The 288,358-nt window shown below is 40.1% G+C and overlaps 1 protein-coding gene across 1 annotated transcript; it reads right to left on the reverse strand.

Annotated features, from left to right (window-relative positions):
- Positions 1 to 6,555: 6,555 nt before the first annotated feature.
- TPRG1 (tumor protein p63 regulated 1) lies at positions 6,556 to 143,396 on the reverse strand. Its single transcript, XM_043998919.1, has 5 exons — positions 143,175 to 143,396; positions 131,603 to 131,694; positions 85,458 to 85,634; positions 16,744 to 16,897; positions 6,556 to 6,750 (listed from the first exon to the last, which is right to left on the reverse strand). The coding sequence occupies exons 1-5, from the start codon at positions 143,394 to 143,396 to the stop codon at positions 6,556 to 6,558; spliced, it is 840 nt and encodes a 279-aa protein (XP_043854854.1).
- Positions 143,397 to 288,358: the final 144,962 nt, after the last annotated feature.

A 288,358-nucleotide genomic window follows, 5' to 3' on the forward strand; every position in this document is an offset into this window, starting at 1 on the left:
TATATTCATTAAAATGTACATGTTTGTGTTCCATTTATTCTGCTACATCGATGCTTTTTGAAATTTCATTTGGAGGCAGTTTATCCTTACTTTAAAGTGGGCAGGCTTGAAGAGGTATGGCAAGGAATGGAATTTTGAGCCTTGAATGGGAACTCAGGGAGGCCTGGTGGATCTTTTATAGTTCATTGGCAGTAAATTCCACTTTCTTGAGGCAAAGGGATGGGGGAGAGTGTTCATGCTGCATTATTACAATAAATTGTCAATTTGCCTGTATGTGAACTGCTGCCAAAAAAAGCCAACAATATTTCATTCCCCTGCGATTGACAGGACAGCTAAAGGTTTCAACATTTCCTTTTGCCATCTCAATAGAAGTTCATTGCCTTGGGGACTGTAACAATATTTGATACAGTGAGGAAAAGGTCGGGATTGGGAAAAGAGGAACAGAAAAAGGGGGGGGGGCACAGGGTGGGGTAGATTTGTTCCAGAATGGGGTTTGGCTTGCTCTCCAAATGTGATGTTTTGTATATGGGACAGCTGAGGGATAAATCTGAAGGAAAACAAAATAAATAAACAAATCTTTTCAGAATAAACTTTTAAATTCCCTTAGAGGGGCCAAAAGCAAGTTAGCCAAAGGCTTTTTTTTTTTTTTTTCTGAAAACCAACCAAGTTTTCCTAACCTCAAGTAGAGAGACAGGCAAGAAAATGATGTTGTAACTATTTGTGGTCTGTGTCCCATTTTAATGGCCTTTGCAAAAACAAACAAAAACCAATCTAAAAAACAATTGTGATCTTCAAAGTTTGGCTGAATCTCCAAAGGACATGTTTCCACTTTGCTGGAAACCAAGTCTATCTTGTAGATTAGCAGGCACCAGGAATCTGCTGGGGGCCATGAGTATGTCTTTCAGAATTTGACATGCTGTGTCCCAACCACTTCCAGGGAGCCACAGATCAGAAGCACTGGGACACAGGGTACTAGGAACTGTCACTTGGTCAGCATCCAAACAGAAAGGCCATTTCTCTAGATCTTTCTTTAAAAGCACAGATCTAAAATTTGTCTATACCTACTGAACCAGGCCCTCAACATGGAGTATGATGTAGATGGGTCATGGCCTTCATCAGTTTCAGTTGACGGTTCAGCTAGCAGACAGTACACTCAAATGAGCTTGGAAAATCAGACAAGGGTCCTCATGGCTTCCCTAGGGGTAGTAGGGGGCTGCCATCAGATGATTATCAGACAGAAGGATTACTTAAGAGCATTTCCCCTAAACATCTTCTACACAATGTCACAATCAGCAGTCTAGGGAATCTATACCTGATGTATACAATTCTGACAGAACAGAAACAAAGAATTGTAGAGTTTTAAAAGTGGAAACCATCTCAGCATATATCTAGTCTAACTAATACTACCCACCCCTCAAAAAAAAAAATTCCACTCCCGTATGCCCTAAAAGTGGCCATCCAGCCTGTACTTGAAGACCACCATGATGAATGACGCAGCTCACACTTGATGCAATCCAGTCCATTTTTGTACAGGAAGATTTTCTTGAATCTAAAATGTGGATATGTCTATTTGCAGATCCCAGTCATTGCTTGAGATTCCTTCCTTTGGGATCAGAAAGAACAATTATGATTATTTAACATCCTTGGCCTTCCAATAGTTGAAGGCAACTCTACATAAGGCAATCTGGCCTCAGACACTTGAAACTTACTTGCTGTGTGACCCTGGGCAAGTCACTTAATCCCAAATTGCCCCACAAACCAAACAAACAACAAAAAACAGTCTGTCATCCAATCTCATCTGGGACAAACCCTAAAGTCACAAAAGGAGCTTTGGGTGGGGGTAGCTTCTATTGTCTACATAGCCCAAAATGGGATTAAAGCACACCTAGATAATGGACTTTGCCCCGACCAACTTGAGTTTTGCATTCCATTCTTGGATGTCATCCTTAGAGTTCATTATAATATAGCCCACATTCAAGTCATGGTAATCAATGATATTTAAATAATGCTAACCAATTAGATTAATTTATGCATAATTCCCTGCCTCTCCCCAAAAAGGATGAAAACCCTTGGAAAATGCCATGCAGTATCTTTTGGGGCTTTTCTCCTGCTTGCAATAACTGGCATGCTGAAGATCTTTCTCTCTGTGCCTTCTCTACCACACAACCTGGGACCATGAGAAATTAGGGTGATGTGGTCAGTTCTTTCTAGTATAATATTGATAAATTAAAATAAACTTATACAAAATGTGTCTATAGTAAATATTTTCAATGTCACAAGCTTAACTGGCTGGATTTCCTCAAGTCTCTCTTTAATCCAATCTACCGTGCAGCCAGTTAGTTACCAATGGGATTTTCCTCAAGCACAGCCCTTTTATTGCAGCCTTTATTATTCCTGTTAAAAATTGAATAAACCTCCTTTCATTTGGAACTTTGTTTTCTCATGCAACTTCAAGAGAACTGGCTTCCCCCATACTATATCCTATACTATATCCTTGAACACCCTTCCTAGCACTAATTATTTATACCTTCTCTCATATGCCCCTTCACATTGGTCCTGAAAGGTGAGTCAGAAGGCTTCTTGCTCCCTATTGATGCTACTCTTTGCTTCCTTCAGATAGCAAATCTGCCCCTTTGACATTCTTTCAATTAAAATCATTCATATTATACAGGTAATGAATTCTGTTCCCTACAGTCCTCCCTTCTTTTCAGCCATCTCTCTGTATTCTCAAGGATTTTAATCCCTCACTTGCTGTCCCTTAACCTTGACCTTACTTTTTAGAGGATTTCAGCATTCATGCTCAGACTTTATCAAACATTCCAACTTCCCAGTTCCTCATTCTCTCAAACCCTATAACCACTCCACCTAAGCCACAGAGAGAGATGACCCTGGCCTGGATCTCACTATGCCCACAGGTACACAGCTCATTTGATCCCAATCTCTGGTAATCCTCTGAGTGAGCATAATCACCTCTGATCCCCAAATTCATAACATCATTGTTCTAGAGCTAAAAAGAACCTTTATATGTACACATTATCTTCCCTTAAAGAATGTAAGTTCTTTGAAGGCAAGAACTCATTTTTTTTTCTTGTACCCAAGTACCTAGCACAGTACCTGGGACTTAATGGGTGATTAATATGTGCTTTTTGGTTTTTTACAATTTTATGGATTTTTTAAATTCTTCGGATGAGAAATGTAATATAAGGATAAATAAGAAAAGGGATATATGTGGTTTGAAAATTAATAATGAAATATTACTGAAGTGTGAAAATGGCCATCTAAGAAGTAATTATTTTTGTAAATGTAGATTTTCAATTTCTAAGAATTTCAGAGCAACAGGGATTCCCTGAAAAAAACATTTTTTTTTATGATTACATGATAGAAAAAACAGCAAAACTGACTTATTCACATACATGCAGAACTTGATTTTCAATACTCAATAATTGGTCTCAAGGAAGGGATTATCATTCTACATTACACTAAAACTGGTAAATATATTTTTTCTTCTGAGTAAGAAGAGGCTTAAAAATCACTCTAACAAAGCAGTATCACCATTATTTATTTTTCTGTGCTTCTCTGTCACAGATATAGAGAAGTTGGCAGCTTTGTTCAATTTGAAACAAAGAATCCTCCTTGAAGATGATATTTAAGGATACTCTCTTAAATTCCATCCAGGTCATGAATACTATAGGCATGCTCTGGCTATTTTCCAATTCTTTATAAAAATGATTTAACCATTAAACATAGGATATAGTAGGGAATCATGTGGTGTGCTTGGGGAGAGGAATAGATGATAGGGATTTCAGTGGCAGGCCAGTCTTATCAAAGCTACTCATTAGGTTTTTAGGCTTTACATGGTCTCTTAATTTACCACCTACCCCCCTTTTTCTTCCACTATGGACCTAGTGTCTTCATGTTTCCCATGGTCATCCATGACTTCCATTAGAGTGCCCCATTTAGCCCTGACTTTCCAGGATTTGACTTCTTTACTTTTTTCTTCCCTAATTCAAATGGACACATCCTATGTTTCACTGATTCATTCCCCTCCTTTTTATTATACTGATTGGTTCAATGAATCTATATCATTGGAAACCCATAGTTTTATCTATTTATTTCCTATCTGAGACAAGACTTGTGTGTAAGAAAAACAGCTTTCTATAAATAATGCCCAAGAACCAGCAACCTTTTAGAAACTTGGCACCAAGTGACCTACTTTTGTTTCATGGTGGGCAAGCATTAATAGGGGTAATTTAAAATGTATGTGTCCCTATTAATTAATATTCATTATAATTCTAAATTATGCATTGGGTTTTGCTTGTATGTTATAGGCTTACAATGCCTACCTTAGCCTTTAGGAAGGATCCATTGACCAAGACATAGGAAGGAAACACTTGGTGGCTCTGTCTTTGTAGCACTCCTCAGTTGTTGTTCCATCTACTACCACTGCCACTATCACCAACACCAACACCAATATCATTTTCAACTGCATCATCAGTCATCCATCATTATTGCATCACCAAAACCACCAATCATGATGGCAATCACACATTTCCCATATGCCAGAAAATGATATTTACACAGTGCTTTACAAAGGGCACTATCTATTGCTTTGCTGAGGTCTTCACAGCAACATGATGAAATGGAATAGGTATCATTGACCTATTGTTTTTATAGATGGGAAAACTGAGGGACAGAAAGTATGATAGACTTGTGATAGACTTGCCCCATGTTATATGACTATTAAAAGACAGACAAAAACCCAGGGTCTCCTGATTTAATTTCTTAATGTTCTGAACTATGCAATACTATTTGAGATACCTAGTTTAAACAAGACATTAAGCTGCTGGGAATAAAGAGGAGGTGCAGTCCATGGCCTCTACTCTTAAGGTCTTGTTTATACTCAGTATATATATATATATATATATACACCTCCTGCCTTCTCAAGCAGAGTGTGTGTGTGTGTGTGTGTGTGTGTGTGTGTGTGTGTGTGTAAGGGCAATGAGGGTTAAGTGACTTGCCCAGGGTCACACAGCTAGTACATTTCAAGTGTCTGAGGCCAGATTTGAACTCAGGTCCTCCTAAATCCAAGGCCTGTGCTTTATCCACTTCATAAACAAGCTGGCCCCTTCCATTGAACTTTGAATGAAAATCAGGGCTCAGATGGGTGGGAAAAGGTAGAGGGAATAATTCCAGGTGGGAAGAACACATTAAAGCCCAGGTTTGGGGATGTGTCTAGGCTTCAGTCTGAATTTGTGGCCCCATGTGCAAGAAGAGCTCATTAGATGGGGAGTGTTTGTAAAGGGGAGCATGGTGGGAGAGAACGGAGATATGAGTAGGTATTCTATTGTGTCTTTAAATGCTAGACTTTCTGAATATTTCTGAGCAAGACATTTCCAAGTCTACCTGAGATACTTCCTAGCTGAGTGATCCTGGCAAACCATGGGTCTTCTCTCAGGTTTTTCATTTGTACCATGGGGCTAATAATAGCACTGATCTCATAGGGCTGTTATGAGGAACAAAGGAGATAATATTTACAAAATAGCCCATCAGTCCTAAGGCACTAGACAATTCCTGGCCATCACCACCAGCAGAAGCAGCACCAGCATCATTTTTGCAGGGAAGATTTAGGAAGATTAATCAGGAGAGCATAAAATGATTGGATTAGATGGAGCACTGAGTCTGTCAGACTGAGCAATCAGTAAGATGGTCACTACAACCATTTAGGTGGGAAGTGATGGGAATATAGATTAGAATCATAGAATTGTAGATTAGGGTGACCTTAGAATCTATTTATTGAATTTCAAACTGTCATTTTATATAGGAGCATATTGAGGTATATATATATATATATATATATATATATATATATATATATATATATATATATATATATATATATATATATATATATATATATATGAAGGAACTTGCCCACAGTCACATGTGAAGTTTGAATTAGAATCAATTCTAGAACTCAAATGTATTGATTGCAACCCCAGCGAACTTGCCACTAAATAACAGTGCTGTGAAAATGCCAGGTGTTCTAGGCACAACATATTGAGTTTGAAGTAGCCATTGGACATCCAGGTGGAGATGTTTGGTAGACAATGGGACCTCGGGTATAGTAGAGAGGTAAGGACCGGAGGCCATTGATTTAGGACTATATAGCAGTCCTAGTTGAAGCCTTGAGGGAGGAATGAGATCTTGAAAAGGAGCATATGTCTCCAAACACTTCAGATTGGGAGGAGAACATGTTTGTACATAGAACTCACTTCATATTCAGACACTCATTTGCTAATATATTCATACTTTAATTATAGCTTATCTCAACCTTTGTATAAAGGTCTAAAACACTATCTCAACTTATACAACTTCCAGGCTTCTTTACATGGAAACATTAGGTGGCACAGAAAATGTGTCTGTATGCCAGGGATGGAGGATGAGGGAGGGGAGACTGTAGGAAAGGTGGCTTAGAGAAATGTAGAGAAAAATAGCACAGGGACCCTACATGACTTTATATCTTTTGATAGACCTAATTATCCAAGGGATAGAATTTTAAAATCCTACACTGCCACGGGCCAGGGAGTAGCCCAGTTTGTTGCGATTTCCAATGAATGACATCAGACCAGTGTAGGTCTCGATGAGAATAGGTTGTGTTGACAGGATCACTCCTTTTCCTCTTCCAGGTCCTGAGGAGGTCTTGTGAGCATTCTGAACAGCAGGCACAAGCTTAGCTGTAAATGAAGACATCTGGGGAAACAAAATGGAAGAGCCTGGAGTTGGGGAAGGACCAATCAGAAATGTCCTTAGTATATAACAAAAAAGGCTTTTCCCAGGACAGCAGAATTTAGAGGATGCTTAGGACACTGAATGAGTACAGAGAGCGTAGTAAGTAGCTAAGTTTTATTTGGTAATTATCTAATTAAGGAATCCAAATTTGCCTTATTGGACAATCTGAACTGTCAAAGAATGAATGGTGTCCCTATTGACTTTGTCAGCTAAGTGGCACAGTGAGTAGAGGGCTGGGCTTGGAGTCAGGAAGATCTGAGTTCAAATCCAGCCTCAGACACTTACTAGCTGTGTGATACTAGGCAAATCACTTAACTCCTATTTGTTTCAGTTCCTCATTTATAAAATGGTGACACACCAGGGAAGGAAATGGCAAACCACTCCAGTATCTTTGCCAAGAGAACCCCATGGAAAAGTTCACAGGTCATGAAGATTTGGATTTGACTGAACAACAACTAGAACATTTACCTTCCATCAGCAATGTAGAAACAATCAAGGTTAGAATTTAGTTAGCAAGAACAATGAATTAACATAGGAAGGCACACAAAAGTGTACCTAGCTGCTGAAGCCTGGTGAAACCATCCCTTGCCCCCTCCTCCCACATGACACCTATCCCATCTGTGACTTAAGGTTCATCTGTATGGCCCAATGATCTCTGGCTCTTGGCCACAACACATCATAGTGGCGTCTGGGTTCTTTGGGAGCTCTTATTCTATTCGATTCAATTTATCCTAAAAAGTTTATTTGAGGACATCTGCTGTATCTGTTATTTCAAAGCTCATTTGTGAAGTTCATCTCATTTGTTAAATTTGCTAGTTCTGCCACATATGTAACCCACCCCATCTCTGCCCATCCCAGCATTCTTTTTAAAAAATGTAATAAAGCAAACATTTCCATAAAATAATATAATAATAAAGATAATTGCCCTTGAAACTATAAATCTATTCTGTACAACTCACTATTCCTTTTAAATATGTTATGCAATTATAATGTATATTATTATTTTTATTTTTCATCCCCCCTTCCTAGAGATAACAACCATTAGAAACAAACACACACACACACACATATATATATATATATATATTTATGTTAAAATGTTCTATTTATTTCTATTTATCAGTTCTTTCTCTGAATTCATATAGCATCTTCCTTCATATGTCCTTTGTAGTTAATCCAGTTATTTATAATAGTCTAAATGACTTAGTTTCTCAAAATTGTTCTTAAAACAATATTGCTGTTATTGTATATGACATTCTCTTGGTTATTCTTTTCTTCTTCATTATTTCTTTCAAGTCTATCCATGTTTTTCTAAGATCAAACTAATCATTTCTTATAGCATAATAGTGTTTAATCACAATCATATACCACAACTTGTTCAGCCATTTAAATTGCCAGGTAAGTAGTGCTTTTCTTCCTGCAGGAACTAATGAATCTCATATTCAGCAAAGTAACTATGAAGAAATGTCTCTGGGTAAAGTCGTTAAGGGGAAGTAGAAAGTGGACTTTGTTCTGAAGAAAGAGATTTGAATTCTGCTTCTAACCCTGCTACTTGTTTTACATAGGATATTGAGCAAACTGCCCTTTGTGTCCCAATTTCCTCATCTGTAAGTGATGATGATGATGTCTGATCATGAACATACACTATTCTTGTAACGTTCAAAGAAGATAATGAATCTGAAGTTACCAAAGCATCTTATAAAGCTTTAAAACACATTGGGTGGCGATTAGGCTTATATTGTAGCTCTCTGTTTCTTTCTGGGTGATTTTATATTATGTATTTATTGGTGTCCATTATTTATACTCCTAGAAGTTGGTCAAAACTGAAGATATTTGAATAAAAACTCAATTTGAATACTCAGAGCTAAAGGATGTTTTCATTCAGTTAGCATTATTTTTCTAATTTATAAAACATTCAATTAGCATCAAATGCTAATTAAAGCATTTAAAGAACACCAAGCATGTGACAGGTACTGTGCTAAGTCTTGGCAATCCAAAGAAAAGCAAAATACCAAATCAATCCCTACCTTCATAGAACTCATAATATAATGGGAAAGACAACATGCAAACAAGATTTATATAGGATCAATTAGAGACAATGAACAAGAGGAAGCACTAACATTACGGAGAGAGGATTGGGAAAGTCTTACATGATTTAGGGAGACTAAATATGGAGATGAGGAGGGAATGAGTTTCAGGCATAGGAATATCTGCATGTGTAAATGCCTAGGAAATACAGGATCTTCCTGAAGGAAAAACTAGGAGGTCAATGTCATTTCATCAAAGAATACATGAAGAAGAGCAAACTATATGAAGACTGGAAAGGTTGGAAAGGAAAGATTATGAAGGTTTTTGAATATCAAATAGAGGATTTCATATTTACTCTGTATCTTTTTATCATCTGGGTATGATCCCTGGAACATAGTAGGTATTTAATAAGTGCTTGCCATGGACCGCTTGATAGGAAACAGATCCCAAGAAATACTTCAAGCACTGGTAGGCCCTCCAGATCCTCTACCACAAACTCTTCAAGGGTTGGTATTCCATATACACATGCATTGGCAAAGCCTTACTGTTACCCAAGGGACATTCTTCTATTTCATTTGATGCCAGTGGCAAATGTTCAGCCCAACCATACTCAGAGGCCAGAATCAGAGAATCTCCAAATTGGGAGGGATCTCAATAGCCATTGGAATCAATAGCTGGACAATAATCATCTCTGACACATCTACAGAAGGTAAGGACTTTTCCTTTCATTGGTCAAGACCTTAGATTAGTAAACTTTGAAATTTCATTTCCTCCATAGTCAAGAAACTCCAAGTGGAGCAATAAGAAGATAATGGGATTTGCAGCCAGCAATCTTGACTTCAATCTGAGCTAATTCAAACAGGAATTCCCATCTCTGGGCCTTAGCTTCTTTCTAAATAACATAAGACAGGGGGCAGCTAGGTGGCACAATGGATAAAGCACTGGCCTTGGATTCAGGAGGACCTGAGTTCAAATCCAGCCTCAGACACTTGACACTAGCTGTGTGACCCTGGGCAAGTCACTTAACCCTCATTGCCCCACAAAAAACAAACAAAAAACTAAAACTAAATAACACAAAACAGATGAATAAGATGACCTCTAGTGTCCTTTCCAGCTAGAAAATTATGATTCTATGACATGGGTCCATCTGATGTATGTAGAATTTCAGCAATAGACTCCATCCACACCAGAATTTTTAAGGAATACATAAGATGAATGGTGGTATAGTAGTATTGCAATAACATGCTTAAAAAGAATGAGAAGTGAAAAGGAAGGGGAAAAAAGAGAAGAGAGAGTGATAGAGATGAACAATGGGAATAAACTCTTTGTTATAATGAACACCCTGAATGTTTCCTCAGCAACAGTCTCCCTAACCTGAATTAAATCATGGGTTACAGTTCATTTTGAGTTCATTCAAGTTCAACAAGTACCCTCCATAAAGCCCCATTGTTCTGTCCAGCCACCCCTAGAGAAGCTGGTCTTGGCTTTAAGGGCTGAACCAGAAGTGTGAGCATCTGATGACTCAGTCCCGTGACCCCTGCCATGGTCCAAACTTTCATCCATATTTAGTTCCAGCCATTGTGTTTTGTCCCCAACTGATTTATTACTATTCCTTGATAGCATCTGGGTATTACTATGATTCACAATGTTCAGAGTTTGGAAAATCACTGAACTGTGTATGTCTCATTTCCCTTTTCTTTTCATGACCCTCATCCTAAAGGAGGGACACCCTCAATTGATCAACAAGTATTTGATCACCTACTTTGTGCTAAACAATTTATGAGGCCCTGAGGATAATAATGTAGAAATGAAGAATTCCTTGCCTTCAAGAAGATTATTATTTTTTTTGGGGGGTGGGATGAGGGCAAAGTGACTTGCCTAGGATCACACAGCTAGTGTCAAGTATCTGAGGCCAAAACTCAACCTGGGTTCTTCTCAATCCAGGGCCAGTGCTTTATACACTGAAGATTACCTTCTAATGGGGAAGATGAGAATACATGTATCAATAAAGAATAAATGTCAACATAATCAATAAGATGAACACAAATTAGGCAAATACAAAGTAGTGGTGGAGGGAGGATACTGAGAGTTGGGGGGAGGTCATGACAGGCTTTGTGGACAAGAGAATCCCTGAGTTGGGTCTTGAAGGAAGAAAGAGATTCAATAAATTGTAGGCGAGGATGGCATGTAGTAAGAGCTGGATATGTTGCTATTTGTCAGGGCTTAGACATGGTTATTTTCAGAAACTGGGTGAGAAGTGGCGGGGGGGGGGAATGGGGTGCATGTGGTGATATCTGCTTGCCATCAGGAGCAGTTTTCTCAAAGGAGATGAGGTCAAGATGCCTCTCTAGCACTGCTCCCCTTCCAGGCCCCACTCTAGGACAGACCTCCAGTGTGAGAGGCTGGCAGAAAGCTATCCTGTCTAAGAGCCAACAGAAAGTGGGGATGCTCATGTGGGCTGGGGGAATCCTCTGAGCTAAATACTTGTGGCACACAGTCTACATAAGAACTTCCTGACTTCCTGCCATAGCCTAACTTGCCAGTTTAAGAAACGTCTCTATTTGAAATGCCAGACCATGTGTGTATCAAAGTAGAGATCTAGAGTTGGAAGGGGCCTTAGGAGTCAGCTAATGTAACTCTCATTTGACATAAGAGGAAACTGAGGCCAGGGAATCTAAGTGACTTGGCCAAGCTTAGATAGGTAAAAGAGGCAGAGCTGGGTTATTTCGAGCCATTTCTTCTGACTTCAAAGACAATGATCTTTGTTTACATTACATTTCCCTGTCCCTCAGTGATACCTGCTACCTATGGTAGCCTATGAAGAGTACCTCTTCCATGAAGCCTCAAACAGACTTGGCACGCACCTGGTTTGACCTGAATAGCCTGAGAGAGTTGGTAAAGTGAAGGATCAGGAAGTCAGGATGACCTGAGTTCCAACACTGCCTATGATGGTTACCAGCTAGGAGAGCATGGGTGTATCATTTCAGCTCTCTGAACCTCAGTTTCCTCATATGTAAAGTGAGATGGTTAGACTGGATGGCATCTGAGGTCACTGCCAGTTCTAAATATATGAGCCTAAGAATGGCAGGATGAGGAGGATATGACCATATGTTTTGTAAAAACTATGGAAACAATAGCAAAAAATCCCATGAAAGTTGCTTTCATGAGTCCTACATATTCTATGTACCTAAAATGCTTATTGAATGCATGAATGCATGCATGAATAAATGAATGAATGAGTGAATAAATAAATGGACTCATGGAATCAGAGAAGATTCAAGGATGAAATGGTCTACCATGTGGTAGAGTGGGTGGGAGCAGGCAGTAGATGAAGAATTTTTGCCCCAAAATGCAGAGGTTCAAAAGAGTGAATGCTCTTCCACTCAGAAGATGAGAATGCACAGGACTCCACATGTTGTAGTCCCATCCAAAAGGAGGACCTATACTCCTCTGAACAGAATGTGCTCAGATATATACTCAGTCTTAACCCAGAAATAGAGACTGGCTTGATTTGGGTGCCTAATCAAACTCAAGGAGAAATATAATTGACTGATTGATTGATTAGGGGTAAAACTGAAAGGAGCTTAACCTAGAAACTTGGGGCAGGAACTAAAACCATCCAAATTTCCAATAGAATACTTACTATGTGACACAATATTTATTGTATGTTATTTCTGCTAGCTATTATGGGAAATTATTCTACATGGTAAAAGGCAACAACATAACATCAATGTTAACTGCAGAAGAAAGAGATGAAGAGGCTTAGTAGCTAAAGAACTCACTTTCAAGACATGAAAATTTGGGTTCAAGTATGACCTCTGACACCTAGTAGTTATGTGAGCATAGGCAAATAAGTTTATCTCTCAATACCCTGAGCTACTTTTGAAGACCATAAATTGCAGAGAAGATGCTGACCTTCACTGGTGGGGGGAATTTCTTCCTCAGAGAGTTCCCTTTATTAATGCTATCACAGTCACAGACCTTTCAGAGAATGCAGAAGGTTACAAGTTCCTTGGAGGCAAATAATAACCAAAAAATAATAAAACCCTAATGTCTCTCACTGTCTCATGCCTCTTGCCTATTCTAGTGATACATATATATATATATATATATATATATATATATATATATATATATACACACACACACACACATATATATACATATATATACACATATATGTATATATACATATATATATACATATATATATATGTATGTATGTATGTATGTATGTATCCTAGTGCTTTATCTACTATTTCACCTACCTGCCTTTCTATATCTATATAAATATATCTACATATAGATTTAGATATATATACACACATGTATGTGTATATACATGTACATGCATGCATGCATACACATACATATATGTATATATGAAGGGGAAGCTAGGTGTCACAGTGTAAAGAAAACCAGATCTGGAGTCAGGGAGACCTAAGTTCAAATCCAGCTTCAAATGCTTACTAGCTATGTGACTCTAGACAACTTACTTAACATGTTTCTCTCAGTTCCGTCATCTGCGAAAGGAGCCAGAGGAGGACATGGCAAACCACTGTAGTAACTTTGCTAAGAAAACTCCAAATGGGGTCATAAAGTGTCAGAAACAACTGAAATAACTGAACAGCAATATGACAAAATCTCTCTTTTCTATATGGATGTTTAAATGTAATATATATATATAGTGTTTCATATTTTTATATTATATATCTATATATGATATATGTGATGCATATTCATATATACACACATATAGATATGTGTATATATGTGCATGTATATATGCATAGCTATCTATGGATTATCTATCTATATATATGTATATAGTTTTTCAGTCATTTTTCAGTCATCTTTGACTCTTCATGATCCCATATAGATTTATATTTTGTTTTGTTTTGGCAGAGATACTGAGTAATTTGCCATTTCTTTCTCCAGGTCATTTTATAAATAAGGAAACTGAGTCAAACAGGGTTAAATGAATAGCCCAGGGTCACACAGCTAGTAAGTGTCTCAGGCCATATTTGAACTCATGAAGATGAGTCTTCCTGATGCCAAGCCCAGGGATTTATCTACTATGTCACCTAGCTGCCCTTCTATATCTATATCAATATATCTGTCCATATCTATACATATCTATGCATATCTATATCTATATCTATATCTATATCTATATCTATATCTATATCTATATATAAAGAGATGAAACACTTGTCATTTTTGAGGATCAAAATATGAGTCCAAATTCATTCACCTAAAAACCTATAACAATCTAGGACTATCTTTCCCTAGAATTCTGGTCTTATGCTTCATTAAAATTTTCCACCATCTCTGAATGGAATGGTCAAAAAAGAAAGTAGATACAATTTCCCCTGCATTAACTTTGGCATTTCCTCTGAAGTCAGATGTGTTTAGTTTTCATCAATTTCTCTTTGCCCATTATGAAAAAGGAATTGAATGGCAATGAAAAGGAGGGAAGCTGCACATATGGATTTTAAGGGAGGAACAAAGGCTCTCATTTCGAGAATATCAGACAGCTGAACTGTCTGGGTGACAGCAAAGTTATGTAACTTGACATTAATGCCACTAGCAGCACATTTCTTTGAAAACTCTGCCCCCTTTCCCCTCTTTCAACAAAAGAGGATCAAGTTATAACCACGCCGGCTGCATGCAAGCTGCTGGGTGGTTGGGGCTTTTGTTTCTGTACGTCTCTGCCTATAACCTCCATTGTTGCTGAGTCCTTCACCAGGGGCTCACTTCAAATGCCAACAAAGCTTCGAACTCATTGTCTCCCCTTTCATTGGCAAAGCCACCCCTTGCTTCCTGTTGACATAAGGTGACGAGAACAGGTTTTATGCCGGGGGGTCCAAATTCCCCTGTTGGGTGAGTCCTTCCAATCCTCCTCTGGCCACAGGCTGCCGCCACGTGCAAGTTTCACAATAGGAAACATTACCAAGACCTCCATCTTCAATGAGTCAGGCCTTCACAGGCTGGGCTTGAATAGCTCCCATGCCCTATGTGGTTACTTCCTGTGATTTTCAATTACAGAAAGGAGGACTAGCAGGCACATGGGCCAAAGAAGAGACTCTGTGGTAGGAAGGCAAGAAATTTTGTTGGGATCCAAATTTAAATAGAGAGCTGATGTCGTATTGTGAAAAGAGTATGTGGACTTGGAATCAGAACCATCCCTCCACTCCCTCATCTGAAAAATGGGGGTGGTTGGTGACACTTGTACTATGTCCCTTAAAGGGTTGCAGTGAAGATTCATGGGAAAAATTGTAGTGAGGAGTTATATCAGGGTGGGGAACACCTAGAATAGAAAGTGCTTCCACAAAAGCAGATCATCAGCTTTCCAGTATTACCAGCTACAGAAACAGGAGGGATGTTTCTTGTAGAGCTGCCTGGCGTTGGAGAGCTTAAATTAATGAGCAATGGACACTTAGCTAGTATTCAGCAGAGACTGGGATTTCTGCACCCAGATCTTCTAGACTCTAAGGGCAGAGGGATTTGCCCTGAAAAAGCCTCTAGCAATGCACCAAATGAGCTAAAAAAGAAACGAAGGAGCAGATATATTTACATCTCATTGATAATTTATAGCATCCATAAAGAAAGACCAATGGCCCAAAGGAAAGAATACTGAGCTAGTAAACAAGAAACTTGGATACTGGCTCTTGACCTGCCATTTATTTGATATTTGGCTTTGGATGAGTGACTGGAAAGATAGGCACACTAATACATTGTTAGGGGAGCTGTAAAACGGTATGACCATTTTTGGAAAATAATTTAGAATTATGCAAATAAAATGACAAAAATGTACATATCCTTTGAATCAGTGATTCCAATATAGAGTTATACCCCAAGGAAGCTACTGATTAGGGGAAAAAAAGTCTTCACATACTCCAAAATACTCATGACCGTACTTTTTATGCTAGCTAAGAATTGGGAACAAAATAGATGCCCAATGGTTGAGGAATGGCTGAACAAATTATGGGATGTGATTATAATGGACTATTACTATGTTCTAAGAAATGATGTGTGTGATGTATATAGAGAAACCTGGTAGAAAGTATTTACTAAACTGATACAGAGTAAAGTTAGTAGATCCAAGAAAATAATATACATAATGACTACAGCAGTATAAAATGAAAGAACAACCACATACCAACAAATCAAAAGTAAATGTAACAGAAATGTATAGATCAAATAGTACTGGAATGAAGATATATTATCATCTCAAGATATTGTCAACATATCCCTTTCATGGGAGTATGAGGTCCACAGGTATTAATTGCACCTTATACATTTTTTTCTAATTTTTTTTCAATGTACTTATCTTTGTTCTAACTTTTTTCTCCTCTAAGAAATACCATTTGTCATATAGGATGTGTCTCTGGGAGGCAGAAGGAAGGGATATTTGGCATATATATTTTCCTGTAAGAAACAGAAATCATATATCTATATCTATATCTATATCTATATCTATATCTATATCTATATCTATATCTATATCTATATCTATATCTATATCTATATCTATATCTATATCTATATCTATATCTATATCTATATCTATATCTATATCTATGTCTATGTCTATGTCTATGTCTATGTCTATATACATATGTAATATACATATATGTATACATATATAAATGTACATATATTTGCATATGCATGTATGTATATGCACATTTGTATATGTATGTATATACACATACATCAGGTTAAGTACTCATGGTCCAGTTCAGCTCCTCATTCTACCAATGAGGAAACTGAGACCTACCTCGAGGAAAGAGTATCTCTATGGTCAAACGGCCCAAATAAAGTTAAATTAGGTGGGTGTAATCCTTCAACATCTCTGTTTCTAACATCTATATCTTTGGAGGTTTGTGGCTTCTGAGGGACGCTTTCCAAAACCATACTTACACTGCAAATCTCACTGAACTTTTCACTGCTGTTCTTCACGGGGTGCTCTGTAAAAGTTGCATAAGGAACTTCTGTCGACCAAGGGTTCCATCGAGACAAGAGGGACTGCTCCTCACTCTTCCCCCAAGAGATCCGGATGCCTTCACCCTGCCTCCTGAAAAACAAGTGGTTCAGCATCAGATTTATAAGAATACAATAAAAGAAAGACAATTCAAAGTGGTTTCTTTAACTTAGATGCCCTTGGCTAGGGATAAATTCCTCCAGTTATAAATACAAATACTAACAATTATATGAATAACTCATATTTACAAAATAATTTAAGGTGTGTAAAGCACTTTAGAGATACAGTCTCATTTGGTCTTCACAACAAACCTGTGAGGTGAATGCTTTTCCTACCCCCATTTTACAGATAAGGAAACTGGACTGAAAGAGATTAAATTACTCATCCAAGGTTACATAGATAGGAAATATCAAAAGCAGGATTCAAACTCAGACTCCTGACTTCGAGGTCAGTAATCTATCCATGACTGCCAACCCTTCCCCCTTCCACCAAAAACAAGCCAACAAACCAAAAAAAAAAAAAAAAAACCAACCAAACAAAAACCCCTCCTGTCTAGTAACACTTTTGTTGAAAGCACAATTGACATCAAGAGCAAACTCCTGTGGATTCAACTGTCTAAAATCTCAGAAATAGAATATTCCTAAAGTAAACTTAAGGAAAGTCCCTGAGCTTGGGATTGTGATACATACCTGTAATCTCAGGTGAAGGGGAAATAGTATGAAAGAAAGCTAAGCCTAAGATTGCCACCAGGAATCAATATTTACAAAGTGCTTCCTCTATGTCAACCCTTTTGAAAAAGGTAGTCCAAGTATTACTATGATCCTTTTATACATGAGGCAACTGATGATGCCCAGGGAAATTCAGTGCTTTGCCCAGAGTCACACAGCTATTCTGACTTTGGGCCAATCACATCTTAGGTACTCAGTCTCCTTAGTTTCCTCATTCTATAAAATGAGGGATCAATGATCTCCAAATTCCCTTTCAGGTCTACATCTATTGATACAATGATTCAAGTTGTGATTGGATGACCAATCACTTCTCAAGAATATTGGAAAGTAGAATCCAGTCCATATTGGCTTTGAAGATCCCTTCCAACTCTGAGATACTGATGCCACAGAAAACTCTATGATCCAATAGTTTACAAAGTTTATGATCCAGCCAGTCTTAGGACTACTTCCATATTGATATTTAGGGTCTGTTCCATGAAAAGGGCATTCACTTCCATTACATTCAACAAGTATTTGGAGTATAATCGATCAAGAGCCTGCCCTGATACAAGGGAGACTTGGATACAAGTCTTACCTGTAACACATTTTGATTATGTGATGCCAGATAAATCACTGACACTTTTGGTGGGAGATGATGGGGGCTAAAAAGAGAAATTTGTGGTCGGCAACATTTTCCATATTTTCTAAAAGGAAATATATTCTTGTATTCACTGCAGCTACTATATGCAAAGTACTTTGTCTTTTTTTCTGCCCCAGATGCAGTTCAAAATCCATTTCTATTCTTAATGGATGCCATTGGCCTGGTCTTTTCAATTTTGGCATTCCCCATTTCCCACAGATGAGACCCAGACATAAAAGCCATCTGCGCCAACGTTTTTAAGTGACATCAGCTCTCTATGCTGTGGTTGTCCCATTTCATCTACATATCAAAGACATTGCAAAGGAATAAGACGACAGGGTGACTGGACAAATTGGAAAACAGAGAAGAAAGAATCAAGGAATGAAAACTGTAGAATCCAAATGCTCAGGAGTATGAAATGGCCATTATCCTAAATAAGAATACGAATAAGGAAGAGTAAGGTATATGGTACTAGAGCATTGGTTTTGCACAAATTTGTAGTTTCAGATGATGGTAACCCTCTCAGGTTGAAAATCCCAACAGCTTTTTTGGAAAATGGAGACACGTGGCTTGGGAGAAAAATCAGAGCTAGAAATGATGATTTAGGAATTGTTTGCATTGAGTGATAGTTGAAATCCTAGCAAGAAATGTGATCTTAGAAGAGAAAAAGCCAAATGCAGATGTGATGCCTACACTTTGGAAATTTCCAAGCCCCACATGGAAACAAAGCAAAAAAAGAGAATCAGAAAAGAATCAGAACAGTGTAGGTAGATAGTGGGTAGGGGGTAGGAAGAGTTCTGGATACTCAGGGGAGGAACACGTTGTACATTAGATCCTGCAGAGAGGTGCAGCAGGATGGGGATTTATGGAGGGAAGGCTACTTGGTTTGGCAATGAGGTTGGCATTGGTGACCTTCCAGAATCACTGTTGATTCATCTTGCTTCATGAAAGCTGTTTTGGTAGCGTGCTCTAATTCCTCCTTTGAATAAATCTGGTCTGGTAAAATTCCATTCCTTTCAATTCAACAAGTACACATTAAATATCTAACACATGGCAAGCACCATGCTCATTTGGCACTGGGGATACCAAGCCACAGATGAAACAACACTTGTAGCCAAGAAACTTGCATTTTACTGGGAAGTGTGGGGTGGGGCAGAAACACTGAATGAATAGAATAGAAGAAAATAGAAGAAAAATTATAGACAGGGGATTGAACAGTAAAAAATCAGGAAATCAGGGAAGGCATCAGGAGGAAGAGTTGTACCTGAGCCCTGAAGGAAGACAAAAGCTTTGGAAAATTGGATATAAGGAGTGAATATGGTCCAGGTATGGAGGGCAGCTTGTACGAATGCAGAGATGTGGGTGATAGAACATCAATACATTCTATCCTGTTGGCAAAGCAAAAATATTACTTTCCCTTTCTTCCCCCCAACTTATGTTGTTGTTGTTGTTTATTTGCACAGCATAGGACAGTCCATCTTCCTCCAGTACATATCTCAAAGGTCCAGGTGCACTGGGTGTGGTGTACTCAGCACTGCCAGAGAGATTCCATTGATAAATGGGAGGTGGAGTAGTGGCCAGGTTGGGGGCACTGAGTAATATGACTAGAATGTCCGTGGGTTTTACTCTTGGCATTCATCTGCCAGAAGCTGTGGTCTGCGGTTTTAGCCCTCTCTAGATGCAGAGATGCCTGAAGGTTAATCCAAGCTCATGGGCTTTGCACCCAATTGGGGCTAAAACAAAAAGCCTGAAACTCTAGACATCCCGACCAAGTACCATGGAGGTCTCATTTCTTTTGGAAACCAAATCCTGGGATTTCTGGAGGGAAAAGCCTAAGCTTAGTAATGATGCCATCCCAAAGCTGTCACTTCCTGAGTTTGTCAATTTTGGTAAGGGAGGCTATTCTAGTTTCTGAAAATGTAAGCCAATTCCTGCATGTGTGCATGAGCTAACACAAACTCTCTCTCTCTCTCTCTCTCTCTCTCTCTCTCTCTCTCTCTCTCTCTCTCTCTCTCTCTCTCTCTCTCTCTCTCACACACACACACACACACACACAGAACACATTTCAATGTGTACAGCACACAATTTGGCTACTTTGTACAATAAAGAATGAAGGAGAGCATTTGGCACAGGCTCCCACCCTGTTCTCAGAGTTTGACAATTATTTTTGAAAGCTGAAACCCAATCATTTTTGTACTTAATCCTTGGGGGGGGGGAAGCAAAAAAAAATTTCTAAAAAAAATCTTGCATACTTCTCAAGTCCCCTTTCTCCTTTCTCCCTCCTCAGGTGTTGAAGACATTTCAAAATCTCCTGCATTATATTTTCCCCCTTTCCTTCTTTCTTTCCTTCCTTCTCTCTTTTTGTTTTTTTCTTTCCCTCTCTATTTGCTTCTTTCCTTCACTTTCCTTCTCTCTCTCTCTCTCTCTTTCTCTCTCTCTCTCTTTCTTTCTTTTTTTTCTTTCTTCCTTCCCTTTAACAGAATGCAAAATCAATGAATTATTCTATGGATGTGTGGTTAATGGAGCATTTTGGCTCAAATCCATTAAAACATCTTGCACAATGGAATTATTTACTGCTTCATATGTCAATTTATGTGCTGTGTGTAAATTTCCTTCTATCCAAAGGGGATGAAAATTTGCCAAGCTGGCTGCAGTAATAACACATTCCCTATTATCCCCCTTGATGGTTGCCCCCAAATGAAGTATAAGCATGAATCCTCAGGGAGATAGTAGAACTAATGGTCTGTCTGTCTTTCTTAGACTTTCTACCCAAATGATAGAATTCTCCAGTGGCTTCTGTTTTCTAACTGGAAAAATATGAAAATTTAAACCTGAGTCTTAAACTGTGCCATGGTGTGATGATGTGAAGAAAAGCCATTTTGTGGTCCCTGAACCTGGTTTCAAATCCTTTATCGAAGGCCTTCTATTCATATTAGTTTGAACAACTCACTTAACCTCCTTGCGTCTGAGTTTCCTCACCTGTAGAATTTATTTCAAGGATTATCCTAAATGCTTTCTGAGGTCCCTTTTTAATTCTGTACCTGTGGTTTCAATTACCTCTGTCTTTCAAAAGCTGTCATGGACATCATTGGGAAATCAATTCCTGTGTGACCAAGCACCAACACAATGACCATTAATGTTTTTCATGAACATGGTCTTGGGACTGGGCTGGGCTGGCATACTCTACTAACTCCTGTACTAAATACAAAAGACAAGGCTTGTTACAATGGCCATGTGGTAAAGGTTTGGTGGAAAGGGCTACATCTATTTGGAGACTGAGATTTGGAGCAAGTTGAGCTGAGCAAACTATTTTCAGTAAAGCAGGAAGAACAATGACCCACACCATTTCCAGAGCCTAGATTCTCATGCTAGACAGGATCTTGGAAGTTCTCTAGTACAAACCCCTCCTTTTCAAAGATGAAGAAAATGACAAAATGGACAACCAGAGTCAGGGTCAGCTTATTGGGCTAGAATATAGGGACAAACCCCTATATAGGTCTGGAAAAACAGGAGCATCATAGAGAAAGACAATCCAGGAAAACCACACCTAATCAAGATGAGGATATGTGATAATGAGACTATGGAAGCATTCAGGTTGGGGGTCAAGGGTTGGAATAGGATAGGGCCAGGGAGACCGATCTGAGGAAGTCCCCATTGATATTGATATTCTCTCTTCACTCTGACCCCAGTTCCTGGCAGCCCACCTTACCCACAGATCTTGAAATATGAACTTACACTTTGATCTAAATTAATTTGACACTTACTGATCCTATCGGATAAGGATAGTGGAACACTTGTTTCATCTGTTAAATGAAGAATATTTTTGGGACTAGGGGTATGAGATGGATTAGGTTGCCACTGTTAGTCCCTGTGAGTGCTGGGATCAGGGTAATAGAATGATAGATTTCTGAGAGCTAGAAGGAACATGAGAAAACAACATTTCTCAAGGAAGCACATTCTACTTTTGAACAGCTCTATGAGATCTGGGGGTGGTGGCAAAAGGAACAACCAATTCTGAGTTCAAATCCCCACTTGGCCACATGTGTGACCTTAGAGAAAGCACTAAAGTGATTTTCATAAAATGTTATCGGAGCTGCGTATGGTGTTGTCTTCCCTCTTTACACTTGTTTCATGGCCAGAAGGACCATGGCTCAGAAAACTTATGGCTTCTCAGATTTATTATACATTGGAAACAAAAAAATGATGAGTACAATCCCCAACTAAAAGACAATTCAGAGCAGGTCCACAAAGATGGATGAACAAGAGGAGACCTAAGCATAAAGATTAAAGGGATTAAGATTCTCAGTGGGCACTTGATTAGTCCTTGTGGTTCGATTAATTGGTTGATTGAAGGGGACTCTTTCTGGGCCTGACTTCTCATCTCTAAGTTGAGGAGTTGAAAAGGAATATTGGCAAAATTCCTTCTAACTCTAAGTCCTGTGGAGCTGAATGTCTCTTCCATCTTTGATGCCCAAGAACTCTTAGGAACCAATTCTATTTAAATATTTTCAAGGTACAGTCTGCTCCATTATTGATGCTCTATTGAATGCTGCCCCTTTTTTCTCATGGCACAGCATAATAAGCTTCCTTCCTCTGCATCCTACTTTCATTCCTGCCTTCACGGGTTCTCTTCCCCCAAACAATCTAAGTAGAAGAGAAAGTGATTTAAAGTCCCAGTTCTCCAGGAAGGGGAACAGGAGCCTCCATTACCTCAGCCAACTACACCTCCTTTCTACTCATCTCAAATCTCAAAGCTCCACAACAAAATTAAAAACATAGCTTAAGGCACCAAATCACAATTTATGAGGAAGCACAGACATTGACTTCTGCTCTACATGTTGGGTGTGTGCTTGTAAGTCAGAATGAGCAAACAGTGTGTGTGTGTGTGTGTGTGTGTGTGTGTGTGTGTGTGTGTGTGTGTGAGTGGGCTAAAGGGACAGAGGGAAAGAAAAGAGAAAAAAGAAAGAGAAAACAGCTTAGAGGAGGCACAGTATTTTTCCTCCATTCTTTGCAAGCTGTGCTTACTGAAAGACAGGCTTTTGGGGCTTCATGAAATGTTAGCCCCTTGCTCATTTAATTAACACAAAAGGGGGCACCGAGTTGGCATCTTGGAGGGTATTAAATGCTCCTTTGCTGACTATATGACCTCAGACGAAATATTTTCCATGACAAGAACCCAAAAGACGCTGGCACAGAGTCAGACAATAAGGTTTTCAGAACGTGTTTACATTCTATCCATGGCCCCGGGCTGTTCCAAACCCATCAGCAGGTGCTGCCTTTCTCTTCTCTTTGCTCACCTGGCTCAGGACCAGAAGGTTACAGGGCCTTGGGCTCAGCAAGCTTAACCATTTACTGACATGGGTGGCCCAGAATCTCCAAAGACTCTGATTTATTCCACACTGGATGCAAAGGAGAAAGGACAGTCCAATTCCTGAATTTGGAGAGGATTCACCAGACATCCATTAAGAGGACTGAAGATAGGCAAGGATAGTCTAAACATCAAGATTAAAGAAACTTGGCCTATTCACATTGACAAAAAAATGAAGTATATTTGAATGTATTTGGAATGTTCTTAGAGGATATTAAAGTCAAGGTGTTTCAGAGTTGGAATGGAATTCAGAGGCCAGTATGCTCAAACTCTGTCTAAACTAGAATAATCCCTAGAACATTTATGAAATATAATCATACAGCGTCTGCTTGAATATTTTCAGTGATGAGGAACATACTAACTTTTGAAGTGACCCATTTTACTTGTGGATCAGCCTTTGTTCGAGAGTAGTCCTTTATTCCAAGCCAAAAGCAAACTGTCGGAAGCTTCAATCTTCTCTCTTTCTCCTGCTTGTGCCCTGTGAGTTCAGCAGCAATGGACTGAAGTCCTCTTTTACTTCATAGTATCCCTTTATTGTTCCCCCTACCCAAGATATTCATCTGGATGGTATTGGGAGAGTTGGGAAACCTTCAGAAGTATCTTGGACCTGTGTCCCCTTGACAGGTAGGAGTTGCTACACATTATAATGGAAATGGAGCAACCTGTGACTTGAAGAAGAAATGTTGCATTAAAGAAGTTTCCTGAAGAACCCATGGAACAAAAACCTCCCCAGAGAAGGAGCCCAATCCTATAGTGAGATGGGGAGGTAATCAGCCTAGGAACAGACAGCTCAGCCATCTGCATGCTGGCTTCCTCATCACCTGCTTCTAGAACAATCTGAGAAATGAATATTCTTAAGAATTGCAAAAGAATCCAAGAAATATGGAGGATTCTAATAATACCACTACTAGGTTGGTATCCTAAAAGAAATTTTAAAAAAAGGTGAATTCAAAATTGATGTGATGCCCATCAATTGGTGAATGGCTGAATAAATTGTGGGATGAGATTAGCATGGAACACTATTGTGCTGTAAGAAATGATGAGCAGGATTTTATCAGAAGGACTTATGAAAAATACAATCCGTGTACAGAGAAAGAACTGATGGTATCTGAATACAGATTGAAATATATTTTTTTTGTTATTTCCTCTTTCTAAAGTTTTTTTTTGTCTGTTTTCTTTCGCAACCTGATGAATGTGGAAATGTTTTGCATGACTGCACACATATAACTTATATTGAATTGCTTGAGTTCTTGAGTGGGGTGTGGAGGGAAGGAGGAAGAGAATTTGGAACACAAAGTTTTAAAAATTTATGTGGAAATTTGTTTTTACATGTAACGAGGGGAGAATTTTAAGTAAATAAATAAAAGAATGAATAGATAAATGAATGAATGAATGAATGAATTAATGAATGAATGGATGAAAAGAAAAAAATGGAGGATTCATGGACTAACATGAGATGGAAATTGCACAGAGGTTAAGATTGCATGGAGTTCTCAAAATCTGAGCTACTGCCTACAAGGCAATTGTGGATCCATGGAAATATTTCCTGAGTAGTGAACTAATCATAGAAAGAAACATTCCCTGCCCCCTAAGGGTCTGAATGTCCTAAATAAATATGATAACCATTGACATAGGCTTTAATGAAAATATAGCACTTTCACATACTTGGCTAACTTAGACATTACAACAATTGGGTGAGAGGTAGTCAGGTGAACAGGAAGGAGTCTAATGGATAATGCAAATAGAAGGGAAAGCTAGGTCGTGAAGTGGAGAGAGCACTGGTGCTGAAGTCAGAAAGACCAGAGTTCAAATCTGACCTCATATACTTAGTGACCCTGGGCAAATCACATAACTCCTGCCTGCATAAAACTAGAGAAGGAAATGACAAACCACCCCAGTATCTTTGTTATGAAAATCTCACAGACAGTTGATCTATGGTTTCAAAAAGTGTTGGGCACCACTGAACAATGAAGAAAGAACCACCCTCAAAGTCCTGGAAGTCAAGTCAACAAGCATGTATTGAGTTCTTACTAAGTTCCAAGTATTAAAAGAAAGAAAAGGAAAGAAAGAAGGAAGGAAGGAAGGAAGGAAGGAAGGAAGGAAGGAAGGAAGGAAGGAAGGAAGGAAGGAAGGAAGGAAGGAAGGAAGGAAGGAAGGAAGGAAGGAAAAATAAAAATACTTCTTGCTTTCAGGGAGCTAACCATCTAGTAATGTAAATGACATGAAAATTGCCTACATATGAAATATGTACAGAATAAATCAGAGATATCTCTGGAGGGAAGGCACTAGCATTAATAGAAATTGGGAAAAGGTGGAATTTTAGGAAGAGAATAGCTGTCATGGGGGCAGTATGAAAATGCATAGATTCACCACATGAAGGGTCCTGGTGAGGAAAGTCAGAGAGGAAGAACTAAGTTCATGACTTGTCTCTTATCCCTTTGCTGTATAACCCTTGTCAGGTCACTTCACCTCTGAGTGCTCAAGGCCACTCTCTAAGACTCTACATTAATGGAAAGTGCCAAGTGCGTTGATAGTGGAAATTTCCTCAAAGGGAAGTTCTCTCTAATCTATACTAGATTGATCCCAGATCCATTCCCTATCCCTCTCAGCACGGATATATTATCCCTAATTTGAACATAATAAATCTCAGGTATGGAAGAAATAGACTGGGCAAGGCACAGAGACATTAGAAGTAGAATGATCTTTTGGGGAGCATCAAGTAGGTGAGTTCAGCTGAGATATAGATGGTGGAAAAGGAAATAATGTGTAATAAAGGCTAGACTCCCAAGAACTTTAATGCCAGTTGTGGCTTTTATATTTTATATTATTTGCAAAGAGAATCAATCATTGAAGTTCCTTGAGGAGGCAACAAGTTCCGATTTATGCTTTATGAAGATTATTTTGGAGATTGTGTGTGGGCTGTATTGGAAAGGGGAGGGGCCAAACTAGAAACTCAGAGTAGAAACAGGGAGGAAATAAAGGTCTGAATTAGGATAGGGGTAACAGAAAGGAGAAAGGGGGTGTAGTTATGAGCAACAGTGTGCTGCAAAACTCAACAGGACTGGCCAAACACTAGAAATGCATTAGGCACAAACATTTAACGACAAAGAAAACAATGCATCACCTAGCAGAAACGAAGTCCCTAATCAAGAAATTTTCAAGTCTGATTCCCTTATAACTTGGTTGCTATACTGAATGATTAGATCCCTTGATTAGATCTGCTTTTTTAACTGATATGAGAAACTTCCAGGGCAGAAAATCCAGTCACTGAGGAAGAAAAGCATCTCCCTTGCACCTTACAGACTTCAAGAATTGCCTATGGTCCCAAAGTGAAGGGTCTTCCCCAGGGTACCACAGACAGTGCATGTCAGTGGTGGGACTTGAACCCAGATATTCCTGACTTGGGGTCAAGCTCTCTACCCTCTATAACATGCTGACTCGAATAAGAATTCATCAGGCTTTAGGACAGCTTCATTTCACTAAGAGAAAGTGATTTTATTAAAGGCTCTCAGTGATATCTCACCTCCCAGACATCTACATTCCCAGAGTTTATTGAGCTAGAAATAGCCTGTCATGGAAATAAATTTGTTCAGTGCTGTGGGCATGCAGTTTAACTGTGAGGCAGAAATTCATCTGTATTGGAGCCTACCAAGCCCGTTGCTTTCAATGCTCTGCAGTACTGTTCTCCACTTTTATGTCACATTTCCCTGTGCCTGCATTTCCCACTGAGAACCCATCCAGCAGCCATGCATGCAGGCTTCTGAAGAAGAGTCATTTTCCTTCTCACACTTCTGTGTGCTCCAGATAAATGTCTGTAGGTGCACTGCCTCTATAGACACTCGGGGATGTGCTACACAATTGGCTTTGTCAGTCTGGCTGCTCAGGCAATGGGAAGTCATGGACAGAGCCCTGGATCCAGAGTCAAACATGGTGGTTGAAATCCTAGCTATTCCATTAAGTGCCATTATGAGCTCAGGCAAATTCCTTCACTTCTCAGCAGCCATCTCTTCATGTTTGAAATGAAGAACTTCAAATCTATGATCTTCTAACTCAGAATCAATGATCCATCAGGTTAACTTCACATCCCAAAATTATTTTTCTCTTTTCGTATCTGTCTAAATACCTTCCATAGTAAAATGAGAGATTTGGAATAGAAGACTTTAATGCTCACTTTCATCTCTGACTTTGTAAATCTATGATCAGATCTGGGTAGTCATTCTTCACATTCAGAAAATGTGATTATCCAGGTGTGGTAGTTTGTAAACAGTAATCCTTCATTGAATCAACCCATAGAAAGACTGATTTGTTAATGTCTTTGCTATTCCAAGTCCCCTTTTCACATTCCTGTCAGCTAGACCATAATCTCCATGAGGGCAAGACTTTATGATCCAGTCAGGCAGTGTGACAGAGTACAAAGAATTCTGGATTTGGAATTAGAGGAACTGGGTTCACTTTCTGCCTTAGCTCCATACTTACTGTGAGACCTTAGAAATTCAGTTCACTTTGATGGGCCTCAGTTTTCTCAACTACAAAATAAACATTCAACCTGCTGACTTCAAATGTCTCTTCCCTTCTAGTCTATTATTGATGTGGTCGACCTTTTACAGTAAAAAAAAATAAGATGGCATTGGTCACCCTCTAGATGTGAGGAATGGATTGAAAAGAGAGGGTACAACCAATAATTCTAAAAATGAAGTGAAGACTCATGTCACAGCTATTACTAATCCCCTTTGCCCTTCTATCAACTATCTATAAGCTCCATGAATATAGGGAGTTTTCTGTTACTCTTCCTCAGTGCATTGCACACTGAAGGTGGTCTCTCATGAATCTCTATTGAATTGAGCAAGGGCATTTTGAAGTCACCATTAAAGAGGTCTCTAGAGAAATACCCTGATATAAAACAGTCTAGTCCTATTACCACAGGTGGTCATTGTTCTTTCCTTGAGTAAATTTTGTTGCAGACACCAGGTACTATGTCCAGGTTGGGTCATTGGCATGCCATCTACTGTGAAAGAGGCTTGGAGAGGGCAGCCCAGCAAAAGCACCAAGGAAAATATGCTGTCATAAGGAAAGCATTTGGGGGGCCAGTCTTTCAAGCAAAATAAATCAATTGAGCAGTTCAGCAATTGGTTTAGCCTCCAGGGCTTTGCTTTGAGTGTTGTGATTATTGTTTTTGCTATAAGCATGAAAGAACCAAGTCTGGACATGTTTGGCATCTCTAAGGAGAGGGAAGAAAGATAAAGTTCTAAGAAATGTTGTTGTCTCCCCCTCGCTTCACAGACCTAAACTGTATCAGTAAAAAATATAATTCCCTGAATCATCTTCTTCCCCCATGCTCCTCAGAATTAGTTGGAAGGTGTCATTGCCCCGGGAGGCCACTCAATGTTTTGTTACAAATGTGCTTTTAGTCCTAAATAAATAAATAAACAAACAAATAAATAAATAAATAATGTGTGTGCACATGTGTACACATACATGTATAAATGAATATAAATTATATAAATATAAAATAAATGTGCCTTTAGTGCTAAATAAATAAGTTCTTTGAGGGCAGCTGCTGGTTTTTCTGTTTTTCTTTTTTTTTCTGTTGTTTCTCCAGTAGGTATCCAGTGTAACCCTCTCATTTCATAACTGAGGAAATTGGAAAAGGCAGGATTTGAACCCAGGATCTTGGGCTCCAAATCAAAAGCTCTTCCCACTGTATTCCACTGCCTTTCAGGAGGTATTTAGTCATGAGCAGACAGAAGCACATAGATCCAGATTCAAAAGCGACCTTGTGCAATATCTAGCCCAATGTTTCATTTTACAAAAATCCCACCTTCACCAAAGGGCAGCTAGAGGGCACCATAGTGTGCAGAGCACTCTCCTGGAGTTTTCCTGAGTTCAAATCTGGCCTCAGACACTTATTAGCTTTGTGACCCTGGGCAAGTTACTTAACCCTGTTTGCCTTAGTTTCCACACCTGTAAAAAGAGCTGGATAAGAAAATGACAAAGCCCTCCAGTTACTCTGCGAAGAAAACCCAAATTGAGTCACAGAGTTGGACACCGAACAACTGTTAACCTTCTACAGATGATCTTTCCTGATCCCCCGCCCCCCTGCACCCCACCCGGTGTCTTCTCTCTGTTGATTCACTTCAATTCATTTTGTCTAGATATTGTTTGAACATAGTTGTGTGAACGTTGTCTATCAGACTGGAGTATGTCCTTTATTATCACTTATTAGTTGCCTGCCTACCAGATGGAGAAACCAAGGCCTGGGAAGGATAATTGGCTTGCTAAGGGTCATCTACATAGTGAAGGCCCAAAATAGGATTGGCAGCCTGCTCTCTTGACCCAATAGTCAGCAATCTTTCAAATGCTATCTCAGATCAGATACAGGCAGATCAGCTGTCACCTTTGTTTGGGAAATATGAATGTGTCCTGACATGATTAATATAATAAAGAACAGTTCGAACATAGAAATTTGCATTTGCTTATTCTTCATTTAATTTACATGAAAACTGAACCCCACTGGTGGCATCAGGGGGTGACCTGTATGGAAACTTCGTGGGGAGTGAAGCCTGCAAGAAGACTCGATGTCTGTCTCCATCTGAGCTAAATTACTGAGTTCTCAGCTTTCTCAATTCAGGATATGGTGAGAGCTGCTGGGGTTATGCTATAATAACCAGGGGAACCAAGGTGGGGGCTAGGAGAGGAAGGTGCAGAAGGGTAGACAGAGATGCTCAATGGTGGGGGATAAAGGGGTTAGGAGATCCAGGGATGGTTATGGTCCATCGCCTCCATGAAATTATCATAGCTTTGTGTGTGTGTGTGTGTGTGTATGCGCGCGCGCGCGCGCGTGCGCATGCGCACATGCTCCAGGAGCATTGATGGTGGTGACCCAATAAAGATCCTAAGGTGGGGCTTCCTCCTCTCCGACCAAGTTAGAGAATTGTGCTTCTCATTTCAACCCCTCCCACCCCCAAAACCTTACATTTTTACTGCAGGATTTTCCATAGTGTGGTGAATTTTAGGAATCCAAATGGCCAGGTATAGAACTGCCTGTGTTTGTAAAATGCTTAGCACTCTGTCTGGCACATGGTACTTGTTTAATAAAAGCACATTGCCTTCTTTTCTTCTTTCCACCCTTCCATGGTGCCTTCTTTATTAGATATTACTCATTTGGATAGGACTGAGAGAAAACTAGTGATATTTTAATGTATAGGCAGAAATATTAGATCTATTACATATATAGTATGTATGCATATATTTATATGCATCCATGAGGATATAGCTTTTCTTCATCCATCCATACATGCACATATTCATGCACACCTAATTATTTTTTTGGTTTGTTTGTTTGTTTGTTTTGGTGAGGAAATTGGGGTTAAGTGACTTGCCCAGGGTCACACAGCTAGTAAGTGTCAAGTATCTGAGGCTGGATTTGAACTCAGGTACTCCTGACTCCAGGGCTGGTGCTCTATCCACTGCGCCACCTAGCTGCCCCAATGCACACCTATTTATGAAGGCTTTGGATTTGAGGGGACAGTGCCAAAGAGCACTATAACCATGTAAAGTCCTTCTCCTCAGTGAATGATTCAGAACCATCCTGCTTCTCCACTCCTGCCTTAGACTTTGAAAGGAGGCTATACCATCCCCACCCCACCTATGCAAGTTATCATTACTGGTCCCCTAAAGGATGGGCTTATAGGAGACTTTTCTATCCCTTGAATAATCCCAAATCACTCCTGACCTAACAATTTTTTTTTTCTAATGGCAACAGTCTTCCCCTAATTCCTGAAGGCTGAAATCCATGGAATGGAACAGTCATTTATTTATCTTTTTCCTCTTTCTCCTTCCTTCCTTCCTTCCTTTCTTTTCCTCTGTCTCCCCAATGCTTAGCGAAGTGCCTGGCCCGTAGTAAGTACTCCATAAATACTTGTTGCCTGATCAATATCATTTACAGCCAATTTACATTATTTATAGCTAACAGTTCATAAAAAGGTACTTTTTAAAAGACATTAATGAGTAGCTAAGTCCAGTAACTCTCACAGGCTGTTCACAATGGCTTTCCTTTTAATACCTGAGATGAGGGGACCAGCTCTTCCTGTCTGGTTATGCCAATTTCTCAAAGATGCCTGCTGCCCTCACAGAGGCTGGTCTTCAGAGCGTGAAGGAAGTAAAGCCCAGGTAGGTTGTAATAGTGGATTAATTCTCCTGCCAATTCACAAATACAGCCCAGGAAGGAAATGGTTGCTTGAGTACAAAGTCAAGTTTGTAAGCTTTAGAAATGTGACCCAGCACTCTGCAGTGTCTGGAAAAACTTTGGATTGAACCAGCTACACCCCTTCAGCACCCACACAGCTGGGAACTGGGTTAATGTTTCTTGACAACTATTTGAAATTGTACAAAGACACTTCCTTTCCACTTGTCTCAGGGATACCAAACATGGCTATACCCAAAAGAGATCATTAACAGCAAAAAGATCCATTTGTAGGACAAAATTAATGTATTCCGATATTCTACTATAGCTTCGATCTCATCCGTGAAGGGGTCCCCAACAAGGCAGACTGCAATCCATCCAGGGCAGTCCATTCCATGTGAAGTTGTCACGTGTCCTTCCATAAATTCACTACCAGGCGATTCATCCATAATTTTGGAGACCTTTCTCCCTATCACTTGATATTGTATGGGTATCAATGTAGTGCATGTCCTAGCTATGATAAACCCTCTTTCTCCCTACAAAGGAACTTCCAGGAGCTAAGCATTAACCCTTTTGCCACATCACATATTCTAAGTGTAAGCCCACTCTCCTCTGGACTCTATAGGTATTTTGGGGATAGGGAGGATGCCTACAAATAACTGTTATTACCACATCTTCTTATGAAATACATTTCTTAAAGCTAATGAAGACTGACCAATTGATAGCAAGCGATCATCACTTGTGAGAAGCACATGGATGGCTCTCAGGGCTGATGCTTAGAACCATGAGCAGAGACACAGTAGCTGCCCTCTGGGGACCCTGCTTGTCCATGTGAGTTGGAGTTGAGAGAGTAACTTCAGAACCTGCGATACACATCACTTTGTCGATATCCTTTACACGCTTTCTGCGGAATCACTTGTCTGTGCCTCAGCCTGCTCGTACCCACAGTCCTCTGTGTGATCTTCTATTCCTTGCTCTTCCTAACACTTGACATTTTATTTCCCATCTCCCTTCCATTGCACTGTCTATTCTCCATTCATGGGATAATCTTGCACCATCTCCTCTTTGAATCCCTGGTTTGCTTCAAACTTTGGCTCCTCAAGGTTTTCCCAATCCCTTTTCCCCATTAGAATGTAAGGTTCTTGAGAAAAAGGACCATTTAAATTTTTTCTCTGCATTGCCAGAGCCTGGTATAGTACCTGACATAGAGGAGGTGCTTAATAAATGCTTGCTAATTGATGGATTTATTAATAGTGTAGATTTTTATCATTTACACTCATATAATATTATCAGAAGAATATTCGCAATAAAAAGATAGTCCTTTGTATCCAAAAGAAAACAGGTCATAAAAAAAAAAAAACCTTTTTAATCTCCCGAAGGCAAAGTGACCCATTCTCCTGCTCTACTTCAATTTTGGGACTAGTTCTTTATGTATTTGTGGCATAATTGCCAATAGCTGACATTCACATAGCACATTAAGGATTCTAAAGCAGTTTACATTGATTGGGCCATCACTTGGGGGTTGTGGTTCATTCATGTCCAATTCTTCTTGACCTCATTTAGGGTTTTCTTAGAAGAGATACTGGAGTGGTTTGCCATTTCCTTCTCCAATTCATATTACAGATGAGGAAACTGAGGCAAACAGAGTTAATTGACTTGCTCAGAGTCACACAGCTGGTGTCTGAGGCCAGATTTGAACTCAGGAAGGTGAGCAAAAGCTGCTCAAAATAGGTTAGGTGAATATAATGAATGTCACCATTCTATAAGAAATCATACACATAAAAAAATTCAGCCAACCAAGGGAAGGCTTTCATAAAGTGATACAAAATAAAGAAAGGAACACCAAGACAATAACAACCAACAACCATCAAAAACAAGGAGTGTAACTTTGAAAATAGAAAACTGGTCAAAGGCAAAGGTGGTCAATGACAGCACCATTATGTTTAAGAGAAAGGACACCTCTCCTTTCTTCTAACTAGGCATAAACACATATGAGGGAATGTGATATGTATCATGTCTGTTTAGGTTTTCGCTGGGAAATGCTATTTGAATCAAAGGAAAATGTATCCATAAATTAACAGAAATAATAAAGATATGAGATGACAAGGAACGGGGTTGGGGTGGAGGGGGGACAATGCATGTTGTGCTCAGTGCCATCTATCAGCCCACAAACTCCCTTATCAATAATAATAATAACAATATTTTGTTTAATTTATTCTGCCTTTTCACAAGGGTCCTCGCTATTTTTGAATTTTAAACAAACAGAGGAGTGAACGAAAACAAACACAAACCCCTCCTCAATCCTTCTGGGACTTAGTTGAAGGTAACACTCCAACCTTTCTCCTAAGCACATCCCCAAACATTTCTTCCCCGGGGCCCGCAGGAAATAAGCCTGTATTTTTCACAATCGCACGTTTCTCTTCTCACAATCTCTTAAAGGTCAGTGGGCCAGGGCATGTTCTGCGATTTGTGCTGTGCCCACGCCAGGCCCAAGTTCTGCGAGCTCTGAAGAGCAACTTAAGCCTGCTTTCAATTGAAAAAGGATGAAGAGGGTTTTAGTTTAAGGACAAAAGAAACCAACTGGATGCTGGCAGAACCGCCCACTCTTGAGCCTTCTTTGCTCCCTTCCCAGTTATGCTTTCCCTATGTTTACTCTCTCAAAACCTCTCCAGAGGTTACCTAGCTTTTAATTACCCCGGCCCCCAAATCCAGATGAGCTCATTGCCGCAGTTCTATGAAAGAATGTTGTAGGTAACACCCCACCCTGGCGAGGCTCCAGCACCAGCTCTCGGAGTAGACAAGGGGGCAAGAGGAAAAGGAGGCTTAGATCAACACTGACCAGGCCCCTGCTCTGTTTACCTTGGGAGCTGTTCTGAGAATCCTGGCACAGTGTCGTCATCTCATTGAAAACAGGGGAGACAAAAGGGAAGTCATGGGTGGTACAGAATCTTCCCCTGCAATCTGGGTCCCAATCACTGACTTACAGGCTTTAAATTCCTGATGAATGACATGGAACAATTAGGAACCTGCTTGTAAAAACCCACCATTAAAGGGGGTGAGGGGGAAGGGCATGGCATGAGTTTCTCTGAACCAGGGCCAGGGCAAGGGGGACCACCTCCATCAGAAAGAGCAAGCTCTGGGGACTGCCAGAGTCCGGGGTTGTCCTGGAAATCAGTTTTGTTCCCTCCATTCTCTATGAGGAATGGCACTGGGTCACCCCCCCACCCCAACAAGACGGTCTTGCAGATAACTCTTCAAAGTTCCCTTTCCTGATAATACAACTTGGCTTTCCAACTCACTGCTGGCTAGCATTTTAATTACCAACTCATACAGGAGGCATCCAGTAAAGGAGAAAAGGAGGAGAAAAATCCTCTCCCTAGAGATTCTGCTCATTTTTTTTTGTTCAGGAATGGGCTAGCTTGTCACCTCAAAGCTTGCTTGCTCAGGTGGGTTTTAGAATATGCATGTTTTATACCCAGGAGAATTTCTGAACAACAGCCCTACATTTCAGCTAGAAACAACGTGGCTTTAAAAGGTGTTAGAGAAGGAACTGCCAGAGCACTGCTGACCTCATACACCCCTACAGCGACAAATAGACATTCACACACATGCAGAGTTTCTCTCTCTCTATCACACACACACACACACACACACACACACACACACACACACACACACTTTCTCTCATAAACATATGTATAGTCTCTGTCTCCCTTCTCTCTTTTTCATTCTCTCTCTCTTCCTACCTCTGTCTCTGTCTCTGTCTATCTCTTTCTTTCTTTCTTTCTTTCTTTCTTTCTTTCTTTCTTTCTTTCTTTCTTTCTTTCTTTCTTTCTTTCTTTCTTCCTTTCTGCTTCTCTGTTTCTTTCTCTATCTCTCCATATGTCTGATACACACAGGCTAGCTATCTCATACGCATGTATATAGTTTTTCTGTCTCTTTCACTTCTCTCTTTCTCTTCCTAATATTTTCTGTGTCTCTGTCTCTGTCTCCGTCTCTTTCACTGCCTCTGTCTTTCTCTGTCTCTGTCTCTCTGTCTCTCTCTCTCTCACACAGAGGTTTTAGTAATTCCTAGAAAAGCATCTGCATTCATCAAGTATAAAACTGAACACATTTTCCTATTATTTTGATTTTTCTACATTTTGTAGATGGAATAAAATAGGTAAGAAGGTAAGGAAGCAGCTTCCCAAAGGCCAATATGTGACACTTTCCTCCATCAATGCACTTAAGTCAAACACTATGATGGCCATGCCACAGAGGCATATGGAATAATGTTTTATTTTCAGCAGTGGAAACTGAAGCCCAGAAATCAATCAATAGCTCTCTCTCTCTCTCTCTCTCTCTCTCTCTCTCTCTCTCTCTCTCTCTCTCTCTCTCTCTCTCTCTCTCTCTCTCTCTCTCTCTTTCTCAGCAGTGATGGTTAAGTGACTTGCCCAGGGTCACACAGATAGTAAGTGTCAAGAGTCTGAGGTCAGATTTGAACCCAGATCCTCCTGAATTCAGGGACAGTGCTCTATCCACTTCACCACCTAGCTGCCCCTCCAGAAATCTTAAGAGTTGCCCACATTATCCTTTACCAGCTGGACTAAGGACTCTGTGACACCTCTTGTAACTTTCAGTTTGGGCTCCTCCTTTCATGTACCTCACAAGAAGCTTGGTTAGTTCTTAATATCCTGCTCCTTGGGGATCGGCACTAAAGCCTAGTACCCACTCCAAATCACCCTCAGAACATCCCAAGTAGGGCCACATTCTAAGGTACAGTGGGGATACCATTCTCCATTAATCCTCTACTTTCCTCATGCCCCCATCTATCCACTCAAGGTTCTACACCTAAACAAATCACCCACATATCATAGGGAGTCTATACCCTCAAAATTTCTGGAGGATTGTTCCTAAAAACCCCTACACACAAGCAAACATTCCCCAGAATTCATTGTAACATAGCCCCTCAGTGGACAAACCATGATGTCACAAGCAGATCACTCCCTCTGCCTCTTGTTCTCTTCCTTGACTTCTATGCTACAGCACGATCCATCACAAGCTCCCAGAGCTTTTTCTCTTGACCATGCCTGTTCTATCAAATGCCTGTGGTTTCTTTTCAGTGCAGAGGATAATTCTCAGACAGAGTTATGGGATCCTTCCCTTATTGCTAACCCTAAAAATATGGGCCATACTTAAGTATCAGAGCTAACATTCAGGAAACGCAGAATTTCTGATGTCAGATTTACTGCTTTAAGAAAATGTTGGGGGCAGCTAGGTGGTGTAGTGGATAGAGCACCAGCCCTGGAGTCAGGAGGACCTGAGTTCAAATCCCACCTCAGACCCTTAACACTTAACTAGCTGTGTGACCCTGGGCAAGTCACTTAACCCCAATTGCCTCACAAAACAAAACAAAAAAAAAAACAAAAAAAAAACAAGAAAATGTTACCTCTTGTCAACTCAGGTAAAAAAAAAAAGAGAGAGGTCTATTTATTAAGATTTTACAATGTGCTAAATGAGGAAAGTGCTGCTGATCTCAAGGAGTGAAAAGAGCTGACCCCTTTCCTGGCCCATCAGGCCCACCTTAGCATCTGGATGGGCAGCCCTGAAGGATGTCAGTTAGGCTGATTGGCTCCATGTCACAGCAACATTACCCATCTACGTCAGATTCACAGAAGAAAAAAAAAATAGCTGGTGAAAAAGAGTTGGCACAACCCCCACCCCAGAAAAAAAGTCTGTAACACATTCTGCCAAAATGACTTCAAGTCCAAGGGAAAGGAGGCTCATGGATCCTGGGGTAAGGACTGGTTCCTTTTATTTGGAAGTTTTCTTGTTGTAATCGCAGCATCCCAGAAACATTCTCCATAAGCTTCGCTCAGTTTCTTTGCTGTGAATCAAGTTACAGTCTGTCCTTGATTCCCAATACAGACACAGCCTTTAGGTGATCTGGGGATGTCTCAAGGACACCAGTGGGATGATGGGAAGCACTGCATCCTCCGTGCATCCATTCAAGCTCACAGCATCCTTCTTTGGCCAGAGGAATGTGTTGTTAGTGGGGTTAGGGGGAGCAGGAAGAGGGAAATCTAAGCCAAGGCCAAAGGTGAGGTCTATCCATTCCCCCATGATGCTTCCTCTGCAGGAGTTTGCGAGAACATTCTCTCCCCTTGTTCACCCTCATAGATCTCCAGCTAAGTCAATGTTTAATATCCCACCAGTCTATTCTCTTAGATTACTTCATCTTGCACAACAATAAGTACCTCCTCTTGTCCTCTTTCACTTCCTTGTTCATGTTCGCTTCCCACATTAGATTGTAAGCTCCTTGAGGTTAAGAACTGTTTTTTTTTTCCTTTTTAATGTTTGTAATCTTAGTCCTTAGCACAGTTCCTGGCATATAGCAAACCCTTAATAAATGTTTGTCAACTAACAGGACCCACTGGATAGGACACAAATCTGTCTACTTCCTGTCTAGTGTCATTCTATTACATTCAAATGGCCTTCAAAGACTTTTCAAATTTAATATGAAATCTCATCTTGAGATTGATCAACCTACTTTATATGGCTTGAGATAACTTGATTGATTTATTTCAACATCCCACTCTCATTTTTTTGGAAAATGAAGGCATATGACTTTTTGACTTAAAATGTCCTTCTGAAGTCTAGCTCTACAACCCTATGGTGGGAGGCTGTGATGATCCCTTGGACTGGAACTTCTCTTCTGACATACCTATAGATCCCCATTAATTGCTTTATGAAGTTCCCCATATTTTTCTAAGGTCTGGAACGTATTATTTTTTTTTTTGTACAGACATCTATAAGCTAAGTATGGGTGAGGGAATCAGTACCATCTCAGGAGGCAGAATTCAAATCTTGATCCTTATCACTTACAACTGAGTGACCTTGGGCAAGTCACTCCTCTATACCAACCTGTCATTTTTCATGTATAAGGTGATGGAACAGGACTAGACTGCATTACCTTAAAGGACCCTTCCAACCCCCAATGTATGGTTCTATGAACTTTTGAGTCACCTCAATGACCTATCACAAGAGGGTAAAATGAGAAGACCATGAACCCACCCCAATGAGAAGGCTGATGAGAGGACAAATTCAAATTTCCACAAACGCTTGGAAAGCCACAGTGTGGGAATGCTGTAAGCCTTCCGTGTACCTTCCTCTACTGAGCTCAGTGCATCAGTCCCACCCCACAGCCCTCGTGTGTCCCCCACTCATAGAAAAATAGTCAGGTGGAGCGTAGGGGCAGTCAAAACAGAGAAATTTGTTTTTCCCCTTCATCAAGCTGGCCTTGTAAAGGTTAATGTACTCCAATATGCTAATGAAGCATATTTATGGTTTCTAAAATTATAAGTTGGTTCTTGGTAATCCTCTTTACATGTGCTTTAGAGGGTCACTGATACATCAAAGATAGAATAGAGAAAGATTCATATTATCATCATGGATTCATGTGCACTTAGCTCAGGCTTCTCTAAAATCCAAATACGCATGTGAGTACACACACACACACACACACACACCATAAAATTTGTGATATTTCCATTTTATATAATGTTTATGCAGTTTACCTAGTCTAGAATTATTTCCAACTCCTCCACCATAGTTTAAATATTAATCTTTAGAAATTTACTCTTATTTATCACTAATAATATATAACATTTATATAATGTTTTGCTTTGTAGAGAAGTCATATTATCAATACATAGATATAATTATTTAACCATCAATTATCTCACATGGACCTCACAAAAAACAAAGAAATGAAGAAAACACAACAAAAACAAAAGCAACAACAACAACAACAAAAACCTAGCAAGAGAGTTACAGAAATTATCATTATCCCCATTTTCCAGATGCAGTAATGAGGTTCAGAGAGTTTAAGTGCTAACTTCCCTATAAATAGATTTCATTGAATTGATTGGAAATTGATCAAAACCATAGAACTTTCTTCGTCTTTTGGCTAGAATCACATGCATCAGATTATTACATGCAGGCATTATGATAAAGAGGCAAAATGAGTGTTCAAATATATTTTAATCTTTTTTTAATTAATAAAGTATTTTATTTTTTTCCCGTTACATGTAAAGATAGTTCTCAACTTTTGTATATACAAGCTTTCCAATTTCAGATTTTTCTCCCTCCCTCCCCTCCCTCCCCCTCCCCTAGACAGCAGGTAATCTGATATAGGTTTATATATATATATATATATATGTGTGTGTGTGTGTGTGTGTGTGTGTGTGTGTGTGTGTGTGTGTGTATAATATATTTTAATCTAATCCAATGCAATACAATTAACTAGATTCTTATTAAGGACCTACTCTGTGCAAGGCTCTGTGGTAGATAGTGCTAATAAAATTACAATACTTAAATAGAACCTTGTCCTCAAGAAGCTTACATTATACTGAGCTCCTACATTTGCTGACCCCAAATTAACCAGTTTCTTAATTGTTTTCCCTCTGTAGCTGAGTGTTGGATCACAAATATGAGAAAGAATATGATCCCAAATTTTACACTGAATATTACAATTCAAGTGAATTAAATAAAAATTCCATAAGCCTGAACAACATCGAATGCTAGCAATAGCCCCTGTAATAGCAGACAGGATGGCAAAGTGACATTTCATTCAGCTAAGGTCAGTTAAGAGAGAATTGTCCCCCTCTGAATTTCTTCCTGTCTCCCTGCAGCTTCTTCCAGGCAATGTATATTTGGAAGTTTGACATTGTTTGGGCATCATTTTTCTAGGAAAAGAACACCCCAAATGGTCATCTCCTTTGAGCAATGCTTCAAGGATTGACCTTTCCCTGGCAGGACTAAACTCTGGAGGGATTACCCAGAGACAAACAACAGGCCCTCCATCTCAATGATTACCCAGCATCCAGCAGAAAAGCAGCATTTGTGCAGACATCCACTGATGCCTAGCTGACATTTGGGGAAGCAAGCTTTCCCATTGTGACCAGGCACAGCTTGGTAAAGACTCATCATAGCCAAAGTGGAGTTGTGGACATTTGGAAGGAACTCTGAGAGAAAAGCTTTTTGCCCTTTGTGCTCCTCACGCCAAGATTGCTTCTTCCTTTTTCATCAAACCTACTGTCTTAACTACTTTGGCATTTTACCACCAAGAATCCCCCCCCACCTCCCACTTAAAACAATTACACAGCTCTATCTTGAATAAATGATTATGGGCATTCCATACCCCTTTTAGAGCCTTTGGTCTTCTTTTTAAAGATTCTTAAGTTTCAAAAGGTCAGGTCATGACAGGATCCTAGTTTTGAAAGACCAAATATAGTATTCTGGTGGTGCTAAAAGCCTGTGGACCATGAATATGACATGCTGCACAGGATTCATTCAGGGAACAGTGGAAACATGCGTGGTAGATGTGAGTAGGCTGCAATGTATTAGCAATAAGAAATGGGGAGAAATGACATGAAATGTATAAAAATATATGACTATAGGGGCAGCTATTTGGCGTAGTGGATAGAGAACCAGTCCTCGAGTCAGGAGGACCTGAGTTCAAATCCAGCCTTAGACACTTAACAACTTACTAGCTGTGTGACCCTGGGCAAGTCACTTAACCCCAATTGCCTCACCCAAAACAAACAAACAAAATATGACTATAAAAAGGAGGCTGATCCAATAGCAAGCATGTGAGACAACCTAAAGCAGCCTGTGTGCTATCTATATACTGCAACCACAAAAATAAACAAACAAAAACCATCAAGGGAGCTACCAAGATCAAGGGGTGATGTTCAATGAAGGATTTTTCAGCAGCACAGGATAAGGAAGGGTTGCTCTCTATAACATTAGAGGGAGTACTCACAACGGTATTTGCACCATTGGAGGAAGTATTCATAACAGTAAGACCATATATATATCCATTGCAGCATCACAGAGTATCTAGAAATCAAATGAAATCAGCTAAAACATAGGGAGAAATATATATACTTACATGGCCCTTTGTCTTAGATATATGGCTAAATATATTTATGCAATAAGATAACAATAAATGTGCACCAGTACAGAGAACTTTAAACTAGTAGCTAGTTAACACATTAATGAGATCAAATGGTATTTATTTAGCATTACTATAGACACAGCCACAAACAATTTACTAGAGGGGATATAGAAGATATGCAAAACACTACTCTACTCTTCAGGAGGTTACAGGCTATTAAGGAAAAAAAAAAAAACAATTGCTATCTAAGAAGCTACATACTAACTGTCAGCATCCTGGGAACTCAGAATAATCCCTCATTTGCCAAATTCGAAGGAACCTCAGTAGCCCTGTAATAAAATCCAGGCCCCCAGGACTCCCTTAGTCAACACAGTTGATAGAATTCCTTTATTCTAGTCTAAGTGGCCCTTGCTTAGAGATATCCTGGCCATCACTTGAGGCACCCTGAACTTCCTTGGGATTGCTTTATTAGGGATGACATTTGTCCTGACAATGAGTCTAAATCTGCATCTCTCATCAACCTCTCCTCCTTACTCTCAGTTTTGCCTTGGGGTGCCCAGCAAAATAAGCCTAATCATTCTTCATATAGAGGCAATTAAAGTATTTTAAAGCAACTATCATGGCCCCTTGGAGCTTGCTTCATTAGACACAAAATTGGGGTTAAACAAATCTCCTAGATGGACACTTGGAAAGCCCAGAGAAGTCACCTTATCCAAACCATTCTTTCCCCCTGCTGTTTTATTTATTTATTTATTTATTTTTTTTGGTGTGGCAATTGGGGTTAAGTGACTTGCCCAGAGTCACACAGCTAGTAAGTGTTAAGTGTCTGAGGCTGGATTTGAACTCAGGTACTCCTGACTCCAGGGCCAGTACTCTATCCACTAGCTGCCCCCCCCCCCCCGCCATTTTTTCAAACAATGATGGAACTAAAGCTTTGAATGATTAAGTGATTTACTCTGGATCACAAAGGTTCATAGGAATTTACTCTAGATCACAAAGGTTCATAGGATCAAAGATTCTGAGCTGAAAGGTACTTTGAAGACAATAGAGACCAACTCCTTCCTCTTACATATAAGGAAAATGAAAATCAGAGAGGTATGTGACCTCCTCAAGGACACACAGTTAGGATGCCACTAAGTTGAGATGGGAACATAGGTCATACTGACTCTTAAGTTGAAAACTGGCACAGCTAGCTGGCACTGGTCTTGAATGCTAGATAGTGCACTGGTCCTGAAGTTGGGAGTAACTGAGTTCAAATCCAGCCTCAGACATTTGGCACTTACTAACTCTGCAACCCTGGACAAGTTGCTTAACCCCAATGACCTAAAATATCCAGGGCCATCTCTAGTCATCCAGTTATATATCTTGACACTGGAACCAGATGACTCTGGAGGAGAGAGTGAGGTTGCTGACCTTGCACAGTCCTCTCTCACCTAAATAAAATTCAATACAAGTCATGACATCACCTGATATCATTGTTCCTTTCAGTAAAAAAGGGCACACTCAAGGTGAACACCTGGGATTCAAACTCAGGTCCTCTGAATCCAGTGGGTCTCTTAATTTATGACACTATAAGTAGCCTTCATTGTCTTTCCTACCATATGGAAGAAGGTATAGGCTATCACTGAGACAAACTGCAATATCCAAATGGAAGAAACATTTCATTCCCCAAAAGGGCATTTCCCCTTCCCAGCTAAGGACAAAGGAATGAGACCAGAACAAGAACTATGGGCTGCAGAAGACATTTGCTCCACGGTTTTTCACTAACTGTGCTGAGGCAACATTTTTCCCCCCTTAAGCTGTGTTACCCATCCCAGCTCTGGCATAATCATGCAATTATGCCCCCAAGGGGATGGAAGGGGGGAAATCAATTCTGTCTATTTCACCACATTCAAATATGAAAGTCAATGGATAATGTTTAATTATGTGAGACACTAACACATTTAATTCCACCAGGGAACAGATTCTTTAAAAGCTTCCTTTTAAAATATGCATGGTTTCTCACTAATAATAATGAGAAAGAACCACAAGATTCCCCAGACACAGCCTCACCCTCCCTAAGCCAGCCCTGGCATGCCAGCCTTCACAGGATAGAAACCCACACACCAAGAATCCAACTTGAGGTTGGGGAGGGGGAGGAGTGATTGGGGCAGGACTTTCACTATTCAGAGACAGAAAATATATATCGTCCAAGCTGTCATTATCCTCTCCTATCCCATTCCCTCTTTCCATCTAACCCTCTTAACCCATTCCTCCAGCAGGTCAAGAGAAAAATAACGATTTGCTGAGTGGATCATGATTGGGGGGTGAAAAGAAAGAAGCCAGTCATATGTGCCTGCTCTTAGGATTCAAAAGAGTAAGTTGGGGGGGGGGCAGCTAGGTGGCTGAGTGGATAGAGCACCAGCCCGGGATTCAGGAGGACCTGAGTTCAAATCTGGCCTCAGACACTTGACACTGACTAGCTGTGTGACCTTGGGCAAGTCACTTAACCCTCATTGCCCCACATAAATAAATTTTTTTACAAAAAGAATAAGTTGAGAAAGGGTTGCCTTCAAGTAGCCCAAAGCACTTGTATAGAAATTCCATTAAATATTCTTTCATTAAAGAAGATATTTTTTACATAAACACACATATGCACATGCAATTATATATGCACACACACTAACACTCACCCACACAGTGAGAAGATACAGGACCCATTTTGAAATGAGTTAATTTAGGCTCCAAATAGACTGAGTCATGCCCTCCCTTGCCTTTTTTTTTTTAATTTTTAAAAAAATTTTAGTTAGGCAATTGGGGTTAAGTGACTTACCCAGGGCCACACAGCTAGCAAGTGTCAAGTGCCTGAGGCTGGATTTGAACTCAGGTCCTCCTGAATCCAGGGCTAGTGCTTTATCCACTGCACCATCTAGCTGCCCCCCTACCTTGCCTTTTAATAACAAATCCAAAGGGGGCAGCTAGATGGTGCAGTGGATAAAGCACTAGCCCTGGATTCAGGAGGACCTGAGTTCAAATCCAGCCTCAGGCACTTGACACTTGCTAGCTGTGTGGCCCTGGGTAAGTCACTTAACCCCAATTGCCCCACCCAAAAAATAGCAAATATAAGAGCAAACATAATGAGTCAATACCAAAATATTGAATAGGAAAGGTCTGAGTGATCTGAAGTCACATCAAGCAAGCATCTAGACAGCAGGATGACCCATGGGACTCTGGAAGTCCCTCAAATAGTTCCTTCCTCCACCCATTTGCTAAAAGCTGGAAGTCCTTTGCTAGACCTTCTTTCATTTTGCTAGATTTTGGTTATTTATGACAAACAGATAAAGTAAAAAAAAAAAGAAAGCATGCTGGGAAATGACCCCATTTAATGGGAGCCCCAGGTCTCCAGGGCTTTGAATGCTATGTAGAGTAGTAGAGATTGTATCCACTGGATCAGGAAGTTGTTTTCTTAGGATTTTGAACAATGAGATTTGGGTATAAGATGTTACAAATAGGGAGTATGAGAGGTAACGTATTGTTTTTACTGCATTCTTGAAGAAGACCATGACATTGGGGTGATGTCATGACTTCCAGTGAATTGGATTTAAGTGAGAAAGGACTGCATAAAGTCACCAGCCTCAGTCTCTCTTCCATAGCCATCTGGGTTCAGTGGCATGATATATATCAGGGTGGCTGGAGATGTCCCTGGATGTTTGAGGCAATCGGGGTTAAGTGATTTGTCCAGGGTCACACAGCTAGTAAGCATCAAGTGTCTGAGGCTGGATTTGAACTGAGGCCCTCCTGACTACAGGGGCCAGTACTCTATTCACTGTGCCACCAAGATGCCAAATGAGAGGTAAAAGAGAGAAGATGTAAAGTCTTGATCTCAAGCTATGGGATCAAGTGAATAAATATGGAGACTGTCCTAGGGTGATGACAGTGAGAATGAAAAGGCGCTGAAGCTATTTGTCTTGATGTAAGGCATGTCAGAGTACTGTGTGCTCACCCTCAGAACTCCATGAGGTACCTGGCTGGAGTGGCGACTAGGGGAAAATCTTCCTCCCTTTCCCTGCCTTCATTGGGAATAATTTAAACAATTAGCTCATGAACAAGAAGGTTTGTTGCTTTTGGGGGTAGACCTGAGATCAACTTTCACCTCCTTAAGGGCCTCATTGTCTATACGTTTCTCTGAACAACCTGTATCAATTCTCATCTTGAACATTGGTCTTTCTTGACTTGTCATCAACTTTGTTAGTTTGAGAGGTGAGGAACCCTTGGCTCTGGATGCTGGAAGACCAGCAGGAGCTTATCTGCATGACAAAGTGTGGAAAGAGGATGACCACCAATGAGAGCATGCTGCAGATGAAAAGGATGCCAGAAGATCCAGACAGGATAAGATAGAATGGAAAGGGACATACATTGCACAGTTCAATAAAATATTTCATGTTGTTATATTTTAAATAGCAACCTCCTAGGAAAGGGAATTAAGATGGACTCTTCCTTTATTTAAGTATTGGTCAAGGTTTGATTACAATCATTTATATCTCTGCAAAAGAGTGGGTAAAAACATGAAACTTAAGCATCGAAAGAATATATGCTTGCCTGATATCACCATCTGAGTTTGCTCTTTTGTAACTTTCTCCCATTTGAGCTGGAAGCAAGTTTGGGGATTGTGTCAGTCTTTGCTAGAGCCAGGGAGCTTGTCCATTTTTCTTTTTCCTTATTCCCTTGTCCTTGATTTTATTAATTTCACTTTTGCTGTGTATTTTACTCCCATTAATAAAACCTGATTTGTTTGTGGAAAAGAGGCTGTTAATCTCCTTTGTTATTAGCCTGGGAGAAATAACTAAAAAGTCACTTTGGAAGGGAGAAAACTTTGGATCTAGATGTCCCTCATTATTTTCTGAACCCCAATATTATGGCAAGCCACCCAATTAACTCTCCCCATATTAAATTTGGCCCCTACACATTGATACTGTTTGTAACCAAGCAGAATGTGGTTAATGCCTCTTTATAATCAAAGTGCTTCAAATACCTCTATCTTGACTGCCTCATTTCCTCCCTATCCCCAAGACGAATACGCGAGTTCTTTTCTTCTCTGGGTGGTATACCTTGAGCTCCTCAAGCTGACCCTCGGGGCCCTTCATCATCCTGGTTATCCCACTCTGGGAACACTTGGGTTTATATATGCTGTTTTGATGTGGCTCCCGGAAATGAGCACCCTAGATGTTCTCTGATCAGGGCAGACAGAAGATCATACTGTAATTGTGGATTTCAGTTATTCAGATGTCTGATAATGTGCTCTCTGTCTCTGTCTCTCTTCCCTCCCCCTATTCTCTTCTTCCCCCCACCCCTCAGTGTCTCTCCCTCTCTTCCTCTCTCTTCCTCTCTCTCCCTCTCATGGCTTAAAATTCCTTAGAGGAATCCAGGCCAGATGGGAAGAGAAATTGTCAAGAATCACATTCTGAGGATACAAAGGAAAAAAAAATAAGTAAAAAAAAAATTAAAAGAACCATTGTTTACAGAACTTGATATGGATGCTGAGGGAACTCACTAGTTGATATGGATTTTGACATTTGGAGAAGATGGAAGCGAGGGAAGCTAAAGTAGGTTGGATACAAAAGCATCCTACAATATTGGAAGAATTCTTTCAGGACCTTTGATCCTCAGAATGAGTAGGGGCTGATGAGATTTGTCAAAGGAGGGGAAATCATTTTGTAATGCTTTATTGGGGTAAATAAGAAAAAAAAAACAACCTCAAAGAAAGCACTACTCTTGATTTCTAGGGTGATAATAATGACTCATGGAGAAAAGGTAGAGCCATTTATCTGGTGTTCTGTTGCTATTTTCTCTTCTAAGGAGGATTAGCTTTAAATAAGGATTAAAAACATGCCTAAAAGGCAGCTCATAAAAAATGATCCATGAAGAGATAGTAAGAGAGCTTAATGAGAGAAAGTAAATGAAGAGATAGATGAAATCTTTGAAGCTATAAAAAGAGTGTATCTAACTGTGCTGGATGATTGCAAGTAATCTCTGTCAGATAAACAACATGGAGGGATTCTAAAGGATTTCAAAGATGTGATTGTTTAGCCACTGTCCACTATATTTGAAGACCCATGAATATTCAAAAAAAGACTTCATGGGCAAAGACAATGTTTTCCACATTAAAAAAAAAAGAGTTAAAATAGAGGCTTCAAATTATAAGTCAATAAGCTTGAATTTAATTCTTGTGTAATGGAATTCACAGATAAGTTAAACCAAATTTAGGGGAATGCCAGGCCTGAAGTCAGGAAGACCTGAGTTCAAATCTGGCCTCAGGCAAAGTACTAGCTGTGTTCCCCATGGCAAGTCACTTAACCCTATTTACCTCTGTTTCTTCATGTATAAAATGAGCTGGGAAGGGAAACACAAAATAGCTCTAGTATCTTTGCCAAAAAAGATTTCAAATGAGGTCACTAAGAGTCGAATACAACTGAGTGACTGAACAACAAGAAACAAGATATATTCCCCCCATGGTCAGAGGTACTAATTTAAACCTTCACTAATGATTCTGAGATTTGTTGTTGTTGTTGTTTATTTGGTTTGGTATTGATCTTAATTTAGCAAGAGCTTGAGTAACTTTCCCCGTGCCTAACCTTGGGCATTTCCTAACTGTGTGACCCTAGGCAAGTCACTTGCTCCCAATTACCTTAAACATCTGGGGTCATCTGCAAGCAACTGAATGGATTTCTCACCACAAGACCCAGGTGACTCTTGAGGAGAGAGTGAGGTTGGTGACCTTGTGCAGCTCTCTCTCACTTAAATCCAATTCAGTGCAAGTCATAAGATCACCCTGATGTCATGGTCCTCTTCGGGAACAAAGGAGAAACAACAAGAAGCTGAAGGGAACTGTCCTCACTAGAGAGTACTTGAATTGGTTTGTAAGAGAAGAGAGAGGAGAGACAGGAAGAAGAGCTGAGCTAAGGCAGAGAGAAACAGAGGCCTTGTTGTAGGGATCAGATTCCTGAAGACATTGGGAAAATCTTTTTTTGTTCTAGAACTGGCAAGTAAATATGACAAGCTGGACACCAAAAACAAAACAAAACAAAAAAGCAAAACAAACAAAAAAACCAACCAAACAAAAAAAACCTTCTAGCTTATTCAACAAAGATTTAGGTTTGACATTGTGGCATATGATGCCTTTAAAGCCTGAAGACAAGTGTGGAAACATTTTACTTTCTTTTTTTCCCCATTTTCTATTGTAAATTTAAATCCAAAATTATTTATTTTAAGCTGTTGGTTAGCTATTTCTAATAGTACTCTAAAGTCAACTTTCTCTAGAAAAAAAAGCCTATGTATTTTAAGTCATGTAGTTCTTAAGTAGCATTCAGAGAGTATTAAAAAGGACTACACAGTCACTAGCTCGAATGAACTAGAATTTAAACATGTCAAGGACTAGACGTATTTTAATGATCAGACTTTGGTTCTTACCTGGGGGCTTGGAGCTTGAATGTTGTGTGTGTGTGTGTGTGTGTGTGTGTGTGTGTGTGTGTGTGTGTGTTTAATGATAAGATGTTATTGAGCTTACTCAAAGACAGTGAAAATGATCTAAAGTGACTTAAGGATCATTGTCCAGAGGCTAATGCTGTCTTCTATTTGATGTTGCCAGATCACTTCAAATGTTGGCACTTTAGGGAAGAATCACTAGGCTTTGATGGGAAGTAGAGTGAAGAGGGTGGTAAGCATAGCTTCCATTCTAAGAATGCCCAGTGGAAGGAGACATGCATTGTCTGGGAGAAGGACCCTTCATCTTTTCATTTTGTAGAACTTGGATCAATGGTCAATCACTGTGCTAGAGATGGAAATGAAACATACATTTTTTGGACATTGTGAATGTGTGGATTTGTTTGACTTAACTTTGTTTATTGGTTACAGGTTGGGTTTTATGCTTTGTGATGTTTGAGACTGAGACTTGAGGAAAAGATGGGGTAATGTCAGCAATGTTAAAAAAATAAGACCATCAATGAATCGTTTTTCTAAAGTGTTCAAAAAAGAGCAGAAGGAAGTTTAGAGAGAAGCACAGAAGCAGGAACATTGCAAATAAGGTAATGAATGTATTATAAAGTTAAAAAAAAAAAAACCAAGAAAAAAAATAAGAATAAAACACCTAGGGGGCAGCTAGGTGGCGCAGTGGATAGAGTGCTAGCCATGGATTTAGAAGGACCTGAGTTCAAATCCGGCCTCAGACACTTAACACTTACTAGCTGTGTGACCCTGGGAAAGTCACTTAACCCCGTTGCCCTGCCCCCCCAAAAAAACAAAACAAAACAGATAGTGGAGATTCACAATGTCATGTACAATCCCCATTTTGTGCTTCGTAATATATGGGAATATTTGTATTTCTTGGTGTTTGTCAATTTAAAAATAAGACAAAACATACTGATGTTTTAAAAAAATCTAACCACAGCCATGCTATTCAGAAAAATAAGAATCCATAAGCATGTAATTCAAAGTGGTTATGCTAACACCAAGTTCTAGACATCGTACCCTGTACAACAAAACATTTAGTTTTTTAGGGAATTACTTGGGTTATTTATATTTCAGGGGTTTACACACACTAATAATACAAATACATGGACAGATATAAACACCCCACAGACACATACACAGCACATGCAGAGATACATGTAGAGACACTCCATAGGTATATACACAGCCCACTTACCTCATGAAGCCCAACCCCCCCCCACACACACACACCATTCTTGCTTTCTATTTTTTTAGTTAGATACTACACAGAACCTCCTTTAATCACTACTCCAGGCCAACCACAGTATTCAATATAAATTCCAAACAAAGTAGCCTTGGGCAAAATTCTGAAGTGTGCAATGTTCAGTTTCAGCCCTTCTTCTTTTGCCTTTCCTATTTTATGTTAAGACCTCCAATTGGAAGGCTTAGTCAGCCCATCACCAATGAGCTACCCTCCCTAGCCCAGGCCTCTCACATCACTATGCTATCCAAACCATTGCCACAGAGACTCACCTTTCCTGTTTCTCATATCTTCCAAACCTAAATTCTCAATGAGATAATCTAGCAAATCAGCCAATGCAAAGTAAGGAAGGCTGGAGGGCATTTGCATTTTAATTATTCTTTTCTGGAGAAGTGATGGATCCCAGTGGAACACTTATGGGAATGGCCACCTCAAAGCCCAGCTACAGAATCACAGAATTTCAGAGAGGATGAGGATACCAGCAGCCATCAAGCTCCAATCTGAACAAGTATCCCATCTAGAATATTTCCAATTCACGGTCATCTAACTTTTGCTTCATGATTTTCAGAACCACTTCTTTCCTCCTTCTTTAGTTTCAGCATTTTCAGACTCCCTCCTCAATTACTAAATAAACTTGTCACCACAGCAGCCAGCTAGGACCCTTTTGAAGACACAACCCGAGGTCAAAGCAATTGCGCAGCCTCATCCATGGAATCAAACTGTAGAGAGTGGAGGCAGAAGCCAATGGAGCGTGAGTCCTTAAACTTTGTGTGTGTGTCTGTGTGTCACGGTCCTCTTTGGCCATTGGATAAAGCCTGGGACCCATATCTCATCACCATGTTTTAAATACATAAAGTAGAACACAACAAATGCAATCATGAGCTCACCTCACTTTACTCTTACCCATAATCTAGGTGCCATTATGGATAGGACTCTGGGCTTAGAGTGAAGAAGACCTGATTTTAAATCCTTCCTTAGACATTTATAATTAATAGAATCCTAGAAACTTATGAATTTCTTCACCTGTAAAATGGGGTTGATGATAATGCTGCCTACATCACAGAGTTGGCTTAAAGATCAAATGAATTAATATATGTAAAGTATTTTGCAAAAAATTAAAGCATTATATAAATATTAGTGATTATTATACATTATATTTACCAACCCATGAATTTCACTTGTTAACAAAGATATAATAAATGATTCTGCCAAAACCCCATTTGGAATCAATGTAATCTATGACTACCCAGTAGCCTTATTGCCCACACCAATGAACTTCTCACCAAAGGAGACTGAATCAGTTTAGTATAGTTTATTCTTACCATCTCCCAGATGATTTCTGGGGTTCAGTGTCTCCCTTAAGAAAGTTCCTTAAGTTCACTGCACTCTTCCTTTAATAATCTAGTAAGGTCTTTTGTTGGGGATCAGCATTAACCCTATTGGTTTGGAGTTTCTAGGGTTCACCCAGGATCTGATTTTACTTTTAGTGTACTTTAATGCAGGTGTGTTGAACTTCTATTGAAGAATTAACTTCAGCACTAAAGAATCAGAAGGCTGTCCTATCTCACATTTGCTTAAACTAAGCAAATCAACAATAACCACAACCAGAACAACCAGTACCTCCCCCAGCCAAAACTGGTTATTCAAGGCAATAAGAACTTAACCCATAGATGTGAAAACTATGCATCTGTCCTAGAAGTCTAGGGCAACCATCATTAATTGTTAACCCATCAGAGTTGATTTCCATCTGTTTGGAACACCCACTCCACAAGGATATTTAAAGGTTGAGCAGCCACCATGATTTGTCTTTGGTCCCAGAGAGTGCCACTGACCTCTTATTAATTATCTGCTAGCCATAATTAATAAAATGATTGTTAATTACCCAGATATTATGTCTTTCTTATTTTTAATATACCACATTGTTCAGTTATTTCAGTCTTGTCTGACTTTTTCATGACTCCGTTTGGACTTTTCTTAACAAAGATACTAAAGAGATTTGCTATTTTTTCCTCCAGGTAATTTTAGAGATGAGTAACTGAGGTTGCCCAGGATCACACAGCAAACAAGTGTCTGAAGCCAGACTTGAACTCAGGAGCATGAGGAGTCGCCGCCGTCGTCTTCGCCGCCGTCGTCGTAGTCTTTCTTCTTCTTCTTTCTTCTTCTTCTTCTTCTTCTTCTTCTTCTTCTTCTTCTTCTTCTTCTTCTTCTTCTTCTTCTTCTTCTTCTTCTTCTTCTTCTTTCTTCTTCTTCTTCTTCTTCATTTTTTGGTGAGGCAATTTGGGTTAAGTGACTTGCCCAGGGTCACACAGCTAGTAACTGTCAATTGTCTGAGGCCAGATTTGAACTCAGGTCCTCCTGATTCCAGGACTGGTGCTGGTGTTCTATCCACTGTGCTGCCTAGCTGCCCCATGAGTCATCTTGATTCAAGCCCAGTGCTCTATCCTCTGTACCACTTAGCTACCCTGAACCAGTAGATAGGGAAAGATTGCAAATAAGTAAGAGGCTGGCAATGATAGAGGGAATGACCTCTTTTTTTTGTTGTTTTTTTAAGTGAGGCAATTGGGGTTAAGTGACTTGCCCAAGGTCACACAGCTAGTAAGTGTCAAGTGTCTGAGGTAAAATTTGAACTCAGGTCCTCCTGAATCCAGGGCCCGTGCTTTATCCACTGCACCACCTAGCTGCCCCAGGAATGACCTCTTGAAGAAGATGGGACAGAATGGGATTGCTTGTATACGTAGAGGGGTTTACCTTGGCAAAGCAAGGGACATGGGCTTAAAGAGGACACATCAGATAGCACTTGGGTATGCTAAGAACATGGGTGAGGGAGAAGAGGGAGCTCTCTGCAAATGGCCATATTTTTTTCTTTTCCCCACCAAAATATGAAGCAAGGTTCTCAGCTGAGAAGGGGAGTATTGAAGGCTTTGGGAAGGATAAAAAAAAAAGTTTTGGAAAAGCTGTTGTGGTAAGGTGCCTGATAAATAATTTAAGGAGAATAAAGGATTGTTTTGTCACAGTGAGGGCCCTATTGAGATTATGTAACATAAATTTGTAGTGGACCACTTAGCATAGTTTTGTGATTTTCCCCAGCTTCCTTCTCAGACTATAAGTGGGCATAAAGGCAGAGTATGGTGGATGTGAGCCCAGGCTGGGGTTTGGCAGGACAAGAACTTTGGGAAGCATAAGGGGTAATTGACTCAAGAAAAGAGGGCTGTGTAGAGCTGCAATGGTTTCCCATGTATTCAGGATTCAACCTGTGCATAGGGAATGGCCTGGAAAAGAACTGCAGGGTGGAGGGATGGGACGTGGCAGAGAGGATGAAGTCCAGGACTTGGGGCTGAAAGACAAAGGAAGTGGTGGAATTACAATTGCTTAGGATCACATGAGAGGATTTCAGAGTTGAGGAACAGGAACATGGAGGATTTATAGTGATGGCAAGAGGCTAGAGCAAGGGTACAGCCATTTCTGACTCTCCTAAAGCTTAGTACACAACAGCTGCCAGAATCTAGATTGAGTGATAAATATGGATTGAATGAACTTCAAAGCAGTCGAGGGTGCTGAGTGGTGATGGTAGAGGGGGTGTGCGAAAGCAGCCATGAGGATCAAGGAGCAATTCTACTCTCCTACCGTGACCAGTGAGAGTCCAGCCAATGCTGGAAAAGGCAAGCCAGCCAAGCTGTCTTATCAGGAAAGATCCATGACTCAGTGAGTGCAAGAAGGAAGGAGTGAGAGAGGAAAGAAAAAATAAGACGAAATCTAGCTTGTTACCTTTAGAACAAGCATTCCATAGAGCACAGTGAAACGGTTGGTATTTTTAGAATGGGATGCTGTAGGAGCTGGGTTGAGGGGGAGGAGAATAAGACACTGTTCCGTGGGATTTGAACAATGACTTCAGGGAATTCAAAATCACTGGCATGGGGATATATGGCAGTCTAGAACCATAGTGGACATAGATCTGAGCAATGAGTTCAGGTAGGTTAGCACGGACCAGTCACTTGGCCTCAGCAGAATTGCCTGGTGCTATGGGGCTACAGGCCCCACCATTAAGAGCTCCCATGTTCACCTCCGTCCACTTCAATGCTCTTGTCCCACCAACGCCTTTGGTTAACGTACATTTACCCACACAGAATTTATCTTGGAAGGCCTGGCCAGGTGTGAGCACTCTATGTAGGTATCTAATTCAAGGACTGGCCAGTGCGAGGAATGGCACTGAGACAAGACTGACACAGAAGTATGTTCATATAGCTTGGCGATATGCTGAGCATGTAGTTTTTTAGCTTAATGATAGTCACAGGAGTCTCTTGTCCACTGGAAACAGGATTCCTTTTCTAAAGCTGATGAATGATGGTCCCTTTCCCCAACCCCCATCACCAAGTGGTGAGCCATGCCACTAATCTAGATTTATTTTTGTCTTTTTTGCAACCTGAGGAATTACTAGAGTCCTCATAGCAGATCACAGAAAGCCTTATTTTACTGCCAAAGACTTTCACAGAATCCTGTAGCCTTCTGAGTCCCCTCCCCACATACCCTCTCCCCACAGTGATCAGTCCCAATTAGGAAATGTAATCTATAAGTGCTAGAAACCTGAGAAACAAAGTAGGGAGTAGGGAGGAGACCCGGCTGTGGAAAAGGCAGATCACCTGGCCATCCCCAATCCACCTTTTGTATTGGCTTCAAGACAAGCAAAATAGCATTTCTCCATAGGAACAGTCAGATCTTGGCTAACTTAGCCATTTACTTGAACTGGTCAATGGAAAGTGCTGGGGGCTGTTTCAAATATGCCTAGGCATGTTTCAGAACTAAGTGAGCATACAAAAATGCATTCTTTTTTTTCATGAATGGACTCTAATTTCATCTAAGAATTAAGCAGATGAGAACCCCAGCACAGACAGGCAACATGGCTGAAACACAACGAGTGCCCAGCCCTATGCTGTGAAGTATGATTTCCTGCTTCAAACTGCTAGACAGGAGAGCCATAAATTCTCCAAAGATCCCTTTTTTTTCCAGTGAAAAAATTCATTGTTGAATCCAAGGGAAAAGCCACACTCATTGATTCATTGTTTTTACCATTTTGGAACTTGTGTTAATGGGCAGCTAAATGGTGCAGTGGATAGAATTCTAGACCTAGACTCAGGAAGATGAGTTCAAATTTGGCCTTGGAAACTTATTAGCACAGTGACCCTGCCAAGTCACTTAACCCTTTAACCTCAATTTCCTCATCTGGAGAAGGTGAGGAAACCAGCCATTTCAAGTGCTCTTTATATGGCCAATGGGTATGACTGTGGACCTGAGAAACTACATAGCTTAGGAATTTTTTAGAAAAGAATAGCGATATTCCACTTGGTTTTCTTAGATTTAGAGGCTGAAGGAGACTTAGTGGTCATATAATCCAATATCTTAATTGTTTACATTTGAGGAAACTAAGGCCACAGTGGCCTTCTCACCCTGGAAGAGCTCTTTGTCCCTGTGGCCCCTCAAACCTCCCTTTTCAGAAAGTGCCAGGGCAGCCACGTGCCCCTAAATCCCCTCCATGCTTTTCAGCTTCCTGTTACTCACTGTTTTCCTCATTAGCTCTTTGAGGATGTGGCTTTCTCTTGTTTTCCACCTACCTCAATAGACTGTTGTAAGGACCAAATGAGATCATCTTTATAAGAAGTCCTTAGCACAGTGCCTGATCCCTAGTAGATGCTGTATAAGTGTTTATTCTCTTCCTCCCTCTCCCCTTATATTTGCCTTGCTAGGGCTTAACAAAGTGTCTGGAACATAGCAAATACTTTTAAAAAAATGACTGTTGAGTTTAATTGAGCATAAGAGACATGGTAAGAACATATACCTCTGAGGAGGAGGGGAAGAAATTCATTTTTCTATCTAGCTTTTCCTTAATACTTGCTTGAGTGTTCTGTACTAATTAAATTGTTTGCTCTTTGATTTATTATTTCTACCTACTCTATTAGCAAACCTGGCAATGAATGTCAATTCACCCATAATTTCCTAATTGTTATTGCCCTCACATATCCCACACTAAACCTGGTGATCGAATTGTAAAATTTACAACTAGAAGATAATATAAAACATGATAGTATAGGATTTAGAAGTGGAAAGGCCTTAGAGATTAACTTGTCCAACAGGCTTATGTTACAGGAAATAAACTAGGTCCAGAGACTTTAAAAGGCTTGTCTCTGTTCCCTTGGATAATATACTATAGTTGGTATTTGAAGTGAACTCTCCTGTCTTGAAATCTTCTTTCTAATACATAATGCTCTGGTCACCATTTGGCCTGTTGTTACAGAAGTTAATTTAGCCATAGAATACTCCAGGGATTAAAAATGGATGGAACCTGTCAGACAAAATGTGATTTAGGAAGTCTGAGGATTGGTCATCCTTTGGCGAGTCAAGGATGTTGTGTAAAATAAATAATGGAGAAATTAATTCCATAATAAATTGTGATATCTAATAAGTTTATATTTACATAATTTAAAATTTAAGAGAAACAAGATTAGTTTCATTATCAAATTTTCTTCAAGGAATGATAGACCAGGGCACTGGGGAAGACTGTTGGGGAAATTCTATTTTAGTCTAACTTCTGATAAAAATAAAAATATATGAGTGCGGGTTGTTATAAATATAATTGTTGGCATTTTCATTATTGCCTTCATCACCAACATAATTTTCCATATTGGGAAGCTGAGGCTAAGAGTTGAGATAACTCACTCCAGGACTGACAAGCGGTCAGTCAGTAGTGACTGAGCAGTGGCTTGTTTAGGAAGCAGGGGAGTGAGTGACTTGGAAAGAGGAGATCTGGGTGGGAAATTCTGACTCTGCCCATTGTTACTTATGTGACCTTGGACAAGTAATTCTACATTTATAGACTTCATTTTCCTCAAACATTGAAAAAAATTGAGGCTTTCTGTCCTTTAAGATTACTCCCAGGTCTAAATCCATGAACCTATATCACAGCAAAAGGGAGACCTAATTACGTAGACCTCACTTTTAGTTTCTTCTGGTCTGTCTATATTACTAGTGGTGTGACCATGGGCAAATCACTCTTCTCTTCTCTAGGATGATTCCAATGTGATCTCCAATGTCCTGTTCAATCCTAAAAAAGGTCATAACCCTATCTAGGGCAGAGACATCCTGGTTTCCACTAGAGAGTTGTTTTGACCTCAAGAGCCAAACAATTCTCATTGAATCTACGACTACAGACATTCAGGCATATTAAAGTATCAATAGCCCTCATCCCCTAAAGACCATGCCATATGTCTAAATGACATATGGGGTCCAAGCTCTAAGACATGGCTGGTCTATGCCAGGGATAAGCAGAGAGGAGCTTTCAAACCCCTGGCAAAGGGCTTCTTTGCCTTTTATCAATTGGACTGATGACTTTAACACACAATGACCAGAAGCACCTTATTGGTACTGACAGATGGGCATCGCGTTATCTCATCTGAACCCAGACATAAGTACATTCTCAAATACATAAATACCAGTTTGTCTCAAGACAAGGAGATGTTCCAATTCAATGTGTCTCAATGTGAGGTGCTTGTAACACCATCCTAGAATACTCCAGGCATGAGAGATCTTAGAAATTATCCCGACTCAACCCTTTGCTACAAATAAGAAAACTGAGTCCCACAACTTTCCTAAGGCCATAGAACTCGACTGAGACTCAAACATAGATTTAGCAGCATTGAGAACAAATCATGCCCAGTTCTATGATACTACATTGGGGCCACTCAGGGGTTTTTCTTTTGCCCATAAAATATTGATGGAGAGTAGGGAATAAACTAGCTGGCACAGTGGTTAGAACACTGGAACTGAAGTCAGGAAGACTCATCTTCATTAGTTTATATTCGGCCTCTGACACTCATTAGTTTTCTGACCCTGGGCAAGTCACTTAACCCTGTTTGCCTCGGTTTCCTCATTTGTAAAATGACCTTGAGAGGGATACTCTTTTATTAGTATCTTTGCCAAGGAAACCCTCAGAAAAGGTCATTAAAAGTCAGAAATGACTAAAATGACTGGACAACAAAAAGAGGGAAAAAACAGGTAGTGATGTTACTGTAGGAAATGCACACAGCCACTATGGTAATGGGTAAGATGTCCAAATTCTGTGTCAGAGGCCCTGAATTCGAATGCTGGCTTTATAATGTACCAATTGGACCATGGGCAGAGCACTCCCTCTCTGGACCTTAGTTTTCTCATCTGCAAAATAAAGGAATGAACCCTGCTGACCGTCGAGGTTCCTGCCCAATTTGAGTCTGCGCCACTATGATTGGGTCAGCTGTGTCCATGCGATGGCTCTTTCTCCTTTCATCAGCTAAGGATAAAATTATTCTTTATGTGATTTTAGGCTTGGCTCCATTCACAGTCCTAAGTAAGAAAACAACCACATCAGACGAACTCAATGACAGATGACAGAAAGAGCAGGGCACCATAGGCAGAAAAGTCCTGCCCAAGCCAGCCTGCCATGGGGAATCTGCCCCCTGACCTACACTACCCAAATCAGCCTGACCACATGAAAGGAACCTGGTATTGGGGACCCTTCACAGTCTGGCTCCAGCACCCTTCTCCAAGCCTGCTTCCTTTAAGCACATGGCATTCCCCCTACAATTTCTGTGAGCTTGCAGAGGCATCTGCCCTGTCCAGATTGCACTCTTTCCTTGTCTTCAATTCTTAGAACCCCTGGTTTCTTTCCAGGTTCAGCTCAGGAAACCTCTGCTCCCTGCTACTTTCTATTCCACGACCGCCCCCCCCGCCAAGTCCTTGCCACTCAAAGTGATTTGTATATATCTTGGTTTTGCTTATGCATGGACATGCCATTTCCTCCAAAGTGAATGTAAGTTCCTTAAGGGCAGAGATGGGTTCATTTTTGTCTTCACAAACCTATTGTCTGACATAATGCCTGACATGTGGTAAGTGATAAATAAATGCTGATTGAATGGATGAATGAATGGATGGATGGCTAGATGAAAGAAAGAAAGAATGAATGAATGAATGAACTAATGGCTAGATGGATGGATGAATGGATGGATGGATGGATGGATGAAAGAAAGAAAGAAAGAATGAATGAATGAATGAATGAATGAATGAATGAATGAATGAATGAATGAATGAATGGCTAGATGGATGGATGAATGGATGGATGGATGGATGGATAGATGGATGGATGGGTGAATGAATGAATGAATGAATGACTCCCTTGACTCTGAGCGATGACTGGAGATGTTTCAGTTAAGGCCTCATAGGAAGGGTCATCTCACTTCTCACCCAGCTGACCAGAAAGGGTTGCTCTGATGGGGAAACCCAAGCCATTGCTTCTCTTTCTACCTTGAATGATGCAGACTAGCTGTTTACAGACTGAGATCAGCTTTCACAGTCTACCTTTTCTAGTTCATAGGCATTTCTCCCCTTGTCAGGGGAGTGAGGAGGGGGTGCCACCCACCAGCAGGGATCCTAACATCTCCCTATCAGGAGACATTCTCTGTGAGAGCTGCTGTGCTAAAAGAGTTATCATCCCCTTTGGCCAACCTCATGCTGCACCTTCTCCAAGCTGAGCCTGGCTGGTCCTCAGGCCATAGACATACTGTCTACTTCGGGGCGTGTCCTGGAAGTCGAGCCAGCCTGGTGGGACCTGTCAGTGCTTGTGCCTCCTGGAATGGTCTCCCAGGATGCAGGGAGCATCTCCAGACCCCAGGGACATCTACAAGGAGGACTTTGGAGGGGCCCAATGAGGAAGGAAATGTCCCCTTACTGACATCCCAGTGTCCTATCTCCCCCTCTCTAGGAGACAGGAGGAACCACTCCAGGACTATCTAAATGCTTGGCTTTGTACTAGCCTCATCATGCAGGGGATTGCAAGGCTAAATAAGTGCACTGGGGCAGTGGTTTGAGCACATCTGCTGCCACCCAGCAGCTGCCCAGAGGAACTGCATGGATGTCACAGAGGTATATAAACAAAGAAGAGGGACTGAAACCTAGAAAAAGCAGCTCTGAGATAGAGACAGAAAGGGAGAGAGAGGGAGGGAGGGAGAGAGAAAGACAGAGACAGAGACAGACATAGAGATAGAGACAAAGAAACAGAGAGAGAGAGAGAGAGAGAGAGAGAGAGAGAGAGAGAGAGAGAGAGAGAGAGAGAGAGAGAGAGCTCATCCACTGGGACCCCAGAGTACTACTGCATAGGTACATAGCACCCCCTCCAAAAGCACATTAGGTGCAGTTAAACCTGGCTTTTTCCACATGCTGTGAAGTCTACCAAAGTTCCTTAGACCAGAGCTTCTTAAACCATGGGTCGCAATCCCATATAGGAGCACATAACTGAATATGGGTAATCACAAACAATTTGGCAACAGTAAAAATTTCTCAGGAGAAAAGGGGTTGTGAGTGGACAAAGTGGAAGAAGCCCTTCTTTAGACTTCTTCTTCCAGGGTTTCAGCATTTTTAAAATGAGGAAGACAAATGATCACTACTTGCACAACAAGAATATTTTTTGTGGATTAGCCAAAAAAGAAAAAAGGAAGAAAGAAACAAAGAATCAAAGAAACAAAGAAAGAAACAAAGAAAGAAAAAGGAAGGAAGATAAGGAAAAAAGGAAAAGCCCTTGGCTAATTCTAAGAAAGTGTGGTGCAAGGGGAAAAGCATGGCGCACAGAGATGGGAATACAGAGACCTGGTCTGTGTGGACTCTACTATATAGCTGTGTGACCTTAGTCAAATAGCTTTGTCTCTCTGGGCTTCAGCATGAGAATGCAGCAAGAGACAATGTGATATAGAGGGATGTCTGCTGACTTAGGAGTCAGGGGACCTGGGTTGAAATCCCCCCTCCATCAGGGGCTCATTTTGTCACATTTTATCACTTTCTCGCTCGAAAGTTGTGGAAATGACAGAGCTATCTTTGCACACTCTTGGGGTTCTTGGAAGCTGGGCCAGCCTATGAAGTGTCTGACAGAGGACACTCCATTACCTGCATGGGAATGAGGCACAGCTCACTAGGGAGCACACTGTCTTAGAAGTCAGCTTCCCAGCAAGTTCAAGGCCACAGCTATATGGTTATACTTGTAGATATGGAGTTCTCTATCATCCTAGGAGATAAGCTCATAGGAATTTGTAAGAGACTTTCTTCAATAAATATGTATTGAGGAGAAGATTATGCAGCTGGTTCTGCAGGGTATGGAGTGGAGTCATGAAGCCTCAGCTCTAATTCTGAGCAGACACATATGAGCTATGTGACACCCACAAAATCTGTTGGCCTCAGTTTCCTCATTTGTGAAATGGGAATAATAATAGTACCCCCCCCCCCAAAGTGAGGAAATCTTCATAAAGAACTTTGCAAACCTCATTGACACGGCATTTGTATGGGAGCCGTTACTTGTTTGTGTCAAGCACCTACTCTTAGAAGAAGCAGCACAGAATCCAAGGCCACCCTAACCCCCCTCCCCAGCCTCCCTCCCTCCCCCTAGTCTGGCCCTCCAGTCCTTACCACACCAAGGCTTAGAAAATTCTGAGTGGGTGGGTTTGGCAGCGCATCTACTAAATGTGGAATTATTTGAGATCGCCCTGACCCTATGTGAGGATGACAGACAAATTCACGAAGCATTCCATATTTTAAAATATAAAAATAAAAGCAAAAAAACCTAAGGTTGTCCACATCATCAAAGTATTAGACACTTGGACCCAGAAGGACTTGCAAGATTACCTAGTCTGTTCCCCCACCCCACCCCCCAAATTTATAGCCAAAGGAACTGACGTCCAGGGAGGCCAAGTCAATTTTACAAGGTCACAGAGGGAGGAAGGAGGGGTCCAAAGCAGGATTTAAGGCCACTTCTTCTGACTCTAAAACCACACAATCTTTCTAGTCTAACTACACATGGTAAAAAGCAAGACAATCCAGCTTTAGATTTTATAAACCACTTTACTCCCATTATCTCATTTGATCTTCACGACAATACCGTGAGTCAAGTGCTCTTATTATCCCCATTTAACAGACAAGGAACCTCCCCTTCCCTGTCATTGCTAGTGCATTCCCCCAGAGATTGCCTTTCATCCATGCACTAAACATCTTCTACAAACAGAGTTACTTGCCTCTCGTGTTTCTCATAAGAATGAGGCAGCTGGAGGCCCAGTGGAGAGCACTGGACTTGGAGTCAGAAAGACTCATCTTCCTTAATTCAAATATGGCCTCAGACACTTGCCAGCTGGGTGACTGACCCTGGGCAAATCGCTTAATCTTAATTTCCTCAACTGTAAAATGTAGATAATTGCAGATGGTTGTAGTGAGGACTAAATGAGATCACACTGTAAGGCCCTCGGCAGAGTGCCTGGCATCCAGCAAGTGCTCTATATACACAGAGTCATTTCCTTCTCCTCCTTGAGAAAGAACAGGTACTTTTTAATGTGTTTTTTAAAAAAATTGTTTAGTTTGGCCTGCTTTGCCTTCGTTTGTATCTTTCTGAGTTTGACATCAAGCCTGGAACATAGTAAGAACTTTATAAATGCCTCAGAGCTTAAGTGGCCTGTGCCAGGTCACACAGCTCTTGTATGTCTATGACAGATTTTGAACCTAGGTCTTTCTAAGGCCAAGTTGCAAGTTCTGTCCGTCCAGTCCTCTACTGCTTCCTCATACCTTGGAAATGATCCTGTCCCTCATTGCTCTATTGGAGGGCACTGTCAGATGCTCTGTAGTGGGGACTGCTTTTGTTTCTGAGTGAGACTAAAAGAGCGCTGTTGTCCCTTTTCCTTTGGAAATGCTGGGGTTCTATAGAGGCCTTTCATGGAGGGTTATGTTCGGGGGTCTCCCCGAGAAGCCAAGACTTTGACTCCAAATTGGTTCCGGGATGCATGCCTATCACCTGGAGCTGTCACCATACAGTATACATCACAGGAGGGCTTAGGTGAAGTCCATCTGCTAAGCTGGCTTTGTGATGGTAGAGAGCAGAAGGACTTTCCATGAGGAATTGGGGGCTTTAAAGCCCAGAAGTCCGTGTTTTCTTAGTTGTAGAGGGGAGATGAGGACTGGCCATAGTTTTTCTAGCTGCTTTTATTTTTAGTGCCCAGAAATTATCCACTGTCATTGACCACCACCACCACCACCACCACCACCCACTTTCACTATCTTCGTCATCATCCCTAACAATGATTAGTTTTCAGGGTTCACAACAAAGGTCCTTTAGACATGTTATCTCTTGAGCCTCACAATAAAACTGCGAAGGACAAACTTTTTTATTATCCCATTTTATAAATGAGGGAATTGAGGAAGAGAAACTTGCCCCAGAACACATAGATAAGAGGTTGGTTCCCATGGTCTCTGTTCCACTGTTAAATCTACCACCCAATGACCCTGTGATGAAGCTTAAATCTTCCCCATACGCACTTCCCCTATTGGTCCTAGATTCATGTGGAGCTCTGCTCAGTGTCCAGGTTCTACAAGCTTAGGCTATAAGCAAGAATGGAGATCTCTCATAGAGAATAACTCTCTGGTCCAAAGTCAACTCCTCACTCTGGTAATTCTGACTGATAGGAAAGGGAGTCTCCACCCAAGCAGTCCAATGGATTCCTTACTGATTCACATTAAGACACCTTCTTTACAACCAAGTATTTCTCAGACTGAAATTAATGTGTGAAAAGAACCCAATCCCTAATACTCAAGTGTGGACTGATGCCAATTGGATGGAAGAGGGGGATGAGACAGTGTGACATAATGGTTGGTTAGAGCTCTCTGTCCTCAGAGTCCAGAGGACTCGAATAGTCTCACCATTAAGAAGTACCATTTGTTTGTCCTTGAGGGACATCATTTAAGCTCAATATTTTAGGCAAAAAAGTCTTAGATAATAAGTTGCTATGGGAGGAAAGAAGGAAGAAAGACTCATTTACCAAGCATTTATTAAGGCAGGCCCTGTGCTAAGCACTTTACAAATAGTATTCCATTTAATCTTCACAAAAACCCAGTGAAGTAGGGACTAGCAACCCCAATTTATAGTTGAGGGAACCAAGGAAATAGAGTATAAATGGCTTGCCCAGAGATATACAGTAAGTATCAGATACCCAGATCAGGCACTGACCTGCATTGGTAAAGAAAGTTCCCTCACCAGGAGTCCCAATGAAAGCATAGATTTGCTTCAAAGGAAAAAACAGCCCTTCAAATGAAAGTCAGTAGCACATGGAGAGAGCCAGACTTAGGGTCAGATGGATGTGGTCTGAAACCTCAGATGTGACAATTGCTTCCTCTGGGTCCATGGGCAAGGTAGTCCCTTCCCTTCCCCCTTCCTTCCTTCCTTCCTTCCTTCCTTCCTTCCTTCCTTCCTTCCTTCCTTCCTTCCTTCCTTCCTTCCTTCCTTCTTTACTTCCTTCCTTCCTTCCTTCCTTCCTTCCTTCCTTCCTTCCTTCCTTCCTTCCTTCCTTCCTTCCTTCCTCCCTCCCTCCTCTCCTTCCTTCCTTCCCTCCCTCCCTCCTTCTCTCCCTCCCTTCCTTCCTTCCTCCCAAAGAGGTTTCATAAATCAATTACTATGAGCCAAGCACTAATCTAGAGAGTTAGGACCCAAAGATGAAAAAGGAAATGGCATCTGCCCTTGGGGATGGGGGCATACAACATTTACACTTGTAAATAAATATTATCAAAGGAGTCGAGGGGGCAGCACTGGGGAAGCCCAGGAAAGACCTCCTGTTGGAGAAAGCTCCTGAGCAGAGCCAGGGAGAAAGCAAGGAATTCAGAAGCTCTCAGTCCCGAAGAGGGGAAGTTCAAGAGCTACTGCTAGTCTGCATTGGTGGGGAGCACTCCCATACTGGGATGGCTCCGCAGGGATGGCATCACAGGTGAGGACTGACCCCCAATTCAGGACATCCCAAATGAGTGAGGGAGGCCTATCCTTTGAGGGAGAGGAGAGCCCGGGCCATCGTGCCATCTGCCTGCATTCAGGAGCAGTAGCTTCCCAAGGATTATCCTTTCAGACACGACCTCCTGGTAACCAAATATTTATTAGCTGAAAAGGGGAGCTGTTGTGTCCAATCTGGCACCTGGGGTCAGTCCATGACCCAAATATAACAGGATTCTGGAATGTGGAATGTACCCCCAGAGAGAGATGCCAGCAAATAACCCAGCAACACTCTCCTTGTGTCCTCCCCCCTCCCCAAGGCCAGTCATCACACCCTGCTGGGCATGGGTAGAGGATGCCACCCCACCCAAGGCAAAATGAAGGGAGGGCATTCTTGGCATGCCCCCTCCCAGCAGGGTCAGCAGCCCTATTCACAGTACTGCTGGCTTGGTGCCATGCCCACTGTGGCATGTGAAGTAACATGATCCCTGCTTGGCAAGAAGAAAGGGCTGCTTCCACTCCCCCCCCCCACCTCTCAAGTTTAAAGCCACCTCCCTTCTGGGAAGTTTCAAGTGATTAATTAAAGTTCAGCTCAGGAGAGTCAAATCTGTCCCTGCAGCAGAGACTCATGGGATTGTACACTGACGGAGGCCAGGCAGTCCGAATTCCTCAGGTTGCAGATGAAAACACTGAGGCCGGAAGACATGGTTGGGTGTTGTGGAGGAGGGCAAAGGAATGAATTAACCAAGATCACACAGCACGTAGGAAACAGAGGTGGGAATTTGAACCCAGGTCCTCCAGCTAAATCTAGTCCTCTTAAGGAGCACACTTCCTCTCAAAAGGGCGTTTCACAAAAGGTGGGAGGATGGTGGATTCTCATGTCATCCCAAGTGTTGGAGTCTGAGAACCTCTCTCAGTCATGCTCTGGGTCTGTATAAGGAAGGTACTAGCTTGGGAACAGGGAACTGCTCTCTTTCCTGCCTCTGGGTGTGTCCTCTGATCATCCCTCACCCCCAGCCCTTTCCTTAACAGCCACTTTTGCTTGGTCCAGCTGTTCAGTCTCAGGGTTCTGGGTGTCACCCAGCTCCTTTGATGTTCCTAGCCCTTTCCTTTGGAAGCCTTGTGTGGGTGAGGCTGCCCCGTCAGCACTGACACCCAGCCTGTAGGTGTCCCAGACTGTCCTTCCCCAAAGCAGCCAGGAGGCATGGACTTCACTGTTCCCCATCTGCCGGGCTTGAAAGTGCCCATTCTTTGGAGGCACAGAAACCTCCTGGCAAGGGAGACAATGGAGCCCAGTGGCCAATTGTGTGCATAACAAACATACTGAAGGTTTCCTTATAAAAGAAAAAAGAAGGGAGTGAGCGCAGAGCCCTAGTGGGGTGGGTTCCTCACACACAGTGAAATCAGGAAAAATAGGAAACCCTTCCCATGGGGGCTTCCTGTTTGGAACCGCATCTCCACAGACCACATTCTCTTTCCAGTCCCCTTCTTCATGGACCTCTCTGGCATCCTGAGTGGGTCAGGAAAGACGCTTGCTGTAGGCACTGACATCTCTGCTTTGGTCCCTTGTTCACTTCTGTTAGTTTCAATGAGCTTGGCTTATACAGTGATTATGTACTGGGCATTTTTCTAGAGACTGAACATCCAAAGCCACAAATGAAGAAGTCCCTGGTGGCAGGGAGCTTATCACCACCAGTACCACAGCATCTCTTGGGGTTAGGTTAGGTTAGGTTAGGTTAGGGGGCAAAGGCCTAGGGTGTGGGAATGGCCAAACTGTCCTCAACGCTAACTCCTCAGAGATTCCTGACTTGTCACTCTCTACACTTTTTCTGTCAGAAGGAGCCTTGATGGAAACTCAGGGGTCCTGGGTTCAAATCTCTTCTGGCACTGGGTCTCATGTGGCCTCGGCATAGTCACATAAGCTCTTTGGGACTCATTGGAAAAAAATGAGAGGATTGAGTTAATGCATCTTCCAGGTGTAAATCTATTGTAATAACGGGACTGAGAATCTGGATCTAAGAGGGAAGACAAAATGAGATGTAAAGCCCTTTGCAAACCTAAAAGTGTTGATGGGGGTGATGGTGATTGTGGTGATGACAATGACAATAACTCAGAGGTCATGCCATTAAATGTATTCCTTTCACAAATTAGGAAACTGAGGTTCACTGGTGGGAAATGACTTGCTAAGGGTTATGCACCTGCAAGGGGCCACACTGGCATTCCAGCCCAGCTCTCCCAACAAGCCCAGGCAGGGTTCTTTCCTTCCTAGCAGGCAGTGTCTCCTATGGCAGTTGAAGAGTTAAAAAGTCTTTTCCTCCTCAAGCTTTGTGAGCCCCATTTTACAGATGACGACTCTATGGTTCAGAGATGTCACCCACTCAGGCTCCCCAAGAGCCACCATATGTCAGAGTCTGGTTCATAAGCTGTGTTTCCTTCTTTCCAGGTACAAGGCTCTTCTCATATGACCCCTGCCTCCCAGGCCTTCCTCTGCTCCCCACAGGCATAGGGCCCTATTTGGGGTGTTCTGGACTCAGGGAGTTCTGGGAATGAGTCCTTCCACCAAGGGAAGGTGCTCTCTTTTCCCTCAGGGAAGGGGCCCTAGAGGCACCGGGAGAACCAATAGGGTTTGCTCTGTTTGCTGGAATGATGTGGAGGTTAGCCCAAAGCCAGAAGAAAATGCCCTAGAATATGAAAGGCAGAAGTGGCCATGCTCAGGGAGACCTTCCTCATGCAGCCCTGAGCTGTGCTGCCTTCAGAACGCTGCTTCTCTCTTTTGGCTCACAGCATTCCCTCAAGACCTTTCTCTGAATCCTTCACTCCTCTTTGGCCGACACTTGTCATTAAATGTTCTGGGCTCCATCATACTCTTAATCCCGACATAAGGAGGTGGGGGAGTGTACCAGAAAGTCAGAGGGTTTGGAGGTGAAGGAGCTGGGTTCATATTCCTACTCAAGTCTTCCCTACCTGCTTTACCATCAGCCTGTAACTCACATTCCCTGGGCCTCACACAGACCCTTGGCTATAGAAATTAGGAGCTGGAATCAGCATTAAGGTTCCCTCCAGCTCCTAATATGGAAGCAAGGCCCTCTTCTCATCATCCTCCTTTATCTCTGTGAGAAAACAATGGGTTTGGGGGGTCTCAGAGCCCCCCACACACGTGAGGGCCAGCCCAGAGGCAGTAAAGTCGGACTTTGGACTCTGAAGAGAGAAAATAGAGATTAAAACCACATCTACCTGAAGCCTTTCCCCCCAGAGGGTGTGTCCTCTGGATTCTGACCTCATGGTCCACCCTCAAGTCCAGGAAATCGGTAGTTGTGAATGATGCTAGCCAATTAGCTTTGAGCAGTGTGTAAGGGCCACCTCTCCTCCAGACCGCAGGGAGCTTGCTCTGTCACACTCTAGCTTGACCTGGGACACTGAAGGAGGCAGCCACTCAGCCCACTCTCTCTCCCCTCTATCCTAGGTATGTAGGGCTTCTGAACTTTCAGAGCCATGTGCTCTCTCTCTTTACTAATATTTAATATACTTTAATAAATGCTTAATGCCAAAGACTGATGCTATAGCCTCCAAATTATAAGTAGCAATATATTGGAAACCCCAGCGAAGTTCCCTAAGATCTAGAAGACAGGCACCTAGAGACAGCTCACAGATCATGTAGATCTCACAGATAGGACAGTACCCCAGCCAGTAGTTCAGATGACCAACTCTGTCCCTGCCATTTCCTGTCCTCACTTAGCTATTTCCTGGGCAGCAACAGTCATCCCCACACCTGGTATCTTAGTCCCCAAATACTTAAAATGCCTGAAAAAAGCAAAGTAAGTAAGAGATCTAATTTTCGTTAAAGAAGGAGATCCTATTTCTCTGTACTACCATCCAAGAGACTTGGGGAAATTCAGATCGAGATTATGTGAAGAGCTGCAGAAAAGGACCCTAGCTCAAGGGATTTGAGTCTGGTCAGAAAGATACTCCTCCCATTCCCCAAACCCAATAGTGCAATACTTCATGATCTCCTGGAGTTGGATGTCCCTCCCCCTACACCCTGCAAAGTAGACACGCGATCATTCCTCCACATGCTCCTTTTGAATTCCTATGGCCCCAAGGGGCAATGACATGAACTTATTCAGAATTACTCTAAAATCTTTTCTTCAAAAACCTTCCCCAAACCCTCTCTTACTCCCACTTCACTAATAAGAGCTAAGTTTGCATTAAGAAGCTACTCTGGGGAGATACTTTTGGAAGAGATGAGGCAGCTGCTGCTACTAATTAATAATAATAATAACAATGATAATAATAATAATATTTATATGACACTGTTAAGTTTTGCAAAGTGACTTACTTACATTTACATGCATACACACACACACACACACACACACACTTCATTTAATCCTCACAAAAGTCTTATGAGGAAAGAGCTATTGTTATCCCCATTTTAGAGATGAGAAAACTGAGGCTTGGAGGGGTTAAGTGACTTGCCCAGGATCATACAGCTAAGAGTCAAAAGTAGAATTCTAACTCAGTTCAGACTCTTAGTCATTCATGCCTTAAAGTTAGTTGTTTCCTGTGAAATTACTGGGAGCGAGGATAATGGCATTCATTATAGGATCAGAAATTCAAGGTGAAAAGACACCCCATCTTTTTCCAATCTATTTGTTTTGCATATGGAGAAAGTGAGGCCTGGAAAGGTGGGGGCAGCTGATTCCTTAACCCTCTTGTGTCATTCCTCTTCTCCAAGATGAGACCATTATCACCGGCAAAGACTCACAGGGAAGAAGGTTCTTTAGGATCTATCTAGGAAGAGTGGTACAGACATTTCCCCTCCTCCCTTGGTATTTCCTGTATCCGCCCTTACTAAAGGCAAACACATCTCAAAACCTTCTGCAACCTCCCAGGTCCTGAACTACCTGGAGAGAAGGCTGAGGCGACTGCAGACAATCAGGGTCCAAATCTTTCTCCACCATCACCAGTGAAGTCTGGGATTTATCCTGGTTCTTTTTCCTAAGAGCTCCTGGTTCATTGTGCCATGTCTTGTTTTGGTTTTGGTTTTTTCCAAAGAATTGTCTCATTGGTCATTATTTCACCATACTTGGAGGCAAGTGAATGATAGTATTTGTTTCCCACAAGGGGACAAGGGTATTACCAAGGTGTGTGGAGGGCTCCATTTTCCAATCTAAGGTCCAAGAGGTACGACTTCTGGGCCAGAGGGAGCCAGTATGAATGCAAGCCACACTCCCATGTTCTAACCCTTTCCCTTGCACAGAGACACAGAGGCAAGTTCTGAGCTCATACAGACCATATCCAAACAGCACAATGAGGAAACAGGACTACAGTCAGTTAGTCAACAAGCATATGAGCCAAGTCCTGTGCTAAGCCCTGGGGATACAAATAAAACATTCTTCCCTCTCTCAAAATCAAAATAAATAAATAAACAAACAACAAAAAAAAAAAGTTCTCAAGGAACTCTCAGTTTATGAAGGCCTCTGTATAAACTAGCTAGAGAGGTGGTTAATTGGGGATAATGAGCAGGGCAAGGCAGTAACATTAAGGGGCATAGAAAAGGTTTCTTACAGAACATGGGGATTTAGCTGGGAGTTGAAGGAAGCCCAGGAAACTCAAGGCAGAGAGGAAAAGGGAGACGGTTCTAGGCAAGGGGACACCAGTGAAAAATTCCAGACCTGAGAGACAGAATGTCTTGTGAGAAGAACAAAGAAGCCAGTGTCACAGAAGCATGGAGTTCAGGGAAGGTCATAGGGCAGAAGAAGAGTGGAAAACCAAGAAAGAACCAGTCTATGGAGGATGTGAAAAGGTAAACAGGAAGGAATAGGGAGACACTAGACAATATTTCCTAGAAGTTCAAACTTGTGTTTATTGAGTGGAGAGGACTAGACCATGTTTGGACTTCTGCTTAAGGAAGGTCCATTTGAGAGTTGAGGTAAGGATGGACTGGATTGAGGAGACACTTGGGGCAGGGAGATGTTGCCCTTGGCCATTCCTAAGGTGATGATGCATCAGGGTGATGAGAGTGTCAGAACAAAAAGGGGGCAGATGGAAGAGGTGATATAAAGGGAGAATTGAAAGCCTTTGACAACTAATTGGGGGATGGTGAGAATAAGGAGTAGAGAATGACAACTAGGTTGTGAACCTGGGTGAAGGGGAGGTTGGTGGTACCTCTTCCAGCAGGAGAGAAGTTTAGAGGAAGGGGGAGTTTTGGGGAAATGATAACGAATTCAGTTTTGAACAAGTTGATCCAAGATTGAGACTGAAGGGCCGTCATCTAAATAATGATCATAATTGAATTTATTGATGAGATCACATAAAATATTGTAGAGGGAGAAGAGAAAAAAGTGTAGGACAGAGCCCATTGGGAAACCCATAGCTGGTGGGTGGAAAAAAATACTGAGAAGGAGCCATATGACATATTATGAGCAGAGAACAGTGTCATAAAAATCTAAAGAGAAAAGAGTATCCAGGAGGAAAAAAAATGATAGTATTAAAGGTTGCATAGAGGTTAAGAAGGATGTGCTGGATATTTAAGCTATTTGTCCAAGCTCATACATCTATTAACTAGGATCTGCTGCAAATGGAGTAAAGGTAGGATTGGAACACAGGTCTCCCAATGCCAAATCCTGCAATCCTTACGCTTTGTACTGTACCACTATGATGCATCTGATCTCAGAAGCAGCCCTAAAAGATAATCAGCATTTTGTCTGATTAGGCTTGCACTCAGAGGTCATCCTCCCAGCCCAGGAAAATGATCAACACTGTGCTCCCTCTCCCAGCTTTCTGCCTTTCCTCTGGCTACTGTCCCTACCCAGAATGCTCTGTACCATCATCTCGCTTTCCCGGGCTTTCTTCAAGGCTCAGCTCAAAGCTGATCTGCCACAGGAGGACTTTCCCTCTGGTGGTGGAAGAGGAGCTCTCTATATTTTATTTCCATCTTCCCGCCCCCATTGGAATGGGAGCTCCTTGAGAGTAGGGCCGTTTTGAGTTAGCTTATTGTTTGGACTTCTCTGATCTCCCTGGTCCTGAAAGCAGTGCCCTGGGACACAGTAAGGGCTTAAGAAATGCTTATTAAGCAGAAATAAGTTGGATATGATTGTACCATTATAACTTAGATCAGATTGCTTGCTCTCTTGGGGAGGGAGAAAAATGTGGAACTAGAAATCTTATAAAAATGTGGAAAACTATATCTATATGCAACTGGAAAATATTAAAATCCTTTTATGATTAAAAAAGAAGTGCTTATTAAGTGAATGACCCATGTAATCCCATCTAGTTGTGTTTTTTTTTTTAAATGTTGGTAATAGTTGGCATCTCCCTGGCTAATTGACCTTGCAGTGGCATTTGAATGATTTGAATTGGGGAGCTGGGTAAGATGCTGCTACAATCTCTTCCAGTTCAAAATCTTCACTCCAATGATTCTCTGAAGTGGACCACACCAGACTTGGGATGTGGAGTCAGGAAGACCTGAGCTTAAATTCTGCATTAGAGATTAGGTGTATGATCCTTGGCAAGTCACTTAATGGCTATCTACTTCCTCAATTTCCTTATCTGTAAAGTGAGATTAATAATACCCTTTACCTCCTAGGTTTCTTGTGAAAAGAGAATGAGATGAAATTTGTAAAGGACTTTGCAAACTTTAAGGCACTGTGTAAATGTTAGCTATAATGTTTTAAAGGGCAAAACACTTCCTCAGTGTCTAGGGATCTGCACCTTTGGTTTGGAAAATATCCTTTGGGGAAAAAAAAAGAACAAAAACTTCAATTGCAACTTTTTTGTTTGCAAGGCTGCCTGTTATTCCTGAGTGCATCCCAAGACCCAGAGTTTGCAAAACATCCCTAGAAGGGAGTTCAAACCCCCTTCAATTCAAACAGCAAAATGGGAGGTTGTGAGGATGGGTAATACAGAACCATCCTTAAAATTCTCCTTGGGTTGGGGAGTCCAGCCCATTGCCAAGCTCTGCTAAACTATTCAAGCAAAAGGACCATGGTCTTCCAGCAGAGGGCAGCTTCCTAGTCAGCCACCGGGTAAGGATCCAGTGGGAGCCTTTTCTAATCCCTTCCCTCAACTTCTCCTTTCCCCACCCCCGTTAGGCAACACTTGGGGATTGCCCACAACAGCTCCAGCTGTGTGCTCTGGGCTCTCCTCATTAGATTGTCTAGACAGGAGGTGGGGTTGTGGCAGGAGGGAAATCTTTTACAAGAGTTTCCACAGAACATCAGCCCTCCTGGGGATCATGGCCTGCTGACAGATGTCTGTGAGCACAGTGGAATGAGCCCTGATGAGAGCCTGCATTACCTGGAGCAATACGTCTTTGAAAACTCCTCCCTCTGAGCCAGGGTGCTGCCAATGGAGGGCACTGAGGGCACTGAGGAACCAGCTTTTATCATTGCTCTGATCCAGGAGATGCAAAAGGACGAGGACAGAGTCCTATCTCATCCTACAGCTACTTAGGGCCCCCAAACAAGCACTGAGCAACCCATGTGAGAAGGGAAGTTTCAATAGTTGGGTTGAAGATAATGATGAGTGAATCAATGAAAAAATAGTTATGAAATGCTTCCTATGGGTCAGGCATTGTACCTAGTACTAGTAATTAAAATATAGAATTGAAACAATCTCTGCCCTCAAAAAAGGCACATTCTAATGATGACCATGGTGATGCTGATGATAGCAATATATAAGGTACATATCATCTCCCTTAGAAGAAGAGCAAGTGGGGGCGAAGCCAAGATGGCAGAGGAAAGACTTTAAATGCACAGAGCTCCTGATACAATTACCCCCAAAACAGCAATAAAAGAACCCTTGGAGCTGAAAAACCCACAAAAATACAGGCTGAGATTATTCTTCAGCCAGAGACAGATTAAAGGGGGCCATGGTGGGCTGGGAATAAAGTCTAACCCCAAGATCACACTCACAGAGACCCCAGACACACCACACCAGAGGAACTTAACCCCTGAGCCTCCAAATCAGCTGCAAAACCAGTGTCTTCTGGAACTGAGCATGTGCTCGGGTGAGAGGGTTGAATGGCTGCCTGGGGATGAAAGTGCAGGTGTGTTGGTGGGAAGGACCTAGGGAGGAATTCAGCTGTCCCACCCCATCAGGGAACCAGGAAGAAATCTTGAGCTGAGGGAGGCCCAAGTGGGGGAGCGCAGACTCATCGAAGCTAAGAAGCTAAGAACCACACCATAGAAAGCTTTGCTTGAGGTTGTCTTCAGGTTATCTTCAGGCCAGAAAAGAGGCCAGGTGAGAGAAAATCTGCCCTCCCTTAAACCAAAACACCTGGGACCCTCTGAAGCTGGTAACAGTAGTGTAGCCTAGGTGCAGAGCCCCCCCAGTGGAGAGTTTAAAGTCAAGTAAAAGGTAGCAAGATGAGCAAGCAAAGAAAGTTCAGAACTATAAAAAGTTTCTTCAATGACAAGGAAGATCAATGTGCACCCTCAGAAGAGGATAACAACCACAGGGCCCCTACATCCAAAACTTCCAAGAAAATTATGAAATGGTCTCAGGCCATCGAACCACTCAAAGGGGACTTTGAAAAGAAAGTAGGAGAGATAGAAGGAATATTTAGAGAGAGGGAGGAAAGAATGGAAAGAGAAATGAGAGCAATGCAGGAGAGTCATTAGAAAAAAGTTAACAGATTGAAAAGTCAAATGGAAAAGGAGATAAAAAAAAGCTGTCTGATGAAAATAATTGCCTAAGAATTAAGATTGAACAAATGGAAGCTAGTGACTTTATGAGAAACTTAGACATGGTAAAGCAAATCCAATTGAATGAAAAAATAGAGGGCAATGTGAAATATCTCCTTGGAAAAAACAGCTGAAGCTGACCTGGTAAATAGATCCAGGAGAGATAATTTGAAAATCATTGGACTACCTGAAAACAAGGACCAAAATAAGAGCCTAGACATCATCTTCCAAGAAATTGTAAGGAAAAATTTCCCTGATATTCTAGAAGCAGAAGGTAAAATTAAAATTGAAAGAATCCACCATTTACCTCCTGAAAGAGATCCCAAAAGGAAAACCTCCAGGAATATTATAGCCAAATTCCAGAGCTCCCAGGTCAAGGAGAAAATATTGCAAGTAGGTAGAAAAAGGGAATTCAAATACTGTGGAGCTCCAATAAAGCTAAAACAAGATCTAGCAGCATCTACATTAAAGGATCAAAGGGTGTGGAATATGATATTCCAGAGGGCAAAGGAACTGGGACTACAGCCAAGAATCACATACCCAGCAAAACTGTGTATAATCTTTTTGGGAGAAAATGGGATTTCAATGAAAAAGAGAACTTTCAGGCATTCGTGATGAAAAGACCTGAAATGAATAGAAAATTTGACTTTCAAATACAAGACCCTAGAGAAGCATAAAAATGTAAACAGGAAAAGAAATCATGAGGCACATTAAAAGGTTAAACTGTTTACATTCTTACATGATAAGATAATACTTCCAACTCATAAGAACTTTCTCAGCAAGGAATACACAGAGGACACAGGTCTGAAATGAATATGGGGGGATGATATCTGTAAAGAATTCATTTTTTTTGTTTATCCTTGTTCTTTGTGGGGCAAACAGGGTGGGGTGTCTTATGTCTGGGGCAGGATTTGGGCTCAGGGCCTTCTGGATTCAGGGCTGGTGCTTTGTCGATTGGGCCACCTAGGGAACCCATGATGACACCTTTCAAAGAGGGTTGAGGGGTAGGAGGAATAGACTGGGGGAGGAGAAGGGGAGAAGTGGACTGGGGTGAGGTAGCTCACATAAAGGAAACAAGAAACAAGCTTATGGAGGAGAAGGGAAGAGGGGGAAGGAGTGACAGATTGAATGAACCTTACTATCATCAGAATTGGCTCAAAGAGGGAATAACATACATACTCAAGTGGGTATGGTAATATATTTTTATCCTGTGAAAAAGTGGGTAGGGAAGGAGATAAGGGGGGAGGTGTGAGAAGAGGGGAAGTAGGTAAGTGAAGTCTGGGGGAGGGAGCTGTAAAAAGCAAAACACTTTCAAGGAAGGTGAAGATGTTCTGCATAAAAGTGCATGTATGACATATATTGAATTGCTTGATTTCATAGGGAGAGTTGAGGGAGGGAGGAAGAAAAATTTAAGTAAACAAAATTAGCTCAAAGACCTTAACCTCATAATAATGGACTCAAGGAGGGAATACCATACACATCCAATTAGGAAGAGTAATCTATTTAACCCTACAGGAAAGTAGGAGGGGAAAAGGATCAGGAGGGAAGGGTGAATGAAGGGAGAGTAGAGGTGGGGAGGGGGCAGTCAGTAGCAAAACATTTTTGAGGAGGAATAAGGCAAGATAACATAGAAAATAGAGTAAATATCATGGGAAGGGAATAGGATGGAGGGAAATAATAATGATGATTGACTACAATGGCAAAACATATGGTACCTACTCTGCTGGGTTATTGTGAAGAAAATTCTATATCAATTTTAAGATACTATATAAAAGTTATGATGGATAAGATTCTATCAGAAAAACCTGGAAAGATCCACATGAACTGAGGCAGGGAGAAATATACTGCATACAAAACAACAGCAATCATGTAAGATGATCTGCTGGGAAGGACCTGGTTATTTTCAGCAAGGCAATGATCCAATATAACTTGGAAGGACTTAGGGAAATTGCAATATACCTACAGAGAAAGAACTGATGGTATCTGAAAACAGACTGAAACACTTTTTTTTTTTTTGACAATTCCTTAATCTGAAGTCTTGTTTTTATTTGTTTTGTCTCACAACCTAGCTAATGTAGAGATATTTTCCATAACTACTCATGTATAACTTATATTGAATTGCTTGAATTCTTGGGGTGAGGGGTGGGAAGGGAGGGAGAAAGAGAAGTTGAAACACACAGTTGTAAAAAATTGATGTCAAAACTTGCTTTTACAAGTAATTTGGAAAATAAAAAATTCTATTAAAAAAGAGCAAGCTTTCTGAGGACAAGGATAGTTTTGCTTCCTTCTTTTTGTATCTCCCTAACTTAGCACAGTGTCTGGCACATAGTAGGTGTTTATACATAGATATTTAGATAGATGGATAGATGAATGGATGAATAGATAGATAGATAATATAATTATACTATGTTGTTATGTTAGTTATGCCATGATATGATGATATGATATGCTATCTTATCTCATCTCATCTCAATATATATCTACATCTCATACATATCGTGTCATATATATGCACAGACATATACATATATGCACAATTATATGTACACATACATATAGACATATATGTCTGTCTGTATGTATATATACATGTGTGTGTGTGTGATTTTCCTATAGTTCACAAACTCACTGAACTTTAACCATGGAAACCTTGAAGATCCATAGGCCTCAGGTTAAGAACACCTGCTCTTCAGCTCTATGCTTGCTCACTGTGTTCACTTGAATCAGTTGATTGAACATTACTAAGATGATGTTCTCAGATGTGCTGGGCAAATATCAGAAAAAGGCAATCTAACTGATTCTGTCTAAGAAGTAATTAAATCATTAAATAAGTAATTAAATTTCTAAAATATTCAAGATTCTTTCCTAGACATTGGGTATTTCAAGATAAAATGAAAATCAGTGCCTACACTTAAGGAACTAACAAGCAATATTTGTTAAATGCCTCTTATGTATAAGACATCATCCCAGGTTATGGGGAAAGAGAAAAAAAGCCAAGCAAAACACAGGGAACCCGTGTGATACCTGCCATGTCAGTCCTTCAGATAACTGAAAACATCTGCTATGCTCCTCCCTCAGTCTTCTCTTCTCCAGCCAAAACAGTGCTGTCCCTTCAATGTATCCATGTCCAACATGGTGCTGAGTCCTGTCCTGATCTCAGCACCCCTCTGTGGGCATGCTCCACGTGGCCAGTGTCCATCTGCTGAGAATGAAGCTCGATATTCTAGGTATGACCAGAAGAGGACAGAAAACAGTGGAACCACAATCCTGTTTCTTTTGGATTTTTGTTTTAAGGATCTTCATTCCCATCAGTGAGGGTCCTGTATTCATTCTCTCTAATACAAGTGTTTGAAGCCTACCATTCCTTGTAAGATTGTCTTCAAGAGCTGTGTTGCCCTAGAAATCCATAGCCTTGTAGCCAGCCAGGTGATGCCCTCTCTAAACTTGGTCTGGCTGGTCCTCAGTGCATAGGGATGCACATAGCTCATCACCGAACATTCCTCTAAGCCAGCACTCATGCACCTGTAGTGTTTCAGAGTTTGGACAGAGTTTTTTTCACCACTACCCTATGTTTTGTTTTGTTTTTTGTTTTTGTTTTTTTGTTTTTTGCGGGGCAAAGAGGGTTAAGCCCAGGATCACGCAGCTAGTATGTTTCAAGTGTCTGAGGCTGGATTTGAACTCAGGTCCTCCTGAATCCAGGGCCAGCACGTTATCCACTGTGCCACCTAGCTGCCACACATCACTACTCTATGAAATAACAAGTATGAAATACTCTATGAAATAACAAATAGTAGCTCTTCTCTCCTCCCTTTCTTTGATCAGGACCAGTGACTCATTCCATCTGTAACGATTGGAATAACGCCACCTGCTGGATACTTACTGTAGAAGAGTTCTGCCCATGAAGGGAAGGTCTTTGAGGGCAAGACCAGGAGTCAGGAAGTGACGCGGACTAGTGGGAGGAGGAAGGAAGAGACTGGCGCTCAGTCTCGCTCTCTTTCCTCTGGACTCTGGCGGAGAAGGGAGCTAGAAATGTGCTCTCCCTTTAATAGATAGGAATCTAGGCCTTTTTCTCTCTCTTTACCAAATTCTTATTCTCCTTAATAAATGCTTAAAAGTCTAACTCTTGCTAAAGCTTATAATTTATTGGCGACCACTCATTAGATATTTTAGACAGTTTAGCTAGAATTTTAACCCTTAACAGATTCAAGGAAACATTCCATTTCTTGAGGAAGCAAAGGGGGGAAATGTGGTAAAATATGAAAGTTTTTAACAGTCGGTTAGGATAACTGAAAGACGCCAGTTTTTCAAGGACCACCCTTTTGGGGAGGAGATGAACAGTCCGCCTGCTGCGCATGTCAGACTGCCTGCCGGGTACAGTCCGCCTGCTGCGCATGTCAGACTGCCTGCCGGGTTTTTTGACTTCCGGGGTGGAGAGAACGGGAGTAGCCTTTTTTTGCCGGCTTGGCGGGACTCCGGGCGGCGCGGCACAGACGGTCTGACTCACTCCAAAGGTGGCCTAAATCGGTTTGGTGAGTTTTTATAAGGAATATAGACTAAGCCTAGATTTAAGACGATTTGTACTGTATTTCTGTTTTCCTATCCTTCTAATCAACAACACCTTATATACAATAAAGGCTCTATCTAGAAAACCAGAAGCTTCTTCCATTTACTAGTCTGGGAGATGAATTAAGGGAAGGGTTAAGTAGGGGAGATTTATGATCTAATATCCAATTTTAAATCTCACACATCAGTGTAAGGAACTCCTGAGAGGAGATAAAGATTATCATCTTAGTGAGCCCATGATCATACTGCTATTGGGGGGCTCAGAGGTGAGACTTGAACTAAGGCCTTTCTGATTCCAAGGTCATCTCTCTATCCATTTCACCAGGCTGACTCTTTAAAGTCACAGATAATGCCCTTCTGCCTCTCAATATCCTTTATGAAGAAAGATTCTATAGCTCATAAAGGTGAAGGGATATAGCCAAAGTCAACCTGATCATCGGTGTCAGATTCATTATTCAAATCCAGGAATCCTAACTCTATGTGCCAAAATTCTGCAACCCAATACAGCCTCTCATATGAGGCCACGTTGCCTTTGGAAAACCCACCAAAGACAATGTTACACTGTTAGTGCCTCCCTGAATTCAGGCTCACCCTACCCCATCAGGAGCTACCTGGGAAGATGCTGATGGAGGTTCTGGACACTATGCTTTTACCGAGGTCACACTCACTGTTTGGACTGCTGTAGGATACCAATGACACATCCTGACCCCTATCATTTCTGTAGCCTCTTAGTGTGAATTACCATCTAATATCTCCTTCCTGAGCTAATATACCTGGGATAATGATTTTTTGAATGTAAATTCATTTCATCCTAGTGTATTAAGTCAACTAGTCTAGAACATTGTGATATTTTGAGATCACAGATCTATCATCCAGTCTCCCAGCTGTCCCTCCTTCCATGTCATCAATCAATTGATGAGGCATTTAAGGAGCTCTCATCCTGTGCCAGGAACTAGGGATTCAAATACAAAGACTTAACTAATGTCTATTTTCAAAGACCTTTCCATACCATCTAAGCCTCCCTTTGAATCATCACTCAAATGCAGGAGCAACAAAGAGCCAAGCTCAGGGGCCTGTAATGTCCCAAGAGAGACCTATTTCCAGCTTTATAATAATCCATCAATATCTGTTTTGGAGGAGATCACATCTCTGCCAACTCTGAGCCTTCCTAACTGAACTATCAAATAGCCCACATCTCTCCACCTTCTCTACGAGGGAAGCATGGGCATGATTGCCACATATCTTCCTCAAATCCAAGTCTATGGCATTTCTGTCATATTATTTCCCTCTATACACTTGTCCAAGTTACTGGAGTTGAAGTAACTATGCAAATTTCATGGCTGCATACCTAAAGCTTTTTTCACTGGTAAGTATGAATAATGAAATATGGACCTCCCCTGGAATGAGCTGTGTGGCCCATCTATTATGTTAACTCATGATGGAAAGGCCACACCTTGGGAGCGTCCCGTCTGACTCATGTCCTAGTCCTAGTGTCTTTAGCCTTGAATGAATAAGCAGGCTACTCTGCTAGAAAAGAGTCAAATGTCAAGGGAGGATACAAAGTATCTCTCACTTTTTTCCTTCAGACACATTCCAAGGTCTGCATCTTCCGGCTATGGATGGAGTGCCTTCTTTCAAAACTCTCTAAAAGGATTGGGTGAGAGACACAAGTGAATTATAAGGAATGTGTTTTCATTAAAGCCTGGGAATGTGTCCAATTATGCTAAGCAGAAGAAAGAGGGTTTCCATCATATTTGCAGCCAGAGAAACTAGAATGCTAAAGATCTGTCCTCCTAACCTTGAGGTAGGGAGGGACCCAGCACGATAAAGACACCCATTCACTAGTTCCTTGTTCCTTCTCTTGCAGAAGCCTCTTATCTAAAGAGGATCTGCCAGAATCACAGCAAGTAAATGAGGCATAGTGTTTCCTTATTTCTCCCCCCCCCTCCACATGCACACCCCATTTCCTTTAAGCCAAAGGCAAGTGATGATTAAAACAAAACATCTCTGTTTCATAAGCACCAGGTACGTGGGATGTGCTGAAGCTTGTCTCTGGCAAAGTTCTGATCAGACACAGACACAGCAGGTCCTAGGAGGGGCAGCGGTTGCCTCCACAGGAAAGCACTGTGAGTGTACTCATGTACACACACACACACACACACACACACACACACACACACACACACACAGATGTATGTATGCATGCACATGCACACATACACACACATACCAACCAACACATACATACACACACAACCAAGAGCCTGAAGAAGGGTTCCACTTGATTCTTCCTTCTTCGCCCCCCCCCCCCCGGAACTTTGGAGGGAGAAGGTAGAAAGGAGGATAAGTCATTGTACTAGAAAGTTTCCATAAATCCCTCTTGCCTTCTCTTAAGTGAGGTTTCAATTTAAGTAAGCATCAGGCTCTACTTGACAAACATTGAAGTACAGCTTAGAAACTGTCTGTGGTTAAGGAGATCAGAATTTTTTAACTCTGGAAGTCGAAAAAACCTCAGAGGCCAATAAGTTCAACATCTTCATTTTATAGATGAACAGACAGGCTCAGAGCTTGTGTCTTGCCTAAGTTAGTAAGTGGAAGAAGACAGGATTTGAACTGAGATTCTCTCCCTCTAGAGAAAGCTTTCTTAGTTCCTGTACGCCACCATTGTTTGAAATCAACCCTTCTATTCCGTACTTTCCAGTATCATAACATATTCATCAAGAAAGTGAGCATACAGATGGGATAGGATAGAATCTCTATTATAATTTAAAGTTGAAACTCTTAAAGCAGGGCCAGAGTCTGTTGATTCAGAAAGAAGTTATTAAGGGGCAGCTAGGTGGCACAGTGGATAGAGCACTGGCCCTGGATTCAGGAGGACCTGAGTTCAAATCCAGCCTCAGACACTTGACACTTACTAGCTGTGTGACCCTGGGCAAGTCACTTAACCCCAATTGCCTCACCAAAAAAAAAAAAAAAAGAAGAAGTTATTATGTATCTTCCAGGTAGCTTAGAAGTCACTGCTTCATGGCACTGGTCATAGCAAAGAGAAAAATGAATCTGTTCCTACTTTCAAAGAACCTAAATTTATTTGTTAGCAGGAAGAAACAACATATGCTTACATAAGCCAGCACAATTAAAATTGATTTTGTTTTAGAGGCTTTCTAAGTTTGCTTTTAAACTGCACACCTGAGACATTTCAAATCAACCTTCATCGAATGAATTGTCAGTGTCCATATAGCGTGCTTTGCTTCGCTCCATCCCCTGGCCACCAATTTCATCCTTGACTTTGCCATTTCATTTATAGTTATCATGATGGGTGATATAAGCAAGACAAGGAAGAAGATATGAATGGATCCTTGCCCATCTATCACTAAATTTAGGAAGATAACTGACAGGATATACTGCAGTGAAGGTGGAATCACTTTTATGTACAAAGGACAATAATAATTCCAGGATAATAATTTAAAAAAAAATATGTTTACAGGGCAGATAATTGGTGCAGTGGACAGAGCCCTGGGCCCGAAGTCAGGAAGACTCATCTTCCTGAGCTCAAATCTGGCCTCAAACACTTACTATGTGATCGTGGGCAAGTCACTTAAGACTATTTGCCTCAGTTTCCTCATCTGGAGGAAATATAATAAACTGGAGAAGAAAATGACAAAGAATTTCAGTAACTTTGAAAAAGAACAAACCAAACAAATAAACAAATGGGGTCATGAAAAGTTGAACATGACTAGAACAACTGAACAACAACAATTTTTTTTTTTTTTTTTTTTAGTGAGGCAGCTGGGGTTAAGTGACTTGCCCAGGGTCACACAGCTAGTAAGTGTTAAGTGTCTGAGGCCAGATTTGAACTGAGGTACTCCTGACTCCAGGGCCGGTGCTCTATCCACTGTGCCATCTAGCTGCCCCAACAAATTATTTTTTAACAATGATGACCAGTGGTTTAGTTCCAGCTGTTATCCACACTGGTTGTATGACCCTGGAAAAGTAATTTTACATCTGAGTGTCCCATCACCTTTCTATGACTATAAGTTACAGAGAAGACATGAACCTAGAGGGAATTTCTTCATGTGAAAGCTACTTCTATAGCACTGAAAATGTCTTTTTGTAGTTCTTAACCCTACTTTTGAGTGGAACATTTAATCTAGATAAGATGGCATACTGTCCTAATAGGAATGTTTGCTTCGGCTAGGACAAGGCTTCTCTTGGTGGGTGCTGGAATGACCCTTGCCCTAGTAGAGTTTGTTCTGGAGTGTTCCAGGGTCAATCTTCCTTTTGGTCAATAAGCAAAGTATGGCACTTTCTTCCCCCTTTGCCTTCTATTGCCTCTTCTTTGGCAATCCTTAATTCACCAAATGTTTCAATGAAGAGATTGAATCAAGGCAAGGAAAGAAAACAACAACAAAACCAACCAAACAAAACCCCTTTAATTGACCTATTAATTTATTCAGGGGTGTAGGGGATATGAAGTGAAACATGGTTAAACTAAAATTATTAGATTATGTCTATGTTTCAACATTCTAGGTGGTACCCAGAAAACGATGGTGTTTTCTTCTAATAAAGAAAAAAAGCAGGACTCAGGACCCTGACCCAAAAGCAAACTCCATACAATACAGCCAGACGGCCATCTGCTTTCTCCAGTAATGCCTTCTGAATGAAAATGGCTCTGAGGGACAAGGGAGAAGTAGTATGATGGTAGAACAAGATATTGATTTTTACAAAGACCTAAGAAATCTCATTTTCCTTCTGAAACTTAATCCTCTTCTCCAATAAGACGATATGGAAATGGAAGAGCAGAAAAAGAAAAGACCAATACTGGGGACATGAGGTTATTAAAAGAAGCATGCAGGAGCCTAGACCAGGAGTTCTTAACCTTTACTGGGGGTCACGGACACTTTGGCCAGGATTGTAAAGGCTATGGGCTAACAATGCACAAAATGTGTGGTTTCTTGTGCATAAAGTAGAATTTTTATGATAAGCAAGGACATAAATAATACTAAAATGTGAATCTCTTTGTGTGTACAAAGACACAAACACACACACATGTTTAATTATGAAGTAAAAAAACTGAAAGTTCACAAACTCTTGGGTGAAAAACCCCAGAGAATTTCCAAGCTCAGAGTGACCTTAGAATGTTGCATGTCAGGAGAGGAAAGAACCTTAGGGCATCAAATATTAGAACTAGACGGTGATTTAGAGCATAGAACATGGGCATAGGACCTAAATATTAGATCATAGAGAGTAGAATTCTGTAATAGAAAATAACTTAGCCACAGAGATAAGACTATCAGAGCTTAGAAAGTTCTTTTGAACACACAAACATGCACACATGTCCACACATGCACAGACACACACAAATACTCTTATACCCACACATATACACTCATATCCAATATACACATAAAATGTCAGAAGTAAGTGATCTTGGAATATAGAGCACAGAATGGCATTGCTGGATGAATCTTCTGACCACAGAGTATGCAATACTGTTTAGAATATTGGGAACCTTAGAATATGGATTTTAGAAAGCCAGAGTCAAAAGAGAATACATACTATGGAATGTAGGATGTTGAAACCCTTAGAACCTAGAACTCAGCATCAGTGCTGGGAAGGACACTAGAGATAAACTAATCCAGTCCCTCAGTGCCTCAGTAATCACTCCTGAAAGGGCTTTTGCTTGTCATGAATCATCAACAGCCAACCTAACCCTCTACTACATACAGGTTGCACCAAAGACACTGGAGATAAAAGGGGTGAAAGATATGTTCCTCCCTTTTTTTGTACCCATAATGCATTGAGGGAGGAAGGATAGCTTCTCTAGAAGACAGACAGTATCAGCAATTAGCACATGACCATGACTAAGCAAACAGGGATGAGTTTGTGAGAAGAAAAGATCTAGTTTTAAGGTTTTCTGATTGCCAGTCTCCTGTCTTTTCACTAGCCCGACCTACCTCTATTTTGTTTCTCTCTAGGCTCCCATGCAAAGTTTGGTCATTTTCCTCATGTCCCCAACCCTCCCAGGCAGAGCAGAGCACTCACTTATCCAAGGACGTCCCAGGGAAGGCAAATTTGCCAAGACAGATGTGACAGATGCTGCTCAGGGGGATGCGTTGAAACTGGACACAGCTGAGCATGATGAAGTCATATTTGCAGATCAGCAGGGTGTTATCAGTGATCACCACCAGCCTTTCCTTCTCGTTGTTCCAATGATCCACTCTGCAGGGAGAAATGAGATGGAACAAGAATTAATAAAACTCAACTTGTCCAAAAGAAAAAGAGAGTTGGCAAGATAAAGGGGACCCAGAAGCCACAGACGCTGGGGATGCCCCAGACATCACACATATAATCATGGTATCTGATGCTTCTATGTCTCTTTCTGGTTTAGAAACCACTTAACATGCACTCTTCCTGTGGGGTCCTTGAAAGAACACCATAATGTAGCTACAATGCTTATAATCATTGCCATCTTGCAGCCTAGAAAACAGAGGCTCAGAGAGCTCGTGACTTGCCTAGGGTTATACTGTAAAACAGTGGTTAAGGGAAGATTTGAACTCAGATCATCCTGACCCATATGCAGTATTTACCTAAAAGAGGCAGAGTGAAGGTGAATTCCAATGAAACTCCCAAAGAAAGGACCACAGATGAGTATGAAGACTAAGCCTCCAAATGTTCTGTATGTCACATGTTTCCAAAGAAGGTTGTGTCCTAGTGTAATGCATTTAGCATGTGGTAGGTCTAGCCTCATTGTTAAGCAAAAGGTGACTCTGTGGGTCCTCTTGTCTAGCCACATCATCTTTAACATGCAGAGGCATTGGAGTGGAGTAGGAATCAGTAAACCTTCATTTACTGAAAATATTGTAAATGCTAGGCTGTCTGCTAGGCACTAAGATTACTAAGACAGAAGCAAAAGAAGCCCTGCCCTCAAAGAGCTTACAGTATAACAGGAAAGATGACATGCAGATATATTAGTTTACATGGAATACAAACAAAAAATATACAAGATAACTTGGGGGGAAGCCACCACCACCTGGGGGGACCTGGAAGGACCTCTTGCAGAAAGTAGCTCTAGAGCTGAGTCTAGATGGAATTCAAGGAAACTAAAAAGGGGAACTGAAGAGGGAGCTGCCCCCAGGAATAGTGACTAACCAGCACCAAGTCATAGAGGCAGGAAATGAAGGTTCCTGGGTAAGGACCAATGAGAAGGCCAGTGTGGTTCATTCAGAGAATTAATTTATGGTATCAGAAAAGTTAGGATGGAGCCAAATTGAAAACAGATTTAAATGCCAAATAACAATAGTTTATATTGGTTTCTAGAGATAATAAGGAAACACTGCAGTTAATCGAAGGGCAGAGAAATAACACAGCTAGATATGTGCTTTATGAAAGACTTTGAAGTCTTGGAAGATCAACTGGGTTAAAGAGAATTTTGAGGCAAGGAGACTAAATAGCAGAATATTCTAATAGTGTGGGAATGAGGTTATGAGGGTCTGTTCTTGGATAGTTGCTGTGTAAGTAGTGAGAAGGGGACAGAGGAAAGAAATAGTGAGATAGAAGCCACACAATTTGGCAACTGATTTGTTATTTAGGTAATAGAAGGCGAGAGAGACTGACCAATAAGACCAACCCTTCTGAGCATGTACATTCAACAGTTAGTAATAACAAAATGTCTGCAAGAACTCCAAAGCCTACTCAGAGGTTGTACAACCTTTGAAGGGCTGGGATCATTGTCCAGTTCCCCATTGTGTATCAAGTCAGTTAGACTGAGGAATTTAATGCAACATCGAGGTCAGGAATCTGTGAGGCTGCAAAGTAGGTTGTGACTTAAGCTTGAAAGAGGATTTGTGCGGAACTATAATAGTCTTTGTTCTGGACATTATGAAATCTAGATGGTGTGGGGACATCCAGTTTGAAGTTGCCCAAGGTAAATAGTGAGGTGAGACTCAATGCCAATAGACTGACTAGAAGGTAGCATTAAGATTTGTGTGTCATCTGCATGTAGGTGATCATTGAATCCATGAGGGATGATTTGATCAGGATGCCAGATAGTATAGAGTTGAAAGAAAAGAAGGCCCTAGACAGAATATTGGGATATTCCCACAGTTAAAGCCATGAAAATACAGTAGGTGAAAGATGAATGACTGAGGAAACAAAGGTTTGAGCTCCCAAGCATATTGATTTATTATGCAAGGAAAGCCAATTGGTAACAAAACAGCACCAGCCTTGAAGCTTAGAGCTAGACCCCAAATACAGGGGAGACAGATTTTCATGCACTAAAACAATCAAATAAGACTAAACAATTAAAAGAAAACAATTAACCTGGATATAAAATTGGGTAATCTGATTTCTAATTGGAGGAAAGATTAGGGGCTTTCCAAATTGTGAGGGGAAGAGTGAACTGCCATAGTTCCCTAAAATCAAGAATAAAGAGGCATCCGCTTTCCCCAAGTATCTGTATTTAATGATGATGATGATTGATGAGAAGAACAACAACAACGTGGAAACAATAATTAACTAAACAGTACGTCACCAGCTTTCAGAAAAGACACATGGTTTGCTTGGGATGTATAACTGTGAGAAAACTTCTTGCATCATTGCTCAGATATGATTGGATTTCTGGTCAGCATAGCCAAGGGCCTTAGTTAAGGCTAAGCGGCAGATAGAGCGGGTCCAGCTTCCCAGCCAGGCAGGGCTGCGTCCAAACAATTCAACACAGTCCTCTTACAATTTCCACAACTGAATACAGGTTTCTCACGAGACATAAATTGTACTAGATCTATAACATAATAGAAAGATAACTGAGCTAGCTCCAAAATTAAGTCACAAGATAAAGTCAGTGTGGTTCATTAAATTCCCACCATCACTTGCTGTTCCAATCTCCTCACCATCCTCAATAATTGTGTCAAAATTCAACAAAGGAGACTGAGAAAGAGTAGTCCCACATATTAAAGGAGTACCAAAGGAGAGAAGTGTCTCAAAAAAACTGTGAGAGGAGATAGTCTCACAGAACAAGTGGTAGTCAGCAGAGTCAAATCCTTAGATAGGTGAGAAGCACGGGGATTGAGAAAAAGCCACTAAATCTGGCTATTATGAAATCATCAGTAATTTTCTAGGAAACAATTTTAGTTCATTCATTAGGTCAAAAATGAGAGTGAAAATGGTTTAGAAGCCAGAGAGGAAAGAAAATGGAAGAAATGAGGGTAGACAGAATTTTCAAGGAGTTTTAGACAGAAAGAAGAGATACGGGAACATATCTAATAGGGATGGCAGTATCTAATGCCTTTTTTTAATAGATATGGGAGACACGGATGGATTTGTAGGAAAAAAAAGGTAATACTACATAGGGAGAAAATAAAGATATAATTGATGAAGTAGATGATAGCAGAAGCAACTTGCTTGACAACTTGAGCAGGGGAAATCTATCTATATATGGGTTGGCCTTGGGGAAGGGAAGGACTACCACTTCTTCAGAGATAGGAATCAAGGAGAAGGTAGTGACTCAAACTGGTATCAAGTAGTTGTAAGATGAAAAGAAGCAGAGAACTGGAAGCTTATGGAAAATGGCTTCCATTTTCTCAGTAAAGTATTAACCAAAGCCTTTACCTGGGAATAAGGGGAGCATGAGATCCTGGAGGGAGGACATAGAAATGTGAGCTACAGTTATTGCTTTATTGCAGTTCTTTGAAAATTATATCTTCTCCCCTCAAATCTGCTCTCAGTTTGAGAATTCACACTTAGCTCCTTTTCTAAATACTTTTTTGTCTTTTTTTCAATATTATATGACAGTCTGATTTTGGACTGTGTCATTCTTGGGTTATCCACACTCCACATAGAATTATGTGTACAAAATCCTATCCATTTGGACACAATACCATGGATTCCTTCACTGCCCAGAGCAAGCACATTACATCTCCCCACTAGGTGGCTAGCTCCCTGGCTGGCAGGGGCCCTGCCTCAGGCTTCTATCATGCCCAACACAAAAATAGGCTCAGGTTTCATCAGTCCTAACATAAGCTGATGTTTGTATGGAACTAAGGTTTATTCATGCTGACCACTATCTCCTGAAAGCTCAGCCTGAAGCCCACCAGCCCTGGTAATTGCAGCCAATTGGGAAAGGGCTTGGGGATGGATACAATGAGGTCCAAGGCTCACCCTCCCCAAGGTCAGAACATCTGCACACCTGGCCAGCTGTGCCATGATGATGATTTTTTGTTTGTTCTGCTTTCAGTCATGATGATGCACGGAGAATATTGGTGAGTGGGAGGTTAAGCTTCAGCCTGTGTCAGAAACTACCCATCCACATGAACAAGAGTATGGGCTATCCAGCACTCATTAATCTGTGTGACACGCACTGCACCAAACACTGGGGATGCACCTAGATTTTTACATCTTTCCCACTTTGGAAGGTATGCTCCTTGAGGGCAGGGAACATTTCGGTCTCTTTTGGTATCTTTGTGTCTGGAACACAGGAAGCACTTACTAAATGGATATTGACCCACATATATGCATGTAGTGCAGTGGATAGTGTCAGGCTTGGAGTCAGGTAGAGTCGTCTTCTTACTTAGTAGTCATGTTATCCTAGGCATGTCACTTAACAATGATTGCCTCAGTTTTGTCATCTGTAGAATGAATAGGAGGAGGAAATGGCCAATCACTCCAGTATCTTTGCCCAGAAAACCCCAAATGGCATCATGAAAAGTTGCACAGGACTGAAAATAACTGAATAATAACAAATATATCTAGAGATATATATGTGTCTTATATTTGTATACCTGTAACCATTGTGTACAGATGCATGCATACGAAACCTTCTCTGGAATAATATCCACATAATGTGGATGTTCTTGCATGGCTCTAAAACATGCAACACTAAGCCCTCAGAAAATGACAAATAACGAGAGAGAGGCCCACGGGGAGCATCTGAAGATGGTGGATGGGGGTGGTGATGAGTAAACAATAACACATGACAAATAAAGAAATAGAGCATTGGTGCATCCTTTGGGGGAAGGGGCTGTGCTCCCCCCACCTGAAATGATCTTTTGTATATTATATCCCCTCCCTCCCCCAGAATGGATATCCCTAGGAGATGGAGCCAATTTAATTTTTAGCTTTGGATTTCCAGTGCTTGGCACACAGAAGGGACTTAGATAATGTTTATCAAGTTGTCCTTCTCCAGGCCCCCTTAGTCAGCAGTCCTCGGCAACCTCTTGTAGAACACTCCTCACCATTCACACAATCACCACGTAGTTCAGACCTTTGTCTGTCCCCATTTAGACCATAAGCATATGCTCCTTATTCATTGATCTGCTTCTACTCTTTTCCCCTCCCCAATCCCTTGTCTGCTTATATTCTAAAGAGAGTTCCCCAAAGCACAGTTTACCCCCATGCTCAGTAAGCTCTAATAGTTCCCTGTTATATTTACACACACACACACACACACACACACACACACACACACACACACACCCCTCATTGTTTAAATGTTATTAGACTCTGTGTCTGTTTTGTGTGTCTGTTTGGGTTTTTTATTCCTTTTTTTATACTCCCAGCACTTAGTATACAGTAAACACTTAATAAATTCTCATTGATTAATTTGCTATGTCCATGTTATATTCTTTCCCTCAAGTCTGTTGGCTGGAGTCAATGACAAGAGCAATGGAAAACTAGGAGCTATTCAGTGTCCCTGTGGGGTTCCCTCTTTTTGTTAGCCTGGGTCAGTTGCTGTTGCAGTGGTCATTCTTAAGTAGACTTATTGGGACATTTTGGCATCCAAGGCTAGTGGTCCTAAATGAATCCTCACTTGGGGATGGAACTTCTGGGACTTCTACTCCCCCAAATCTGCCCCTCCAAGCATGGCTGCTACCTCCCCATTTTCTTTCATAATTCTTACTAAGTCAGTGTTAAGCTTGGTTGTTTTTAGACTGCTAAAGGAGTGGAAGTCTTGTCAGCTTCCAGAGGGAAAGCTCAGATTAGCCCTCCCTTGTTATTCATCTGTTCTTTAGGGTATTCCATGGGAGGAGACAGACAAGAACCCTTTAAGGGGAGAATCCATGCTTCCAAACTCTGATCCCAACATGTTAGCAGACAGAGAGGAAGAGGTGTGAGGGTGGAGAGGAAAAGGAGGGCTGGTCAATCATTTCTTGAGCCCTCTTGGGCCTGACAAGACAGAGCTTTCTGAACTTGACATGTCCCATCAAACAGCTTCCTGCGCCACCCAAAATAGATCATATCTACTTAGCAACAAGTTGGAAGCAGCAGCCTGGTAAGCCAGACTTCGTTTCCATCCAAAAGAAAGTCAATCACAAGTTAAAAGGTCTGCACAGAACATTTCCTTGATTCATAATGAGATTTATTTTCAAAAGGTAAAGAATTCAGGAAAGAAAGAATTCTTTTTAGGAACACGGGGGCTCTGTTTTGACACAGACTCTGCCTAATTTCCATGTGGGGAATGTGGGAATCAGATTAAACCACTAGCTTATAAATAGCTTTGAGCCTGTAGCTGAGTCTCTGGGTTGTTTGTTTATTGATGCATTTAGACTTCAGTCACCCCATTTTTCCCCTAACAGCTTAGGGTGTAACCATTTCTTATACAGTCTCACTACTTGACACTGAGTGAGCATGAATAAAAATGGTGGTGCAGTGGAAAGCACTAGATTTGTAGTCAAAAGAACTCAGTTCGATTCTTGGCTTTCCTACTTAATTTCTGGCTCTCTCACTTGCTTTTAGGCATCTAAGTATCTCGGGGGATAGAACAGGGATCTGGCAATTTAAAGCTATAGTTTAAAGCTGCCTCAGACACTTACTAGTCATGAGTTCCTGGATAAGTTACCTAAAATTTCCTTGCTTCTCCTCATCTGTGAGTTGAAAAGGTTAACCTCATTAGCCTCTCCAGCCCCTTTCAGTTCTAAACCTAGAATCCTGGGTCATAGAGAAGAAAGGGCACTCCTGGTATTCAGGCATTGGGTACATTTCTAAGGCAGGGGTGGGGGAGGTGGGGATGAATAGGGCACTCACCTCCTGTTCTCCTTTGGCTAACTGTTCACTTGCAATTGGCAAACAACAAAAGGGCCTTTTCATAGATCTCAGCTTGGTGGTGGACGAGCAGAATGTAAATTCCTACCATGGTGACGGTCACACAAATATAAACACTGTTTCTATGACATCAAGCCCAATTTTGAGGCAACCAGCAAGTCGTTTAGAAAGGGCCCTCAGAATCCTGGATTTTCAGAATCATAGTTTCACTGCAGAATCTTGTAATCAGAGAGTCCAAGTCCCGTGGAAGTAGTTCTAAAGACCTCCTAGAGAAGGAGTTTGGTTTAATGGACATTTAATATCTGAGGAATTTGGTTCTTATCAGAGCCTCATTGCTTGCTACCTCTGTGACCTTTGACAGATCACTTCCCCTTCTCCAGGTCTCAGCCTATTTCAGAATGCATCTGGAATGGTAGGGGTGTGTGCAAACCCAACACCAATGGGGGTATCCTTCCTCCTCCCATGCATTTGACCGGCCATTGTGTTCCCAAATCTTCTAAGCCTCTATCCTCCAGTCCCTCAATACTATCATCTGACCTTCCAGTGGAAACCCCAGGGTCTTACAATGTACCCCACTTCTTCTTCCTTAGCAGTCCTTGCTTTCCCTCTGTCTGGCAAATGAATTTCCTTTTATATGTTATCTCCCTACACTTATGGGTGTGGGTGTGGGTGTGGGCTCTTTGAGCACTGAAGCTTTCGCACATTTTCCCATAGGTATTCCCAGAGCTTAGCACAATGCTTGCCACATAATAAGGACTTCATATTTCTGCATAATCATCTGTAGACTGAGAAAATTGATCGAGATGGCCTTTAAGGTCCTCTCCAACTTTCAGTCTCTGTTCCCAGGATGGCGAATGGTGCAGTGGGTCGAGTGCTGGGATTGGAATCAGGAAGCTTCCCCTTCCTGAGTTCAAATCTGGCCTCAGACACTTACTAGCTGTGTGATTGTAGAAAAGTCACTTCACCCTGTTTGTCTCAGTTCCTCATCTCTAAAATGAGCTGGAGAAGGAAAAGGAAAACCGCTCCAGTGTCTTTGCCAAGAAAACTCCCAATGGGGACATAAAGGCTCAAAGAGCTAGACACAACTGAAATGACTGAACAGCAATCAGACTTCAGGCCAACCTGAGGGAGAAGCCCGTCCGCCCCACATTTGATGGCATTTCTATTTCATCTTCAAGGCCCCTGGTGAAGGATAACCCACCAGTGCCTGAGATAGATAATACAGAAGGCTTCCCTTTAGGAAGAAGGGCACCACACCCTTCATGATCATTTCCTGGTAAACTGGGAGGGGTCTTAGAAACCATTTCATCCCATTCAAATCTTTATTTAATAAAAGAGGAAACTGAAGCCTACAGAGTTACCACGAGAAGCACAAGGATATTTGCAAAGAGGATCCCATGGATTAGATGAAATAAGCCACTCATACCTCAAATTTGCAAAATGTCAAAGTCAAGAGGTTTTAATTATCCATGTGATATTGTGAGGGACTTTACTGGGTGGTAAGAATGGGCCAGCCCTGGAATAAGAAAGTCCTGGGGTCAAACCTTCATCTGGCGTGTGCTTGTCATGTGATCCTGGACAAGCTACTTGACCCTTACTCTTCAGCCTGCACCACACCTCCTCATCCCAGGAAACTCTTTGTAACTGACAAAGGAAAAGGAGATGCTTTCACCATGGTGACTGGCATAACATGAGTGGGGTAAAAACCTATACCCACTGTGCTTCCTTTAGGCAAACATCAACCTAGTGCCAGGGACATGATTATCAATTCTAAGCCACCAAGCAGATGCTCTAGAAAAGGATCCCCAAATCCTGGCATCACAGCAGTGTTCAGAGGGCCATGTTCCAGAGAAGCTGATCCTGATTTGCTTCTGTGGATGCAGTTTTTACACCAGGAATTGCCAACATCTACCAGATAAATCTCTGGCTGGGTCACCAACAACCAAAGCCACCATGCAACAGATTTTCCATTTCATTAATGATTCTTCTACAAGTTCTATTACATAATCAGCCCCACGTGCCTTTAAAATAGTAGCTGATTCACAGAAAGGTGCTTCACAGAGGACTTGTCAAGGACACCTCAGTTATGTAAGGAAAGGGCTGCCTGTACTTTGTCACCTGGCCAGAACTCGTCTCCTATCTGTCTCTGGCATGCCCAACCTGATTCTCCTCCTAAATGAGGTGATTTCAGATACCAATGAACCCCTTTTTCCTTCTTAGTGCCCTCTCTCCCCTTGGCCTCCATGTAATATACTTCCATGGTTGAGTCTCCCCTTCTTTTTCCTCTTTCCCTGAATGCTCTTCCCAGACCTAAGACACAAAAGTGCCATCTTGGACCCTCTTCTCAACTTTTTCTTTCCTCCGTTGGGAGCTCATTTGCTGACTTAAAATGTATTGGTTCCTCATGTCATCCACCATTCAGAGCTTCACTGCCCTTTCTGCCCCAAGTTCTCCCTAGAGTTTCACTCCCACATTTCTTTTTTCTCTTTTGATGAGGCAATTGGGGTTAAGTGACTTGCCCAGGGTCACACAGCTAGTAAGTGTTAAGTGTCTGAGGCCATATTTGAACTCAGGTCCTCCTGAATCCAGGGCCCGTGCTCTATCCACTTCACCACGTAGCTGCCCCTTCATTCCCACATTTCTAATCACCTCTTAGACCTCTTAGCCTAGATGTCCCTGTTGATTTTAAAAGATCAATACATCCGAATCTGGACTCATGCCCTGCCTTCTAATCTTATCCTTTCCTACCGTCTCTTCTCTGTCTACTGTGGTACGATTTCATTTCCAGTCACAGAAACTTGCAACCTGGTAGTCACTTGTGGTACTTCCTTACCCTCACCACCCCTACCACATACACATTGAATCAGTTGCCGAGTCACATCTTTGCTACTTCCTCTTTCATCTAATTCCTCCAGGCCACTCTATCAAAATAGCCACTAGCTGGGTACATACCTTTTTCTCTTTTTGCCTAAACTATAGCTGGTTATATATACATATATGTGTGCTCTTGTTGTTGTTGTTGTTGTTGTTCATTGGAACTGGTCCTCTTGCTTCCAGTTTCTCCCCCTCTCCAAACTATGCTTCCTGAAGCTGACAAGTCTTACGATCCCCTCTTTGGATCACATCCTTTCTCAGGGAAGCATCACTGGCCTTGTACTGCCTACTGAATAAAGGATCAGCTCCCTATCTTGACATTTAAATTCCTTCGTATTTAGGGACCAATATCCTTTCCCAGGAAGCTCAGTTGAGGTTAAGCAAATACAGACAAGTTTCAGATCACTCCAGAGATTCTTTTTCACATTTCTGACTTCATCTAATGAGGGAGAGGGAATTTCATATGGACTATCCTAGGAGGCAGTAGGTTATCTTTTCTGGGAAGACCTTTTCATGTCCAGGATGGACTAGCTGACTACTGATGTACCTTCCTAGACTGAGTTTATAGGATCAGCTAACTCTGAACTATACTCTGGGGGATTATGTCCTGTATGTATGCGCACTTTCACTGGTAAGAACTGGAGCCCCCTCCCTTCCTCCTGCAGGAGAGAATTCCCATCAATCCCTGGCTTCTACCACCTCTTTATCTCATTTGGCATCAACCCCACACCTACCAGGAGAAAAAAAAAAAAAAGAACAAAAACAAAGTGTAGGGAGCTGAGCTCAGGCCTGGAATCCTCATAAAAGTGGTGAAGCTCCATGCTTCAATGGGAATACAAACTTTCACCAGCAGAGGGCAACAGCTGACAGGCTATCCCTGCTGCAGCCTCCCCTATGGACAGTTCAGGTAGCCAGCCCAGGCCTGGTACTCTCCTCTTCAAGTACAACTGAGAAGATGTCAGAGGCTTTAGAGAGGACCCTATTCATCAAATGGACAAGGCTTATGCAGTTTCAATCAGCTGTGCTTGAATAGTAAAGAAAAATGAATACACTTATTAAATTAATTTGAAGCATTGAGCTTATATATCTGAAATGAATATTTTAAAAATCACAACTGGCCCTCCATTCACTCATACAAATGTTAGGATTTAGAGATCTCACCGTTTTCTAGCCCCAAGGGCAACTCACAAGTTAGAATGACACAAAGAATCATCTCACAAAATGGTAGGGATATAAGGGGCTTTCAAGGTCATCTCGTCAGTTAAGGAATGCCCACAAGCTTGCAGAAAAGGTAACTGTGGTCCAGAGGGAAGGGAACTGATTTTGCCAAAGCTATATAGTGAGTGACATCTCTGATACCAATTCCTGTGAAATTACTAGCCTATTGTTTTAAAAAGGATTTTTTTTTGCCTTACCCCAACAATAATCCTCTTTCCTCTAATATTTCAAACTGACAAAGAACTTTGTTCATTTACCTGTGATGTGGAGCCTGCAACGATAATAAATTGCATTTTAAAAAGGGAAAAGGGTGTTGAGGCAACAGGATCATGATGGAATGAGCCAAGGGTCATTGTTCTACATGCCATGTAAGTCATCAGAGCATTTCAAGACAGAATGTGGGGATGGGAGTGACAGTGGAGAAGAAACGAATCTTCTGCTGAGGAGGTGGGAATCCACAAGGAGGGAAAGCATATTTTGGACCCTCCATCTTGCCTTCCTGGAGAATAGCCCTATTTGCCTACTAAGGCATAACGTTAGTTAGACCTCTGACAATACATTACATTGAATAGCACCAGCCTTCAACAAAATAAATAGACAGAGCTTGATTAGGCAGAATGTGCTATTTTCACTTTGTAAACAGGAAGTTTAATGTCCATCTTAATATCTATCCCTCCCCTTCATATTCTATACAATGAAAACTGACCTTCTTTGACATTACCCACATCCATATATTTGCATTGGATATTATCCCTACTTTGGATACACTGCCAAGACACAGGTAATAACTAATATAGCTGGGATTCCAAGCTAGGTGCTCTGACCCCCAAAATAGGGTTCATTCTACCATTCACCAAAGGCAGATTTTTCCTTTATAAGAGTGAAGAGTCATAACTATTCAGGTCAGATATATATATCTGGTTCCTCAAATTAATATAATTAGTTAATTCAATTGGGTTTGCTACTCAAACAGAGCCAATTTAAAATGTATGAGCCTTTTCTCCCTTGAATATTGGAGTCTTCAAAAAAATCCTTGATACCTTCTCAGTTGAGATAATTCAATATTCTTTAAGATCTTCTCATGGGTTTCATTTTCTAGTCCTCTGGTTGAAACTACACATTATCCTCATCTTTTTTTAATGCAGAATCCTCAAATCAAATCGAGGAATGCTATTTCAAATGATTAGATTTAGATTAGAGATTTCTGGATCACATGAACAACAACAGGATGACAAATTAGACATTTGCTCCAATCCCTACAACTTCTCAAGCCTCTCCTGATTAGAAATTATGAGCCAAAGATAAAGCAACTTCAACTGTTTCCATGGTCTAGAACATCCAAAACTCAAAATAAGGGAAAGCAAAATCCCCCCAAACCAAGGAACTAAAGCTCCCTGGCCTTGAGGTCACTTAGCATCCCTTCCCTACTTCTGTAAGTCCAAAGATAGGCTTACATAAAAACCCATGCATGCACCTGTCTCTCCATCCCCCTTCTCAGTGCTGTGGAGATTCTGGTTCTAGGCTGTGGACTTTTGCTCAGGCCTCAGTAGTCAAACTTGGGAAGTGAAAGCCTCTAGTAGCTACAGCCCAAAAGCACCAGTGTCAGGGAAAGATGATTTGGAAATTTCAAAGGTAGAACAGAGAACCAAAGAATGGTATTGGTACAGGTCACCAGCAAAAGATCTTGTGCATGTGGGGAATTGTGCAACACTCTACCAAGCTTGAGGGGGAAAGAAAAGCTTCGGACTTGGTTTAGTTCTGACTTCCCCAAAGGCATTTGTGGTAGAAACCTAGTTTGGTGAACAGTGAAATGACCACTGTGATAGAATACTTATATAATTTGAAAACCGGCTCTAAAGAAACCACAACAAGAAGTAAATGATAAGAAAAATAAGGAATGGGGGGGGGACATCCTAAAAGTATCAAATTTCAGGAAGAAGAAAATTCAAAGATTTTGAACAAAAATGGATAAATCAACAACAAAAATAGTAACAAGGAGCAGCTAGGTGGCGCAGTGAGTAGAACACCGGGCCTGGAGTCAGGAGGACTTGAGTTCAAATGCAGCCTCAAACACTAAATACTAGTTGTGTGACCCTGGGCAAGTCACATAACCCCAATTGCCTCACACAAACACATACACACACACACACACACACACACACACGCAAAGTCATGCATTAAAAAAAAAGAAAAAGAAAAATAGTAACAACTAAAGGAAACATGGCCTCCAGATTGAGTAAATGAGTTCAGGCATCTATGAATAAATACTGAAGAACAAAAAAAGATGGACTCTGTATTATTTGAGAAGAATATGAAATTATAATATTCTCTCCCTTAGGTCTGTCTTTCTTTCTTTCTTTCTTTCTTTCTTTCTTTCTTTCTTTCTTTCTTTTCTTTTCTTTCTTTCATTATTTTTTCTTTAGTTCAGTTCAGTGAGGGTTAAGTGACTTACCCAGGATCACACAACTAGTAAGTGTCAGGGGTCTGAGGCCAGATTTAAACTCAGGTCTTCCTGAATGCATGTCTGGTGCTTTATCCACTGTGCCACCTAGCTGCCTCCTCTCTCTTAGGTTTTAAAAGAAATTAGAATAATGATAGCAGAATTTATATCTGATATTACAAAAATAATGAGCAGAATAGGAAAAAATGAATTTGCAATGGCAAAGCTCACCAAAAGAGAGAGAAACAGACAGAGAGACAGAGACAGACAGAGACATACAGAGAGAGAGAGAGAGAGAGAGAACTATAGCTTGGGAATGCAAATCCACAAAACTAAAGGACATCCTAGAAGAAGAGAAGCAAAAAGCAATAAGATTAAATGACAATCTGCTCATTATGTAAGCAAAATATACTGAACTCAAAGACAGAATACACAAGAGACAAGTAAAGGCTCAAAAGTCTCCAAGAAGGAAATGACAGGACAAAAAATCCTTAACACCATAAATTTAAAAAATAAATAATAGAAGAAAACTTCCCAAAACTTCTAAGCATTGAAGATGAAATTCCAATGGAAAGAACTCACAAATAAGCTGTAGAAAACAAAACAAACAAACAAAAATGTGCCCTATAATATGAGATAAATAATGGTTAAATTGAACAATTTGATTGGGAAACAACAAATTCCAGAAGCCATCAGGAAAAAAAAAAACAACCCTTCAAATACAAAGGAAAGGATATTCACAAAACACAAGATCATTACTCAACCATTAGAAAAACTAGGAAGGAATGGAATAATGTGTGGCAAAGAGCAATGGAGCTTAGGATATATTCCAGGGTTACCTATCCTGAAAGTCTGAGTTTAAATATAAAGTACAAAAGATGTATGTTCAATAGTAATGAGAGGTTTGAGACATTTTTAGGGGAAAAATGTACTTATAATGAGAGAAATTCAAATCAAAACAAGCCAGGATCTCCACATAATTCTGCAAAGATAACCAAAAAAATGCCAATACCCAACATTGAAGGTGTTTTGGGAGGATAGAACATTGACTGAGGAGGAGCTGTGAGACTCTCTCTGGAAAACAATTGGAATTGTGTAAATAAAGTAACTAAAACATCCACACCCTTTGACCCGGAGATTCTACTACTGAGCTTTTTCCCTAAGAAATCCAATGATAAGAAAAAGAAAAATCTCCATATTTAGAGGGACAAGGAACAGGAGACATCATTGAGTCCTACAGTCCTACTCCCTCCATTTCCAACTGGAGAACGTGAGGTTTTGAGAGATGAAGTGATTTGTATAAGATTTCAGAGACTGAATTTTAATATAACTCCTCTGACTTCAAATCTAGAACTCTCTCCACTGAAGTGTATTGCCTCTGAACCGTTATCCATAATGAACACCCATCTGACCTTGATTAAGTCTTTTTGCTTCTTTGAACCTCAGTTTCCTCACTGTAAAACATCTAGATCAGGGGTTCTTTCCCTTTTGGTGTGTGTTTTACATCCCTTTGGCAATCTGGGGAGCATGATGTACCTATTCTTAGAATAATATTTTCACACAAGTCACATATTTAAACAAGATATAGAATATTATTATTTTATAGTGGACAGAAAGCTGATGCTGACATGCAAATTAATGCCACAACGAGACTAACAGGACCCAGAAAGCACCATAATAAGCAAACATCTGAACTGATAAATAGAGAGACAGCTGCCAAACATAAGACCAGGTAAGATTGCAAACTCATCTGTAAAATCTTATGAAGAAAGATGATGGACAATTATGAGAGTATCATCTTATAAAGCAAATGAAATCAATGGAGATTAAAACCACTCTAAAGAAAGTTTTAGAAGATATACAACTATACAAATTCATCCAAGAGTGGGCACCCAAAAATGAAAATAAAAGAGAAACAGAAACAATTTTGCATGTGTGTATGCATATATGTAAATATGTATGTATCTGTGTATCTATGTGTATATGTATATATGTATACATAACACATATACATCTATATCTATATCTACATTTACATCTACATCTATATCTATCTATATCTGCACACTATATATATACACATATATACATGTGTACATGCATGCACATATATGCATGTGTGTATATATATATATACACAGAAACATATACGTATATAAATCTAATGGCATATGTGTATATATTTATATAATATGTGCTATATAAATGTATATATCTATATATAATTTAACAGTATGTATATATCCCTAATGTTAAATACAAATATATATATGTGTGTTTGTGTATATATATATATATATATGTATGTATATATAAAATAGACACACATACATTTGATGTATAGATAGAATGACAGACAGACAATAGAGCTTGAAAATGAGCCAATCTTTGAGTTGAAAAGGAAGATTAGAACAAGCTGAATTGATTTAGGAAATTGCAATATACTTTTTCTTTGAAAGGAGGCTTCTCATCACATTGAATGCCTATGTATCCAAAACAAATATCCTCTTGTGGTTGCTACTATATAGCAACAAGACCTAGAATAACAGTGACTCTGAAGAAATAAAAATGAGCCTCCCACAGAGGGCAGCAGTGAGGTACATGGCAGGGGTGAGCAGGCTCCAACAGAACAGCACTGAAGAATCTTGAAAAAGAACAGTACTAAAGGATTTCATCAAAGAAGTAAAAGATTGAAGAAAAGATGGGCTGGACCAATGTCTAAAGCAAAGAATATGCAACCTTCTCCATTGGTGCCCTCATAATGTTGGGGGAAAGACAAACCAATAAAGCTTTCAGTACATTGGGTAATCCCCTTGTGGCAAGATTGAGGGAAGGCATGGGCAAGAGGTACATACTATGGGATGCAGTCTGCAGTTCATTTGGGCACACAATCACAAATTGATGAGATCAAAGATAAGATTTGAGAGTGTGAGGTTTTTGTATTTTTTGGGGGGGGTGGCAATTGGGGTTAAGTGACTTGCCCAAGGTCACACAGCTAGTAAGTGTCAAGTGTCTGAGGCTGGATTTGAACTCAGGTCCTCCTGACTCCAACAGGTGGTGAGTGCCATTGGGGGGCGTACAGTTCTTTGTCTTAGAGTCCTATTGACACAGCACATGAATGGAGAATACCCCCAAGGACAAACTTTCAATTCTGTCAAGTCAGCAGGGAGGACTTGGCCCCAGAGAAGAAATGAGAAAAAACAACTCCATCCTTCTTTGGTTAGGATTGGGGGAGGCTATGGATATTCACATCCCTGTAGACTTCCAAACTCACTTGTGTTGGTTAGAATTACTGAATTGCTATTCCCCCTTTCTTTTTCATTAATTAAAAAATTCATTCTCTTATTTTATCAGTAATGAGGGGAATATTCTCTATATGTAGAAAGAAGAAGTATGTATTTGGAAATAAAAGTGGTAATAAAAGGTTTACTCATTGTCTGATGATAATATTGCTGTAATGATTATCTGCTTCACATTTCTTAGTCTGCAGCCTGATTTCAGCAATGCTTTAGAAGCTTTGTAGGATGCCAGATGTGACTGGATCCCAGCTCAATTGTATATGAGGACTGATAGCCATCCAATGGGGTCTTCCCTGTGCCTGCACTTTCAGTGACATTCACATATTCCCCCATGGAGCAGGTGGATGAGATGGATACGATTTGAATGATCAGTGACAACTAACAAATACTCTTGACTGATGTGGCTAAACCAGAAACCAAGCTGATGTCATTTCCAGCCCTCTTGAGGGGTCCCGTCCGGACTAATCTGATTAAAGGATCTAGAGAGTGAATGAGACCTGCCCTGTTAGCATACCTGGAGCTGACCGTGCAGTCTGGCAGGAGTCTGTTAATACCTCACCCATACTATTCTAGAATCTACACGGCACCTAAGCCCAAGTCTTCCACTCAAGCCCTATTCTGCACTTCAGGATGATATGTTTCCTCTCCCTCAACAGCACATCAAAAAAAAAAAAAATGATGGGAACTCCTCAAGAACAATCCCAAAGCTTTGTGTGTGTGTGTGTGTGTGTGAGGCAACTGGGGTTAAGTGACTTGCCCAGGTTCACATAGCTAGTTAAGTGTCAAGTGTCTGAGGTCAGACTTGAACTCAGGTCCTCCTGAGTCCAGGGCCGGTGCTCTATCCACTGCACCACCTAGCTGAACCTGTCCCAAAGCTTTTTTAAGGGAGAAAGAGGATTAGCGGCAGTGGAAGTAGGGAGGTCATCTAGGGATGGCAGATATGGGCCTACTTGACTACCCGGAAGTTAATCTGACTTGTCTCAAGACTTTCTGTCCCACAATAAAGTTCCATGACAGATATGAAGAACACTTCCTTTGCATAGACCAACCAACCTCTCCCCCACCACCCGCCCACCCTCAGTGAATTGTGAAAGGGCCAGAAGCCTCCACTTCTCCCCTGCACTGCTCTTCAACTAGTAGAAAGTTAAGTAGATGCTTGTTTCTTTTAAACCCAAACATAATCCAGGCCTCTGGACGCACCCTGCTGCTGCTCTATAAACAGCCAAATAACTGGTGTTTCTACAAGTCCATACGAGTCCAGCAGGCCAGGAAGTTAGAGCCTAAGGCTAAAGGGCATATCAGTGGGACCTCGACATCTAGTGAGCCACTTCTCATGCTGGGATTTCAGTGGGTTCCATTCAATGTCTGGTGCAGCCATCAGTGCTATCTGTGAGATAAATGGAAAGCGGGTGGAGGGAAGGAGGGGACAAAGCAGACGCATCAACCTTCCTTGCACTTTTATTTTGAAATTTTCAAAAGCCAGAGCCGGGTGTTTGCAATAAAAACCCAGTGCTGAAGATTCAGGAGTATGGATATTAATAGCTCTGCTCTTTCTGACCCATGAAAGCCTGAGTTAATCCTTCCAGTGTCTGTGGTGGTTGAGAGACGGGATGCTAAGCTTTGAAAAAAAAAAAAAAACTCCCACAGTACTGGGTGCTTTTCTAGTCTGACTTCAAGGGATGGTTGAGTTCAAGGGGAAATCTCATGCAGACAATCACAAATATGCATTTAACCAGGGGCAACAGAAGCCAGATTGGAGTGCATGGCTATGATACCCTATCATGTGTCCCTGCAGTTCTGAAGTTTTGAGACAGTTCCATCCAGCTTAGTGCTTGTCCACCCTATGCTTTCTCTAGAGCACTGGAGCATCATGAAACTCAAATAGTATTCCTAGCATGACTACTGATTTGAAAGATAACCTTTAGCATGCCTACATCTCCCTATCCAAAAGGAGATAATATGACTTCCCCGCTATTCACTAAAGTGAAAAATGAAAAGCAAATCTTATATAAAAGCCCTATGAGTTTTAAAAGAACAATACTAGTTGACATTTTTTAAGCAGTTTAAACTTTGCAAAGTCCTCTCAATTAATCTTCAAGATAACTCTTTGACCCAGGTAAGCATTATCTTTATTCCCACTTTACAAATGAAGAAACTGAGTCCCAGATAGTTGCTCAGAGAGCTAGAAGGGTCTCTATCTTCCCTAGAATGTTGTCTACTCTCCCATGATGCCTGTCTTCCAACAGTGGGATTCCCCTGATTTCTTCACCATATCTCTTAAGTGAAAGGGGATTATGCTGATGAGTTGAAAATGGGTGAGCAGAAGATGGAGAGGCGCTCTTACTTTCTTCCAAGCATGTTGTTCCATCCAAATAGAATGACCACAGTAGGCTTGAGGATTAGTCACTTAAACACAATCTGTCGCTTGTGTACCTCTGCCCTAGAGAAAGCCAGATGGATGCGTTGACTTCATTTTAGTTTTATATTTAACCTGTAGCATACCTTTATAACCATCAATATGAGCAAGTCCTTGATATCCCAAATCTCCCTCACATTTTGGACATGTTCTGTGACACAGTTTATATTTTCTGTATTATGTATATGCTGTGTCAGAGAGAGGATCAGCCTCAAACTCAGAAAGACCTGGGTTCAAATCCTGACTCAGACATATATTAGCAGTATGACCCTGAGCAGATAACTCTTTGAGAGGTTGTTAGTGACAAAGACAATGAAGACCTTGATTGGCACCTTCCTCATCTGAGAATTCCTTCTAATAACCTAACCCTAGGCCTGGCCTAATCCCTCCTCCATGATACTGGCTCCCTATGTTTCACATTATGCCTGTTACTCTAAGTCTCAAAGATAGAAGCTCAGGTCCCTTCCTTCTTTCATATCTTCTTCTTTTTTTTTTTTTTAGCAAGGCAATTGGGGTTAAGTGACTTGCCCAGGGTCACACAGCTAGTAAGTGTTAAGTGTCTGAGGCTGGATCTGAACCCAAGTACTCCTGACTCCAGGACCGGTGCTCCATCCACAGCGTCACCTTAGCTGCCCCTCTTTCATATCTTCTTGACGTTTAAATTGTTTAGGAAAACCCAAAGTTAAATATCAACCAATAATTAAAGTTCCTTGGCTTATGGTTAGATTCAGTGGTCATAGTAGACCACAAGTAGACCACACTATGCATTGAAATATACTATTGTTTGTTCACAACTTTTTAAAAGTATATCCCCCACATATTCACAGCTTCCCCAGACTTACCCAAAGACAATGATGTAGAGATGGCTGGCACTAGGGAAGGGTATAGAAGGGGACAGGATGCAGAGCTGGGTAAGCAAGTAGAATCATTCCCAGGTTTCTTACAGTAGTGCACACCAGAGTAAGAGTACTATAGAAGTGCACCCAGGACAGGAGCCATTAAAGCTAGGTTAAGGCTACACCGCAGGTTCAAGGCCTTGAGTACTTGACCCAAGAATGGAAAAGTTTCTCTTTGGTAAATGTCAGTCTGATTCGAGTTTGAGTGAGTATCCTTTGCACCTTATCCTTGGCCTAAGGATCCTACTAGTTATTCTATAAGCTCTGACCCCCAAAGGTCAGGGTCTTCAGCAATCATAGAAGTCCTGTCCCACATCAATGTGGCAAACTCCTAGAACCAGCCATTCTTGCCCTGTGTTCCTGGGGACAGAGGGGCCATGTGAAGGAATCTTTGATAGCCTAAAGACTTCTAGATATTTCCACCTTCTCTCTCAATGAAACCTTTATTAAGATTGAATCAAGGGGCAGCTAGATGGCGCAGTGGATAGAGCACTGGCCCTGAAGTCAGGAGTACCTGAGTTCAAATTCGGCCTCAGACACTTAACACTTACTAGCTGTATGACCCTGGGCAAGTCACTTAACCCCAATTGCCTCACCAAAAAAAAAAAAAAAAAAAAAAAGATTGAATCAGATAAAGTATCTTCTCTAGGCTACCCTAATTCTGAACTTATACTCAGTGGCTAGGTGGCCCGGATGGTGGCTATCATCTATTATCCTGATTTCTAAGGGTCACCTTCTCAATCTACACTCCTAAAACCAGCCTGACTCCATTTTAGCAGTTAGTAATGACAACGAACATAAACTGAAGCAGCCACAATAAGAATACTGAAAACTTAAAATAAGAAAACTTAAAATCAAACCTTAATTAAAAAATAAAGCCCTTGTACCTAGGTGCCCACTCCCATAAACACAGAGAGAGGTGACCTTACAGAACAGTGGTAGAGACTCAAACCTGTAGAGTCCACATGTGTCCCATACAACTCACACCTGTGCTAATGAGTACCCTCATGTCCTTCCTCATCCTGCCATGTCTTCTTTGCCCAATTCTTAACTAAACTTTCAAGGTCTGTTTCTCTCCAGATCTTTGGCTCAACACCACATCTGTATATTTCCTTCCTAATGATTATTTCTCAACAGTAACTTTCACTGGCAAATGAACACATATTACTGCATGGGAAAATTCCCTGCTTTGCAAGTATCTCAGTTTCAAAGTGCCATGGATTACATGGTATAGAGAAGAAAGGAAACATTCTTCCCCAAAAAACCATGCTGGGTTCTTGCTTCACTACTTCCTTCTTCCTAGAATGGAATACAGAGCTAATATAGACAACATGAACTCTAAGACCTCTTCCATTTCTGGTATACTCATTTTTTAAAGTGTGATTGGCAATATAGTCCATCTTTTCCAGGCTGATGGCCAGACTCTCCTTCCAATAAAATCAAGGAAATCTTCACATTTTTCATTGGGTATGGCTGTGTCGTCTGTCCCTTTAATTCCATTCAGGAGCCCTCTTTCACACTTTTTAAAGGGGCAGAGGGGATTGACATATCTTTATACTTAGTTTTATACCTCATTATTGACTTTCTGTGTTTGTGTACTAGGTTTCCTTGGCTGGAGATTGGTTAGAGACCAAGTTTCCACCCAAAGAAAAATAACTGTGAGTATGCACCTTTATTCACCTTTATTCAGACTTACACGCCTTTTTCAACCCAAGAAACCAAGAGAACTGATGAATATGGTGGGATTCCTAACTGCCTGGTAGGGCATCCAGCTCCCAATTCTGGCTCCCAAATCTCAATATGACCCCAAACTCAGACAGTTCTAGGAAGAATAGTCAAAGTGATCAAAATAATTCTAATATAAATGTTAAGAGTGAAGGTGGGGGGGGCAGCTAGATGGCGCAGTGGATAAGGCACAGGCCCTGGATTCAGGAGTACCTGAGTTCAAATCCGGCCTCCGACACTTAGCACTTACTAGCTGTGTGACCCTGGGCAAGTCACTTAACCCCAATTGCCCCACACAAAAACAAAAACAAAAACAAAAACAAAAAAAACAAAAAAAACAACAACAAAAAAACAAAGAGTGAAGGTGAAATGATGGGTAGAGGTGTCCTTAAGGCCTATATTTCTTTTTTTTTTTTTTTAATTTTTGCAGGGCAATGAGGGTTAAGTGACTTTCCCAGGGTCACATAGCTAGTTAAGTGCCAAGTGTCTAAGGCTGGATTTGAACTCAGGTTCTCCTGAATCCAAAGCCAGTGCTTTATCCACTGTGTCACCTAGCTGCCCCAAAGCCTATATTTCTTTAAGATATAAAATCAGATGAGTCCTGATACTATTCTTTAAAATATTCATATTATACGTCTTTTTCCAGAGGGAACATGATCCATTGATCCTTTATGTGTACTCTTACACTATTTCTATTCTTTCCATTTAGAGGCTTGATCCAGATCAATGTCACATAAATTTCATATTACCATAGGATTTATAACTGGAAGGGACATTGGAAATGATCTAATGCAATGCCTTACCTTTAAAAGGTGAGGACAATAAGGCCATGAGGAAGTGACTGCACTACAAATTGTCCTTACATTGAAATGCATTATATGACAATTCTTCAAAAAATGAAGATTATATTTGATATAGGGCTTCCTTGGACATCTACTAGATAGACTTTGCTGTGGCCAAGAAATTCATTATTATGACATCTACCCAATAGTGAGCCTTTCCAAATTGACTTGGGCTATCCTTTTAACAAGAGATGTGTGCATTAGCAACAGGAATGTATTAAAAGGTATTCCATGATCATGTGACCTGTCAGAAATTTATTCCTGTTTATGAGACCTTTGAGAACTAAGGGTCAATCACATTACATGATGACTTAAATATAGAGTAAATCCTGGGAATATTAGCAACATCAAAAACTTGAGTGAATAATGCTGCCCTATAGACTATGGGTGATCTATTGAAAAGAGATGGTTACAGGCTTTCAGGATATCATAGGAAAAGAAGAATGATGTCTTGACAAACAAAAGAGATGGCACATACCCCTCTGACCCTTGAGTCATATTTAAAGGAGGACTGATTGCAGTGACATTCCTCGATGCTTAGAAAGGACTGATAAAATGTACTGTTAATCTTTTTGCAAATGTGAAGTTTCACAGAAATGCTAAACAGTATATTTTATGAAATGTCATATTGAAGGCTTTGCTAACATTAATAATTCAGATCCATTCATATTCGTTTGATTTCTGAAACATTTCCCTGAATGCAGTCCATGGTAACTTTTGCATCATGGCATCCTTACAAAAGCCATTTCATGAAATGCTTTCATTCACAAGATTGGGATGATGGCCCCAGGATTCATTACGAGCACAGAAACATGGATATGAATGTATAAGAGTGGTTGGTGCTATCAAATAGCCATCTGCAATGGTCTCCTCAGGGCTTTTGATCATTGCATCAATTAACATTGGGGGGGTGGAGGGAGAAAGGAAAGAAGGGAGGGATGGAGGGAGAAAGGAAGGAAGGACATTTATTAAGGTTTCACTATATTGCAAACAATGTGCTGATCTTCTCTGACATCTAGATCGCATCTGCATTGTGCAAAAATAAAAACAAAACAAAACAACCAAACTATATAAAATAAAATAAACCAATGGCTCTGTCACAAGCCTACAGGAAACATAGTGGTAGGATAATGATGCCACTTGTGAACTCTTTGGATCAAAGGAGGGATAATGTGAGTGAGATTTTCTCCATCCCTTAGTTATAAGAGATTTAATATAGTTATAAGTGATTTGATTAAGATAATAATCAGCATATTAACTAAAATTGTGATTTATTGTATTTAGATATCTTATTTTTCTAATTGTATTAGAAGGTTAAGTCTCTCTTCTGACTACTTACTTTTCTTTTCTTTTTTTTTAGTGAGGCAGTTGGGATTAAGTGACTTGCCCAGGGTCACACAGCTAGTAAGTGTTAAAAGTGTCTGAGGCCAGATTTGAACTCAGGTACTCCTGACTCCAGGGCCGGTGCTCTATACACTGCGCCACCTAGCTGCCCCATGACTATTTACTTTTCAATGCCAAGCATTAAGCAATGTCAGAAGATATAATAGTCAGCAATATTATATGTTAGAAACCACGAGTGTTATGCTTGACCCAAGGGGGTCATGCAGCTCACCAGTGGTATACTTGACTAATAGAAGGAGTCATGCAGCATAATTATGACCCTGTTGCCATAAAAAGACTGATAAGAGTATTGGAAAATGCTGATATTTGTCATGTCGGCAGTTTTGATACTTCCTAAGAATCTGCTTTGATTTTAGATCTTTCTAATCAATATGGTATATTGATACAAGCTCTGGAGGGATATAAAAACCTGGAGATTTTGTAAATCAAGATCTTTCAGGTCCTCTCTCAATAAACCTATTTGCTTCAGCCTGGAGACTTTGTCCTTTCTTTTTCTCAGTCAGATTTGTACATTTTCCCTACAGAACTCTCATCAAACTTTAGAATTGCTAATACAAGAAACCTCCTCCCAGTCTCTACAATGCTTATCACACATGCTTTGCATCTCTATTAATGTAAAACGGGACATGGGGGTGGCATATTCAGTCTTCTGGAGTGCAGACAACTTTTCTTACCTTTGAATGACTCCTCTTATTATCTATCAGAGCATGTCTCCCAGATTAATAACTGAAGTTTAGAAAATGTTTTGTTTACAAAGTGTTTTACACACATACACACACAATCTATTTTGAACTTCATAATCCTGTGAAGTAGGCTTTAGGATTATTGCTATCAAAAAAAGAAGAAAAAAAAGGAGTATTGCTATCACCATTTTCCACATATAAAATCTGGTGCCCAGAGATGTTTCATACGTTAATCAAGTCTTGTTTGAAAACCCACCCTTTGGCCAGAATCCTTTTCAGATCCTCCTAAAGTATTCAGTGCCTTCCTGTGTTGATTATCACCCATGTACCCCATCAATATCTTTTGGTTTCTTTGTTTATAGTGGTTTTCGTGCTTTCTCCCCATTCGTCTTGAAAGCGGGACCTATTTTGGCCTTTCTTTGTAACCCCAGCACTTAGTGGATAAACTACCTGGCATGTGTAGATGCTTAATAAATTCTTAGTGACTTGTTGACCTTAAACAAGTCTCTTCTTTCAATTTCATGTTGCTCAGATATACAATTGAAAGTATACACAACAAGAACTCTGAGACCTCTTCCATTTCTAGATCTGTCATTGTCAAGTTGTTTTAGTCATGTCTGACTCTTTGTGACCCCATTTGGAGTTTCCTTGGCAAATATACTGTTTGTCATTTTCTTCGCCAAGTAATTTTACAGATAAGAACACTGAATCAAAGAGGGTTAAGTGACTTACCTAGGGACAAACAGCTAGTAAGCATCTGAGGCTGGATTTGAACTTAGGAAAATGAGTCTTCCCAACTGCAGGCCCAGCATTCTGGGCAACATCTAGCTTCCCCATTTCTAAATCTAAAAACCTATCAAGCCATAGAGGGACAGAGTGATGCAGTAAATTGAGGCCCAGACAAAGTCTGAAAGTCTTAGGTATGTGTTGCCTCTAATGCATACTGTGACCAAAGGGGTCAATTTCCATCTGATTAACCATTGGGTCGCTAGAAGCTGCTGCAGAAATACCTGTTGTGGCAAATTTACACGCACCAACGTTGCTAGGATTGTGGTTTCAAGACTATCTGTACCTTCTTTGGGACAGCATCATTTTTGCTCATGCAGAACTTGAGAGTCACAAAGCATTATTTAAGTGTCTCGACATAGCCTCAAAATGCCTCCGTGTAGTAGGTGGGATCTAATAACGCTCTGCTCCCTTTTTTGTAAATGAAGAACCCAAGTCAGAAGATTATAAGGTCTCCTAGTTTTTTTGTTTTGTTTTCCCAGGAAGGGGAAAATTCAGGACAGGAAGCCAATTTTGGTTACTCCCAGCCTTGTGCTCTTCCCAGCATATAAGGGTGTTTTAAGAAGTCAGGGACTGAACTCTGTTCATGGAGGAAGGACACTTTGAAAGAGCATGTAACATAACACGGAATGAAGCCACAAGCAAAATGCCTGATACTGGTATACAACCCACGCAAGATCTGGAACAAAACAACAATTTTGACTGAATAACAGACATATTGTCATATCTAGGGGTAATCAAAACAACTCAACAAGCATTTATTAAGTACCTACTATATATTGGTTGCTATGCCCCCTGGGAATATAAAGAAAGGCAAATATGGTCCCTGCCCTCAAGTAAACAATCTATGGATGAGACAACATTCAAACAACTATATGCAGTAAACATTATATGAAGGCTAACTTGGGGGTAACTTCGGAGGGGAGGCAGATTCCATTTAGTGAGTTCTACAGCCGCTGATTGCATGACTTCTAGAATTCCTTCCAGGGCCATTCCTGATTCCATCCTTATTGGTTCTTTGCACTCAATTCACATCAAGTCTCGTTGTTTTATAATTCATTCCAGAGCCTTTCCCACAATAATCATTGTATCTCCTCTATGATTCTGCCCTATTCCCATCTCTTGGGACATGTCCCAAATGGACTACAATCTTTGAGAAAGAAATATACACCAAAGCATTTTTGTAACTGTCATCACAAAATGCCCTGGCTGTCCTCGAATGCAGGTCACTTGGGGACCATTAGCTCTCTAGACAAGGTTTTGCACTGGGAATTTATAGGGAAAGCAATCCATTTAATTAAGCATTTCTCTCCAACACCCACCCAGGACAAATGGATTCTGGCAACAGAAGTGGTTTTGCAGTCACCAGAGTCCTGCCTGCCACAGGTCATTAATATCATGATGGATTGGAGGCACTGTTCAGCCTGAGTGTTCTCACCCAAGGAGAACAAGAAGACGTCATTGGACTCAGGGCTGAGAGAAACGGAGGTGAGAAAAAAATAAAAGAGAGGGACCATTCGGAGACTCAGTGCTGGTGGGGAAAACTTTGCCAATAGCACAGGATGTTATAATGGTTTACAGGGACTGATTTTTAAAATGGATCCTCTCCTCTGAAGAATACCTGACCTTTTGGATTTCTTTGCAGTTATTCTCTGGGCAAGAGAAGAGTCTTCCCAACCAAGAACAATGCCCTCTGAAGTTTGTATCACATTTTCACAAAAAACAGTGCCTCATGTTTCTGAAGAAAGTGACTAAAAGTCAATGCATTCCTTCATTCACTTTAATCTTTCAAATTGCTTTTCTCCTGTGAGATCATCATCCCATTTTTCAGATGAAAAAGCTGCTGATGGATTACAATCAGCAGGGCCTGAATCAGATTATTTTAATTACTAGAGAAGCAAAGGCATAGGACCAGAACGAACCAGAAACAGTATAGCAAACAACTCAGATGGATCCCCCTTTTCTGATGCTGATAGTCCCACTTGCAGATTGATCAACCAGAGGAGGGGACTTGTCCAATATTTGTGATCTGATTCTGAAGCATTTCTGGGAAAGGCTATTTCTGAGTGAGAACTCTGTGAGATTCCACAGTGACAATGCAGGGGCAAGACCTTGGACCCAGAAGGGTTTCTTTCTAGTACTATTTGAAATTCTGTCCTGAATTGAAAATTTATTTATATTTGTCTCTCTCTCTCTAGATCAAATAATGACCTACTGCTCTAATTTTGTCATTCTGTGAAAGAGGGCCCCTTGGGTTGGATCAGAGTTTCATGCCATTATATTCATGAATAGTTGTTGGAAATCTGGACACTGAAATTAACCGTTCAGGCTATTAAGACAAGCCATAGATTAAACTAATTAGGACTTTAACTGAGAGCATGGATCTGAAGCCCACTTTGTCTCTAAAGTTAAATAACATAGGCTAGTAGATGATATCATGACTTATTGTGCCCCCTCAGTCAGTTTTCAGTGAAAAACTGTAGGTGGCTCCATATTACTAATTAGATTGATCAGTAGGCAATAGACACCAAAGTCCAGCAAGAAAACTGCACTTATGAAGCTCTATCTCCATGAGACTTTGGGGACTAGGAGGCTTTTTCCAGAACATTCTCGCCAATGGGGATGGTTTTCCTTGGCAAAACTCTCCATTCTTCTCCCCACTCTGAAAACACGAGTCATTGAAGTGGGACTTTAGTTAATAATAATAAAGATGATAAGGGTGAGGATTAGTATGTTTGTGGACAGAAGGTAGATGGCAGAGGAATGCAACCTCCTGGTACCACACACTGAAAATTAAACTCCATTGCTCCACCTGTATCTGGATTAGGGAAAGAGTAAGCATTTATGTCAGCTTACCAGAGCCATCAGGATGAGTACTGTCGTCTGGGGACCAGTGCTATGGAGATTGTCTTTGGAGATGGCTTATAAGATGGCTGGAAGGATGAATTACTATCAACAGTGATTTTTAGAGTGGGAGAAAAAGAAAATGTGAAAGGGAAAAGAGGAGGATAGAGGGAAAGAAAGAGAAACAGGCAGACAGAAACAGTGAAGCATAGACAAGGAAAAAGAAAGAGACAGAGACAGGGAGGAACAGAAACAGAGAGACAGAGAGAGGGAGAGATGAATTTAAAGGAGAAAGGACTTTGGAAGTCATGGGGTCAATCTCCCCCATTTTATAGAAGAACAAATTGGAGTCAATGCAAATTAAGTAAGCTTCAAAGATTCAACATGGGAAATAAATAGCAGCACTGGGACTCAAAGCCAGGATATTTGAACAAAACATCAGGATACTAACCTATGAAGAACACTGCCATGAGAAGAAATATGTATGGTTTAGTACAATTATAGAAGGCAATCCAAAATGTCTCATAGAATAGAAATAGAATATTTCCTAACACTTCACCTAAAGATATGAGGCACAATTATTTCTGAAAGAAAAATGGCACTGGATTACCTTACCTGGACTCAACTAGGCTTGTCTTGTCATGGGGCCATGTGAATTCAATAATTCCTGCCAAAGTAAATCCAGAATGGAGAACACACACACACACACACACACACACACACACACACACACACACAGTAGGGAGAAGAAAAGTCAGGTGGTGAGGTCAAGGGGAAGAGGAGGTAGAGAAAAGAAAAGCCAGGCCTTCCTGATTCATCTTTTGCCCCCTGTAGGACAAAGAAAGGTTTGTATTTTATTGGCCACTAGGGAAGAAGACAAAGGGCATTTTCTGCTCCTTTATAGCCAAGAAAGGAATTGCAAACTTGTGCTTTGTTTGTCAGGGGAAGTGGAAGTGCTCTTTCCATTCAAGTTATATGCTACAGTTGTTAATTCTCTTCTTGCTGCCCTACCCCACCCCCAAATATGGCACTCGGTTTTTCACCTTTCACTTATGACTAATTTTCCTTATGAAATCAATAGTCCTTCTTTTACTATGATATATTTTTATCCTATATTCTTTAAAGAGGTTGTTTCTCTAAAAACAGTTTGAGTTTTACCCTCTAACATTTTAAAACATGTACAAGAAAAATAGCTGAGGGACCACAATGCCCTTCAGCCCCAGACATCCATCATTTCTCAGAATAGTACTCCTGCACAGCCTGAATCCTTGAAAATGGTTTCATACTGACATTTTATATGGATAGATAAAGCGAGGAACACAAATAAAACTAAGACAGTCCCTGCCCTCAAAAGTTGACATTCCAATGGGAAAGCCACTGCATACAAAGGTACTGGAAATCAGGAAAAGCAGGGGGCAGGGAGGGCAATGTGTCAGGGTAGGAAAAGAGAGTGAATTTTACAGACAATTGAGGCAAGAATGACATGAAGCATGCCTGGGGCCCTTCCCAAAATGGTGGTCTCAGGGAGACAGTCAACAACAAGTTAAGGAGGCTCTAGAGTGGAACTGTCAATGCTGCAGGCTAGGAGAGGGAGGGAGCATTTTGGCCACTTTTGTTTCTTTCCTTCATTCCTCTCTTGGCTTTGCTTTGGCAAGTCTGGACATCTACATAATTTTCCAGCTCCCCAACCAGCCTCCCTTTAGCTCTCTTTTATATTTCTTCCCCCCATTTGATTTTAAGCGCATTAAGGAAAAGAACTTTCTTTTTCCTTACATTGCATCTCCAGGGTTTAGCAAGCACTTAATCTTTGCTTTATGAGGTGCCTCACGTTGCTTCAGTAGCAGCACCACCGCCATTAAAACACCTCTCCATATGAACAGGCAGCATTTTAAATGGACAGTAACTTACAAAAAAAGAAAAAAAAACCACCACTTTCCAATATGACAATGTAATGCCATTGTTGTTGAGTTGCTTCAGTTGTATCTAACTCTTCATGACTCCATTTGGGGTTTTCTTGACAAAGACACTGGAGTTTCCTTCTCCAGCTCATTTTACAGATGAGGAACTGAAGCGAACAGGGTGAGGTGACTTGTCCAGGGTCATACAGCTAGTAATCATTTGAGCCCAGATTGAAAGTCAGGCATGTGAGTCTTCCTGACTCCAGCGCAGACACTCTATGCACTTTGGCATCACCTAGCTGCCCATAGAATGCCTTAGAGATGATGAATTTTCCCTTGATGGAGGTGTACCTCAAGCAGCAGCTGGATGCCCATTGGGGGAGACTGAGAAAATTTCCAAACTAGAGATGGTATGACTGATTCATTTTAGAGATGAAAGAAATTGAAAGATTATTCACCTACTTATATAATAGATAAGAGGAAAATTCCCAGAAAAACTAGGTGACCTGCCAAGGTCTATAGCTACTGAATCAAGTAACTAGAGCTCCTGACTTTCAGAGCAACACCAGACTAAAGATTCCATTATTGGCTTCACATCAGACAAGTGTCTACCTATTTTTCCTATCAACAAGCATTTAAAATGTCTCTATTAAAAAAAAAAAAAGCAAATAGGGCAGCTAGGTGGTGCAGTGGATAAAGCACCAGCCCTGGATTCAGGAAGACCTGAGTTCAAATATGGCCTCAAACATTTGACCCTTACTAGCTGTGTGGCCCAGGGCAAGTCACTTAACCTTCATTGCCCCACCAAAAAAAAGCACATACAATTTTTACACAGTCTGAAAACCAAAGAATTGGGGATATGCTTAATTTAAAGAAGAAATTGTTTGTATTAATCAAGAAAATACAATTAAGAGCAGCTGCCAGAAGAGTTTTCACATCTACATCAGTAGAACCTTTTCTGCATATAAACAGCTGTGTGGGTACCACATGAAGAATGACTGGCATTTCTAGACTTCAAAGTTTGCAATATGAATGAGACACACCAGCTCATTTTATACTATCACATAGCCCCATGGTAGAGGAACTCTTGGCTTGGAAACTGAGGCTCAAGAGTTTTCTTTTACTTTTTTTTCTTTTTTTTTTTTTGTTTTCTGAGGCTATGAGGTTTAAGTGGCTTTCCCAGGGTCACACAGCTAGTAAGTGTCAAGTGTCTGAGTTCTAAAAAAAAAAAAAAAAAAAGAGGGTTATTGAATCCTATTGCTTGATCTATCAATGAACATATTGAATATTGTATCCTGCTAATTGAAGCCTTATTTCTTTTTGATAAATTGATCACCACTTTAAGTATCTGTTACTGTTATACTAGAGAATTCATGTATAAGATGATGGGGTTTACTTGCTAAAAGAAGATTATGTAATAATGTCTAATATAATTAGCTATTTACATTCATTTATCATTTATATGTCATTATACTCTGGGTATGGTTTGGAATTATTGTACATATTACTAGTATATCCTCAGTTATGCAGCATAACATGCATTTTTACCATCAACCTGTCTTTGGTTAAATTAATATGAGATTTATGAAATATGGAAACTTATCATTTCAGAGACGTAACTGACTTTTACAGTAAGCTTGATGCAGGCTCTGGAGAGAATACGTGTACAACAAGAGGAAAGATGGGTACAAGTAAGTCCATGGTTTGCTTATGATGGTGACTATGTAGAGCAGTCCAGTTCCTTCCTCTCTCCCTCCTAAAATAATGTAATTTAACTGAACTTGTTTTCTTTTTGTCTCACTCAGTCTAATCACCTGTGGCCTAGCACAATCACTGGCTGTCTCGAAACCATGAGATATGGTATGATAATCTTTCCATAACATTTTTCAAGTGTCATGAACACATACTAAATTTGGCTTTGATCCAGACACATGGTGGTAAGAAGTGTTATAGATTGCATAACTACCCCATGTAATTGAATGTATTAATTTGATCATTGACAACGCTATGCTAAGGTTTAGTAAAAATCCAGCAATTCAAACAGTTAAAGAAGAGAATACAGCTTTCCAGAACAGAGTCCAGAAACCAGTTTTCCTGATCAGAGTCCAGAGTCCAGAGCTCAGTTTTCTGGACCAGAGTCCTGTTTCCTCCTGATCACATCTTACCACTCCAAGAAGACAAGAGAACTCAGAGACTTTATATGAACAGTTTTGTTTTGTTGATCTTGTTTTCTCCTTCTGTCATTATATACTTGCAGAGGCCCTCCCTCTGCAAGATCAATGTCAAAGCATCTATGAGGGACTGCCTCTCTGGACAAAACTTTTCTCTCTGCCTTTTATATATTGTTATTTTACATTTTGTTTGTTAGCATAGGGTGTGTTTCATCAAGGAACACCCTGTTCTTAGAAGAAACAAAGGGGGGAAACTGTCAAGATAATAAAATGTGATAGATGAGATTTGGCAGATACTCAGGAACCCACTTGAGTGGATTACCGGCTGATTTGACTGGATTAGTAGTTGACTAGATTCTAAACACATCTGGCTGGTACTTGAGAGTACTTAAGAAAGCATGGTTCTCAGAATCTAAAAAAACTTTGAACTTCCGGCCCAATCAACCAAGCAGCTTGAAGAACCTCCCCATTCTGGGAGGGGACAGGAAGGAGGAAAGGGGAGCCTGCGGGAAGAGCACTGTCTTTTTGGTTCCTGACTTGGTGGGGACAGCAGAGAATGATGGAGAGGAGCTGAGGAAAGATAGGATTGCGAGGTTGTAGGAATTCTCTTCTCAATCTTTCTCTTTCCATATTTCAATAAAGCCTTACAAATCTAAACTCATTTTATCAGTGATTTTAGTCAGTTTCCCCCAAAACTGGGGTAACAGATTAGAACCCACATTTAGAATTTTAATTTACACAGGTCAGATTTGAATGAAAGTCCCTATGAGTCCAGGGCTGGTGCTTTATATACTGCACCACCTAGCTGCTCCAAAATGTTTTTTTTTTTTTGGGGGGGGGGACTCTGAGAGTTACATGACTTGCCCAAGGTCACATAGCTAGTAAGTGACAAGTGTCTGAAGCTGGACTTGAAATCAGGTCCTGCTGATAAAGCTGGTGCTTTATCCACTGTGCCACTTAGCTGCTCAGACTGAGAGTTTTCAATATCCTTGTTTAGGTAGAGTCCAAGAAGGGATCTGAACCCAGATCTTCTGAATTTGGAGGCAGGATTTTAATCATCTCTACATATTGACTCTCCTCAAAGAGCATTTCTTTCTAATGTCTTTCAGAATGAAGTTAGTCAAGAAAAATCTCGTTAAGTATTTTTTCTATATTAAAAAACCCTTCATTAGAAAGGATAAGAAAAATCAGATATAGAGAATTTATTATAAACAAATGCAATGTAATGACTTTGAAGTCCCAAAGTATGTCCCAAACATCTTAGTACAGGAGCACTGACTCTAATTGACCTAATTCCATTTCTTTCTTTTTTTTTTTTAAATAACAAACATTTTTGTTTATAGGTTTGAGTTCCAATTTTTATCCTTCCTTCCCTCCCTCCCCTCCCCCTTCCACTAGGCAACAGGCAATCAGATATAGGTTATACATATGTGATTATGTAAAACATTACCATATTTGTCATTTTGTACAACAAAACTTAATTAAAAGAAAAAAATGAAAGAAAGTGAAAAATAGCATGTTTCAGTCAATATCAGTTCTTTCTTTGGAGGTGGATTTTATGTTTCATCAATAGTCCTTTGGAATTGTCTTGGATCATTGTATTGTTGAGAATTGTCAAGTCATTCACAGTTCTTCATCAAACAGTATGGCTGTCTCTGTGCACAATGTTCTTTTAGTTCTGCTCACTTCACTATACATCAGTTCAAACATCTTTCCAGGACTTTCTGAAGTCATCCTGATTGTCTTTTCTTTTAGCACAATAATATTTCATTACAGTCACATACCACACCTTGTTTAGCCATTCCCCAATTGATGTACATTCCTTTGATTTCCAAAACTTAGCCACCACAAAAAACAAAAACAAAAACAAAAAAAACCTGCTGTGAATATTTTTGTACAAATCTGCTCTTTTTGGGGATGTCTTTGGTATCTAAACCTAGCAGCATTATTGCTGGATCAAAGGCTATTCACAGTTCTGTAGCCCTATGGGCATAGTGCCAAACTGCTCTCCAGAATCGTTGGATCTGTTCACAACTCCACCACCGGAGGATTAGTTTCCCAGCTTTCCCACATCCCCTCCAACATGCACAATTTTCCATTTAAAAAAAAATGCCACTCTGATAGGTGTAAGGTAATAGTTCAGCCTAATTCCTTTTCTGACCCTATTGCCACTGATCCTTCTCTTTATGATCCAGTTTCCTGTGGGTAGACATTCATTCCTTTGAAGGCCTATCTCAGTGGTAGAGAGTGAACATCCTAGCTGCATTCATCACCTGGGCTTTCTTATTACATAAGCAGTCCCTACCTTTCCCATGATAAGATGGGTAATTAAAAGAAACCATAGAAATCACTAGGTCCATCCCCATCATTTTAAAGATGTAGGAAATGGCATCCCCCCAAAAGAGTAAAATACCTAGTTGTATGAAAATATTTATAGCAGCTATTTGTGGTGGCTAGGAATTGTACATCAAAAGAATGCTCATCCATTGGGGAATGGCTAAACAAGCTGTGATACATGATGGTGATGGAATATTATTGTGCTATCAGAAATGACAAGCTGACTTCAGAAAGGCCTGGAAAGACTTGTATGAATTGATGTATAGTGAAGTGAGCAGAACCAAGGGAACATTGTGCACAGAGACAGCAATACTGTTTGAGGAATGACTTAACTATTCTCAGCAATAAAATGATCCAAGACAATCCCAAAAGACTAATGATGAAACATACTATCCACCTCCAAAGAAAGAACTGCTACTGATTGAACACAGACTGCAGCATGCTATTTTTACTTTCTTTCATTGTTTCTTTTATTCAAGTTTTCTTATATAAAATGACAAATAAGGTAATGTTTTACTTAATTGCACATGTATAACTTATATCTGGTTGCTTACCACTTCTAGGGAGGGTAGGGGAGGGAAGGAGGAATAAAATTTGGAACTAAAACTTTAGATAAAGGAGTATCTCCTGAACAAAAAAGATGAGAGAAATGGTGTCCGAAGAAGCGATGCAACATCTCTTTACTCCCCTCCTAATTCTGTTCATTCTTGCTCTTTGGGATTCTGCTTGCTCTACTGCTGGTTCATCCCAGAACTTCCTTCCCTGTCTGCAACCTCTTTACCCTGTGTCAGGGGGCCTACCATAACCCGCACATCGACATCCCTTTCTTGTCCTACCAATCTTCGCCCATTGGTGAGTTTCTCCTGTGGCCTCCATTTTATTTAGGGTCCCAGGTGACAGCCTTCATCCCCCTCCAGGGACTTCAAAATAATGCTCATCCTGGGTTCCTTCACTCATATCCACCACATCAGTTTGGGAGATTCTTGAGGATAAAGGTGCTTTTTTCCCCCTTCCCTCCTTTCTTTTCTTTTCCCCTTGTATTCATATCTTTCAGATCACGTACTCTAAATATAGGTGTAGCCCAGGGTTCTGGCCTGCCCTCTTCTCAGCTGCTTCTATGCTACTTCTCTTAGTGATCTCCTCAATTCCCATGGATTTAATGACCATCCATATACTGATGATTCTCAAACTGGCCTACCCTCCATCAAACTTTCTGCTCCAAACTCACATCTATAACTGCCATTCAGAAAGCCTGAACTGGCTATCCAGTAGACATCTGAAAGTCAATATGTCCGAAATTGAACTCATCATCTTTTCCCATACACCCTCTTACTCTTCTCCCTTTCCTATTAGTGTAGAGCGCAACACCACCCTCTCAGCCAGTACCACCCTCAGGCTTACAACCTAGGAGGTATCATGGATACCTCATTATTTCTCATCCCTTCCCCCATACCCAATTTGCTTCCAGGATCTGTCAAATTTACCTTTTTAGCATCTATTAAATAGGCCCCTTCCTTTCCTTAGACACTCCCTCTGCTCTGGTATAGTCCCTCATCACATCACACCTGGGCTATTGCAATAGCTACTGGTGGGTCTGCCTGTCTCTATTCAGCCCCCAAAATGGGTTCCTAAATCACAGGTCTGATCGTGTAAACTTCCCTTACACACACTTAATAAACTCCAGTGGAATCCTATTGCCTCCAAATGAAATACAAAATACTTTGTTTGGCATTCAAGGCCCATCACACTCCAGCCTTCTCTTAGCTCTCCAGTCTTCTTACACCGTATTCTTCAAGCAAATGGCATTGTTCTTCTTGCTGTTTGTTCAGTGAGTCAGATGCTCCATCTTTCAGTACTAGGTATTTTCTCTGGCTGTTCCTGATACCTGAAATGTTCTCCCTCCTCCACACTGTCTATTGACCTGCCTGTCTTCCGGCAAATGCCAACTAGAATCCCTTCTTTTACTGGAAGTGTTCCCTAACTTCTCTTATTTCCAGTGCCTTTCCTCTGTTAATGATATTCTTTTGATCCTGTATAGAGCTGGCTTTATTTCTATTGTTTGTTTGTTTGCTTGTTTGGGGCAGGGGTGGGCGGTGGGGTGTAATCTTGTCTCCACTATTAAATTGTAAGCTTCTTGAGGGCCAGAACTGGATTTTGCCTCTCTTTATATTTTTAGTACTTAACCCAGTGCCTGATACATAGTAGGTACTTAATAAATGTTTATTAATTTATTGATACCACAGTATGTGGATCATAGCAAATGCATAATAAATGCTCATTACCTTACTTTCCTTATTTAAATTCACAAAAGTAGGTAGCAGTATAGTTTACAGCCTATATATTTCTCACTATTCCCATATTACGTCTCCTCAATAATATGTCTAAATGAATGCTGGCATCTACCATGCTGCCTCTCTCCCCTATCCCCACCAACTTCACTATTCAGCCTCTAGCCCTCCTCTTTAGCTGTCAGCAAAAATTTGATCACCACCACAATCCTGTTCCAGCCCCATGGCTGCTTCCAAAGCCATTGTTTATCTCAATCTCACTTTTTAACTTAGTGAATAGTGCTGTGATACAATCCTTTTTTGCTTTCTTCTCCTTACTGGAAGAAGTAGAGTTGATTTTCACCCAGGCATTGCCTATCTCCACTCCACTTTCCTTCTTGGCTGAAGATTTTATCAAGCATACATGGTTATCAGGGTTTGCTCTCATTTTTAGCTCTGGAGAAATATAACGGTCCCAAGGTCCACAAAGTCTCCTTCTCTGTTATTTTATAAGATTTATATCAGTATAAAAGTTATTAATAGGATTACAATAGCTCAGAGGCCCCAGATAGGATAATCTCTAACATTGAGAGGATTGGTTCTCTACTCTAATTTAAGCACAGTGACTAGCACTTGAATTAACTGTTCAAAATTCATTCATTCTTCTAAATTTCTTGAGCCTGAATTATTCTGCTACCCAAGGCCTTCTTTCTACAGCTTATCCTTCACAATCTACATGGTACCATATGTATAGCACTCTTTTATACTCTCTGCATTGCTTTTCCATGGGTGTCTCAATTCAATTCAATTCAATATATATTTAACATTGTTAGTGGGTACAAGACAATATACTTCTTTTTATTTATTTTTTTTTTAGTGAGGCAATTGGGGTTAAGTGACTTGCCAAGGGTTACACAGCTAGTAAGTGTTAAGTGTCTGAGGCCCTTTGGTCCTTTAATGTAGAAGCTGCTAGATCCTGTCCTGTCCTAATTGGGCTCCACAGTACTTGAATTCTTTCCTTTTGGCAGCTTGCAATATTTTCTCCTTGACCTGAGAGCTCTGGAATTTGGCTATAATATTCCTAGGAGTTTTCTTTTTGAGATCTCTTTCTGGAAGTGATTGATGGATTCTTTCAAGTTCTATTTTAGCTTCTTCTTCTAGAATTTCAGGGCAATTTTCCCTGGGAATATCTTGGAAGATGGTGTCTAAGCTTTTTCCTTGATCATGGTTTTCAGGTAGACCAATAATTTTCAAATGATCTCTCCTGGACCTATTTTCCAGATCAGCAGTTTTTCCCAGAAGATATTTCACATTGCCCTTTATTGTTTTATTCATTTGGATTTGCTTTATTGTGTCTTGGTTTCTCATAAAATCACTGGCTTCCATTTGTTCAATGCTAATTCTTAGGCAATTATTTTCATCAGAGGGCTTTTGTACCTCCTGTTCCATTTGACTTTTCATGCTGTTGACTTTTTTCTCTTTTCTTTCCTGCATCACCCTCATTTCTCTTTCCATTTTTCCTCTACCTCTCTAACTTTATCTTCAAAGTCCTTTTTGAGCATCTCTAGGGCCTGAGACCAATTCGTATTTTTCTTGGAAGCTTTAGATATAGGGGCCCTGATGTTGACATCTTCCTCTGAGGGTGCCCCTTGGTCTTCCTTGTTACTGAAGAAACTTTCTATGGTCCTCACCTTTTCTCTGTCAGCTCATTTTGCCTTTCTTTTACTAGACTTTTAGTTCCTTAAAGTGGGGCACTGTTTCCAGGCTGCAGTTTCCCAAGCTTAATAATTCCCAGGTGGTATGATTTAAGGAGAATCAGGTTCTTCCCTCACCTGGCCTGTTTCCTGGTCCTAGATGACCCCAGACCAAATTGCTAATGAATGAACTTTGTGTGTTGTGGTGGTTAGCTCTGACAAGCCTGTGCCCCTCCCCGAACTGGGCCACTGCTACTCGAGCCTAACTCCTGGTTCTCAGCAGGGGTGTAAAATCCAAGTTCTGCCTTAGCACCAGCATAGACCCCTGTAGTCTCTCCCCTGCCCAGGGCTCAGCCCTCTCACCAGACTGTGAGCTTAGTTCCAGACAACACTGGTGCTTCAGCTGATTCAGAGGCTCTGGGGATCTCCTTCTCTGGTGAGGACTTCCTGAGACTGGATCTGTGTCAGGGTGACTGTGGGGTTGGGCCTGACTCCTGTATCAGCTCCCTCCTTCTGACCTTCCAAGCCGTTCTTGGTTAGAAGATGATTTCAGCACATTCTTCTGTGAGTTTTGCTGCTCCAGGCATTTTCCTATGGCGTTATTTGGATGTTTTTTGGAGTGATCATGTCATGAGTTTGGGAGCTCACTCCAGAATCTTATTAAAATAAAATCTTTTTGGGGGGTCAGTTAAGTGCTGTCTTAGTTCCTTATGTTTGTTTCCATAGCTCCTAGCACAGTGCTTGTCACATATAATTGACAACTGAATTTTCTTTTTTTCATTCAAACAAACCCTTCTTGAAATTCTTGATAAGTGAGAGAAAACATTCAGCTTGGGAATGAGGGTGTATGGGAGGGAGATCTATGTTATCATATCATTTAGTACCTGGAACATAAATGGACAGCTAGGTGACACAGAGGATAGAGTGCTGGTCCTGGAGTCTGTAAGACCTGGGTTCAAATATGGCCTAAGACACTTACTATCTGTGTGACCTTGGGCAAGTCACCTCACCCTGTTTCCCTCAGTTTCTTTATCTGTAAAAAAAAAAATGAGCTAGAGAGTGAAATGGCAAACGACTCTAGTATCTATGCAAAAAAACAAAACAGAACCCAAAATGGGTCTTGATGAGATAAACATAACTAAAAAATTTCCAAATAACAAGGAACTTGGCACATAATAGGCTGCAATACATCCTTATGTATCAATGGATTAATTAATATACTTCATACATAAAATAAGATTCTGGGGTAAACCAGAGAAAAACCAGAGAATGTGACTGTCATATCCTCTTTATGTAGGAAAGTGCTTCCAAGTGTTGTCTGTATGTATTGTAAAATACATTTTAATCATACAATCCATTTGTAGTTTGGATATTGCTTTTTTTTTTCTGTAAGTTGGGGGAAATGAAGTATGATAGTAAAGTGGAAGTACTTATAGTCATGAGATGAGGGTTCAACTGTGGTGTGATGGAAAGAGCACTTTACTAGGAGCTTAATAAATTATATTCAAATACTCGTCTTGCTACGTGACTTAACACTGTGACTTCTAGGTCACACCCACTCTCTAAGACTCAGTTACTTATCTTTCCAATGAAAAAGGGTAAGACTGGGACATTGCTCTAATTCCCAAGATCCTCCAGAGCTTACTATCTGTGTGAGCAGAACTAAGTGACATGAACTCCCCAGATCTGTTTTTCCATTTGTAAAGTAGGGAAGATGGTGGAGAGAAGCCAGAGGGTTGCCTGAGCTCTCCTTCAGATCCCTCAAAGAAGAACATTAAATCAAGCCTCTGCATGGATTCTAAAACTACAGAACCTGAAAAGAGACAGAGAGACACAGTTTTCTAATCAGAAATAATTTAGAAGACTTCAGGAAAGGTGGTTCTCACTCGGGCAAAAGGGAGGTGCAGTACACCTCAGCGCAGCTCAGTGTGGAGGGGGTCGGGACAAGTCAGAAAGAAGCTGTAGGCCACAGCCAAGCAACTGAGGCTCCTGGATCCTGGTTCAACAAGATGGTGGCACAGCAGGCCAGTGGCAAAACATACCAGCACCAGTGGGGAGGGCAGGCTGCCAGCTAGAGTGCCACCCACAGGACAGCCCAGGTGTAACCAGGACTTGCCATCCCAGCACACCAGGAACAAGCCCAGGGCAGTGAGAAATCCACAAGCCATAGAGGCCTCAGTGTAGAAAGCCAGTTACACAGCCACTATACCCCACCACAAGAAGCTTGAAACAGGGACCCTGGTGCCCCCAGAGCAGACCTCACCTTTTAAAAAAAATAAATAAATAAGCTGCAATATGAGTAAGAAACAAAAAAAGAACTCTTACCATTGAGAGCTTCTGTGTAGACAGGGAAGAGGCAAACACAAACTCAGATGAGGACAATACTCTCAAATTGCCTACATGTGAAGCCGTAAGAGGGAAGATGAATTGATTCCAAGAACAAAAAGCCTTCTTGGAAGAGCTCAAAAAGGATTTTCCAAATCAATTTAGAGAGTTTGAAGAAAAAATGGGGAGAGAAATGAAAGCAACACAAGATAATTATGAAAAAAGAATCAGCAGCTTGGAAAAGGAAGCACAAATATTGACTGAAGAAAACAATTCCTTAAAAAGTTCACTTGGCCAAATGGAAAAAAAAATTGTGCATAATCTCCCTGAAGAAAATAATGTCTTAAAAATTAAAATTGGACAGTTGGAAGATAGTGACTTCATGAGATACTAAGAATCAGTCAAATAGAATTTAAAAAATGAAAAAAGAAAATAAAATGTGAAATATCTCATTGGAAAGACAACTGAACTGGAAAACAGATCCAGGAGAGATAATTGGAAAATTATTGGACTGCCTGAAAGCCATGATCAGACAAAGAGTCTAGAAACTGTATTCTAGGAAATTATCAAGGAGAACTTCCCTGATATTATAGAATCAGAGGATAAAATCATCATTGAAAGAATCTACTGATCTCCTAAAAGAGACCCAAAAGGAAAACTCCAAGGAATATTTTAGCCAAATTCCAGAATTATCAGGTGAAGGAGAAAATACTCCAAGAAGCCAGATAGAAGTATTTTTTTTTTTAGTGAGGCAATTGGGGTTAAGTGACTTACCCAGGGTCACACAGCTAGTAAGTGTTAAGTGTCTGAGGCTGGATTTGAACTCAGGTACTCCTGACTCCAGGGCCGGTGCTCTATCCACTGCACCACCCAGCTGCCCCCAGAAAGAAGCAATTTAAATATCATGGAGCCACAGTCAGGATTGCTCAGGACCTGGCAGCTTCAAAATTTAAAAATCGCAAGGCTTGGACTATGATATTCTGGAAGGCAAAGGAGCTTGGATTGCAGCCAAGAATCTATTACCCAGCAAAGCTGATCATTCTCTTTCAGGGGAAACAATGGACATTCAATGAAACTGGGGACTTTCAAGGTTTCCTGATAAAAAGACCAGAACTGAATAGAAAATTTAATCTTAACATACAAGATTCAAGAGAAGTTTAAAAAGGTAAACAAGGGGGAAAAGTTACTCAATAAGGTTAAACTGTTTACATCCCTACACAGGAAGATAATCCTTATAACTCTTGAGAACAGTACATGTATTTGGGCAGACAGAAGGATTACTATACACAGAGGGTATAAAGATAAACTGTCTTTGATGTGATAATATAAAGAAAATTAAGGGGTTAAAAAGGAGTTTATGGGGAGAAGAGGAAAGGGGAGGTGGAATGGGGTGAATTACATCATAAAAAGAGGTGTAAAAAACCTATTACAATAGAGCGAAAGAAGGGAGGAGTGAACATTGTTTCAACCTTACTCTCACTAGATTTGATTCAGAGTATAACATGTACGTCCATTTATAAAGTAGGGACAGTAATATTTACATTACACACTTACAGGGTTGTTATGGGGGAAATGCCTTCTAAATCTTAAAACATTCTATGTAAATGTGAGTTGTAAAAACTAAAATGAATTTAATGAAAAAATATAACTCAAAGACCTGTGTTACATAATAATGTATCATAATCATGAATGTCTTTTATCATGAAGTACTGATCTGCTAGCTCCAGCTGGTAAAAGCATCCTTAATTCTTTGAGCCCTTCATTTGAAAACACTACTTATTTCAGGCAAAATCCTTCTAACTTGTAAGTAATTCACATAGAAAGATCTGCTTTTGAACTCCCACTCAGATGAAATCCACAGGTACTTGACATATTGGCATATTCCGTAAGACTCATCCTGCTGTATATGGATTATAGTTATCACAGGTTTGGAATTGGAGGGGTTAGAATTAGTGTGCCATTATTATTTCCCCTATTTGACCCATCTGCATTGTCTCCTTGTTTTCATAAAGTTGTGTTGACCAGAGTTTGAGGGAGTTGAAGAGACAATACAAATAATTAATGAACCAGTAAGTTAGGCTTAGAGAAGACCTGAATAATAGATTCTGGTTCTCTGGAGTAAAATGAGGTCTTAGGGATTGTGTAGTATTATTTCAGGACTGATGAGGGACATGACGCCCACTGAGAGGAAATGACTTTTTACTAGTCATGCAGCCAGATTCTGGCAGAGTTGAGGATAGAAGTAACTATGAGTTTTGCAACTTGGGCAAGTCCTTTTCTCTTTCTATAGCTCAGTTTCTCCAACTGCCAAATGAGGCAACTGGAATAGGTGGTCTCTAAGGTTTATTCTACTTTTAAAACTCTGAACAAGAGAAATTGGCAGGTCCCAGCTTGCTCTAAGTTCAGAGGAATTAATTGATACCAGAGTTCACCGACCTCTGTGAGGTCTATGGTAGTATAATTAAATAGGGCTTCTTTGAGGTGGCATAATCTTTATTTTAAAAAAATAATACTTATTTTTCTTTAGAGTTTGGGGATCAAAATTCTCTCCCTCCTTCTCTCCCTCCCCTTCTCCCTCCCTGACATAGTAAACAATCAGATATAGGTTATACATGTGCAGTTATGTAAAACATTATAAATAGAGCTTTTTGTAAAGGCAGATTTTTGAAAAAAAAAAGGGGGGATGCAAAATGCTACATGCAAATATCATGGCAGTCCTTTCCCTAGACAAGTGCTTCCCATTCCTGTGACCCTGTAAATCATTCATTTCTGAGACCCAACACATGCTAAGCCTTGAACGTGTTATCAGGTGGCAAGTTACTGAAGTATGATAGATTCCAGAGCTATGGGGGAGGAAGCTATAGTCATTCTCCAAAAGGAGGGTGTGTTGGTCATTTGTTTGTCTGCACTGATGACTGAAAGCTACACATCTCATCACCATCCCTATCTGTGCCTCATCTCTCAAAAGAACCCAAAAGCAAAATTGCTTGATTTGGACATCCATTTTCCCCCAAAAGCAGGCCTATTAAAATAGTTAACTCATGTTCAATCTGCTAGTAACAAGATGGCACCTGAAATTCATGTGATTTACTCCTTTACTGCCTTAATGAGCTTAAAAGTAAAAAAAAAATAATCATGGAATACCAATAACATTGCTCTGAGCCATAGGTTAGAAAATTCTTGACATTTAGATGAACGGTTGACTCTCTCTCCCTCTCTCCCTCTGTCTCTCTGTCTCTCTCTCTCTCTGTTTCTCTCTGTCTCTCTCTGTTTAACTGTCTCTCTGTCTCTCTCTTTCTCTGTGTGTCTCTCTCTTACTCAATTTTCATTTATGTACTTTCTTTATTAATCCTTCATTTCTTGTCAAGGAAAAATTAAGGTTACCAGAAACATGAAGGCAAAGAAGAAGTGGAGTACATTATTGTGTCTAGAAATAGATGGATGATAAGGGGAAGTTTGGGGAGGGGGAAAGGGAAGCAGACTTTTTCTTGGAATTCTTGGAATGTTCTTCAGTTCTTGAGTATGTGGGCGCAACTAGTGGCATTCACCCAAGTCTTCTGCCTAGAGTTGTCTGTAGAGCTGATGGCCCTCTTCAGTCTTTATCTTTTCTGCCATAGCTCAGTCCCACCCTTTCTTTCTCTTTTAATGATTTTCATGGGTTGCTGGTACATTCTGGCTTAGTTCTTGATGTCTCCACATCCAGTGCCCCTTTCCCCTTCCTTTCCATTACAACCTTGAGGTCTCTCCTTGGTTATGAACTTGGTTTCATACCTAGGTCTGACCTTTGGTTCAGACAAGAAGTCTCTTAACTAAAAAAAGTAATTGATCTTAGGTAGAGTAGCCTAAGGTAGCTTATCCTGACAATGGCCTTGAAGGCAGGAAGCCAAGACTCAAATCCTACTTTAGACATTGACTAGCTGCATGACTGTGATCAAGTCATTTAATAGCTTTGGGGATCAGCTTTGTTTCACCTGCAAAATAGGCTTATCAATAGTATGGTACAAGGCTACTATGAGGGCAAAACAAGATAATGTGTTAAAAGTATCTTTAAATTATCATGCAATAGTCGTTATTGTGATTATTAGTAATGGCATTAGAAGTCATTGTTATTCCTTCCTCACACCCAATGTTTACATTTACTCCAAATTCCTTGACATACAATCCTAACCAATGCATGAAACACTTAATCTACCATATGCCATGACCTGTTTTGGACTCTGGGCTCTTATTGGAAAGGAAAAAAATTGTACATGTCCCTAAACACAGAATTTCAACCTATTGCATGTCAACAGAAAATATTCATGACAATTGACAATTTGAGGACCTAGAGAAAGAAGGGAGGAAAGGGGAAGAGGGAGAAGAAAAGGGGGAAGACTGCTGATCAAGGGGATCAGTGAAGCATGCTTTCTGGAATTTAATCTTAGGCTGTCCTTTATTTAAATGATTTATGAAGGAACTCCAAACCATGGGAAGGACAGGGTCTACCAGAACTTTAAGGCCTTCTGTTATCCATTCACTCATTGCAAAAGATGCTGCATTGTGAGTGTTTGTTAGTCAGCCAATCCCGATGTGCCAAAGGCTTAGGTGACACTTCCCCAAAGGACCTGATTTAGCTGATCATCAGTCTCAGCCCCAGTGAACTGCTGACCTTGAATTCAATCCTTTAGCCTGTGTAATATTTGCTAGAAATTTATCTCTTCTGGGGCAGCTAGGTGGAGCAGTAGATAAAGCACTGGCCCTGGACTCAGAAGGACCTGAGTTCAAATCAGACCTCAGACACTTGGCACTTACTAGATATGTGACCCTGGGTAAGTCATTTAAGTTGCATTGCCCCGCAACAAAAAAAAAGAAAAGAAAAGAAAAGAAAGAAAGAAAGAAAGAAAGAAAGAAAGAAAGAAAGAAAGAAAGAAAGAAAGAAAGAAAGAAAGAAAGAAAGAAAGAAATTGCTTCTTCCTCTTTCTCTTTCAGTGCTTTAACATATTCCATTCATGAAAATCCCAATGACCCAAACAAAGACCATCAAGGCAGCTACTCACTCGGTCAAGAGCCAGAAACCTTGAATGGCTTCACCCATCTTCTCTGCCACATGGGCCTTTAAGTCTTCAATGGCCATCTCCATTGCCCCTGGCTGAAAGGAGAAAGGATCAGACAATGTGGCCATAGCACAATGGATCCCTGCATTATATCTATGAGCACCGGTCTCTTCTCAGGCAGTCTGTACAAATGGCATCATATTGTGCCTCTTAGAAACTGTTGGTGTGTTCAAGCTGCAAAGAAATCCTCAGTTTTCTAAGCTTAATTGAGTCATTGTCAAATTTAAAGAAGGAAATGTATAAAGCAATTTGTTCATTTTCAAGCACTTTTAAGTTGACTGATTATTGTTATTATTACTGCTATGCTTTAAAATATTTTCTTAACATATGATTATCTTTTATCAAACTACTGTTATTATGATTATTATTGTTCATTGTAAAGGTCACCTTGTATGATTCTGAACTGAGTCAAATTCTTTCCTCCATAATATATACCAGTAGTTTTGTTTTCTCATTGTTATGATGAATCTACCTACACTTGTTCAAATAATCACTCACTTCTGATGATAGAGGTCCTCCTATTTTTTCACATCTATCTTTTAGTCCAAGATTTTGTCAAATTCTCTCATACCTACTACAACAGTGGAAGACTGTAGTGCATTGGGGAGCTCCCTGGCTCTGAGGGTAAGCAATCTGTGTGCAAATCTCCAGACTAATGCTAAACACCTATGAAACCTTCATTAATTCATTTAACCTCCCTGAGTCTCTGTTTCCTTACATCTAACAAAAAGAGGCTTGAACTGATGTCCCTTTGATATCTAGATCATGAATAGATATCATGTCCTCCCTGTTCTCTTTGACCACATAGCCTCCACCTTGCTGTTGGCTTGTATCAGGTATTTATGAGAGTTATTTCAATAGCCTCCACACTAGAGTCACTGTTCTACTGCCTCCCCTCTCCCAAGTCACTCTCCACATGCATACTGAAAGAGGTTTCCTAAGAGATAGCAAGAGGTAGCTTCCTAAGTCATCTTTCTTCCCATTCCCTAACCTGCAGTGGCCTCGATTGCCGTTACAAAGCAATATAAGTATAAATGCCTCAGCTTGATATCAGGCCCTTTCTGCAATCTCTTTTCTGTTTTCAGTTTTTGTATCACATTCTTTTCCTTCAAACTCTCCAAGTTCCTGCTAAGTCAAACAAGTAGGTCCCACTGGAAACTGAAGTTCCTTCTTGTGTCTCTGAGCCCTCATGTGTGCCATTTAACTCCCTTCCTTCAATGCCCTCCCTCCTCATCATGGATCTTCTGAATGACTCTGTTCCTTTAAAGCTCTGCTCTGGCTTCCCCTCCTTTACAAAGATTTTCTTGCTGCACCCCCTCACACCCTCCAGGAGCAAGTTCTCTCTTTCTCAGTCTTCAAATTCTCTTCCATTTCATTATCTGTGCTTTATCTATGTTAGTGTAAAAGGGGAGGTTGTAAGAAAATAATTGTTAATAATATATTTCGTGGGAAACCCAGAGAACACTTCCTCAGTCCTTTCTCTCCCTCCCCCCACCACACACACTCCAGAACATTCAGTTCTTTCCTGGGGCAAATCCAAGGGAACAAAAGAAACACCTAGATAATGACCTTTGCCTTAGGCAACTTGAGTAAGGGTCTTCTCCCTGATGTCATCTGTAGAGTTCATTTTACTTTGGAACCCCTCGAGTCATGTCAACCAATGGAATAGAATGATGCTAACCAATTTGCTTTGAACAATTTATAATAACCTGCCTCTATCAAAAGAGAATAAAAACCTTTGGAAGACACCTGGAGCTCTGTCTTGGATAGCACTTGACTCTTGCTTTCTTGATGCACTCTCTGGACAGTGTGGGTTTTGTAGGTCTTCTGAACTCTCCTTGAGACCATGTGCTGTCTCTCAAAGAGACAGTATGGGTTTTCTGGGGCTTTTCTCCTGCTACTGATAACTGTCACATGGTCAATTCTCTTCTGGTATATATAATGTTAGTTAATAATAAAACATACTGCCCAAACTTGTACAATAGCAATTAATTATAAAACAGAGTAGTAACCATAAAACTTAAAAACACAAAATTTTATCTTTGCATCCTTAGCAACTAACCCAGTGTCCAATATGTCAGATGATTAATAGGGTTTTGTTTAATGCAACTGACCTATTTTTGACTAATAAACATCAGGCTAGAGTGAGAAGAGGGCTAAAGATAGAGAAGGAAAGAAAGAGAAAAGGAGAGAGACAGAAATAGAGACAGAGCACAAGACAGAGAAATAGAGATGTATACAGAGATAAAGGGAGAGATGAAGACAGAGAGTTAGATAGACAGAAAAAAAAGAAATAAAGATATACAGATATAGAAAGAAACCAGAGACAGAGACATGGAGAGATAGATTAAAGAAAAGCATAGAGAAATACAGAGAAACAGAGAGAAGGAGGAGGAGGAGAAGAAGAAGAAGAAGAAGAAGAAGAAGAAGAAGAAGAAGAAGAAGAAGAAGAAGAAGAAGGAAGAAAGAAGAAAAAGAAAGAGGAGTAGGAGTTTTGATTTTTTTGAAAGTTGGAGGTAGGCATTCTAGGATGATGATGAAACATCTCAAATGTATAGGGAAAAGCACATTTTAGAAAAAAAATTCCAATTTCATGGAAAAAAGGAGGAGGAGGAGGAGAGGAGAAAAAGGAGAACAAGAACAGCAACAACAGTGAGGAAGAGGAGGATGAAGAGAGAAAGAGAAGGTAGGGGAGAGAAGCCATGATAGAAAGGAAGAGTCAGTCGGCCATCAAATATGAAGCGATGACTTTGGAGTTGTGTCTGGGAAAGCTAGTTTCCCACTTCTACTTTTACTTCTGTTACCCTCAATAAACTGATAATCTTCTTCCCCTCAGACAGCCCTTGAGGGTTAATCTAATAAAATTGTTGAACAGTTCATAAAACAAATGCCTGCACATTGAGATGGGTGCCCTTCTTTCTTACTCTCGGAGTCAAGAACATCCAACTATGGGACCTATTGGTTCCCAGCCACTGCTTTTCTCTGGGCTCCTCCTTCATCCTCCAGGCCACATCTTGATGATCTGCTTGGTGATTGACTCTGGTCCTAAGGAAAGCATGCAAAAATCTCTTGCCTCATCAACCTCAGACCTCATCAAGGTCTGTTTTGAATATTCCCAGTGACAGGGAGATCACCGCCTTCTAACAGAGCCTGTTTTATTCAAAACTCATTTAAATTGTTAGAATATATTTTTAACTAACATTGATATGAATTTTGCCTCTTCATCGCCAGAACAACAAAAATCCCTTTGCTCTATGCATGACTTTCTTTCAAACACTTAAAGCCAGTTGTCTATCTCTTCCCTGAAAACACATGTGCCAAGTCTTCTCTTCTCTAGCTCAGACATCCCTTTCAAGGGCTGGCTTCCAGCAAGATTGCTGGAGTTCCTGTGGCTTTCTGGGTTTCTGATGATTGCCCAAGATTTCTGGTGATCTAGTTTGTACTTGGTTGTCAAATCTCTAGCTCATTTTCTGCCAAGGACCAATCTAACACTTTTGAAATATATTCTAACTCTGCCCTGCACCACCACCCCCAGCCATGCCTGTGTGTGCTCCCTCCTACTACAGGCTGCCTTGACCACTTGTTTCTGGGTCATTCCCTATGTCCAGCCTGTCCTTTTCTTGCACCCTGGATTTTCTCCCCTCTACTGATTCTGACTCGAGCTCTGAATGTTACTCCAGACTCATGCTGCCCACTGTCCTGTCACTGCAGCTGGATTAAATTAACCAACTTTAGACAGGCACCATTATGTCCTCATGAAATTCACAATTTGTAGCAAGGTCATGACAGTTAGAAAATATACTCCCCCCTTTCCAGACTGCATCTCTCTTCTTACAAAGACACAGAGCTGTTAGCTGGGTTGGGGATAGAGCCTGTAACGAACTCCTAGGAAGCCACCAAGTAAGATTTTACTGGATGGAATGTACCAAAGTGCATCCTCAGTGAAAACAAACACCTTTTTTGGCATAGTTTTTTTTTCTTGACCATTAGTTTAGTTAAATGGGAGTCATGAGACCTGACTTTTAGCATTGTACCATGCCCACCAATTAGCTATTTGACCATAGAGAAGATCCTTTAATATGTATATATACATACATACATATATGTATATATATATATGTGTGTGTGTGTGTGTATAGAGAGAGCACTGAAGTAATAATAAAAATAACTCACATTTATACAATATGTTGTATGTGCCAAGAACTATACTAAACACTTTATAAACATCTCATTTGATCCTCCTAAAAACCCTGGGAGGTAGGTGTCATTATTATTCTCATTTTACAGTTGAGGAAATCAAGGCAAACAGAAGTGAAGTGACTTTTCCAGTTTCATGGAGCTAGTAAGTATCTGAGATTGGATTGACATTTAGATCTTCTTGACTTCAGGTCCAGGGCTCTATCAACTCTGCCATCTATCTGCCCTAACTCTTTCAACTTTGCTTTCCTTTGTGTTCCTACATATTTCATAAAAGTCTTCTTCCACAAGGCTCTCTATACACTTCAGCACACTGCCAGGACACACACAAAAGCTTAAGAACCATTGCCAGAGGAATTGTAAGATTCTGTTTGGCCATCGAGTAATATGCTTTATGCTCTTCCTGTCACTTAGGTAGGTCACATGGATCTATAGCTTACCTAATAGTCCCTAAAGTCTCACCCAGATTCAGGGAGATTGTAGCACTTGCAAAAGCTATGGGCTTTGATAGAAAATCTTCCCCATTCCAAGGCCAACTCTTTTTTTTTTTTCCCCTGTGCTAAGCTGTCTCATTTACACAGACACATTGTCCCATTGGTTAAAAATGGTAAGAAGCCAACATAGGCTTTGAGCTTTAAATGTAAATAAAGACTGAGATCTTGACTTCAGGAATTCAGTAAATTCTAGTCTTCCAGGAAGGAAAAGAGAATTTAGAACCCTCAAAACCACAAGAGTGTCTGATGCCGAGTGATATTCAGAACATTCCTGGATGCCTGATTGGAAGGGCTGTACTATAGCAGGACTTATCTGTCCAGGTGTCCAAATGGAAGTCTGTGTCTTCCAGGGTGGGAGAGATAATGAGTGGATATACATATATCCCTGGATGGTCCTCAGTTACTTCCTCCATGCACATATATACATGCAATGAGCCTGAGAAATCCTGCTTCTCACTAGAGTTGGACAGGATTGCCTATCTGCCTTGATGGTTCAACATGGGTAACACTTCCACTTCATTCCTTTCCTTAATAAAGTTTTTGCCTCAGCTAATATATAAGTTGGTGTAAGAAAGAGCCGTTATAGCAATATAGATAACTTGGTGGAGGTTGAGGGTGGAGAAAGAAAAGCATGATAAAGTTGAAATATTAGAATCCAATAAGAAATGGCCTTCCTTCTGCTGATGAAGTGCTTGAGTTTCAAAAAACCTCCTTACCCTTGGCCATGAGAGGAGGCAGGAGTTCCCCTATTGACTCTCAGCTTCCAGTCTCAGTAATAGATTTGGCTTGCAGATTCAATGGGAAAGTGTTCATGTACCCCAGAATGGAAATCTCCCTGTGAGCCCATAAATAATAAGAGCTTTTAATAAGTATTATCTTTGAAAGAACAGCAACAGCTTTTGAGGATGACTGTAATATGAGTCAATGAGATCTCATAAAAATAAGTTATGATTAGAAAAAGTCTATTAAAACTTTTCTTTTCCTGGTGTGAGGGTAGGAGGGGGCAGATCATTTCTCTTTCAGGCAGGAGTCTTGCTGACCCTGCTGAGTATCTGTTTTCAGAAGGATAAACAACTATCATTGTGCTATCATATGATATAGGGAGGAGAAGGGAGCAGAGAAGCCACCTACCCTTTCAATTGTCAGAGGACCAAAGAGATACCTGTGTAGACAGTTACAAGTAGGGGGCTCATAAAAAAGAAATGGAGAGAGAAAGAGGGGAAGTTCTCCAGCCAAGTCAGTGTCATGGTGGCAGAGCTATCTCACAACACAATGGGGAGCCCCAAACCTGCTTATTAAACTCTCCCAACTCACAATGGCACATGAGCTATAAAAAGGCCATGGGGAACCGTTAATTAAATATTAAAAGATCAAATAGTTTTAGTCCCATTAGTTTGTATGTAATTTACATTCTTAAGTATAAATTTAGAGATAATTCCCCATCCCCAATCTCTTTCAATTTTCTGATAAGGTATCTTACGAATATAAAGTCCTACAGGGAGTTTAAAAATATCTTTCCCCATGTGGCTCGAGTATTGTTCCTTTCATAAGACATTGCTTTGGAATATCAGTCTCCACAAGAAAAGCGATTATCATAATATACCTTGAGTCGTTAGCCTTGAATGGTACTTTTGTTCAAAAAAGACATGAGGCTTACATTATCTGTATTTAAGCTTTAATAGCAAATCAGCTAAAACAGTGAGAAAGGGCTGTCCAAACAGATTTGTGGCACATACGGGATGTCCTTGTTAGTTTGTCCTCTCATCCATTAACTGATTTTGGCCAAGTGTCCTGTCACACAATCAGTGCTTAGTGGTGTCCAAAGTTTGCCAATATGATCTCATCTTAGCCTTGAATGTCTCATTGTAGCTTTTTCATGATAACCTTCCTGGGCTGTGAAACCCATTATCTAAGTGTTTTCAGAAGCTTCATGAGTTGATTTCTCTGTCATGTGAAAGACAACCTTTGGCTGTCTTTGGAAAACAAGAACAAGACCTGCCGTGCTCTATAGTTCTTAACTCACTGTCTAGAATCTTTGGTTTAGTCTATTAGTTCTGAATCATGTACAAGAAGGGGTCATCCTCTTTCTCAAGAATCACTCTGAGCCAGTTCAAAATCTCTCCAGTAAATTACAGACTCAGCGAGCTTTTCAGAACAAGACAAAGGGTCATGACAGAGGCCAGTCAGCGGCTTTTCTCCTCAACATTTAACTGGCAATAAAAAGTTCAATGAGGGGCAGCCAGGTGGCTCAGTGGATAAAGCACTGGCCCTGGATTCAGGAGGACCCGAGTTCAAATCCAGCCTCAGACACTTGACACTTACTGGCTGCGTGACCCTGGGCAAGACACTTAACACTCATTGCCCCAGGTAAAAAAAGAAAAGAAAAAAGAGTTCAATGAATTAGGATGAAGGAAATGATCAGTATCTGTCTGACTTAATGACCAATCTTATATTTTCAGAAACATCCTTGATTTACCCTAGGGTGTCCTCTTGCTAAATATTTGTTCTTTGAGTGTCTTACCTCTTTTCCATGCCTTTGACTTCTGGTGCCCACTTGGGTTTTATTTCATGTTTACCCAAGATTGAAGAAGACATTGGTCACTTACAGGTCTTTACTGTTTAACAAGGAGACACTTTGCAACAATCCTTTTCAGTAATGGGAGTAGACAGAGCCAGCCAGGTGCTACTTTCAAATCAATATATATTGTACACACCCATTCAGATCTTGATGCTATTTGCAGAATCTTTGATGAGTCTCTAGGTATCTTCTCCCCTTTTGCCTACACTAACTACAGAAACAGGAGAATCAAAGAGAAGGAAAATTAGGAAGAGAAGGGAAAGGGAGAGTAGCAGGAAAAAAAAAAAACCCAAAGACTTCTAACATTCTCACAAGTTCAAGGCGGCCACCACTAGCACATTTCCTTTCTCTTGCTATTTCCATACCACCAAAGTTAACTCTGAATAATTATCCTGAGAATATTACACAAGGCTAGTCCTCCTTACTAATCTAAATCAACTACAGTACTTTTACTTGGGAAGATCAATTTTTTGACATGAGCTAAGATTTAGACTGGCGGTCAATCAGATCACCATGCTAAGAACATTCAGTTTTATGAAATATCCATTGTGCTCAGTTCCTCCCTGACTGTGGCATAGGGGATAAGGCACTTTTCTTAGAGTCAGGGAGGAAGATCTAGTTTCAAATCCTGACTTAGCTGTGAGTGACTCTAGTTCAGTCACTTAATTTCTTTCTATTTCAGTTTCTTCATCTGTGAAAGGAGCAAGGCTGAACTTAATGGCCACTTAATGTGCAATCCTTTGATCCCCAATTTCTGGCTGGTTAGGTGTATCTGTGCCCCATATCTCAGATTAGGATTCTCAATAGCTTCCTCATGCTCTTATTAAAGATTTCCATATAGTAAACTCTAGGACTACTGCTTTTGTAATCTCTTACAGAGATGTATCACCTGGTATAACATTTTCCAATGACTATATGATGTTTTTACGTTATGTTACTTTGAATAACAATCCATATTCTATGCACTTTCTAGAGTCTACATGCTGTACTCTGCCTAAGCTTGGTCTTCACTGCTCTAGCTCTTTATCCTAATAGTAGGCACTCATAATGGCCTTGTCTCAACAGGAAAATAGAGATGTTTCACTTTGAAGTGATTGGGGGATGGTGGAATGTTCTGTGCAGATTGGCATCCTAGAACCTTAGAATTGGGAGGTCATCCAATTCAATCCTTCATTTTACATGTAAAGAGACTGATGTCAGGAGAAAGGGAAGGGACTTAGTAAAAGTCATGGAGCTAGCAAGCAGTAGATTTGATCCAGTTAGAGAATACCAGATTTGGGGCTGGGAAAGGATAGCTTTAGACTTTTTCTAGTTAAACACTATTGTTTGTTTGTTTGTTTGTTTTTAACAAAGAATAAGACTAAGGCTCAGAAATTTTAAGATCAGAAAACAACTCTTGAATTTGAAATAAGGAAGATAGCAGAGTGAATAGTGTTGGAATTAGATTCAGAAAGACTTGATTTCACAATCTTGATCCAAACACCTACAAACTGTCAAGTCAGGGTTCAGCTTTCAGCCTCAGTTTCCTCATCTGTAAAAAGGGCATAATAATAGTAATTACCTCAAAGAGTTATGGTGAGGATGAAAGGAATTAGTAAGTACAAAGCATTATGCAAAATGAGCTCATGGTTTTTTTTTTTTTATAAACTGTATTTCCTTTAGTCAGAGTTTGAGCTTTCGTTTGTTGAAGTGTTTTGTGCTCTAACTATAGCAAATGCAAAGTTAGGAAGTTAAGTGAATTTTGGTATACTTGAATGAGAAGCTCCATTAAAAAATGCCATTTTTTTGGTCAAGTTAAAAGGAAAAGGTCTCCAATATAGTTTTCTGCTTAGCTTCGAATAAGTCATATTTTAAGTACAATGTGGGGGAAGCATGGCTAGACAACCATTTGCTTGAAAAAGAACTGGGAGTTTTAGCTGACAGCAAACTCCCTATGAGTCAACAGTGTGATTATGGCAGCCAGTGTTGCTCATGAAATCTCAGACTTCATTGAGGGAGACATAGTTCCCAGGACTTCAGGAATGACAGCTCCACTGTATTCTGAGGTGAACAGACTCCAATTGTGCTCTTTCCTGGATGCCATACTTTAGGAGCAGCATTGATAAGCTCTACAGTAGAAAGAGAAATGCAAGTCAAATGGTAAAGGAGATTGAACTAATGACAGATGAAGATTAGTTGAATGAATAAAGATTGTTTAGTCTGGAGAAGAAAGGACATGGGTGGGTGGTATTGCAGTGGTGTTTAAATACCTGAAGAGCTATTATATGGAAGAGATAGTGGATATTTTCTGCTTGTCTCCCAGGTGATAAAATCAGTAGTAATGGATAGATATCAGGGAAACCTCTCTTCCCACTGTCCAAGCTGTCCAAGGTGGACTGGGTTTCCTCAGGAAGCAGTGGGTCTCCCCTTTTCTGAATATCTTTGAGAAAACAAAAAAGCAAAAAACAAAAAACAGAAAGACCACTTGGTGGGCATGGTAGGGAAGATTCTTGGCTGGGTATCAGCTGACCTCTATGTCTCTGAGTTGCCTCCTATCTCTGAGATACTATGATTCATTTTGTCAAAATAAATGTGTGTGGGTATGCAGCAGTGTCCTACACAATAGTAGGTGTTGACGATCCACATATACCTACACAGACACAATTACAATTCTCTGCAATATTGGTGTAGGCAATTATGTATACCCAGTCATCTTGTTTTAAACACTCTTCCCCAAGGACATATGAAAATTAAAATAAACAAACTGACGTCCTTTCTTTCTGCTGCCACAGAATCCAAGCAGAGATGGTCGAAGTATTTGCTTCTGCCCCAACTGACTGATTCAGCCTTTGAGGGTACCACATGGGTCATAACTAGAGATACTACTGAGGCTATACAGTGGGCCAAGTTGCAGTGATTCAGGCAGATGCCTCAATGCCTTCACATGGTTTCTTGGGGATGGAAGAAACATCTTGTTCTTGTTTTTCTTCTTGTTGTTTTCTTATTATTTTTGCACTATCTGCATTCTTTAGCCTCACAATAGAGTTTGACAAAGTTGTCAAACCATCCCTTCTGTCTGACCTCTGCTTCTTTAGCTTGAGAGACAGCCCATTCTTGGGTCCTTCTTCCTCTTGATCCACCTTCTATGACACCTAATAATCGTAGAGACTTATGTGGAGTGACTTTTTCAGGTAACATGGATAGGATATGTTAGAGATAGCATTTGGCACTATGTCTGTTTTCAATATCATCTATACACACATATGCACCGTTAGTGTGTATACTCATACATACATACACACACCTATATACCCACATACACATGCACACACATATATGTTGATTTCCTCTAAAGGAAATACAATTAATAAAAAAAAACAACATATACATACATAGCTACATACATACACTCTTTCTGCTCTTTCCCTCCCCATCTTTGAATTCCTGCCCTCTCCTTATGTTAACCCACTGCCCTCATCATCATCATCTCTAGGTCAGAACCAAGTCTAGGACTGTTCACTATACAGAAAGCCTTCAAGACCCATATTAGGTGTAATCTGCTTCATGCAATTCTTTCTCCCCTCCTCCTTCTTCTCCTCCTCAGCTGAAAGGGACCTTCATTTTTTCTCAGAATAATCTGCATGTGGTTTGTCTATTATAATCACTGGTGTATATGGCCTGCCTCTCTGAAATTAGACTTTTAAATGTTTTAAAGCAGCTTCTCTGCTATATCAGTATTTCTGTCCTATTGTGTACTCCTCCCTTCTCATAGCAGACACTTGATAAATGTAAAATAAAGGAATGAATGAATGATTGAATGAATAAGTGATTGAATGAATGAGTGTGTGGATAGATGGATAAATGGATGAATGAATGAATGAATTAATTAATTAATTAATTAAAGAACATATTGGGGAACTGGGCTTGGGAAAGATGAGGAACTCAATGAATTTAAAAGTGCAGATCCTGAGTTTGAATGCTGGTTCTGCTACTTAGCTGTATGACGTTAGACAAATAATTTTAGCTCTCTTGGCTTCAGTTCCATTCTTATATGATGAGAAGTTTAGGTTAGATGTCTGAGAGACTTCTAACTCAAGATATGGCATTCTATCCACCTATGTTGATCCAGTCACAACCTATCCCAGGATTTTATTTTAACCCTTTAGATAACAGTATATTCCTTGTTAAGACCTGTCAGTCTATGCCTTTTGCCCACTCCCATGAAATCCAAGATGTGGTTTAAGAAATAGAAACAAGGATACATTACCCGAGTAACAAAGTATCTGCATGTGACACGGGGCCGAGTATACGGATTTGGGTAGAGAACTGACTCAGTCACACTGGGCTGCCTTGCAATTCTACCAGGTGCTGAATCTCTGCCTGAGCTCCCCTCTTCAGTTGATAGGCTGTCTCTTTCTGAGGGCTGATCATCTCCATCTGGCCTCAGTGCCACAGGCTGGAACCCTTCGAAACTGCCAAGGGTCGACATCCTACAGCCTGAAAGGATAGATGGGAAAGACAGCATTGGATGAGGGGGAAGCACGTATGTTTTGGCTGCTACAAAACAGGCCAAGTTCAGCAGTTTGGAATTCTTAAAAACTGACAAACAATTCCCTGAGATGACTAACTAGAGGTCTGAGTAGCTTTAGTATAATGACATAGACTCCCCAAATCCCATCTGCATCTTTGCATAGCTACTCCGGGGAGAGGGAATTAGAGACCACCTGTGGCAGAGTGAAGGCAGGGGGCTGGCTGGCAGACAGCAATCACTGCTTCAAAAAGGGAAAGGGAGTGAGACATGAGTTATTTCCATCCACCCTCATCAAAGGGGGACAAGAAAGTGAACAAGAGATGAGAAGAAACATTTATCTGAGAGTTCCTGCCTAAGATTCCCCCACAAAAAAATCAGGCTTGAAGATGCACCTGACCTGAAACACACTTAAGACTCCATAGTAATCTTGCACCTCTCAATTTCGTGCCAGAACATTGAGAAATGATGCCTATAAGGTTTGTACGCCAAATTGCTCACATATGTGCAATCATCCCCACACCAAAACATACATTTTAAAATATCTTCCAGGGACTTGTGGTCCACTCCATTTTATGTTGCATTATCAAAGAATCAGAGACATTTTTTCTTTTGCTTTTAATTAATAGTTAATGAGTCACTTGAGTTTCTCTATTCAGTTTCCTCCAAAAGGGTAAGAGTAGATGCAATATTCAATTTCTTTGAACAAGCATTTAACTTTGAAAGTCAGAAAATTAAACTGACAGTGTGGGATGATGGCAAGATTCAAACATAGTTCTTGGGGAGCATATGAGGAGGAAGAAAACATATCTGTTCAGAACACAGGGAGGAAAGAAGCATTTGGATTCTTTTGGAATGAGAGTGATTGGAATGGCCCAAGCTCACTTGGTGGTCTCCCAATGGTTAATTAATGGGAGAACATGAAAAAGTTACCCAGAATGAACAGATGTGCATGAGTGGTGGTCTGTATTTTTGAAGGGAATACCTGCATCCTTGGAAGTCAAAGATCTATTGGTTTATCTCTGTATAAATTGCTTTGCAAATTCTATACAACATTTTCAGTTGTTTAATACAGTACCTTTCACATAGTAAGTAGCATTTAAGTGTTACATATTATTGCTATTACCATTGTTGTTTCCAGAGCCATTCAGTACATTAGTTATAATCTTCTAGTACCATTCCAGTGCTTTCTCAATGGAGGCAGTTCTCTCCAAGGTCCTTTTATCTCAGATAGGGACCCTTGGAGTCTTGTGGGGAAAAAAAAATCTTAGCCCTCTATTTGTAGCCTAGACCTTAGCCAAACCTCTCACTCCCCAGAAAAACTTATGAAGTAAATGGTTGTAGCTGGAAAACAGGAGAATAGCTTGACTTAAGGATATTTTCCCTCCCTTCCTCTAGCTGGCTTCCTTCAAAACAAAGAGGGAGGCATGCACAAGGGGTCCTTGAGACTGAGGGGGAAAGAGCTCTTTCATAGAGTCTTCTACAAGCTATGGAGGTCAGATGGACAATCTCAGAGACATTTGAATTTTGATCCAAGTACCTGCTGGTCATATCAGAGAAATAAGGGGAGGCATCCCCCTCCCTGTTTATTGTTATTTGCACTGGAGTCTGAGGTGTTTTCCTTCCCAGCATCCTCCTGCCATTCCTATATTTCTCATTGAATGGATCTTTAGTTACACAGCAAAAATGAGACCTTGCCCAATTCACATTGGCAATAAATTCAGGCCAAATGCTATGTTCCCAACCTGCCTTCCCCTCTTTAGTCAGCCTTTCCCCAACACCAGGAAGGCAAGTAGATAAGTTAATACTCAGCTTGTTAATGAGCATATTGGCCAGCTGATCTCAGAGTCACCCAGCAACTGGTGGCAATGTCTTTTGGGGTATATACCTATTGGGGGATCTTACCTTGAGCTGCTTACTCACTGGGGGCCCTGTCTCACAGCAGTGAAATGGGGGAGGCTTTATTTTTGTTTTCCTTAAGACAGTGTCATAGCTGCTTAAATTCAAAAGTAGAAGATGAATCAAAAGTAACTATGCCAGAAGTCTTTTTCTCCTCCCCCTTCCCCCTCCATAGGATGCTGAAATAGAATCATATGCCACATTGCTGCCAAAAATTATAAAAGGAAATTGAGGGACACAATGAGAGGTCTGCTGAGCCTTAGCCTCCCCAGAAGGTGTTTGCTTGAGTGGGGGGGGGGCACTGACTGGACACTGGGAGTGGAAAAGCCATCACTATCCACCCTGGCAATGGGGAAGCAGGCTGACTTGGCAGAATGGTCTCTTGGGTGGTCTTTCCGTGATCAATGCTTCATTATTAATATTACATGTTATATGTCAGGCTCTGTGGTAAGAGTTGATGCTAATTTTAAAAACTAAAAACAATTAAATACATGAGTATCTTCCCTGTAAACATACAGATACTTACAAAGAAGATGGAAAACAATCTTACAGTGGAAGGCCCTGGCAGCTTGGGAGGAGGGGAAAGCAGAAATTCCTCCTGAATAAAGTGTGATTTAAACTGAGTCTTGAAGGAAGTCAAGAAAAGTAACATTCAGGGGTAAACAATGGGCAGGCTGACATGAGTCCAGAAGTCATCAGGAATTCTCATGAAAGCGAAAAGCCTAGAGTAGGGATTCTCTCACGGCATTGTGCTGAGTTGGATGCAGAAAGAAAAAAAACAATCATCTCTAGTCAATGGGTAATCCTCCTTCCAGTTATGGGACAGGGTTTTAAGGAAGTGTTTCAACTGAGGAATTCCATCCCTAAGGCTGCCGAAGGGAAGGGATTCCTACGAAGGCAGCAACAGGGAATGTCAGTCAGTACCATATGTTGGATAGCGACAGACCAGAGACAAGCCAGGATGGCTGAAAAACCATGGTAGATAGGGAGGGACAGCTATCATCCACTGTTGACAGTGGATGAGAAGAGCAGGCAAGGTAACATCAGCATTAAGTATGTTGGAGCAAGACTGGAAGGAGAACCACAGGAGGAAACAGACACTAATGAGTATGGTAGCCATGCCCTGCTAGAGTTCCTGCATGTGTATGATCATGTGCTTGAGGTAACACCAGGCTTTGGGGGTAGGGATCAGGGGCAGGGAGGGAAGTAGAGTGGCTTATAAAGGAACCTTTTTATGAGATCTATCATGAGCCCTATTTATTTTCTTTGGCCTGCAAATTCACCATTTCCTCCTTCCTTGACACATGTGACTTGGGTGCTTATAAGGAGAGTTTGTTTCAATGCCTCTGAAGGATCAAATATAAAATCTTAAGTTTGGCTTTTGAAGTTCTTCCTGACATAGCCTCATGCCTACCTTTGCATGACTTCTTATAACTTACTCTTCTTAATGTAGTCTTTGATCCAGTGACACTGACTTCCTTGCTTTTCCTCCCCTTTTCAGGGCTTACAGGCAGCAGTTCAACTGTTTAAGGGAGCTGCCTTGATGTGGCCCTGTCAGAGTAACTACTTACTGACTCTTGGTTGATTGGTGGTAAGGTTTACCATCCTTCTCCACCAAGCTTCTTGGAAGCACTGGTGAGTCCTGGAGCTGGGCTGTGAGCTATTCTAGACTGAGATGCTGAATGTGTTTTTGGATACAGAGATTTTCACTCATTTCCCTTCACTGGGGGGAGGGTGGGTGCTAATACACTCAAAGCGTATCATAAAAATAAGGATCAGCTTCTTATTTTGACATTTAAGGGAAGTAATTTATGGGAATTTATGTGTGGAGTCTTTCCACAAGATCTCGATCTCTCTCTCTCTCTCTCTCTCTCTCTCTCTCTCTCTCTCTCTCCCTCTCTCTCTCTCCCTCTCTCCCTCTCTCCCTCTCTCCCTCTCTCCCTTTCTCCCTTTCTCTCTTTCCCTTCTCTTTCTATGTCTCTTTCTTTTCTTCTTTCTCTGTATCTCTTCTCTTCCCTTATCTTTCCTTCTCCTCCTTTCCCTTCCTTCCTCTTCTGTCCTCCTCCCTTCTTGCCTCTCCTCTCCTCCCTTCCCTTCCCTTCCCTTCTTCTCTTCTCCTCTCTCTCTGACATCAGAACCCCAGATAGCGGACTTCAGTGGTCCAACTTTTCAGCTCTCTGACAAGCCATGTCTCCATGCCAATTGAAATAGGGACTTGGCAAAGTGCTCTTTACATTTTCACATTTTTGTAGAGTGGAACAGTAATATGCCAGCCTGCTATTCAAACCCCTAAATAAAAATGTTGAGTTCATACTGTATCTCTCAGTTCCCTAACACTTCCCATTCTCCTAAAGTGGACCTTTCTGATATAGATGCTGAGTAATGGAGGAGAAAAAGGCACAAGACTGGACACCAGTAGGCCTGGGTCCTATAGCTAGTTCAGACATTAATTGATGTGTGACCTCAGGCAAATCCCTTTGCTTCAATACCCTCATGTGAAAAAAGGAAGAGGTGGGAAACATCTCTTAAAGGTCCCCACCAGCTCTGTCTTATAAGATTCTAGATTCTAGGAGATGCTTTGTATGTTGATCATGCTGGTTCAGATGCCTCTGTCCATTCACCAGTGAGACATGAGCATCTCTTCTAAGAGCACCTGGCATGTATATGCCATCATCACAAAGTCTTTTAGCCCAAATCAGACAGAGATTTTGACCTGGAGATTCCTTAGCGAAGGCAGCATGCTCCAGTAGCAGGAATGTTAGCTTTGGCGCTCGAGAGTTCACATACCAGCTCTTCCAACTCCCACATGTGTAACCTTGGGAAATTCCCTTCTTCTTTATCCATTTTCTCTTCTAGTGAGGGAAGTTGTGGGAGCAAACTACCCCTAAGGTACATTTCAGCTCAGAGTCCAACAGCCTAAGACCATCCAGTCCAGTCCACATATTTTTCCAAAGGAGGAGACTGAGGCCCAGAATAGACAGGAAATCCCAGAATTGGTGAATGAAATATGGCAGGAAGTTCAGTGGATCTAGTTTAACATTCCCATTTTGCAGACCAGGAAACTGATCTCCAAAGAAGTGAAGTGATGTGTCCAACATCACAAAGGCATCATATAGGAGCTGAGATTTGAACACAGGCCCTCTCACCCAAAATATAGTACCCTTTCTCCACAATCCTGGTAGCCTATAAGCTATGTACATTATCTCATCTTATATAGTCCTTGAAGATTTGTCAAGCATTTCAAATAGGTTATCTCATTTGGATCATCACTCCAGTCTTGGAAGACAGGGATTATTATTATCCCCATTTTATAGATGAGGAAACTGAGACTAAGTGACTTTGCTAGGTCACACGGCTAGTAAGTATCTGAGAAAGGATTTGAATTTAGGTCTTCCTGAGCACCACTCAATCCATCTCACCCCTTGGCCATGTCACAATAACTGTGATAAATAAAGCTTCTGAAACTGAGTTTACTCATATATAAAATGAAGATATTAGATTACAAAGCCTATGCCTTCCAGGTATAAATCTATTATTTTGTACCTAGGAAACATTACACCCATTTTAATGAGGACATTGAGGTTCAAGTGACTTGCTCAGTGTCCTAGAATTAGTAAAACTGAAAGGCTTATCTGAATCCAGATTCCTTCCGATGTCTATTATGCCATGTCTGTTACACCAAGCTGCCTTTTGTCTTCCTAATGCACTGTGTCTCTCCTCACACTTAGTAAAAATACAGACCAGATATGTCCAATGTGGTCATTCTTAACTTGGTCCCTGAGGATTCTCTTCCTTGTTCCTCCACACCCCAAAATCCCCACCCATATAGTCAATAATCCAGGAAATGCTCCTGCTCTCTCTAGACAAAAGGATGTTTCCAAAGTATTCCCATAAGGTTCTTCCACGTGTGCAGTGAGATGCTACATCTGGTGACTGAAAGGCCACTTCAGAATTCTGGGAATATTTCCTTCTACAGGGCAGCTGCAGGGATGGGAAGGCAGTCACTAATTTAAAAACAAAGAAGTCAGAACTGGAACCACGATGAAATCTGGTGGTCTCAGCCCCCAGGGTGGCTGACTACCTATATGACCTTGGATGAGATACTACTCTTCTCTTTGCCTCAGTTTCCTCAATGTAGATTTACAGAAGAGGTTGGACTCAACAGCCTCTTAAGTGTCTCCCAGCACCAGTGGTAAGATCCTATGATTCAGCCTCCAAAGTCTGAATGACTCCATGTTTTGTATTCTAGATCAGGACTGACTTCCTGAAAGTGTTAACAAAACAAAAGAAGCTATGAGGGAGTGTGTCTAGGGAGGGAAAAAAAATAAAAAATAAAAACCAAGGATTGTCCTGGATTATCCCAGAGAGCCAGAGCCCAGAACTGCCACTTAACGTAGGCAGACTGGTTTTCATTCTCCATATTACCTGAGTTTTGTCTTGGGTGCATTATACCATCTCTAGAACAATAGTGCCCACTAGGAGCAAGTTTTCCTGTATTGGGATGGTAGAAATGGAGTGTGTAAAATTCTGTAAAAGGAATTGTTGTTATTACTTTTTGTAATCGATGTTTGTGCTAGTGATCTCCCAATGAGGGAATTTCCCCTACCAATGCACTTCTGCTGAAGAAGCCTTTCAAAACCAGGCTAAGAAGAAGCTACCACCCTCTGGTCCAGGTAAAGGGGGATGCAGAGGAGGAAAAGTAAGAAAATAAGTAAAGGGGGTATATAGAAATCTAGTTGGAAGGTAAGATTGTTAGGGTGGCACTGAGGATTTTTAAAAAATATTACTGTGTTGTTTTCCCACCACCTTCACTTCCAGAGAGATTCCTATTACACACCCTCCCCCCTTACCAAGTGAGCCAGTCCTTGGAATATAGTTTTTAAAAAAAAGGAAAAAAAAATTCCTCAAAACTAACCAATACATTGGCCAAGTCTGAAAGTACATATAGTGTCGAACAATTACAGTCCCCCACTTCTCCAAAGAAAATGAGAGTACTCTGGTACCCCCAAGTACTTCTAGATCAAAGCAATAGGCTCTTTGGCAAGCAGCCAAGTGGGAGTGGTAGACAGCAAGGGAGAAATGTAGAATAAGAAAATCAGAAGAACAGCTCTTTTTGTGGGACTCTTAGCAGGCTAAATACAATTTTTCTTTTCAGGGCATCTTCGTGACTCAATTGAAAAAAAATGCTCAGGTATTCAAAATGAATAAATTGTCTTAACAATTGGGAAGGTTGGATCTGCTGCCTGTTAATGCTGGGGGCTTGCAGCAGCTAACCTCACAACTGGTGCTGACCACTGGCACTGAATAGGGAGAACTTAAAAACCACCATCCCCTAGGGTTTCACAACCTCATACCTGACCAACATCATGATTCCATTTTCTAAGATTTACATTTTCTAAGCAGGGCAATGACCTTTTATCAGGAGACAATCAGAATGAAAAATCTCTCAATGCTACCACTGCATGGAGAAACCTTGGAATGAAAGGAGTAGAGTCCCAGAGAGAGACAGAGGAGGAAGCCATGACCCAGAGAGTTGAACTTTTCTGTCATTGATAATTTTGTGAAGTGGATCAGATGAAGAAGCTGAGAGCCAGAGGTGTTAATGGTAGCCCAAGGCCAGCCGGCCAGCCAGAGCATCAGCGGGAGGGAAAGGAACAGGATTTGTTAGCACCATCTTGGGACCTCAGCCTATTTTTACCAAGTCTTGCTGCTTTCTGACTTAGGGTGCTGTCTTTTTAAAATTATTATTATTATTTTTTTTTAATTTGGGCACTGATTTTTTTTTTTTTTTGCAGGGCATTGAAGGTGAAGTGACTCGCCCAAGATCACACAGCTAGTAAGTGTCAAATGTCTGAGGTGAGATTTGAACTCAGGTCCTCCTGAATTCAGGACTGGTGCTTTATCCACTGTGGCACCTAGCTGCCCCCAGGCACTGATTTTTGGGGTTTTTTGTTTGTTTGTTTGTTTTTAGTGAGGCAATTGGGGTTAAGTGACTTGCCCAGGGTCACACAGCTAGTAAGTGTTAAGTGTCTGAGGCCGGATTTGAACTCAGGTATTCCTGACTCCAGGGTCGGTGCTCTATCCACTGCACCATCTAGCTGCTCCCCCAGGCACTGATTTTTAATGATAATAATAGTTACCATTTAAATAGCACTCTAAGGAACCCAAAGTGCTTACCATATATTATCTCATTGGATCCTCACAGCAATCCTGAATGTATGGAAGGATAGCTGGGTGGATAGAAACATGAAGTAATGAGTGAAAAGTTATTTATTAAAACTAGATTGAAATAGAAAAAGCAAGCCAGTTCCTTCTCCAAAGGAACACATTCTAATGGGGGAGGTAGACTATTGATGAGAGGAGACTGGAAAGGCCTGGTAAGGTGCCCTGATGAGGTAGATGGCAAGGATACATTGCCAAGTCAGAGGGCAATGCCCAGGGATCTGAAGGTTATGACATCAAAGGAGCTGGGAAGGCCTGATGATCCTCTGTGGAAGGATTGAAGTTAGGGACTTATGTCTCATCCAAATAATGGGAGCTTCCATTTTCCTCTTCCCACCTAGCTGCTACAGATGGTGTCTGGATAGCCATTCCCATTTTATGGATGACTAAACCAAAAGTGATTAAGGATCAATGACAGGATCGCACAACTAATAAATGTCTGAGGAGGGATTCGAACTGATTTCTTCTGTACTCAAGGTCCACCATTATGCCCACCAAGTTATACTGGAGATAAAATGTCATAAGCTTTGTTGGGGTCTGGATCCCCAAGAAGGAAGAGAAGAGGATATAAAAGAAGGGACCAGTCACAGGAGAAAGCTCTTCTCCAAAGGTGTCCTGTGTCAACAATGAAAAAAGTCATTATTGGGGTACAGCTAGGTGGCCCAGTGGATAAAGCACTGGCCCTGGATTCAGGAGGACCTAAGTTCAAATCTGCCCTCAGACAGTTAACACTTAGCTGTGTGACCCTGGGCAAGTCATTCAACCCTCATTGCCCCGCCCCCCAAAAAGTCATTGTTTTAGGCCCAAATGTCCCTAAATATGGTTTTGGGTTTGTTATTAATGTTTGGTTTTTGTTTGCTTTTGCTTTCTAAGCCTAGGGCATAGCCTCAGGCTGTGCATATCACAAAGTGTTCAATAAATGTTTGATGACTGATAGATGCCAAGGATGGTTTGCATTTTTGCTTTCTATCCTTTGCACCTAGCACAGTGTAGGCACTAATTATCATAGACATTTGTTCAATTGAATTGACTCAGAGAGGCAAGGCAGGCTTCACAAGCAAAACATCATAATTTTGCCCCAAACCTGCCCTTTCTAATAATTACTCAAATGAATCCTCAGGCTACTGAAGGGCGGGTTAGACCCAGGCTCTGCCCAAATAAATAAGATGGAGGGGGTGTGGGGGTAAAATTAGGTACATTCCAGAGCAGCTTTGAAGAATCCCCACCCCACCCACAGGAGGAGTTGAGAACCTTCCCAGGATTCAGTTCTTCCTACAAGATGCCAGGGAAACCTAAGCCTGCCTTGCAAGATCCACTTGAGGTAGTTCTCAGTAAAATAATGAAAGATGACAAAGGAGGAGAAAAGAGGATAGCCTCTGTGGGGTCAGGACTGAGGGAGGCAGGAGCCTGGGCTCTGGCTTTCTGATTTATCTGGATCTCAAACAGTTTTGGGGCCTTCCAGAGCACCTGGAGCCTAGGGGGACCAAGCCAAGTGAGAGAGGCTCAGGAGAGTACAAGGAGAACATTGGCCTTTACCTTTTCACTTATAGGAAGGAAGAATAAATGTGAAGTAAAAAAATAAATGATTAGTATAAGCAGTGAAATTATAAGAACTTACACTCTCTGTGCCTTACTCTGAGCTCAGTCGCTGCCTTAGAATCAATGCTTGTTGAATGACTGGCAGTTGAGGAATATTGACAAAACCTTGCCCTTGGCTTCAAAAACTCAACTTCCCAAGTAGGAATGGGGTAGGGGGAGGCATTGGGAGCTGGCACAATTTCTGGGGTCTTTGGAGGATTATAAACCTGTTTTGTGGCAGTAGGGTGACATGGGAGCCCAAAATGCTAGTGCCACCTTGGACACTGCCTACAATCTATCAGGAAACACATTAAGTCCTTTAGAAATATTGTCTCATCCAATCCTCACAACAAACCTATGAGGTAGGTGCTATTATTAAGTGACTTGCTCAGGTTCATTGCTAAGTATGTGTCTGAGGCTGCATCGATAGGTCTTTTTTGACTCAAGGTCCATTACTCTAACCACTGAGACAACTAGCTTTCTCTAAAGAGAGGAGAAGTAAGGGGAAAGAGGGAAGACAAAAAGGAGAAAGAAAAAGGGGGAGAAAAAGAAAATGTGTAGAAAAGGAGGAAGAGATGAAGGAGGAAGGAAAGTTGGAGGAAGATGAGAAGAAAGAAGACAAGAAGGAAGGAAAGAAGGAAAAGAAAGACAATGAAGAGGAAAAGGAGAATAGTTCAAATTTCTATAATGCTATTTGCAAAGTCCTTTCCCCACAACAATGCTGGGAGGTGGATGGTGGGAGGATTGCTTTGGACTCAAGACTTCTCCATGATTCATAATTAGATAAAAGCAAATGTTTGAAACTTTCCTTCTGATAGTGTCCTAGACTTTCCAAGACACTGAAATATTAAGGTGGCAGAGGCCTCACAGAGCCAGCTGTCCACTCAGCATCGGATTCCCTCCTAAAAACTCATGGGTCATTCCTCTTTTAAGAGCCAGAATAAACCCAATCTTGGTGATCCATGCTCACCCAGCCTTGTGCCAAGACCTATTCCAAGGGGCTCCTTTGGAAATTGCATCAAAAGAAGTAGTGAAGGGACTTTTTCATGAGCAGACAACCCACAGTACTCAACCTCACCCACCACAAGCACAGGCCTTGAGAGAGCACATTCATCATCATTTACTGGAGAGAGCAATATGGCAAGGCAAAGTATGTCCTAATTTCTCCACACCTGGATATTTCCCTTAGGGTGGCTCAGCTCTTGGGCAATATTGCTGTTCTCCTCTGTCAAGTAAACCCTGTATCAGGAAGTGTATGAAGGGTAAATAAGGGTGAGCAGGAAGAAGCAGTGACTCTCCTTCTGGGCCTGCTCCACCAGGGGATGAGGGGCTGAAACCCAGGGAAAGGAGGTACCAACCTAGTATGGACGTCACGCAAGAGGGAGGGCAGGGATTGGGCCTTGAAAGAGGAGAAGGTAGTGAAGCCTGAACATGTCCTTGGGAACCAAAGTCCCCTAGCTGAGGCTGCATAGTGCTTGGGGGGACGACCATGGATGCCCTGCCAGAGGAGAAGGAAACAATGTGCAAGTGTCAGAGACCTGCTCCAATACCCATCATGCCCTGGCCCCTCCTGCCTTTCCAAGTCTTCTTTATCTTACTCCATGCATTCTGTTGGCCACTGACACTGACTTTGCTGTTCCCTAATTCTGGGCCTTTTCCCTGGCTGCCTTCCTTTTGTAGAGAGTTCTCCCTAGTCATTTCCACCTAATGGCTTCCTTGCAAGTCTCAATTAAAAGCCTACCTTCTACAGGAATTCTTTCTCAGTTCTTAGGCAGCCAAATGATTCAGTGAATAAAGCATGGTTCTGGACTCAGAATGAGCTGAGTTCAAATCTGACCTCAGGCACTTACTAGCCATGTGACCCTGGACAAGTCACTTAATCTCTTTTTGTCTGTTTCTCAACTATAAAGTAGGAATCACCTACTTCCCAGGGTTTTTGTTGTGAGCAACACCTGAAATACCATTTGTACAGAGCTTAGCTCAGTGCCCATCACATATTAATAAATGCTTATTTTCTTCCCTTTCCTTAATATTGTTGCCCTTTTTAAATTTAACTAATGATAGGAGTCGCAGGGAGCACAGGCTTATTAAAGAGAGGGGCACACACTACCAGGGGCATGGATGGGATTACAATCAAAATCAAAGAATCATAGAATCTATTGATTGGAATGACCAAGGAGGACATCCAAGATAAAGTTTGTCTAAACAGGATATTCACTCTCGGAAGTGGCCAAAGTGGTCTGTTCTGAAGAGCCATCAATTGGTTCTGCCGTCTTCCACGAAATCATCATCTTTATGATTTTAGCACATCATGTGGACTTCATGCTTAATTTTCAAAATACAATTTCTTTTACCCCCCAAATGTAAGTACTTTGAGGAAAGGGATTATTTCTTTTTTTTCTCTTATTGCCAGATCAGTGTCTGGCTCCTAGAAGGCATTTGGCAAATGTTTATTGGATGGATGAATGAACAAATGAATGAAGGCTTTGCTTGAACATCTCCAATGAGGGAGAACCTATTCTTCCATTCCACTTCCAGATAGTTGGTCTGGGGAGGATTTCTAACCCGGTTTCCTCAAGCCTAAATCATCCTCTTTGTAGCTTCCATTCTCTCTATCACTCCTAGTTCTGGACTTTGAGGTCAAGCAGAATTAACTGCCTGAAGAGGTATATACTTCCCTTCCTTGGGAATCTTCAGGATAAGGCGACACAATCATTTGTCTGGTAAATTATGGAGAGAGGACTCTGCTCATGTGTCATGTGGACTAGGTGACCAAAGGGTCCCTTCCAGGCCTTAAATGTGTGATTCTGTGGTATCATGGGACAACCCTTTAAATGCTCAAGTCCAGGTACCATGTCTCTAGCTCCACCCTCCATGAATGTCCCTCACTCCCACCAAACAACACCTCTCCAAACTGAGGATCCTGAATTCCTTCAACTAATTCTCCAACAGTATGAATGTGAGGTCTTTAACCATCATTGATGACCTTCTGGGTATGGTCTCTAACTCTTCAGTATCTTTCTCTGGCTGAAATCTCCAGAACCGAGCCTCATACCCCAGATGTCATCTGAGCAGACCAGAGTACAGGGAAATGGCCACCTCCTTCTTCCAGGATGTTCTGCCTCTTTTAACTGGTTTGCTTTATTCATTCCCACATCACATACAGGGCCAGAACAAATTGGAAATTCAGAATTCTATGTCAACATAGTGAAGAGAGGCCAAGATGGGAGGCCAAGAGGAGGCTAAGATGACCTATATTAAAAGTAGGGGTGAATAGAAATCAAACTCTGTTGATAATGTTTCTAACAACTGAGTGTATCTGTCCTCTTCTTGTGTCCTTTTTGAATAGATGGCTGATAGCCTTTCTGGGTGGATACCATCCTACTCATGGGTCACTTCAGTGTCTTTATCTCCTTCTGCTTTGCTTTTGTCTTGGAAAGAAACAGGAAAGAATGTCAGAGATAGTAGATTAAGGTGCTTTCCTGTGATGTAGTATAATATAACAGATGCCTGTTTGACAGATATCTTGACAAAAAAGAAGACCCAGCTTTGAGGTCTTTCTCAGAGACACACAGTGACTGGTCAAGTCATTTACCCTCTCCTTACTCCAGGAAAAGGAAGATAGCATAGCACCTATCAGATACAATACTGAAAGTAACTAGCAGTTGTTGAAAAGACAAATGGACCCTTCAGGGAACAGGAAAGTCTAATTGAGAATATAAGTTGCCCAAAAGTCACCTATTTGCATTAAAGGAGGAAGTTTCCAAACACTGAGGTCTTTACATAGCTAAAACTATAGTTTTCTGACCACCTACACCCTCCCCGCTCCAAACAAATCAAACTAAGAAGCTTTGCCTTTTGTATTGGGGAAGAATGCTTCACGTGGGAGCATTTTCCCCAAGAGCGCAAAACTCTTTCTTCTTGGCTGGTTTTAATTGTTTCTGTTCACATTTGGTTAGGATCTCAGCCCAGCATTGCCACAGATGTGGCACAGCCAGTCAGTTCTGCCTCATCCAACATCACTCAGGTCCTGACAGATGTCTCCCTTGATCATCCTCACCACCACCAACACCACCATGGAACAGTCAGACACCTGTGCCTGCAGCAGCCAAGGCGGTCTAGACATTTAGGTCCAGAATAGAGATTAGTACACACTCTAGATAGAAGAAGGAGACGTTTTCACTTAACCTTATCAACTTGTGATAAAAGGTGTGAAAGATAGGAGGCCTAGAAAGAATTTTGGAATTATGGGCAAAAACGAGGGTCATTGAACATGAATAATTGACATCTAACTATTCCGTGGCTACATTGTGCAATCCTCATTCCAAATGGAGAACTAGGGGTTAATAATAGAAGTGTTCATATACTAACCCTACCACAGAGGGCTCCATTTCTCTTCCAAACAATTGCTTTATCACCTTTAGCATTGTATCTGATAGGCACCATACCTTTAAGAGGGTAGGAAGTTTCAATTAGGCAGGAGGGTGAGCTGTCATGCCCCAGAGAGGCCATCGCCCATTAGTCCAGCAAGAAAGACCTGATTCTTTCTTGAGAATTATTGCTCAGTGTCATTACCTTTGCCTTGGTACTGATAAGAGCTCTGTTTCAAAAATGAGCCCCGCCCATTAACAGACAAGTTCCAGCTATACATAAGGCATTTTGTTTCTCACATCGCTGGGGAATCGTGACATCTCATCTCATGTTACAAGGCCCCTGGCCCTCTCCCCACCCTCCAGAATGGAAGATAAGCAGAGGAAGGCAAACACCACATGAAGCCACCAAACTGGATATATAACCCACATCAGAGGAGATGCTAAAATGAATCAGACTTTCACAGAACCTCAGAATTTAAAGGGACCCAGAAGGTAGTTGGTCCTACCCATTCCTGGTCTCCCTGTAAATGACACTGAGCTCTTCTCAATAATCCAATCTCCAGCTCCTCGTCAAAACTCGAAAGGATCAGATTTGGAAATGACACAACATGTTTAGGAGGTTTTATATTTAACTTCTAATAACACTATTTAACCTTCCAACCTAATTTAAAGAATAAAGCTTTGTACATCATATACAAAAGGGGTCACCCAGCCTTTCCTCAATGTTTTCAAGTAAAGGTGGCTAAAGTTTTTCATCTCCCCAACTAGACTGGAAACACATTAAGAATAAGATTTCTATTTTCTAACAATTTATTACACCCCTAGTACTTGGTGGTATTTTGTACATAACACTTTCTCAATAACTATAGCTCAGTTGATTATTTAAATAAATTCAAAGTCATAACAGATGAGATCAGTTTTCTACCCTTCTACAAAGGACCCATTTTGGTGTGCAGAGTTTGGTTTCTATTTTTAAAAATCTATCATTTTAATCCATTCTCCTCAAAATGCCCCTGAATTCATTTGCCAACTGCATTTCCAAACCCTTTATAACCCACTCTGATATTCATCTAGTCTCTGCTCCCAGCCTGATGCTGACCTCCTGGCCCAGAAGGCCTCAAATAAGAAACAGAAACAAACAAGGATACAACCCTTTAATACACACTGTCCCAAAATAGTAAAAGTTCTCTCTTTCTCTCTCTGAAAGGCACCAAAAACTGAAATAGAAAATGTGCTAAAAGTGGAATGCAACCTTTAAAATTTTAGTCCTAGGAAAGTTTGATATAAGCTTTGAAAAGGGCTTAGTGTCACTTGAATGGTGAACAAACCAACTAGGGATTTTATGAATGGATGAATAAAAAGATCTATTAAGATCTTACTGGATACAAGACATACTACCAAGAATTAGGGATACACATAGAAAAAGTAAGAAAATCCTCGCTCACATTCACATGGGAGAAAACATGCTAAGGAGGCTTTAGCTACAAGTCCATCGAAAAGGTTGAGTGATTCTTAGGACACAGTGACAAAGCCAATAATAATATATCTCCTTTAATAATCCCACTGATGAAATTAGACACAGGTTCCAGGTCATACTCCACAAGGATGTCTCCCCAACAATGAGGGGCCAGGCTAGTATATGGCCAGTGGTCTGAGGGACTGTGATTCCAGTGAATCATGGACTTATTTGCTCATTGGTGGGAGCTGGTCACATTGGTGTTGATAGAAGTAAAGTTGGCAATACCCTTGTCCAAAAGGGTTGCTTAGCTCAATGATGACAGTGTGGATGAGGCTTGGAAAAGGAAATCTGGCAGGCATTGACATTCCTGAGGTTCTTGGATTTTGGGACCTGGGTGTCCTCCACACTGACCTTAATGGAGGTCATGGTTGATGTGGTGTTGATAGTTTGACTAGTCTGGACATGCTTTCTCCTGTATCTCCCCCCAGGGAGCCCTGCTGTTTCAGCATCCCTGACCTATCTGCCCTGTTGATGGTAGTCAAGTCAGAAAGCATTTATTTGTTATTTACTATGGGCCAGGGAATACAAATACAGAAAGAAATAAAGACAATCCATGTCCTTGATGAGCTAATGCTCTAATGGGGTAACATCTATATACATGAAACAGAGCTAAAGGTGGGTTGAGAAAGAGGAAAGGGAGCATCAATAAAAAGTCCAGACAGATATCTTGATGCTAACCTGGGTATTTCCACAACAAGAAGCTTCAGAGAGGAACTCACCAATCAGAGTATGGGTACTCCAGAGTAAGATGGGCACAGAGTCGGAGGCACATTCCAGGCTTAATAGCAGTGTTAAGGCATTGGGGGGTGGGGCGGTGTCCAGAGTGAAGGAATGTGGTCATTGCTTGGGCAGGGAGGTGGTTCTCCCTAGGCTTTGGTGAGGGAGACCAGCATGGGAGCAAGGTTGAGTTTCTGTTACCACACCAGGGGTTCTTAGACTTCTGTCCATGGGGATGGTTGCTTGTGTGGGAGAATGATCAAGGTCCATTCATTCTGCACAAAAGTGGTGTCTTCATAAGCTATCACTAAAGCAATAGGTTGTCTGTGAGCCACTGCTATACCTGGCACTCTGGGAATCTGATTCCCAGTCTGACTCTAGAGAATAATAACTTAAAATAATGGCAACATAAATTCACGTTTGAAAGGAGTCTTTAAGATCATCTAAGCTAATTCCTTCATTTTGCCAATGAGCACAGAGAGTACTAAATCTGAAAACAGGGTTCTCTACTGATGTTAAGCTTCACATACTATATAAAAGTGAGTAACTAAGTTCAAAATTTGACAAATTGCATACTTCAAATACTTAAGATTGTATTGCTATGGCTCCAGCCTCCTCTGGTACAGACTGCTACACGTATTCATACTTTGGTAGTGATTGGAATTGATTGACATGTTTAAAAAAGAAGTCACTCAGTGACCAACCTTTTAGTATTGGTTGAAATTCACTCAGATGGACCTTAGATAAGATATAAGTCATGACTAAGCCAACATTTGAAGCCTTTTAAGCTTGCCAAAACCTTGCATATCTTGTACTTTTTTTGTAGCCAGGGGAAATCCAGGGGGCAATACCATGCCCCAAGAAAGCACCAGAGGAGGCAACTTCTGGTCACAGATCTTGTCACTCTCTCTATCTCCTCTCCTCCCTCCAAAAAACCAAACCCTAAATTTGCCTCATCAAAAATATTGAAGGAGAAATAATATTAAGGAAATGATGCAATAATGCCAAGACTATGTTGGATCCTCATCACTGAGCACCATCAGCTCCCTCAATGTACTTTCTGAGTTTTACTATATTTTTCCATCAATTCTTAAATGAAGCTATGTGAATATGGATGGCTCTGTGGGGGAGATGTTGGCTTGAAAATCAAAGCACTTGGTGCAGCTAGGTGGCACAGTGGATAAAGCACTGGCCCTGGATTCAGGAGGAACTGAGTTCAAATCCAGCCTCAAACACTTCACACTTACTAGCTGTGTAACCCTGGGCAAGTCACTTAACCCTCATTGCCCCACAAAAAAAAAAGTCAAAGCACTGAGTTTGATTCCTAATTCTGCTTTGTACTACTTGCGTGACATTGGACAGTTACTCAAACTTTCTGAACCCCACTCTATTCCTAACCTGTAAATGGGTGTGTGTTGGGGTGCATTAGGTGGCCTCTGATGTCCTTTGAGCTCTCTGTGATCCTGGGTGTGCCATGAATTAAAACCATTCTATATCAACTGTACTAACTTTTTCTCTCAGTTGGCCTACTTATTGCATGCAGATTCAGTGCTAAACAGGAAACAGCAAAGGGCTTAATTCATGCAATGTAAATAAGGATTTATGGCATTTATACTCCAGGATTATGCAGTGAGACTGAAGCCACAGATCAACCAAGGCCAGTACGCCTTCTTGGAAATTCTTCTAACATTATTATGGGTATATTGGGTGGAATGAAGATCCAAGGATGACAGAGCAGTTGTCCATTTCTCTGCTCAATCCATGCCAGAGTTTCTCCTTGCATGGTGGAGTAAAAGACTTTCTCAATAGTAGTATGGAATTCTGAAGGTCAAAGGAAAAAATAAAACAGAACAAGCAGAAGCCCCCAAACTTCCTATAGTATGTGCTAAGAGAGGAGTTTCAAAACAAAACAAACCATCCCTGCCGATCTCTTTCCTAGTCAGACCACACTGGAATACTGTGCTTGGCTCTGGGCACCAGCATTTAAGGGTCCTGATAAACTAGAACTCCAGAAGAGAGAAACCAAAAAGGTGACAGACCTTGATACTTATCTTCGGATAGTTTCTGTTAAAGGGGACTTCTGGGTCACACGAGCTACAAGGTGGCAGACTAGATATTTCCCTTGATACATTTCCATACCTCTCCTACCTTTCCAAAAGAGAAATTATGCATCAAAGATAAATCAATTTCAGTTGCTTCCATGGGCTGGGATGCCCAGAATCCAAATGGTGCAAAGCACTGAACTGTTGGGGCCAGGCCAGGGTACTAAAGAACACAGGGAGTGGGAGAGCTCAAAAGGATGGGACATTCACTGTGCATGTGAGGAGCTGGGCAACACTCCATCAAACCTGAGGAAGAGCAGAACCTCTGGATAGGGCCAGTTCTGACCAATCAAATGTCAGTTGGGCCAGAGACCTAAGCTGGTGAACTGTGGATTATCCAGTGTGGGAGAAAGCTGAGGTGCTTTGAGATCTAATCCAGAGGGTAACCTCAATCAGAGGGGAGGGAGTCAGAAATGAATGATATGTAAAATAAGGGCAGAGTTGGAAGACTGAACGTTTCAGAGATTCCTGGAAGAAAAAAGAAAAAAAAACACTCAAAGACTTTGGACATAAACAAATAAATCAATAGGAAAAAAATAGTAATAATAGAAGGAAGTATGGCCTCCAGATCTAGCAAACAAGTTCATCCATCTATGAATAAATACTGCAAAATGAAGGAAAATGTTTCAACACTTGAAGAGACAGAAGACCTTGTGGAATTTGAGAAAATCATGGAGCTACAAAGCCCTATTCCTGAGTAATTTGAAAGAGAAATGTGAATTTGAGAGCATAATTCTTGTCCTACACAGTAAAAATAATAAGCAAAACAGAATCAGTTGAAGGAAGTCGGGCAGTTTAGCCTGGAGAAGGAGCGACTGAAATAGGGAATGATAAATTTCTTCAAGCATTGCACAAGAGGGCAGAACCAGGAGCAACAGCTGAATTTGTAAATAGGTAAAGCTGGGCTTAATGTATAGAATTACTTCCTGGCAATTAGAGCTTTCACAAAGTGGAACAGGTTGACAAAAGAGTTAATAGCTTTGGCTGACTTAGGGCTGAGGGCCAATGGCACGTTTGATATATTAGAAAGATAATTCTTTTAGGGATTTGGTTGCAGTAGATGGCTGTGGAGGGACCTTCCACCTCCACATATGTGTGATTCAGTGAGATTTTACCTTTCCAAGAAAATATGTTCTTTTTGTTTTTCCTAATGGCTTCAAAAACTACCAGGACAACAAGGACTCAGAGTGTTGCTCAGTCATAGAAAATGCACTGATGAGTTAATCAGGAAGAATGGACTATCAAAAAAACAAATCGCAAAAGAGTAGACTATCAACTGGATCAATGTTGTAGCAGCCAGCAGAGACAATGGGGATGATCACCAGAAGGAATGGGTGAGTTGGTGTAACGATTGGAATGATGCCACCTGCTGGAGACTTACTGTAGAAGAGTTCCGCCCATGAAGCGAAGGTCTTTGAGGGCAAGACCAGGAGTCTTTTCTTTGGCATCAGGAAGTGACGTTGGGTAGTGGGAGGAAAAAGGAAGAGACTAGCGCTCTGTCTCGGGCTCTTTCCTGGGGACTCTGGTGGAGAGCGGAGATAGAAATGCTCTCTCCCTTTACTAGATAGGAATCTAGGCCTTTCTTCTCTCTTTATCAAATTCTTATTCTCCTTAATAAATGCCTAAAAGTCTAACTCTTGCTAAAGCTTATAATTTATTGGCGACCACTCACTAGATATTTTAGACAGTTTAGCTAGAATTTTAGCCCTTAACATTGGTCAGCCATTAGCCATGACAAACACTGATATAGTTTTAGATATGGATATATTTCATAAGTACCTCAATTATAATAGTTATCAATTATCAAGTTAGATCAAAATCTACTAGCATTTATTAAATATTTTCTATGTGTCAGACATTGTACTTAAGTTCTGGGTATAAACAGAAAACAGCAACAAGAAAAAGTTCTTGATTTAGAGTTCACAGACAATATAGAAGAGACAATTTTCAAACAACTATAAACAGTCGAGGTAAATAACAATCTGTGGGCCATGGCTGCTGCAAAAAATGATCCTTATGTACTCTTTATTTCCTTACAAATTCCACTCCCACAGTAATTGACTGAACCTTTCTCTTCTCTCCTCTGCACCCCATCTATACGTGATTCCCAACATTTACAGTTGGAGATAGAATCTTCCTTCTGTAGAAAAGCCCAAAGGCATAGAAAAAGAACCCTCCTCCCATTCTCCTTGTTAACTCTTTATATTTTTATAGCATAATCACCTTCTCTTCTTGTCAAGAAGGAGTAACTATCCCTACTCCTAGACCTGGCACCTCAGAGTCCCTCCAGACTAAGCTATAACTGATCAAAAACCTGTTCGGCAACAGAACAAGTCCAGTCTTTTATTTACAATTTCCTGTGAGGAAGAATTCACTACCACCTAAAAAGCCCATTCTGGTTTTGATCAGCTCCAACTCAAGATGTTTGTGAAGGCAAACATAAATTTGGATCTTTTCACCTTCTGACCATCACTTCTAGTTCCTCCATCTTCAGTTAAGCAGAAAATCTCATCCCTCTTCAAAGCAATAACCATCATGCCTCTCCTGAAAATTCTAACCTTTAATTCAGACATTCTAATTTCTGTAATGGTTCCATACATGCTTAGCCCTCCTCTGGACACTTCCCAACTTATCAATATATTTTTGAAAAAAAATCTGTTAGTGAGAACTCCATACGGTATTCCAGAAGTGGGTTGACTAGGGCAACATACAGAGAGATATCAAATCCTTTTTCCAGAACACCATGCCTTCTCTTAGGCAGCCTAATGCTACATTAACTTTTTTGACTGCCATGCCCTACTGTTGTCTTATAAAGACCTAATAGGTCACCTGAACCCAGGCCCTTTCTGAATAATTGCCGTCTTACCATAACTTCACCATCTTGTTCCTCTGAAGTGTTTCCTTCCCTCCCTTTATCTCAAGTATTAACTTTGCACTTATCCCTTTTAGGATTTATCTATTTATATTCTTGATATCATCCTCTCCCACTTCCTTCAGGATCTTGGTCCAACATCCATTTCTTATCGACATAATCAGTTTCTCCTTTGCCTTGAGTGCCTTCTCATAAACTTGAAACATGCTTACATCGCTCTGGATGTAAAAAAAAAGCCTTTCTCAAATTTTCTACCTAATCCATCTACCATCCTATTTATCTAACTTTAGTTAACATTAAACTCTCTGAGAAAACGATATATGCATGTAAGTCTCCACTTGTCTCATCCTTGACTTCCTTCCCACCAATGGTATCTCCAAATTGATTTCAAAGTTCTTTAGTGCCCTCTTTTTTTTTTTTTTTCGGGGCTATGGGGGTTAAGTGACTTGCCCAGAGTCACACAGCTAGTAAGTGTCAAGTGTCTGAGGCCGGATTTGAACTCAAGTACTCCTGAATCCAGGGCCAGTGCTTTATCTACTGTGCCACCTAGCTGCCCCCTTAAGTGCCCTCTTGATTGTAAAAGTCAATGGCATCAAAGAGGTGAACACTGGAGACAGGGTTTTAATGAAGTTTTTTTTTTTTTTCTTGCAAGCTAGTGTACTTGCCACACTTCTATGCTTCCCAAAACATAAGCAATTTCTGGTGGCCAGTCTTGGGGAGGTAAGACTCTGAGTGCTTAGCTTGGTGGGCCCTTGGATGACACATTCTCAATCCATCACCAGGACCTTATAAGAGGATTTTCCAGACTAGTCAGACCTGCAAGAGCCATGGCTCCAGTGGCCCATCATTGGAGAGCTCATATTATGGCCATCAACACTTTCCAATGATCCATCAGTGAAAGACTTTGGTAGAGAAAATATGAATCCTTGTTTGTGGTATGTTGAGACTACACAAGAGGTGCAGAAAGGAATATGTGTTGTCTTATTGTATTTCTATAAAAGTGTCATTGTTGTTACTATTGTTGTGATTTCCTCAAAATTAATATTTTAAGCTGAGAGAGCAAGAAATGATATGTCTAATAATGTGCTGAGTAGATAATTTGGGTCCATGTAGTCTCATGGGAAGGACCAAGCCAATTCCACACATGGTCTGTTGGATAAGCTTTGTGATTTGAAGGGTTCTCTGAGATCCAGATTAACAAAGAGAGATAACACAGCATAGAGTAAATATTGCTGAATTTGGAACCAGGATGTTTAGCTAAGAATAGAGGCATTGTTACCCACAGCCTGGAGCATGACTCTTTGAACCTCAATTCCCGCAAATATCAAATGGGATGATAAAGCTGATACTCACTATCTCAGGTCTATCACATTCCAATCCTGGAAACATTTGTTAATTACTTAATCAGTGCAAGGCACTGGCAATATGTGCATGTGGATATACATACCCACATATATCAATATGTACACATACACATATATACACATACACAATATATACACATGCATACATATATGCATACATACATATACACACATGTTAAATATAACATTTGCATGCATTTGTATATATGCATATATACACAAATACATAAGCACCTGTGGTTATGTGTATGTGTACATGCATATACACATATAATATACATATACATGCATGTGTATATGTGGCTATCTATCTATATCACATTGTTCCTACCTCCCACGACCTTACTAACCTTTCTTTCTGTTGTGGGGAACATCACCTTTTTACAAAGAAGTATAATAGAGGGTACAGTGAGATGGGCGCGTTAAAGCAATCCAAACAAAGGGCTCTAGGGGAATCTGGAAAAGGGATCTTTTTGTCTAGGGTCTCAGGAGATGCTCCATGGAAAAAGCTGTGTCTGAGCTGAGCTATGAAGGAATGGAAAACTTCTGAATAAGAAAGTGAGTGCATTCCAGGCAAGGGGATTGGCATTCACAAATGCTGCTATCAAGAGCACAGAAAGTATTCCTTCTCTAAAGGGACATTAGATGAGCAAAGAATCATAGACTTGGAATTGGAAGCACCTTAAGGATCATTATATCCAACTCCTTTATTTTATGGAGAAAGGGAGGCTTAGAAATGCCCAAGATCACACAGGGAATAAAAGTGGCAAAGGCAGAATTTAAACTCAGGTCAGGACACAAAATGTGGTACTTTTGACATGCATACCATCTCATAGGGACTTGGGGCTTTGAAAGGAAAGAGCTCAAAGATTGTTATAACTGTGGATTTTTACTGTCATGACATGTATTTCTGATATCTGAAAGAGAATATAGAAAGTGAACAGCTGTTGGCCCACTAGCCTGAAGGTTGACATTTCTGGGGTGCCCTCTGACTCTGAGATCCTAGGACTGTCCATGTCTGTGAGAATGCCCAATGCAGTTGCTAATATTAGCCTTGAGAAATGAGGAGGGCACCATTTACCGCTGTCCTCAGGGAAAGTTGACATGCTCACCCTGAAAGCACATTACCTGTTCCAGTGGGGGGTGGGGGTGATTTTACTACCATAGGGAACTACTTACACCAATGGGCCCATGTTTATCCCTCCACTACCTTTGGGCCTCAAAAGAAGGTTTGCAAATCATTTTCCTCATACCCCAATCAGGTGGCTAGCACATGTATTCATATCCTCATTTTTATCTGAGGCTCTGAAAGCTTAGAGACTTGCCTAGGAATCCAGAGTCAGGAAGTACCTGAAGCAGGATGCACTTTGAAGCCTGCTGACTCCAAGTCTCATCCACCTGGCTTTCACCAGGATGTAATCAATCAGGGAAGAGTGTTATCTTAATTCCTTGATGATTTCTCCAGACTCTGAGAATGCCCAACCCCACCTGGTCCTATTTCTTCAGCTGGAAGCCAGAAATGACAGCCAATGCTCAATGGAGGCAGGAGCTTCAGCCACCATTGGAAAATGCCATGAATAGGCCATTGTTTGGCAGGGCCAGCTTGGAGCTTACCTGAAAACTAATAAGAACAGAAATCATATTTCCTCAATTTAGTAAGACAAAGCTGCAAGGGATACTTTCAAGTCACTAACCAAATAAATCTGGACTATAGTAGGCCCTATGTAAATGGTTTTTGACTGACTAACAGAAACATAAAAACAAGTTTTCTCGAGTGCCTTCATGGCAACCCCTACTAAATAAACTCCAGTGGCAATTTGACCTTAAACTTCTTCAGAATCTCACCCCCTCCCACCTTTCTAAAGTAATTGTTCATCATGCTCCTCCATGAGCTCCCATAGCAAGGGACTCCATCTTCCATCTCTTGGACTTTGCAGCAAACGTGCCCATGCCTTGAAGGAACTAACTCCCTGCTTACCTCCAACTTTTAGAACTGTGAAAACTCCACTTCTCTGCCTGATGTCTTCCCTGGTCTCCTTTAGCGGCTAGTCCTCCTGTCTCCTGAAATTACCTGGCACCTCTCTTGTACACATTTTCCATATACCTCATCTATTTTGGGGGGGGGGTGGGACAATGAGGGTTGTGACTTTCCCAGAGTCACACAGATAGTGTAAAGTGTCTGAGGCCAAATTTGAACTCAGGTCCTCTTGAATCCAGGGCCAATGCTTTATCCACAGCTCCACCTAGCTTCCCCTTCCATATACCTCTACATGAGCAAGTTATCTACCCCACTAGAACACAACTATCTCAGGGGTGGGGGATATTTTGCTTTTGCATCTTCAGTACCTGTCACAAAGTAGGTTTTTTAATATACATATGCTAATGGATTAATTGTAACTGTATGCCAGACAGTTTGTTAGGCACTGGAGAAATGCACCAAAATTAAAAAGATCCAGTACCTTCTGGGGGCTTACATTGTCCTTGGCCTATAAAACATGGCCACAGCAGAGCAAAAAGAAAGTATATAGACAGGAATTTCAAGGGGGACAGATTGGGACTAGAGGATTCAGGAAAGGCCTCATAGAAGGAGGTCATCTATGAGCTTTGCTTTGGAGAAAGCTCCGGATTCTAAGAAGGAGCAGCAATGTGGGAAACAATTTTAGGCATTGGAATTACCTTGTGCCAAGACCTGGGGGTGAGCATATTAATACTGCATAGGGGGAAAGGTAAAATGGGTGTTTTGTTTTTGGAATTACCACTAAAGGGACCAAGGTAGAAAAGAGTACCCTGAAAAAAATATATAGTGAGAGCTCCCTATGCAGAAAGCTTCAGCGGCCTTGGTCAGTCTCTGGTGAGGCCATGGGAGTGAGTTCTAACCCTGTCACCACACATAAGAGAAGAATCATTTAGAAAAATTATGGGAGTGTGCACATGAGTACACACACACACACACACACACACACACACACACACACTCCAGGAAGTATTCTTTTTCACAACTAAGGAGGATACAACCTTTTTGGCAGAACAAAACAAAAAAAGTGGCTAAAATTAGCCTCCCAGAAAAACACCCACAGTAACTGAGAATGAGATTATCTTAAAAGTGTAAAACAATACAGATATAATGAAAGAAAATTAGGGGAGTCAATTTGGGAGAAGCTTGTGCAGAGGTGGAATTTTCATTCTGCCACAGTTGGATGAGAAAGCTAAAAAATATTTCTTTATAGCCATTAACATTCAGGTTTTTTAACGTTGACCCAACCACTATGATACTATCAGAGCATGCTCAGACTTATAGATTTCTTCTAATAGAACCCAGAACAGCTGATAAGGAAGTACACATATGTGTACATGAATGTACATATGTTCTATGTATCCCTCTATGAAGAAGTGACTATGATAGGAAAATGGAAGGAAGGAAGGAAGGACAGACGAAGAGAGGGAGAAGATAGAGGCCAGAGAACCACAGCACCATTGAACCCTGGCATCCATACACTCCCATAGGTTAGGTAAGTTAGGTTAGGTTGTGTACTACCAGTGTTATCATCAACCCTTTCCAATTTAGAAGGTATGAGATATAAATAGGTGCCTCTCATCAGATGGGATGTCAAGGATGATGACTGGACAAAAGAACATGAGTTGTCTGGCTTGTTGTCACAGGTCCATACTACCTTGGAGGGAAGGGATTTCCTTGTCTCCTTGAGCCTCAATGCAACTGTTCTGCCCTTACACCTGTATTCAAAATCAATTCAGCAGTCACAAAGACAAGTCAGTTGGCCTTACCTGTTTAAGATGAGCTTTCAGTTAAAGAAACCCCTTTTTCGTTCTGGAGGTAGAATGTTTCTGTGGTGAGCAGCTTTCTCCACACACCCAACCTGTCAGAATTGAGTGGCAATAGCAGAGAGTTTTAACTGATGGCAAACAGGATATGTCTTCTAACTTGGATTTTTCTTAGTCTGAACCTGATCTATTTCTCCCAGGGGCCCAAGAGCCTGCTGAAAGTTATCTGCTCTTATGGCAATGAAAGTACTAAGTCAAAATAGTTGACAGGGGTGGGACTGAACTGGTCTGACATCAGGAGACTGCCTCTCTGGCTTCAACATGCCTCTCTTGGGACACACCCATTGGCCCTCTCCATCAGTGTCACCTGACTGGTTTTTCACTGAGCAACTCAGGATCATCAACAACTAATCCATCAACAAGCATTTATCAAACTCCTCCTTTGTGTTAGAAAATATGCTGGGCACTGAAGTTATTCAGATGAAAATGAGAGTCCCTGTCCTCAGGGAACTTTCATTGTACCATGGGTACTATGAGGCAGAAAAAAATTGTATACATATGGAGCCCCTTAATGAGTAGACAGTTTACTCCTTCAGTGAACATTTTCTAAATGATAATTAGAGAAATGAAATAGTGAAAAGACATGGGGAAGAAATGGGAAAGTTGAAAGAAGGAAGGAAGGAAGGAAGGAAGGAAGGAAGGAAGGAAGGAAGGAAGGAAGGAAGGAAGGAAGGAAGGAAGGAAGGAAGGAAGGAAGGAAGGGGAAGCCCATGATAAAGGGTTGTTTTTTTCTTGGGCTGGATTTCTACTTTCCATACAAAATTCTCCTTTCCAATGAATAGATATTGGCTGACATTTATATCCATTACATAAATGGAAGAAGGGAAGGGAAAGACTCATGGGTACTAGCCTGGCTGTATGGTCAACTTGTCTTTTTGGAGGAAGAAATAACACAAAACAGGGACATCATATTTATATTGTAAAATAAATTTGATAGGGCTACTTCTTCACCTATTTTTTCCAAATAGTTTATATAGTATCAGAATTAAATATTCTTTCTTTTTTTTTTGGTAGAATTGACTTGTGAATCCATATGTGCCTGGGGATTTTTTCTTTTTTTTTCTTTATTTTTTTTTTAATTATAAAAGTATTTTATTATTTTCCAGCTTCATGTAAAGATAGTTTTCAACATTTGTTTTCATAAGATTTTTCGTTCCAAATTTTTCTCCATCCTTCCCTGCTCTTTTTCATTAGACTTATCTAGTTCTGAGAGGGAAAGGTTGATACCCTTCCACTAGTATAATTTTACTATTTCTGCTTCTAACATTTAAATTCTCCTTTAAGAATGTGAATGCTACACCATTTCGTGGAGATGGATAGATAGATGATAGATAGATAGATAGATAGATAGATAGATAGATAGATAGATAGATAGATAGATAGACAGATAGACAGATAAGTAGATAGGTATATATATATATATATATATATATATATATATATATATAGGGAGAGATAGGGATGTAGATGTAGATGTAGATGCAGGTGTAGGTGTAGATATAGATAGATTATCTATTCATCTATTTATGTGTATTTACATAAACACATATTTCTATATTTACACATATTTCTATATTTATATGTTTTATATATTTCTATATAAATGTATAAATACAAGTATATATTGAAGTATTTGTATAGATGAATAAATAAATGTATATATAAACATATACACATATAGATAATACAGATATATTTTCATATGTACATATACATACAACCATATAGATGGCAAGGGATAGATAGATGATAGAGACAGAGAGATAGAGATAGATAATATATATCTAGATAGATTTAGATGTAGAGATAGACATGTCTAGATAGATCTATCTCTGTCTCTCTATATCTATGTCTATGTTAATATCTATCATCTATCTATCTATCTATCTATCTATCTATCTATCTATCTATCTATCTATCTATCTATATCTATCTATATCTATCTATCTATCTATCTATCTATCTATCTATCTATCTATCTATCTTTCTATCTTTCTATCTTTCTATCTTTCTATCTTTCTATCTATTTATCTTGCCACTGAACCAAGATGGCTCTGGAGGAGAGAGTGAGGTTGATGAACTTGCACAGCCCTCCCTCACTTAAATCCAAATCAATGAATGTCATGATATCACCCAATGTCACAGTCTTCTTCAAGAATGTAGGACATACAACAACAATAAGATGGCTCTTGAAGAAAGAATGAGGCTGGTGACTGCATGGCCCTTCTTCACTGTGAGTTAGATTTTCCCCACCCCTTAGATACAAGTGATTTAATATTACTATTAATCAGTTTATAGACTACAAATTGTGATTTAAAATATTTAGATATTCTTTACTAGCTTAAGAGTGAGAAAGATAGATATTGAAAGGAGCTAAGGCAAATGCTAACTTGTCTGCTCTACAGGCTTAACCAAAGATTCAACTATTTGACTTCCGATTGTGGTTAGGTATAGACACCAATCAGCTTAAAGGTTAGATACCTAAAATAGTAACTTCTGAGCTATAAGGGACAAATAAGAGCAGGAGAGAAGTTGAAAAGTGAAGCTTAAGCAATATGATGAAAGTCTTGATAGCTGAGAAACAACTCAGAGAAAGGCCATAGAGGCTGCATCTAAGATGGCAAAGACACAATCCAGTAAATGGCTTCTTATGTTATAAGTCTGTTACTTAGTAACAGGCCTATTTTAAGTAGGATATATAGAATGACGAATGACTGTGCTAGTATTTGACTGATGGTTTCTTTCTTCCCATTCCATACTTATTGTATTTGTACTCCTTGAATTAAGTTAAATTGTGGGAGAAGCCATTGTGTGGATCTGTGGATCCTGAGGATTGGTGTCTTTGGGTCCTAGAACTGAGATGAGTTTTACTGTGAGGCAGGATCCCTCTCTCAAAAAAAATTTTCATTTTGCTTGGATACTGGTTATTTCTTCGTCTAACACTGTGACTTAGAAATTTTAGCAACATCACTTAAATTCAATTCATTGCAAGTTATGTCATCTGTCATGGTTCTCTTTGAGAATGAAGGACAAACAACAACATTTGCTCTCTCTTGTCCAATAAATATTTATTGAACAAAAGTTCTTGGCAATACAATCCATCAATAAATCATTTTGGAAGTAGCAGATATGGACTGAGCCCTGTGCTAAACATGCAAGATACACAATAAAAAGGGAGTCAGTCACTGCCCTCAAGTAGCACATACTTTTGTGGTTTTGTAAGCAATGTAAACAACACAGTGAGTTGTTTTCTTTTCTTTTTCTTTTTTCTTTCATTCTTTCTGTGGGGGTCAAATTCAATATAGGGAGAGTTAATTGAGTGGCTCACCAAAATGTTGGGGTACTGGAAATAATGAGGGACCTCTAGTTCCAAAGCTCCCTCCTCTCCAAACTGCCTTTTTAGATATTTCTCCCAGGCCAATAAGAAAGGAGCCTAACAGCCTCTCTTCCACAAACAAATCAGATTTTATTAATGGGAATAAAATAAACAGCAAAGGTGAAATTAATAAAATCGAAGACAAGGGAATAGGGAAAAAGAAGTACGGATAATCCCCCTAATTCTAACCTAAGTCTATACAATCCCCAAACTCGCTTCCAGTTCAGCTAATTCAAAAGAGCAGGGCTTGTATGTTAACTCACCACCTGGGGTCCGTAGCTTCAATGGGAAACAGCTTTGCAGTCAGGGCCCTCAGCACAAAACTGCCAAGAAAGAAATTCTTTCTGTCCACTCCTGAAGCTCACACTACCAGAAAGAGAGTGTGCTCCCCTCAGCAAGCATTTACTCTCCTTCTCCCAAAGGGGAGGTCCTTCAAACTCAATCAGAGATTGGTTTCTCCTGCTGACATCAGCAGCATACATCACTCAGGACGGAACAGGTGTGGCCCATACCAATCAGTCTGCCAAATTCCATTTTACCACATTTCTTTTTTCTTCTTTTTTTTGTAGGGTGGTGAGAGTAGAACTCACAACTACTGGAATAAGTTGATGTATCAGCTGAAGAATCACAGAATTTGAGAGTTGGAAGGACTCTAAGTGCTCATCCAGTACAACCCATACACCAAAGGCCTCCCACTATAAGATACCCAGCAAGTGGTTATCCACCCTCTGCTTGAAGACATCCAGTTGTATGTGTGTGTGGCAGGGGGTGGGGGGGGATTACCATGTCTCTAGGAAGCTCTTTCCTTCTGGAGGGTTCAAATTGTTAGGAAGTTTGGGGTTTTTTCCCCTATCATCAAAGACTAATTTTGTCTCTTTACAATATCTCCTCATTGTTCTGCCCACTAGAGCCAAAGATGAATGACAGCCCTCCAAATACTTAAATAATACTAACTAATAATAGTTATCATTTTATAGTGCTTTAACATTTGCCAAACACTTTTCAAATATTATTTCATTTTATCATCATAACAACCCAAGGATATAGGTATTGTTATTGTCCTCATTTTCCAGAAGAGAAAACTGAAGTAGAGGGCGGGGTGGGGGAGTAAGTTCCTTATAGTCACACAGGTAGTAAGTATCTAAGGCATGATTGTAGTTCAGATCTTCATGTTCCCTTCCCCACGAAATCTGTTCTTGAGGCTAAGAATGTCCAGTACCCTTAACCCATAAAGTGGCCCTTTATAGCCAACCAGCCAACTATCCTCAGTCCCCTGCCTCTGTCCATGTCCTTTCTCCTTATATATCTTTACCAAACAAAACAACCATTGAGTTCATCAGGGATGCCTTGTTATTATTTTCAAGTGCCCTTTGATTCTTACTTCCATAGGGTAAAGTGACTGAAAAGAGCAATGGTTTTATAATCAGGAGACCTAATGTTGAGTCTCAGTTCTAGGTGGTTGGTTTTTTTGGTTTGTTTTTCTGTTTTTTTTTTTTTTGGTGAGGCAATGGGGGCTAAGTGACTTGCCCAGGGTCACACAGCTAGTAAGTGTCAAGTGTCTGAGGCCAGATTTGAACTCAGGTCCTCCTGACTTCAGGGCTGGTGATCTATCCACTGCACCACCTAGCTGCCCCTGCACCACCTAGCTGCCCCAAATCTCAGTTCTACCAAACACTTCCTAGGCTACCTTGGCCATACCCCCTGCTCTCTGAACTCCATTTCCTCATCTGTAAAACAAGGCCAATTTCACTTGTACTACACACCTCAGTATGGATGAAGAAGGTTATGAGGAAATTACTTGGTAGCCAGACTACAAATGGGAACCATTATGATGAGCCATTTTTTCCCCTCTAAAGACATTGGGAGAACTGTTTACAATGTCCAGAAGCATTCTGAACTTGACAAGATACTTGCTTTTTCTGTAAATTTCTTTTTTTCCCTATTTTGCTTTCTCATTCATGTCATATCCCTTCCTCCTTCTCCAGCCTGATGCTCCCAATTTAACCTACAAGAAAAGAGAGTCTTTTGAGAGGTATTCAAGCCTGACAATGCAAAAACTAGTCTGAGAATCTCCCCACTGAAGCAGGCTCTTATTGCAGTTTTCACCCTCTCGCTGGGAGGTGGTGCTAAGAATACACAGCTTTCTCTGGCCTAGGTCAAAAGCAGTTAGTGAGGGCCAAGGTAAGCTGAGCCTAACCCTGTGCTTGCTCCACTCCAGAGAGAGAATAAAACCCCAGGAAAACAAAAAACATGCAAGAAAGACAGCTTGGCCAGCCAACAATGGAGCTAGTCCGGGACAGTGTCAAGGCGGAGAGATTCAGGTGATGTCATTGTCCTCTCTGCCTTTGATGGCCTTGTCATCTTACCTGGGTTCACTGAACACTCACATGGTATTAATAAGGTGTTTATAGCTTGAAAGCCAGTCTTAGTTGGAGCAGGTGCCAGGGACAAACCAGGAGAAGTGAAAACTGCCGCCAGCCCCACCCCCTATTGGTTTTCCCAACTTGGGTGATTATTTGCCAGTCCAGTGAGTCATCCCCGGGGTGTGAACCATTGTCCTGCCCAGTGAACTGAGTTCCTCCTTGTTTGTGGGCCATCAGAGAGGACTTAGTTTAATAAGGAGTGAAACAGTAAGTTTTTGATGATAAACCTCCCTCTGCCCTTGCTTCTGAGAGAATTTCCCACTTCTTCTTGTAAATAATGCCTCTGACATATTAACTCCTAAATAAAGAGAAATCCATGTAATTGACTGCTTGTCCTCTAGAGTTGCATCTGTATAGATAACCACTCTTTCACTGGACAACATCTCCCAGAAGGCTTGGGATCAATGCACTATTTATAGGGAAAGCATTGTGAAAGCAACTTGCCAAAGGGCCCACAATAGATTATTCTCATAGGCCACTAAGGATGGAAAGATTGAAGGAGACAGAGAGAAATGCAAGAGTACCATTTTCCGTTGTGTCTGATTCTTTGTGACCCCATTAGGGGTTTTCCAGGCAAGTGAGCCATTTCCCTCTCCAGCTCATTTTATAGAGGAGGATATTGAGGCAAACAGAGTTCAGTGTGCCCAACGACACACAGCTAGTAAGGGTCTGACATGAATTCTCACAGATGAATCTTCCTGACTCCAAGCCCATCACTGTGCAACCTAGGCCTCTAAGATCACCATAGGTGCCAATGCATTATAGCATTCTGCCGAGGCAGAAAGAGGTTTCCTTTCTTCCTGTTTAGGTCAGACTTTGGGAATTGATGACACTCTGGCTTGTCACAAGAGATCTCATTGCTTCTGGTGACTCTTGGCTGCAGACTCAGGTGGCTCCCTTCTCCCAGACCCCAGGTGGGCCCAGTCTCTACTGGGAACAGAATTCTTCAGTCAAGACAAGTGCCTGGGAAGTAGCCATATTTTCTTATATTGAAGGCTCTTTGCTACTGTGGTGACAGGCAAGTTACTATCTAAATGTTTCTACATTCTTTAGATTGCCCTTAGTCATGGCTGGATTTCGGAATGGGGGAGAAATTTGAACTACTGGACACAAAACCTTTTGTTCCTCAGGGATTGCTATAAAACACAATTACTTTTCTGGATCAAGAGTGATGGAAATGCTTATTGCTTTTCTTTTTGTATTGATATTATTTTCAAAAATCAAATAAAATCCACAAGCATTTAGGTACCTATGATATATCAGGAATTTCACTAAGCTCTACAAAGAAAGTGCTACAATGACAGACAGAACCAGCTCCTGACCTCAACAGCTTAATATTCCAATGGGAAAACACCATGTAAGCAATCATATACAAGTAAGATATTGACAGATTTCAGTTGGAGACAATCTTCAGGCAAGGTGCTACCCCATACATGGATTGCCAGTTACAAAAGGGCAGGGCCTGTGTCCAATTCATCAGTTATCCAAAATATATTTCTCCAAATAGGGGCAAAAGAAACCTTTATATTTTGTCACACACAATGCACACACAAATATGAGGACCTACAGATGGCTCCAGAAGCCTCTACTCCCTGCTAATCCCTCCATCCACCTAGCTGCCCCTCCATCCATCTCTTAGGAAGCCTTTCTCACCCTCTCCCCTGGAGCCCATGCTGTAAGGAGGGGTAGGGGGCCTGCTCAACAACATGCCAGATCCTTTCTTAGAGGGTGTCATGTCAACGCCTTCCTTCCCACACCTGCTGTTCCCAAATATCACAACCTGATTTCTCTTCAGCCTCCTGTTCTTCTGATGATGATTAAATATTCATGGAATGCTGTGATACTGATGGAGTTTTTGAAAATGTCGATCTTTTTAAAAAAATATATAAATCTTCCTTTTCTCCTTTTAGTCCATCTCAAAAAGATTTTAGGAGGTAGGAAGATAATTATGGGTTCTGGATTTGGGAAAGGGCAGATCTGTAGAGCAGGACAATCCCAGTCTAATACTTTGTTTTACATAAGTAGGCTTGGAAAGTAGGTAATCCCCACTTTTGAAAAACCTGAAAGGTATTGAATTTACAAAACAGATTTGGGGTGATTTTTCACAGCATGTGGGGGTGTTGTTTCATTTTCCCCAGGGGATCTCTTTAAATAGAGGAATTCCCATGTTCATTTAAAAGGAAATTAAATTTACTTGTTCCTTTTCGATACTACAACTATTCTAACTGCCTGTAGGCTCTGGGGTATCATCATTATCACACATTTATATAGAGCTTGCATCTGCAAAGTGCTACATTCATCTGCACATGTATTCTATATCGTATCCTATCATGTCACATCCTATCATACCTCTATCTGTATCTGTATCTGTATCTGTATCTGTATCTGTATCTGTATCTGTATCTGTATCTGTATCTGTCCATCCAAATGATCTCTTCTGATCAGTATGGCTAGAGATCTGCATTCGCAGTAAATGACCTTTATTCAAGTTTTGTTTCTATGACATGGGAAGAGTGACATCCTGCATAAGTCAGTGCCCTCTCTAAACCTGTAAATCTCATAGCAGATGCAAATATTCATTGGCAGCAAATCAAATATTGTGAAACAGTGTGGAATAGTAGATATGACACAAGTCTTGGTGTCCAGAATACCTGGGTTCAGATCCTGTCTCAGATTCCTATTAGCTGTACATCCCTACTTAAGTCACTTAAATTTTCCTTGCCTCAGTTTCCTCATCTGAAAAATGAGGGAGTGGGACCTGATCTTTTTCAGCTTTAAATCTATCACCCTTTGCTAGAGCCAGCTAAATGGTGCAGTGGAAGTTGACTAAGGAAGATCTGAGTTCAAATCCTGCCTCAGATGCTTTTTTCATTGTGTGATCCTGGACCCATTGCTTAACTTCTCTGTCTCACTTAACTCAGATTTACAAGGGAAGGAAACAAGTATTTATTAATGAACACTTATTATTTGATCCTCACAAGAGCAATGTGAGCTGTGTGCTATTATCCCCATTTTATAGTTGAGGAAACAGAGGCAGGAAGGAGTTAAATGATTTGCCCAAGGTCACATGACCATTAAGTGTCTGAGGTTGGATTTGAACTCAAATCTTTGTGAATCGAACACTATCTCTCTATTTACTGCCTCACCTTGCTGTATCATAAAGTGCATTATAAAATAGGAATAATAATAGTACCTATCTCACAGGGATGGTGTGAGGATCAAATTCGATCATAGATAGAAAAGCACATTTAGAGAACTTAAAGTGCTATAGAAATCCCAACACCATCCTTCATTGTCATCTTCATAGTCATCATTTTTATCATTGTCATTGTCATCTGGTCATTGCCATCATCGTTGTCATCATTATTTTTCTGATCCTTTGGCAGAGGGAAATTCCTCTCCAGGGATCCCTGCAGACCAATGAAATCTCAGGGCTATATTTACAAGGAGAAGCAAACTGTTCTGGAAGAAGAGAGACACGTCCATCTGAAATTGTATGAAAATCTGAGTTGTAGTGAAAAGAAAGGCTAAGAAATGAAGTAAGCCAATCTTGTGCTGCTGGTCAGTGAAATCCAAAGGCTCCAAAGACATGCCTTGTCTGGACAAGGATCCCACTGGATTTGAGGGGAGACATGTCTGGTTTTTCCAATACTCGGGTGAATGGAATACTTGCTTCAGGGAGATCACTGTTCCATCTATATTTGAAAGAAATCAGTTTTGAAATGTAAAGAATTTATGTGGATCAAAACCAAAGTGCACCTGGGGATAACAGAAACCTAGTTCAAATCTCAGCTCTGACATTGCCTGGTTATTTTATCATGGTCAGTTCAATTAACTTTCTAGAGCCTCGGTTTTCTTTTCTATAAAATGGGAACAATTATACCTATAGTCCCTACTTCCTCAAATTATGAGAGATAATGTAAAAGTTTGGGCCTCTGATTATATTGAAATGAGAACTCCATAGTGAGGAAACTTGAACAATTCAAGGCAGTCCCTTTTCTATAACATATTCATAGTGATTAATGGACTTGCCCAGGATCAAATAGCCAGTATCCATTAGAGTGATGACTTTTCTTCTTGGATCTTTATCCACTATGACATACTGTCTCTAAGATAATTCTGAAAATAAAATAGGATGATGGATGTGTAACACTGATTATCATAGCTTCATCAACTCCTGAAGGCCAGCTGTGTTCTTTCCCCCTTTCATCAGAGTTCTCTGGTACCCTTAAGTGGGCTTGGGCTGTCTGGATTCTCTAGAAATGGCTGTACCTCCACCACTGGTATTCCCCCAAGTGTAGGGTAGTGGTTCTGTTGTTGTTGTGTCATTTCAGTTGTGTCTGACTTTTTGTCACCTTATTTAGAGTTTTCTTGGCAAAGATGCTGTAGTGCTTTGCCATTTCCTTCTTTTGCTCATTTTACATATGAGGAAACTGAGGCAAATGAAGTTCCCTTGCACACCATTTCCATTTAGCCACTAACAGTGGATTTTAAGAAGTAATATTCACTTCAAATGGTACAAAAACAAACATATTCCTTCAATATGTGGGGATTTAGCTCAGTTTCTCTAGAGCCCACAGTCTCAGTCCTAAGTCCAAGCTTCTCCTGGGACTCAAGTCTTAGGTACTTCTCAGCACATTCCTCTTGGTGTGGATGGCTTCACCATATGGCCTGGAATCCTGGCTCCAAGATTTCCATGACTCAAGTGCTTGATCTGGTGGAAATCATTGGCAGCAACTGGAACCAAGAAGGACAATCCACTCAACACAAACACAAACCTTCTCTGACCCATTTCTAAAATCTGGGCTAAAAGAGAGGGAGAACAGGGGATGGAAATTCCTTCCTTCTTCCTCAGTTCATGGTGCCTTTGCTGGTTGGGAACTGTGATCATCACCCTTCAAACCAAAAATGGAGCAGCAGAAAGAGATTGACCATCTCTGTCTTTCCTGTCCTAAAGATGCAGCTGATTCTGCTTCTGCATCCCAACAAATGAAGCTGCATCTACTCACATGATAGGGAATATAGAGTACCTCTGTCTTCAGAGATATGGACATGTCCCCACAAACTCCTAAGGGTGTTACCATTTTAGACAATCCCAACATGCTCCACAGAGTCCATTTAGATATGTAAAATATGCTATAGAAGCTATCATATCCTGGTAGATCCTGGAAGACACTGCTCTGCATTCAACTGGGCTTTAGGGTGATATCTAATGAACTTGCTTTCTATAGGGATAATACACGAAGGGTCTGGGAGGAACAAGGATGATCTTCATCTGGGTTCTCTCTGAATTAATCAGTAAATATGCATTTATTGAGCATAAACTATTTAAAGCTGTTGCTATGCTATGTTACTACATAGCAAGCATCATGCTAGGCACTGATCCTGCAAAGACAACAATCAAACAAGCTCTAACTTCGAGAAGCTTCTTTTCTCTCAGGAGAGACAATGCTCATTTGCTGATATGCTGATGGATCATATAAAGAATATATAAAAATGCAATCTCATTTTGGGATGGAGGGTCCTAGGCATTAGAGCAAGGGAAAATTTCACTTAGAAGGTGATGCTTGAAAAGAGAATTAGAGTAAACAATGGTGACTGAGAGTCCCAAGTGAAGATGGAGCAAAATCCACACAGGAGACATAGTCTGGGGCAAGAACATGGAAATAGGGGATGAAATGTCTGTGAGGAACAGCAAGGTCATTTGATCTAGACCACAGGGTACAAGGAAGATTACAAGGCTAGAAGGTTGGGTTAGCAGCAGGATATGATCGGGTTTATGTGGCAAAAGAGGACTTTAGATTTTATCTTGGAGCTAATAAGGAATCATTTCAGTTTATTGAGGAGGGGGCTGATAACACTTTGGCAACTCTGCAAGATGGATCAGAGAGGGGAGAGACATTAGGCAGGGTGCATAACAAGCAGACGCTTCCAATATTGCAGAGGAGGGGTGATGAGAGCTCAGACTAAAGTAATGTCTGATAGAAAAGGGGGGCAGATGGGAGAGATGTTGTTGAAGTATTAGTGACAAATTCTGTCAATTGATTAGATATGTAGGAGAGTGAGATTGATGAGGCAAAGATAACAGTGAAGTAACAAACTAGAACACACAATCTGTATTAGAAGAGGGAGATGAAAGTGTTGGGAGACATGTTGGAGTTGATCTGTGGGCTTCTCGGTTCCTTATCATTGTCTTCAGATGTTCAAGGCAATGTAATGGGTCCAGTCATTTGTTCTGACCATACCCCTTCAATGTTTATGTGAACAGGGTGGGACCCCTGCTTATTATCTCCTACGTGAACACAGTAGAGGCTACATTCTACTAGTTTACTCATTGTTTTTACTCTAGTCAGTTTTATCTCCAAAATATTCTTTACCTTTTCTGTATAAATGTTAGTTGAATAGAATTGAATTTCTCCTTTTCATTCAACTCAGTGACACCCCATCCCCCATCCCCTGCCCCCCTCAGACACTTCTCAGTTTTCCTGGGAGCTGTGGCAGTAACCTCCTACCTGCTCTCTGATTCCAGCCTCTCCCCTCTCTAGTTAATCCTCCACTAAACTGCCACAATATTGAGTGTTGTTTTTTTAAGAAAATGGAACAATGTCACTGCCTCCCCCCAACTTATTTATTAGGTCCCAATTACATCTAGGTTAAATTGCAAACTCCCTAGCCTGGCAATTACCACCCTTCACAGCATGATTCCAGTACAGTTTTTGAGCCTCTCTCCCCCCTCTCCCCCATCCCATTCCTAGTCTTCATTAACTCTACATCCCAGCCAAACATCTCCATGGAGCTAACAGGCCATCTCTTGCTGGATACTTTGGCCCAGGTTCCCCTTACTCACATGCCCACCACAACCCCGCGTTTGCCATAACATCTTTCCTCATCTTTCCCTTCTGAGTAGTTCTCATTCTCAGCCTCCTTCCAGGGCTTAAAATATAACAATCTGCATTGGCCAGTGATGGAGTGCACTGACCAAGAATGGGTAAAATTATATTTGTCTGGAGTCTTGTAAATATAAAGAAAAGGACTTTAAAGTGAAATGGAAGCAGGAGGGAGAAAACCGCCTGTGTCTATTCAGCAAGTGAGAAACAGAAAGCGTACAAAGATAACGGAAGAAGAAGAAGAGCATTTTGGACACCCAGAAGGTCAGAGGACACACAAATCAAGACCAGAGTGACCCATCCCTTCAGACACTGACATTGAAATCCTAAAGGCCTGGCTAATAAGCAAATGAACCAGAAATCGCAAGCCAAGGGGCTGATTTGGTCCCTTCGGTATCACTGAGATTTGGAAGGATGTGATGGAAGTATACTATACAGCTGATAAGGGCCTACCTTATTAAATAGGAACAGTATCCAGAAAAGCGCAACCATACAATGTACTAAGGACAGCTAGGTGGTACAGTGGTTAGAGCACCAGGCCTGAGTCAGGAAGATTCCTCTTCCTGAGTTCAAATCTGGCCTCAGACACTTACTAGTTGTGTGACCCTGGTCTAGTCACTTGACCCAGTTTGCTTAAGTTTTCTCATCTAGAAAATGAGCTGGAGAAGGAAATTGAAAAGCATTCTTGTATCTCTGCCAAGAAAACATCAAATAGGGTCATAAAGAGTCGGACTCAACTGAACAACAGCAATCACGCACCAGGCACAATGCTAGGCGTTTGAGTTATAAGTCCCATGCCTTGAGAACCTGGCATTCTATTGAGGTAAACATCTCAATAGATAAGTCAATACAAAATTCACGCAACTTAGCTACTGAGTGATAGAGCAATAACACTGGGATTGGCAAAGGCTTCGTGTAGGAAGTGAGCTCATGCATAAGCTGTGCTTTGAAGGAAGCGAGACATTCCATAAGATGTGGAAGGAGAGGGAGAGCAACTGCAGCGAGCTGGAATCATGGACAGAGGGCTGGATCTACACTGAGCAAGATCTGTTTTCCAATTAGCCTCAGACACATACTAGCTGAGAGACCCTGGGCAATTAAACTGATCCTGTTCCTCCTCAGTTTTCTGTTTTGTAAAATTTAGAGATCAATCTTGTCAGAGCTGTTGTGCAGACCAAATGATACATAATCTATAAACTTCTTTACAAAATTTAAAGCCCAAATAAATTCTAGCTGCTGCTGTTTGGTTGGCACCACCACCACCATTACTGTTATTGCTACTGCTGCTGCTACTACTTCTACTACCACCACCACCACTACTATAAACACTACTGATACTGTAACTACTCCTACTAACAGTAGTAGCAGTAGTAACTGATGCTACAATTACCACTAACTACTACTAGTAGTACTACTACTAATGGTGCTACTGGTACTGCTGCCGCTGCTGCTACCGATACCACAACTACTGCTACTACAGGCATGAGGGACAGGCTGTGTTATAGGATAGACGAGTTTTAGGGTGCAGTGTATGGAGAGTACTGTCCTCTAATGTTGTCCTGCTAATCCTCAGACTTTGATCATTCCCACCATCTGCTGCCTTCATCCCTACTCATGGCCTGCTGAATGAAGATGGTGAAAACCAAAGACCATGCTGACTGAATCCATAAAAAATATATGTTGTAAAACATCAAATGGGCCCTCATTGATACAAGGCCATATATTTCCCTAATTTATTCACTATCATACTTACCAAGCGGCAAACATTTTCATTCCTCCTCAGATCTCCTAGGGCCCCCATTCCCTCCATTTACTTGGAAGAGAATTCTGTCTAGTTCCACTGTCAGAGGCCAAGCATTATAAAGAAGAAAGGAATCCCCTTCTTCCTTGTTGATCTTTGGTTCAGGTGTCCACACTCCACACAACTGCTTCCAGTCCAGACTGAGACAGAACTCATGAACTCAGCCTGGATAGAAGGAGCATAGACAACCTCGAGCTAACCAGTGTATTGCCTTTCAACTTCAAAAAAAGAAATGCCTTTTCAAACTTTACAAAGTGATGTCTGGTATGGCTGAATCGTTACATCTGTTTTACAACCTCATTATCTGCTCCTTACTTTCTGTGACCTCGAAAAAAGCAAGAGGGAAGAATCAATTGATCAAAGACCAGCTACTTACACATACTCCCATAAATGTGTGTGCATACACACACATACTCACATACAGAGAGATAAGTAAAGCTAAGAAAATAAAGTTATAATAGTACATCAAAATGCCTTTAATGAGTTCAAGGCACCAGACCTATATTAACTATATCCCAGGGTACTGAAAGAACTCACAGATCTGACTACTGAGGCATATCCAGTGGCCTTTGAAAGATTTTTGAGAATGGAAAATTTTCTGCAGGACTGGAGAAACGGCAAATGTTTAATCAAGTTGCAAAAAAAAAAAAAAAAAAGAAAGAAAGAAAGAGTAAAACCTACACAGTATAAACTAGGGACTTGACTCTGATTTCTAGCCCAATTCTAGCATGTATTTCAAGGGATGATTAGAGAACACAGATTTTTAAAAACCTAGTGATTACAAAGAACCAGCATGCTTCTTCAAGAACAGGTCATGCCACACTAACCTCCTTTCTCTTGTTGGCAGGGTGACTAGTTGAGAGGATACTGTGGATGGAGTATTCTCCCATGGTACTAAAGTATTTGACAGTCTATCTTGTGATTCTTTTGTACAGAATGGGGATATGGGAGCTAGACAGTGAAACTGCTGGACAGAGTCAGAAATGGTTTGGTGACTGAAACAAAAAGCATCATTAATGGTTCAGTGTCAAATTACAAGTAGGACTCCAGGACTCCTGTGGAGTAGTGCACTTTGTTCATTTTCCTGGCTGTTTTTCTTTCATTCTTTTTTAGTTTGGAGTTGGGTTTTTTTGCCTCTGGGTGTGTTAGTAAATGCAATACATACATGAGTACATATAAGATTTGAGGACACGCTTGTGATATAGAGCTAGGTAGCTAGGTTATATAGATACACACAAAGAAACACACATGCATATGTATATGCATATGTATGTGTATGTATACATGTATATACATGTGCATACATACACACCCATATGTTTATATACACAGAGAAGTATTGCAACACATATATGTATATGGTATATACATATTATACATATGTGTATTATTCATGTGTGTGCATATATATATATCCATGTGTATATGTTTGTATGTGCATTTATATTTGTTTGCATTTACACATCTCATGAAAGAGAGGTCCTGGCTCTCTGGTATACTTTCTTCTAGGTAAAGTTCAGTACCATGCACACCAGGATTCATCCCTCTACATTCTTTTGACAAACTATCCTGAGTGCAAAAGGTCAAATGAGGGAAACTAAGAAATATAACAAAATAACCCTGCAATTCTTCTTTAGGGCTTAAAAAAGAACCATGTGTACTCCACGAGTGTCATAGAATCATATATTTCCAATTTAATGGGACCTAAGAGATGACCAAGTCCAACCTCCTCACTTAACAAGGAAGGAGACCGAGGTCCAGAAAAGGGAACTGATTTACCAAAGGTCACATAAGTTCATATTAGGAAAAGATTATATTGTATTTATATAGATCATTAGTTAACCCCTTACTCCATCCACAGCTCTGCTGGGTGCTAGGGGAACAAAGACAAAATGAAAATCATCCTATTTTATCAACCTCAGTGTCTTTTCCCATAAACAAAGACTGAGGCAGACAGAGTTGAAACAACTCTGTCACTGTAGCCTGGAGAACAGACGATTGGTAGGTGCGGAAGACAGGGTTGGGGCAGGATACTGAGGTTCTTATGGAAGTAATCTCTTATGGAATTCTGTGACCCAATCTCATGGGTGACTGGGGCTCTCCCTTTTCCCATCACCCTCTCAATGTCAGTGGTATGAGTTACACAAAGGGTGACCCAACCTCATTTTCTATTGGACCTTGCAAATAATTCTCTTTAGCCTTCCTATTCTTGAAAAAGGTTGGTAGAAAAAAAAAAAGAAGAGGAAAGGGAAAAGGATGGTAGATTCAGAGACAGAAGAGGCATAGAATACAATCTTTTTTATTTTATAGATGAAAAAAGTTGAGGCCCAGATCACATTAAGTGACCTGTCGGGGGTCACAGAGGAACAAGGGCCAGAAGTTTAATTCAAACCCAGTTCCTCTGAGCCTTCGTCCATCACTCTGCCTATTGCAGATTCCAAATTGAGTAGGCATCTTGGATCTATCATTGGCAACAGTCAGGATTATCTTAGGGAAATAAAAGTATGTATGAAGAAAGCCTCCATTCAGCCGCCTCCTCGTCAGTCACTGGTTCATTAAAGGAGACACTGATGAAAGCATCCCCTGGAGAAACTGGAGGTCCTACAGAGCCATCAAAATAGGACTGGAGGAATCAGCCGTATAAGGCAATATTCCAGGAACTGGCTTTATTTAGCCTGAAGGAGAGAAAGCTAGGAGTGGTGGCGGGGGTGGACACTCAATTATTGTCCTGATGTATATGAAGGGATATTGTAGGAGTGACAGTGAACAGCTGGTCCCTGTTTCCACTGTCAACAGGGAAAAAGAGAATTGTAGTAGGAGGGTTTGGGGTAAAATGACAAAAGAGGTCTGTGAGGCACTGAGACAGCCCAGAGAAGGTTGGTTGCTGAGAAAAGAGGAGGTGGATTTGCTTAAGTCCCCCATTAAGGTCGATGACACTAACTTAGTCACCAAAGGAAACCATTGAGTCTCTCTGAAGATGAAGGCAAGCATAGAAAGTTGCTCTTTGAGAGTTATTGGGGGAGCACCTGTAGGTGAGGGCTTTATGTCCTTCTAAGGATGATAGGCATTGGTTTTGATGAGGCATTTTAAATGGGGACAAAAGGACAGGAATAGGTAAAATACCTTTCCAAAAGCATCCTAGTGAACAGTAGAAATAAGCACTGGCTATCAATTATTTCCTTCTTTCCCTCCTTCATGCTGCTCTCCCTTCTGTCTTTCCACCCCTCCTTTTTCCTTTGTTTCCTTTCTTCTATGTTCCACCACTCCCTCCCTTTTTTTCTTTCCTTACATATGTGGCAAGACCCAATCATAAGCCTATCCCTGACCAAGGTGGTGTCCCGATTAGACTGAACACTTTCCTACAGTGAAGCTTCCAGGGCAGGGAGAGTGTAGGAAGACCAGAGAGGATCGAACCTCACCTGCCACCCTTGAGAAAGCACAGCTCACTATTCTGGGGAAAGCTGAGAATGAAGTCCCACAAAGAAGGCTAAGGTATAGCTAAGCTTCACAGAGGGCAGCCAACGTGTTTTGATGTTGTTTTTTCATTTTATAACATGCAATTGTGTCTTTGGGATGGGAGATGGGGCATAGCTAATGCCCTGTAAAGACATTCCTTTATTCCTCTGTAAGTCAAAGCAGGGGGTCTAAATGTTTGTTTTGTTTTGATTTGGTTTGTTTATGTCATGGCCTCCTTTGCCAACCTGGAGAAGCCTTACTGGAAAGTTTTTAAATAGGAAGAAGAGGGGAACATGCATTTATTAAGCACTTACTATATACCAGGCTGTAGTGCTTAAGCATTTTACAACTATTTTATCATTTGCTCCTTTTGATGAATACTCAGGAGTACAAAAAAAACAAATTGTATTGCAATACAATTATCAAAATATTGGGGGGGGGAGTTTATATTCACAAGATTTTTGAATCTTTAATATATGCATCATTAGGAAATCCCAAAATAAAGGAATGAAGCATCTGGACCATTTATCCTTCATGCATAAGAAGACCTCTTTGCTCCCAGCATTTGGATCAGGATCTGAGGGAAGATACCTAGGCACCTTTGTTAGCCTTCAGAGAATTCCTGACAGAAATAAGTCTTCCTTTGTATGTAGGAAAGTGAGTCCCTGATTTCCTAGAATATGAATAAATTCTTCAACCCCAGCTTTAGGAGAGCTAAACCCTGCTAAAGGACCATTAGAATCCAGCATCTGGATTAGAAAACAAATTTGAGAATAATAGACTCCAACTCCACTCCTCAGTCCCTGGGGCTGAAAAGGGCTTTCAGAGGATTACAAATACTCAGTCCAGGACATGGAATTTGAATATGGAATTCTCCCACTTCCTGGAACACCTTGAATGGAGCATAGGTGAGGAGGGAAAGACTGTTTTTTTTTTTGATTGATCAATATGATCAATCAACATTTATTAAGCACCAATTATTTGCTAGGCACTGTGCTAAGCACTGGGGATAAAAAAAAAAAAGCAAAAGGACAGTCCCTACTTTCAAGAACTTGACAATCTAAAGGGGGAGGCAACCTGAAAATATACATATCTTCACAAACATACACACATACATATTACATACACAAACATGCATATATACATCTGTACACAAAGTAAGCTATATACACGATAAATAGGAAGTAATCAACAGAAGGAAGGTTCTGGGGCGGACTTATTGTAGAAAGTAGAATTTTAGTTGGGACTTAAAGGAAGCCAGGGGAGTCAGTCCTCAGAGAAGAGAAGAGAGTGTATTCCAAGCATGTGAGAGTGCCAGAGAGCCTGCACAGAGTCAAGAGATGGAAGGTCTTTTTCACGGAAGAGTCAGAGGGCCAGTGTCAGTGGACTGAAGAATACTTGTCAGGGAGTATGGTGTTAAGATTGGAAAGGTACGAAGGGGTAAGATTATGAAGGGCTTTGAATACCAAAGAAAGAATTGTATATTTGATTTTGGAGGTAATAGGGAGCCACTGGAGTTTGTTGAGTAAAAGAGTGGACCTGTGCTTAAGGAAAATCCCTTTTGTGACTGAATGGAGGATGGACCAGGGTGGGTAGAGACTTGAGGCAGACAGATGTTCCAGCAGCTATTGTGATAGTCCAGATATGAGATGAGGAGGGTCAGCACCAGGTTGAGGGAAAAGTCAGTGGAGAGGAGGGGATGTAAGGAGAGATATTGCAAAGGTGAAATAGACAGGTCTTGGCAATAGCTTGGGTATGGTGGTTGAGGGATAGCAAAAGTTCAGTATGAGTATTAGGTTGTGAGCCCGAGGGACTGAGAGGATGATTTTCCCCTCTAAAGATGGGGGCGGGGCAGCTAGGTGGCACAGTGGATAAATTACTGGCCCTGGATCCCATAGGACCTGAGTTCAAATCCTGCTTCAGACACTTGACACTTACTAGCTGTGTGACTCTGGGCAAGTCATTTAACCCTCATTGCCTGCCCCCCCCCCCAAAAAAAGGAGGAATTAAGATAGGAGGGGGAAGGGTTGAAGATAAGGATTTTGTTTTGCACATAATGACTTTAAGTTGTCTATTGGACATCTAGCTAGATGGCATGGTGGATAGAGACCTGGGTCTTAATTCAGAACTTAAATCCATCTTCCTAACTTCAAATCTGGCTTCAGACACTTATTAGATGTAGAACCCTGCACAAGTCATTTAACTATGTTTGCCTTAGATTCCTCACCTGTAAAATAAGCTAGAGAAGAAAATGGCAACTCACTTCAGGATCTCTAACAAGAAAACCCTAACTAGATCAGGAAGAGTCAGACACAACTAAAATGACTGACCAACAGCAAAGAGTTAAGGGCAGCAAGGCACAGAAATGGTAATTAAATCCATGGGAACTGATGATATCACCAATAGGGAGAAGACAAGAGGGCCCAGGACAGAGCTCTAGGAGACACCTATGCTTAGAGAGCATGGACTGGATGAGGATCCAGCAAAGGCTATCTATCTACCCCAGGATTTGCTTGACACGTGGCAGAATGTCTAATAGATGAATCTCATGATCCTACCACACTAAGCCTCCCAATAATACAGTTTACACCAAAAGAGCTTCTTTCCCCCTAATATATGATTTCCATATCAGTATTTCCACTGGACTTTCAATTGTAGTATAAGAGTTTAATCTCATATGGACCACCATTGACACTTGCTTTGGAAGCATGCTAAGGAAGTGGTGATTGAGGCTCTCTGAGGAGCTGATGTCTCTCACTAAGAACCAAAATAAAAGGAGTATAGATAAGGAAGAAGGAGGATCAGGGAAGGTAAAGGAGAAGTGAAAAGGAACCTTTCCCATTCTTGGGTGAAAATTACTTAGAAATTCCATCTCAAAGTCATAGGGTTACACAGTTAGAGCTAGGTAGGACCTCAAGAATAACTCAGTCCAATGTTCTCATTTTCCAGGTGAAGGAACTATGCTGAACAGATGGGAAGTGATTTACCCCAGGATTTTGGATCTAGAGCCATAAGGGAGTTCAGAGACCAGCTAGACCAATTCCCAATTTTGTTTTAAAACAGATGGAGACATTGACACCAAGTGCAATAGAGAGACTTTGACAAGATTGTGGAGGTAGGAAGTGGCTAAAACCTGTCAGCCAATTTAAGATCATAAAATCACAAACAGAGCTGGAAGGAGCTAAGCAAATTCAAATTCCTCAGTATACTCATGAGAAAACTGAACCTCAGAAAGGCCAAGTAACTTGCACAAAGTCACACAATTAACAAATGGCAGCTTTGGATCTGCCTTTTCACCCAAATAATTTTCTGAAAAAGAAAGACTATTTCACATGATGTTTTTTTCTATCCCCATCACCCATTACAGGACTTTAAATAACTCTCTTGAAATAAATGAGAACAGCATACTTTCTTTGCTGCCCAATGAGAGGATACGCAGAAGCAGTGTGAAACAGGGTTCCTTCCTTCAGGTAACTTACTATCAGATTGGGAAGAGAAATTGTCTATGCATACTACGATGGTGTACAATTCAGTAATTCTCGGTTCCTCTCCCTCACTGGGACTCAGATTCTTCCTCTGTAAAATGATACTGGGGTTTGGATTCATGTTCTCACATTCTATAACCATAAGTGCCTCCATGTTAGGGGCCCTCAAGTTTCCCTCCATGAAATGAGGGTAGGCATAGAACTTTTAAAATGACAGCCAACAATTTGGAACAACGTAGAATTTTAAAAGTCAGCCCCTTAGTTGGAACTGTATTTGGGACAGTACCAGAAAGCATGAAGTCCTGGACCAGGGATTCTGCTGAAGTCTGCAACTACATTGTCTTCAGGACCAACTATATCTCCTCGTTTCTACTCTCTTCACCCCTTCATATATAAGGCAATAAGCTAATTTGGGTCTGGTTTCTCTGGATAATGTAGGCTAACACAAGGGTATCTGTTGTCTAGTGGTTAATATTGTTTCTCTTAACTTGTATAGAGATTGGTACTGGGTAGGTAAGAGAATATCTTCAGGGAATGTACAATGAATAGTAAAGACAGGCAACAAATAGCTATCATTTTTTATAATAAATATGTAGAACAGCAATATATATGTGAAAACAATCCGATGTGGGAGAAAGCTCTCGAAGCTAGTTTGGGGAAGTTTTTAGGCATGATGGTAAGACCAAAGTCTAGCTTTGAATGGTAGAATTAATCTAACCTAGGAGGTGAGATGAGGAGTATGTTTTGGGGGTGAGATATAACCGAGAGAGGAAACAGAAACGGCAACTTGATGCTCAGGGGGAAGCAGAGGCAATACACATTTTTATAGTGCTTACTATGTAACAGGCATTATTCTAAAAGCATTTTATTTGAAATATTATCTCATTTAATCCTCACAATAACCTTTCTTTTTAATTATAAAAGTATTTTATTATTTTCCAGTTACATGTAGAGATAGTTTTCAACATTTGTTTTTCTAAGATTTTTAGTTTCAAATTTTTCTCACTCTCTTCAATCTGTCGATCACAGTTGATTATCACACAAGGTTACTCTTACCATGTACAATGTTGTCCTGGTTCTGCTCACTTCACTCAGCATCAGTTCATGTAAATCTTTCCAGGTTTTTCTTAAATCTTCCTACTCATTATTTCTTATAATACAATAATATTCTATTACATTTTATACCTCATCTTGTTCGACTATTCCCCAATTGATAGGCATCCCCCTCAATTGCCAATTCTTTGCCACCAAAAAAAAGCTTCTATAAATATTTATATAAAAATATGTATTTTTTCTCTTTTTGTGGATATCTTTGGGATAAAATCCTAGCATTGGTATTTCTGGGTAAAAGGGTATGCACAGTTTTATAGCCTTTTGTGCATAGTTCCAAATTGCTCTACAAAATTGTTGGATCAGATCACAACTCCACTGACAATGCATTAGTATTTCAATTTTCCTGCATCTTCTCTAACATTTATCACTTCACTTTTTTGTCATATTAGTGAATCTGATAAGTGTGAAGTGGTACCTCAGAGTAATTTTAATTTGCTTTTCTCAAATCTATAGTGATTGAGAACATTTGTTTTCATATGGTTAGAGATAGCTTTAATTTCTTCATTTTAAAATTACCTATTTATAACCTTTGACCATTTCTCAATTGGAGAATGATTCAGTGCTCATGAAGCCTTTATCAGAAATACTAGCTGTAAAAAATTGTTCCCAACATTCTAGTTTCCTTCAATTCTTGGTCGCACTGGTTTTGATTGTGCAAACCCTTTTTAATTTAATGTAGCCAAATTTCCTATTTTGCATTTCAAAATGTTTCTTATCTCATCTTTGGTTATAAATTCTTCCCCTCTCTGACAGGTAAAATATTCCTTCCTCTTCTAATTTGCCTGTGATATCATTCTTTATGTTTAAATCATGTAGCCATTTTGAATTTACCTTTGTATGTGGTATAAGATATTGGTCAATATCTAGTTTCTGCAATACTATTTACCATTTTTCCCAGCAGTTTTTGGCAAATAGCGAGTTCTCATCCCAGAAGGTGGAGTCTTTGGGTTTATCAAGCAGTAGGTTGCTATATTCATTTACTTCTGTGTTTTGTGTACCTATGCTATTTTACTCATCCACCACACTGTTTCTTAGCTACTATGAAATAGTTTTGATGGTTGCCACTTTATAATATAGTGTTATATATAGTATAGCTAGGCCACTTTCTTTTCCTTTTTTCATTAATTTCCTTTATATTCTTGACCTTTTGTTCTTCCAGGTAATTTGTTATTATTTTTTCTAGGTCTACAGAACATTTTTTGGTTCTTTGCTTCTTATGGCACTGATTAAGTAAAATAATTTAGGTAGAATTGTAACTTTTATATTAGCTTGGCCAATCCAGGAGCAAATGATATTTTTCTAATTGTTTAGGTCTGACTTTATTTATTTGAAAAGTGTTTTGTAAATGCATTCATGTAGTTCCTTGGTTTGCCTTGGCAGGTAAACCAACAAATATTTTATATTGTCTTCAGTCATTTTAAATGGAATTTATCTTTCTATCTGTTGCTGCTAGACTTTGCTGGTCATATATAGAAATGCTGATGATTTATATGGATTTATTTTATATCATATAACTTTGCTAAAGTTGTTCATTGTTTCAAGTTTTTTTAGTTGATTCTTTAGGATTCTTTAAGTACACCATCATATCATCTGCAAATAGTGATAGTTTCGTTTCATCCTTGCTTATTCTAATTCCTTCAATTTCCTTTTCTTGTATTGCTAAAGCTTATATTTTTCATACAATATTGACTACTAGTGGTAAAAATGGACATACTTTTTTCATCCCTGATCTTATTGGGAATTCTTATAACATCACAATTCTATATGATGTTTGCTGATGGTTTTAGATAAATATTACTTATCATTTTAGAGTTAGCTCCATTTATCCCTAAGTTCTCTAGTGTTTTAATAGGAATGGGTACAGTATTGTGTCAAAAACTTTTTCTGCCTCTGTTGAGAGAATCATGTGATTTTCATTAGTTCTCTTATTGATGTGGCAGCTTATGTTGAGTGTCTTCCTAATACTGAACTAGCCCTGCATTCCTGGCACGGATTCCACCTGGTTTGAGCGTATTCTCATGAGGACAAATTGATGGAATCATTTTGCTAATAGTTTATTTATAAATTTTGCATTAATCCACAGTACCTTTTCAAGGTAGATGCTGTGATTTCCCCTATTTCACAGCTGAGGAAACAAAAGAGTGGTGTCTAGGGTCACATAACTGGTACGTTTATTTCCAGTCTATCTAGTAAGACCGGATTTTAATTCAAGTCTTGCTGACTGAAGGTCCACTACACCAATAACTGACTCTAGGGCCAACTAGGCCTAGATAACAAGAAGTCATCAGAAGAGGAGATACAGTGTTTCAATAAAAACACCTACTATGGTGGAAGCTAGGTGGTATAATGGACAAACCACTGCCCTGGATTTAGGATGCCCTGAGTTCAAATTCAGCCTGAGACACTTGACATTAGTAGCTGTGTGACCCAGGGCACCTGGGAAGTCACATAATCCTCATTGCCCTGCTGAGAGAGAGAGAGAGAGAGACAGAGAGACAGAGAGAGAGAGAGAGAAGAAACTACTATGTACCAGGTTCTGCTCTACTTGCAGGAAGAAGGTAATATGATGAACTGAGGAGAGCCTGGACAGAATGCTGAAGAGTCATCAGAAGGAGAACAAGGGACAAAATGGGAAACATTGAACTTATGGAAATGATGTAGTATAGAACTAAGTCAGGGTTACAGCTATTTAATTTGAGAGATCTTCTAAGTACAATAAAATAAGAATACTAGAGGACATGGATATAGAGCCTTGCATAAAATATAATGGAGTCTTTGGGTAAAAGATTCTACTCAGACAAGCATAGTATTCAAAGTATGACTATGTGAGAACTCACATAATTATGTATAACATCTGGAGCATTTTCAGGTCACTCTCTGATATTTCCCCACTCCCTAATGAATTCTCAGAGTTGTACTTCCTTAATATGGGGGTGGGGGGGTGGGACAGAGAGCCAAGATTTTGGAGGAAAAGCTGTGACTCTCCAAGGTCCCAACAAATCCATCCACATACCTCCAAAAAAGGCCATAAAACAATTGATAAAGCAGCATAACCCACAAAAGAACAGAATGAGACTATTTTCCAGTCAAAGATAGCTTAAATAGGTGTCAGGGATCATCTGCTGTATGGGGTGAGAGAGGAGCTCAGTGCCCTGTGCAGATCCAGCCCCAGGCAGGCCACATCTCCAGAGTCTCATAATCTTCAGCACCAGTGGCTTCTTCTGAAACTATGCTTGCAGACCAGTGAGGGGGTCCAGCAGTTGGCTGGGGAGAAATAGTAGGAGTCTCTGCTGGATCAGAGGCAGGAGCACTGTGGTGTTACAGACTTGAGTGGCAGTGGTTCAGTAGGGGAAGGGCACAAGCACATGAAGATTTTGACCATAGAGAATCACATTTCAATCAGATATCTGCTTCTGGGTTAAAGAACAAACATGCCCATTGTTACTTACAGGCCAGCCAGGCTGAGAACAAGTATAAATCATACCACCTGGGATGCCCTGTAACTTGGGACAGTTCATCCTGGAAACTGTGTTCCACATCAATAAAGAGTTAAAAACCAAGAAATAGGTGGGCAAGATGAGAGGCAGAGAAAGGAACAGACCATGAAAAATTTATCTGGTGGAAAGGTAGATCAAAATATACCCTCAGGGGTGAAGCCAAGATGGTGGAGAGAAGCCATCAAGTTGCCTGAGCTCTCCTTTGGTTCCCTCAAAAAGAACATTAAATCAAGCCTCTAAATGGATGCTGAAACTACAGAACCTGCAAAAAAGACAGAGAGACACAATCTTCCAACTTGATATAATTTAGAAGACATTAGGAAAGGTTGGTGTCACTCAGGCAAAGGAAGCATGGAGGGGGTCTGGGCAAGTCAGCAGGAAGCTCTTGGCCACAGCAGAGCAACTGAGGCCCCTTGATCCTGGATCAACAAGCTGGTGATACAGTAGGCTAGTTGTGAGATTCACCAGCACCGGCTGAGAGGGTAGGCTGCCAGCTGGAGGGCCACCCACGGGACAGGCGCTACTGGGCCAGGCCATCCCAGTGCCTTTGCAGGGAGCAATTACAGGGAGCAAGCCCAGGGCTGTGAGAAATCCACATGCCATAGAGGTCTCAGAGTAGAAAGCCAGTGACACAGCCCCTATGCCCCAGAACAAGAAGCTTGAAACAGTGACCCTTGTGCCCCAGGAGCAGACGTCAACTTTAATAGGGAAGAGCTAAATGCAAACTCAGATGAAGACAATAATCTCAAACTTCCTACATGTGAAGTTTCAAGAGGGAAGATGAATTGGTCACAAGACCAAAAATCCTTCTTGGAAAATCTCAAAAAGTATTTTACAAATCAACTGAGGGGCACAGTTTATAGAGAACTGGCCCTGGATTCAGGAGGAACAGAGGTCAAATCTGACTTCAGACACATGATCCTAACTAGCTTTGTGATGCTGGGCAAGTCACTTAACCCTCATTTCCCTGCCCCCCCCAAAAAAATCAACTGAGGGGGTAGAAGAAAAACGGGGGGACAAAGGAACACAAGAAAAATATGAAAAAAAGAATCAACAGTTTGGGAAAGGAAGCACAAATATTGACTGAAGAAAACAATTCCTTAAAAAAAATTCATTTGGCCAAATGGAAAAGGAGGCACAAAAGCTTATTGAAGAAAACAATTTCTTAAAAATTTCAATTGGACAGATGGAAGCTAATAACTCCATGAGACACCAGGAATCATTCAAACAGAATTAAAAGAATGAAAAAATAGAAGAAAATGTGAAAAACCTCATTGGAAAGAAAACTGGCCTGGAAAATAGATCCAGGAGAGACAATTTGAGAATTATTTGACTACATGAAAGCCATGATCAGAAAAAGAGTCTAGACAACATATTCCAGGAAATTATCAAGGTGAACTGCCCTGATAGTATAGAATCAGAAGATAAAATCATCATTTAAAGAATCCACTGAAAAAAAGAACTGTGGAGTATAGATGCTGAATGAACCATACTATTTCTTTTGTTTATGGTGCTGTTGTTTTTTTTTTTTTTCTATTTTGAGGTTTTTCATCATTGCTCTGATTTTTTCTCTTATAACAGGACTAACGCAGAAATAGGATTAATGTTATTATGTGTATATATATGTGTGTATATATATATGTATATATTTATATATGTATATGTATATAGATATATAGATATATAGATATAACCTATGTCAGATTACCTGCTGTCTAGGGGAGGGGGTAGGGAGGGGAGGGAGGGAGAAAAATCTGAAATTGTAAAGCCTGTATAAACAAAAGTTGAGAACTATCTTTACATGTAACGGAAAAAATAAAATACCTTATATGTAAAAAAATAAAATAAAAGAATCCACTGAACACTTCATGAAAGAAACCCAAAATGGAAAACTCCAAGGAACATTGTAACCAAATTCCACAATTATCAGGTGAAGGAGAAAATACTCCAAGCAGCCAGAAATAAATAATTTAAATATCATGGATCCACAGTCAGGATTGCACAGGACCTGGAAACTTCAACATTAAGGCTTGGAACATGACATTATGGAAGGCAAAGGAGCTTGGATTTCAACCAAGAATCAAATACCCAATAAAAATGATCATTCTCTTTCACGGGAAAAGATGGGCATTCAATGAAATAGGGGACTTTCATCATTTCCTGATGAAAAGACCAGAACTGAATAGAAAATTTGATCTTAACACACAACACTCAAGGAGATTTAAAAAGGCAAATAGTCCGGGGGGAGGGGGTTATTCAATAAAGTTAACCTGTTTACATCCCTACATAGTAAGATAATACTTATATCTCTTGAGAACTGTATCTCTATTTAGGCAAACAAAAGGAGTATACATAGAGTGTATAAATATAAATTGTCTGATGTGTTGATATAAAGAAAATTAAGGGTTTAAAATAGTGTATGGGAAGAAGAAGAGGAAAGGGGAGGTGGAATAGGGTTAATTACATCATATGAAGAGGTGTAAACAACCTATTACAACAGAGGAAAAGAAGGGAGGGTTCAGCCCTGTTTCAACCTTAGTCTCTCCAAATTTCATTCAAATAGACAATGACATATATGCTCATTTGGATAAAGAAATTTAGATTATTCTTTAGGAAAGTAAAAAACGTAAGGAGAAAATGAGGGGCATGGATAGAAGGGAGAGCAGAAGTGGGGGACAAAAAGATAAAGAAAAGGGAAGGGAGATGATAAAAGTGAGGGCAGATTGGGAGAGTCAGGTGTCAGAAGCAAAAAGCTGGTGAGGAGGAATACGGTGAAAGAAGGGAAAAAAGTACACAGGAGGTAAACAGGATGGAGGGAAATAGACGGTAATAATTACTGTGAATGTGAATGGGATGAACTCTGCCATAAAATGGAAGTGAGTAGCAGAGTGGATTAAAAAACAGAATCCTACAATATGCTGTTTACAAGAAATATATTTGAAGTAGAAGGATACACACAGAATAAAGGTAAAAAGTTGGAGCAGAATATAGAATGCTTCAGCTGAAGTAAAAAAAAAAGTCAGGGGTAGCAATCCGCATTTCAGACAAAGCAAAGGTAAAGATAGATATAATTAAAAGAGATAAGGAAAGAGATTACATCTTGCTAAAAGGTACAATAGATAATGAAGCAATATCTATACTAAACATGTATACACCAAGTAGTATAGCATCCAGATTCTTAGAGAAGTTAAATGAGTTACAGGAGGAAATAAACAGCAAAACTATACTAGTCGGAGATCTGAATCTTCTCCTCTCAGAATTAGATAAATCTAGTCAGAAAATAAAAATTAAAGAAGTCAAAGAGGTGAATAGAATGTTAGAACAGTTAGATATGATAGATGTCTGGAGAAAATTGAATGGGGATACAAAGGGATATACCTTTTTTTCTCAGTGGTACATGGAACATATTCAAAAATTGACCATGTATTAGGGCACCAAAACATCATAATCAAATGTAGAAAGACAAAAAAAGTGAATGCATCCTTCTCAGATCATCATGCAATAGTAAGGATAAGTAATAAAAAGCAAAGGGAAGATAGACTGAAAATTAATGGAAACTAAACAATCTCATTCTAAAGAATAAGCAGGTCAAACAACAAATCATAGAAACAATCAATAACTTTATCCTAGAGAATGACAATAATGAGACAACATACTGAAACCTATGGGATGCAGCCAAAGCAGTGCTTAGGGGAAATTTTATATCTCTAAATGCTTACATGAATAAAAAAGAGAAAGAGGAGATGAATCAATTGGGTATGCAACTAAAAAAGCTAGAAAAAGTACAAATTAAAAATCCCCAATATTAGAAATCCTGAAATTCAAAGGAGAAATTAATAACACTGAAAGCAAGAAAACTATAGAAATAATCAATAAAACTAAGAGCCAGTTTTATGAAAAAACAATAAAATAAATAAGCCTTTGGTTAATTTGATTTAAAAAAAGAAAGAAGAAAACCAAATTACCTGTATCAAAAATGAAAGGAGTGATTTCACCACCAATGAAGGGGAAATTAAAGTAATAATTAGGAACAATTTTGCCCAAATGTATTACAATAAATTTGACAATATGAATGAAATGGATAAATATTTATAAAAATACAAATAGCCCAGGTTAACTGAAGAGGAAATAAAATCCTTAAATAAGCCCATATTAGAAAAAAGAACTTGAACAAGCCATTAATGAACTCCCTAAGAAAAAATATCCAGAGCCAGATGGGTTTACAAGTGAATTCTACCAAACATTTAAAGAACAATTAATTCCAGTATTATACAAATCGTTTGGAAAACTAGGTGAAGAAGAAGTTCTATCAAATTCCTTTTATGACACAAATATGGTGTAGATACCAAAACAAAGCAGTGCCAAAACAGAGAAAGAAAATTATAGACCAGTTCCCCTAATGAATATTGATACAAAAATCTCAAATAACATTTTGGCAAGGAGATTACAGCAAGTGATCACTGGGATAATACACTATGACCAAGTGAGATTTATACCAGGAATGCAGGGCTGATTCAATGTTAGGAAAATTATCAACATAATCAACCACATCAATAAGAAAACTAACCCAAATCATATGATTATCTCAATATTTGCAGAAAATACAGCACTCATTCCTTTTTGTTTTTGTTTTCTTTTTTGTTTTTGCAGGGCAATGAGGGTTAAGTGACTTGCCCAGGGTCACACAGCTATTAAGTGTCAAGTGTCTGAGGTTGGATTTGAACTCACGTCCTCCTGAATTCAAGGCCAGTGCTTTATCCACTATGCCACCTACGGGCCCCAGTACTCATTCCTAATAAAAACACTAGAGAACATAGGAATAGGTGGAGCTTTCCTTAAAATAATAAGCAGTATAAATGGCACAGTGGATAGAGCACCAGCCCTGGAGTCAGGAGTACCTGAGTTCAAATCTGGCCTCAGACATTTAACACTTACTAGCTGTGTGACCCTGGGCAAGTCACTTAACCCCAATTGCCTCACTAAAAATATTATTATTATTAATAATAATAATAATAATAATAAGCAGTATATACCTAAAACCATCAGCAAACATTATATATAATAGAGAGAAGTTAGAGGTATTTCCAATAAGATCAGGAGTGAAAAAGGGATGTCAATTATAACTTCTATTATTTAATATTGTACTAGAAATGTTAGCTTTAGCAATAAGAGAAGAAAAAGGAACTAAAAGAATTAGAATAGGTAAGGAGGAAACAAGACTATCACTCTTTGCAGATGATATGATGATATACTTAGAGAATCTTAGAGAATCAACTAAAAGAACTACTTTAAACAATTAACAACTTTAGCAAAGTTGCAGGAAGTAAAACAAATCCACATAAATCACCAACATTTCTATACATGACCAACAAAGTCCAGCAGCAAGAGATCAAAAGAGAAATTCCATTTAAGGTAATGGTGGACAACATAAAATACTTGGGAGTCTACTTGCCAAGACAAAGCCAGAAACTCTATGAACAAAATTATAAAACGCTTTTCACACAAATCCAATCAGATCTAAATAATTGGAAAAATATCAATTGCTCATGGATAGGCTGAGCAGATCAATTAAAAATGACAATTCTACTTAATTAATTTACTTATTCAGTGCCATACCAATCAGATTACCTAAAAATTATTTTACTGAACTAGAAAAAATAATGAAAAAATTCATTTGGAAGAAGAAAAGGTCAAGAATATCAATGGAATTATTTAAAAATGCACAGGAAGTTGGGCTAGCCATAACAAAACTGAAGCTTTACTATAAAGCAGCAGTCATCAAAACAATTTGGTACTGTATAAGAAATAGAGTGGTAGATCAATGGAATAGGTTAGGCACAGAAGACACAGAAGTAAATGACTTTATTAATGTCCTTTTTTATAAACCCAAAGACTCCAGCTTCTGGGATAGGAACTCAGTATTTGACAAAAACTGCTGGGAAAACTGGAAGATAGTATGGCAGAAACTAGGCATAGACCAACATCTTATACCTTATACTAAAATGAGGTCAAAATGGGTACATATTTTAGCTATAAAATGTGATACCATAGGTAAATTGGAGAGGAAGGAGTAGTTTACCTCTCAGATTTATGGAAAGAAGAACAGTTTATGACCAAACAAGAGGTAGAGAATATTATGAAATGCAAAATGAATGATTTTGATTATATTAAATTAAAAAGTATTTGTACAAACTTGAAGCAATGCATCCAAAATAGAAGGGAGGCAGAAAGCTGGGAAACAATTTTTATAGCCAGTATTTCTGATGAAGGCCTCATTTCTAAAATATGTCAGGAACTAAATCAAATTTATAACAATCCAAGTCATTGCCCAATTGAGAAATGGTCAAAGGATATAAACAGGCAGTTTTCTGATGAAGAAATGAAAGCTATCTATTACCATACATAAAAATGCTCTAAATCACTATTTATCAGAGAAATGCAGATTAAAACAACTCTGAGGTACCAGCTCATATCTATCAGATTGGCTAATATGAAAAAAAGGAAACTAATAAATGTTGGAGAAGCTGTGGAAAAATTGGAACACTAATACATTGTTGCTGGAGTTGTGAACTGATCCAACCATTCTGGAGAACAATTTCGAACTATGCCCAAAGGGCTATAAAACTGTGCATACCCGTTGACCCAGCAATGCTATTATTATGTCTTTTTCCCAAAGAGAATATAAAAAAAGTGTAAAGGATCCACTTGTACAAAAATATTTATAGCTGCTCTTTTTGTGGTGGCAAGGAATTGGAAATTGAGGACTACCCATCAATTGGGAGATGGCTGAACAAGTTGTGGTATATAAAAGTAAAAGATTGCTTCTATCACTATAGATACAACCATTTAAAGTCTTCTTCCAATGTAAGGGTTTATATAGACATGATCCTGGACTCACAAAGGTCTCAGCAAACTAGAATCATTTTGAGTATAAGCCCAGAGACAGACTGTGTACCCATTATCCATTGACCAATCTACCAAAGTTGTCTGCAGGAAGCTGAATTTATGAGCCAGATAACGTCTCCAAAGCTATCTCTTGCTTCTTGGAGGGGTCTTCATGGATAGAAAGTGTATTCTGTACTCTAGTCCTACAAAAGACTACAATGAGACCTCATCACTCTCCAACCCATATGGGCATCAAAGTGCATCTATTCCAGCCTAAGCTTTATAACTCTGTTCCATTTTTTTTCTATGTGGTGCCAAAGGGTTAATTCCCAGCTCCTGGGTACCAAATGTCTCTCCCTTCATAGAGTCTGGAGAAAGTTCTCGTGAGGTTCAGCCTTGTTCTGTGCTCTGAGGAACAATGCCTTTTTGGAGTCTTTATCTGACATTTGTCTATGCCATCGGTGGGATTCCTATGTATATACATTCATATATGGATATGTGTATATATATAGGTATACAAGACATAAACAAAATAAATACAATGTCATTGAGGCAGGGGCAAAATCAGTAGCCATAGGAGTTGATCCATACTGAATACATGTTCATATGAAATATTAATGCTAAACATTTCAGTAAGTGTGGGACCAGTGAATCCAGCATGTGTGGCACTCATTCCAAATAGCAAAAGCTCATCAGATAGATTCTAGGTCAGGAGGGACCACATGGCTTTTACCACCATCGTTGAAGGATTGATATGACTCCAAGACAGTGTAGAGTCCATGACGTGGAAGCCCAGGGCTGCTGGAGATAGTTGATCTTCCCTGCTGGTTTCTTATGTTTCCTGGGTGCATGGCACCATAGGAAGATCACTGGGCCTAGAGCCAGAAGACCCAATTTCTATTTCTGCATTTGTCCATAACCAGCAGCAGGAGCTCAGACACATCCTTTTATCTCTCAAGCTTGTTTGTCATCTATAAAATAAAGGACTTGAATAATGAGATCACTGAGATTCATTCAAGGTCTAATGATCTATGATTCTCAGTACCTTTGGTGGCAGGAGAGTTTAATCAAATTCAGAGCTAAAAGAGACCTTTGTCAACTAACCCAATATCTTCCACAGGAAAGTCAGCTCTATAAAGGATTAGGTAACATCGTAAACTGTAGAACTGGGATCCAAAACTGATTATAAATCCGGAGAGGTAAGGTCTATAAGAGGACAGATGGTCCAAACCCCTCATGTTACATATAAAAAACAGGCTCAGTGACAGTAGCTAATTTCTGGAGGTGTTTCAGAGCAGTGTCAGAAATCAGATTTGAATGTTGGCTCTCTGATTCCAGATCAAGAGTCTGTCTTTTCCCTGTATCACTGTTTCCCAATTCCTATCTCAAACTCTTATGATTCTATTGACTGCATCCAGAAACCAAAGTAATTATTTTATTGGAACCCAATGAATCAATCAATCAGCAGTATTAAGCAACTCCCTTCTGCCATGACCAGTGTACAGCAAAAATGAAAATTGTTCTTGTCTTCAAGGAGCTTACAATCTATCATAGAAGAGAGGAAGTAGCATTCTATGGAACTGTAAAAGCATAACGATAACTACAAAGATCTACATAGGAAATGGTTATTCTTGCTCAGTACCCAAAGGTTCTTCCAGAGGGAAAGGATTCAGGAAGAGGGAAGGGAAGGAATGCTCTCTACAGAAAGATGCAATGATCAATTTTGCCCACCGGATGGCAGTACATGGCTGGTTATCACCTTACAAAGGACAGTGAAGAAGGAATTTCATAACAAGCCATCTTTCCTCTCCTTCTTTAAGCAGACAGACACAGATCCATGCATGGTATTCTGCAAAAGCTCCAGTATTTGAACTCCTGAACCAGAACTGAAGGCCTCCACTAGATTTTGTGGGTAGTGGTGCTCTTGGAAATGTCTGCTCCCACTGTCAGAATTGGGAATTTGAACCTCTAGAGTATCCTATGGGGAAAGAGATATGGTTCCAGGCTGAAGATTACTATTGATTATTATTGTGGAAAGGATAGGAGAGAAAGGAGCTATAGCAGGGAAGGAAATCAAGAGCAGAAGCTGTTAAAGAGGTACATTGGAGAATAAGCAGAAAGCTTGATAAGGAAGGTGTTGGTAGAATGGCCAATATCCAAGGGAGGTAACCAAGATGGTGAAGGGAGCTGGGTACTTGAGAGTGGAGCATGCATTGAAGGGAGTGGGGATATTTATTCCATAGAAGAGACTTTAGGGGATATAACTGGCTTTAAGCATGAGAAAGGTTGTCCTATGGAGGATTGATTGTGTATCAATCAGTGCCTAGTCTAAAGTGAGTGCTAAATAAACCCTTCCCAACCTCCTCATGACCATAGCTACCATTTCTATGGTGCCTATGGGCCAGGAAGAGTCCTAAACACTTTACAGTCATTGTTTCATTTGATCCTCATGGCAACCCTCCCATGAAGATGCTGTTATTATCCATGTTTTATACATATGGAAACTGAAGCCAACAGGTTAAGTGACTTGCCCAGCGTCACATAGATGTTGAAAGTCTGAGGCTGGATTTAAATTCAGTCATTTCTGACTAGCCTGGCACTCTGTGCCAATTAGCTGACTTGATTTGTTGTTTGGTCCCAGAGTTCAGAACCAAGAAGAATAGGAAAAAAATGCAGAGAGAGAAATTTAAGCTTGGTGTTTTCTTTGGGAGGGGGGGACTTCCTAAAAATTAGTGTGTGCCATAAATGGAATGGAATCTCTGTCTTAAGAAATTGTCTTCCCTTTCTTGGAGGTCTAGAATCAGAGGCTAAACAAGCATCATTGGATATCTTATAGGGAGACTATTTTTTTCTCTGGGAAAGACTAGAGGTCAAAGCTAGAATTTAGATACTTTTTAGTCATGTGGCCCTATTCAAATCAGTTAATCTCTGCTTGGATTTCCTCATATGTTAAAAATTGTGAAAATAATAGCACCCCCTCCCATGACTGTTGTGAAGATAAAATAATATTTGCAAAGCACTTTGTAAACTTTAAAGCCTTATATAAATTCTCACAATCATCATAATATCATCATCTGACAGCTGCTCCAAATTCTATTATTCTGTGATACTCTAGAAAAAAGGGACATGGAGGAAACAGAACCAATATCCCAAAGGCTAACTGTTGAGATTGAGTGCAATCCAGCCCTCAAACAAAAAACAACTTGTGAAATTTTTCACTGCACCAAAAAAACAGAATCTCCAGGTTAATGCAGATGGTTTTTGTTCAATCCTCTGCCCTGCTCAGAAAACATGGGGGACAGAGAGAAAGGAGCTTAAATTTTAGGAGGTATGATGAGGAACTTGAGAGTTTCCAGAGGAGGGCAACAAGGTTCTTCAAAAGTAGGAAATTCTTTCCATATGAGGACTGATGAAAAGAAATTGGGATGTTTAGTTTGAAGAGAAGAAGGTGGAGTGTGGCATTGTTAGCTGTTTTCAAGTATTTGAAGGTAATTCTGATGGGGAAAATAAAAGAATAGATTGGTTCTGGTTTACGCCAGAGGACAAATCTAGGAATGGTGTGGAAATGAAAGAGGCAAACTTTGGTTTGATATTATGAAAAACTAACAGCTTGGTGACCCAGTGGTTAGAGTTGTTACAAAATAATTATGAGACTCAAAATTCTACAGAAAATATAATCATCATGACCAGTAAGAATTTGAAAAGAAAATGGCTCTTTAACCTCTCATAGTTAAAAAAGGAAGGAAGGAAGGAAGGAAGGAAGGAAGGAAGGAAGGAAGGAAGGAAGGAAGGAAGGAAGGAAGGAAGGAAGGAAGGAAGGAAGGAAGAAAACATCACCTACATGGCTACTTCTTAAGGTTTTTAGGCTCTGGGGGGAAAAGGGATGTCCATTGAGAAGTAATCAAATCTGATTGGCTGACTTTACTGAAAGTAGACTAGATTATACCAAACCACCCTCAACCTTGACTTAACTATTTGAAGAATGCATATCTTCTTTGAAACAAATAAGCTGAATAACCCCTCATCAGAGGAGAAGTCTTTCTACCTAATCAAAAGGTCTGTGTCCTTAGCAGGATTCAATGGTAACCTTCACCCCAGACCAAATTTTTATGAACCTAACCAGAATTAAGAAGGGTCAATCTTATTTTATCAAGATTCCTAGAGCTTTATAGCTGTGACCAGGGCCAAGGAAAATATCTTATCAAGCTTTCTAGGGGTTTGTAGCCCTGACTAGGACCTAGGACAATTGACTTTATCTTATCAAGAAGGACTTTGGAATGGGAGGAGTCAGGACTGGGAAAGTCAGGACTAAATCTCTCAGATATTAGTTATAAATAATATTGTTTTTACAATGGACTGAGATTCAAATATATTGGTTACAAAAAATCATTTCTCACAGAATCCTGTTGGTGACCCAATGAAGTCCAGAATTGGGAGTCATCAAGGAATGGATTAAAATGTTATCTTAAACATTTATAACATGACTAATGTAGAAATATATTTAACATGTTTGTCATCTATAACTAGTATCAAATTGCTTGCTGGCCTTAGGAGGGGGGAGGGAGAGGAGGGTAAGAGAGAAATTTGGAACTCAAAAAAATATCTTTACATGTAATTAGAAAAAAAAACTAAAATTACAAAATATCTATTGATGAATTTGTTTTATTCCTTACATTAAAAATAAAATGAATTTTTTAAAAGCAAAAACAAAACATTTATTAGTTGTGTAAGCCTAGAGAGGTTATCGAATTTCAGACTTAGTTTTCTCATCTGCAAAATTGGGATAATAATGGCACCTACTTCATTGCTTGTATGAGAATCAAATGAGTAAACCTTTGAAAAGTGCTTTGCAAACTTTAAAGTGTTACATAAATGCTAGAACTTTTACAAGGAGGAATGGGCTGCCTCCAGAGGTGGTGAGCTCTCCATCCATTGTAGTCTTCCAGCAAAGGAAAGTGAGGACTGGTGGAGATTGATATAGTAAAGATCTGTAAGCAGGTAGTGGTTGGAGTAGATGTCAGTCACTCAATAAACATTATAACATTATTAAGTGCTTACTATGTGCCAGACTAAGTGCTGGAAATAAAAAAAAAAAAACAACCCCTGCCCCGCCCCCCCCCCGGGGCAAATTTCACAATCTAATGGGAGCAACAACATGCAAATTATTGCTATTGTTGTTGTTTGTCCTTCCTTCTTGAAGAGGACCATGGTATCAGGGTAATGTCATGACTTGCAGTGAATTGGATTTAAAGTAGGGAAAGCTGTGAAAAGTCATGAGCCTCACTTTCTCCTCCAGAGCCATCTGGGTGTAGTGACAAGGTATATGTCAGGATTACTGGAGATGGCCCCAGATTTTTAAATCAGTTGGGGTTAAGTGACTTGCCCAGGGTCACACAGCTAGTAAATATCTGAAGTGTGATTTGAACTTAGGTCCTTCCAACTTCAGAGCCAGTACTTCATCCATTGTATCACCTAGCTGCCCCAAATACAAATAAGTATATACCAACAAGCTATATAGAGAATAAATAGAAAATCCTCAACAGAAGGAAGGCATTCTGAGGTTCCTCCCAGCTCTTAAATTTTGTGATTTATGCGTCAACGTTCTTACCAATTGTTACCTGATAGAATTCAGACCTACACACACACACGCACACACACACACACACCCCACACCCCACACCCCCCACACACACACCACAACACACACACACCACACACACACATTCAGTTCACTGTTTAAAGGACCTGGGAGCAGAAGGCATGCTCAGTGCATGATTCTTGCTTCTTTCCTACCCAAGGTACCCTTTGAGATGAAATGGGCCCATGTCTGAGAAAACTTGGTCAGGCAGCATCAAAACACAAAATTGTCATATTACCTAAATCATGTGGGATCCATGAGGTTTAAGGACCAAGTCTAGGAAGAGTGTGCCTGCCTTGACAGCTTAAATAGTGACAGGCCACACTATTGCTAAATATGGAGGCTCCTGGGACTCTGTGCCACCTTCCTGAGTTTCCTACATGTGCAATGAAAGAACTCGAACTGAAAATGTTCTTTTGGCCTCCCTTCCCTTCCTAATGGTGATGGAGGTCTAGAAAGGATGATGAAGTGAGGGAAAGTGTTTAAGATTCTTCAGGGAGCTGCCTAAAATATGTCTCAGAGGAAGCACTGAGCAATCACTGAAATCAGGGATGAGGTCATAGATTGGCTCTTCTCATTGCTACCTTTCCTTTCCTGTTCCCTCATTATTCTGAGCTAATGAAGACATTTCACTATGGTACATAAAGTCATAGCACTGTATAATATAAAACTTCTGGGAATAGGAGACAGATGACCTAAGAGGGACCCTTGCTTCTGTCGCTGCATCATGGTATGAATGTGGGCAAGTCACTTTACTTCTATGAGCCTCAGTTTCCTCATTTGTAAAGGGAGAAGGTTGGATTGCATTATATCTAAGAAATATAAAATGCTAGAGTATGAAGAAAACTTATAGCACATCTAGCCCATACCTCTCAATATCTCAGTGAGGGAATGGAATTGTGGGTGCTAGGAGATAAATCAGATTTTGTTCTAAGTCCTGTTATCTCTTCCACCTTCAAGGTATAAGATTTGAGATCAATAAACAAGCATTTATTAAGTACATTTATATGCAATCACTGAGATACATTCTGGGGGTACAAGTGACAAAAAGGGAAACAACCTCTCCTTTTTAATGAGGTATTTACCATGTAAGGGGGAAGACAGCAAATCTAGATGTGAGTATATAGCAAATAAAGGCAAACATAAATGTTGTTAAAGTATAATATAAGGTACTTAGGGATGTAGGGTACAAATAGTTTGGGGAATTAAAAAAAAGATTCATGTAAAGATGGTACTTGCAGTGATTTGGATGATATCAATCAGACCTACACACACACACACACACACACACACACACACACACACGCAGGCATGCACACATTCAATTCACTGTTTAAAGGGCTTGGGAGCAGAAGGAATGCTCAATGCATGATTCTCACATCTTTCCTACCCAAGGTATCCTTTGAGATGAAAAGGACCCATGTATTTGATAAAAGTTTATCTGAATGATATTATCCTAGTCACTTGCAAGCACCACCTTCACATGAATCCTTTTTTCCTAATTCCTTCAACTGCTAGTATACTACATCCTTAAATACCTTATATTATACTTTAACTTCATTTGTGTTTGTCTTTATGAGATTTGTGATTTATATAAGTCCCATCATCTCTCTGGGCTGCATATCTTTACTCAGTGTAAGGAAAGATATACTAAATGTTTGAAATCTCCCAAAGGCATCATCAAGAGATGCTGACTGACCCCTCATACCTCTCGCAGTAGAGAGGCTGGGTGAACACTTGCACAGGTTGTTTCCTAAGAGATGCTTATTCAGATCAAGGTAAGAACAGACAGGCACCAAGGTTACTCACAACCACCTCAAAGATTCTCTTCACTGCCCTTCATGAGGGATTTTCATGAAAGTACTTATGTGAGTGTATATTTGTCACACTATTCCACTTGCAGCCTGGTATATATCATAGTCACATACACGAGATGGGTGAAATGTAAAAATGGCTTCTTGGAATGAGCAGAATGCACAATGAAGTGAGTCCTGGAATTTAAACTGACATCATCAACCCATCTGATCTAGAAACAGCAACAGTAAATGATGGTAAAGCCTAGCATTGCAAAATAGACCCTGATCATTTTCCTGTAGATTTAAGAACATTTTTCATTTCTTGGAGGCAAAAAAAAAATAACATTATGGGGGGAAAGACACAATCTTTTCTTAAAAGACACAGTGCTACTGACTGTTTAGACAGCTACCAGAGGAAGCAAAACAGGAAGACCTGGCCATACCAACTGTGTGGCCATGGGCAATTCATGGAGCCTCTCAGAAATATTAGAAGATATCAGATTATACATGACAGAGGGCAGAGGAAAGTTTTAGTACTCAGTGGCCTGAACCTGATGAAATCACAAATCTGACCAAAATGCATATGCAGATACTTACATGCACAAACACCCATATGTGTATATGCATATTCTAAAAAAAAAAAAAGCACACACACAAACACTCCAGGAAATGACTGGTTACCAGCACAGATATAATTCCAGAATCAGCTCTAAGTGTTCTGATAGATCATTTTCTGGTTAAAGTAAAAGTTTAAAATAAAGACTAAATTAGAAGAAAATACCAAAATGAAAGCACCTCTGATGGAGGAACTCAATACAATCTATTCACACAAGCCCTTGTTCACACACTATTAACTCAAGGGGATAGAGAATAAACAAATCATGTTATGTTGATTCTCTGCTTGTTATTAACAGTACACAAACACAGTTGATTTGATAGTAGAAAACACAAGCTCATAGACCATTCTCAAACATGGTGTATCTCATGGACATGTTAATAATGTATAAGATTCCTAGAGGTGAAACCTCAGAGATTACCTTGTTCAAACATCGTTTCCATATCACTGCCATATAAACCAGGGGAATGTACAATTATAAAACAACCTTGTTATGGTAATGGAGGAGTTTATGCTCTATGCTGTATGTAGTTCAACTGGAAGAGATTGTCTACAGATAATGTGACTCCTGTATACCTGGGCCTATACCCCTGCAGGTGTGTTTCCTATGTGTGGAAGCAATTGTAATGGCTGTGTCACCCAGATTATTAATGAGACTTGTAAATGCAAGTTATAGTTATTCTAAAGAGATTGATTTAGCAATCCACTAAGAACAACGCAAGTGGCTAAAGACTATTATGACATGCATATGGATGGGCAATCATTGAGCTGATGTATCACTGTATCTCTTGGGGAGTCAACATGTATTTATTCAGCACTTACCATTTGCTACACTGTGCTAAGCAATAGGAATAAAGAATTAAAGTGAACAGAAAGACAGTCCCTACCCTCAAGGGGTTTACATTCTAATAAGGGAAGAAGGCTAAAACAAATGAGGAGAGTAGACACCTACCCTTCAATCCCACCCAAGGGTGTGACATCCTCCTTATACAGACATTCTGTGAGTAACCATTCAATCAGAAGGAAGGCCTTCAGGTGTGGTAAGTCTTTCTGAAATATGAATTCCAGTCCTGAAGAAAACTTGCAGAATGGAAAGGCTTCTGGGGAATGATGGAGGATTCTGGAGTTGAGACTGATGAGAAATACAGGTGTTGCATTTGGATGACGAACTGGACTACAAATTAAATAGCAGCGATAGACGGAATAAAGTGTATTGCATTTTGGAGACTGTGAAATATGTTCAATTATACCCAATTGGTTTTTTTAATTGTCAAAAATGCCTTTTAAGAGTTATATTTTATTGGTGATGCAATATGTATACAAATCCCAAATTGCATGTCACCAGATTTAAACAATTCAAATGAAAGGGCAAGGCCACTGACCAGTACAATGGGACAGCATCATTTGACAATGATATGCTATGTGTATGAAATATTAATAAGTTTCATCATCAGTGATATGTAATTTAAGTAACGTCTGAACCAATCGGAGAGTAAGTGGGAGTGTGTGCCGAAGGAAACTCAGTTGTAAGCTGGTATCTATGAAATACTGAAAGACCTAGAAAGAAGTTAAAAGCCCATTATTTGGCTCACTTATGAAGAATATATGACACATGTGAGTATTTAAATGGATTGCAATATATACCAAAGTAGGCAGTGGCCATGCTGGAAAAATCATTTCTCCATTAATGTTTTTGTTAAGGGCTAAAATTCTAGCTAGTCTGTCTAAAATATTTAATGAGTGGTCGCCAATAAATTATAAGCTTTAGCAAGAGTTAGACTTTTAAGCATTTATTAAGGAGAATAAGAATTTGGTAAAGAGAGAGAAAAAGGCCTAGATTCCTATCTATTAAAGGGAGAGCACATTTTTAGCTCCCGTCTCCGCCAGAGTCCAGAGGAAAGAGCCCCAGACTGAGCGCCAGTCTCTTCCTTCCTCCTCCCACTCGTCCGCGTCACTTCCTGACTCCTGAAGAAAAGACTCCTGGTCTTGCCCTCAAAGACCTTCGCCTCATGGGCAGAACTCTTCTACAGTAAGTATCCAGCAGGTGGCGTTATTCCAATCGTTACAGTCCCCCCTGTTGTTCCTCAAGAAACAAAATGTTTCCTTGACGGAACAGTAAAAAGAATATAATAACTATTGCTAACTAATAATATGTGAACAACAATATAGAAAAGGAAGAGAGGAAAGTTTTGTTCAGAGGGGCGATTTTTTTTTTTTTTTTGTCCTCATGAACCGACGCTTTGACATTAGTCTTGCAAAGGGAGGGCCTCTGCAGAGAGTACATGTTACAGATGGTGTATATTATAACAGAAAGAGAAAAAAAAACCAACAAAAAGAACAAATCAAAACTGTTCATTTAAAGTCTCTGAAAGTCTTTTCTCAGATGTCCTCTAGGTGTAGTCGTGGAATGGAAGTCTTTTCAGGGGTTGATGTGTGGATGCTGGTAATCAGCCAGGAAAATTTCCTACAAAATTGAGCTTAACACAACTTTAAAATAGCTTTGTCAATAATCAAATCAAACAATGAAAGTTCTCAAAAACATGTCTAAGGGAATTCAGAATCTTAGTTGTTACACATGAAACATATAATAAAACAAAAATTGAACCATTCTTTAAAATTATAATATTACTATAGTCCCCCCCTTATGGAGGGTAATTGAGAAGACAATTGCTGCGATATTAATTATTAAAAATAATTTTTTATCTTTGTTTCATCACTTTTTGCATCATCTGCCTAATTATCCTCATGCCATTATGAGAAATTAAAAAATCTAATATAATTGGTAACAGGTGTCAAGGCCAAATTCAACACTGTATTTATCATGACACCTGAGATAATTATGGGGGTTACCATAAAAGAAGAGAAATGATGGGATATGAGCATTCCCACACTTGAGCAATATGTACTGCCCATACAGTATGCCAGGCTTAAAATAGGTGGATGGAATATATGTCCATGCCACCAAACATATTGGAAGAAACTGAGTCAGACTTAATCAGATGCATGGGATTGAGATGTCCATGGCATCAGGCATATAGGAGGGAGCATAGAAGCCAGGTGTAGAAGTGAGATGGGTGGGATGAATACTTCCAGCCATCTGTACAATATTGTGGGGAAAAAGAGAATAAAATATTAAACCAAGAGAATCCAACCTCAACATTTGTCAAAAGCCGTTCCCTCGGCCATACCTTGACTTCATGCATGTCTCCCCTCATGTGACAGTTCAGTGTCTGCTCTTGCATGTATTCCTCTTGTGATTGGATGGCATCTTGGCCAACTGGCATCTGATAACTCAGAATAAAGGCAATTAATGTCTTAAATGATAAGTTCCCATAATCCAAGTCTCATATGGATTTAAAAATTGAGGATAATAAATGATTGCAAAAAATGTGAATACATCTTGACTCAGAATATAATATATAATTATGCAACAATTTCAAATAATACCTTTTTTTTTACTTAGCATACAATTACTTTTTTGAAAAATCTGAACATATTTAAATACAAGTTAAAGCACAACACAATCTCAAAGACAACTTTTACAAATTCAAAATGTAGATGTAATAGCATAGAAATCCTATGTAACCTCTGAACTGATACAATTACTCTGAGTGAATTCAGAACACTTTTGATTCCGATATCTAAAATCCCCAATACTCATATCAATACCTTGCTGCTTACTTCTACATTCCTGTACAATATATACCCTTCCATGCCAAAAGAAGCAGAGTCTTGAACTATGTTGATGATTGTCATTCTTATTCAGCTTAAGTTTTTCTTCTTTAACCCCTCTATATTGTCTGTCGGGCTTTTCACCATACAAATGCTTTATAAGATTACTAATGAAAGACAAAAGCAGGTTAGCAAAATTATGAACAAAACGAGCATATCTGGAATTTAAAGAGTTTTCTAAGATTGTCTCAAAAGCACAGCCAGGCTGGAGAAGGGCTGAGCCTGAAGCTGCAAATGTAGTTACAGAAAGTTGAGCATGCGCATCAGATCTCTGGACTTCCCAGGCAGGGGAAGTAATGGGCTTGGCCATGGGAGGAGTAGAGGGTGGGGTCTGGGGAGGAGGGGAGGGACCAGAGCAATTTGAATCAGACTTGATTTTGAACTCAGGCCTGGATTCCTCTTCTCCCACTTTGCCTCTAGGTGCTAGGGGATTAAAAGCTTCTAGAGGGTGGGTCATTGCCTCCAGGCATGCAAAATTAAAGCAACAATTAGTGTTAGAACTGGGAAAAGCTGCAGGAATCTCTTCAGGCTTCTCTGAAAAAGCATGGTTGGGAGAGGGAGAGATATTTCCTTGTGTGAGTAAGTTGCTGGCTCTTTTAACAAAAATAAAAGGAAAAATAGAAAATCCACAAAAACAAAGCATTAACATGATCTTATCTCCCATTTGTCTGGTTAAACAGACTAAAATCAAAAATAGGGTAATTAGGGAGTTTAAAAGGTCGATTCGAAAAAATTTAAAGGAAAACACAGCCAGTGCGCCAGTACTTAGCAGTTAAAGGGAGAGGGAGGGGAAATTTCTTACCCAACCAGCAGATCAGAAGAAGACTGAGGGTTAGCTTTCCTCTTCGTGGTCAGCCATCTGTTAAGGGCTAAAATTCTAGCTAGTCTGTCTAAAATATTTAATGAGTGGTCGCCAATAAATTATAAGCTTTAGCAAGAGTTAGACTTTTAAGCATTTATTAAGGAGAATAAGAATTTGGTAAAGAGAGAGAAAAAGGCCTAGATTCCTATCTATTAAAGGGAGAGCACATTTTTAGCTCCTGTCTCCGCCAGAGTCCAGAGGAAAGAGCCCCAGACTGAGCGCCAGTCTCTTCCTTCCTCCTCCCACTCGTCCGCGTCACTTCCTGACTCCTGAAGAAAAGACTCCTGGTCTTGCCCTCAAAGACCTTCGCCTCATGGGCAGAACTCTTCTACAGTAAGTATCCAGCAGGTGGCGTTATTCCAATCGTTACATTTTCAAGTGGCAATGAGCACAATGTGTTTTGACTTCTTATACCTTTATGTTCTTGTACCTTCACTTAACAAGTTGCTTATGAAATTCCATTATTATTGACTCTACTCTCCAGGCTTAAGCAATGGAGCATTTATGCAAATAATCAAAGAAAATAAAAAATTTCAAATCAAAGATCCACAAGATGTAAAACAGGAAGGATTTTCAAACTCTATATCCAATACTTCAATTTTGTAGAAATTGAAGCCATCAGATTTGCATTTGATTTGGGTATTCATTATATGCTTTTTATATGAAATTTCTATCATGCTATATTCATGGCTTTATAAAAAATGCTTATATGGTGTTTATTAGAAAATAACCAAGATATAATGCCTACCATGTGCCAGATGCTAAACAAAGTACTTTTATAATTATCATCTTGTTTTGTTCTTAAAATAACCCTGGGAGGAAGGTGGCATCCATTTTAAAATTGAGGAAACTTAAACCATTTATTTGACTATCTAGGGTCACATAGCTAGTGAGTCTCTGAAGCTAGATTTAATCTCAAGTCTTTATGATGTTAAGTCTAGTGTTCTAGCCAATGCATCAATAGCTGCCACTTCTTAACTCCTAAGTTGTAAAGAGTGATGTTAAGAGAGTAACAGATGGCTGCCCTTGATGAATTAATGACACCACTATGAGATGAATCATATCCCAGAAAATGACAGATTTTGACTTTACTTTTGTGGGATAAAGCCTATGGCAGATATATGGTTCCAGATATGTTTAACTTATTAGATAGGGAAATGGCAGATTAGATGATAGATAGATAGATAGATAGATAGATAGATAGATAGATAGATAGATAGATAGATAGATAGATAGATAGATAGGCAGATCACTATTTTTAAAGGAGAAAGATGAAATTAGCAAGGTGTAGAGAAGCCTTGTATAATAAAAATGTACCTTCATTTTGAGGAAATTCAGGAACCACTGAGGAAAGGCATGGTGCAGGGTATTTGATCATAAATAAATGGAACCAGCTAAAGGAAAAAAAGTATCAGGTTTTTGTAGATGACATAAGGGTTTACTTAAAGAACCCTAGTGAGTCAACATCAACAACAATAAAAAAATTTAAATAACAGCTTCAGTAAAGTAACAGGACACAAGATAAAAGGTTTTTTTTTTAATTTTAATCAGCTTTTCTGATGAATTTCATTGATTGGGGGGGGGGGGGAGAAGAGGACACAGAGAATCCAAGCAGGGTAAACATTCAAGCATCACAGTGTAAGAATGAATGTGTTAAATGTGAAATATGTGAAACAATAAAAAGACTTTATAGCACAGATTTGTGGTTTTATATGCAGTCCTTGTTTCTGTTCTTCTTTGAAGAGGGAAACATTCATGTATATTGATATTTGGAAAGTTCATAATAAATAGTGACATTTAAAAAAATATCCATTGAAATAGAAACAACAATGATATTGATGTCATAATATAGTGCATACAATCTATGCAGACTGAGGAAACAGACATGGAGCTCTGCAAATATTAAGCAAAATTGTCATGGAAAGATGACATAATAAACATGGGGGGTTTCAATTATCTATACATCTCCTGAAAGTCTTTATGAGCCAAAAGCAGAATATCTAATAATTTATTGTCCTGCCTTCAAGGCAACATCATTCAAAATGGGAACAAATAAATGAGAGTAACTTTCATTAAAGATCTAATTCTCATCCACAAGAAAGAACCAATCTCTAGAGATGGAATGGATGAAAAATTTTCCAAGAAGTAATGGTGCCATGTATGAAATTGTGCTACAGTTGAAGAAGAAAATCAGACATATTCTATCATGCATTCTAAATTTAGGGAGACTATATTTCACAGACTAGAGAGAAAGGATTGACTGAGACATTCGGACTAAAATTCCAAAGTACTATTCATTTCAGAAAGAATAGGGAATTCTCAAAAATGAAATTGTGAAGACACAAAGAGATACAAATCCTCAAAACAAGAAAAGGCAGAGGTAGTAGATGAGATTACTGTGACTGCACAGGGAAATAAACCACTGTTTTGTTTGTTTGTTTTAAAGAAGTAAAATTAATAAGACATAAATAAAGTAATAGGGGATGGAAACAAAAGAATATCATGGTCCTGAAATAGCAGTGGGAGGATCCAAACGTCAAAATGAAGGGATGGTGACAAGGAACAATAAAGACAACAAAAAGGTATCGCACTTTAAAGTGATATTCAGAACAAAAATAAAGGAGTCCCAAACAGGAGATAGTCACTGTTCAGGGTGGTTGCAATTATTATAATGGACAGCTGAAAGGAGAGCTATGCAACACTGCTTTTGCCTCATTTCTTTCTTTGAAGGAGAATGAGCTTTGAAGTGAAAAAGAAGGAACAAAAATGGTTAGCAGGTAACTGATATACAACATTTGTGTAGTAAGAGTTCCTAGCTTTCTTAATGATTTTTAAGTCACCAGTGCCAGCTGATCTCTAACCATGGGTACTAATCAAGTTGGTGAAAGTTTTCATCAAGTCGATGTAAAGATAGCCAGAAATTTACAAAAGAACTCTATTAAAGAGATATTTCGTTAACCTTTAAAGGAAAAAAAATGGTGATACCATTAATAGTATTATCAAGAATAGGTTATAACAACTAATGTAATCCACATCCTGATCTATCAGTTCCTAGAAAGAAAAGATGTAGAAGAGATGAAAGAATTTGATAAAATGGGAAGATGTTGAATAGTCTAAAGAACAAGCATTAAAGTTGTAATGTCATCTGGGTAATAACTATCAGAATATTCTAAGAATTTATCAGAGCCCAGATGTGTCCTGTCTGGCATTTCAATCAATACCTTGCATAAAGGTCCATATAGCATACTTCTTAATAAAGGAGCATAATACAAAGCTAGGAATAAGAGCTAAGTGCTGGATTGCAAAATAAGGATCAGAAAAGTTCTTGATGAGCAAGAATATGGGGCTAATATAACCAAAATGGAAATTATGGGATAAACGTAAAGTTTAACACATGGGTTCAAAGAAATCAGCTAAATAAATACAAGGTGAAGATGTGTGAGGATAGGCAGCTATTTGTCTGATCAGAAAGTTTTAAAATCCTACCAGCCCAATGTGAGTCAACAGTATAATGAGGCAGCCTAATAAAGCTATGTGATATAGGACTGAACTGAAAGTGCCAGCAAGCAGGAGTCGGGGGTGTGGTGGGGGTGGGGTGATTGTGCCTTTGAACTCTATCTTGGCCACACTATATCTAGGCCATTGTATTAAGCTGTAAATGCCATTATATGAGAAAGACATTCAACTTCTGGAAAGTGTCCAAGATGATAAACATTTCTTTAGTTACTTCTCTGTGATAGGCTTGATGATATAATAATAACAAAAAGGTGATGATCATGGTGGTAATACACACGTGTGTATGTATGTATGTATGCATATGTGTGTACATATGTTTGAGTTTGTGTACATATGTCTATGTGAATATAGCACTTTAAGCTTCAAATGTTACCTCACTTGGTCTTCACAGTAACTATGAAATGTAAGGGCTATTATTATCCCCATTTTACACATGAGAAAACTGAGACAGAGTGGTCAATTGACTTGGGCAGCCTCATATAGATACAGTAATGTTTTTGAGCCCAGACTGGAAGTGAGGTCTTCCTAATTCCAGGTCCAGTACTCTATCAATTTCACCAGCTAGAAGCCTCAAAACACTTGACTTTGCACAGCCCTCCCTCATTTAAATCCAATTCAGTGAAAGTCATGACATCACCTCCCAATGTCATAGTACTCTTCAAGAACAAAGGACAAAACAACAAAGGCCACATCTCCCATCTCTTAAATTCCTCAAACACATACCCTCCCTTTGGGAGTGTGCCTTTCTAAGCCCACCTTTCCTCCAAATTCTTTACCTGTCTTTCTTTAAAGTGTACATAAATCCTGAAAACTTGCATCATGTTTTATTTGGCAATAGGCTGAATATCACTCATAATTGTGCTAGATTTTCTTCTCTGCTTAATAAAACTTTTTTAAAAAAATTGACAGGCACTGTCTTTCTCTGGTTTCCTTCCATTTTAGGAAGAAGGGGATTTAAATCTCAAGAAATGGCCTTTGCATTCTCTGGCCTTCCCCTCTGAAGAAAGATGTAAATTCCATTAAGAGAGTGTTTGCCTCAGTTTACATTCCTGAGCTAATACTGAATTTTTAAATACAGCCTCAAATAGCATTCACTTTCTTGACTGCTTAATACAGTTGATTCATTTTGAGCTTGTAGTCAACTAAAATAACTATGACTGTCTATGTAGCTATCTAATTTCATTACACACATGTATATGTGTGCAAGTATACACAATGCATGCATGTAAACACCCTAGGAGAAAGAATTATGTGTGGTCCCAAAGTCACCACAGGTGTGGGGCATTCCTGATGAGCAAGGGAATGAAGAGTAAAAGACTAGGCATGTTGTTGATGCAATAATTAAGCAAGCACACAATTAATTATTGAAGAACAGCTGTGACAAGCTGCCACTTATTGCTAGTGTCTCCAAGAATTAAACCCTGGCTCCCCCTATCTCATTGAAATTGTGGTCTTCTTTTACTGGTTAAGTTTTCTTAGCTTATTATAGAAGTGACTCTAAAGTCAGTATCCTGTAAGATCAGTTTCAATGCTGGCATAAAATGAGGCAAAGAGAGGGAAAGAGGAGGAGAAAGAAAAGGAGGAGGAAGTGGGAGGGGAAGGAGTGGGGGAGGAGGAGAAAAGAAGAAGAAGAAGAAGAAGAAGAAGAAGAAGGATGAAGAAAAAGAAGAAGGATGAAGAAGAAGAAGAAGAAGGATGAAGAAGAAGAAGAAGAAGAAGAAGAAGAAGGAGAAGAAGGAGGAGGAGGAGGAGGAGGAAGAGGAGGAGGGGAGGGCAAGGGGGGAGGAGGAGTAGTAAACAAATGGACATAGCAAAGAAGGGCACAGATAGCTAGAACATGTGGCCAAGACACAAAGGTGGAGGAAGGACAACCTGCATTTGGATGCTGCAAGGCTACTGATGTCCTCTTTTGCTCTTTCTTCTGGGCCTGCTCTCCACTCGTCTCTTAGTTGCCTATGGCTTTTCCTATACTTAATTTTCCTCAACTTCTCTTCAGCCTTTGACATTGGTGATTATCCTCTTTTCCTTGATAGTCTCTTTTCCTTAGGCTTTTGGGACACCATTTTCTTCTGTTTCTCCTCCTACCTCTCTGATTCCTCCTGCTCTTTCTGAAGAGATGGTTGGCCTGGGTGGCGTCCTTAATAGGAGGGATTGGGAAAAGATGGTCAACTTCCCTCCATTCAGAAGGTGCTCATGATCTATGAAGAGCAGTGAAATGGGAATATTTTTGAAATTGCTTAATAATGAGTGATGAATGAGATTCACAGATGCAAGGGAGTGAACTTTAACAGTGTCAGTCAGGAGGACTGGGGAGTGGGCATCAATCCATGGCTACCTCTCTTAACCTTTGTGTGGGTAGGGCTTGAGCAGTCAGACTAGTTTTTACCTGGTTCTTACAGGTAAAAAGGCTTGTTGATAATGTCTCCACAGCTAGGAAGAGTAGAAAGCAAAATTTGAACTCAGGACTTTTTAATTCTGCCTTCTTTATACACCATGCCAAGAGCTTAATTTGGATAAGTCAGCAAAGCCTCCATTTCTGACTCAGCATCTTCAGCAATGGACTCCAGGACCTCAACAATGGACTGTTCTAAATGTAAAGTTGCTATCTCTACAGTGGCTAAAATTCTACCTAAACTGTCTAAAAATCTAATGAGTGGTCACCATAAATGATAAGCTTTAGAAAGAGTTTAGACTTTTAAGTATTTATTAAGGAACATAAGAATTTGGTGAGGAGATAGAAAGAGGCCAAGGTTCCTTCATCTATCTATCTCAGGGAGCCAGCATCTCAGCTCCACTCAAACTGAGGTCCTGGATGAAAGAAGCACCCCCTCACTCCTTCCTCCTCTCAGAAGCCTCTTCTCCAACAGGAAACAAGGCCATCCACACACACAGCTCTCAGCTAATTGGCTGGTAGCTCTAATTGACAAGCCCCAGAAGTGGTTCTATACATTTAACTTTCATATGCTAAAGTCACATGGCTATGTCCTCAGGCCAGAGCTTACAAAATGTTCCTCACGGCAGGAGGCATTATTCCAACTCTCACATAAAGCATTTTGGAATGCCTTGTATTCTCTCTTGATAAACATCTGATACAAAACAGATTTTTTTAAGAGACAAAAAGTAAAAAGAATCAATCATTAACCACATTAAATGTGAAAATTAAAAAAGCATCTTCCTGAGGTGATGGGAAACAGGTTGACATTAACATGAGTTTGGAAGTATTTGGTTTACTTAATTAAAGAGTTAATGAGTTTCTTTACAAAGGCAGTGAAAAGTAAATGAACTAACAGGCATTGGATTTCCTTGATATCAATAAGGGATGGGCAGCTGACTGCCTTCAGGATTCCACCCATTCCTGCTCCCAGACAAAGAATTCTTGTGTCTTCTCTTGGTGAAACTTTTTTTTTTCAGATAAAGAAAAATTATTTCCTTTAATTAGTCAGCTGAGGGCTGAAGTATGGCGCTTCAGTAGTCTTAAGAATCCAATTCAATTTCAATTCAATGAAGTTCAGTTCAATTCAACAAGCATTAATTGATCACATACTATGTGCCCGATACTATGCTTGGCAGTAGAGATAACAAAGGCAAATGTGATAAGGCCCTCCCTTTAATGATCTTACAATCCACTATGGAGCAATAACATGAATACAGTTAATTGGTGCAAAGTATATTCTCAAAAACATAAATTCATTTCAGAGGTGAGGCAAACATAAACAATGGAGTGAATAAAAGAAAACCTCTTGAAATAACTAGTATTTGTGCTGATTCTTGAAATAAACTAGTCATTCCAAAGAGTAAATAAGGAATCCATTTCAGGATTTCATGGACTATAGCCTCTTCCAAGTGATGGAAATGAGAGATGTGCTTTCTCAGGAGAACTAGAGTATGTTTGAATAGAAGAAAAACCTTCAAACATTAACCCCAATACCCATAATCACTCCTACAAGTTTACAACCAATGCCAACACAACTGCTGACTTCTGATGACTTTAGTCTGGAACCTTGTTCTCCAGGGAATCACATCTGGGCTGACTGCATTACCTGGAGTGAATTAATGTAACTCCATGGATCACATTCTTATCTACAATCATAGACTCTACTCTCTGCCTCTAGAACAGAAAGGAATAAAAGAAAATGGCAAAGACCAAGACCCATTTTCCCAGTAACTAGATGGCTTCAGAAGAGAGGAAGGAGAGATACCATAAGTCCTTTCTCCATTCCCACAGTCTCACCAGCTGATATTAAAGGAGTCCCACTCGCTCAGATCTGAATGCCTCAACACTATGGTTAGTGACACTTTGATGTGCTAACAGCTATATCTACTCAATCAATGGAAATAGCCTTCTCCAAATCTGTGAGAGAACAACACACATGCTCCAGTCTTTGGGATTCTTCCAGAAGTAGCTTCTTTCATTCTCAATATGAATGATTCCATCTTGAGCAGCCTGATTGGGTCTGCATAGATTACAAACTCCCATTATACTGAAAACCCAAAGAAGGCTTTTTGAACTAGAATGAAGAATGGATAAGGAGTAATAATATTGAAAATTGTCATGGGAGCCAGACTATGAAGGATTTTAAAAGCTAATTTGAGAAGTTTACTTTATCCTAGAAGCAAGAGGGAATCATTGAAGTTTCTTTGCTTGGAGGCTGACATGGGCAAAAGTGAGATTTTGGACAATTAATTGGAGGATAAATAGAAGAAAAAAGGAATTTGATGCAGAAAGAATAAATTTTCTGCCTCTCTTTGAATACTTGTGATGATGGTGTCCTTATTACCTATAAAAGCAGATAATAACTCATTGTACTTTGCCTCATTCCAGTTTGGTCCAGCTCCAATTTGGGGGAAGTGGGAATTAGATGGTACAGTAGATTGAATGCTGGGTCTGAAATTAGGATGATTCCTTTTACTGAGTTCAAATCTGGCCTTCAACATTTATTAACTGTGTGACCCTGGGTAAGACACTTAACCCTGTCTGCCTCAGTTTCCTCATCTGTAAAATGAGCTGGAGAAGGAAATGGCAAACACCTGTAGTATCTTTGCCAAAAGAACCCAAAAAAGGGGTTATGAAGTGTAGGACTTGATTGAAAAAAATGACTAAAGAAAAAACAATTGTTGGCAAGGCTTTTTTATCTTCTTGTTTGTTATTTTTCTCTACATTAAACCTCTCAAACTTCCATCCATTGGTCCTAGTCCTGTTGTGTGGGGTTCACCACATGAAATATAATTTCATATCCCACCTGTATCTTTTCTTGTCTGGGTTCAACATTATCAACTTCTTCAATTGATCACATATGGCACAATTTTAAGCCTTTCAGGGTCCTGAATCTTCTAATGTGGATACTCTCTGCACTATCCAAGTCGTTCCTAAAACATGCATCACAGAAATTGGCCCGTTCTTGCTCATCTGTAATATTAGATTAGACCAGGATAGAGGAAAGCAAGATATCAGCCTCACCATTTTGGATTTGTCAGAGCAGCCCAAGGGAGCAGAAGCCATCCTGGCTAGCATTGTTGTCAATGATAAGAACTGACAATTGGCCATCAAGTTCAAGTTAGTGAAATTCTCTTTATTAAGTATCTCAATTGAGCTTCATGGCAACTTGGGAGGTGGCTTCTTCAGGTATAATTAGCACAATTTTATAGATTAAAAAATGGAGTCTAATAGATTAAGTATCTTGACTATAACAGAGCTTACCAAACTATTAGGAAAGGATTTTGAACTCAGGCATCTGGGACTATCCGTGTGTGTGTGTGTGTGTGTGTGTGTGTGTGTGTGTGTGTGTGTGTGTGTGTGTGTGTTTGAGGAGCTATGGTTTTATTGGTATGGTATTATTTTTCCATTAGTGAATACTGTTAACTTGCTCATAACTTATAGTCTTAGAAAGTTACCTAGATCCCTGCGACATTGACCAAATGCACACAACCTATAAGTGTCAGAGGTGGGACTCGAACCTGGGACACCCTCCCTGCAAGCCCCAAACCTCCCTGATGCCAATCTGCTTCTTTGTCTACTACCGTATTATAACCTGCTGACCATTTAAAATGAGCTCTTTGCCAAGTTTATACAGTTAAGTTTGCATGTTTTCCCTCCACCATAGAATTTCCCATATGAAGATTTGATGTAGCACCTTTTCTAGCACCTGTCTGTTAAACACTCATTGCCCAGGTCAGCCTTGTGGCTGGTTTGGAATTATGAAGATTTAGCTTAAGGTCTCTATTTGAAAGCACTGAGTCTGGCTTATGTTCTTTACAGATCAGTCCCAGAAGCATAGAGTCACAAGGTTAGAAGGGACCCAAGTAGCTAACTCATCCTGCCTCCATTACTTGATCATATAAATATGTTTCCCCTGCTTCGAGCCCCCATTTCTTGAGTTGTGCTGCACAATTCCAAGCCCCAGCTCACCCCAAGATGCTTCTTAAGCCTGAGTTGATGTCATAGGGCATTCTTAGACTCCCTTTTCCCATCCACCCCTCCTCAGTACCCTTTTTCTCCTAGCATGACTTCTTATTTTGGAAGTACAAGGCTTTCATTTCAATGTTCATGTTTCCCATTGTGTGTATGTATGTGTGTGTGAGCACACACGTGCCTACGTGCACGGAGCTGACAGGGCTAGTTCATTTCAAGTAACCAAGTGTGCCTTTGGACAGCTCTCATCAAGCACGGACCACAGGAGCCAATTCCAAAAATACATCCCTTTAGTGGTTTTTTAGGGTTCTCTGCTCGCCGAGGATTGACAACGTGGTAACGAGAGACATTCTGGAGACTGGATTTAATGCAACCATATGCTAGACAGAATGAGGCCCCAGATTGCAGGAGAGCAGCCGGTACATTTCCATGTTAACAGAAGCTGGATTGCAAATTACATTGAGTCTCAACAGCTCGGTTCACCGCACACAGATGCCATGGGGGCCTGTAAAGTTAGTGAGATGTGGGGGAGGACGACGACGACGGCGCGAAGGTTGGTGGGTTTATTTTTTTTCCCCAAAAAACTCTTTAGCTGATGGAATGCCAAGAAGCATCAGCACTGATGCTGAAAGGAAGGCACTGCTATATTTGTTTTGCCAGGGAAGAAATAAAATAATAATCGTTGCGAGTTGTTAGTAAAATGATGAATACGAACTCTGCTGGTAATTGTCTGATAATGCAAACAGTGATATTAGGACTGTCAAACGCCCCAGTGTTCGGTGTCTGACAGCATGCACATGAGCCCATCCTGACAAGGAGCAGGCTTACCAGTGTTCCAGGCTGGGCAAGGGAGCAGTGGGGTGGAGCTCTCCTGTCTAGGACCTGCTTCATCTTCTTTTAGGGGTTGGTCCTCAGTAAGCATCCTCAAGCCTGGACCCCCTCAGAAATAGTACTCGGTGCCTATCTTTAAGGTCTAAATCAGAGCTTCTGGACAGTTTTTCACATAAAAGATAATCCTGGAACCATAGCTAGAAGGAACTGTGGAGGACATATATTCCAATCCTCTCCATTTGCAGAAGAGGAAACTGAGGCTCAGGGAATTTAAGGGATTTGCCAATGGTCAAACAGATTCCAACTGTCCAAAGTGAAACATGCACTATGGTCTTCTTGGCTCCAAGCCTGTTTCATTGAAGTTCTATAATAGAGAACAGCTGTTCTTTCCATTCTCTCATCTTTTCTCCCCTCTAATGCTAGACTTTGGAAAAGTCCTAATGAATATAAAAGAAATGGTGGAAAAATATATTTGGAAAATGAGTGAGCCAAAAAGGAGATAGGTTTGTAATTAGGTGGCACCATGGCAAAGGAGTGTGGGCCTGGAGTCAGGAAGACCTGGGTTTAAATGTGGCCTCAGACACTTATTAGGCATGTAACCCTGGGTTAGCCACTGAACTCATGTCTGCCTTAGTTTCCTCAACTGTAAAATGGGGATAATATTATCATTCATTCATTTAGTAAGGGCCTACTGAACACTGAAAACTATTGTATACTGGGGAGATAAGGTTTGAGATAAGGTCTGAAGTTGTGTTAGGTCTTCATTGAACTTGTAATCAATTAGTGGGATACAAAAAATACCAAGTTTTTAGCTGGAAATATAAAATCCCTCAGGGCTATCATGACTCCTTTACTTTCCCATTTCATTTCAAATGATTTCTATGAGGTTTGGCCTGAGAAATATCCTGAGATAACAAGGAGAAAGGAATGAAACGAACAAGACTTTATTAAGCAACTGGTAAATGTTTTATAAATAGCTCACTTCATCCTCACATTGACCATCACAATGCTATTGTTATCCCCACTTTACAGTTAAAGGAACTGAGGCTGAGAAAATTAAAGGGATTTAGCTAGAGTCACAAAGTTTACAAGTATTTATGGCCATGTTTAAACTCAGACCTTCCTAAGTCCAGCCTAAATGTGCTATCCACAGCGGTGCAACCTAGGTGCATCAAGGTATACTGGAGGGATTGTTATGCTTGGCATCAGGAAAACCTTGGTTCACCACCTGCTTCAGATGCATTCTGGCTGTGTGATCCTGGGCAAGAATGACCATTATTTATGATTGAGGGAACTCCCTATGACTTGCTGGATCTCATAAGAGAAAGATAGTTGTAAGTGATACTGATGAGTGAGTTCTCATGCCAGGAAAAAAAATATTCATGCTCTTTTTGGGCAAAATAGGGAGCCACATAAGGGTAGATAATAGCATAGCTGATTGGGCTTCAGAATTATTAGGCCACACTCAAAGAGAAGTTATCAATAGTTTGTAGTAGATAAATTATGTTAAATTAGGTACAGAATCCCACTGGAGAACTCAAGTCCTATTTATTTGACCTGACACAATTTAACATTTCACCAATGACTTGGAGAATGGCTTGAGTGCTCTACTCTTCCAATTTTATCATATCACAGGAATGCTTGGAAAGATGGCTGATACACTTGATTATGCAGTCAGTTTGCAAAAGGATCAAGACAACTCAGAGCATCCCACTGAAACTAACAAAACAGTTTAAATGGGATGAATGTAAAGTGTTATTAATGAGTATAGAAATCAATTTCACAAATTCAGGATGGGAGAAGCAGGGTCAAGTATCAATCAGTTGTTTGGAAAAAAGAAGGGTGGGTTTTAGTACACTGCAAGGTAAATATAATATGCCGTGAACTGCAGTAAGAGATTCATCACTTTTAGGTATAAAGAGACAATAGTCCGACTGTTCTTAGTCCTTGTGAGATCTTCTATGGAGTATCATCTTCATTTATGGGTACCCTAATTTAAGAAAGACATTGATAAATTGGGGAAGAGTCAAGAGGAGGACAACTGAAATGGAAAAAGGTGTTAAGTTTCTGTGAAATGAGTATCCATTGAAGATGCCGGGGAAGTTTGTCTTGGAAAAGAGGCTCTCATGGGTAGAAAGAAAGAGAAGGGAGGAAAAGGGAGAAGAAAGGAGGAGAGGATATATTTTTTGTGTCCAGGTATTTAAAACATGGAAATGGAGTGGACTTGTTTTTCATGGCCATGGAATATAGAATCAGGAGCAGTGGATAGATGACATAGAAGCAAAGTTATGGTCCTTATAAGATTAATAAAATACATTCTTGAGAACTAGATTTGTTGAAGCCTCAATAGGCTACCTTGAGACAATTTGCTTGACGTCTTTAACAGCCTAGAACAAAAGGCCATTTGTTCCACAAGGTAAAGGTAATTGGTGTCTTAGTTCCAATCTTACCTTCTCTTCATAGGCTCCTTCTTTGTGCTTTCCTTCTGAAATTACCATCCATTTATTCTTCATATAGTATGTGTGTACTTAGTTATTTACATGGGTCTTCTTTGAGAGGAGGGCATGTTTTTGTCTTTGTATCCTCGGTGCTCAATACAGTGCCTGGTATAGAGTAAGCACCCAATTCTCATTGGCTGATGTAATACTGGTTTGAATCGAATAATGCTAATGGCCCCTTTCAGCCTGGAGTTCTGTGTACCCCTTCTTTTGGGACATTAGGACCTCCTTGTGAGAAGCCTGAGGGTTCTCATCTAGAAATGCCTGAGCTTCGATTTGGACCACTTTGTAAGGCCACATTCAGGTGCAGACCCTAGCCAAGTAAGGGTGGTCAGCATGTGAAGGAAGCTCTGTGGAAAGAAACCTTCTGTAACTCCCTCCTCTGCTTGTCTCAGCTCTCATTCATACATCTGCCACCCACACACACAACCATTGCAGACTCCATGGATGATACTGCTGTAGGAAAGAGCCAGTTCCATTCCTTGGTCAAGTTCTAGTCCAACCCAACCCAGCACAGCTCTTCAAGTGAGAAAAGCATGGAAAGCAGGACAACCCAGAGCCTGCGTGGGTTCAAAGCCTGGCTGGTGCAAGTGTCCATGTTGAGGATGTTGGGGACCTGAGCTAGGGCCAGTCTAGAAAATTTGGGGAATGCAGAGAAGTTGCTTTTCATGCTGTCATAAGTTGTCTTCAATTTTTTTCCTACAGATTTTCAGTAGGTTATGTTTGATTTGGATTTTACATAGGTGGTTATTATTACTATTAGTAGTAATAGTAGTAGTAGTATTGTTATTGTTATTAACACTGATAATATTAATTATTATTATAACAACAATAATGTTCATAGTTTCTGGGTTTCCTCCATGTTTTGTCATGCCTCTACTGATGCTATTTATGTACTTAACCCATAACCCACTGAGAAGTGCCTGTGATTCCCTGAGAAACCAAGTAGATATAGGCTTCTGGAAGGTAAAGGCCATGATTTATTTTGATTTTTTATCCCCAGGGCCTAGACCAATGTCTATCAAATAGGAAGGACTTAATAAATATGTGTGGATTTGAACTGCTGAATGTAAGCTTATGAACACTGCTGGATGGATCCCTAGCCCTGTCCACAGTCCTCACTGATTCCTCACAGTTATCTTCCTCTTTCTTGATTCACACTCAATTCCATTAGCCCTGGGTGGCTCTTTTTGGCCTTCCCTTATTTCCTCAAGTCTTCCATGTGGACCCAATTCCTTACTTGATCTATGCAGAGGAAATCATTTTATACTTTCTTGGACTGTCCCATTGTGAGTTCTCGGTTCTTTCCTATTACATACCACTATAGATAGACAGAAGATTGATGATGGATGGATGTATGGATAGACAGACAGACAGACAGACAGACAGACAGACAGACAGACAGACAGACAGACAGACAGACAGACAGACAGACAGACAGATAGATAGATAGATAGATAGATAGATAGATAGATAGATAGATAGATAGATAGATAGATAGATAGATAGATGATAGGTAGATAGATATAGGGAGGGAAGGAGGGAAGGAAAGAAGGAAGGAAGGGAGAGAGGAAACTTCTTAAGTATTTTCTATGTGCCAGACACTGTGCTAAGCACTAGGCATACAAATAGAAGTACACAAGACAGTTCCTGCCCTCAAGGATATTGCATGTCAATGGGGGAGGATCAAAGATAAAGCACACTGGTAAAGGGGGTGATTTGGTCTTTTCATCCTCCGGCTTCTCTATTGAGCAGCAAGTCTTTGGTTGCTCATTGAGAAGTAAATGTGGAAATGAAATTGATGCGCTATGATGTGGGCATTACAGAAATCATCTCAAAGACTTATTGACTAAAAGGATTGTGGCAGTTCTTTCAGCCTGTACAGATCTGAAATGAAAATCTCAAGGTTGGAGATCCCAAAGTGGAATGATGCCTGGATGATTCTCCCTGATTGGCCTTGCAATTTAGTTTTCTCCCCTTTCTCCAAAAGCAATTCCAATAACAAGCAGTACCAGAAAGAAGGAACCATAATTCATTACCCCTGGCATGATATAGAACAAAAAATAATAGAGTATATTGATCAGTCAACTAACCTTGATGAAGCACCTATTGTGGGCCTGGTGCTAGGGATACACACATACACATACACACACACACACACACACACACACTCACTTACACACCCTGTCTCTGCCCTCAATGAGCTTTTTTTCTCATTAGAAGAGACAATGTTTATGTAAATAATAATTACATTATATTACATTATGTTGCATTATGTTATGTTATATATGTGATTTTCCTATATATGTTTATGTAAATTATTATATATGTATATATGATAACTCCAAAATAAAAAAATAAATATCTTACTTTATGCATGAGCTTCTGTCTGAACTGAAACTGTGGTCCACAAACTGTGGCAACAAGAAACCGAGCTAGGTCCTGGGACCAGAGTTCATCAGTTTTCCCCTAAGGATCTATATTATTGAATATATGAACTGAATACTGATTGGAATCTTGGTGGTATTTTCTGCCCTCTACATGAACTTGGAGGGGCAGCTGTGGAAGGGCTAAAAATTTGGAATGAAGTCTTCCCTAGAGTCCCTGGGCCATTTACTTTCTAGGAGATGCTAGAGTCTATGAGTGGCTTAATTAATGTCAACACCTAGCATAATGCCTGGCACTTAGTAGGTGCTTCATGAATGCTTGTTGAAGCTATCTGCATTAGAATGCTGCAGCCATGCAGTAAAACAGCAGGTATTTTCATATGTGTTGTCATGTCAGGTTTCTTTCTAGGCAAAGGATCAAACATTGTATACAGTTTGGCATGAGATGTTTGTTCCTTCAGGGAGCCAACTTCATTATGGCCATATCTTGTGATCTTAATGAAATATAACAAGTAAGGGCAGAAATAGGAGTTTGCCTGTTGGTGGGCATTTGGAGCTGATTTTTATTGGGTAAATGAACTCTATGCCCCCCACCCAGAACGATGGGATTGCATGGCCACCTAGAGAAAATCACATCTGGGATAAAAGGTTCTCAACTGTCTAAGAAGCATAGAGAGCATCCCATGAAACCTGTCTTTCTGTTTATTGACTGACGCATAACCACCAAGATAACTGTGGGACTCCCCATCTTCCTGAATATTGAATAGGATGAGGTGATTGGCCAGCAATAGCACCTTGTGGTTGAACCTTAAACTTCTAGATTGTTGCACCATTGCTTCTACTTTTGCTCCAGTGCTTACAAAAAAAAAAAAAAAAAAAAAAAAAAAGGGTGGGTGTGTCCTTTTTGCCAAGACCAATGACTCCATTTGGTCTTAGAGCTCATATCCTCCCATATTCTTGAGACCCAAGACCTTCAGTCATCCTTCATTCCAATATCAGACTTTTCAGATCTTTTCATTTTTTTCTTGCCATGCATAATCATGCCCAGATCTCCCCCATGCTTATAAAAAGCTTTCACTTGATACTGCTCTCCATTCAAGCTATCATCATGTATCTAATCCTTTTTACAGTCAAACTCCTAGAAAAAGCTCTCTACATTCATTGCCTCCAGTTCCTCACCTCCCACTCACTTCTCAGCTCTTCTGCAATCTGGCTACAACCCCACCACCAGAATCAAACTGCTCTCTCCAATGATCTTTTAAATGCCAAATCCAAGGGCCATTTTTTATTTTATTTTGTTGTTGGTTTTGTTTGCTTATTTTTTAGTTTTAATTCTTTTTGCCATTCTGCAGCATTTAAAACTGTTAATAACCACCTACTTTTCAATATTTTCTCCTCTCTTAACCTCTGTGACACTCTTAAATCTTGGTACCTCTCTGACACTTCCTTTTCAGTGTCCTTTCCTTAATTGTTAATTATACCTTGCTTCCTAAACACAAGTGCTCTCCTAGGTTCTTTTCTCTCTCTCTCTGTTTTCTGTATTTATATGATGTCATCTGCTCCCATGAAACCAATGTTCATTTTCCTGCAGATGACTCAGATGTCTCTAGCTAGCCAGCTCATCTCTCCTGACCCTCAATCCTGCATTGCCTTCTGACTCCTGGACATCTCCATTTAGAGGTCCCATTAGCACTCATTGAGATGTCCAAAAAGGAGTTGGCCATATTCCCCTTTAATCATGACCCTCTTCCAGCCTTCCCCATTTCACAGGCAGTTACCACCGTCCTTCCTGGCATTTAGGTACATATCCTCAACTCATTGGTCTTCTTCATTTCCCAAATAAAGTCAGTTGCAGTCTCAGAAGCTGCTTGACAGCAGGGTTGTTTATTTATTAATTTTTTTGGCTTTGTGCATCTATCACCTAGCATAGTACCCAGCATATATTAGGCACATAATAAGTGTTTCTTTAATGGTTTCTTGTATCTATCCCAGCCTTTCTACTCACCTAGCTATCATCAATATCAATATTGATCACGGACTCTTCACTTTTCTCTTAGACTATTGACTGTCTCCTTACTGGATTTCCTGCTTCCACTCTTTTCCTTCTACACATCCTGTTATACACAATTGTCAAAATAATCATCTTTAATCATTATTACCCTCCTATGCCAAAATATTTAATGGCTCTCTTTTACCTCTCAGGGGAAAGAACTCACACCTTAGCTTGACATTTAATGTCCTTTCAAATCTGTCTCCAGCCTGCCAGAAATTTCAAATTATTCCCTTTTACCCTCTCTCTATTGTATCTAATAAAATCTATTTAATTTTCTTCCAACCTGATTCCATCCTTCACCTCCATGTCTTTGCCTTATATCTGGAATAATCCCTTCTTCATTCCCATATGTCAGAATACCTAATTTTCTTCCAAGTTCATCTCTGATAAAATCTCCCATTGTAGGATTTCCACTGTCCTCCTTCTTGTTCAATTCAATTCAGAAAGTATTTTTAGGGTAATTATTAACCCCTTATGTCCTAGGCATGATGCTAGGCCATACAAAGGTAACAAAGGAACCTCATGTTGTCCTCATGGAATTTATTTTCGATACCAGAGACACAATTACATAGATATGTAAATGCAAAAGATGCAGAAAGTAGTCAAAGCAATTCCACAGGACAAGAGAATAGCCAGAGCCCTGGAAATGAGTAGTGGACTATGGATGGATATAGTACTCATGGAAGCCTTTAGAGGGAGTTGGAGAATCTAGGAAGCAAGTGTATCAAGAAAACACACTCCACGCATGAGGGGGTTGGGGGGATAGACAACTGGCACCAAAGGACCAAGAGCATATATATGAGTGTGGATGTGGGCAGAAGAGCTGCTGGGCCAGCTTGATGAGAATACCTGGCTTGGAAAGGAGAATATTAGGAGTAAAATAGCTAGAAATCAGGTGGGAGACAGATTATGGAAGGCTTTATGTGCCAAGTTTAGACTTATGCATTATAACTCCTATTTTGGCTCTCTGAGCCTCAGCTCCCTGTATAATGGAGACAGGCAGCAGAAATCTTAGAACTGTCATAGAGAAAGGGCTTAAATGCTCTTCAGATATGAGTTACTAGCCAGGGCTTTTGTCTCAATGTCAGTACCCTTGTCAATTGACCTGCCTTCATCTTTGTACCAGTTATGGAAAGGTCTCATGTTATCCAGGACCTGCTAGCCATAACCCAGTGTGTCAGTGATGCTCTGACAGATTACAGCACATGCAGGTGATCGACAATTAGCCCAAGGACTCCACTGGTCCTCACAGCAGGACACAACCTGGCATGATTTATTTTCAGGTTCATTGATTCAGGGGAAGGGAAGAGGTAAAGAAGAAACATTTAGGTAGCACTCACTACGTGTCAGTTCTATGAACAGTATCTCATGTGTCCCTTAACAACCTTAAGAGGGAGGTGCTGTAATTATACCCATTTTACAGATGAGGCAACTGAAACAACGAGAAGTGGGGTGTCTTTCCCAAGGTCACACAGCTGATAGGTGTCTGAAGCTGGATTTGAACTAATTTCCTGACTCAAGCCCAGTGAGGCACCAGATTCCTCAATTCAGAGCTGCAAGAGAACTGAAAGTTCATCTTTCTTGCCTAAGTCTCTCATTTTACAGATAAGAAGACAGAGACCCACAGAGAAGATGTGATTTGGCCATGGTTATACAATATTTAGCAGCAGAGTTTCTCTTCCTCTAAAGACTGAATCTTTTGCTTCACCCCCCACTGAACCATTCTGGGAATATCACTGTAACTTTCTGCCTCTTTTGCCTTCAGGACTATAGTGAGCCAAAAATTGGTTGTATTTTGCTATTTGGTCTAATTTGTTTCTAGTTCATTGAATTAGCAGGAAAAATAACAGTTCCATAATAAGGAAACTAGAGCTGCTTGCAAAAGCAAAAGGACCTTCCCTTTCCTTCTTGCTTTGGCGTGGGGCTAGGGCAAGGGGAAGTATGGTGTTTGCTTGATCTCACTCCTACTGATAACAGATCAAGCCTTCAAAGATTTGATCAAACTTGGAGTCCAGTCCTGGAAAGGCCAACACCCCTAGCAGCATCCCTGAACACAAAGAAAACATGGCACTCTCTCCATGGCATAATGCAAAGAAGGGATTCCATGAAGGTCTTGTCTTGATGGAGGCTTTGGGAAGGATTCAAGCTCCTTCTGCTCTCCTGATGATGCTCAGGGGAACAAGTGAGTCCTTCATTGAAAGACAAGATAAAGACATTTGAACCTGATTCTTGCTTTTGAGGGCTAGAGCTCTGAATATTTGGGGCCACCACTGGGTTCTTGTCATGCACGTAGCCTTTACAAGAAACAAAGGTGCCATTTTTCTTACTGTTGCATTTATAGCATCTTCTGTCTCCTGGCCTTGCACCTTCCATTGGCCATCCCCATACCTAGAATGTTCTCTCTCTTCACCTCCACCTTTAGTAATGCCTAGCTCCCATTATGCATTGGCTCAAAGGCCATTTACTTTTTGTTTGTTTGTTTGCTTCAGTCATTTTAGTCATGTCTGACTCTTTGTGACCCCATTTGGGGTTTTTTTGGCAAAGATACTAGAATGTTTTGCTATTTCTGTCTACAGATCATTACTGATGAAACAACTGAGGCAAACAGGGTTAAATGACTTCTTCAGAAAAACACAACTAGTAAGTTTTTGAGGCCAGATTTCAAATCAGATCTTCCTGACTCCAGGCCCAGTGCTCTACCCACTGTGCCACTGCCATTTACTTTAGGGGCCTTCTCCCTCCCTTTTCTCCATTACCAAACCTCTTTCCTACCCCTAAAATCACTCTGCATATTTTGTATTTATTTATCTATATACTTGGTCCCATGAAATTAGAAACTATTTTATTTTTACATCCCCACTTTGTAAGACAGTGCTGGGCATATAATAGACATGTAAATACTTACATCATTAAACTTATTTGAAATGAATTACATTATAAGAATCCTAATTTTTTCTACCCTGAAGGTAACCTGAAGCCTATAATCTCTTTACTGATAAAAAAATGTTTCCCTTCATAATATCTCTGTTCAATTCCACATCTAGGGGGGTTAAATGCTGGTAGCATTGTGCTATTTCCATAGGTTCTTGGTAACCACCAAGTTCAAATCGTTCATTTGATAACTGGAAAAATTGAGGTATGCAGTGGGGGATATGGGTACCCCTTAGTTAGAAGGGGCCATGGAAAGACTGATAAACCAATTAATAGATATGCTAGTGCAGTGATTTCTTGTATATATGGCTGAAACTAGATAGATACAGAATTTTACTCTGACAAACCTAAGATTCTAGTCCCCTAACAAGTTATTTATCCAGGGTCATAGGATCAGAGTTCTGAAGCTGGAAGGGACCTTAATGGTGATCTAGATATAAGAATATAGGATCTTAGCTCCAGATATAGGAGGAAACTCAGTGGTCATTTAGACCAAGACCATCATTTTGCAGATAAGAAAACTGAAACAACTATATAAAGGGATTTCCTCAGGGCCATGCAACTACTTAGGGGCAGAGCTTCGTTTCTGCCCATTTCCCTGACTCCCACCCCAGGCCTTTTATTATTATGACATCCTCCCTCATCCCTGACTTGATCCTTCCATTAATGCTAACCATCCATCCTCCTATATCTCTTGTGTGTTTGAAATATATCAGGGGTGCCTACCTCTTTTCTAAGTTATCAGAGAACTTAGCTGGTTTCTAATATATTGCTACTTATAAATTAGAAGCTATTGTACCCATCTTTGACATTAAGCATTTATTTTCAATTTGACCATGTAAAAACCCAGTATAGAATCCCTTGGAGGGGGGTTGGGCAGATAGCCCTGGGTAAGGTAAGGTAAGTCAGTATCTGGGAGAGGCCCAGCCAGGAGAGAAGAGAGTGGTCCACCACTCTCCAAGGATTTTTATCTTCTCTCAGGAAGGGGCGGGTCACAGCACATTGATCCAAGATAATTGGTCAGTAACATTCAAGTTCATGGATTGACATAATTTGAGAGTCACCAAGGGAAGTTAACTTTAACTTCCTTTGGTAGTCAGGAAGGTCAATCTACATTTCTTTTGTGATTCTACTGACTCTGGGCTGGCCCTAGGAAACCAGCCAGGCCCTGAGTGTGTGTGTGTGTTGGGGGGGGGGTCCCCTGGGTTCCCCCACAGCCCCATTATTAATAATTTTCTCACACTCTTCTACCTCTTATGGTTAAATTCCTCAAAAAGACCCTTCACATTATGTTCCTCCATTTTCTCTTTCTACTCTCTTTTTAGTGCCTTATAATATGGCTTCAAATCCCATTATTCCACCAAAACTGCCAAGGATCTCTTAGTTGCCAAATTCAATGGCCTTTTCTCAATTCTCATTCTCCTTGACCTAGCTATAGTCTTTGACACTACAGATCTTCCTCTCCTCCTCAATACTCTTGTCTCTAAAAGACTGTCCTTTCTGTTTGCATATGTATTCCCCAGTGCTTAGCACAGTGTCTGGTACATAGTAATTGTTTTATAAATGATTGTTGACTGACTTAATGACAGCTGGGATCAATAGAAAAAGCCTTTTGAGAGGACCTAGGACTTACAAGAACCCAGGGTGAATTTTCTAGGGCTGTAATGCAAAGACATGGCAAAATGAAATAAATGGAACTTTCTTTTGTCCAAAAAAACAGTGCTTACTCCAATATGGCTGAACCCAGGATTGGTGAGGTGGGCGTAATCTGCAATCAACCTGGAAGTCTAGACTGGAGCAAGGGTGTAAGAGTATTAAAAGCCACACAGAGGAGTTTGTATTTTAATCTAAGAATGCCACAATCAGAGCTGTACTTTCAGAATACTCATTAGGCAGTGTTTTGAAAGATAGTTTAGAGAAAGGAGATGCTGGGACAGAAAGACAAGTCTTTTTCTTCTAGTTAAGTTCAGCTAATGCGGGAACTCCTATTTAAACCTTTATTTTATTGACATAACTTGGAGAAAGTTAAGTGACAAGTGAACATTCCAACAACAAACCCATGTGGCCACACCCAATGGCATCCTAGCCCAACTCCAGCTCTGTTGGTTGTCTGGACAAGTCCTTGTAAAGCCCCTCGGTCTTTCTCTATGCTGGGCCCAGATGGGTGCTCAGTTTCTTTGACATCAGTAAAATGGCCCTATCTCCATACTGAAAAGCTTTCCTATCTAGACAGGAAGACTGTTTCTAAGGAGGGAAGTCACGCTGCTTATCTTATCCTTGGCTATAACATTGACTCACCCAGTGAAGCCAGAGCTTGGCTATTTGGATCTTTTGCTATTCCCAGCTCTAATTTTCTCCCTTTTTCAATCTTTCTTCCTCTCCACTCCTCTCCCCCTGACTTCTCAGAAGGGTCACATGCATCAAGTCAATGGAAACAGGGTAAGAAAAGCGAAAACAAGAAAGAAAAACAGCATGTGCCTTTTAGTTCCTGCTCCTGGTTCCGGGATGGTCTCACCGCAGTCCCCATTCCTGACAAGGCGGCTGGATGACTCTGCTTTTATTCACTCTGATTCAATGTTCCTCTCTGCCTGCCAGTCTTGGCTCTTGTCAATAAATGAGGACATTAGAGTAAAGTCTCAAAATGTCTGAAGAAATGACCTTTTCATTGGGCTTGGCTTTTTCGATCAGCAGAGGAAAGCACTGGATGCCGCCTTATTGTCGCCTGGCATTCATTCATCCCATCCCTATGCTGACTGGAATAATAGCACCAGGAAGCAAGAAGGGGTGGTAGAGATCATCATATTCAGCTCTGTCCATGTCTGTTATACACATGAATTATAAGAGAAGCTTAAGGAAGCAAAGTGATTGTTCAAGATCACACAATTTGTTGGTAATAGAAGACCAGAACCCAGACCCACTTTTCTGGTCTCAGACTTAGTCTGGGTTACTTCTTTTGTATTTATATAAATGATAGAGTGAGGCAGCTGGATAGCACAGTGGATAGAGTACTGGACCTGAGTCAAGAAGACATGAATTATTGTTATTTTTTTTGGTTGGGCAATGAGGGTTAAATGACTTGCCCAGGGTCACACAGCTAGTAAGTGTCAAGTGTCTGAAGTCGTATTTAAACTCAGGTACTCCTGAATCCAGGGCCAGTGATTTATCCATTGCACCACCTAGCTGCCCCTGAAGACATGAATTCCAATCTGCATTTAAAGATAGTATCTGTGTGAACCTGGACAAGTCACTTCACGCTGTTTGCCTCAGTTTCCTCATTTATAAAATGATCTGGAAAAGGAAATGGCAAACCATTCCAGTATCTTTGCCAATAAAACTAGAAAATGGGGTCATAGACAATTAGTCATAACTGAAACAACTAGACTACAATTGATAAAAGTTGTACAGAATTCCTGGATTTTTTTTTTTTTTACTATAACTGAATCCTACTCCATTTCACTCAGGACTCATGAGGGACCTATCTAAGGATACTAAGGAAGTTCACAATAAATGAATGGCTGTTTGGTTCATGAGGCATGGATTTGTCAGAGATAGAGAACAACTCATAATATTAACCAAAAAATTATGTAGTCATATTATAGTGCTACATCATATATTTATTATCTAGTTCTTTGAAGGTCGCTAGGAGATGCAATGGATAGAATGCTGGACATGAAATTAGATTCAAATAGAGTTTTCAACCCGTAATAGCTGTTTGACCCTGGATATTTAACCTCTGATTGCTTCAGCTTCCTCAACTGGGAAATGGGGATAAATAATAGCACCTGCCTCCCAAGATTGTTGTCAGAATAAAACGAGATCATGTTCGGAAAATTCTTGGTAAACTTGAAGGCCTGATGTAAATGCTAGCGATTATCTGGAACCATTTCTGCTCAGCTGTTAATGGCAATCATTATTATTATTTGCCAAGAACTCTGAATGCATCATGTCATTTGTCCCTCATAGCAACCTTGTAAGGTAGACACTTTTTTAATGTAACAAACATTTATATTTATAGTTTTGGGTTCTCATTTCTTATCCCTCCCTCTCCTCTCCCCTCCCTGAGGTGATAAGCAATCAGATATGGGTTATACATGTGTGATTATGTAAAACATGACCATATTAGTCATTTTGTACAAAAAACTTGATTAAAAGAAAGTGAAAAATAGCATGCTTCAGTCTGCTACATCAATATCAGTTCTTTCTTTGGATGTGGATGGTGTATTTCACCAATAGCTTTTGGAATTGTCTTGGATCATTGAATTGTTGAGAATAGTCAAGTCATTCACAGCTCCTCCTCAAACCCTGTTGCTGTCTCTGTGTACAACATTCCCTTGGTTCTGCACACTTCACTATATATCATTTCATACATGTCTTTCCAGACCTTTCTGAAGTCATCCTGATTGTCATTAACTTTTATCTTTATTCTAATGATGGGGAAACAAAAGTTAAGGCTAACTCTACTCAGAAAGACATGAAAGAAGAAAGAGATCTATAGGTACATGAAAATGTTTATACCAGCTCTTTGGGTGTGTGAGAAAATATTAGGGTTTTTGGAACACCCAAAGCTCCCCCCTACCCTCAGGGGATTGATTGGATTAAGATTGACTGACTTTGCTGATTAACTCACTTAAAGTTAATTCAATTAAAGCCACCCCTGCCAGGCCCTCAAGAAGGTATATTCTTAGAGGGTGTGAACTCTAACCTCAACACAGGACCACCCTCAAGTCCAGTGAACCAATGGATTTGGCTGATGCTAGCCAATTAGCTTGAAGCAGCGTGTAACGACTGTCTCTCCTCCGGACCCCAAAAAAGCTTCCACACTCAGTTACTCTCATTTAGACTCTCAGAGTTGCTCTTGGTGGCAAAGGACTTGGAGGAAGAAGAAGGCCAGGCTGAGATCTATTTTTCCTCTAGGCTATATAGGCCTTTTCTTAACTTTCTGAGACATGTATGCTCTCTTTACTAATATTTAATATGCTTTAATAAATGCTTAATGCCAAAAACTGGTACTAAAGCTTCTCATTAACAAATATATTAAAAACTCCAGCTAATTTTCCCTAAACTTAGGACAAAAATAAGGCAACCACAAAGATTTTTATATACCACAGGTGGTAGTCCAAACCTGGAAAATGTGGTAAAAAATTTTAACACTCGGTTAGATAATGAAGAGACGCCAGTCTTTTTTTAGGACCACTCTTTTGGGGAGGAGACCAACAGCATGAGCTACGCAGATCAGTCTGCCTGCGACGCATGCCAGATTGCCTGCTGAGCACTCGACTTCCGGGGTGCGAACTTAAAAGGCAAGGAGAGAACGGAAGTGGGGCCTTTTTTCCTGCTCCACTGGTCTCCTGGCTGCGCTGCACAGACAGACGCGGACTGGTGTTTGACTCGGCCCGGCTCTCGGTTAACAGCACGCGCTTGACTCGGTCTCTCTCCCCAAAGGTGGCCTTGGGTTTTGGTGAGTTTTATACAGAATATAGACTAAGCGTAGACTTAAGACGATTTGTATTGTATTTCTACTTTCCTATCCTTCTAATCAACATCACCTTGTGACTACCATATAATAAAAGCTCTAACTAGAAAACCAGAAGCTTCTTCCATTTACTAGTCTGGGAGATAAATTAAGGGAAAGGTTAAGTAGGGGAGATTTATGATCTAATATCCAATTTTAATCTCACAAAACTAAAGAAGCATCTTTCTATCACCACACAGAGGCATAGCCAGATAATGGAGTATACTTGTGCCATGTGGTGATGTGGTGAAATGTACAATTTCCAAGGAAGCCAGGAGTACCTTGATGTTGAGAAAATTAAGGAGAACTAAGAGAATAATTTATAGAATGAAAACAATATTAGACAGAACGAAATACTTTGAAAGAGTCAATGTAATGATAAATGGTAAATCCATAATGGTAGCTACCATTTATATTATGTCTATTAAGTGTTTTTACAACTGCATTCTCATTTTATTCTTACTACTAGTAGTAATAGCTAACATTTATATAGCACTATGTGCCAGGCATTGTGCTAAGCACTTTATTATTATTATCTCATTAGATTCTCATAAGAAATCTAAAAATTAGATGAAATTATTAACCTCATTTTAAAGATGAGGAAAAAAAGTTAGTAGCTGTGTGCCCAGGGCCACACAAGTAGTAAGTATCTAAGGCTAGACATGAATCCATTCTTGTTGCTCTATCCCCTATTGTCTATGAAATGAGGCATGTTATTTACATTCTGACAAAGAAGTAATCAGTTCAAAATACCAAATGCGACATATGTTTTAAGACATAGATAAACTGGGAATTTGTTTTTGGTTTTTATAGTGTGTTGATATATGTTGAAGCGTTTTTTTTTAAAAAAATTTGATCAGAGTAGGAGTAGGTGGTAGGGCAAATCTGTAATAAAAAAAACACTTGTTAATTGGAAATTTCTTTTAAAATGAAGAGAGCATGAGGGAGGAAAGGAAGGAAGGAAGGAAGGAAGGAAGGAAGGAAGGAAGGAAGGAAGGAAGGAAGGAAGGAAGGAAGGAAGGAAGGAAGGAAGGAAGGGAGGGAGGAAGGGAGGAAGGGAGGAAGGAAGGAAGGAAGGAAGGAAGGAAGGAAGGAAGGAAGGAAGGAAGGAAGGAAGGAAGGAAGGAAGGAAGGAAGGAAGGAAGGAAGGAAGGAAGGAAGGAAGGGAGGAAGGGAAGAAGGAAGGAAGGAAGGAAGGAAGGAAGGAAGGAAGGAAGGAAGGAAGGAAGGAAGGAAGGAAGGAAGGAAGGAAGGAAGGAAGGAAGGAAGGAAGGAAGGAAGGAAGGGAGGGAGGGAGGGAGGGAGGGAGGGAGGGAGGGAGGAAGGAAGGAAGGAAGGAAGGGAGGAAGGGAGGAAGGGAGGAAGGGAGGAAGGGAGGAAGGGAGGAAGGGAGGAAGGGAGGAAGGGAGGAAGGGAGGAAGGGAGGAAGGGAGGAAGGGAGGAAGGGAGGAAGGGAGGAAGGGAGGAAGGAAGGAAGGAAGGAAGGAAGGAAGGAAGGAAGGAAGGAAGGAAGGAAGGAAGGAAGGAAGGGAGGAAGGAAGGGAGGAAGGGAGGAAGGGAGGGAAGGAAGAGAGGGATTGAGGGAAGGAGGGAAAAAGGAAGGAGGGGAGGAAGGGAGGGAGGGAGTGAGGGAAAGAGAGGGAGGGAGGGAGGGAGGGGGAGGAAGGAAAGAAGGGAGGGAGGGAAGGAAGGGAGGGAGAAAGGGAAGGAGGGAAAAAGGGAGGAGAGGAGGAAGGGAGGGAGAGAAGGAGGGAGTAAGGGAAAGAGAGGGAGGGAGAGAGGAATGGAAGAAGGAAAGAATGAATGGCTGAAGAGAAGGAGGGAGGAATGAAGGAAGGAAGAAAAAGAAGAATTGGGATAGCTTAGATGTATTGGGTCACATCTCATAAATAAATAAGGTAGCATTTGCATCTTCATTTTCCTGGCTCATGGGCAGCTAGGTGGCTCAGTGGATAAAGCACCAGCCCTGAATTTAGGAGTATCTGACTTCAAATCTTGCCTCAGATACGTGACACTTAATACCTGTGTGACCCTGGGCAAGTCACTTAACTCCCATTCCCATGAGGGGAAAAAAAATTCCTTCTTCTCCTTTTTCTGGCTCCAAGTCAAACTTGCCATCCACTTCACTAACTCTTTTTTTCCAACACACACATGAAAAAAAAAATCACCCTCCATATAACACATCAGACCAATCATCATCTAACCTTTCCTTGGATTCCTCCAATGAGAAAGAACTCATTACCTCCAAGGCAGCCCACGGCACTTTTAGAACAAACTGCCCAAAGGACAAACATTTGCACTGAGTTGAATCAGCTTCAATAACTGGTATTGTGGAATACAGGGAATGTTTTGTCTAGGCTATTATTCTTTGTAATAGGTTGCCTCTCAGTTAGAGCAGGGTATCTTTTTGTTAAACCAATCTTTTCTTTGTAAGGGTATTTGCTACATTAGAATGTCCTCTGTTGCCTTAGCCAAGTCACTGAGTTAGAATGAAAAGCCCATATACGCAAAGTGTGTGTTCCTCCTGTGCTCTGCCATGGGGACTTAGAACAGTGTGTCTAGGGCTTTCTGAAGTTTAATGATGATGGATATTCAGAAGTAGACAGCATTGAGTGTTGCAAGATGTTGATGGGAATGAGGAAAGGAAAGTGCAGGCTGAGTATCATTCTCACTGGGAACAGCAATGAGTCACCTTGCAGGAGAAATTACATTGGAGGCTTTAAGATTGATTGTTCAATCCTTCTCATCAGCTTAGGGACCCTTGTGCTTTATTATGCTGAGTATCCTTGGAGTATTTGCTGAATACATTATGTCATTGTTCTGTTGAGAAGGAACCTGATTCTTTCTTAAGTCTTTAGGAAGTCAGCCATGATTCCCCCCCCCCCCCCCCCCCGCCACCAATGTGATTCTTGGGCTTTTTATGGATCTTTGCAGGCCAGACAGCATGGAGCCCTGTGTCTTCCATGCAAGAGGCACTCAGTGAATTTGGTGAATGAAAGCCAAAAATGGCTTATCCGTCACCAGTCCATTCAGAAAAGGAAGGTAATGAGTCAGTGCCACCCACAGCAAAGGCTCATTTAGTGGATTGGGTAGGCGGTCCCACTGCCAGTCACCTCAGTTTAAACACCAGCAAATGCACTCATCTAAGAGAAGCAAATGCTCCCTGCTTTCCCCCGGATGCTACACCCCAAGTCCCTTGGCTTTGATGCTTCTCATTTCTTAATTTGTTGGCTTGTGACTTTGGCTCCAAGTCTGTTTTGACTCTGCCCCCGGGTACTGTGACTACTCCACCATTTTGGTGAAGGCTTCAGGAATCTAAGGCATAGGGAGGCATAAAAGCATGCCCCTTTGGACTCTCCCTAAATGAATCACTGAGTCACAGGATTTCAGAGCAGTCATCTATTTCAAACTACTCTGGAAAAATAATCTCTTTCACCTCAACTTTCTTGGTCGTTTTTTTTGTTTGTTTGTTTCTAGGTTTTTTGCGGGTCAATGGGGGTTAAGTGACTTGCCCAGGGTCACACAGCTAGTTAGTATCAAGTGTCTGAGGCCGGATTTGAATTCAGGTCCTCCTGAATCCAGGGCCAGTGCTTTATCCACTGCTCCACCTAGCTACCCCATTCTCCTCAACTTTCACAAGTGGTCATTCAACCCATGGCTGAAAGCCTCCAATGAGGAGGAACTCATTTGCCCCAGAAGAGTGCACTCCACTTTGGAATGGCTTCCATCATTAGTTACTTTATTCCCCATACAGGAACATTCCATTTTTGTCATTGTAAAAATTTTCCTCTTGTTCCTAATTTTGTGCTTCAGGTCCAAACATAAGAAGTTGAAGCCCATTTCCTCTTGATGGTCATTCCAGTAAGATTCAGGAGTTAAAGATTTTGAGTTTCATCTAGTCCCCTAGCCTCATTTTACAAATGAACACTTGAATGAAGATAGCTTTCTTAGGGAACTTGAGTCTTCTCTAGTTTAAAATACCTCAGTTTGACCAACCCTCCAAAGGTAGCAATTTGGGGCTCTTCCCCTTCCTCATTGCTTTCTTCCAGACCATAGCACTATGCCTTGTGGCACTCTTGATCCAAGCCTTCAACACCCATCAGTTGTCAGAAAAACACGCAAGTCCAATCAATTGCAAATTGCTAGGATGTGCCCTCTCCTATTCAGCCCAAAGCCTACAATCATTGCGTCAGTCACTCACTTGCAAGAGAGGTGGCACACACAAACAGCAGCCTCCTTGCCACTGAACATTTGGCATTCCAGTAGTCTCTTATCTACCATGCTTTGTTATCAACTCTTCACTAACCTTCCCCTTCTTTTCCCCAAGATATAGCTTCCCCTCACCAACCATCTTTACTTCTTCTGTTTGGCATAAACTCTGAAGCTTCTACTTCAACTATTCTAGGTCCTTATCCATGAAGCATATCAAGAGAGCCATTCCTAGGAAATACAGAGATAACTCCATCCTATCAGGCCATTCCTAGGAAATGGCAAGATTGTCCAAGCCTAGCCAAGAAAGTCATGATCTGACTGACAATTTAATGTCAAGGTATATCTGCATAGTAATGTCTTATTCTGGCTCATTATTCATTATTTACCTCACTTGTCCTCGTGAGGCCACACATAGCATGCTCTCACTAAGAAGAAAGATTATTGCCAAGAGACCAAATATATGGATGACAACTACTGGAGCCAGAGATGGGGAAAAATCTGACCTGTGAGATAGATGCCAGTTTAATTCTGTCCATTCAACAACCATAATTAAAAAAAAATACCTACTGTAGGGAAGCTAGGTGGCACAGTGGATAAAGCACCAGCCCTGGATTCAGGAGGACCTGAGTTCAAATCTGGCCTCAGACATTTCACACTTTACTAGCTGTGTGACCTTTGGCAAGTCACTTAACCCTCATTGCCCTGCCAAAAAAAATACCTACTCTTTTCCTGGTACTAAGCATGTGTGTGTGTGTGTGTGTGTGTGTGTGTGTGTGTGTGTGTGTGAGAGAGAGAGAGATGAATCAGATCTGTAATATAACACTAATGTAATGTTACTGTGAGAAAGTAAAGATGGGTACTTGTTATACAACCTCTCATTTTGGAGAATTGCCTGGAACACTGCATGACTTGCCCAGAGTCAAAAATTTTGGAAGTTTCAGAAGTGAACCATGAACCCAGAACTTTCTGACTACAAGGACAGCTCTCCAGAATTCCACGCTGTCTCCCATACCCAAAGCCCTTTGAACAAAGAGAAACAAACAAACAAACAAAAAAAGCAAGAAATCTAGTCTTTGTACTCAAAGATCATGAATTATACTAGGTGGTAAGAATATATACATAGGTAAGTAAATTCAAAATATATGTCCAGTAATAGAACTTAATTTCAAAAGGGAAAGTGAATGAACAACTGACAAAGGGAAGATTTCAGGCAATACATCATATAAGAGATGGTTCCTGAGGAAAAGAATGTCTCAGGGATGGCCACTGTTAAGAGAAGAAATCAGGCAATACCTCATGGAAGAGGTGACTCCTAATCTGTGACTTTAAGCTAAGCATTACAGGGGTCTGATGGTAAGATGAATTACATTTCAAGTATGGAAGACAGCCTATACAAAGGCATGGAAGGGGGATAGAAAATCACAGAAAAATTGTTGTACTCTTTCCTAATTTATTCTCTCAGTTACAGTTTATTGCCCAAAGAGGTTGTAAGCTCCAGAAGAACAGTTAACTATGTCCAATATTTCTTTTATATCTATCTAGGAACTAGTGGAGCTCTGGCAACATAGGTAGCAATAAAAAAGTAGATCTCAGTGTGAAGCCAAGATGGTGGAGTAGAGGCAGCAACCAAAGTAGATTGTCTCAACATTTCCTTACAAACAACTTTAAAATAAAATTCTGGAGAATCACAACTAAAAAAAGACTGGCATGAGATTTTTTTTAGCCCAGGAAAATCTAGAAACAGGAGAAATCTGCAATACTGGGGTGGAAGTCAGCCTGGAGTACTTACAGAGGCAGCAGCAGTGGTGGGCCATGGATATGGCTGTGATAACAACAGCAGCAGAAGTTTCAGGAGCTCTCAGGCCAGAGATGGTAAGGGGATTGGTCAACTGGTGGGAAAGAGAGTACAGAGGACCATGAGTTTACATTGAGTGCAGGACAGGGCATGATTTGTCAACTCCAATGACCACATATAGTTCTGGGCAATAGTTGCAAGGCAGAGAAGAACACTTGTGGTTGTTTACAAGGGAACAGGGTCCATGGTAGCAGCACTTGTGGCTTCAGGGGAGCAGGGAACCAGCTCACAGTTCATAAGCAGAAAGGAGCATTAGTACTTATGGCTGCAGAAGAGCACGGGGATATTCCCGGGTAAAGATGACAGCACAGAACAGGAAAGAAGTGACCAAGCCTCTCCAAAAATAACACCATCGGGCAGATAGGTGGCGCAGTGGATAAAGCACCGGCCCTGGATTCAGGAGTACCTGAGTTCAAATCCAGCCTCAGACACTTGACACTTACTAGTTGTGTGACCCTGGGCAAGTCACTTAACCCGCCAAAAAAAAAAAAAATCTTGGAAGCACTGAAAACTTATGAACCCCCATAATGAGCTCTGAAAAAAAAAATGGCATAGAAAATGCTGAAGCTTGGGATAATGACTCTCTGCCTCCACGTCAGTAGAGTCCAACTTTAAAACAAAATACAAAGTCGAGAAATGGCCTGGGGAAAATGAGCAAGCAACAACAAAAGAACGTGACCATAAAAATTTATTATGGTGACAGGAAAGATCAAGGCACAAACCGCGAAGTAAATCACAATGTGTGATAGCTACAAATCTCTACAAGAATTCCTTGAAGAATTAAAATGTATTTTAAAAAAAATAAGAATGGTAGGGGGAAATTGGGAAGAGAAATGAGAGTGATGCAAGAAAATTATGAAAAGAGAATTAACAGCTTGGTAAACAAGGCACAAAACATATGGAAGAAAAAACAACTTAAAAACCCTAATGGAAAAAAATTGGTAGGATAAAGTCAAAATATATAAATGATGTAAACATAAAGTTTGATATCATAAGCATGGAAAATTTAACCTATAAGATATATGGATAAAGGAAGAGTATATGATCACATAAGAGATAAAGAGAATTACTGGAAGTATAATATATAATTCTAATTACATAAAATTACAAAGGTTTTGCAGAAACAAAACCAGCACAGTCAAAATTAGAAGGAAAGCAGGAAAGGCCTCATTTCTCAAATATATAAGGAATCTGGCCAAATTTATGGAAATAAGAGCTCCAACTGATAAATGGTCAAAGAATATGAACAGTTTTCAGAAAAAGAGAAATCAAAGTTTTCAATAGTCATGAAAAAAATGGTCTCAGTCACTATTGATTAGAGAAATGCAAATTAAAACAACTCTGAAATACCACCACATACCTATTACATTGGGTAACATGACAGAAAAAGAAAATGATAGGAACACTAATTCAGTATTGAAGGAATTGTGAACAGTAAGCTGTAAACTATTTTGTAGTGGGAAAGCATTAAAAACCGGGGTGATGACCATCAATGGGGGAATGGCTGTCCAAGTTGTAATATGCAAATGTGACAGAATACTATTGTGTTAGAAGAAATGGTGATGATGGGGGTGATGATGACCTATATTAATCACTGCAGAGTGAGGTGACCAGAACCAGGAGATGACTGTATACAATAACAATAATATTGTAAATATGATCAACTGTGAAAAACTTTGCCTCTCCAATAAATGTAATGATCTAAGAAAATTCTGAAATACTCATGTTGGGAAATGCTATCTACTTCCAGAAAAAGAGAACTGATTAACACATGAGCCATATTGCCAAAGAAGCCAGAAAAATGAAGTAAATATATATATATATATATACATACACATATATGTACATATCATTCTATAACTATTGTATTTATAAAATGCATGTGCACATGTATACATATGTCTATTTACATATACTCTTATGTGTGTATTTTGACTTTATGTATACATATGTACATATCTGTACATATATAATATATAACAGTATATGTGTATATATGTGTGTGTGTTTGTGTGTGTGGATACATATTTTTTCTTTATTTTTCTAACTGTTTTGGCAATATGGCTCATATGGAAATATGTTTCACATGATTTCATGTGTATACTTGATAAAGTGTAGGCCTTCTCAAAGAGTGGCAGAGGGGTTGAAGAGATGAGAATTTGGAACTCATTTTTTAAATATTAAAATAATTACTAGATTAAAAGAGAGAAAAGCAATATTTGTCTTAATGAAATTTATATCGTTTTAATGAGTCTCCCATTGTTGATCTCATAGAAGTTATTGCTAGAGAATACAAAAATAGATATGTGACTGTCCATGGAGCTTATTCAGGTCAGTGAACTTGTTTATGTGCTTCATTTCAGTAATATTTAACTGTCTCAATTAGATAATCAACACACGTTAGGCTATCTGCTAAGAACGTAAACAGGTCCTGGATGAGTTCAATGTAGTTGGCCCTGGCACCATTAATAAAGCTACTTCTTTTTCTTCTCTCTGTCTGCAGGGTTTTGTGTTCATGAACAACCAAATGAAGGATCAAGTTTATGGGATGTCCCAAGGGGAAAGCTCTGGGATGCTTAGCTCAGTTGTATAGCACAGCATATAGGAGGATGCCCTCCCTGGACTTCAATTTATTGATTTGGTGTAGACTATGTCCTTGTTCAAAAGTTGGAGGAGCTAAGAGCTAAGAACTAAAAACCTTCCCAAGTCTCAGAAGGTGTTTAAAGTAGAAGCATTCTGTAGTTGATAAAGGACTGGACTCAGTGTTAAGAAGACACATGTTGACATTGTGTGTTTTGCTTATTAGAAATGTGATCCTGGATAAATCACTGAACCTCGATGGATATCAATTTCTTCTGCTATCAAATGAGGATCATAAAAGCATTTCCCTCATAGGGTTGTTTTGAAGCTCAAATGAGTTGATGCTAAATAAATGGGATTATTTCTATTAAAGGTAGAGTTCCATACCAGAAGGAATGCCATGTTCTCTTTCCATTGAATATCTATCTGTCCTCTCTGTGTATCCCTGGAGTCAAGTTGGCATATTTTAGCTGGAACAAGAAGTTTTCATGGTGTCAGCACCTCTGAGCTGAGAATGGATTTTCCTCTGCCCCATGCATCATCTTTGATCCCCTGATTGCCAGCCAAGTTCTCTGTTGCAAATATTTATTGTCTACAATGATGCTATGGGGGAATCAAAAGGAGACTCACTTTGAGACTTCAGCAAAGTTGGAAGTACAAGCAGAGATGGGAGATAAACAAAACCTGTCTCAGTCTTGGTCAAAGATATAATCATATCTGGAAGTCACAAAGGGGAATAAATACAATCAAAATGCCAACAGGGCACATTTTTACCCAGTCATTTTAATGACCATTAAGGAAGCTCCAAAAATCAATGAAATAAAAAAAATATATCAGAAGTTATGTAACTACAATTTTTGAAGAGGTATGGAAACCCTGCAATGAAAATCAGCCCTCCCAAACTAACACAACCAATACTGTGAAACAGAAGCCTAGGCACTTCCCCAAAAGTGATTTATTTGATCCTCATCTAGTATTGCTGTCCAGGGCTGTGATACACCAGTGGACACATGACACACTTTGGACTGACCATGTGCCTCAATGTTAGAAAAGTTGTCTTGAACAAGGAAACTCAGAATAGGGATAAAGAGAGTAAATATGTATAATATGTTTATATAATACCATTAATTTAAAAACTCACTGTGTCTTACTGCCCCACAGTCGATAAGCATTTGTAAACACTCACTTAAATTCACACATGCCACTTCCAACTCTAATACTAGCCCTACCAGGCCTTCTTTCATTCACCTACAACATCCCTAGGTTGATTTGGGAAATCCTGGCTATTTCCCTGAACTAACACTAGGATTTTCCATCTCCCAATATTGGTTCCCATATTTCCCCTGCCAGATATGTCCTGTCCTTACCAGCTTTTCTTATCCATTTGCTGCCAATGTTTCAAACTACAATCCCAATGCCACCACCCCATTAATGAGGTCTTCAATGATAGCCGCATAAGTAACTGATTTTTCCCTTCTTTGTTGTTAGAGCATCATTCATCTGATTTTACACTTTCAAATTCTAGCTTGTCCTAGTTTGTATGAGATGGTGATGTGTTATTTTCTATTATTACTTTGTATGAACATTTTGTGTTACTTTTTCCCACATATTTTGCATTTTTCTAGTAAAACCTAAGTCTCTTAAGGGCAGTGGCTATTTCATTTTATCTTTGTGTCCTCTGTGACTGATGTACTGCCTGAAACTTATTCAAATACTCACATACTGGAACTGAGCTCTTGTTAATATAGACATTGCTTTGAGTGATGTACATCACAATCCCTCTGTGCCTGCCCATTCTGCAGAAGGGAATGCAGGAGAGTCAGAGAAGCTGCTTTGGGATCCTGCATCTGATGCTAACTACTTCTCTGACCCAAATAGGTCATTTAACTTCTTTACTCCTCAGTTTGATATTTTTTTTCCATTTGTAAAATGGATGGTTGGACTAAATTGCTTCCATGTCACCTTCCAGCGCTAGGGGATGGCATTTATATAATCTCTCCAACTGAGGCTACTCGATACCCTAGTCACTTCCTTGTTTTCTCCTGACCTTGCAAGAATACCAGCAGAACCCCAAAACTGTACATATGTTGTCCTGTGATCTCATGTAACAAGACTAACTTCTTTGTCACTTGGACATTTTCCGGATGTCTGCAGTCTGTCCTTGCACTCCCTGCTTTGCAATGTATCACATCCTGCTCACAAAACAATGGATCTAACCATGGCTCCATAAATGATACTCATTTTCACTTCTTCTAAGACCACTATGACCCTGGTCTCAAAATCTTTCAACACTTGGAAAGTATTAGAATTTTTTTAAAAAATAGGCCTTCCTCAAAAGGGAAATGTTCAAAGGATATGAACAAACAACCAATTCTCAAAAGAATTGCAAAGTATTTTTTTTAATTCTTAACTTAAGAAATGAAATGAGCATTTCCTTAACAGAATAGGAAAAAATATTGTACATGAAACTTCACATCTATAATATACAACTTTCTCTTCCTTTTAAATATACAATAAAGTTATCATATACCTTTCTTTTTTCCCCTCCCTCCCTGCACCTCTGCCCCACAGAGATGGCTATCATCAGATACAAATATATGTATGTAAGAAGAGGTATTATTGGGAAGTTACAGAGTAGTTAAAAATGAAAATAATAGCTAGCATTCCTATAGTGCATTGAGGTTTGCAAAGTGTTTTACATATATGAATTCATTTGATCTTTTTTTCCCTTTTTTTCTTTTTAATAGTATTTTATTTTATTTCCCTCCTCAAGAAGGTAGAGGCTACAGGTGTGGAAAGTTGACTATGAAGTTGTATATTTCTCAATGGGTTGATTGGTTTTCTTGATTTTTTTCATCTTTTTTTTAAAAGATTTTTGATATGAGGAAGGACTGTCTGGAAAGGGGAAAAGGAGGAAATCATAGATAAGTCTAGATTAATTAAAAACAAAAAAGCATGAACAGAACTTCATTTTTACGAAGATAGACTTTTGTTTCTGTGAAGGAACTTTGGGGATATTCAGAAATTCAAGTGGGGAAACTGGCCCTCGAAAGGTGAAGTAACTTCCTTAAAGTCATCAGTTCATGCCTATGAGATGCACCCTTGTAAGCCTCTCCTTTTCCTTCTGTCTCTAAGGAAAAGTTGCTGCATTTTCATTGAGGAAGAAGACTTTCTAAAACAATAATTTTCAGTTCTTGGCATTTACCACACTCCTAAAAAATAATGAATGCTTAAACAAAATAAACAGCAGAAATTCACAGTCTTTAGAGAGGTGAGACTTTGGGGAGAACAAGTATCCAGACACAACAAAAGTAACTAAGACAATTATGAACAATTATCTGCTACCTGTCATCCAAATCTAGAATTTCCAGCTATGGTGTAACAAGCCCATCATGCAGATGGAACAACTGATGCATGACTGAACTCTTATCAGGACCACTGAGTCAGAGTCAAACCTAAAAGCATCCTGGGGTTCGGAATATTAGTTTCATGCTTTTAGTGCCCTCAGACATGACTCTCATCAAGCTTAGTCCACCATATTCTTCTGATGGCCAGAGGTTGAGGGGGGATGTGAGAAAATTATTTCTCCCTGATTTCACTCCAAAGTGGAGAGAGGTTAGAGTGTTCTGAAGTACAAATGAGGTTTTGCCTTAGAGATGGGCAGGAGAGGGACCAACAGACTGTGTCTTCCCCTTCTCAGTAATTGCTTCATTCAGAAGAATACATTTAAAACATGTGCCTGGTCTTTATTTTCCCTTGATGAGCAATTTCAGGCTTTGTACAAAAGCTTTTGTTTGTTGGGAAGAGAGAGGAAGCGAGTGCATTTTGTGAAGGCATTTTAATTTTCATATTTAATGGAATACATTGAACATCAGGGTCTTCTCACTTGATTTTTCAACTCTCTGAATGCTTTCTTGTCCATTTCACATTTCATTGGGCTCCTTCAAGGACTTACTGGAGCTCCTAAATTATGCGGGAGAAAGCAACATTGGAATCAGACATTCCCAGTGCCAAGATGCAGTTATTATGGCAGTAATCGGCCAATTGTCAGTCTCAAAACAGGAAAGCCTGAGTTTTTGCCCATTCTATCAGGTCCCAAATAGTATGTAATTCTTCAATTCCCTTCTCCTGCAGCTGAGACTACATGGCCATGCATTATTGAGAGATTAAACTACCTGTTTTGGTGGTGATGGCAGGCAGAGGGGATGTTTGTTCAATATAAAATCTCAGAGAATATTAACAATGGAAATGACATTAACTGTCATAGGGTCACAGATTTAGAGCTAAAGTTCATCAAATGTAACTTCTCATTTGACAGAGGAGGAAACTGAAGCCCAGAACAATTGACAAACTTGGCCAAGTTTAACTACTCGTGAAAGAAGTAAGGTTTGAAGCCAGGGCTTCTGACTCTAAGACCAATGCCCTTTATAAACTGCCTATTCCAACTATCTCATTTTAGAGATTGGAAAACTGAGGGCCAGGGAGGTGGTGACTCATCCAAGGCCATACAGCTAAAATTCATAGGCAAAGTAAGGATTATACCTCTCTCATTTTATAAATACTAAAACTCTGAACCCAAGGTCACAAAGATAGTTAGTAGGAGAGCCTATTGAGAACACTTCCAGTTAACTCCAAATCCCAAGCACATCACACTAGGCCATGAAGCTGCCACATGAATCAAATATTCTCATGGTTTAGAATAGGTCACATTTGCAAAGTTAAGTTCTTTATATAAATCATTTCACTGGATCTTCACAACAAAAAATGTGACGAAAATAAGATAAAAGTCGATTTTCCTCATGTATACATAAAAAAATATGGTCTCAGAGGAGGGGACATGATTTGTTCAAGATCTTTCACCTAGAAAATGAGAGAAGCCAAGCTTCAAACCAAAGACTTGGCACAGTGAAGTCAGGGCTCATTCATTTTCTACTGCCCACTGATATGTGAAAATATGAACTTAAATACGCCTGAGAGTAATACAATTTACCGTGACTTCCAGTTTACCCCACTTTAGATCCTCTTTGTATATGGTTGTTTGCACGTTGTCTACTCTTTCCAGTGTGAGCATCGAAGAGTAGGGCCTGCTTTGGCTTTTCTTTAGCACCTAGTGCAAAGTCAGGCAAACAGCAGGAACTTAATAAGTCTTGGTGCCTTGCTGTAGTACCTGGAATTTGCTTTTAATTGTACCCAGAAGATTAGCTGTATGATTAAGAGATACTTGATTTCTATAAAATGAGAGTGGGTATAGGTCAGTCAGTAGGTCTGTCAATAAATATTTATTAAATGTTTACTAAGGGCCAAGCACAATACAAAGTGTTGGAAATGCAAACGAAGGAAAAAAGACAATACCTTCCCTCAAAGAGCTCACAATGCAATGAAAGAGACCTCAAGCAAAAATTTATGGACTAACAAATTTTATAGAGATAGAGATAGAGGGAGGGAGAGAGATAGAGAGAGATAGAAATACATACACATATATGTGTGTTCATGTGTATATAAGTATGGGTGTATGTATGTGTGCATATATGTGTTGTATATATGCATATATCCATACATATACACATGTTTATATGTTGCATACACATATATGCATATATACACATATATGAATGTACGTATGCATGAATGAATGAAAAATTAAGGAAGGAAAAGCAGTAGAATTAAAAGGAGTTGGGAAAGACTTGCTGTAGGAGGTGAGATGTAAGTTATTTCCTAAAGGAAGCCAGGGAATTTAATAGGAGAAGAGGATGGTCACAGCTAATGGTCTCTGTAAAATATAAGACAACATTCTCAGCTGAGAGAGTAGAGGGAGGGGGAGTCATGAGAGGTTTAAGAGGGGATAAAAAGGTTTGGGGTAGCCATTGTGAAGAATGGATTAGTGAGTTGATAAGGGAGGCAGAGTAACATTGTCTAGCAGCAGTGAGGGTGCTGTTGAGGTCTTGATCCTTAAGGGAAAGAAGAAAAAGTAGCTAGTTCATGGGAGGTGTACTAAGAGAGAATTGAGGGGGTGAAGGGATTGGAGATTATGGTGCAAAGAATGGGGTTTGATAAGGGAAAGCAGAGGGGGAGATGAAAAAACAAGAGATTATAGTTGGATACCGTATTCTGAAATTCTTGAATGAGGAGGTGTTACATTTTTGCATGAAATCAAGATCAAGGGTCTGATCATCTGTGTAGATGACCAGGGAGGGGTGAAGGAGTAGATAAGAAGAAGTGAGTCAGTGGAGGAAGTGAATGGTTAGGGTGTTTGAGGGAGAATCAATATATATGTTGAAGTCTGTTAGCATGGAGACCAGAATTGGGGAGGAGAGGGGAAAAACACAACTGTGAGCCACGTAACAAATTCATAGCAAATAGGCCATTACCTGTGGCAGGGTGGGGTGTAGATAACAACTTTCAGAATATCTCTAAGGTCCTTCCTAGCTCTGAGATTCTGTGAGACATATATGTTTAATCAGTTAATGTTTATTAAATGCTTACTACATGCATTGTTTTGGAATATAATCAACTATATATCACAGGAAATCAAAATCAGGTCTATTAACAAAAAAAGTTAAGAGAAGGAAACAGGAAGGAAGGAAGGAAGGAAGGAAGGAAGGAAGGAAGGAAGGAAGGAAGGAAGGAAGGAAGGAAGGAAGGAAGGAAGGAAGGAAGGAAGGAAGGAAGGAAGGAAGGAAGGGTCTCCCCTCCCCCATTCAAACCTCCATATTTCTGTTGTCTATGTGTCTTGAGCGAGAAAGAGCCACCCTCAGAGCCAGGATGATTAAAGTTTAGGTCTTGCTTCTAACATTTGCTGGCTGTGTGGCAAATCAACTTACCTCTCAGTGTTTCTAAGTGCCTCTCTGACTCTAAGTTGGTCTGATCTGAATTATTAGAGGTCATTTTCTCCCCAGGGAATCTCCTGGGAAAATCACTGGTGTCCATCTATTGTCAATCAATGTACCCATATTTGAGAATGATTTCTCTTTTATCACTTTTGATACCCCCCCACCTCCAATAGAATGTAAGCTCCTTGAGCAGCACCAAGCTAATGTTTGTCTTTAGAGTCTCATCACTCAGCATGATGCAAATGAAATATTTCCTCCCCTCTGGGGGCTTATATTCTATAAGCAATCATACATGTACACAGAGTAGTACTTTCTAAGTGTTTGCTGGATTAATTTGGTCCCAATAGGAAGGCCTTCCTCCTTTCCTCTCTCCAGGACACCTCCAACCTCTTTCCTTGAGCCAATATGGCTGTCAAAAATACTCTGTGTTAACCAAGTTGTTCCTCAGGCTGCCCTCTCATTCAGCACCAATAAAGCCTGGCCCTCCATGCTACTCTACTGCATAAGCAATTCCAGATTGGCTGCAAAGACAGAACACATTCTCCAGATGTCCTATGTCTGTGGAAGCCAGGACATATTGTTCAGGAAATTGAGTACCATATTTCATAAGCCAGGACAAACTGCTGGCAGAACTTGAGCCAAACAATGATGCAGCACCAATAGAGATGATTGTGGCCATGGGCTCATGCAGACCCTGCATGAAGGGAGGGATGAAATTAGAGCATAGGGAAATCAAGGACCACCTTGATATGATGCCTCAATAGTATGGTTTAAGGAGTAGCTGGAAAGTGAGATTGTCAAGTCAAAGTGATAGAACAGTTGTAACCAAAGTAGGGAACGTACTATAAAGATAGAATTAGTTGTTAATAAAGTGAAGTATTTGAATGGGGAAAAATCCACAATTCACAATGAGCCTATATTTTATAGCAATGGAACAGAAATACAAAAAAAAAAATTCCCAGAAAACCTGAGAAATCATTTCTGGAGGCAGGAGTCTAAGGCATGTTTGAAGAATTTGTAATTTATTAAGATGTTGGTTTGGGAAAAAAATACCTGCTTATTCCATTGCCTTTTGGTTATGGCAGATTTCCTGAATATTTTTCAGAGAATGAGACTGTTCCATTTTTCCCTGATGGTGGTCACATATCAACATTACTTCATTTTTCTCCTAGGTATCCAAATATCCAAAATAAGGGCACCCAATTTAAGTCGGCCTTTGTACCTCATTCCAAATTTAGGTACAAGGACATGAATAATAAAAATTAGGAACAAACCAGACTAAATAGAGGTCCTTCCAAAGAAAAGGAAAAAAAACAACAACCCAGGACTTTTTTTGCAATAGGTTAGTGACACATTAGGATTGAATATTAAACATGTTTGACTTATTTTTCATTCAAAAAAATTAAACTCTATTTTAACAGACGTCTAGAAGGACAATGTCTCACCTCAGAAAAGAAGTGAACATTCTATCAAATGACTAATTTCAGTAATCTGTAAACTAGTACATTTGGCCCCTGTTGGAGCTTCTGCCATCTAACTAATGGATTGTTTACTCTTCATAGTCTGCCAGAAACTAGTTAGCTTTGAATCAAAGAATAAACATGGGAAGAATTCACCAATCTGCCAGGCTTAAAACCTGTTCAAAGCTGCCCTGCAGATCAACATTTAAAGGAAGAAACAAGCATCAGTTCTGAAAAGAAATGTCAACAGAGGTACACTCCATTCATTTGTGGCTCATTGATAAATCCTGGACAAACCCCATGAAAGGTCTACATTCAATTCAATTTAAACAGCAACGACAAGAACATCAGTAGCAGCAACAGCAACAACAACACATTTACTAATATCTTCCTCTGTGCAAGACATTTTGCTAAGTGCTGGGGATACACATAAGAAAAAGGAAGATAGTTCCTGACCTCAGGGAATTTACAGTCTAATGGGGAAAGACAACATACAAAAACAACCTGAAAAGGGGGTGGGGATGCCAAGGACCACTAAGTTCTGTGGAATGGGAAGCAAGCAGAGCAGCTGGTGGCAAATGGAGGGTTACCTGAAAATTCTGAGTTCTCTATAATGGAAGGTATGGGGAGGAGTGAAACACTCCACCCTCCAGCCCTGCAGTCAAAGCGGGGAGAAACACCTGAGCAAATTTTGGGTGTTGAGCATCCAAAACTGAGTCAATTTGCATGGCAATAATATTCCCACTGATCCGATTATCCTGGAGAGAGACAAGACGTTCTGTGGATCAAAAACAGGCAGAATAGCTGTGGGAAAACATCTTCAGAGAAGGAGGCTACTGGGGAAATAACTGGATTTCAAACCCTGCATCTGCTATTTCTATGTTTCATATACATAGATTTCCAACACCCCCCAAACTCACACACACTCACACACACCATCCCCGTGACTGAAATGAACCTCCCTCCTCATTTCTGCCTCTTTTACTTCCTTGTTTTCTTCAAAGCTCACTCAAGTGGGACCTTCTACATTAGACTTTTTCCTGATTTTTCTCCCACTCCCCAGTTGCTAGTGATTTTTCAGGTGATGAGAAACCCAGTTTAAGAAGGAAAGGAAAGCGAGGTGTCAAGGGATGAACACATAGGAGCTTCCAGAGAGCTCTGTTTGAGAAAGAGTTAGGTGTGAAAGAAAAATGAGGGTGACACTCAATATCCCAGGGTGCCCTGGGCCCCATGGCACCTAATCCTTCACCAAATATCAACCCCCCCAAACTCCTTTCCTAGAATTTCCAAGAAGGAGATGGATATTCCATATAAGCAACTAGGTTATTAAGAGGATGTAACACTGGGCCTGGTGTCAGGAGCACATCCCCATTGTCAGGAATACTTTTATTCAAATCTTGCCTCTTGCACTTACTAGTGTAACCACGGCCAAATCACTTAAATGTTGTCTGCCTCAGTTTCCTCAACTGCAAAGTGTGAATCATAACAGTACTTATCTCCCAGGGATATTGTCAGATTTAAACCAGATAATATTTGTAAATTGCTTAGCATATGGTAGACATTTAATAAATGTTTATTTCCCTCCCTCTGATCTCATAGGTACAATTTATCTTCACAATTATCCCAGATGATATGGACAGGGATATATCTTTAAATAGGAGAACTCTTGAGTAGAATTTATTTATTTGAATGAATCAGGATTTCTTTGGGAAAATAAATAACAATTAAATAGCATCCATTTTTTCATCTGTAAAATAATCCTTTCAGGACTTCTTTCACAGGTTTATTGGAAGGCTCAAATTGGAATGGAATGACATCATCAAAGCACCTTATTGCAAATTCTGAAGTCTTCTACAAGTGTCGGTTACTATGAATGAAACTGGCTTATCTTGTATCAGGGCCCTCTCAAGTTTCTAAAATATTAAAATGTATATGCAGAGTCTCAGTATCCAAATCTCCAAAGATCCAAGTGGTGCTAATACACTGTCTGAAAGTTTGCAAAACACGCCTCAGAGATGCGATCATAGGAGCCAAGTGCTCAGGGGCCGGGCGGTGCCCAAAGCTGATGACCATTGTGAATGTTCCCTCTTCTTCCCCACATGGACAGTGTTTTAGAGATCCCACCTCTTTTAGCATGCCAACCCAGGCCTTTTTCATAGAGAGAATGAAAAGAACCCATACTATGATTGGAAGAGGAATAATTGAAAATTGTAAGAAATAAGTTGTAAACAAGGGAACTTTTAATTCAATTTTATTTAATTTTTGAAATAAGGCACTGAGATGTTCAGCCAGGAATAGGGTCAACAAATTCTCAAATTCTCAAATGCAAACACCAGCGTGCTTTTGGGGGGTTTGCCCAGATGCACACTAAAATTGGGGTGGGGGAGGTGTTAATGAACTTATAGATGACATTGAGTCCCTCTTACCTCAGTAGAAACATTGTTCAAAACTGATCACTTACACACAAAATCATCGGTCTGTCTGTCTATTTATCTATCGATATATTTAATACCTCAACTCTTATTTAATATAGAATGTATCCAGAGGAATCTTGAAATATAGGCTAGATTTTTATTAGATATTTTCCATTTCCACGCACTGATTCTTTCTGCTTCTGGCTCTGTCTCTCTGTCAGTCTGTCTCTTATTGTGTCTTTCTCTCTGTCTCTGTGTGTATTTCTCTGCCTCTGGCTATGTCTGTCTCTCTGTCCCTCTTTTTGTTTTCTATTTTAAGCCTTCATTCTGCTCTTTGCACAGGGTCCCTGCCTAGTTTCCTTCTTGGAGTTTTGAGAATATTTTACAATCACTGAGCCTCAGAATAGCCCTGTAGTGTAGCAATTACATCATATTTATAGAACAGTGCTTTCTTGACAGTGACAATGCAAGGCAGGAGGAGGCAACATTTTATGCCATTTGACTGGTTAGGAGCCAAGCTCCACAGAGTCACTTGCCCCAGGTTGCAAGCTTAGGAGTGGAAAGGTTGGAACAGGATCCCAGGTATTTTGACCCTAATTCCAGGATTCTTTGTGGTATACATCATTATCCCATGGACCACTAGAGAAACAGATGGGGTTTTCACCAAGAAATGTGTTGTCCTACCATGGCAAAAAGTCCCATTTCTTATAAAATAATTCATAGAGCACATGTCTTTTGAAAGTATTTGGTTCATTCCTCTTCCATGCCCCCACTTTTGACAAGTAGGAAGGTAGTTTAGACTCAAAATTAGTAAAAACTGAATCAAGGAAGGTTCAAATGCTCACGGTGAGCATTGAGTCATACAAGGCAAAATTTTGCCTGTGAATCTATTATTTTTACCTTTAGTAATATAGTATTGATACTAACAAAGCAATCTAAAATCGCCTTAGACTAGGCAATCTAAAAAAATCTAGAAAACAATCATAGGGGAGTCATCCATGTGGTCTAATGGAGAAGTCACCAAGCAACCAACTATGTACCAACTAGATATAGACACAAAAATTGGAAAGAATTCAGGGGGAGAGAGGAAGATTAAGGACACATGGGGAAGGCTTCATGCTTCAGTTCAGACTTGAAGGAAGCCAAACAATCCAAAAGGCTCAGAAAAGGAAAAAGAGAATTCCAGGTAATGGGGACAGTCAGAGAAAATGCAAGAGCTAGGAGTTTGAATGTTAAGCCAAAGGAAGAGCAAGACATCAAATTTCACTGAATTAGCATTCCACTGATTTGAGGGATAGATCGTATAGGATTAGAAAGGTTATATAAAACGAAAGGTTAAGATCAGTGCTGCTTCACTTAACCTTTTTTGTGTGTGTCACAGAAGTCTTTGGGGATCCAATGAAGTTTTGCAGAACATTTCGTAAAACATTTTCCTTAAACACATGAAATACATAGAAAGGAAGCCAGTTAAATTGAAGCAAAGTTGTATTTCTTTTTCTCACCCAAGTTCATGAACCCCCTGAAAACTATTCAGGTACTCTATGATCTGGTTTATCTTTAATGGGGCTTCCAGTATCTGCACTTGACTTCCAAAGTGAATTCCCCCAAACACTCCCCTGTTCAATGAACTCCAGTGACTTTCTATCACTTCTAGGATCAAATGCATTTTAAGAAATGGAACTTAAAGTCCTTTATGATCTGGCTTTTACTGGCCTTCTTGTCATTCCTATGTCTTTGCACAGGCTGAGTTCCCTGCCAGGAGCACACTCCATCCTCTTTGCCACCTCTTAATCTTGAGTAAATTTCAAGGCTCAGATCAAGTTTTTCCACCCACATGAGGGACTTCCTGATCCCTTCCTTAATAGGGATTCTGATCAAAAAATCTGGCATGAATTTGATATCCATTTTGATATGAACACACCGAGTCCTCCAATAGAATAAATGCTCCTTGAGGGTCAGTATTGATTTCTTTCTATCTTTTTCTTACAGATTCTCTTCAGTCCTTGACAAATAAGAATATCAATAAATGCTTGGGGATAGGTTGTTTAGGAGGACAGTGGCAAGTTGTAGTTGACAACATAAGAAGAGAACAAGTCGAAAAATAACAATAAAAAGCAGAGACTGGGGAAGATTCAGAGAAATCGTGTGACATTGGTATACTGGATGGAGCACTACAGGTCTGAAGACCAGTCTTTGAATTCTGACTTAGTTGGACTTTGTGACTCTCAGCAAAAAACTTCTCCTGTCCGACCCTGTTTGTTCACCTGGAAGCTGTGATACTTACTTGTATTAACTACTTAACAGACTGGTTGTGAGAAAAGGGTTTTGTAAATTATAAAGTACTTTCGCAGTAGGAGCTGTTTTTTATCCTGGGCAGAATAGTCACCAAAGCATCATAGGACAGCAAAGGGATGGATATTCATTAGTGATGATCCTGAGTCAATGTGAATAGATTAAGCTATGTTCATTATACTCTGTTTAATAAGACGGAGAAGAATGTGATTCTGTGTAGACAGAATGTCTTAAAATAATTGAAATAGAAATGATTTTGCCATTTATGGAGTAAAACATCAGTTTTCAATAAATAATTTTGGTAGAATGTCCCCTAGTTTGTTAAGATATGTGAATGACACTTCTTGTTAAATAGTTGAGACTGACTAAAAAAGGAAGACAAATGATGGGCAAGAAGTTTTGGATGAAAACAGAAATAATAATTTCATTCCTTACTTAAAAGCTGTCTAACTGTAGGCGCATAATTTTCTCTTTCTAGGTCCCTATTTTCTCATTTGAAATGGGGGTTGAACTTGGAGACCTTTCTTAAGTCCCTCCCAATTCTCAATTCTATGTCCAGGTTCAACTCACCAGACTTATTTTCAAGGTGAAAAAAAGAGAGGGACATTCATAAATCATGGTTGTTTTCAATAAAACTGACATTTTGTGCAGTGTGATTTAATCTAGGAGGAAATTATTCGATCTCTTTTCTTTATAACTCCTGATATTCACATCTGAGAGATTGAAACAGATTAAAATTTTCTTCTGATTCATCACCCATCAGGGTTTTGAAGGAAGAGTCAGTAACTCTATTAAGCATATTTGATCACTTACAATACCACCTTTGATGTCACTGGTGGAAAGTCATGAGCAGTTAAGGAATTGTTTGGTAGATTGTAAAGACCTTGAAAAGTGGAATTCTCTGTTTCTGCCTTATTTGTCACTCTTCTTCTCTTTCTGTCTCTATCTCTCTGTCTCCCATCTTTGTATCTAAGCAACTAGCACAATTCTTGACACAGAGTAGGTATTGGTTCAGCTATAATACTGAAAGTCGGTTTCTAGAATGTAATAAAGGGTGGGTCAGGAGTAGTTCCATTAAAAAGAGGAAGAGCAGAACATCTGGGTGGGGCAAAGCAGAAGAGAGATCTCTTGCCATAAGAAAGGATAGTTTTGCCCTTCCCCAAAATAGGATTTTTTGGACTATGAAACTGTCCTTGTACTAGCTATGTCTGTTAAAAAGACTGGTGACTGTGCCTTGTCATCTTCTGGATAGAAAAATGTATTCATTCCCTAAAGATTCCCAGTGACAATGGAAAAGCACTTGCTATGGCTGTAATCCTTATTGATTTGTCCTCTTGGAGTTCCACCCAGCTTCCATTTAGTTAATTGTTTTATATCATCTATGTAAAAGGGAAGACATTCATCATTTGAAAACTAAAAGGAAACTTCGACAAGTTGTTAACTTCTATGGGAAATACCTCATTAATAAACTGGGAATGCCATTCTATTACCTCCAAGAAAGGCCAAAGCTGCATAGATCATGGCACCTCAGAAAAGGGAAAGTACCCCTGGAGGACAAATAGTACAATTGCTACCTGAACAAGTATCCTTTACCATTAATCAACTATCATTGGTAAACACCTACTATGCCTCAGGTCATATGCTAAATTCAATATTTCTGGTGCTATAACCTTCAATGTCTCTAGGGAAAGAAAACTTACCTCCTACCCAATCAGTCCATTCCTTTAATGGATGGTGAGAAATATTTTCCCCTGAAATTCAGGTCAAATTGGCCTCTTTACATTTTCCATCCACTTTTTCCTAGTTCTGTTCTTTGAGTTCAACAATAACAATGTCTACTTGATAAAACAATCAATCTATTAGAAAGCATTATTGAGCATATGATAGACAGGAAGCTCTCTCTTACACGGAATCAAAACTAGCCTCTATAGATTAGATTGAAAAGTGAAAGATGCTTAGAGGTCAAGCATTTCAAACCATCCTTTTAGAAATAAGAGGAGACCTAGATGGATGGAGTGATTGACCAAGGACACCTAGATAGTAAGTGGCAAAGCTGATATGCCAACTCCTTCTGATTCCAAACACAGAACATTATTTATTTTCTCCTGTAGCCCCCTCATAGCCTCTCACAGTCCTTCCCAGCATCCATCTTTAAGATATTATGATACTCAAGAGGATAAAAACAAATCTATGTTAATCTAGAACATGAGGAAGAGGAGGAGGAGGAAGGAGAGGAGAAAAATGCAAGTTGTTGCTGCTACTATCATGGGTAGAGTCTTTCCTAAGGAGAGCATGAATGCATCATTGTTAAGTTTGAAATTTTAGATCATCTAGCTCCCCATCAAATTTTCCAACTAATATTAGCTTCATGTAGATGATGCTCTAGGTCAGCATTTCTCACATTAAATCCCTGAGTACTCTATTTGGTTAATTGTCACTGACTTTTATTCACTTCCCCTAACACTTCTCTGGCTCCCTGTACTTAGAATGGTTCTGTGAACACAGAACCATTTACTCTCCTTTCCATAGCCATTTACTCTAGTCAGTCCTTATTTTACCTGAGTCAGCTATGGAGCTATAAGGGTAGACAGCTTGCCAGAATAACTGGAACTATGCCACATTTTAAAGAGAGTAGGGAGAAGAAGAGAAGAGAGATCCTTAGACTAGGAGAACAGCCACAAACTTCCTCAACTTAAGGATGCTCATTCTAGCTCAAGAATCTCTGGTATAAGCCTCCTTACTAGTGTTCTTAAAATATCTCCTTTCTTGATAATGCTTCAGATCTTGCCTACTTAGCTTTCTTGAGGTTTTATGGATTGTTGTCTCATTACCTGCTATCTGTACATCACATAAAAACGTGCCCCATCTCAAGCTCTCACAAGAATAATAGGTGTTTGAAAGGTGTGTAGTTCTGTCGGGGAGTTGTGAAATGATCCAACCATTCTAAAGAACAATTTGGAACTATGCCCAAAGGGCTATAAAACCATGTAAAGCATTTGATCCAGCAATACCACTACTAGGTTTGTATCCCAAAGAAATCAACAAAAGAGATAAAAGACCCATTTGTACAAAAATATTTAGAGCAGCTTTTGTGGTGATAAAAAGTTAGAAATTAAGAGGAGGCCCATCAAATGGGGAATGGCTAAAGAATTTGTGGTATCTAATTGTAATGGGAAACTGTTGTGTTACTACCTCTCTGGGCGTAAGGTCCTTAGCTGGAAAAGGATGGTGTGGAATTAGGTGATCCCTTAGGGACCAGCTCTATATTGTTGATCCTTTGAGTTATAACTATCTGAATCATTACCATTTGTATTCTCAAAGCAAAATCTGTGAATAGTGAGATGAATGAATAACAAGATTATATAATGACCCTGGACCAGTCACTTAATGTTTATTTGCTTCAATTTCTTCAATTATGAAATGAGGAAAATAGTAGTGCCCATCTCTCAGAACTGCTATTTGAGTGAAATGTTGTGATACTTGTGAACTGCTTCCTAAGCCCTAAAGCACTATATAAATTCAGATACCATTATTTTTATAGTGTGGTAAAGATTAATATTGGAAGTTTTAGCTGCAACATTTGAGAGATTGCACATGCTACTGAAGCAGATTTTGAAGGACCTCCCCTTTTCGGAGGAAAATGCCAGGAACTTCCTGGACACGAATTTAAAAGAGAGGGCCGGAATGGAAGTTGGCATTCTCTAGCTCTGGGTGAGAGGAGTTCAGAAACACGTGGTTGGTGTTCAGCTTTGGGTGTGCTGGTTCGTGGCCTAGTGGGCAGTTTGGGATTCGGTGAGTTTTATAAAGGAAAATAGACTAAGCTTAGATCTAAGACCATCCATCTGTATTTCTACTTCCCTATTTCCTTAATTGGTTTCACATTTTGTTGCCTAATTAATTCCCAAGCAATAAAAGTTAATCCCTTACAGGTTAAAGCTCAGAGGCTCCTTTTTCTTATTGGTCTGGGAGATATATATATAAAAGGGAAAAGTTAAAGGGGGAGATTAATGCTCCGATATCCAATTTTCAATCTCACAATAGTCATACTATCATTTCAAGTAAATATTAAACTTATTCCAAAACAATAAAGAATATAAAAATTAGAAATTTTAAATAATTCCAATTTTACCTATTTAAATACATTATAGAATAAAAAACAACAAAATGGAAAAATCAACTAAAAAATCTTAAACAATGTAAATAAATAAATTAAACAATATAAATAACTTTACATTACATTGAATAAAAAAAAAACACAATATGGGGAAGCTATTTGACTCAGTGGATAAAGCACTGGCCCTGGATTCAGGAGGACCTGAGTTCAAGTCCCGCCTCAGACACTTGACACTCACTAGCTATGTGACCCTGGGCAAGCCACTTAACCCTCATTGCCCCACAAAAAAAACAAACAAACAAACAAACAAACAAACAAACAAAAAAGCAGTTCAAATAAACAAATAGATGAACGAATGAATGAATGAATGAATGAATGAATGAATGAATGAATGAATGAATGAATGAAATAACAAGAAACCCAAAAGGCAGCTAGGAATCCTTTCAGCCAAAACATATTTGATCTTCTTGCCAAAAGGAAAGGTACTGAGGACAGCACCTTATGAGAATAGCAATTAATTGAGCAACAAGCATATATTCAGTATTTACCCTGCACAGAGCTAGGAATAAAAGGACCAAAATAAAAATAGCCCCTATCCTTAAGGAGCTTACATGTCCCTATGAAGAAATATTACATACAGATAGAAGAATACAAATTGGGTACTAGCTGTGATTTCTCAAATATAACTACATATAATTTTATAAAGTTTTCCAAAGATATTAGGGGTGTATATATGCATGCAATGCGTGTCTGCATACATATACATACATATATACATATATATATGTGTGTAGACAATATATTATACCACAGGCATATACACATAAGTATGTCATGTGTACATATGTCAATATATACATCATACATACACATATGTGCACACACACATACCCGAAGCTATAGCTCCTTGGAAAATTATATTTAGAAGGATGAGAAGACATTATAAGTAGTGTTGCTTTATTTTTAAAAGTCAGATAAGTGGAGGGATAAAAAATAAATAAAAACAATTATAATGAAGCTTGGAGCAAGGCCCAACTAATTAAAGTCAATCTGAGGGTATTAAAAATAAAATTAGGACAACAAAAAATGAAAAAATGAAAAAAAATCTGTAAAGATTGCCTTAATAAATTATCATTACCATCATTTTGCAGGATATATATTTTAAGTTTAATTTGCATTTTTTTTTGTTTTCTGTTTTGAGGGGCAGTGAGGATAAAGTGACTTGCCCAGGGTCATACAGTTAGTAAGTGTCAAGTATCTGAGACTGGATTTGAACTCTGGTCCTCCTAAATCCAGGGCCCATGCTTTATCCACTACACCACCTAGATGCCCCCATCTGCATTTTTAGCATTTTGTTTATCACTTCTGTGAGATTTAAAATTGGATATAAAAGCATTAAACTCCCCTTTAACCTTTCCCTTATATATCTCCCAGACCAGTAAGAGAAAGAAGCCTCTGAGCTTTAGTTAGAGATGGATTACTTAGCTTTTATTGTATGGGAATTAATTAGCCAACAAACAAGGTGATGCTTATTAGAGAAATAGGAAAGTAGAAATACAAATAAATAGTCTTAGATCTAAGCTTAGTCTATATTCCTTATAAAACTCATCAAATCCCAAGGCCACCTCTGAGGCTGAGAACCCCGTCAAGCACGTGCTGCTAACAAGGACCAGGACAATCACCAGAGCACACCGTCAAACCTGAGTCAGTGTGTGTGTGCAGAGGGAGAGCGAGAGAGCAACCACTTCCATTCTCTCCTTGCTGTTAAGCTCGCATCCCGGAAGTGGAGTGCTCGGTATCAGCAGGCACACAGCTGTTCGTCACAGTCTCCTCCCCAAAAGGGCCATCCTTCAAAAACTGGTGTCCTTCAGTTATTGTTAACCAACTCTTAAATTTTAGTTAAAAGCTTTCATTTTTTACCACACTTTCTTTAGACAATCGACAGAACAACAAATCACATCCTAATCTCTTGTTTTTGTGGATTTCTGAGGTAGTAATACTCATAATACTGAAAGAAGTTGTGGTTTCTGGTGATTTGTGGTGGTTCGTGGTGGTTGGTGGTTGTTCAGTCTTGTCTGACTCTTGATGACCCCATTTGGGGTTTTCTTGACAAAAAATACTGAAGTAGTTTTCCATTTCATTTTCTAGCTTGTTTTACCTATTCAGGAACTGAGGCAAACAGTGTTAGGTGCCTTGCCTAGGATCATATAGCTAGGAAATGTCTGAGGCCAAATTCAAACTCAGGAAGAAGAGGCTTCCCAACTTCAGGCTTGGCACTCTTTCCACTGTACTACTTAGCTTTTTAAATTTGCATTGAATGATTTAGAACATTTTATCATATTATTATTGATAGCTTGGATTTCTTCTTCATTGTTAATATCTTTGACCGTTTATCAATTGCAGAATGGCATTCTTCTAATTTTGGCTTAGTTCTCTATATATTTAAGAAACAAAACCTAGATCAGCTAAGTGGTTCAGTGCATAAATCTCTGTGCCTAGAGTGAGGAAGACCTGAGTTCAAATATAGCCTCAGGCACTTACTAGCTGTATGACCCTGGTCATGTTACATATCATCTGTTTTCCTTAATCCACTGGAGCAGGAAATGGCAAACCAGTCCAGTATCTTTGCCAAGAAAACCCCAAAATGACATGCTATGGTCGACAGGCTCAGGAAGAGTAGGACATGATTGAGCAATATGCTCTCGGTGAATTCATCAGCTACTGTAGGCTTCATTACCATAACTATGGAAAAGCTTCCTAGATCTTTCTATCTATCCTGAGTTTTTCTTCTGATCTCCAGTTCCACAACGCCAATCATTCTTACTTTTCTATCTGAATGTCCTGGAGGTATCTCAAATTCAACACGGACAAAACTGAACTCTTTATTCACCTCATCTAAACTTACCCTCTAAGATCCACCCCCTATTTCTCCTGTGACAATTAAAATCTAATGTGTGGTTGCCTTATTCCTGTCCCAAGTGTAGGGAAAGCTAGCTTGGGTTTATTTATAAATTAGAAGCTTTAGCACCAGTTTGGGGCATTAAGCATTTATTAGTAAAAAAGAGAACACAAGGAGTTCAGAAAGTTAAGAAACCAACCTATCTACCCCAGAAGAGAGATAAGAGTTCAGCCTGGCCTGTTTCTTCCAAGATTCCTCTGCCACCAAACACCTGTTTGAGTCACAAACTGGGAGAGGAAGCTCTTCCTACATCCTCAGAAAAGGCAGTCCTTACACACTGCTTCAAGCTAATTGGCTAGCATCACCCAAATCCATTGTTTCCCTGGACATGAGGGTGGTTCTGTGTTGGTGTTGAGGTCAGCTGAGAATAATAGCATCTTGAGGGGCAGGCAGGTGTGGCTTCAACTGAATTAAATTTAAGTGTGTTAATCAGTGAAGTCAATAAATTGTGAGGGCCAAATTTAATATATGAAGAGTTAATTGAGTGGCTCACCATAATATTGGTGTCCCGGGAATAATGAGGGACCTCTAGGTCCAAAGCTCCCTCCCCTCTGAACTGCCTTTTTAGATATTTCTCCCAGGTCAATAAGAAAGGAGCCTAACAGCCTCTTTTCCACAAATTAATCAGGTTTTATTAATGAGAATGAAATAAACAGCAACGGTGAATTAATAAAATCAAAGACAAGGGAATAGGGAAAAAGAAATACGGATAATCCTCTTAACTCTAACCTAATTCTATGCAATCCCCAAACTGGCTTCCAGTTCAGGTAATACAAAATAGAAGGGCTCATTTGTTAACTCACCACCTGGGGTCCATAGCTTCAATGGAAAACCAGCTTTACATCCAGGACCCACAGGACTCATCTGCTCCTGCTGCTCATACCACCGGAAGAGAGAGTCCTTCTGGAATAGACTGAGCATCCCTCAGTGAGTGTTTTCTCTTCCTCCCCCAAAAGGGGAGGTCCTTCAAAAGTGTCTGTGCAGAGTGGTTTCTCCTGCTGACATCAGCAGCACATGTCAATCAGGGCAAGCCAGATTTGGCTCATCCCAATCAGTCTGCCAAATTCCAATAATCTTACTACACAATCTCAGTCAATCCAATCAGTCCAAATCAATCTGGGGCCTTTGGGCATTGGGAAAGCCCATTATTTTTTTACACTCTGAAGTGTGCCACCATTTTTCTTGTCTCATGTTCATAAGTTCAATAAAACCATTGCCTCTTCAATCTCCCTTATATTCATGTAAAATTATTTGGAAAAGCTTGTAGTTTCTACCTGAATGAATGTCTCAAATATGCTCTCAGACTTTCTAAAATGACCAACAATTTAATTAAATTCCTAATCACCATTCATCTGTTTATAATAATCTCTTAATTGGTCTCCATAACTTAGTCTTTGTTCATTTAAATATGTCCTCCCCACCGCTACCAAATTTGCTTTCCTTAAGAGGAGACCTGATCTGATTCTGTCATTCCCCTACATAATGAAGTCCAGTGTCTTCTCATTACCTCTAGGGTACACTAAAAACTCTTCTGGTTTAAATACTGTCATAACTTGACCACATACTATATTTCTGCTCTCATTATTCATCACTTGTTTTCCATTCTTCACGGTTTTGCCAAACAGGGTTGTTTTTTCCTCTGTTCCTCACACATAACACTCAACCACCTATCTTGGTGCCTTTGCACCAGTTGTCCTCCATGCTGAGAATGCAATCATTCCTCTCCCCAACCCTTACTTCATTCAATACAAAACTTTCACACCACCTTCTAGACTATTGTATTCTCCCCTACTGCCTTATATTTAGTTATGGTATACTTACTGGGCATAACTTCCTTCCTTCCTTCACCATTCATTTTTTCATCCGTCCATCCATCCATTCATTCATTCATTTTGAGGAGGTAAAGAAAACCATTCTTTGCCTCTCACTTCTTACCTACCTTAATTATTGAATGGGCATTACCTCAAGCAAACTAAGACCTGGGAAAGACCTTAGATTATAAAGGGAAAAGTTTCCTATTGCACTGGGTCCATCTCCAGTCATCCTGATGTATATCTTGCCACTGGGCCCATATGGCTCTGGGGGAGAGAGTGACGCTTGTGACTGCACAGTCCCCCCTGACTTAAATCCAATTCACTGCAATTCATGGCATCAACTCCTGATATCCTGGTCCTATTTGAGAACAAAGGACTAACAACAACTCTATATGTGCATATGATGTGGATGTAGATGATAGGAGAATGTGGAGGATATGTATGTGTATATACACATACAAGCATACTAGAATATAAGCTCCAATTTTCAGCATAGCAGGTGACATTCAAAGTCCTTTAATTATCATCTGCTTTTAAGATGTGAGGAGGCCCCATTATGTCCTGCTTTGCCTTTCCTCACCTATGCTGAGAACTTTTATAAACATTTTAGGATTATTGATGTCTATTAGTAAATCTTACTTCTTTCAAGTAGTTAATGACAGGGGGGTTTCCAATGAAGAAAAGTTCAGTATAGCGTCCCCATGCCCCCATCGCCACTGTGAATACACACAGACATGTGAACACACAGACCCTTGTGTATAGAGTGCTATTTCTTTAAGATGAGGAGATATGAAAGGCAACACAGAAGAGTTTGAAGAGCCCTGAACAAATATAAGGGGAAATGCTGTAAAATATTATTGTTTAAAAAAATAATTAAAACTACTCTGAGGAACCACCTTACAGCTATCATATTTGCTTATATGACAGAAAAGGAAAATGACTTCAAGGGGATGTGAGATTATTGGAAAACTAATACATTGTTGGTAGAGTTGGAAAAAGGAAAGCAATTTGGAATGACACCCAAAGGGCAATAAAATCGTGCACACCCCTTGATCTAGCAATACCACTAGTAGGTATGTATCCCTAAGAGATTTTTATTAAAAGTGTGAAAAGACCTTTTCATACAAATATATATATAATCTCTTTTTGTGGTGGTAAAGAATTGGAAATTGAGGGGATACCCATCAATTAAGAAATGATTAAACAAGTTGTGTTTATGATTGTGATAGAATGCTACTGTGCTATAAGAAATGAGCAACAGGCTGATTTCAGAAAAACCTGGAAAGACTTTTATATGAACTGATGCAATGTGAAGTAAGCAGAAGCAGGAAAACATTGTGCACAGCAACAGCAATATTTTGTAATGAAGAACTGTGAATGACTTATCTCTTCTCAGCAAAACAATGATCCAAGACAATTCCAAAAGACTTGTGATGAAAAATGCTATCCACCTGCAAGGAAAGAATGGATAGACTTTGAATGTAGATCAAAGTATCCCATATTGTTTTTTCACTTTTTTTTACATGATTGTTTTACATGATTGTACACATATAGCCTATACAAAATTGCTTGTCTTCTTAATGAAGAGAGTAGGGAGGGGGAGGGAAGAGAAAATTTAGAACTCAAAGATTTTTTGTTTTATTTTGTGGTTTTGTTTTTTTTTGGTGGGGAAGTGGGGGTTAGTGACTTGCTCAGGGTCACACAGCTATTAAGTGTCAAGTGTCTGAGGCTAGATTTAAACTCAGGTCCTCTGAATCCAGGGCCGGTGCTCTATTAAAAAGTGTCCTTATATGTAACTATAAAATAAAATATTATATATTTTTTAAAAGAAGACTGGGTTATCTTTGTTCTAGTCCCTATTTTGCCACTAAGTACCTGTTTGATCTAGTTCAAATCATGACCTCTCCAAAACTCAGTTTCTTCATCTGTGGAAAGATGAGGAAAGATTGGTTCCTCTCAAACCACAGTACCTAAGTTATAGTCCTGCCCTTGTCACTGACTGCCTATATGACCTTTCCTTCCCTGGACCTCAGCTTCTTCCTCTGTAAAAGGAAGATCCTTGAATACTGGCCTCTGTGGTTCTTTCCTTCTCTGTGTCTGTGACCCTCTGATTAGACGTTGTCTACAATTCCTTCCACCCCCAGGAGTCTAAGCCCAGAATAGCATTAGTCCCTGCTCAGCCAAGGATGGTTGGCTGCTAAGGCCACCCATGCCCTCTCTTGTACTTTATAATTGATGGCCAGCCACAGCCACTGGAAAGCCCTGACTGGGTTAGAAATCTACAGAATATTTTATGTCCTATTTACTATTCGTACCAGTCACCACAGACCTGGGGTATAGTCAAGGATTTATTTTCCCTTACCCAACAGCCTTCTCTTCCAAATTCCCAGACACACCCATGATTGCTGCTTCATCTAAGTCAAAAGAATTGAGACTGAAATGGAAAACAGGAAGAGATTATAGCAAGGGGCTCACTCCAAGCCTGAGGCCAAATGTGGACAGCATTGTGGGTACTCCTTTTTTGCCTTCCTTTTTTTCCTTGGCAGTTATCTTCTTTTAAGCAAGATCCTTCTTCCCCACTATTGCACCCAGTCAGTCACGAGTCTGACCTCTTTCAGAGCTATGGTCAGCCTGCTTATCTGGCCTGATGTCTCCCAGCTGGGCCTTGGTTTTTCTTGGCCTCTTATTTCTCAGCTGTTTCCACTTCAATCCCCAGCCTTATAGGGAGTGTGGTGGATCCCCTCACTCCTTGTTGCTCATGCCAAGTCACAGGGAAAGGATGATAAATCAGTGGGGCAAATAGAGTTCCTTGTGGACAGCTTCACCTCTAGGCCAGAGGTCATGATAGGAAGCTACAGAAATTCTTTTAAGCTGAGAAAAAGATGACATGAAAGCTTTCTGGATCACTCCCCCTGACTTCTCTTGTAGAAACCGGCAAGTGTGGAAAAACATAAAATATCACAAAAAGTCAGAATTGGAAGGGAATTTTAGAGCAACCCAACCCTAAAACAATCAACCAATCACTGTTTATTAGTAACTACTCCATGCCAGGCCCTGTGCTAGGCACTGAGGATCTAAAGCAAAAATGAAAAGCCCTGCCCTCAAGAAGAAAGTTTGAATTTCTGTCTGCAGAATTCTAGGGACATGAAGCACATCACTTTCTGAGAACACCCCTCCATTCCAGCTCTCAGGGTCAGACACTCTTTTTCCTAACATTGACCCTCATTCTACCTCATTGTAATTCCCAGCAATTGATACTGGTTCTGTCCTCTGAAGCTTCCTTCCCTGTGATATCCCTCTCATTGCCTGAGAGGTGGAATATGACATGAACCCCACCGAAGCCTTCTCTTTTACAGGCAAAACATCCCAAGATATTATTGAGAGAGCATGGCATAATGTGGGTAGGGTGTAGAACCTGAACTTTATAAGACCTTAATTGGAATCTTGTGACAAATGACAGATGGACAGAGAGACAGAGACACAGAGAGAGAGAGCGAGAGAGCGAGAGCGAGAGCGAGAGCGAGAGCGAGAGCGAGAGCGAGAGAGAGAGAGAGAGAGAGAGAGAGAGAGAGAGAGAGAGCAGTTCTTAAGAGCCGACTATCCACCAGACACTGTGCTGCATGCTAATTGCTGGAGATGCAAATGCACATAAGAAACCCAGGCCCTGACCTCAAAGAGTTTATATTCTAAGTGGGGGAAGAAAACACTCCTTGAATTAAGCATATCCTTAAGAAATGATCATCATGGGCAGGGACTCACCCATCAGGAGAGGGGCCTTGGCTAAAGGCATCTCTAGTGCTATGGATGCTGGTGAAGAGGCTGAGAAATCTCAGGAATGAGGAGTAGGGCTGGGAAAGTCCCTAGGCAAGTATTTTCTTCTCACTTTCTCATTTCATTTCTAAATCAGGAGCCTGGTCTTGTTGGTGTCCAAGGTCACTTTCAGTTCTAAGTCTAGGATGCTCTGACTCTATGGTCCTATGTAACAATCAACATAACATGATCCAGAATGAAAGGGAGATTTTGTCAAGGGGGAAAGGGATGACTGGTTTCTTGGATTCTACCGGAAGTCTGGTCTGGCTATTGCTCACAAATACCAAGATGATTTATCTCTTTCCCCTCCTCTTACTTGCCCCTTTCCATTTTTGCTCCCACACAAAACATAACACTTTGGCTAAGAAACCATTTCATTAAAAAGAACAAACTTCTTTCATTTAAAAAGGTGTGTGTATGTGTATGCGCTCATGCATGTGTGTGTGTGTGTGTGTGTGTGTGTGTGTGTGTGTGTGTGTAGGATGATGAGAAGGAGAGGAATGAAGAATGAAAAGAGGGTATCTGATGGCTTCAGACTGCCTGAGATCATTCTTAATCATTCTGAAAAGGTCTATTTTCCTTTCAATTGCAGACCCAGTAGTTTTAAGAACAAGAAACCTGCCTCTTTCCACACTTAAACCAGAAAATAATTAAATCAATCCACAAAACCCAATGAAAACCTTCCCCAAAACTCCTCAGTTCTGCTTGAGGTTCTGCCTCCTGATTCCTGAAGGGGGAAGGTCTAAATGAGGACCAAGCAGAAGGACAAGAGCTGTTCTGCTACCCTCTTTAGTCGTAAGGCAGAGCCCCCCTTTCATAGCCCAAGGATGTGAAATTAGATCCATAATCCCCTGTCAGCACGGGAGCAGCTTCTGCCTCCTCTTGCTCCATCATCCATGTGACCCTGGAGAAACTCCAGGGCCTATTACATCTGGCACCAGCCATCCAGGTCACCCTGACCCAGGACTTCCTGCATTCCCCAGGCTTGGCAGCTGGACCAGCCCTGGCAGGGGGAAGGGGAAGATTGGAAGAGAGCTGACAAAGTCTTTATGGCTCAGCCCCCAGAAAATCTCTGCCAGCAGACAGGACTGTGCGTTCTCGATCCTGGCTATTCATTCTCCTCAGCCAAGTTCTCCCCTTTTCCCTGACCCAAATCAATGAGCCGAAACAAGAACAGTTGCCAATGCACATTCCCAAGTTAAAATGATTTCTTCTTGCAACCATCCCACAAGAAAACAGCTGCGTGCTGGGAGAGCAGAAGCTCTCTTTGCCCATTCTTCCTGCTACCCAGAGACTGCTATGCCCTGATGCAGAAAACGTTTTACTTTGCATGCTGTGAGCATGCATGCACACATGCATGTGTGCATGCACACACACACACACACACACTACATCCCTCCCAGAAATCCAAGGTCCCCATAGTGTACTAAGAAAATGAAAATAAAATTCCAAGGAAAGAAAACAAGTCTGCTTTTGATCTACTGAGTGACCTTGATTCCTACCCTTGAAGGGATCCATGAGTTTTCACATTAGAATTTACTTTCCTCTGATTGTTTCAAGCATTACTCCTCTCCTACCTTCTTCTCCTCTTGAATCTGGGCCAGGTGGTTTCCAAAGACCCTTTGAATAACAATCCCCAAGTCTCTGAGGAGTAAGAGACTTTAGAGGCCAGTAGGGCCAAGCCATACTGGATCAAGATTCTGCTTATAAAAGTTCCCCAAAAAGCATTTATGCAAACTTTGCTTACAGCTTTTGAGGGAGAAAGATTGCACTCCCTTTTGAGCCAGCCCACACCCCCTTGGGACATCTTAATGGTTAACTAGTTTGCCTCTTGGCTTGGAATTTTCCCAAGGCTGGTCTCTAGGGTCAAACAGAATAAGTCCAAAGCCTTTCATAATGATGTTTCTTGATGTTTCTGAAGATAGTGGCCATAATTCCTGATAAGTCTACTGTTTTTCAGATGAAATAATTACAGATAATACAATCAATACACTGCATGAATGAATGGATGGATGGATGGATGGATGAAAGGATGAATGAAAATACACTTTTTAAGTGCTTACTATTTGCCAAGCTTTGAGTTAGGTGTAAAAGATACATATAGATGCAAATAAGCGAAACTATCCCTGTCCTCAAGGAACTTACATTCTAATGGAGAAGTCAACAAATATATCGAAGACCCAAACCTACAATGGTTCTGCTCATCTGCTGGTTCTCATTCTTCCTACTTAAACTTTTCTTTACTGACCTCTTAGGCACTTGGAGCTTTGATTCTTTAATTGTTTTAGTTGTCCATTATCTATAACCACAAAGTATCACAAGTTGAATCTCATTGTTGAAAAGATGGGTGTTTGTAGCTGTGAGCAGCCAGGGATTTTGGAACACATAGCATACTTTAAATAAAATCCAACCTGCCTTAAACCTCCCCTCCACCAGTGGGACAAATCTGATGTGTCTTAGTAATAATATCTGTTCCGAGTCACTATAGTAACTCATTGAACTATACCTAATAAAGGTAGGCATAGATATTTTTTTATTCTTTTGTTTCTTTTTTTTCCAAATGGACTATGAGACCCATTTACTCTGAGGATAATGACATTTAAGGAAGATTCCCCAAAGGGTTCCTGGGATAATACTGTCTCTGTGATAACAATTACAAAAAGGACCATCTGTAGAGTACTTATATAGCTTCTAAAGAATCCTTCATCCATTTGGAATTTGTTCACAGTATCCTCAATGAAACCAACAAACACCATGGGTCAGTATATGTCTTCTCATTTTATTTGCATTTGAACCTGGCTTTTCCTTATGGTTTATATGATCTCCCTCCTCAACTCTCCCTCTTAAAATCCCTAAACTCCTTTGAGGATCATCCCAAGAACCACTTCTGACAACTACATCTTTCTCAAGTCCCCTGTTGATGGTACCTGTGCCCATAATAATCTGATATTAAAAGTTCATATGTTTTGATTGATATTTTATATTTACTTATTTGTGAGCATCACACACATACTTCATAAAATGTAAGCTTTTGGAAAACAGACACTCTTTGCTTACTGCCTTTGTGTTCTAAGGACCTCTAGTGGTACAAGGTGTTTATTTTTTCCCCTCCCTCCCCTCCTTCCCTTCCCTCCCCAAGACAGCAAGTAATCTGATATAGGTTATATATGTACAATCACATTAAACATATTTCTCCATTAGTCATGTTATAAGAGAAGAATCAGAAGAAAAAGGAAAAACCTCAAAAAAGGAAAAGAACAGCACCCAAAACAAAAGAAATAGTATGGTTCAATGTGCATCCATATTCCACAGTTCTTTTTTTTTCTGGCTTTGGAGAGTCTTTTCCATCATGAGTCCCCTGGAACTTTCTTGTACCGTTGTATTGCTGAGAAGAATCAAGTCTATCACAGTTGATCAACATATATTGTTGATGATACTGTGTACAATGTTCTACTGGTTTTGCTCATCTCACTCATCATCAGTTCATGCAAATCCTTCCAGGTTTCTCTGAAATCTGCCTGCTCATTGTTTCTTACAGAACAAGAGAATTCCATTACATTCATGTACCACAACTTGTTTAGACATTCCCCAATTGATGGGCAGCCCCTCAATTTCCAATTCTTTGCCACCACAAAAAAGCAAATATAAATATTTTTGTACACATAGGCCATTTTCCCTTTTTTATGATCTCTTTGGGAAAAAGACCCAATAGTGGTATAGCTGGGTCAAAGGGTATGCATAGCTTTATATACCTTTGGGCATAATTCCAAATTGCTCCCCAGAATGGTTGGATCAGTCCACAGCTCCACCAACAATGCATTAGTGTTCCAATTTTCCCACAGCTTCTCCAACATTTATAATTTTCCTTTTTTGTCATATTAGCCAATCTGAAAGGTGTCAGGTGGTACCTCAGAGTTGTTTTAATTTGAATTTCTCTAATCAATAGTAAATTAGAGCATTTTTTTCATATGGCAATAGATAGCTTTGATTTCTTCATCAGAAAACTGCCTGCACGGGGGTGGCTAGGTGGCGCAGTGGATAAAACACTGGCCCTGGATTCAGGAGGACCTGAGTTCAAATCCAGCCTCAGACACTTGACACTTACTAGCTGTGTGACCCTGGGCAAGTCACTTAACCCCTATTGCCCCACAAAAAAAAAAAAAAAGAAAACTGCCTGCTCATATCATTTGACCATTACTCCATTGGGGAATGACTTGGATTCTTATAAATTTGATTTAGTTCCTGATATAATTTAGAAATGAGGCCTTTATCAGAAGTACTGGCTATAAAAATTGTTTCCCAGCTTTCTGCTTCCCTTCTAATTTTGAATGCATTGCTTCTGTTTATACAAAAACTTTTTAATTTAATATAATCAAAATCATCCATTTCGCATTTCATAATATTCTCTCTCGTTTGGTCATAAAATGTTCTCCTTTCCATAAATCTGAGAGGTAAACTCTCCCTTCCTCTCCTAATTTACCTATGGTATCACCTTTAATGTCTAAAACATGTACCCATTTTGACCTCATTTTAGTATAAGGTGTAAGATGTTGGTCTATGCCTAGTTTCTGCCATACTATCTTCCAGTTTTCCCAGCAGTTTTTGTCAAATACTGAGTTCCTATCCCAGAAGCTGGAGTCTTTGGGTTTATCAAACACTACATTACTAAAGTAATTTACTACTGTGTCTCCTGTGCCTAAACTGTTCCATTGCTGCTCCACTCTTTATCTTAGCCAGTACCAAATAGTTTTGATGACTGACACTTTAGAGTAAAGCTTCAGATTTGGTACAGCTAGCCCAACTTCAGGTGCATTTTTTTCATCATTTCCCTTGATATTCTTGACGTTTTGTTTTTCCAGATGAATTTTGTTGTTATTTTTTCTAGTTCTTTAAAATAATTTTTAGGTAGTCTGATTGGTATGGCACTGAATAAGTACATTAATTTAAGTAGAATTGTCATTTTTATTATATTAGCTTAGCCTATCCATGAGCAATTGATATCTTTCCAACTTTTTAGATCTGATTTGATTTGTGTAAAAGGTGCTTTGTAATTGTGTTCATAGAGTTCCTGGGTTTGTCTTGGAAAGTAGACTGCTAAGTATTTTATATTGTCTACCATTACTTTAAATGGAATTTCTCTTTCTATCACTTGCTGCTGGGCTTTTTTGGTCATGTATAGAAATGCTGATGATTTATGTGGATTTATTTTATATTCTGCTTATTTGCTAAAGTTGTTAATAGTTTCAAGTATTTTTTGAGTTGATTCTCCTGGATTCTCTATGTATACCATCATATCATCTGCAAAGAGTGATAGTTTTGTTTCCTCCTTGCCTATTCTAATTCCTTTAATTCCTTTTCTTCTTGCTAAAGCTAACACTTCCAGTGCAATATTAAATAATATAGGTGATAATGGACATCCCTGTTTCACCCCTGATTTTATTGGGAAGGCCTCTAACTTATCTCTATTACCTATAATGCTTGCTGATGGTTTTAGGTAGATACTGCTTATTATTTTAAGGAAAGCTGCACCTATTCCTAAGTTCTCCAGTCTTTTTTATTAGGAATGGATGCTGTATTTTTTCAAAAGCTTTCTCTGCATCTATTGAGATAATCATATGATTTGGGTTAGTTTTCTTATTGACGTGGTTGATTATGTTAATACTTCTCCTACCGTTGAAACATCCCTGCATTCCGGGTACAAATCCCACCTGCTCAAAGTGTATTATACTGGTGATCACTTGCTGTAATCTCTTTCCTAATATCTTATTCAAGATTTTAGCATCTAAAATCTTAAAATCAGTCTATAATTTTCTTTCTCTGTTTTTGTTCTGCCTCGTTTTGGTATCACCACCATATTTGTGTCATAAAACGAATTTGGTAGAACTCCTTCTTCACCTATTTTTCCAAATAATTTGAATAATATTGGAATTAATTATTCTTTAAATATTTGGTAGAAATTCACTTGAAAACCCACCTGGCCTGGGAGATTTTTTCTTAGGGAGTTCATTAATGACATATTCAATTTCTTTTTCTGATATGGGCTTATTTAAGGATTTTATTTCCTCTTCAATTAACCTGGGCAGTTTGTATTTTTGTAAATATTTATCCATTTCATTTAGATTGTCAAATTTATTGGCATACACTTGGGTAAAATATTTCCTAGTTATTGTTTAATTTCCACTTCATTGGTGGTGAAACCACAACTTTCATTTTTGATACTGGTAATTTGGTTTTCTTCTTTCTTTTTTTTAATCAAATTAAGCAATGGTTTATCTATTTTATTGGTTTCTTCATAAAACCAGCTCTTAGTTTTATTGATTAATTCTATAGTTTTCTTGCTTTCAATTTTATTAATTTCTCCTTTAATTTTCAGAATTTCTAATTTAGTATTTAATTGGGAATTTTAATTTGTTCTTTTTCTAACTTTTTAAGTTGCATGCCCAATTCATTGCTCTCCTCTTTCTCTTTTTTATTGATGTAAGCAGTTAGAGATATAAAATTTCCCCTAAGCACTGCTTTGGCTGCATCCCATAGATTTTGGTGTGTTGTCTCATTATTGTCATTTTTTTGATGAAGTTATTGATTGTTCCTATGATTTGTTGTTTGACCCACTCATTCTTTAGAATGAAATTATTTAGTTTCCAATTAAGTTTCAGTCTACCTTTCCATGGCTCTCTATTACATGTAATTTTTATTTCATCATGATCTGATAATGATTCATTTACTATTTTTGCCTTTCTATATTTGACTATGAGGTTTTTGTGCCTTAATACATGGTCGGTTTTTGAATATGTGTCATGTACTGCTGAGAAAAAGGTATATTCCTTTCTATCCCCATTCAATTTTCTCCAGACATCTATCATATCTAACTTTTCTAACATTCTATTCACCCCTTTAACTTCTTTCTTATTTATTTCTTGGCTAGATTTATCTAATTATGAGAGGGCAAGTTTCAGATCTCCCACTAATATAGTTTTGCTGTCTATTTCCTCTTGTAACTCATTTAACTTCTCTAAGAATTTAGATGCTATACTACTTGGCGCATACATGTTTAGTATTGATATTTCTTCATTTTCTATAGTACCTTTTAGCAAGATGTAGTTTCCTTCCTTAACTCTTTTAATTAGATCTATTTTTGTCTTTGCTTTGTCTGAGATAATAATTGCTACCCCTGCTTTTTTGACTTCAGCTCAAGCGTAATATATTCTGTTCCAACCTTTTACATTTACTCTGTTTGTATCTCTCTGCTTCAAATGTGTATCTTGTAAACAACATACTGTAGGATTCTGGTTTTTATTCCACTCTGCTATTCACTTCCGTTTTATGTCAGAGTTCATCCCATTCACATTCACAGTTATTATTACTAGCTGTCTATTTCCCTCCATTCTATTTACCCCCTTTGGACTCCCCACACACACACTTTTTTCACCCTATTACTCCTCACCAATGTTTTGCTTCTAACCCCTGCCTCCCCAATGTGCCCTTGCTTTTATCAGACCCCTCCATTTTCTTTACCCTTTTCTCCCCTGCTTCTGCCCTCCCTTCTATTAGCCCCCCTTTTCCCCTTTACCTTTTACTTCCCTAAGGAATATGCTGAGTTTCTTTATCCAAATGAATGTATATGTTATTCCCTCTTTGAATCAAATCTAGTGAGAGAAAGGTTGAAACATGTTCCCCCCCTCCCTTATTTCCCTCTACTGTAATAGGTTTTTTGCACCTCTTCATATGATATAATTCACCCCATTCCACCTCCCCTTTCCTCTTCTCCCCATAAACTACTTTTGAACCCCTTAATTGTCTTTTTATCATCACATCAAAGACAATTTATATTTATACTCTCTGTATATAATCTTTGTCTGCCCAAATATGTATATATATTTATATAAATATATATATATATATACAGTTCTCAAGAGTTATAGGTATTATTTTCCCATGTGGGAATGTAAACAGTTTAACCTTATTATATAGCTTTTTTCCCCTTGTTTATCTTTTAAAACTTCTCTTGAGTCTTGTATGTTAAGATCAAATTTTCTATTTAGTTCTGATCATTTCATCAGGAAACCTTAAAAGTCACCTATTTCATTGAATGTCCATCTTTTCCCATGAAAGACAATGCACAGTTTTGCTGGGTAATAGATTCTTGGCTGCAATCCAAGCTCCTTTGCCTTTCAGAATATCATATTCCAAGCCTTGTGAGCCTTTAATGTTGAAGCTGCTGGGTCCTGAGCAATCCTGACTGTGGCTCCATGATATTTAAATTGCTTCTTTCTGGCTGCTTGGAGTATTTTCTCCTTCACCTGGTAATTCTGGAATTTGGCTACAATATTCCTCGGAGTTTTACTTTTGGGGTCTCTTTCAGGAAGTGATTGGTGAATTCTTTCAATGATGATTTTATACTCTGATTCTGTAATATTAGGGCAGTTCTGGATAATTTCCTGGAATATGGTGTCTAGACTCTTCTTCTGATCATGGCTTTAATGCAGGACAATGATTCTCAAATTGTCTCTCCTGGATCTGTTCTCCAGTTCAATTGTCTTTCCAATGAGGTATTTCACATTTTCTTCTATTTTTTCATTCTTTTGATTTTGTTTGACTGATTCCTGGTGTCTCATGGAGTCCTTGGCTTCCAACTGTCCAATTCTAATTTTTAAGGCATTGTTTTCTTCAGTCAGATTATGCACCTCCTTTTCCATTTGGCCAAATGAATTTTTAAGGAATTGTTTTCTCTAGACAATCTTAGTGCTTCCTTTTCCAAGCTGCTGATTCTTTTTTCATAATTTTTTTGAGTTGCTTTCATTTCTCTCCCCATTTTTTCTTCTACTTCTCTCAATTGATTTTTTTTTTTGTGGTGAGGCAATTGGGGTTAAGTGACTTGCCCAGGGTCACACAGCTAGTAAGTGTTAAGTGTCTGAGGCCAGATTTGAACTCAGGTCCTCCTGACTCCATGCCCAATGCTCTATCCACTGTGCTACCTAGCTACTCCTCAATTGATTTTTAAAATCCTTTTTGAGCTCTTCCAAGAAGGCTTTTTGTTCTTGAGAACAATTCATCTTCCCTCTTGAGGCTTCACATGTTGGCAGTTTGAGAGTATTGTCCTCATATGAGTTTGTGTTTGTCTCTTCCCTTTCAATACAGAAGCTCTCGGGGCAGCTAGGTGACACAGTGGATAGAGCACCGGCCCTGGAGTCAGGAGTACCTGAGTTCAAATCCGGCCTCAGACACTTAACACTTACTAGCTGTGTGACCCTGGGCAAGTCACTTAACCCCAATTGCCTCACAAACCCCCCCACACACACACACACATACTCTCTCAATACAGAAGCTCTCAATAGTGAGAGCTCTTTTTTGTTTCTTTCTCATATTGCAGCTTATTATTATTATTATTATTAAAATTGGGGTTCCTCCTTCTGTCACCAGGGTCACTGTCTCAAGCTTCTTGTGCTGAGAGATAGGTGCTGTGTCGCTGGCTCTCTGCTCTGAGGCCTCTATGGCTTGTGGATTTTTCGCCACCCTGAACTTGCTTCCTCACTGTGTGTGGGGATGGTCAAGCCTGCCTGAGCCCGTCCTGTGGGTAGCCCCCTACCTGCAGCCTGCCCTTTCAGCTCATGCTGGTGGATCTCACCACTGCTCCACTGTGCCACTAGCCTTCCAATCCAGGATCAAGGGGCCTCAATTGCTTCCAGCTGACTTACCCAACCCCCTCCATGCTACACTGTTGTGCACTGTACTCCTCCTCTGCTCAAATGAGACTGACCTTTCCTGAAGTCTTTTAAATTATCTCAGCTTGGAAGATTGTGATCCTCTTTCTTTTTGTAGGTTCTGTAGTTTCAGAATCTGTTTAGAGGCTGTATTTAATGTTGTTTTTAAGGGAAATTTGGGAGAGCTCAGGCAGCTTACTGGCTTCTCTCTGCCATCTTGGCTCCACCTGGTAGAATGTATTTAAAAATTATTGCTGATTGTGGATAGAAATAAAGGTAAATATTGATTAATATTTCTTCTCAAATAATTGTGGAAAGAAGTTTTTTTCAAGTTTCATTGGTCACATGATCTTGAGTAATTTTAACATGTCCTTGAGAGACACCTTGATGGCATATCCTCCCTGCCCTCAACCCCACCATTCTTTTTCCTGCACCACATATTTCAACCTGTTTGCTTTGGGGTTCTGGTGATATGGAAGAATAACTCCAGGTCCCACTCCTGTACTGTAACACATGAGTAAAACAATGGTTTGGGACATCAAGTATGGTACAAATTATAGGATCATAGATTTACAGCTGCTTAGGACCTTAGAGGCCATCACATCCATCTTCCTGGAAAGACTCTCACTTAAAGTGACACCATGAAAAAATACATTGATTTTGGGGTAACTGTAGTGTCCACAACCTGGAGAACTTGGCTCTTTCAAGACTTTGACGTGAGCATTAGCTCCAAATAGTAGGGCAAGACATGGGAAGAAATATTTCATCTAGGCAATGAATGGACATCATTGAAATCACACTGAGCTTTGAACGTTCTCAACCAGATTTGAAAAACATCTCAGTTGAGGCTTTTTGGTGTCCCCTCAATTCTTCAGTGATCACTGGCTTCAACAATGTCATCATTTTTAGCTACCACACAGTCCCTTTCCAGAGTATTGGCTAATTATCCTTTCAGAATGACTGGAAGAAAAAAAAATCTATAATCCTTCATTTGACCTAGAGGTGATTTAAAAGAAATATATCAAGATTAAGCCCTGGGTGATAAAAATGCAATCACTGTCTTTATGATGCCTTTCTTCCTTGGGAGAGTTTATGAGAGCTGAAGTGCCACTGGTGGAGTCCAGTGTCATCCCTGTAACACAATGTGAAATCTGACATGGATCTTAGTGGATAAGTGCTCTTTCCAATGAGTCCTTTTGCCTATCCTTTTATGTATTTATGTATTTGCTTGTTCAGTCACTCACTTATTTATATGTTTGCTTGTTTATTCATCCATTTATTTATCTGTTTACCTACTCATTCATCCATCCACTTATTTGATTGATTTGTTCATTAATTTATTTAATTATTTGTCTATTTATTTATTCATTCTTTCATTCATTTATTTGCTTATTTGCTTATCGATTTTCCAAGTTAGAATTAAACTATCCCATGAATGGTCATGGTCAGAGAAAGCTACATTCAATATATAATATAAAATAATATGTAAGGTGTGAGAAAATAATGGGCTTTGGAACACCCATTGCCGCCCCCCCCCCTTCTAGGGGGTTATATTAAGATTGATTGATTGTATTGACTTTCTGATTGATTCACTTGGAGTTGACTTGATTGAAACCACACCTACCTGAGAGTATGGCCCTCAGGGGGTATATTCTCTGAACCTGTGACCTGGGCATGTTCTGCTCATGGACCATCCTCAGGTCCAGCAAAACCAAAAGATTTGGGTGATGCTGGCCAATTAGCTTGGAGTGGTGTCTAGGAACTGCTTCTCCTCCCGATGAAGAGGAAGCTTCCACTCTCAGCTGGGCTCTCAGACAGGCTCATGGTAGAAGACGTGGAGAACAGAAGAAGGCCAGGCTGAGCTCTAGGCTAGATCAGGCTTTTCTTAACTTTCTGACCCAGGTCTTCACTTTTTATTAATACTGCAAGGAATTAATTGTGATTTGGCATTTTCATAACCCTATCTTTGCTTCATTATGGTCAGACTGAAAAAAATGTAAGCTTGAAAAGCCTAAGAGAAGATGGGTATGTACTTTAGTAGATAATTGAACAAACAAGAGGAACTCTGACCACAGGGAACTTTTATGAAACTAAGTAACTAAGCCTCCCCTTAATAGCTTCCCCATGGCCACATGGGTGTAGCCAGATTATAATGGGGACAATCCATGTGGCTGTGCTGAGCCAATTGGAGACTCAGCATGGCTAAGAAGTGCCCCTTCCTATGGCAGAGACAGTGAGAGGCAGTTAGAGGAAATGGCAGTTAGGGAGCTTTTTCTGAGGAGAGTATTCTGAGGAAAACAGGGAAAGAAGGGAGAGAGTTATCAGAGCTTCTGGTGTTTTTTACCTTTGGACAAAAACAGAAGAGACTACACAGCTAATTCTCCTTAGAGCTACAGATTTCAGGTGTTGGTGAGTTTGTGTTTGTGAGGCAAAGCCAGATCTTTGAAGCTAGCTGGGCTGGAGGCAGGTTCAGGGTGCCTGGGTCCTTTTTACCCCAGAGATTTATACATTGATTTTAGTTCTATTAATCTCACTTGTGTTTTGGATTTGTTCCCATTAATAAACCTGTTTTGTTTTTGAAAGAGGTTGTTTCCTTTCTTACCCCAATACTATGGCAAGCTGCCAACTTAACTCTTCCCATACTAAATTTGGCCCTTACAATACTTGTAATGCTTTAATAAATGCTTAATGT

Source organism: Dromiciops gliroides, chromosome 3, assembly GCF_019393635.1.
Source record: "Dromiciops gliroides isolate mDroGli1 chromosome 3, mDroGli1.pri, whole genome shotgun sequence".
NCBI classification, from domain to species: Eukaryota; Metazoa; Chordata; class Mammalia; order Microbiotheria; family Microbiotheriidae; genus Dromiciops; species Dromiciops gliroides.

Bases quoted from the DNA above. Each gene is read 5' to 3' on its own strand.
- TPRG1 (XM_043998919.1), bottom strand. From the start codon at position 143,396: ATGTCGACCCTTGGCAGTTTCGAAGGGTTCCAGCCTGTGGCACTGAGG. The intron at 131,695-143,174 runs GTAATGTATCCT...TTCTCCTTTCAG, and splicing joins GCAGATACTTTGTTACTCGG to CCAGGGGCAATGGAGATGGC. The intron at 16,898-85,457 runs GTGAGTGCTCTG...CTTGTTTTTCAG, and splicing joins CCTGGGACGTCCTTGGATAA to GAGGCAGGGTGAAGGCATCC.